This window comes from Vanessa tameamea, chromosome 15 (assembly GCF_037043105.1).
Source record: "Vanessa tameamea isolate UH-Manoa-2023 chromosome 15, ilVanTame1 primary haplotype, whole genome shotgun sequence".
NCBI lineage: Eukaryota > Metazoa > Arthropoda > Insecta > Lepidoptera > Nymphalidae > Vanessa > Vanessa tameamea.
The window spans coordinates 99410-387767 of NC_087323.1; the positions used below are offsets into that span (position 1 = coordinate 99410).

At 34.3% G+C, this 288358-nt stretch overlaps 9 protein-coding genes across 15 annotated transcripts in view; 5 read left to right on the forward strand and 4 right to left on the reverse strand.

The window, feature by feature from the left end:
* Positions 1–79738: 79738 nt before the first annotated feature.
* Positions 79739–180638, forward strand: LOC113396542 (visual system homeobox 2-like). Of its 3 annotated transcripts, XM_064217175.1 has the most exons (10): positions 79740–80556; positions 109505–109558; positions 119816–119836; positions 125750–125839; positions 126308–126435; positions 165112–165286; positions 171547–171582; positions 178001–178131; positions 179244–179423; positions 179813–180638. In XM_064217175.1, the coding sequence occupies exons 1-10, from the start codon at positions 80256–80258 to the stop codon at positions 179924–179926; spliced, it is 1230 nt and encodes a 409-aa protein (XP_064073245.1). In that variant the 5' UTR covers positions 79740–80255; the 3' UTR covers positions 179927–180638. The 3 variants fall into 3 exon arrangements, with proteins under 3 accessions (XP_064073246.1, XP_064073245.1, XP_064073247.1); XM_064217176.1 differs by lacking the exon at positions 119816–119836 and having other exon boundaries at positions 79739–80556; XM_064217177.1 differs by lacking the exon at positions 171547–171582 and having other exon boundaries at positions 79741–80556.
* A 7000-nt stretch (positions 180639–187638) lies between these two features.
* LOC113396525 (uncharacterized) lies at positions 187639–195426 on the reverse strand. 2 transcript variants are annotated; one of them, XM_026634498.2, is made up of 5 exons: positions 190828–190931; positions 190314–190419; positions 188976–189161; positions 188687–188837; positions 187639–188037 (listed from the first exon to the last, which is right to left on the reverse strand). In XM_026634498.2, exons 1-5 carry the CDS (start codon positions 190845–190847, stop codon positions 187928–187930), a joined length of 573 nt encoding a protein of 190 aa, XP_026490283.2. In that variant the 5' UTR covers positions 190848–190931; the 3' UTR covers positions 187639–187927. The 2 variants fall into 2 exon arrangements, with proteins under 2 accessions (XP_026490283.2, XP_026490284.2); XM_026634499.2 differs by lacking the exon at positions 190828–190931 and adding an exon at positions 195116–195426 and having other exon boundaries at positions 187640–188037.
* Positions 195427–197927: 2501 nt separating this feature from the next.
* On the reverse strand, positions 197928–204598 carry LOC113396526 (uncharacterized). Its single transcript, XM_026634500.2, has 4 exons — positions 204316–204598; positions 199592–199759; positions 198941–199100; positions 197928–198064 (listed from the first exon to the last, which is right to left on the reverse strand). The coding sequence occupies exons 1-4, from the start codon at positions 204394–204396 to the stop codon at positions 197937–197939; spliced, it is 537 nt and encodes a 178-aa protein (XP_026490285.1). The 5' UTR covers positions 204397–204598; the 3' UTR covers positions 197928–197936.
* A 4229-nt stretch (positions 204599–208827) lies between these two features.
* On the forward strand, positions 208828–214276 carry LOC113396518 (uncharacterized). Its single transcript, XM_026634487.2, has 4 exons — positions 208828–208956; positions 211518–211670; positions 213282–213450; positions 214086–214276. The coding sequence occupies exons 1-4, from the start codon at positions 208879–208881 to the stop codon at positions 214205–214207; spliced, it is 522 nt and encodes a 173-aa protein (XP_026490272.1). The 5' UTR covers positions 208828–208878; the 3' UTR covers positions 214208–214276.
* A 3412-nt stretch (positions 214277–217688) lies between these two features.
* On the forward strand, positions 217689–233831 carry LOC113396545 (uncharacterized). 2 transcript variants are annotated; one of them, XM_026634525.2, is made up of 6 exons: positions 217689–217836; positions 223267–223859; positions 224066–224350; positions 226969–227085; positions 233125–233241; positions 233655–233831. In XM_026634525.2, the coding sequence occupies exons 1-6, from the start codon at positions 217834–217836 to the stop codon at positions 233806–233808; spliced, it is 1269 nt and encodes a 422-aa protein (XP_026490310.2). In that variant the 5' UTR covers positions 217689–217833; the 3' UTR covers positions 233809–233831. The 2 variants fall into 2 exon arrangements, with proteins under 2 accessions (XP_026490310.2, XP_064073243.1); XM_064217173.1 differs by lacking the exon at positions 226969–227085.
* Positions 233832–240075: 6244 nt separating this feature from the next.
* LOC113396519 (uncharacterized) lies at positions 240076–267131 on the forward strand. The gene is made up of 3 exons (XM_026634488.2): positions 240076–240423; positions 258841–261410; positions 265923–267131. Exons 2-3 carry the CDS (start codon positions 258841–258843, stop codon positions 266035–266037), a joined length of 2685 nt encoding a protein of 894 aa, XP_026490273.2. The 5' UTR covers positions 240076–240423; the 3' UTR covers positions 266038–267131.
* Positions 267132–268032: 901 nt separating this feature from the next.
* On the reverse strand, positions 268033–276239 carry LOC113396507 (girdin-like). Its single transcript, XM_064217093.1, has 18 exons — positions 276141–276239; positions 275532–275969; positions 275288–275336; positions 275179–275211; positions 275048–275074; positions 274413–274597; positions 274110–274274; positions 273346–273554; positions 272745–272851; positions 272333–272445; positions 271836–271932; positions 271640–271752; positions 270578–270655; positions 270044–270166; positions 269530–269673; positions 269102–269328; positions 268692–268824; positions 268033–268134 (listed from the first exon to the last, which is right to left on the reverse strand). Exons 1-18 carry the CDS (start codon positions 276237–276239, stop codon positions 268033–268035), a joined length of 2442 nt encoding a protein of 813 aa, XP_064073163.1.
* A 1490-nt stretch (positions 276240–277729) lies between these two features.
* On the reverse strand, positions 277730–284458 carry LOC113396551 (V-type proton ATPase catalytic subunit A). 2 transcript variants are annotated; one of them, XM_026634533.2, is made up of 10 exons: positions 284328–284458; positions 282419–282519; positions 281270–281382; positions 280836–281063; positions 280204–280341; positions 279942–280093; positions 279153–279870; positions 278797–278933; positions 278529–278718; positions 277730–278443 (listed from the first exon to the last, which is right to left on the reverse strand). In XM_026634533.2, the coding sequence occupies exons 2-10, from the start codon at positions 282498–282500 to the stop codon at positions 278351–278353; spliced, it is 1851 nt and encodes a 616-aa protein (XP_026490318.1). In that variant the 5' UTR covers positions 282501–282519; positions 284328–284458; the 3' UTR covers positions 277730–278350. The 2 variants fall into 2 exon arrangements, with proteins under 2 accessions (XP_026490318.1, XP_026490319.1); XM_026634534.2 differs by having other exon boundaries at positions 284220–284360.
* A 2634-nt stretch (positions 284459–287092) lies between these two features.
* Positions 287093–288358, forward strand: part of LOC113396549 (speckle targeted PIP5K1A-regulated poly(A) polymerase-like) — an 8713-nt gene continuing 7447 nt past the window's right edge. Inside the window, exons 1-2 of one of the 2 annotated variants that reach the window (XM_064217170.1) lie at positions 287093–287431; positions 288035–288209. The gene's annotated coding sequence lies outside the window, so the exon portion shown is untranslated. The remainder of the gene's footprint in view (positions 287432–288034; positions 288210–288358) is intronic. The other variant, XM_064217171.1, reaches the window with a different exon arrangement.

Genomic DNA, 288358 nt, shown 5'->3' on the forward strand with positions numbered 1-288358 from the left:
TTTATCATAAGATATATTCATTACTTAGCATAGGCAGTTAAAAAGACCTGCGAATATAATAACGGACATAGGTCTTGCCTCAGGAAGGAACGTTGTAAACTTAGCTTAAAAAGTTTTACTTTACTTTTCCTATTAAATTTAAAACATGATCACTACTTATTACATCAAATAGACTATCATCATCATCAAATATCCCATCAATAGACAATTACTTCAATAATTAAGATTAATTTAAATCAAATGAATATATGGGAAAACACTAGAAACGATTTCATAGTCTAATAATATATTTTATAGGATAATAAATAATGATTAAAAGATAAGGAGTTCAAACAATAGGACTGCTTGGCTATTGATGAGAGTAATTCGATACCGCAGAGGAAGGGATCTTGGTCCGCGTCCTCCGCGCTCAGCAGATAATACTCGTAACAATAATGTCATCTCCGCAACAGACGCGCGTCGGTCGCGTCGAATTACCGGCGCGGCTCGTTAGCGATCGCCAATTTCCTCCGGAGCCTGTCAGTCTGTCACCAATAATAATCTAAAGTTTTCGTTCTCATTTTTTATTCCGCGGAATCAAAGGCGTATTGATTTCGGATCGGAGCGGAGGTGCTATTGATTGAGCGTTCGTTAGAGCGCTTTCTCGATTTCAGCGCTCGGCGTCAATGATTAAAGGCGGTAACCCAATAAGGAGCGGATCGCGAACGCTTATCGGAAACAAAACAAAAGAGTGCGAGCTCGATTTACGTCATTAGGGGTTGAGGGACGACACCTCAAAGCTTTTAATGCTTTCTGTGGCTCATAATGCTCGCATCCGCCGCATTGTGGCCATTGTGCCGCTGTCCAAACACCGGCCGGCCTCTTCCGGATCCATTTCACGCTATCTTCGAATGGAACCGAAGACGCGTCTGTTTGTTCGCGCTTCGTTCTCGAACAATGGCTCCTTTGAACAATTCGCAGAGAATAGAGCTGTTTTGGGTATCGAGCGCGGGTTTTGTGATTAGATTAGATCGTGTGTCGCGCTCCCTGTCTGCGTCACGGCGTTTCTTTCTCTTATTGCCCGACTTATTTTGAGCTGGTCGTTTTGTTTTCTATATTTAACATATTATATTTGCTGATTTTTGTATTCAATAACAAGTTTTTTATAAAAACAATTATTTATTGCAAAGTAACCATATTCATACTCATTTTCCTATGTGGAAATATTATGAAGCTTTATAAACTATATTACGTTTAGTTTTTCATGAGATTTAATGTGTTTTATGAATTTACATTTTTGTTGATTATATACCGTCTTTGTTTTAAAATGCCATCGTCAAAGTGTTCGAAACAAAACGCCGTCGGGAGCAGGCCGCGCCGCTCTCTGCTCGTCTATTTCATTTGTTTGATCATTAAACATTCGAATAAAAAACTATAATGTAGCAACGGCTTTACGTACAGTCATTGAAGGGTACTGGTCGTTTCTACGCTCGCGAATATACACGATAGGAATTCTAGTTTATGATTTTTCGATATTCTTACCTTATAATTTGTTTAAAGGCAAGTTAATTGTATTTATATCGGCGTGGCGTATTCAATTACTAGACGGCGAGGTATATAAATAATTCAATCGATTTACATGTATAATTTCTATTTTGGTATCGGTACGAAGACAACTTCAATGAAATAATCTTGATTTTTTAATTCACTATTCTAGTATAGCTTAATTTCATTTTTATTAATGTCACGTATTCATCTGGTACGGTAAAACAGTAGGTACAGTACAGATCATTCAGTGTATTCGATCTGGAAATTATTACTTAAAATTAATTGCATGCATGCGATTGTCCCAAACGGTACGTTTATAAATCGTGTTTCGATATTTTGCTATTGATAATAATTCTAAAGTTATACCTTTATACCTACTTACTTATAATAAAACCGCTTCGTCGGTTGTAAAAAATGTGGTTTCAGACGAACACCTTATTGTCTTTTAAAGTAAATTATATATTATTACACAGTGAAATACTTATAATGTATGTGTCTGGGGTCGCCATATTTTCAAAGAAATTATAGTAAAAGCGGTATATCACAGTAACTCCAGTATTATTTTATTGACGTTTTTAAAATGAGCGAAGGGTTCACTTTAATTACTCATAGTTACTTAATCACAGTAATCAAAGAGCAAGAGAGGCGCTGCAGGCTATAGCTGAATGTTTGTGTATTGCTCACTAACGCCGTCTGTTCGCACGTCAAAATGTTTGTCGCCATTTTGAAAGAGGTGGCGAATCAAATAATGGAGAAATAATTTAATCAGCGGCCCTCTCGTCGTCGTCGCTTTTAAGGAGTCGAGTTACGGCGGAGTTTCGTCTGTGCGTGACCCGGAGGGTGGTAAAAAAAGTGTGTGGTTGCGTCGTGTGTGCAGCCGCCTTAATAGGTGGGTCCTGCCCCCTCATCCCGGACCGCCGCTCCCCCCGCGACCACCTCGCCACCCTCCGCGAGTCTTTGCGACCGCAAATTGAAATGAAATTGCATAATTCGTGCACGCAGCCCACAGCCGGCGACGATGTTCGGATTCGGAATGAGGCGTTTTTTGCGCGTAATGAAGTCCATTTAGCGTCGCGCTGCCGCTCGCAGCGTTCCTCATGAATACTTCTTCAACGAAGAAAATAACTCTGGATTTGTGACGTGAATAACAATTATTTATTTAAATGTTGGCAAAATGCTGCGGCGCTGCCGATGCGTGGCGAGCGGGGGCTCGGTACACTCTCGGTACACTCTCGGGCAACGTCTCACTCCCCTGACTACAGTACTCGCATCCATATAACTTCTCTTATAATATTTACAGCACTGGTTTAATTATGAGACAGTGACCCGCGGCATAATAACTTATTAGTGGATGCTAAAGCCGTCGGTCTGTTCTGCTCATCTCGAGGTTCCAACAATAGCCTCTTTGCAATCGTCTGTGTTCTGTTAAGCTTACAAGACGATGTTATTATCTATTATTTATTGTTTCAGTTGTGTAAAGTAACTTTAGCGTATTAGTTACGTACTAACAATTGTTTCATAATTTCTCGGTTTAGTTCTAATAATGGGTCAAAATAAACATATACAATTACTTTTTCTTTATGTGAAGATTGAGACACGTTATTCTAAATTCCTTACTTTAAAAACGTGGCTAAAATTATTTCCGCTTGTTGTTCATTTCAAGGCGTACTATATATACATGCTAATTATACTTAAACATTTGTTTTACTTAATATTACCTTATTATGAGTTTAAAAAAAAAACAAAATGGCTTTTTAATCTTAGCTTTATTGGGCCTCTTAAATGCAGAACGTATCTATATCAAATATTATTGAAAAAAAAAAAGAAATAAAACAGTTTTAAATATAACAAAATATTTTGTATTTAAATCTGTACTTAGACTTTGCTGCGAATACTATCAAATTTCGGTTATTCTTAGGTCGGAATATTTTAATTTCCAAACTACTTCTACTGAGCGAATTAGTAATTATAAGGCTATATATTGAATAAAGGTATTCATTGTCTATTATATTATAGTATTGTTTAAAATAAATATTTGTTTGCGATAAGATGCTTAGAATGGCCATTAATATTTAGTGTGTTTTCTCTGTATTTTAATCCAAATACAGAGAAAACATTGTTCACTACTACAATAAAATTGCTCTGTTTATGCTTTACGATATTCCCAAATAATAAAATATCTAAGTATTTGTTTCCACTGAATCAGATTGACTTATGTGTTAGGCCGGAGCCATATATGTTTCATGTGCTTGATTAGTTGACGATGTCAAAATATCCGGCGGCCGTCAGACAGCGTCTCCAAAGTACCGCATGTAACAAATAGTTTCCCGAAACTAACTCTATAGATTTTATTTAGAACATTTTGCTAATACACGAGTTTTCGTTAACTTTCAGGCAATTTTATACAGTATTTAATAAAACAAATATTCACACACTTACAATTCAAACAGTAGGTACGAGGTAAAATTAATTATCAATTATTTTTGCCGATATGAATATTATAGGTAGCAGAATGTGTAACTACTTAAAAAAAAACTTTTATAAAATTTTTTTGATGATGCCCATATATATTAAATATAATCATATTTTTTATAATAATGGTAGGTGGTCAGGCAAATGGACCACTTAATGTTAAGTGGTCACCACCGCCTATATATATTGGCGTTGTGAGAAATATTAACTATTCCTTACACTGGCAACCCTCACGCCACCAACGTTGGCGCTACGATGTTATGTCTCTTCTGCGTTGTTACACTAGTTCACACGCTTTTCAAATTGAAACACGATACTAAGTATTGCTGTTTAACGGCTTAAAAACAATGCTTATCATCGCCGTACTACTTATTTTGCGATGATTATTATAAATAATGAATATTAGAATATAACAGATTCGTCTCCGCTGTTGGTTTACCGACTTTTTTTTCTTGTATATTTGTTGGCTCACTATAGTTTGTATCATTAATAAAAACTAAAATTTTCAATAATGATTTTGATAGAATATCGATTACTGGAACTACAAAATGAACAATATGGCCTAGCTGTTAGAACACGTGAATATTAACCGAAGGTTGCGACTTTAAGTTCGACAAGTTTCACTGTTTCCTTGTGTAACTCGTAAGCGGATGTGAAAATATTTTGAAAGAAGAAACTGATTTTACTTTGAATATACATTTGCTAAAATTATTCAATTACATTGACTAAAATATTTAATTGAGTTTATTCGAATTTATTTATCCTCATTAATGAATATCTATTAAAGAAATTATCGAAATCAAAACCAACTGGTGGTATTTTATAATAAAGTTATTCAAGTATCTGGCGATGACGCAGAGAATCATGCCTCGCTGACATTAGTAAGAAATAAACATAACCGTCGAATTTATTTTATTCTCCCTTCATTATTCTCTAATTTCCTTTGTTCTTTGCTTGCTCTTTCTATAATTTCTCTTTACGTAATCGATTATCTATTATTTGAACCTGTTATAAAATATAACATGACATATTTGTTAAAATATCTTTTTGTTTAAAGAATACTACGCACTATTTTATCATTCAAATTCCAGCCGAGATCCAATGGACGCGATCAGGTCGCGTAAATGATTTTTTAATTTTAATATTCTTTTCATATTTTTAATTTAACACTATTTTTTTTCAATAAAACCGTCGTTATTTCGCTAAATATTGTTTACACGACGTATTGGAAATCGGCCCCTATGGGAGAAACCCTATGTTTGTTGTTGTTTCCACATTCATGCAAATCTGATTGTAATGGAAATTTCAAGTGTGATAGGTTATTGTTTTGGGGGGACAAGCAGTATCTACGTGTAGGTATTAAAGCGAAAAACCACTCACGGATTAATCACGAAATCTCAGAAACTGTAACACCTACAAACTTGAAATTTGGCGGGCGGGTAGGGCTTAGAATTTCATGAAACTCCATCCCTAAGGGGTTGGAAATTAGTGTATTTTAAATTTCGCGCGGGTAAAGCCGCCGGTTCAGCTAGTATTCTATCAGATAGAGCTTAGGTGTTAGGTATATTAACGTACTCGGAGAAAAAAAAACGATTCGAACAATTTTTAAGCTAACACTACCAACATATAAATAAGAATAAATATTAAAAATAATTATTAAGTTATCTGCGACAGCATATCTGATTGTCTTTACTAGATACCCACACTAACTGTATTTATATTCAAAGGCATGTTATAATAAAACGGCAACTTTAGCTTAAATTATTTTATCACACCATAAATATCCATATTACAAAATTACATATTGATATAAATAATTTTCTATAAATAATAATTGTGTTTATGCTTTGCAATTTGGAGCAGTACTTTGAGATATTACAAGATTTTATTTGAATAAATGCAGAAAAATATACCCCGGGGTGCGCTGGAAGACGTATAATTACAGCGGGCACGGGCGGGGAGAGCGCTGGGCTCAGTACTGATTGTACATATTTTATTATTTAAAAAAGTAATGCAATATCATGGTAAAATATAATTTTTTCCTGTAGAGAACTAGCGGCGCATTTGAGCCTGTTTAATAAATTATGAGACTATTTTATATAGCGAGCACGCACACATACGCACTTTGGTTTATTTAAAATGATATAATACCGATTCCTGATTATTGTCTACTACAACACAAACATCGCCAGTACATGTATGTGTGTGGCATACGAGTCTCCTCCCGCGCATCACCATTGTATTACGTTTATTATTTTCCAGTGTTATTGTCGCCTTCAAAAGACAATGGACGTAAAACGGATTTGCCGCTTACTGATGAGGAGCAGGATTTATTCTTACTTGACGCAGTGAGCGACTTTTAATGATAAAGTTTCTAACCGCAATACGCTCTTTGTTCCCTCGCCTGTGCGTTTTTATGTTGACGGAGAACAGCGCTTGACTCTGACATGCGGGTTTAACAAGCCTCTGGAACTTAACGACAGAGTTAAGAGCTAGGCAAGGTTTCGAGTACTACAGCACTACAAGGAATAAATGCGTGTTTTGTTTCTTTTTAAGTATAGCTCGTTAACTCTTCATAGAAAATAAAACAAATTACAAACTATAAAATACTTTTTAAAACAACTTTTTAAAGAAAATATCAACTATACTTCGTCCTCTTATATTATATATAAATGCAGGAGGCGAATGCAGGAATGGCTAATCGTTCATTCCCAATAATTATTCGTATGTTATTCACTTATGAATAATTTCTTACTGACCGAACTGCGGATGTGGCTGTTCATTACAGAGGATGAGCTTGCTTTCCGAGGCAGGAGTCTATGCTGGCAGTGAGTATTTCCGATCATATGTTACTTATAATTTGGAATAGAAAGAAAGCAATAGCTTTTCTAGGTCCAACCCAGGACCTCTGAATACGCAATCGTACGAACCGACCGTACACTTTTTGTACAACAATACTCCGAAACATTAATATGATGAGTGTCGGTTTGGTGAGGTTCGTGATCTAGCGAGTGACCCTCAACGAGCACAATACTCTACATAGGACATTACACACAATATCAAAACAAAACTATCTATACTAAAATATCAGCTGTTATCTAAGACTAGACAAAACATATAATAAGGCTGGCCTTACATACTCATTGCGTCGTCTTTGGAAAAGACACATTTGATTGGAGCTGTTATTAACTAATAACTATCGTGAAGAGCTGGCAAGATACATCGCCGCCACTCCGAAACTCTGCTCTTGATTAAAACTTGAAGTTAATTACATATTTACTCTTCTATTACTTCTCTTCCTAAGACGGTTTTTGGAGCTCGTTCCACCGCAAAGCGTTTTGTTCAGATGGTTTGTGACGGCGGACACGGTAGAATATGTGCATGTGCAAACTTCTTCACAACGTGTTACTGCACCGTCGCGAAGTGAAACGAATAATTATAATAAATAATTAACATATAAATACGAATGAAGATTATGAAATATATCTATCAAAATCTCATAATTGTGGCCGCGGTTTTAATTAAATTTTGATTTTACTTGTCTTTATCACATTTTATTACACGTACTTACACGATACAGCAGTGCTGTTCAGTTAGAATTCATTTAGTATCTCACTCGTGAAATATTGACAACCCACAAACAGTGATACTCCATTTTGATTCACGTATCCTAAAAATTTTATAATAATTATAGAAAGTGTCGTATATCACAGTTTGACATTTCACGTATTCTACAGTGAGTTTCGTGTTTCTTGTTCCGGAATAGCCCTAAAGCTTGCCAAATTTAATTATAAAATGTATATTATTAGTTTTCGCGTTTATATAGTCTGTTTCTATCAAACAATATTCATGGTTTATTTTGTAAGCTATATTTTATACTAGATGTGGATAAAATTGTTGTAAAAAGTTCAATACCCGTGTAGCTCACACGAGGCATTGTACCATACGGTATGCGCAGGTCGGAAGTTCGATACTGATCTGATCTAGTGGAATATGATTAATGAAGAAAATAAATAATTGCCCACATACAAATATAAGTTTGTTAATATGAACTCATGCTCTAATACTCTTTTTCTATTCATGCCTTGTCGGCCGTACGTGCTATAGTTATGTATTCATTCATATGATTAGTCACGGCCAACAAGTTACCCGCTGCTCTGTGCGATCACCTTTGCACATGGATATCAGTATCTATGTGTAAAGGTTAAATCACACTGCAATGCAATGCTGGCACTGCAAGAATAAGAACTATTTAAAGCATGGACGCGTCGTCTGTGCCGACGCTTGTGACGTTTATAATTAAGCTGCCCCGCTCAACCCAACATTTTAGAGAGTTGTTCTACGGTGGTAGGATAAGCGAAGAGTAGTTTACATCCAGAGCGGAGATGGCCCAGTGGTTAGAACGCGTGCATCTTAACCGATGATTGCGGGTTCAAACCCAGGAAAGCGCAACTGAATTTTCTCGTGCTCGGCGGTAATGGAAAACGTCGTGAGGAAACCTGCATGTGCCTAATTTCAACGAAATTCTGTCACATGGACCCGCATTGGAGCAGCGAGGCGGAATAAGCTCCTAAAAAGGAGAGGAAAATTTACTGACTTTTACTGCTTACATCCGCGCTGCACAAAACCCTACCATGGTCATCTACTACTCTTCTCTATGACTTAAAAATATTTGAACGAATTGTCTTTTTATTTTACACATCAGGCTATTTAGAACATTAAAGCCCTCTGTCACCTGAAGTATTATATTTTTATAATTTTTTATGGATGTGTAATATCTGATCTGGATACGGATATTTGAATAATATGTTACCGGTTTCGGATACGGTTACGGATACGAAATTGTTTCAAATTATCCGATTCTTTCGGATAGTTTCGGATAGTGGCGGATAGTAGATTGAGTAAAGATTATAAAGGAAAAATTATGACATAAAGTGACAGGGTTTATATTATATATATATTACCCACATAAGGTTTGGTCATTCTAACATGTATATTAAATTCCACAACAGATTTGTATGTATGGAGTAATGCTTGAATCCGAATGACTCTGGCTTTGACCTCATAAATATGGACGAATAGTTTGTTGAGATCAAAACTTGCAAGCTGAATTAGAACCAATTTCTCTCATCCTTTGCAAATTTGATAAGAGTTGCAAATTTACATTTTATTTCCTTACCAATGACTACCTTTCTATGATATGCGTGACCTGATTCTGCATCCAGGAACCGGGCGAAGGAGCTGGAACACTCACGCTTACATGTATATAATTATGATTTTATTTTTAGGCCATTATTTAGTATTAGGTCTAATCACAGAAAAAACGAATAGCTTTAAAATACAATTAACTATTCTCTATAAGTATAGCGTTACACAAAAACATTATTTTTTTATCGGTTACGGTCACGGAGCTCCATAACATCTCTGATTGATTATTATTAATGCTAACTAAATATTATTGGCAAATTTACTGAAAGTATTATAGAAGGTTCGCAGATGAAGCTAAGTTGTGCTTGCCTGGATTGGAACCGGTAATCACCGCGTCACGTTTATATAATAGGCTTGCACCTTATATAAAACTTGTAAAATATGTAATTCAAAAATGTGAATAAAAGTATTTTCTGTTAACATTGTCAGAATAAAGATACGTCTTGTTACTGTTGAGGGGAGACCGACAGATATAGAAGCGCTTGATATGATAATGAGACGCGGGCTGAGCGGGGTGAAGGTGCGCAATGTGCTGGGGGGAGGGGGTGGCTTAACCGCAGGAAACCGTTAATTGACGAGTCCTCGAACACCTCTACTTTACTGCGATTGATTAAAAAAAGAATATTTTATTACTCACGACGAACAAATATATTAAGATTTATGTTAAAATATTTTTTTATGTTAACTAGAGCCTCTGATTGAATCCAGTTATCAGTATTTTAAAAAGATTCGTAATGCGCAATAACCGAATTCCTTTGAAGACTCCTGTTTCAGAAACCAAAAATAACGTAAATGAATCAAAAATATTATTTCCAAATGGGTATTGTGATAAGTATTTATGTGTAGCAACACAGTGACAATATATTGAAATAGAAAATTACCCAAAAATCAATGTACTTAGATCTATTAAAATATGTACATAAAACTGTGCAAGCTCGTCTGGGTAGGAGTGCATGTCAATCACCTCAAGAAGGGGGTTCGTTACAAGCATCCGAGGTGTATTTACACCAGTGGTCAGCGGCGGAGGCAGTCATCTTATCGGCAGCATGGCGTCAGCCCTTGACGTCCGGCCTCCAGTGGCGAACCCGAGGATTTCGTCACATTTCGACACGGAGGCAGAGGAGGAAGGCGCGCCCTAGGCGCGCTTCCATGTAGTTACCTTATGGCGGCTGCCGATGGTGGGGCCGCGGTTGTAAGCCTCGAGCGTTCCTGTTTCCCCACCATTAGGCGGCGTGATGGAAACTTGAGGAGGTTAGTTGAGGTTGAGTTGAGTGGTTAGGATTGCTAAAGATCTCCCTATCGTCACCAGAACAATGTCAGGTTCTGTCCGGTACTGCAATCGCTGTGTGCTAGTATAAAAAAAAAAAAAAAGTGGTTAGGATGGGGCACTAGGCCCCGGTGAGTATTTATTTAATAGATTGGCTATTGGTGGCTTTGACCATTTACCATTAGGTGGTTAGACTACCAGTCTATATTACGATAATTTTTAATTAAAAAAATATAAAGGGACTACCGAAACTCCGTTGTTAGTGGAAAACAGCAGTGAGAAAACGAATAAAGAACTTGGAGCCGGCACGCATTGGTGCAGTATGAACTCTCCTGCCCAGGTAGCCAGCCTTTAAGATTGGCTGCGATGGCTGAAATTCGGTAAGGTTAGGATATTGGTATGATTAACTCTCCTACCATATGGACCCTTGCTACAATGTCTGACCCGGTATAAGCTTCATTCGGTCTATATGTCAGTGTAGATAGTTGTGGTACCTAAGTATAGAAATCCAGTATCTTTTTTATAGCATGGGTGGCGAACAAGCAGGAGGCTCACCTGATGGGAAGTGCCTACCTTCCCTCATGGCATTTGGAAAACCTGGAGGCTTGCAGGTACGTTGCCGGCCTCAAAGTAATGAAATCTATAATTGTTGTATCTTAATTTAGCGTAATAGCTAGCTCATTATAAATAATGTTGCAATACTGTATCTTCGATTCTGCAGTTACATTAAATTATAACAAAAAAGTAGTTTATACTTATTGATGACTGATGATGACTGACTAAGATGTTATGTATCTTCTTCCCACAACAATACTACATACTGCTGTTTGGCGTTAGAATATCTGACGAATGGATGGTACGTTCATATTCAACATATGTATTTAATTAGTTTGACAAAAAAAATACCCGCTGAGTTTCTTTCGCCGGTTCTTCTCGGGTCAGGGTGTTTACTTTTCCGAACCGGTGTTAGTGTTTAATTTGATTATCAATAAGTAAGCGTAATGCTTCTATATTGAATAAAGGAATTTGAGTTTGAGTTTGACCTCCCCGGACTACCTTGCACAAAGCCCTACTAATAATTTAATTCGTACTGTGAAAATAATTAATCAATGAAAATATTGGTTTTAATGCAGTAGCAGATAAACATTTGATAATATTTTTTGTCTTACATTAAATTTAACAAAATATGTAACGAATAGAAGTCATCCATCCATCTGCCTTTAGAGTTCCGCTGCTCTTGCTTGCTTCTTGCTCGACTGCTGCTTTCCCTGGTGGGTAAAACTCCGGCAGTTCCAGTGACTTCTGAATCCTGCTGACGTCATTTTTTTATTTTTTATTAATAGCTTAATTGTTATTAGGAAGCCAATAATCAGGAAAAGCTATTTTATTTTAAAAGGTTCAACTATTAGTTTACTACTAATTAGTTACATTTTATATTAATATTAGACACACTTAACCCAATGCAATGCGAGGCCGACCCAACCCAAATCTTGATATTTATCGACATAAATAATATTCGTTACAGTGTGTTATTCTTAATTCAAATTTAATGAAAAACAAACGAGTTACTTGCTTTACATACAAATGATTAGTTTAATTTTATAAGCATCATAAATCTAAGTGTCATTCTATCGAAATGAGTGTTCGAATGTATCCGTGCACTGTGTACGTTTAAAACATGTATATTGCGCTTGTGTTTGGTCATGAAATAATTAGGTTAATCTTAATTAAGAAAAATGTATGAATTCCCAAAAAAAATCCAAATCCGTACGAGAGCTTCCCATTTCTTTTAATGAATGCGAATAAAGTAGACGAGAAAACGTGCCACGTGGAAGTGGTTATCTCTGCATGGCTGGAAATCTATAAACACGTTCACATTTATTTTGGAAACACATTTTAATATTAATAGGAACACATATCAAAAATATAAATCAACTTTGTCGCTGTCAAAAAATACTGACACTGTATTAATTGATGGAAACGCAAACGAGCAAAGAATCTTAGCACACAGTCAAGTTAATCAGTATAATAATATATTTTATTAAAAAAAAAACAAACTTTTTGCTCGTATCACACACAGTACATTACACATATCTTAATATAATAAACAATTAATTATAATTATTTAAATAGATTCATTAGACCCTTTGATCGGCACACATAGTGTTGATTGATTAGCTACGAAATAATCGCCGGTAATATTTCGTATTGAGCATGCGCAGTGTGCACGCACTAGTCTTATTGTTTTTCCTTTTTACTAAGGATCACCTGCACCGTGTAGTTATTTATACGTAAACACACGGATATTATACTAAAATATATTAAAGTTCAATAAGCCGTAGAATGAAATGTACTTGTTGACTCCCAGACAGGATGTATTATATTCATATGTTAACTAACATGACTTGGTTTTTTTTTAATTTTGAAAAACAGTAACTACTGAATTTTTTGCCAGTTCTTCTCGGTAGAATCTGCATTCCGAAGCGGTGGTAGCTTCACTTAATATAGTTTGTTAAATGACAATTCCAAAGTGCTTGTAAATGCCTACTTGAATAAAGTATATCTTGATTTTTATTTTGATTTATGATACAAAATTCAAACAAAAACAAAACAGAGTTATGCCAATTAAAACAAGAATTTATTAATAAAATAATAACTACGAAATAATAATGTTTTTTTAGCAACTTTTCAACTTTGTTAGCAAGAAATAAAGATTTGCATAGTTTTATTTGGACCATATATATTTGAGACAAAACAATTTCAACAATTGTACTATTAGGGGGGTCATAGTCTCGTAAAAGGGGAATTTGCACCAAGTTCGACGTAGAGGATGGTTAAATGGTATTTTATATGATAGGGGTACAATGTCGCGGAAATCAGTCACCTGATGGTAAGTAGTCACAACCGCTCATACATATCGGGCGGATATGGAATGTTTTTTATTATTATATTATGTTTGTTATTGCCTCAATCTAATACAATTTCTTGGACTATAATTCAGTAAAATAGTATTTCACAGTTATGGCGTTTCATTCTAATTAGTAGTAGTAGTAGTATAAGGTGGTTTAAGTATCATACTGTAACGATGATGTCGTTCTGACCTATTTTACGCACCGATTTGTCACAGCGGCCAATCATTAGGGAGACCAGCCAAAAAGCAGGACATATCGTAGAGCACAAGTGTGTGTGCAAATATTGGTGACCTCTCTATTCCGTTTCTCTATAATCCGATGAATTGGCCAATCCGACACGTCTGGAAAGTTCAGGTGCAGGTTGAGGATCAGCTTAACGTGCATTCCGCGGTTTAACGTAGACGCGGGAGCGTACACACTTGCAACATCCAGACACTGGTCTGTTACTGTGAATTTTTCGACAGCGAAACCCAATAACTTTTTGTCGGCCCGACTCCTGGTTGAGCCGAGAATCTGTGGCTTTATATTTAGCCACTAAATCTACGGCGTAGTTGACATACTATAAATATTATATTTAAAATAAACTAAAGATAAGTTATTTAAAAAACTAAAATGACTTGTATAAACGTGTATAACTGCGCTAATACCACTGCTGGGCTAGGGGCTGCTGTCCATTTAAGGAACAAATTTGAGCTTATTCCACTTCACTGCTCCAATGTGACACACATGTGGCAGAATTGCATCGAACTTAGATACGAGTACATGCATTTCCTCACGATATTTATCTTCACCCTTGAGTACGATGTGAATTATAAATACAAATTAATTAGTTCTAATTAGTTCATTTTTTTGTAATTCACTTTACATATTTGATACATTTTCAGGCCGTCATTGGATACGTTTGCATCTGAAGAACAAAAGATGTGCCGCCGACTGTAGTGATGTAATAAGACAGATACTCATTTTAAGCAAATTCTGTAACAATTCCTTTGATAAATACCAATTAAAAAATAAAATAGCTAATTAATTCTAGTTTGTAACAGGCTAACCTCTGTTAAAGAATATTTTAAATAAGTTAATATAAATACAAATTGCGTTCATTTACAAAACTACTGATATGATTAGTATCGAAATAAATACTAAGTAACCTTAACTTATTGATAAACTATCAAATACGTTTAATTCATATTTTGTTATTAAATATGATTTTACTACCATCACTTTAATCAACGATCAGTCTTATTAAGACTTCATGACAAAGATTCTAGACTTGGTGGTGAAACTGTTATTTTATATGTAAATAAGGTTTGTGCCGGCGCTCAACTAATATATTGAATATTGTGAAGCCGAATTGCTCTTCCGGCTTCTAGAGCGACTGATCTCATTACTGGCACAAGGGACATATGCTATGCTACATGGACGGAGTATTACAGTCTGTACGCGAAGATGACCACTTCCCGTTATTATATTTCATTATTTGATAGTTTATTTTGATATTTTATTATAATAATTGCCGATTCATACCGAAAATTTGCAAATAAAAGCATAAGAAAAATGTATGTGTGTTAATATTAACTGCAATTGAATATTACGTGTTTTAATTGTGCGTTGGTAGTCAGAGTAGGGGGTGCTTATATACATTCTTTATGAAGTTAAGGTAATTGTTTCAGTATATTTTATCATAACTAAATTATAAACCTCAAAGATAGCGCCCTTTCCTTCTGTCTTTAAGCAATAGCTGGTGTCAATATTTTGAAAACAAATAAAAACTATTTCATTTTGAGAGACTCCCCTGACTGCGGAACGCACGTAAAGCTGTTGTTTCTGCAGTTGAATACTCGAGCACCTGTGCCGTCTACCTCACTTGTTGCTCTTTGATATGTCCGGCGCAGATCGTCTTCAACGAGAATTGCTGTCGTGATGGACATCACTCTGCAGGACATCATCAAAACACATTTCGACCCATGACAACTTTAGCATGAAATAACTTTTATACATATTGTAAGATTTGCTTATTTATTTTGTTTGCAGTATGTAATAGTAAAAACTATTTCTTTTACTATTTTGTTAATTTCAATTGAATTAATTATTTTTCTATTTATAAAGTAGGAAAGCAGACATTCAATGTCATTAAATGTTTGTTGACAATAATAGAAGTTTTGGCTCATTGACGATATAAATCGCATTGAAAGTTTAATTGAATAAAATACATTCGATTTTCTCTCATCTTTCAATTATTAACAACAAACTACATAATTATTATTTGTTTTGATCTGATTTTCTAACAGAAACAGAAGTCGACGATCGATACGAACATGCGTTTAACAAATCAGCCCTTTGTGATCTAAGCAGAAGATTCGAGACATAAAATATATGAATATCTGATTCAGGTTCTTTATGAAAATGATACATTGAAAGTTAAAAAGGTGCGTTCGAATGTACCTTTCCATCTCATTATATTTAAGATTGCTAACTGATAGCAGTGAAATGTCAGTCTCAGTACAGAAGATAATGAATGTAGTACTTAAAATTATCGAAGATTATACTCAAAGCTGAACATAACACAATATCAGCCAGTATTCAAATCTTTTGTAGTAGAAACTTTATTTTATTGGCAAAGAAAATATTTCTTCTTTGACTGTTTACATTTAGAGAAGATTGTTGGAATATAATAAACGGTGAATAAAAAACATGGATCTCAAGCAGAGGTCATGAGATTATTTAATGTGCTCGTGAATGTAAACATCGTAAAATTCGTCTGCGTCGAACGAAGTTCTGCTATACTTCTATGACCTTCCCGCAATGGAGAGTCGGGGGGAAATAAACTCTTTTTACCCCTATGAGATATTTAATGCCAATTCATTTGACCGCTGATATCCATTTAAACACTGTAATATATTGCGTTGACGATTTTATAATTAGAGCACAACGTGGTCGACTCTCGGCCGAAAAAAGTCAACATAACCATATAATTCTTCAAAATACTTCAATAAAAACAAAAGAACTAAGTTTAAAATATTCAGCAATTACTAACATTAAGTTAAACTTCATTTAAAATATTTCGGCGTCGAATGTAATGCGCTGCAATTGTGAAATTGCTGCGTTTAAAGTGCAAGAGACGAAACGAAATGTAAAGTAAATTATTTCGCACTCACTCTGGGCCGCGACTTTGTTGTTTTCTTATCATCACCGTTAATATCTGCATTAAATTTACATGAAGTTACCCCCTTACTGAATCATGACTATAATGATTTTTACAAGTCAAATGAATATATCTGATTTATTTTGTTTCAAACGTAGTAAAACGCGTGAATTTCGAATTCGTTGCTTGAGAATTTTAATTCTATTTGAACAGAAGGTAATTATTGAGTTTCTTGCTGAATCTGTATTCTGAATCATTGGTAGAATCACATTAAAGTCATTTAATATTAAATTTGATATTAAAAATGAATTCTGTAACATGACGACTAAAAGTGCTATTGATATCAACTTCTATTTCGAGCGATGTATTCCAATATCAGATGGCCTTCGTTGTAGGAAAAGTGTTATTCTACAAAATAGTATTCGGTTTAAATTGTTTCTAAACAAACTTTTGTTTAGTATAAGTTAGTAAATTTCGGTAATTTTGTTTTTGTACTATCGCGAGCACCTTAACATGGTGAAGTCATCTCATCTTTGAAATTACAAAAATTTTAATGACAAACGAGACCGATAATTGTTCTTGCATAATGTATGGAGCTTTGCGGAATACTTAGACCGTTTGTAAGCAAACAATCCGATTAAGCGCCTAACGGCTCTTCATAAAAATAATTACAAGGAGCGTCACCGGCGAGCCGAGGCCTTTGACGAGGATTTAATCATTATGTACCGCTAGCTTCATTTGCACTATGTATTGTACTTGAGCGCCGCGCGTCAGCGGCGCAAAATGCGCCTGAAAAATAATTCGCGCTTTAAGCTGAGCGCGGAATATTTCCCCAATGATTAAAGCCCGAGTCACTCCACTCCGCACTTCATTATGCGAAACTGTAATCACGAAACTATCCACCGAGCCTCGCCGTCTAAGTCCCGTCCCCCGTAAACGCGTTAGTTTACGTTCGCCAGCTATAGCTCCGTCCCGCGGCGAGGGACGTAAACGCGCGTTGCGACTCACGTCGACGCGAACTTCGCCTACATAATTATTTAAGTTAATGATATACTACACCTTTCGTGCGATAAATGATTTCTTTTCGCAGTGCGCGTGAGTGAGATGATTTATTAAGATTTAGCGCGAGCGCGATAAGGAGGGAGGGAGGGTGGCGCCTCCCTCGCGCGAGAGCAAGCTCGGGTTATTATATTGTAGGCGCTCGGCTCTCGCTTTGAAAGCGCTGGACTGTTTTTTAATCATGCTTACTTATGTACTACGCAACAGTACCTAGCTCGTCGCATCTAATGTAGTGTTTTCTAAACAGGCGATCGTTTGACACGGCTGCTTTTAATTTATTGTAATTGATTCCGAGCAGAACGTTCGAGGGCACTGAGAGACAATATTAGGTGCACGGCATATTTTCATAAATCATACATCTGCTTGAAAAGTACGTCATTACGAAGTACATAACTGACTAAAAGAAAAACTATTCTTATAAAATGTTGTTCTTAATATTTGCTACCATCTTACGTACAAAACGTTGCTTAAAAAACTTGTCTAAAAGTGTTTATATTGTGTATTTGCACTTTTATTCAAAATCGGGTGTTTTCTAAAATTATGGAGAGGATACTAGCTTTGAGATATTTTTAAGAAAGAAGAAATACTTACTCACGTTAGCATTACAATATATTTATAACAGTGTAATGTATACGCATCCAGTTATCTGAATATTATAATCGGGTCTTAACAACAATCAATCAAACTTAACGATAGCTACTTATTATTTTTTAAAACCACAACAAAAACGTATGAATAAAATCCCGAGTAAAATATATAATAAAACGATATCTACGTCGTTAATATTGTGTAAATGATTATGTACATACAATATGAACAAATAAATCGTTTATTTTTGAAGAAGTGCGTAGTAACAAAAGCACAAGCACGAAAACTACAAATAAACTTGTAACACTAAAATCCAGTCTCCGCAGTCACAAAATTGGGATTTAGAGACTGCGGAGATTGAACTTGCGAGGCTTCAAGGTACTCGATTAAATACGGCGTTACTGTAAATTATAATTAAATAAGACATATTATTCTGTGTTAGACGATATAAGATCTTAAGATTCGTTCGTTCGTTGATTATCGATCAGGCTACATCAATTAAATGGTTATATGATTACGATTATTACACGAATATGACAAAAAAAGTGTGGAGTTAATTGTTGTTGACTTGCAGGTAGGATAGGTTATGTAAATTTAATTGTATTTAACTGAAATAACTTTTTAAGGCAAATGTTGGGAAAGCTTGTCTCCCTTTTTGAAGAACAGGACGACCACACTCCTACTCCACGCCTCCGGAGTTCTCCCTTCGAAGAGGACAGAGTGATAAAGCTTCTGGAGCTCCCTCAGTACGGGTTTACCTCCTGCTTTCAATAGCTCTGTTGTAACGCCGTCCTCTCCAGGGGCTTTTCCATTTTGTCGTAGAACCGATAACCGTTGGGGAAAACGTGTTCTAGAGTGGAGACCGCGTCTCGGCAAACGTAGGACGTTCTCAGGCACATGGAGTGACGATTTGCGCAAGACGGCTGGCAGAAGCTACTGTGGCGTGCATTTGGGGAGGCCTATGTTCAGCAGTGGACGAATGCGGGCTGATGATGATGATGATGATGATGATGGGAAAGCTTTACTACTGAATTTCATGCCGGTTCCTCTCGGCAGAGCATTCCATACCGGTGGTAGTTTTACGTGTAATACAATTCTGTAATATGACCAACAAAAATGCTTGTAAAATCATATTTTGATTGATTGATTAACTACTGCAATCCTTATGGTTGAGTCTATGTTCCAAACGAGTACTTTAAAAACTTAAAATTTAAATGATCTTATACCACAACAATTAAAAATTGGTCGTACAACCCTTGTGTAAGTGAAACTTTGCTTTTGATATCTTTTAGTAAAATTGGGTTTATTCATATATAATTCAAAAATAATTCAAATACTTAAGTAACTAAATGCGTTTGCTTACGTTTCTCCTTGGCTCGTGTTTTTAAAAATAAATGAAAACCATTCCCGTCCCTCACTATTTTCGACGTAAATTATCAAATCAATCACAGCCGATGCATTTCGTCAGACTATTATAATCCGATCACATAAAATCAGTTCGTCCCTCTTTTACAAAATTATCGAGAACCGTAAAATTTTTCATCCTATTATTTACCGTCGTTTTTATAATTATGATTTAATACTATAGAGGATTTGTGGTATAAATGAATTGAATTACACATTTTTTTAATATAACAGCCTCATGCATAAAAAGTTTATGTACAAAAGATAGTTTGGGACACCAATAGTTACAGTTTCGTATGCTGATCTCTTCATGTTCTTTCCTTACAGTGGGAATTCACAAAGAAGCACAGCAAATATTATAATGCACAATTCTCTGTTTCCTCAGTCCCCTTGAGGCTGAGACTTACTGTATAAGTTGTGATTTGTTCCTTTGATTGGACTTACGTATTGGTTTCATTAATTCATTAATTCTTCTTATTTTTAGTACCAAGTGTACTAAAAAAGCAATTTAGTATAGAATATTATAATAATATATTTATAAATAAAAATATGTATGTAACTAGTCACATCGTTTATTAGACAATTAATGCTAACCAAATGGCTCTTTTTGTATTTTATGAACCGCAGCAAAAATATATATTATTCAATGTGAAAATTAGATCGCACCACAAATATAACACAATCTGAAAGAGTCCCGGCACAGGTCAAATGGCTCTACATTATTTCCTGGGTAAAAAGGTAGGTAACTTCCAGACTCGTAGCTGTTACTGACAATATATCGACAGAAAACTCCAATTACTTATTTTTGGCGCGACTTGAGGTTTGAACCCCGGACTCATCCGTCTCCTTATAATCCACTCACGAATTCTTCTACCGAATAACATTATTTTATTGTTTTGAGATCTGCTTTGTAAAATGGTTAAGCCAAAGGCATAGATAAAATCTTCTGAGATCCCAAATCTGTATGCGTAATAGCAATCACTCACCTTCGATGTGCGTAGCATTAGTCGATCTGATGGGCGTCTATGCGTATGTAAAGTATTATCTATTTAACCATTTACAATACAATAAATATAATACAAGAATAAAGGCCGGCAACTCACCAAGCCTAATTGCCCCCTAGGGCATAAACGAAATATTTTTAATGTCAGTTCTGCTGCCATAGCCGATGTTCTTGGGCTGTGGAAGCTGTAAAACTTCAGGGGGCCTTGCCTATTCGTTTGACTTGTTTTACATGAACTGAAAGTGTGACTCGTGAATTTTAAGAACCATCCAAGAACCCTTAGGTTTCGCTTCACATCACTTCCAACGCATTATCAATATTTATAAAACTCTTCTTATCGGGTTGACTGACTAATGAAATCATAAAAAATCCACTCGTAGAGCATGTTCTTCAGCTAAAAATTTTCAATTATAAGCATAATATTATTAAGATTAAAGCTTTCTCGAGTAACTAAAAACATGTAGGACAATGCAATGCATCGGAGTGCTCCGTACAATCTTAAATAAATTTACTTTAATTTTAGCTTTTATAGCAGTACCTACCGTTATATATTTATTTAAATATAAACAGTAAAATATTACCATCGGCATATCTTATGCGTTCAGTTATGTTGCGTCTTAAAACGACAACGTTTTGGATCCTAATTTTGGTAACAACCTATCACCAAGAATTGCCACTGAAATGCTGCTTGTGACGTCATGTACCTACTCTGTAACAAAGTTCTTATTATCTGATTAAATAGTGGTCCTCCATAAACACAAACGGTGTGGATTCAAGTTATAATAAAATCATTTCAATGTTCAATATATATTTTTGAATATCGGTCTTATATTTATAAGTGTGCAAGAGGAAAAAAGTTGTCGTGAATTATTTGTCGAAATTTATATTGTTGTTATAACACTTCCTCGTCGACCAAACCGCAACGGAACAGCGCGAACCCATTCACAGAAGAATAACCCTCAGCCTAGAAATGGCACATTAACGGGCTGTTATGGCTACTATTATACTCATTAGCAATCGCCTGTAACGAAAAAGGATCCAATGACATGATATTATGATATTATGTAATTTGTACGAAGTTTTTGGTAAGTTGTATCCTTATGGTAGATAATATCCGTTAGTTTCAATCGCTAGACGAACATTTGATTTGTTAGCTTACCTATTGTATCAGTGTCAATTGAGCTAATTTTGTTTTGAAATCATTAAACGTTGAAAATGCATTTTGCAATTTCTTTGTTTATTAAACATTAGTAAGGACCCTGTAGAAGTATCACGTGGATCTAAATTGTCTTTAGTTCACATTCAATGAAATCTGGGCACACATTTTTGAACGTTGAAGAGCTTGTTTGTGTGTAAATTCATGTGAACCCACTGCGGCGGCCCCAGAGTAGGTAGCTGTAGGTGTGTCAGAGATGGGTGCAATTATGATATAAAAACCATTACGTAAGTAGAAGCCAAATTAGAAATTGCAACCTTTCCTTAAGTTCGCGATTAGTTAGGCAGGAGGATTCATTTGCGTAACAATGAAGTATTTGAATTATTACACCAATATAAGCATAGCTAAAAGAAGATTACACTTTCTTATATGCATTTCAAATCTCTGTTGTTATTCGTAATATAACTTTAAACCTTTGAATTTTGTTCTACATGGACACATTAAAACACTCTTATATACGTTCTGAATAAATAAGAGTCGTGATAGCAGAAATACATAGCATTGTATATAGAAGTGGAGGTAAATAGAGGCGGCCGCAATGAGTGGGCGGGCTCTCTTAATGAGATCATTTCGTCTCATAATGGCAGTACATCCGACGCTCGTCTACATAGATCATTATCCATTACTAGCGCCGGCCGCGACTCTGTTTGCTTATTTATTTACCGAACCTCGGTAACATTGATGGAAAGAAAGAACATACTTTATATGAATAAAATATAAAATATATGCAAATATAGTTGAAAATAAATAAATTTATTGAGGACGGAAGTAAATACTATTAGATGTTTGTGTTTGAATTTTTTTTATATTTCTAGTAAATGTTGGTGTCCGAGTAATAGATCGACGTATAGGTTATTGATTGACGGATAATATGAGCTGCATAAGTAACGTAACGTAAGTAAATACACGAGTTACATCAATGTCTGATAGGAACGCCATACGCCACCGCAAGAATTCTGTTAAGTAGAAAATATGAAATATAGATTATTTTTATTGAATTATTTTTGTTGAAGTAAAAATATCAATATCAGTATTTTTGGATTAAATATAAGACGTTCAGACAAACAATAACAAATTAATTAAATTTTAAAATAATAATTCGTACGCCAGTAGATACTTGGTTTAATTTTAATTTAATACTAAATAGATAAATAAATGAAGAATTCTTACTTTAAGTGTATATTATTTTGTATGTCGTAAGGTTTCACAGTATATAGCTGAGAACGAACAATAGCACAACAGTAGTGTTGATGGAAGTTACGATGACAATAATAAGATCATATTTGAAACTCGAGGACTTGGCTATAAAATGCAGAAGCTATCGAGGAGTCCGTTTGAGGTGCGAGTGGATGAGTGAGCGAGCGTAACGAGATCGCGGAAGTGTCGCTCATCTCGCTCGTGTGATAGCTTCCTACCGCGCCGTTGGCTCGAGTTACACTCGTACGTGCAAATACTACAATATGATTTTGCACGCGAGAAATATTGAACGAACGTCGGATGTTGCACTTTTAACGTCAAATAAAACGTATGAACAGCATATAAAATATTCTAATAGGCAAAAGTATTATAGGGAGATTATGAAATAAAGAGTGTGTATTACAATGTCGAAAAGCTACGACACCTCCAAGTGGCAAGTGAGTCTGGTGAGTCTGGTGAGTCTGGTGACTTGTGAGTACGATAATATCGAGTGATTTTAAAATTAATTAAAAAATATATATTTTCATGACATACTAAAAAATTTCGCCGTGAAAGAACACAAAAACGTAAACTTTAAAATCTAATTATATAAAGAAATATTAGTTAAATTATACGTAATAATTTTTCTTCTGTCGGTACGCAGCGCTGGAGGGGCGAAACATTCGCGGGCTCTGTTTATGTACGCGCTGGTTAACAATACATAAGCGTTCAGGCTGTATTATTGCGAGTTGTCTTCGTAAGTGGAGAATATATAGTTCTTATATAGTGGGGGAAATAGTTCGGATACCCACGACCGTTCTACTTTATATAAGACATGTCGCTTGTGTAAAGCCTGTGTTGTTTAAAGAACGTAAGCAATTATTACTTTACTTAAATGTAAAGTTATTTACAAGTAATGCACCAAGATATGTCTATATTTTGTTACGTAACAGGTAGGCGGAGCGGCGAATGGATCATCTGATGGTAAGTGGTCACTACGCATAGACATTGGCGTTGTAAGAAATAATAACCGTTCCTTATATCACATCAATACTCACCCATCAAACCGGAACACAACAATACTAAGTATTGCTATTTGGCGGTAGAATATTTGAGGAGTGGGAGGTACCTACCCTAAAAAAATTAAAGGAAACCTGGGTATTCGGTGCCTGTATTTAAAGTGAAGTACACAAAACAATTTGGATAATATATTTAAAATACAAAGTACAGATAGAACACTTTTGTTTCTTTTATATCTTTATATCCATAGAATTTTATAAAAAAACAATAAATTATGTTGAAAATAATTCAGTATAAATAATATTCTTTATTAAAAGTTACGTAGCTTTCAGTACGGCAAGAGTAATTCGGTAAGAATCTGTATTCCTGAAAATACATTTAGGCTCAACGTAATTAGAGGAATCACATTAGTTTTGGATTTTTTCCTCTCCCATCAAATTATCTACGCAATCTCGCTACGCAATGTTCGAACTTTTCCAGTAACAAAAACAATCTTTAAATTTAACCAAATACATATTTTATTACAAGGCAATAAGACTGAAAATAGCTTTAGAGAAGTTTGACAGGGCTGTCAGTAGTGAAAATTGCTTCCGATCTTCGCAATATCTTTTTCCAGGGTTACCGCTTCTAAACATGTATTTTTTAAATATAGTATAAAGTCGTAAAAACTTTGAGACATATCAGAAAATTATTATAAGGACACTTACAACACACGCTTTGCGATAACACATGTATGTGCGTGTGTAGTGTACATATATATAAAATTGTTATCTCAATTCTTTAGGAGTTATCGTATCAACTGCTCTATCAAACGTTGGATGTTCTGATTGGTTTTTTTTTTATTTTTAAATATAAAATAAAATAACGCTTATGACATTTTAAAATAAACTAAGGACAATTTAACAGAAATTTAGTTTTTTTTAAATAAACCTGGCAAAATAAAGACGGTTTTTTTTCGTGAGATATGCCTACATATATTGTAGGTGCTATATATACGTATTCGTACTTGAGCAAGCGTGAAACTTTTCAATAATGTGTTATACAAATAATATATTTAAATTTTTATTAGTATTTAGTGAACAAGGCTTGCAGTTAATGAACAAAATAAATAAAAAATATCTCGCCAAGCAAGAAGCCAGTCTCGGCCAGCCCTGCCCGTCCTGCCAATTACAGTATTAGGGCTCCTTGTTCGAGTATAATTCGATAACTACGTCGCCATTTTGTCCCGACCCCACCACGAATTATCCAATCAAGAACCCTGATGAAAATGTGCCCCACGGCTTCTGGAGTTACGCACGGGGATGATTCGTTTTAGGAAAATTATTGTTGAATGTTGAAAAATTGTAGATTTAGAAGTTAATGAAACGAAAACCAAAACGAACAGTGTCGATATACATACAAGTGTTTGTGTTTCTCAAATCTTTGTGTGTGTTCTTGTTATCACGTGTCATATAGTAAAGCACACATAAGGAAATTATTTATATCTATGTTACGACACTAGTGCATCCGTACTGCAGTACCCACGACTTAGATCGGGATCAAGTCGAGCGAAACCGCAGACAAAAGATAAATAGTTTTAAAATCAAATTATATCAAATTATTTATAAACGTATTATGCTCCGAGACCACCAATTTTAGAGCATTCGCTTCCGATTAAGTTTCATACAATAATTTCAGATTAAAGATTTTTGAGTTTCTACGTGGTGGTCTTTTCACGTCTGTGCTCGCTTGTGCCGATTTCGTGTCCATGTCTGAGTATATATAATAATATATAGGTTTATAATATATATTTTTTTAAACATTTATATATTTTTTATTATGCAAAGATGAATTTATCTAGTAAAAGAAGTCGCTGGAAAAAATAAGGACAACTATCCAAGGTACAACCGAACTGATGTACTTTGACCGAACCAGTTGTACCTCGCAGAAATGAAGATAAACACATGCAGTTGCTGTAGTAGGTAATTTGTTTATTAGTAATATATACTACAATAAACGGCAAATCAAAGGAACTTTAATGAACAATCAACATTACCAGGTAAATAAAATAAAATAGATATTTCATAACCAACAGTCTTTTGTATCTAGATTTCTATTTATCAACAGTATCACAAAATCTTAAACCTTAAATATATAAAGCCTTTGATTATTTGAAATTATCATTTCAGAAACAAGTTTTTCCTGCAAGATTGGTTAGTGCCCAGCGTGCATAGTTTATTGGGGGACCAACGTACACTTCAACATTTTCTTTTATCATCCTTTATCAACACATTTACAATTGATATTATTCTCAGACAACTATACAATCTATCATCTAAATATACTGAAATTAGTATGAAAAAAAACGATTTTTCGTAAATGTGTGTCATGCTAAATAAATACACAGTAAATAACAGAATGTATTTTTGAGTAACAAATAATAATTTACTTATTATTTCACGTCACTGATGCGGCGCCGGCGAATCTCAACTAACTTCACGTTTCAGTTTACGAAAGATGTTTCGTTAAGCATGGACTGCGCTTATTTAAAAGTGCGGGACTTTGCGATTTTCTCTGGTATAATGTGATGCGTACGTCTCCACTTTTGATCTTTATATTCTAAACATATGACTCATCTACTAACACCCAGCGTGCGCTGCACTACGAACAGTTCAAGTTCATCAAGTGTACAAAGATTCAACTCAATTGAATGGACGATACGTGAATGCGTCGATTACTAACAATATCATTAGCCAGTTACAATCTATTGCTGGACAAAGACTCCCAAAGTGTGTCAAAGTTCCCGGTTCTCCGCCGTCCGCATGCAGTCGGGTTCATCTTTTGAAGATCATCGGTCCACCTGCCTTAAAATATCGTTAATAGAATACTTAAATAATTAAATATTAATTCGCGACAGACGTTTATAAAATGTCAAGAAAATTGCAGATTGTTTACGTTCCTTTACAACCATACGCTGTATTATGTACAAAAACAATAGTAGAGTCCCACGGGGACCAATCGGTACGAGTGAACATGATACAATGCGATCTCCCCCTAACTCGGTCATCCGCGGTTCCGTCCTCCGTTTCTTCTTAAAAAAGCGCTAAATATAAAAATATGTAAATAAGTCGAAATGAAAATTCTATTTGATTCATAAAAGTCACTACCGTGCATTTCGTTTTCTATTTACGCCCCTTTTGCATAAAGAACATACTAAGCAAGTTATTCCCTCGCCTGCAGCGCCCTCTGGTGCTTCTGAATCGTGCATAATTTCTTTCCCTCCGACCAATTTCATTTTAAACTTATTCAAAGGAGCCTCGTTTACCGAACAATGCTTTATTAGAGGTTTAGCAATTTCTCATATTGAATTATCATTTGTGGAAAAAAAATCTGAACAGCAATCTGTCGACAGAGAACAGATGGAATTTACTGTTTTACATCTTTCTTATTTATATTTTTAAGCATATAGGGCGATCCACAAACGACCCCTATATATACATATATACTCTACACATACTACAATATAACGTTAAGTAGCAAATATAAACGGTTTAAGTCGCGTATACGAGTATGTGTATGAGTATATCTGTACGCAGCATGCAGTTACTGGTGGTCGGGGTGGATAGTGTGATATTACATCGATGTGTTCCAGTTTGAAGTGAGCCAGTGTCTTTATATGATTACCAGGCGCATGGTTGGTGTAAGGCATTATTGTGGTAGTTGTAGTTGTTCATCTTCCTACGTGGTATGAATTAAAAATTAAATTGATATTTTATTTTGTCTGAGTATATAGGTATGTGTTTAAACTACAATTACACTAAAATGATCATCATTATGGTCTAATTTGTGATTGACGTAAAGATAATTACAATAATACAATAAATGGTTTCTAGTACTGCCATAAAACTTTATAAAAATAAGGAAAACATCGCGCGAAAACACATGGGCTCGGATGCAGTTTTTACACATTTGTATCCTGCACCTGCAGTGTAACACACAGCGTGGTGGAATAAGCTCCACGTGTCCTTAAAAAAAGAGGCGGCCCTTTCCGAGGCGCAGGATATTTCTGAGCGATTACCGAAGCATATATGAATTAAAAATTTAAGAAAACTATTTAATTCGTTTCACTTCATAGTAAGTTAATAGTTTGAAATGTAAGGTACGGCATACGCACTTAACAACGCTATAAAGTTAATTCAAAACCATCGCTTTTTGTCAACCTTAGACCTGTGTATGGAATACGCAAGGAGTACTTCAATAAATTGGAAGTACTTGTCGAAGTACGATCAACGTAGAGACGAGCGCTGGGTGAAGGCAAATGGAACAAATAGTACAGCACAGATGTAAACTATCGTTCATTTGAAAAATACGAAACTGAGAGTAATTTAATAAGTGCTTAATTGTAATAAATGTACTCAATATCATAATGAGCCAAAACAAAATTGTGCAATCGATCAGATATGAATTCGTGCTTTCAATAGTTGCTTTGTGCACTAAATATGTATTCGCTTATTTTATATTTCTATTTTAGATAATATTAAAGGTGACATTTTTGTCTTGGTCTTGGTATACATAATAAATAAATTAAACATCGAACGGTTCGTAGGTACAGTCCTGCATATTTGATTTAAAAAAAAGTCGCAGTACTCCGAAACACAAAATAGAGGTTTCCAAATGGAAATTTAACTTCTCTATGTCATACATTTTAAGCTATGATAGGTAGTCTGCATATTAGGACTGAAAATACCAATATTTTAATGGAGAATGATGATCGACTAAACACAGACAACAGAGGAACACAATAGATAGAATATTGAATTGACTCGCGACCTCGTGACTTTTTCTGCGACAGTTGGAAAAAGAGCAGGAGGTTTACCTGATGGAAACGACCACTGCTTATGGACATCTGCAAAACCGGAAGGTTGCAGGTGTGTTGCTGGCTTTTGAGGAATGAGTAGTCACTTTATTGACGGTTCCCAAGTTATATCGGTTCGGAAAAACCCCCGGCGGAAGTTGATTACAAAGAGTTTCTGTGCGAGGCATAACTTGCCTTAAAAATCGCGTGGATTTCTTAAATTATCTCAAAATAAAATAGAATTTTATTTTAGGCAAATCAACTGTCTATTACTTATACTGCATCGCAGAATACTCCGATTGGTTTTGGAGAACTGTATGATGGTGGAAGATTATTTTATGTATTGAGGATTTTTTTGTCTCTGAAAAATATTTAAAAAAAACACTTACTCCATGTTCGAAATCTATAGTGTAATAGTTTAATTTTAACTTGGTAGCAGGGCATTGTGCAAGCCTATCTGGGTAGGTACTACCCACTTATCAAATATTCTACCGACAAAAGTCCTGTGTAAAGGTGCCTATATCATAAAAAAATAAAGAATAAAGTTTTACAGGCGAATACATCTCCAGTAAAATATAAAATAACATTTCAAAATTTCTGTCTTCGATGTATATTTGTACAAAACTGAATTAGTTACGAGGCGTTTCTTTGTTGTACAACTAATTGTTTACCAAAAAAGTCTCCTTTGAATAAAAAATATTTACAAAATCCGCATCCTCTTAATTGAACTCCAATCGCAAGTATCATACTTATATACAGCGCGGGGACAATGACGTGGTGCACGTGGTCTGAGAGCACTCGTGTACATAACGACTTACGTACATATAATGCATACATACTTGTATGAACTCATTATGAAGATGTGGGGCCTAACGGGTATTATTCACGTGCGAATATTTTCATTTTCAGTATCTTTAAGAACTTCGTACAGTCTTTTTTATATTAGACCAAGTATTTTTCTATCATAGCACAGAATTCTAAAAATGATGATGAGCTTTAATGTTGCGTTAGAAGATAACGCAGTAAGACAACTACTAGCATCGAAAGCAATACATTACTTTCGAGTAAATAACATGTTATAGTCTTGCTTACAAAGTGAATTGAATACCTTAAATTAAATAGTATCAGTCTGTAATTGCATTTTAAGTGCTTCATTGTTCGAGCACTTGACATTTAATCAGATTGAGATTTGATGTAAAAATATGTCATTTACTAAATAGAAACGTCACCACCGGGCCGTTACAGCGCTCGCAGTTCTGATTATGATTTCTTTCGCTATGAAATCGCTAAAAGCGAAGGAGTCGTTCCCGCTCGACGCACGAAGACATTACTTGATAGTGCATTTTATATATTTTTACATTTGCGCACAAAACGCTCATTACGGAATGCATTTGCTAACGAACGAGATGAATTCGCGAGGCGACGTACATAACGGGGATAGGCTGGGAGCCGGCTGTGTTTTCCCCGTACGTAAGAATATTCGACCATCAGTGTCATTTAAATATATGTATAATGCAAGCATTTACGTATATGTAGCTCGTTCAGAAGTGAACGTGCCACGTGTAGAGATATACAGATATACAGATCAAAATAGAACAAGTGACGACACACTCAGGAAACAATGATGATATTAGAAATTTGTAATGATTTTTTGAGTTCATGTTGTGGAAGATTGTTCGATTGAGTAGAGACTATACAGGATGATACAACGTACGTCACTCCGCCCAACGAAATTAGAAATACTCATATTAAAATCCCTCTCTTATATAAAATATACACCAAGCGCAAGCTTTTGTAAAAGTTTGAAGTTGAAAGAGTGAAAAGAGATGTTTTTAATTAAAAATATATATGTATAGAGGAAAAAATGTATACCGTCTGCATTTTTCCAACGAGCTCCTGAGCTATTCAGCTCAAAAATGGCCTGGCACATGGCTAGAAGCTTTGTCTCTAGGTAACGACGCAGTTCCGCCCAGTAACGATGTCCTCCCGCTAATGACTCCCCTCTGCCCCCCATACCTCCGCTCTCCCCCGCCTTCCCTCATCATCATCGCAAAACAATGACATTATAGTGGGAGTAGTTCTATGTAGCCGGAGGTGCAATATCCTTTATTGCGAGGGACGGTGGGTGGTTTCAGCCATTATGTAAATTACGTAGGTGATAGTTTTTAAAAGTTAACGGTTGGGTTCACAAAACACTTTCGCATTATTGTATTATATGTATTGCGCCTCGCTGTACACCAGGCAGCGCACGGCAGCGAAGCGCGGGACGCGGCGCTCGTGTACGCGGCGCTCCAGTTGCGCTTCTTATGGACCCCTTATGGGTTGAATCTTATGGCATCGGCTTACGTTAGCTTTGAGTTATATATAATTTTTATTAATTATAATATCCGCAAGGATGTTGGTGTAATCAGTTATTATGAAAATTAAATAAAGATTTTAAATTGTACATGTTTTGTGTAAATGTAACTCAGTCAAGTTGAATTTATAAATTTATTACTATAAGCAAAATAAAATAAAAGTTAAACTATTTTTGGATTATTTCCTCAGAATTACGTAGGATAATATACTTCACAGATCAATTTCGTTAATGTCTACGAACGAGATGGATCTGTGCAGCCAACATTACAAAATCTAATAAATTTTAAAAACAAACATATTTTAGTAGAAATTTTAATGTTAACTCTTTTCCAAGAATTAAAAACAACATCTAATTAATACATTATTCGCCAATTATTTCAATGCAAACACATCATAAGGCATTCTCTCTCTCTTAAAATGTACATATTCACTCAAAAAATAACACCAGACAATATTCTTGAAAGTTATAAGCGACGATTCATACGAAAATACCTATCTGTGAATTTGAATAAGGAAATCAGGAGAAGTTATTCCATTTCGCCTTCGAGTGATTGTGACTCGACGCCTACGAGTACATGCATAATAAATCGACTCCTGAGGATGGAAAGTTTCTGCTCCACTGACTATAATGTCACTGTCACGTCCACACACTTCTGACATAACATGCGAGAACGAATAACATCCTCGGAGGATTCAACTTAAATAACGTCAAGGTAGGCAAATGCTGTTTTACAAGCTATTTCTATTCATAAATCATTTTTATTCAAGCTTCTTATTGTGAGAAGCTTCCATCATCGGATGTATTATGGACTTATATGAATCGTTATATAAGAATTTAGTGTAACCTTGTCATTGCGTGAGGTTAACATGTTATTCAAAGTTCCCTTTTAAAAGTATTTTAAATTATTAGATTTAATTATTCAGTAACATTTGATTAGATTTGGGCATGTAACCTATCAATAGTATTTTTTGTGTCTCCTCTTTGGAATCCTGAGAATAAAGAAATCTATGTTATCTATCTATATCTTACAAATGATGTTTCACAAGGTTTGATTTAAAAAATTTCAATTAGTTACTAAATGATTTACACTTCGGTAATGAAAAATAATGAAAAATAATGGTAATGTAAAGAGCGTACTCTTTCCTGAAAGGCCGGCAACGCACCTGCAAGCCCCTCGGTGTTGCAGATGTCCATGGGCGGTGGTAGTCACTTTCCATCAGGTGAGCCACCTGCTCGTTTGCCACCTCTAATATAAAAAAAAAAAAAACCCATCGAAAAAAAAAAATTGCTTTTCGAAATATTCATAACTTTACATTTTACTTGAAATATCCGATTAATATATATTTGATGTTTGATTGTTTCATCCTCGAGGTAAATCACGTAGAATGTTACTATTTTTTTAAGTTTACAATCAGACATTTTTCTCGTTTTCTAGGTAACAAAAGCGTATATATATACATTGTCCCACAAAAGAGTCACCATGCGAGATCAAAAATCGAAGGTTACCAGTAAAACTTATTCCATATGCTAATATTCGCACTCGTGGACCTCTTGTATGATGTTTCGATAAATATAACATTATAATATATAACACCATGTAATTATTCAGATAAATAACAAAAAATTAAGAATGTTTTTAATCTGTTTAAAGTGCTCAACAGACTGAGTGAGCGCAGCGTGTAAGATAACATGTCAACGTGTTCACCAAACTTTGCACATAACCACGTGATACGTGTCATCAGTGCACACGGCCGCGGCTCGCGGAGAGCAGCACTTGTTCGAGCTCGAAGCTCGTCGTACCGCACACAGATATTAGAGCGTGTCTTTTCGTAATCACTTATGTAATGTTGTTATCAAACCGTTTCGAGAGAGTACTTATATATTTTCCACTTACGAGCCTTAGTGCTTAATTTGTGTTTAAAATGCAACTCATGCTCGATGGTGATCTGCAAAATATTTTTCTTATAAAAATAGGAGGCTGTTGCCCAGCCGTGGGATATTTCAGGTATAACATTTATATTTATATGTCGTAAAGTAAATTTAAATTTTTGAACACAAATTAGATTCATTATCAAAGAATTGTAAATTTTCGGATGTGATTTTTATATCACGGCCTCTTATTGTAGCGAGCAACCCCGAGAACATAAAACGTAAAAGCGTAACAAAACATAAAGAATTATACTCCATTTTTTCTAATTTATTAAGAAGAGCTTTGTCTTAAATAAATCTTCGGAATAAAAACAACCTCTGCGTGCTATATGCCTATATAGCATATAGTATAAATATTTATAAAATCTTAGTTTCATGAATTATTATTTTTATTTATCTAGGTTTAAAAGGTTTCTTTACAAAATAATACGAACTAAATGAATTATAAAAAAAATAAGCAAAATGCGAAGTTACTTGCTCGGGTTCGACCCGTTATCTTAAGTTAAGATTGATGTATTCTAACCATTAGGGCATCACGGGTTACTTAATTAATTAAACAAACAGTAGAATAGGTAACGAGTATCATTATTTATTACAATAAATCTTTCATCCAACTACATAGAAAAGACATCAACGCAAACTATGAAAAAGTAATTGTCAGACTTATCACTAACAATAATATAATACAGTATTATTTAAACAGTGTGTCATAAGTATTGATACTGTAAACACTTCGTTGTTATATAAATATATTATATATATGTGTATAAAAATTTTAATAAAAACTACCGCGAGGCAGATCATTATCAAAAATAGGTGAGTAAAATGTTTTGTAATATAACCTGTACATAACAACCTTTTTATATAACTAAATGTGTTTTATGTATTCAAAATCCTACACGTAACCGTGATGTATCTCAACGTCAAAGGCTCATACGAACGGAGTCACGGGACAACGTACATAAAACAAAAGTTAAACAAACGTAATAAGAATTTCTCAAAAAATAACCTTACATAATGAAAACGAAATAAGAAGTAGAAAGTAAATTATACATCAACGTAATGATGGCGGTTTTCAAAGCGAAGGTTTTCATTTTCAAAGGTCTTTGTAGGGCTCTTCGTTAGCCGGAGAGCAGCGCCACAAAGAATACGCCTCAAACAAAATAATATGGAAATGCGAAATGAAAACATCAGAGAGCGATCCACTCCAATCAGACGACAATACTTCTATTTCTAAACATCGGAAAAGTATATCTTACACTTGTGGACGATTGCAAGGCAAGGGCGTGTTGGGGAACTGTGAGAACGCGGCCCGTGGACGTTGCGACTATATAAAGAGGAAAAAATACTCCTTAACGAATCTTTTAGTTTCGTACTTGAATAAGGAATTTTGACTAACAAAAGTACTGCAACTTTCACTTTAAGAAACTTTCTATAATTACTCATTATAAAAATGCTATTTTGTTTGTAATATAAAGGCATTGTTAAAGATATTACCAGTTCTGCTCTTGTTATATCAGCATATAGTGAAATCAAATATATTTTTAACTTATACATATACAATTAAAAACTATTTTATAAAGTTAGTAGTTACAATAATATATAGTTTTATTGAAATATATTATATATTTATTGAATGTAACTGAAAGTTAAACTACGCTGATGTGTTGTTTTAGTTCATTTATTTCACTTAACTTTATCAAATATTCTCAGTATATTAATGTAATTTGTTTTGTGATTTACTGCTTTTACTTGGACGACTTATATAAATAAATAATAAATAAAATAATGTAGGCTCTGTATGTTATCATGAACGGCAGTGTACGACACCCCGGCAGCGGGCTCGTCACAAAGGCGGATATTGTGTGCGTCCATCAGCGAAGTGGGCGCTCCACCACATTGTTTGTCCCCGATCTCAGAGAGATCCTACAGGAGCGTCTTATAAATACAACTTGCGAAAAGTCTATTTGAACTAATCTGCACCTTTCGAAAGTGGTCAGTTGTTGAAACGGTTTCAGCATATTAAGTATATAAATTGGTTTAATAGATCAAGTCACAAAGCCGAGTCATGTATCTTTTTAGATGTTTAATAAAGTTTATTTTTATGTAAATTATGCAACGTCACATTCTGAGTCAGACGCATTAGACATAATTTATTAATAGAGTATTTTCAATCCTAGACTATATTTCCCTCTATTTGCCTTCACTTTGTGCATTTCACTCATGCACATAGCGTATCTCTTTCAAAAGAAGCTGATTCGGAGACGCTAAGTCGAATATAAATATATGTTAAAATATCTTACAATATAAAATTATTAAAAACAATTATTGTTAAACAGCAAACTTGTATTTATTGAGAATTTGCAAGCAACCATAAATCTAGTCGATACTAGCTTGTACAATGATCTAAATTAAATAATTTGAGCATAAAATTTACTCCAAACTGCGCTTTAAAATAAAAAAAATGTGTTTTAACAAAAGATTATGTCAGTTGAAAGATTTGACAATAGTTTGATGTTTTTAAGACATTAAATCCATTCATGCTATCCAACTCCACGTCTACCCAAGATTTAAGATGATAACGCAATAATCGTCAAGCAAAAACCGGATAAGATTGTATCGTTTTCATCTACTAACGGACGACAAGACGAGACAGATGTCATAAAATTTAAGCAAAATATAAACTTGTGGGGCTCCTTTTACCCGGATTGTAATAAGGTATATGCATATTTGATACTGCCAAGCTTGCCCACAGTTTGCCAGATTGCTTGACGCTTATAGATGGCTCCAGGCTCCGCTCACATAGCCCGCATGATATACCCTACGACTAGTCTCAATGAGTGGTTACTTTCAGAGATTACAGCGTTCAAACACAAAGCCTCGTTAGCTTCCTGATATGAGTACAGAAAGGCATAGAATAAATCTCTTACGTGCACGTTTGTATTGACATTTTTCAAGATTAATTTTAATTTTAATGTAAAGGTATCATAGGTTTGGTCTGTAGATTCTACCGGAAGAAAAGGAAAAAAACTTAGTAGTCTCTTTTTTCATCAATTCAAAAAATAACCAACGAAATAATCATATACAATTTCATTTATACATCCTTTATTGAAAAAAATCAATTTTAAGTCAAAATATATTTTGTTCACGTAACCGGCAAGAAACTCGGTTATTATTATTTTTCAGCATGTGGAATTATGTTAGTTAAATACAATTATATAGGTACAATATAACCTTCCTGAAAGTCAATATATACCAGCTCCACGCTTTATTATCAGCTCAACATTAGTATAATAATCTGACGTCAAATTTTCTGCGGAATTTTATCGTAGAGCTGAATACTTCGTCTCAGGATGTACTAACTTTGTGAAGATGATAACTGGGTATTACAAGTTAATCTTTACTTCTCGTTATATATAGGATGTTTAGCGTTTCTATCAAAATCGTTAATTTCGTTATCCATACACATGGTATCGTTGTTAATACATTGGGACGTTAGTAATCTATATAAAAAACATGAAAGTCACTCTGTCTGTTACTTCTTCACGCTTAAACCGTGAACAGATTTAGATGAAATTTGATGAGGAGATATTTTGAGTCCGACACACTGGCGAATTTTTTTAAGACGTATATTTACCTATAGCACACCAATCCCTTGAGGGCGAGTGTTTGGTGTGCTATAGGTAAATATTTTTTAAATTTCACGCGTGTAAAGTCGCACTTTTAGCTAGTAACTAATATATTATAAACGAGCAGTATCAATATCAGTAACTTATCTGACATTAACGACTAATGTTGACAAACATGTAATCAATTTAAATCTTTAATTTAATTTTGGCAAAACGCTAATAATTAATAGAACGAAAGAGTTTCCTTATCTTCATCGAAAATGATTATGTTAACACCTTTTGATTGATGATATTCACAACATCCTCAATATAGTCTTTTTTAAAGAGTGTTGCTGTAAATTAAAACTTTAGTTGCCTGTTTACGCCCACAGCCCGCATGCACGTCAAACAAAGGTGTCCTCTGTCAACAACAACCGCTTCCATCTGATATCTGACTGTATATTCGTGTAACAGGACACACGGTGACAGTTTTGACAGTTGTTTATCGTGCTCGTTGATTTGTTGTTGAATTATACATAAAGGTGACTTGGTATTTTTTTATTAATAAATTTAACTTTGTGACTAAACACATAATTAAAAGCAAAGTAATCTAATTGTATTTCTTACAGAAAGTGTAAAAATATTTGAAAATTTGAATATTCTTGGCAAAGATTCGCTGAAGATATTCCTGTGTGTGTAGCTTTATTTCACTTAACAATGATGGAAGCGAGTGACTGTCTACTTTTTAAAACATCAGATTTCTGTGACTTTAAATTATGTAGAGCGTGTCTTTTAACCGCTGCTGCCTCCGAGGTAATTGCGGAAGTAGGTGAGACGCAATCTATTGTATCAGCTATTGTTGTCAAAGACGGTCAGAAGGGAACGAAACAATGAGCGAACGACTTTTTACATTCAAAACGAGCAATTTTCTTATGATTGTATTTGCTTATAGACTATTAAATTCATTCCCGAGAAATAACTTTCGTATGATTTGTGAGTAAAGCATTCTACACGAAATAAATATAATATTAGTAAATAAGCACTTCGCATACTGCTTAACAGTTTTTCTTAATGCATATTAATTTTATATGAGCAAAAAATAGGATAAACAGGTTTCGATTTTTAAGCCAGCCTAAAAGTTGAACGGTACACCTAAATAGGATAACAGCGGCTTAATGACTAAAATATATTTTATGTTGTTATACTAGAAGACATTCAATTATTGATACTAAAATATTGATGTTCTTTCATTTTGAATCTGGAATACCTCCTTTGCAATGTTCTGAATAAAGTTTTACCTTTTTGCAAAATCAAAATATCACCATTATGAAAACGTAAAAGTTAGAAAATCACACTTCTTACTTCTCGGAATCGGCCTCCTCTTCTCTTAAGGACGAGGCGTGGAGCTTATTGCATTCAAGTGCGATGTGGTCGTTATAGGTACGTTTGTTTCACTCACGATGATTTTTTTTTCCGCCAAAAAGGAGATAAATAAAAATAAAAAAAATGAAGTATATAAAAACTCAGTTTTTCGGACAACATCTTTGTTTTAAAATAATTAACGTATATCTTACTTTTTAGAAGTTTTGTAAATTTATAATCATATATCCTGGAAATATAATTATTGTAATCTATATTAATAATATCATATAGTTTTTGATAATACTTAGTTGTAATGACCGATAACATAGTTTGACTTAAACTCAAAAACTCAAACTCAAATTCCTTAATTCAATACGGAAGCATTACACTTACTTATTGATGGTCAAATTGAACACTACCACCGGTTCGGAAAAAATACCCTGACCTGAGAAGAACCGGCGAAAGAAACTCAGCGGGTTTTTTTTTGTCACATTTATCAAATACATATCATATTCAATGAATATGAATAGAAATAGTCAGGAGGCGATCGTTTCATTCCCAAGGTGTGCTATCAAACATAAACTCACTAACTGTATACTAACTTTTCGCACGCAAGCGTTCCTTAATATTTTCTTTAAATTTGGTAACAGAAGCATTTTGGACGCTTTCTGGGATCCTGTTGTAGAACCGTATACAACACACACAAAAAGTTACTGAGTCTATGCAGTCGAGTAGCAGGAGTAACAAATTTGTGTTTGTTCCTTGAACCAATGCTATGAGTATTACATTTTCTCATAAAAACATTAATATTTTTCCGTACATACAAAACATTACAGAATATATATTGAGAAGCAACAGTTAATATGTTGATATCTTTAAATTTATACCGTATGATAGTCCTCTTCTGCAGCACAAATATAGTATGGATAGCGGCTGCGTTACCCCAAAGCATAATACCGTAAGACATTATACTGTGAAAGTAACTGAAATATACTAATTTTATGTAAATAATTTAATTTTTTTGACCGCAAATGCCGCAGAACTCAGTCTACTCGCCGATCCGTTAGTATGGGGGACCCATTGGAATTTCGCATCAACAGTAAGGCCAAGAAATTCAGCTAATTCAACTGGATCTACGATTCCCTATTGATAAGTACACCAGCTTTTACATTTTGCACATTTGGTGTACCAAATTTTACAATTTTTGTTTTTTTATTATTTAGCCTAAGAGTATTCACGCTAAGCCGTTAGTATTCAATTAGAGATCAGATTAACGATGATAATCTGCAGCAAAGTGAACTGAAAAACCGATATCTCGAAACTCTGTATAAATATTTGTCACTAGCAGGAATCGAATCTACGTGTAACAATTAAACTAGACTGCGCCAAATTGTCACGTAGAATAGATTTTTTTTGTCAAGGTGCCAAAAATCTAAAGACCAATCTGTGCAAAGCCCGCGTTTTAATTGACTTTACACCAGCGTTAAGTGCGATGGTGAGTGGTAAGGAAAAAGCCGGTTGGAAGGCAATGTGATAATTTGCGAGCGTGTCGGCCTCTAGGCCTCTCGGGACAATCGTCTATCCGCAACCTAATGGCTCGTCCCGCTGTCGGCGGCTCCCCGAGCTAAGAAGACAGTTTTAACCCGGACTATATTTTTTTAATATCAGTAGTGCTAAACTTTGAAAATAAAAAGCAGTTGTTTTTCAATAAGATTTACTCTTGACCAGGATACATATCTTATATGTCGAGCGTCGGAACGAAGCTGAGAATATGTTAATTAGTCAAACTAAATAGCGTATAATGAAGTGACTGTTAAAAAAGGTAATTATGGAATTATCTTTAAATACGCTACACGTTTTTTAATCTCGTATACCAACAATGCCCCAACATACAAAATATAATATTTGTAAAATAAATATGGACTGTTCTGAAACTGTTACCAAATAGTTTCTTAGCTCCGTCAAACGCCAGCGCATCGCACTTGTCGCATCGGACGATTTGCGATTTCCTAAAGAGTGCTCGCGCCCTCGAGGGTCCTCCACGTAACCGTGCGCCCCCGCCCTCCCCCACCACTCCTGCCCTCCATCTCCCCTGAAACCTCTCGAAGAGAGTTGGAAAACGACATGGGTAAGTCTTTGTCGTTTACACCGCCGGGAGCTATTGACAAATTATTGTATTTCGTCGACCAATACTTTTGATCGATTCATAATAACTTGTTTGATATATCTGCAATTTTAAATATAAGTACTATTTGTTATATGAAACTTTAATCATAAAACGTTTTTTATGAAATTAAGTCTTCAATTTTAATGCAAAGTGTTTAAGAAATGTCAAAAGCAGAAATGCAGAAAGCAGAAATTACATAATATGTCAAAGTTGTTATCGTCTGGTTATAAAAATTGAATATATACTTATAAGAGCCCGATATAAGACGAGTTGTTTTCGAATCTATCATAAGTCTCTGCGAGTAGTTTAGTTAATTGTACAAAAACGGAAACTGTTAACCTTGTTAAGACGTGAATCAATTACTAAAATTATTTACACAGTAATTTATTGTATGACTATGTTTTTTTTAAATACCAATATACAGTGTTTTATATACTGTAGATGTATGTCCGCGAGCCATTGCCGAGTAAGCAGTCTCCACGAGAGATGTCAATTTATATTCAAGAGGCGTCGCTCTTCGACGCTTGGGTCGGTTAAGTTGAAGCATAATCACAACCTGCTTAGTGCTTACATCGTTTTAAAACAAAAAGGTATTTTACCTTCTACCGTTATTCTACGTTTAAACATATAAGTATACATAGTAAGGTGTTATATCTTAGTTTGGTCATTAATGTTATTTGTAGATTATCTTACTATTTCGTTCCATTATCATGTACAGCATCAGAAACGTGTTATATAAATCGAATACTCTTTACTTATATTTCTTTTTTTTATAGTTCGCTGTTATTGTAAAAGAAGACGAAACTCATATGTATTTATTGTTGTTGTTAAGCTGCAGCCTTAGATTTGAAGAAGCCTTAGGTTGAAAGATTTGAAGAGTTATTTTATAATATTTCCATGACAACAAAAGTGGTAATCTCTACTAAAACGCTTGTATCACTGGTACGCAGATATTATGATCAGGGTGCCAGCCGACTTAAGGTAGACGAAGTCGCGAGTAAGGGCTAGCTGTTTTTCCATTTGCTTAATTTGGCAGGGCGGGATGCCGCGCTGGGGCAGCTTAGGGTGAAGGTGACTCGATCAGTCCCGTGATTGGCAATCAGCAACCGTCACGCGCCCTTCGACACGCATTGGTACGTGTCTACGAGGCGATATTACTGTAATTCCCTTAACGCTTATACACTTACAGGGTCAAACGTCTCACACGATACGATACGATATATAAGAGTGGATTTTTGAAAGTTTCATTGGAATAGTAATGATAATAATAAAACGCGAATGAATAGGTTCGAGCCGGCAATGTTATGTATGTTATTTGTATATAATAACTATATATGTATAATAACTAGACTTATTGCATACCCGTCCGGGTAGGAACCACCACTCGTTACATCAAACAGTAATAAAATCAACATCAAAATATACTTTATTCAAGTGGACTTTTACAAGAACTTTTGAATCGTCATTTAACAATCTAATAAAGCTACCACCTGTTCGGAATGCAGATTCTACCGAGAAGAACCGTCAAGAAGCTCAGTAGTTACTCTTTTTCAACATTTAAAAATAGTACTGTTGTGTTTTGGTTTGAAGAGAGAATGCGCCAGTGTAACTACAGGCTCAGGAAAGCACAGAGGACTATAGTATCTTAGTTTCCAAGGTTCGTGACGCTCAGCGAAAATATCCGTGGGCGACTATTATAATATAGCATTAAAATATGTGAATATGTTTTGTAGTTTTATACCCTGTAAGAAATGTAAGCATGTTGTCGTCTTCATCCCTTGAAAAATTCATTACATTTCAAGTGCAATTTCATTGCATTGCATTGCAACTGCTTCTTTGGTTGGAGGAGCGAATTCCTCTTATTGTTCCTCTACCCGATTGATAACGTTAAGTATAGATGTGATACGATTTCACAAAAATGAGCACAAGTCGTTTTGTGAATTTAAAATTATTTATTATAAGCGTAACAACACTTCACAATAACGGGATTCGATCTCCCGATTTTCATTTAAGATCCAAGACTTCTACTGGATCTACTGGATCACGGTTTAATATATCACTTATCTACAGAATATTTGTAACAAAAACGTGTCACGTTCTATTGTTATAAAGAGTTTCTAAGCGTGTTTTGTACTCTTTTGGCTAAAAAGCATTTGGAAAAATTGCATTGAATAATAAACTCACATTACAATTCACATCTCGCCTATTCAAATTTAATGTAAAAATTGTAATAAATATTTCTTTATTGTATAATCGACCATATATTAGACTCTATTTCCTTTTAATAAGATATATATTTTTGCTGATGCAAATGTTGGGGTGACAGGGTTGTATGCGATGCCATCGGGAAGGGTTAGCGGCTGTCACGTCTGCTGTGTACATAAGTGGGTCCTTTTGCGCATTTATCGCGACGCTTTATGTAAGTTTGTGGTCGGTATAGCTCTTCCTATAGTAAAATAAATATGTTAAATTATAATAATGAATATTTTCATATAACATAATACAAAAAAAGAGGGTCGATAAAACCCTGAGTACTCATATGCCGAAAATGAAATCAAAGGAATTAGTGACATGAAGCGGGCGAAGTAGCGAGCGAAACAAAGTTAAATTATTCAATTGTCGTCGTCGGGCCGTGAGTAAACAAATGCTTTGTTCTCTTTTTACAAGTAAATTGTCAATCATGTGTTTTATCGCCTCGATCTCCTAAACTACGACAAGGTGTTCGCTTGCGGAACATGCCCACTAACAACACCCACAACAGAACATATATTTATTATAGAAATGGTACGTAATTTAATAATATAATTTATTCGTGAGACATTGATGATTATATAATTATACAGGGATCGAAATTCATGTTCCAAATATCGTGCGAAGATTATAAGTAAAATATGATCACCAAGTACAATTTTGGAAAAAACTAATTACAATTTTTCTGTTATTGTTTGCATAATAAATAATTGATTTTGTATAATAGCCGCAGGAAAGAGACCAGCTGAACATCATTTTACGCTAAATTTAATATTATATTGTAGTGTGCCACCTTAAACATATTTTTTTTACTTTACCTAAGTCATCTCTGTCCACAGAAATGAGGTCCCGAGCTCGCCACGATTTGTCGACGTGACGCAACGTGACGCCCGCAGCTCACGCCAATTCCGATTTTGGTCATTATCCTGTTCATTTGTAATGTCACGCTGACGAGGCGCTCTGTGTTATTAACACGTAAACAATACTTAGCTAATAAACGTTAAATGCTTTTTTTTGTCATAATGAACGCTTTCCTTATGTAGTAGTTTATATAATCAAATGATTTGGTGACATTTCTAGTAATCTTGTTCTCAGGTCACACCCTCACGGACCGAATTATTATATTTAGCTATTTACATAATGGGGTAGTTCACAATGCGGACGTCACGAATGTTTTTATTTGACGTGTGTCGTGTTAAAGTATACGATTGTATTGTTGTAAATGATGTGTCGGACTGTTGGGGCGGCATTGTGTCGCTGTTGGCGCGCCGCGGTAATAAGCAGCTGTGTGGGACGTTGCTGTATGGAAATGGGATTTTGTTTATTCTATAATCATTCTTAGTATATAAAATATATTTCTTTTGTTATGTAATTACAGTCCTCTAGGTATTCGGAACAAATTAATTTTATCGCTATTGAGTCAATTGTATTGTTACAATTATTACGGTTTTATTTATTTCTTATATAGAGCTTATATAGAACTTTTATTGTGTGTCAATAATTTATTTACTCGTAAATGTAACTCACACACACATACTCATCTCACACAAGGAATCTACCGTTTGGTCACTTTTGCAAAATGTCTGAATTTTATAAATACAACTTTGCTTTATTTAGAAGTTAAAATATAATATAATATATTTATTAGAATTGATGCTTTCGAAAGATCCTCACTATACTACGTCTTTTTAACTTTCTACGCCGCGCTACGATTGCTACGAGTCTACGCGTTTAGATCTACTTTAGGTGGCTTATAATGCAATAGCGTAAATTACATTTTCGATTACTATTTAAAATAATTGCTTTATATTAATTTAGTAATATTTACTATTCTAAAAAAATAATCTTCCACATTTATACCTTAGTATTAAGCCTCAACCGATTTTTTAGAAGTATAAAATATAGTCCGCTGATTGATTTGACACTTAGTTGATAATATTGCTTTTCTTGATCGAAAAAGCATTATCAATGACATCCTACTGACTGATTCCTGCCACAGAGTTCATCATCAAAGATTAATAATCTATGAAAATATTAAATAAAATGAAATCAAAATTATATGAATATCATACGCTGGTACGGGCTTCGAAACATCATCGTACAGTTATATTAAATGTTAAGTGACAACTTTATATATTATTATCTTTTGAAATCAAAATAAACTTTACTCACGAACGATTTCACGAGAAATTGTGAATCGTCATTTTACAGAAGCGAAGTAAACGTAAAGCTACCACCGGTTCGGAAAGTAGATGTTACCGATGTTACATATATACTACCAAGAAGAACCGACAAGAAACTCAGTAGTTATGCTTTTCCAACATTTGAAATACAAAGTCATCCTGCCTGAAAATCAACTTTTTATCATCTTGTATTGAATAATATACCATATTATTAAGTTTTTTTTAACAAACGATATAAATTTATGAATCGGCAAAGTTCAAAATATCCGTGGAATTTTATCATAGAAACGAATACCTTGCCCAAAAAGAATTTATTGACTTTGCGCAGTTTCAACTGCCTTTCCGTTTCCAACTTGACGCTTCACGATTTTATAGGTAATATGACGAATTTAAAATACGATTTCGTTGAATTTATTTGAAGTTTTGGGCTACAGTAACGAGTATATATGTAAATAAATTAAAAGTATATATTATTATTTGTCGGTACATAAAATGTGTAACGTCAAAGTTCACTTTAGATCTAAAGTTTCTCCTTCAACGCCAACGAAAATCAGCGACAACCAACACCAGCCATTATGTTATATTTATTTAAGACGTAGTTCTCTAGTTGACTCTACATTAAAGCTGACGTTCGTTTGTATATAAAGTTACGTTTAATCGTCTCTACTAAAAAAATCTCTCTTTCATAACCAAAGGCTAGTGAATGTACAAGACTGTACCAATAGAATATTCTATACTTTAAACCCTTGAGCAATTTCACTCTCAAACATTTTTTATTAATTCACTGATCAAAAGTAATATAAAGCAATACAAAATAAACAAACAAAAACAGGCAATGCACGAAGTATTGAACTGAAACCCGATATTCGGGACATCGACTGCGAATCGATCGCTCAACAACGGGAAACAGCACGTCACACGTGTTTATATCGAACTTGTGATGTTTTTGTGCCTTTTTAAATTCAATAATCGAACAAATTAGAATGCACAAATTTACCGACAAATCTCTATTTGTTTAAGATTAAGGTTCGAAAATTTATACGGGTAATAGATTAAGGGGTTGTTTGTTGTGATGGTTGCTTCCGTTGATCTTACGGTTTGTAATACGGATGTGTTTTTTTAACCTTATTGTTTTGTGTTTTTTCTGGATGGTTCTTAAAGGGGTTTGACTTCTGTGTCGATTAATAATAAACTACTTTTATAGATTTTAATGTTTATGATATACGAAATTGCATAACTCATGACTGTACCAGAAATTTTAAATTGAAACTATCTTACGAACTAAGAAGGAAGAATATGAAACATTTATTTAGAAAACAAATTTAAAACTAATCTATTCGCTGCAATGACAACTTCGAATTATTTATCTACAGCGGTAGCACATTAAACATTATTTAGAAACACTTCCTTCTACATTCACAATAAATAACGGTTGACGTTAAATATTTAATTAAATATCAATATCGTATCACTCATAATTTATTAATGTAATAAGAATCTCGAAACTCACTGCAGAAAACTTGCTTAATACATAATATGTGTATTGAAATGAAATACGTAATATGTGACATTAACTACAACAAGTATATTTACAAGTATCAAAATTGCGTACTACCGTAAGTCGGTTGTGAGCATTTCATGAGTGAAATACGAAGTGATTTTTTTCTGGTCTGATGTCTTCAGGTGTCAATTAGCGGACGGTCCCGATTGTCAGCGATGTCGGACAATGGCCGGCGGGGACAAAACACGTCAGTGGAGACACGAACGCTCACTAGTCACTAGCACGTCACATACGCCGCATACGAACTGTTCTTTTCGCAATTTAACTTACAAAAGTATGCCAAGTCAAAAAGATGTCCGATAGGATATTATCTTTTCTTAATTTAAATTACAATTACAATCTGTTGGTGCATGGGTTATTTGTATTCGAAAGAACTCCTCACGTTGACTCCAATATAGAAGAACATTTTGTGTATTTGCGATCCGTATTAAATAGTAATAAGGGTTATTAAAAATAAACTAAATTTATGCTGATTTTCTTCAACAGTTGAGATATTTTTCAATTATACATTATTTTTGTTTTTGATTATTTTGACGTATTTGTAGATAACATTGTAGCGTTTTACTGATCCTTATTTATTCGACTGCCTTGTTGGTCTAGTGCCGCAGATCCCAAGGTCCTGGAGTCATATCCCAGGTCCGACAGATTAAAAGTTATTCGCAGTAACAGGCCTCAATCCTGAAGTGTGTACACGCCCGCGCTTAAAAACACGTAAAGTTGGTACTTGAACTAGGAACTAGAAGGTTTCCACTGCGTGGAAATAAATGTGCCTAGATATAAGGCTCAAAGGGTTCAAACTCCAGATCGGGCCGATAAATAAATCATTGAGTTTAACAGCCCGGAGTCTGGAAGTTGGATGTGTGTACACCCCTGTGCCTCAGAAATCACAACTCTTTTCGGTCGTTTCGGTTTTACCGTTCTATCGGATCGTGAGAGCGATGGAATAGACAAAGTGTGTTTGCGTACAAAGTTGTGCTCTATAATATGTCCTGCGTAGTTTGCTGGTCACTCTTAACGTCGGCCGCCGTGGCCGACATCGGTCAGGACAACATTATCATTGAAGAAATATCATTTTTATGAAAGGCATCGCTACGTAGACATTTAATTTTATTATCAAAAGTCATATTTGTGAGTAAAAAACTCACAGACTGCGCTAAAGAGCTTGCTTTGTTTTTCAATCGAAGACGTGACAGCTCCAAACGATCGTGGTCCACGTTAAGCAGCATCGTGTATGAGTCTTTAATATATTACTTACGTCCTTTTCTGTTTCGACCGCTAAATCGCTTAACTAATCGCTAACCTAACCATATTATCAAAACGGTGTTGATTTTCATTTGAATGATATGAATTTTTGAGATGATAAATAATATTGAAGTGATAGAAAAAAAATAACAAGAGCTGTAGTAGTTCCGTCAAATCGTTTACATTGTCAACAGCATTGACACTAATTTATTGACGTTTCATTTCTATAATTTTATCAAAAGAACATCAAATTGTTATCGGGCAGGTGAGTAAAGCAGCCCGCCTGTCTGTCGAGTCATTGACGTCGTCATCTTTGTAACAGCCGTCTCGGGCATTGCTTGTCATTGACCACAATGGGCTATTGTGGGCCAGTGTCCGCTAGGAGTGTCTGACGAGTGGGCGGCGTGCGAAATTGCAACATTCCTATTGTGCGCGTGGTAAAGTTATGTAAGATCTTGTCAAAACGCATCATTGATGAAACATTTTTTTTTAATTCGATAATCTTTATTATATTTTATTATATTTATATTACTATTGTGCTGTCTGTCCAAAAAAAATATGAAGTAGCTAAAATATTATACATAGTTTTGCTGTTTATGTCATTCAATCGCAATAAATTTAGCGAGCGAAACAAAATTTGTTGTAAAGTTGGAATTAAGGAGGCTTAATTTTATGACTCCCTTGTTGATTTCGGGGTTAGGCTACAGGATCTCAAGGTTCTGGGTTCTAAACTCCGGCAAAATTGAAAAAAAAAATTCTGTTTTTCTGCCAAATTCTTAGGTACTTGGAAAGCAAGTGAAAGCATTTTGTGAGCCGGACCTGTACTTTTATATACACTTGGAGTTGGGTTTATGGGATTGAAGGAACAATGCGGATCTGTATTTGCGCTCACAGTTGTGCGCTACAATATCTAATGCACAGTTGGCTAGTCTTCGCTGAGACTTCGTTGAGACCGATTTGATGATAGAAATCAAAAGAATATAGGTAATTACCATCAGTACTTCTACAATTGTCTACAATGTCTAAATGTATTTATGGATCTGAAATTAAATCAGAATACGTTTTTTTTTCAATTGTTTGTTGATTCAGTCAACCTTTTTAAGAACATCTTCTGAATACATCCCTTACAAGAATAGTCTAAACCATAAATTGTGATTGATCAAATTGTTGTGACAAATCATTTTAAATCTGTCAATTTCATTGAAATATTTTTAAAAAAAAAACAGCGCCCATTGTATAGAACATATAGAAAGTGTTGTCACATTCAAGTGTGGTCAGCGTCACAAGCGGACAAAAGATAATAATAGGATTATAGCTTTGAATGGATCTGTTGAGACGTCGACAATGCGCTCGTCTTTTGTAGCTCGTTATTTGATATAAAAGTTAGAGATTAGCAAAAAAATTAAACTCATAATGAAAACTGTGGAGCTTAGATTTGAATACTTTGATGACAAGTGTGAGTATAATGTTTCTGTAAGAAAAGTTACAAATTAATACGTTTCTGAAGCATTAAGATATATAAATAAGCTTCTATCATATATATTGATTTGGAAGCGCTCTTTTAACAGGCTGTTGTTAAAATTCACCTGTTAGTATACAGTAATAACATGAAAATCGAAACTCACCAACGAATTATGAAAGGTGTTTGAGTTTTTACAGAGTGACCGTGCAAATATCGCAACTGAATCCAAACATCTGAGCAGTCAACTGAACCGAAGTTTTTAACTTCCAGTCGAACTGCCCAGAACTCTTACAATAGAGTTATTAGAGAACTTAGTGTTGTATTGTTACTTTCATGTATGTTTTATATTCTGCTGGTCCGTCTCATTAGTTAGTCTAGTATTTTGATGATTTTTTTATTTTTGACAGCACACAAAATTAACTCTTCTTCTTCACTTCGTTTAACAATTAAGATGGATGAAATAAATATTTAAAAAAAAACTAAACAAGGAAATGGTTTAAATTTTTCCACACGTTATACAATAAAATTCTCTCGAGCAATCCTATTATTTGATTAACCGTGCGTATTTCGACGCCATTTGCAATCGCAATTACAATCATCGCCACCCTTCAGGAAAATGAATAGTGCTAAGAGCGAGTTTGACCCTTATCGCGTCTGTTGAGAGTTCAAATTAGTTTACAATAACTGCAATCAACATACGAAATAAACCGCGACCAGAGCCCGGGGCTGAAGTGAAAACATGCGATGAATTGAACCGAGCATAATTTTGAGAATCTTTTTCTGAAAAGCAGGGCTCTGATTGGTCCAGGCGGTCGTTGACGGAGCTCTCTGATTGGTGGAAGCGGTGCGAGGAAAAAAATGTGGCTTTGTGCGGACTCGGGCGATTTATTCACGACTATTAGTTATGGTTGGATGAACGAGCCGTTTGCTTAGTGATGTGACCTCCTTGTTAGTCGATACACTTTATTAAACTGTGCAATTTAATAATACGTCTCGATATATCGAAACTAGGCTTCATCACTGTTAAGTAATTTCTTTCTTTATTTTATATTTATTGTTAATATTAAACGCAATGTGTTCGTAGTATTACAAATCTATATATTTTTTTCAATAGTAACTTGTTTTCTAGTCTAGAACTATGATTTCCTAAACAGAAGAATGACACTCTAAATATATTTAACATTTTAATCTGAAACCATTCATTAGAAGAAACAATAGGATATCATTAATATAGTTTGGTATTATCAACATATTCTGAAAGTCACTTTGTATAAAGATGTATTTAATATCACTAAATGCTTAAAAACATCGATAGAACGCACATTGAAGGTACATTACTAGACGTGTTTACTATTCTCGAGGTGTATAATGGGACCAGTGGCAGTTGGCAGTTACGTCTCAATCATCCCACCTTTTACTTACTGACAGAGCGAGACAAAACACAAGACCTCAGTTGATAGAGCAAGATGGAAGATACGCATTCAGTCGCTCCGAGCCTTCAACTGCACGCATCGAGTCGATGCAGGTAAGGTGATGTATGTTTTATGTTTCATGCAGTAAAGTCGTGATTGCAATGGATATGAGAACGTAGTTTTGCTTGCGCAATATTTAGCATATATGTTTTCTTTAGATATGAATGCAAATAGTAATGGCGCATTTTTATTTGGAATGTTTATATAGAGGGTCTTTGAGCCGGGGGCGAAATATGAAAACGGGTAAATACATCCGCCATTTTGTGTTGGTTGTACCGTCAGCAAAGGAGATTATAGTTTGCTAAGTGTTTCGGCTCCAGCCCGAGGGCGAGGGGCGCTCAGTGAGAGCTACTGGTGGTAGAGGACCCTCGCGTTTGAGGTACGAAGCGGTAACTCGGAACAGCTTTTTGAAACTGTATTTTAATTTTATAAAGAGTCCTTTGTAAATGTTTTAAGGTAAGTATGTAACATATTCTGCCTCGTGGTATGTTGTTTGTTCATTACTTTGTAAACGTTTGTTGGAACACTAGTATTTACCTGCAGCTCCATGTCCAAGCATTTATCAGGGATAAAAAATGTTTTTGCCGTAAATTACCTTAATCTATTGCACCGCAACTACTAGCTGCGTATAAACCTAACAAACATCAAGGCTTATAATATTAAGTAGATAATCTTTAGGGGCCTTAACATCGTTGTAATAAATATACTTAATAAGATTAAGAAAAAATAAATTATTGTTTAAAAAAATGCAATATCATTCAAGAAGCCCGAACGATATATATGGTGCTCTGAAATCGTCATCGTACAAAATAGATTAAATGTAAACCTGCCATCTATTTGTGGTATATATTTTACCAAGAAAAACCTCTACTCTATTCCATCCTTTTAATTACAAAGAAATTATTATTTAATTATTGTATTTAAAAATAATACTTTCGGAAACAGTACAGCAGACACTAGTAGACTACTAATACCTAAGTAATCGTCATGACGTCTCTATGCGTTTACCGCCCCAGAAAATGTTTAAACTTGTATTTCTTTTGCGTGAAAACCAATGAATGCTATTCACGCTTTTTTTTTTGTATATGAGCATGACTTTTTAGTGAGTTTTTTTCTGTAAAAAAATATTGAATACAATCGATTTTTAAAATGAATATTATTATATATTTGAATTACACTTACTATAAATGTTGTAGCTTTTAGACTCCAGTCTGTTATTTTTTATAAAGACGTATTTGTATCAATGTATTTCCCATATAAGTATGTATGTATGTATTTGAAATTGTGGACAAACCTAATTATATAAAAAAAAAATTAAACAAAAATTCGAAACTATAACTTCACATAAATTCCTAGAAGCATTATAAGAGGTTTTCCAGTAGGGACTTGACAATCTTGAATTTAGATTGTGAACTAACCTTTTCACTTAACATCGAACTGTCACTGTCAGTTTATTCAGTAGACATAACATTTTCATCATGGTGAAGTACACGAAGTAACAACGTCTGCAAAACATAAAAAAATACTACAGTCGGTGGCCGCTACTTTAAGAGCGTTAACTCCGATTTTCGGTCGTAATTCTCGCCCTAGTAGACAGGCAGTAACAAGTTTAGTGAAAAAGTTTCAGTCTACATGTTCGTTGTGTGATGTTGCCGTGACAGTGAGACAACTGGTTGGTCGAAGTGTCGAAAATATCGCTGCCGTTGAAGCGTCCGTAGCAAATGAACCAAATCAGTCAATTCCACGGCGTTCTCAAGAGTTGGGCATCGCCAAGACTACTTTATGGCGAATTTTGCGTAAGGGTATTGCTTTACACCCATACATCAGGCTCTTGGACAGCATGTGGTTTCAACAGGACGGCGCCACAAGCCACACAGCACACGCTACAATCGATTTATTGAAGAACAAGTTGGAGGAGCGTGTTATCTCCAGAAATGGACCAGTCGATTGGCCGCCTCGTTCGTGCGATTTAACGCCTCTAGATTTTTTTCTTTGAGTTTATATCAAGTCGTTGGTCTATGCTAATAAGCTGACGACGTTGGAAGAGCTCAAAGCCAACATTGAACGCGAAATAGCAGCCGTTTCGGCCGAAATGTGTGTCATGGAAAATTGGGTCCAACGAATCGACCGCTGCAAACGTGCCCGCGGTGGCCATATGAGCAAAGTCCAGTTCCATGTATTGAATATACTTCAACCCGATTATAAAGTTTTTGAAATATCTTAAATGGTTTTCATTTTATTTTTAATAAAGTTGTCAAGTCCTTATTGGAAAACCCGTTATTATATAAATACTCATTTTACAAATTTTACTTGATATAAAATTCAACACAAGCATTGGTTCGGAATGTAGAGTCTACTCAAAAAAGTGGCGAGGAACGCGCGCGTTAAGTTTAGTATACAATTAAATTTCATCATAATAATCATCATCCTATACTTGGTAACTTCTGAACATAGAACTGAGTGTGAAGGAATTGAAAATCAACGAATACTTATATTATACTACTTATTTAGTATAATTTGTCTTGTTCAGAGAGATATGCCTTATTTATAAATTATTTCTCAAGATGTAAACGTACAATTGTCACGCATCATTATATTTTACGTTATTATCAGCTTGCGAGTCCATGCAGCAGACACACCAGTGAAACAATAATCATGAGTCATATCTCTGGACAAGAAAATATTTTATAACAAGTAGTTTATATAAAGAAACGATCAGTGAAAAGAGTGGCGATCGATAATGGACGGCTTAAGTAAACTATAGTGAAAGAAAAGCCTTTGAACTCGTGACAAAGGTTATAAAATCGATTAATAAAGATCTGCCGGCATATTTTAATTTTCAGGTAGCATCACAATCCAAAGACAAAGATTACTTTTTTAAATGTATTCCGTGGTATTTTTTTATATTAGAGGTGTTTTTGTTGGCTTATTTTTCTTCTCGCTGTCGCTTCTTACGTTTGTTAAGAGCAATCGTCTCATTTCCCTAGATATTTGCTACTCTCGCGCCGTTCAACTAAACATTTAATTGCTAATGGAATGTTCTATGAATATAACAAAGGAAGTATACTTTCGATATGATATAAATCAATGAAGCGATACGTAGAGCCAATATTAAAGCCGCCGTCACACCGAGCGCGCAAAGTGGCCGCGGCGCGTGACGTCTCGCTACACTCATTAGCGAGTTGTCCAAACTCGTTATAAGTTGACACCGCCCGCTATCCGCGCGATTGACTCGCTCAGACCGTGTACCGACTAATTCCTTCAAATAGGGCTGACAGATCTGAAAATGTCTAATATTACTTTGTTTTGTTCGAGTTGACTTCTTCCATATAAAATATAAGTATAGATTCTGTTTTATTTTATAAAGTTTTGTGTGAAATTATACGAGCTAGCTTTTTATTAACAGACTCCAAAAAAGGAATATCCCAATTCAGTTGTACTTTTTGTAATGTTTGTTACCTCAGACCTCTTTCATTTATGAACCTATTGGACAATATCTGCTTTGGGAGGTACACATCCCGTTTGGCTTGAATTTAAATAAAAAATATCTCATACTTCCTGGGGCACAATATTCGTATCTATAATAAAATTCCACGTTTATTTTTAACTTGGTTTATTAATAAGTTTAAATCTCATATCAAAATCATAAATAAATATATTATAAGATTATGTTAATGATAAAACAACGTGAATGTATTTTTTGATACCTAGACAGGATGTATATAAATCAAATTGTATTTTATTTACATAAACTAAGAGTGGTAGAAAAGTAACTACTGAATTTCTTGCCGGTTGTTTTCGGTATAATTAATCAAGCGAAATTTGCTGGAGTTCAAGTTAATTCCTTAATTACAAAAATCGTGAGGATTTCTGATGAACTGTATATACTTATATGAATATATTCCATTATTATCAACCAAGCTAAAACTATAATAGAAGATATAAGCAGCATATCAGTGAGATGGTAGTGAATTGTAACGTTACTTTTTTTTAATTACAGTATGAGCTGTCATAAAGTGCTTCTATTTGATCTCTCTTGAGTCTGTGAATCGATAGAATTGCACTTATCGATAAGACTAGTCATTTTTTTAATGTAAAGTACATGGGTGAGCGAATTGGTCAGTATTATTTTAATTTCTCACTGCACAGTTCTTATAGGGAGACGTGACTTAAATCATTATAGCACTTATCTGGTTTACTGACCGCTAACAAAAAATACAAAACTTAATACTTTGACGATATATTAGTAGGTGATATTTGTCGGATGGGCTACGAACAAGGCTGAATTACATTTAATAAATAATAGGATTGCAGTAATACTAATGTTACACGAATATTCCGACTAGAACAATCGGGCGAGCGCAACCCTAGGCTGCACGTACGAGCGCCGCGGGCAGCGGTACGTGAGATCGTGACATTCGACCGCGCTCGCTGCGCCCGGTGCGCCCCGACCCGACTCGATTGATCTATATCGTAATGTATTGACGATCACCCACTCGCCGGAGTTGGTATACAGGCTGCTCGCGCAGTGGCAAGATTGTTATTACGGACAACTATATTTAATATCTACAAAATATACCTGTATCTTCTTATGGTGCTTGTAAAAACTTGTGTAATTATAATTTATAGGTATACGAAATAAATGAATGTATATGAAATAAAATTATTTAATTTGTATCAGAGAAAAATGTATCAAATTAACGATACAACATAATTCAGTCTTTACAAATGTGCGTAATGAAATTAGACATTTAATATGCTATTCTGTAAGTTCCTACGTGATAACCGAGAATTGTTGGCATTTTTTACAATTATAAGAAAAGGTGAATTGTGACCACAAGCGATTTCGATCAATCTTATTTGAAGAAATTATATCCAAGCAACTCCCTAAGTTTCAAAAATGGATGCATGGCGTCGTCACGCCTGTAGTCTGGGGGTTTGGTTACCTCGCTTTTCATCGATTAAAATCAAAAACTTTCTCCAAGAATTTATCATTTGACAGAACAATATCAAAAGTAAAACTACCATCGGTCCGTAATGTAGATGATACCGAAAAATACCGCCAAAAAAACGAGTAGATAAACTTTTCCAACATTAAAAAATTGCCAACCATATCTCACCGATGTTCGTGGACAAACCATTATGTTTGGTGTGTGGACCATCGGGTCCTGCAAATGAATGTACGGTATATTATGTTGTACTTTTATCAATTAAGAAGTTACGTGACGCTGTGAACTGAGAACATCCTTTATCTGTTATTGGCGATATTGGATGCGATTGTTACAAAATGATCGCTCATTACCGCCTGACGTCGGGACGCTCGCGCCGTAACGCCGTGACGCCGTGACGCGATAATGAGCATTAGCGCTGAACGCAATGATTAAACTTATTTATAACGAGTTCTATGATAATTATAATGTCACAACGTGTCTGTCCTCGGGCGACGCTCGGGGCGGAGTGTACAGCGGGCCACGTGACGGGGACGCGCTCCTAAATTATGTTCAGATTTTGATATGTATGCTTTTTATTATTTGAATTTTAATACTAAAAGATAAAAAAGCCGAGATTATCCCGTTGTCGGAACGCAGGTATTTTAACCTATGACTGAAGGTTCAAACCCAGGCAAGTAGGTACTACTGAATTTACATCGTGAGAAAACTTGTATGTGACTAATTTCAATGAAATTCTCCTTCATTCTTCTCAAAGCTAGAGGACTTACACCAGCAGTTACTAATAGATATATTATTAAGTTTCAATAGTATCTACTAGTTCAGTCGTGTTCAATCCCAGTCTCTATTTTATCACCAAGCAATAGTAATTCGTATTGGTCAGGAGACACAATACGCGTTATTAATGTTAATCTGTGAGAAATGAGTCAGGAATAGTTACGTAGATATAGTGTGTAGATACAACGGGGAGAGTGGGCAGGACTTCAGGCTAGAGATGCAAACATGAATGCGTCGTTGCAAGTAATTAATTATTATTACTGTTTTACACAAACGAACGCCTCATTGAGCCTGACTCAGACCAACATATGAGATTGGGCTGTTTGAATTGTGACTGAGTGTATAATTTGGGACGATACGAACAAATTATGAGAGATTTGTAATTTTAAGATTTATTTTTTTAGAATGTAAACTTAAATTGAATTAAAAATGGTAATAAACGATAAAAAAAATTCTTATATAAAAAATATACTATTCATTTCGTCTGTATAATTAATTTATACAATGAATTGGATACAATTCGTTAAATTTACTTCGAAGCAAATAAACCATGGCAATTGTAAGAGTAATAGCGAATTGGATTGCATTGTGATCGAAACAATTAGCGCCGCTCAATGCCCAATCAAGCGCCGCTCTGTTCGCTCGCGTGACGCCGGAAATTTCATATCCTCGTTTAACAAAATTTTCTATGTAAGTTAGTATAAAATGTTACTATGATTTCGGTAACATCAACATTAGCGTTCATTTGCAAAAAAAAACATTATTTATATTAATTATAAAAAAAGATTAACGAGTATTCATTGGTATGTAGTTGTACACGACTGTTTTTTGATTGGTTAAGAAATGTCACAAATCCAAATGAATGTTCTTATTGGGTGGAAATCAAGACTCTAGCTATCCTAGTAAGTTTATATATGTCAGATTTACCAAAAAACTATAATTGTACTTGTAATTGACTGTTGTAGTTTAAAGCGTGAGCGAGCTAGACAAGAATACCATACACCATAATGGACTACCCGGAATAACTTATATTTCCAGCAATATCGTTATTTATTATATACCTACGTACCGTTTACATATTTACGTGTAAGTGTGAGTGAGTTTTGCTAAATATTTTTTTGTTTTCACACCATAATTAGAGGTGGAGAATTCTTTGAACTCAAATGATTACAATAAACTATTTAAAGTAGGCCAAGTACTTCTATCTTCCGATTCTAAGTAAATACAAAACCGTTTCATACCTTCATACGTAATTCGTAGCTTACTTACATGCTTACTATGCTTATAATAAAGATTTAAAGTTTCTAAAGGATTACCCGTAAATGTCTCTTGTAACATAGTGGTACATAGTTCTATTTTTAAGCTGTTTTTGTTTATATATCTGGATGTGTCAATGTGTGCGTAAGATGTAAACACAAACTCATATAATCTCACCCTTATAATGAAGACGATAAAATCTCGTCATTAACAAATGTATTTTCTCATGAAAAGTTTCTTCCCTGCATGGAGTAATGAGCTCATGAATACGAACCCTCGATGGGCTAAAACGACTCGCCTCTCACCTGAATAATGTGTACCCATTGTTAACGAGAACCCGCGTCCCGCACCACCAGCTACGTAACCAGCATTTACCGGAATTTACTTTAGCACTCACTTTAGTCTACGGTAGCGTCGAGGGTATTTTTGTATTATATTTCATATTTCTTCTACCTACACGTTATACGTATGTATGTATAACAGTAACGCAGTCATTGTGTATTTTTTTCCAAAGAGTTATAATTCTATAGTTTATTCCAACTACAAGAGGGGTAAAGCGAAGGCAACAATATCATCGGTCGAGATCTTGAATAATCTGTGATATTTAAGTGGAGCTGTCATCGGAAATTTAGTAGTAAAATTAAAGTACGTAAATAATGAAGTGGAATTGTTTTGTATTATATATCTAAAAATATATATTAAACAAGAATTATCTGTCCGTCTATAAGCGAATCGCATGGAATTTGTTAAACTATGGTTTGTTTATCGCTACTCGATTTGAACAGGGCGTCGACAGTACAGAGATGAACACATCAACACACGCTCTTAAGATGTATGTTCTTTTAACACACGCCTCTAATACGAAACCGATGATTATGGCTGATTATTATTTAAACTGAAAACAAAATGTTTTTCTACAAGCTTATGACTGTTTTAAATCTAAGCCACACGATGGCAAACACGTCATAGTCAAGACTTTGATGTACTCATAATGTACTGTTTTACTTTAATCTATATATTAATTATGATATTAATTAATAGTGTCAGTGCCTAATGAACGAGTATTCTATTATCTGTTTATTAGGCGTAACACAAATTGAAGTAATAAGGCAAACGAGTAAAATGTTTCGACATGTTGTTAGGGACTTTTTGACAAACAATCTGTTGCCAACACACTGCTGTCCAGCCGTGTCTAAGTGGCTAGTGGATGCTCTTTGACGGCACGTGTTTGTACATTTCACGATGAACCCGAACGAAAACTTATCAATGGTATAAGTAATAGTTACGTTTTTAATCAATACTAATATTATAAATGAAAAAGTAACTCTGTCTGTAACTTCTTCACGCTTGAATCGCTGAACCGATTTAGATGATATTTGGTATAGAGATAGTTTGAGTCTACGTTTTAAAGGCTGCTTTTTAAATTTACTTCTCGAGAGGATAAAATTGGGGGTGACGGTTTGTGTGCTAATAGGTAAAGTTTTATAATATTTCTTTGGTTATTAAAAATGAATATGAAATTCCGTTTATAATTATAGTAGTACTTTAATCATTGCGTCGCGGTTTAAAATTGTAATGACTAAATGTTTTAATTATTTGTTGAAAGTTTGACGATTGTTGTTATTTATTATGAGAATATTATCACGCATATTGTTGCCTTAAAAATAAATATAACTTTGTATATTGTACATTAGTTATAAGAACATTATCTTTAAGGTTTCTAAGATTAATGTAAAATGATGATTGGTTATAAGTTAGGTTGCTTGAATGGGTCTAATAATAATTATAATCTTTCACTGATGAGTTGTGTTGATGTTCATTTTGTAAAATATTTATATAATAATACGTCTAAATAATATATACCTAAGACCATTTGTTTGTTTTATTTATCAAAGCATAACTTAAGCCACATCCCATAAACATTAATGCTGGACCTCCTATAGGAAAAGATTTGGGTCTAACTTCACATTGCTTGCGAACATCAGTGGCAAATTTGCATCCGACATATGCAGATTCATCACGATAATTTTTCACCGCTCGACTTTAATAATAAACATGTAAATATAGACATCTTATAAGTTCAAAATATCTGGAATTTGGGGAGGTATTTCGTTACGTCATCTTTATTTAAGATAAACATAAATGACGGCTATTACCTTGTGTAATCTAGCCTTAAATAAGTTATTTACTCAACCATAACAGGTATATTACAACGTTTCTTTGATATGACTTCACGAAACCCGTGACTCTTTTATGAAATACAAAATAAAAATATATTCATTAATGTTTGCGTCATAAATGTTAATTCACAATAAGGGACCTTTGTGAACAAAGATATTGTATTTCATACATTTTCGTTAATAAAAATTGTTAGAATTTTCTGCAGTCAGTCCGCATAGGTATCTTGTTTGAGGTTATTTTATTGTGACTTAGCCAGGTTGTTCACGATCAAAGTGTAATACTCAGAGATGCTGTCAACCAATGGCGTTCAAAAATGCTGATATTGAAACATCCACAGATATACAATTTTCATTATTTTAAGTTATTAAACTAAAAATAGTATAATAAATGTATACAAGACAAATGTTTTAATATCTAACAATCTGAAAATGTCTCTGCTGCTGCTCTTAAAGAGTTTGCTTGGAGCTCATTCTACCACACAGCTGTAGTGTGGGTTGGCGTACACGTCACAGATTTTATTCCACACAAGCGGCTGATATCACAACGTTCATTTCCCTGCCTCCTTCCTTTGCCTATTAGTAGATTTAACCATATTTAATTCTACTAATAGGCAAAGACTATCATTATAGGTGTTTAGTAAAAATGATTTATATTGTTAATGTGTAAAAGCTCGTTATAAACTAGTAAATAACAATAGAGTTTTTTTACTTGTTGCTGTCTGATTTGGTAGTATCATGTTAAAATTATATAACTGTTTATGGTTATTATTAAAGTTATGTAATCTATACTTATAAAATAACATGTACTGACCGACTGAATCAACATTTCCGAGCGCAAACTATTTGGTGGCTAGGATCGTTTTGTTGAGTAGACACCCCATAAGGTAGGAATTTTGTAAATGTTGCCCCTAAGAGGGTGAAAAGGGAACTGAAACTGTCAACTTCCACGCGAGCAAAGCCGCGGGCAACAGCTAGTTATTAATATAAAATACCTATACCTATGATCAATTTTAAAATATGTTAAAGTGAATATAAAGCTTCAGTATTATTTCCATATCCGACGTTTAGTTTTCGTACTCTTACCGTTTTTGAAGAATATATTTGGTTAAAGGTTATCCTGATTTTCTCCGACGTTCGAGCCGTCGGTCCGAGGCCTTTTAATACTAACATGCTGCAATAAAATTGAGTAACTAAACATTATATTCTCACTTATCTCACTATTAGAAAATTCCAAGTATTATTATATCTTATAAATAAATTACATGTGCATGTAAAAAGCTTGCTGGAAAATGCCAAAATTAATTAACACGTTTTTTGTCTTAAGTTCATAGCTAGAAACATCAGTAGGTAGATATGTTTACTATACTAAGTTATATATAGGTATATTTTGTATTTATAAAACCCGGTCAAAGTTTATAAACTCTTCTTTTGAGTTTGTTCGAGGGAGTTTGTTTATTTCGTGAATCTTATTTATTTTTAGCCGACTTCAAAAAGGAGGAGGTTATCATTTCATCTGTAATTTTATTTGCACGTATGTGTATAGTTAAAATACATAAATATATATAATAAATACACCCAAACTGTTTCTTCTCGTTCACGTTCTCGTTCACGTTAGGAAAAGGTGTAGCTTATTCTGTCACACCACTCTATGACTAATAAGTTATTCAATAAATATTTGAAAGACGCAAGATACCACACGACATTTTCCTCTGCTGCTCAGGGCGACCTTTTTAAATGTAGACACACATCATAAAGAACTCACTTCTATACTCTATTCCAACTAGAAGAGGCCGAATCATTTGACATCGAAGTGACGCGATATCATTGGTCGACAGCTACAGTAATATGTATTATTAACTATTGATTTGCAAAAAACGACATTTAGAACGCCGAAGAAGCTTTTAACTTTAGTTAAGAGGAATAATAATAAATAAATATACATTAACCAAGGCCTGTTAGTAGCGTGGTATAGCTTAGCTATTAGCGAATCGTATGGAATGCGTTGATCTAAGTTTTATTTATCTTTATTCCTTCTTCGATTGGAATAAGCTAAAGGTAGGTTAGGTTAGGTAGGTACTCGACCAGTATTACTCCGGTTTTACTTTACAGTCAATTTATTTGTATTCATTTTATGAAGTCAGACTATCCGATCTCCAGATTAGTGGTCACATTCACCCCGTAAGATGTATAAAGCATTTCTTTCTCCTTATACCTGTAATAATACAGACTCACCTACCATATAAGCTAACATATAGTTATCGAAATATTGCAATTCCGCAAAATAACAATGGATGGTAGTATCCATCTATACAGATCTGATCTACACCGAACTCTACAAAGAAAATTATAAATGTATATCTTATTTTTTAATTAAACTCCTAAACATTTAGATATACCTACCAAAATAGATAATCAGACCATTAGGATGACATAAAGAACGGTAACAGAATGCTTTTATCATTGCACCCACTTTTTATACAATGCATTTTTTGTGCTGTGCTGTAAAGTGTTAACGGCATCTAAGTTTATATGTATTTGTGTATTTAAGTAATTTAAGTAAGATCATAGTAAAGAGGGTTTACTCTTGTGCAGGTTATGCTTACGGCGTTGAGTAAAAACTAAATAATAATAGTGTAAGAAGATATTATTTCTCTTTCGTTTCTTCTCCATCGAGTTTTAATGTTTAAAAAATGTTATTGAAGAAATCAGAGCAATGAATTCGCCTAATTAGTGTTATCAATAAAAAAAACACATTGGGTATGCAAAAACATACATGCTTCAATTTATAAAATTTCAAATATATAAAATTTCAATAAGCATTAGGTACCTAAGGTCGAATACACATACAAAATCTCAAATATTAAAGTAAAATATTGTACCAATTTCTTTTGTTACTGCTTAATTTAAACGACACACGATATGAACTCAAAACTTCAAAATATTAAACATACTAAATAAGCGTTACTTCTGGAACGGTAAAGAATAAATCAGTATCTGTGGGTAGGTTAGGTACCTACTTATTTTCCTAATATATTAAAAAAAACTTTAGGGTATATTTACAGAATAATTACATTACACGAATAGATATATGCAAATAAAGGTAAAGCTTATTTTTATTCATATAATTTAATGACGAAAGACTGTTTGTTATAATTTTTGTTGCAAATGTTTGACGAAACAAATTTACAATAGATGCGACATGGTTTGAATACCGACATATCATCACACCAGCTGCCTGCTATCTATGATGCTCATTAAAAATGCTTTCAAAATGTCAAGTAAATACATCTGATATACCTACATCTACCTATTATTATGGGCGGGTGACATATCTTTTTTTTTGCCCAGAGGATCGGAACTACGATTCAACGGGAAAATGGTGCTAGCATTCTTGCCACCGTTCCACGCTGTCAAGATTTGTACAGTAACAATTTTTAATTCATATTTGTATAAATTTAAGGTCTTAATGTTAATAATTCTTAAGATAAAATAATCTATTTTATTCTATTACTTATAATTTTATTCATATGTATATATATTATTTTAACTTTTGATCATGATATAAGTTTAATTTGTATTAATTAAATTAATAAATAACTTCAAAATGGCGGTCCTATCGGTCGCAGCTGGCTAGTACACCGCAGTTCTGATTGGCCGGCGGCGGCTGCACGCCTAATTATTGGTTAAAATAAAACAATAACGCCGCATGAATTCAATTCAACTAATATGGCGGATGCATTTTATTGTTTTAAATCTATTGAAGAATCGAATCGAATCGATGATCAGTTGTAATGGCGGCGTCATCGTACGCGCTAGATTTTTTTGATTATTGTAAAAATGTTTATTAAGTATATCTGTGTTCGTTCGATAGATATTAGATAGTGAAAAATATTTGTATTTGTGACAAAATAACTAATAGATATTATCTATATTTGTAGAAGTGTTGCAAAACAAAGTGTTGAATAATGTGAGTAGGTATTGTATAAAAGTGATATGTGAAAACTTCAAAGTGTCTTTTTTTAATTCTACTTACGTTAGCAAACGTGTTTATATTTCAAAAGATGAAAAGAAAACTTCGGTAAGTTAGTTTATTACCTACTTCGACGAGTCTTTGATTATAAATATTATTCGATTTCCAATTTTATGTTAATTACGCTGTGTGCGTCGAAAATACAATAAAAAATATACCGTAATGGCATTAATATTTTTTGATAATAGGTATACATTACTAGCAAAACACAGAAGACTATCTTGTCTTTGTATATACCTAAGTATAAATAGCCGTACTCATTGTTTAAACGGTACAGTTGATGTGCTGAAGCGCCACCTAGTGACTGCTGCTGTGATGTACAGTATTAAAATATTCTCCATTAAAAAAATACATATATGTACATATGTACGGACCAGCTTTCCTGGCAATCGATCAACAAGTGTCAGAGTTTCTTAATCTCATGAGGATATAGGTATTTACCAACTTCAATTTATTATGTTTAAGATAAATATTACCCACAGGTACCTAAAAGTTACATTGCAATGAAAATGACGCGAAATGGAGTTCGAGCAATTGGTTTTTATATATTTTTAATTGTGTATCTACCTATATAATTTTTTCAAATAAAAATAAGTAGGTACATGAGAAGACAACGTTGAACATTAATTTGAAAAAATTAAACAGTAATATCAATAAGCGCCACATTTTGGAAAAAACGGTTTCAGTTTAATATTCAATTCTAAATAATGTGAGATCACTATCTATTTTATTGTTAGCGCGTGAAAAACTATTGAGGAGATGAAATACAGAATAAATCTAATAACTTTTCACCGCTCATGTAGCTTTAATTTAACCGGTTTTATCATTTTTTTGCCTAGCGATAGCGTCCCCGGATGAGACGGAGATGACCTTGCAAATGTTGCTCTAAGCATACAGAGAGCTGCATATATCTAGTCTGAGTTTAAGAATTGTGAAATATTTTATTAACGCCATTTATCGCTTCCGGGTAACATACGCACTTAAACAGATATTTTCAGAAGACAATTGTTATAAACGTCTTAGTATCAATGGCGATCATTTCATTCACCTAAGTACATATGGTTCGCACATCTGCCATTACCTATTTATCAGCAGGAACCAATAAGTAATCGCATAATATCTCGTACGTAGAGAGTGACGCGGCGCGCGTTCCCGGGAGATGTAATTTCACATATTCCTGACTCCTATGTATCGGTATCAACATCCACGTCGTCCCCATTTCCTCGACACTTCAATGTGTTATTTCCATGTACGGAATGAAATCTTTCCATGGTAGATATTTTTATCTCCTTAACCCTATTAATTCCTAGTAAAGAAATGTGTCATGTACATATTTTGTATTATATTAAACAAAGTGTTTTATATTTGAATACACCCTATAGCAAAGTACTGTTATACAAACTATCTTCGTTCATTTATATAGCGTATAGAATTATTTTATATCCTTGATTTAGAATCAGATGATCGCAACGAGTTAATGAAAATCAAAATATTCCATATAAAAATCGGCACATATGAGCACTTTTAAATCGTCATATCACAGAATTAAAATAATTATAAAACTACCACTAGTTCGTTTTGCAGATTCGACCGAGTAGAAACTGCAACTTAACAGTTAGAATACTAAACCAGTTACCCTATAGAAGTAACAATTCGCTGAACAGGTCGTCTAATGTCAACAAAAGTGTCGGCTTCTGTATATCGTCAGATTTTTTAGCCCAACCATAGAAAATAGACCATGGTTCCATTTGATTCTCTTAAACTTATATTTTTATAGTTTTATAAAATAAATTTTAATATTACAGCGGGAAAGTAAGGTGTTATAAGTTTATCAAAGTATTTTGTCCTCTCAATCCACTTTATCTGCGAGAAAACAATGAGCCGCTTCCCCTCTAATCCGCACGAGCACAAAGTTACCCACTCAATGCGCTTAAGTCAAGGATTCCACCGGCTGTACTCCCCCTCCCCCCGCACTACACGCTAATTGATTTGTCTTACAGCACTTCCATACTAACTTACTTACGAACGAAGAGCTTATTTTATCAAGTTTGTACACTTCACTGCAAGCTCGTTCTATTTCACAATGGATATGTTTAAAAGCATATTTTTAAGGTATTCTAAATTTCTCGGATTAAAGATATATAAATAAAAAAATTAATAAATATACTTAGTATAATAGTAATTATTGTGTCTTGTTTTTTTATTTTATGTTTAATTTACACTCCGATACTTTACAAAGCTGTAATAATTTTAAATTACAATTGAAAAGTGTTTGAAAACGCCTAGTATTCAATATTATAGGTAATAATATTTATAGGAAAGTTGGAATTTACAATCCCATACCCTGGAAAGGGTGTAAAGTCTTCGCCATCATCAGACTACTAGAATCCGGCACTATAAATTTGCACTCCGCGCACATACCCTAGCTATGTAGGTACTGTAATACCTAAGTTCGCTTGTTTTAATTAGATTAGAAGGATTTTAGATTAAAATAAATTCATTATAACTTCATAAAATCACATAATTCATATAACATATAACATCAATTTTAAGTCTAAATTTTAAGTAATAAAGAAATCAACACCTTACATATATTTATGTATATTTAGTAAACGTTAAAAAAATAATTCGTTACGATACGAAATGTCAATAATATAATTAATAAAAATATTCTGTTCATTAATCTTCACGTTTTTATTTACATACAGAAATAAACACATGGAACATACCTTAATTTATTACATATGGTTCATTTTGATGTCTAAATAGGTACATTGAAAACTGTTAGGTAATCATCTGTCTTTATATGTTCTGTTATTAATTAACGCATTGCTACATACTAATATTTCACCTAAAGCACAACTAAGACTTGAGGAAGACCCGGTGTATGAAACTCAGCGGGAATTTTCTTTTGTCGACTTTGAGTAAATGTTCATATTTCCATTTGAAATGACGTGTTATTATTTAAGAAGTCACTAGTTCTATTTTATATTATGCTTTATGGATGTGAAATATGTATGTCTGAATGTTTGTCATTCCAATGGTTATAAGTTTGCTAACGAAATTCAGACGAGGAAGTCATAATCGACTTTCTAATCTGAATACAAATTAAACGAAGCAAGTTATAAAAATAGTCTTGGAAGATATGTAGAGTGAATTGAGAACATTATATCGGTATAAGTATTGCTTGTAAACGTTGAGTAGCGAAAAAAGGCGGCCTAAGCGAACGTATTATAATAAATTATACATATTTATAAATGTTTATGTACTCGCTTAATATTAATCAAATTATATATAAACATATATTATACTAAGTTTAAAAAAAAACCAAAACACTATTACTTATATTTTTGTTTTAATAATGCAGTGGGTACTCAAACTCAAACGAGAATAATACATTGTAAGCAATAGACCACAAAATAAATAAACAGTTATTAAATTAACGACTCTAAGTTCTGTATCAAATGTGATAAAAGTAAACCAAAACGTGAGCTGTAATTAAAATCCATACTTATATAAAAAAGGGAATCATTACTGTGAGAGGTCTATTTGTGATGAAGTCATTAATGGCATCGATACGATATCTGTAAATGCACAATAAAAGGTGTGAACCCTGCGCCGGCACGCCCACCACCAACCACCGACTAAGGTTTTTTAATCAACGCCTGTCATTAGTATGCGGTATAATGGTGTACACACACAGACGCAGCGCGGCCACGCCGGCTCTACTCGGTGCTCAGTACTCACTAGGCGTAATGCGCTCACTTGCCGCTACTCTACAATACTCTACAATACACTAGCATTTTTGTCGTATTAGCGTTTGAGCGTCTCTTGTGCGTTACATTTCTTTGTGAACATTATGTGTATAAATATACAATATGCGCTTCTAAAACTTTTATTATATTTAACGGGTTCGCTATCAATAATGATTGAAAACGCAATTACTATTTGTGTAATATTTTATTATAAATAACTACATCCTATATCTGTAGCTAAATATTGAACTCACTTGTAGCATTATAGATATCATATCAGCGTAGTGATGGTCCAATAGATAGTGTAGTCTTCCTTTAATGGAAGATCGTGGGTTTAAGTCCTATCAAAAATAATTAAAATCATATTCAAATTTATTTATTGCATGATTTCATAAGAATGTTTTATTAGATTCATGTCACAATCTGTTGTCAACAGTGGCGCACAAACATTAACTATTTTTGAGTAAATTTAATCAACATATTTTATGAACCCAGTGATGACAGACACTTAAATCGTCTCTCCAATAGACAAAAGGCGGCGGCAGAGCAAATTATAGCGAGGAAATCTGTGTGTGTATATAAATGAATAAATGCCTCGAATAAAATTCTACTAACTCTCAGTGTACGATTATCCACAACATTACAACCTACCTTTGATATCCAAGTGTAAGTAAGTGAAAATATACCGCAGAGTTATTGTCTAAAGGGATAATTGAACAGAATACAATGATCGGAAATAAAATATATTTTTAATTCATATATTTGCATACTTCAAAATCTAATTGTATGTAAAAGCTGTAGAAAGTACGTTATTATGAAGCTGCAAGCATTTCGCTATGAGATATCCTCGGTTCAGTCATTTAAATCTCAACGTCACTGCGTTTCAGTGTTAGAGTGCTTCAATTTCTTACTCATATGCTACTACTAAATTTGCTCGAGTCTGTCTTTCATTGATAATTATCCTCAGCAAGTTAAATCCCAAAACACAAGGTATCGAAAAGGTACCTTTATGGATGTAGTTGTGAAAATGTAAAAAAAGCCGCTCTCCTGTGTCATTTGATCATTATTATGCTTCAGTTCATTTGATTCATATTACCTTCAATCCCTGACAAACATTTAGGTAGCTAATGATTTCAATAAACTTCATGGAGTAACAATATTGCTTGAATATCATTATCATTGTAATTTTGGACATTTTATGGATGTTTGTCAAAAACCTGCAGCCGGAGTAAAATTATATCTTAGATGTCTGCTCATGATTTTTTTCGTATTTATTATCGAATTAGATATGAGCAAATAGCACACCAATATTCGCTTCGCAATTGAAAACGCAGCAGAAATGCCCCGGGTGACAATTATTCCATGATGTTACTATTGTTGTTAGTATTTTTTCGAACGTTTTAAATCTGGCATGTAAGCCTTATATTATACTGACATATCTATATTTTTTTTCTTAATCTTAAAAGAAATATTGAAAATTTAATTACTACTAAAGTCTGAGCTCTGGATGTCTTCCTCTTCGATGTTCTTCGTAATAAAATATTCTGATCACATACCACGAGACAATCCTGATGAGTTTATAAACCTTTTTAACAATTTTGAAGGGCTTTCAAGTGACAAAGTTCCTACCGTTACTGCGGAGACAAGTTTAGTCCTTCTTCTCAAATATTTCTTATAAGAGAGCAAATTATTTTATGTTGCTCGCCAGCTCCATATTGAAAAGTTGTTTTGTAACAATATGAGTCCTTGTGAGTGTTGATTGTATTAAACTAACCTTTAAAGTCATAAGCGATATGTAAGGTATTAATACTATAGAATTTTACATGGTGGCTTTGTACAAACCCTTCTGGGTAGATACCACCCAATCTCATTCGTATATTCTACGACTAAGCAGTAATACTTAGTATTATTGTGTTCCGGTTTGAAGGATGAATGAACCAGTCTTAACTAAACGCACAAATCGTAATATCTCAGTTTCCAATGTGATGTAAGGAGTATTAAATATTCATTTTGTCGCTACTGACTATGAGCAGCGGCACTTATCATCAGCTGGCCCATTTGCTAGTTCACCTACCTAAGCTATATAAGAAAATATTTATTTATTAAGTATTATTGGACCATTGATCAATGTATATATATTGTGTTTGAATATACTAACCTGCCGTTAGTATGCATGCCGGATTTGCCAAAATACCGAAACTTTTGTTACTAGTGATTTTTTTTTAATGTCAGTGAGGTTAATCTCTAAGTGCTTAAGGAATTTTTATTATAGTCAATAGTTCTGCAGATATACTTATTTAAATTTGAGTAGTACATTTTAGATATGGATTTAAACAATCATAAATAAATAAAACCGTGACTACACATGCGTTAAATTAGCGATATAGTGTTTGTTGATTTACAGGCAGAAATATAAATATAAGTATTTTTTATTAACATAATATCTATTTGAATTGATTGGTGGATAAGATTACCTTTTGCGTTTTTGATGATTCTTTTCACTAAACTTTAATGTAGTTTTGTAAAATGAAAATTTGAAAAGTTTTTATTAGAATATATTAACACCAGCTTGTTTGATTGTAATAAAGTTATTATCATTTAGTTATTTCGATTTATTAATTATTATTAGTTATTTTTCCTAAAGTTGGTTTTAGCAGCCTCCCTAACTCAGTAGCTAGTTTGTAGGTACACTATGTCCTCGGCTTCGAATCAAGGTTCAAGACATTCATTGAGATTGAGACGTTCTGTAAATACATTATAATTAGCAGCAGCAGCAGCAGCAGCATTACAAATATAGAGTGAGAGAATATAACGTTTGAGTTAAAAGTGTATTATACTATATACTCAGTCAAGACATAATAAGCTTTATAAGATTATAAATAACGTCTATTTTAGCTCATCATGGAAAACATATTTTCTTTTCATAACAAACCATAAAACACGCGAGTCATAGACAAACTTGTTACCATAAACCTATCGCCACGCAATCCGTGCCGTTACAGAGTATACTAGTCTTTTAAAAAAACTAGCTAACAGTCACGCTGGTCGGAGGCAAAAGGCAAAATGCCTAGAACGGGGATCGCAATTATGCACCCTCGGGGGAGGGGCCTCGTAAAAATGTGTCGTGGCCATGACTCGCTAGGGCTGTGCCATCACATCGAACGGTCTCAATTAACTCACGTCTAGTGAAGTCACTATATTATTTAAGCAGATATTTTTATACAAATATTACGAACTCATATCTTGTTGGTTTTCTAACATTAAAAAGTGATTTAAAGTCCGGCCTAGAAAAGGTAATTGTTTTATAATATTTACTATGATTATATTAGTTTATACAAGCGAAAGAATAATATTTACCGACACCAGGTCCCTCCTAGGGCATAGAAATCGATAAAGTAACTTAGGTATATGTGTACATTGGGATATAGATTCATTTAATTAAATGCTAAGTTAAAAAGGATTGTATATTTTTTTATTTTAAAATTAATCAAAGCGAAAAAAGAAAAGTACACTTTCAGTTCTGCTTGTGTATATTTATGTAATGCGAAACTGAATTCACTAAAAGCTGAACAATGAGTCCATCTCAATTACAGGCATCAATAAAGATACATCAAGTTGATTCATACACTAGTAACTTCTCACAATCGGTGGCTAAGAGGATTACTTCTGTATCGCCGGTCACTAAATCGATTTGTGGATAAAAGCCGAGCCGTAAGTAAGACGACTAACTGAGATTAATGTTACGAATATCGGAAGATACGAACTCGCTATTTGATTAACCGGACGCTGCTCGACTGCGGAGCGACAGGGAGAATCATGCGAGCTCTCGAATATTTACTTTATACTAAACGACCAACTTCTTTTACAAGCATTATTTACAAGATTAAATTGAATGTAAAGCTACAATCAGTTCTGATAAGAAACTCAGCGGTTAATCTTTTCCACCAATAGTTTACACTAAGTAATTAAATTTTACATTGTCCTGCATTAATATCAAGGAATATTAATATATCTATATACCTTTATCGTTTAAATAATCCGGTTTTAAGTAATACGCCTTTTGGATGAACATAATATGGAGCTGAGGTTAGCCTAACATTTAACCGATAGTTGTGAGTACCTATGTACCGTTAGCTTTCAATAAATCTATCGACAGTATTCATTTTGAAATAAAACGCATCATAATATTTTTGAGGTCGGGTTATTATGGCATGACCAACTGAAATTGTCTCCCTTCGAAACATTCATGTAAATATAAAATCACTTGTAAAATTATAAAATACTGCAGCACACAGGGCGTACCGGTGCATTCATATAAAAAAAAATGTTTAAATAGAAGGAAACATCTGTAATTTCCTAAATCTATGGTTGTTTAAGGTTTCTCGGAAATCTGAAACATATAATTTACTAAATGACATCAATAGCCTCAGCGTCAGTAACATCGTTAGTTCTATAAGATATTTAACATGAGGCTTTTGTAATACGATATATACATATACTGAAATGATCTTTACGAATAGTAAATATATTGATGCTATATAGATATTATCTCAATATCGAAGTGGTTAACATAGGAGAACATATATACTACAATTAGTTAGAACCAAAAAAACTCAAATGAAACAAACAATAACTGAACTCGTGGGATATAGCGAGGAAGTGACAACACTTCAGTAAAACACATTTTGCAAATCAAATTTTTTTAATGTAGGTATTTCTAACTACTTCTTTAATTACAAAGACATCACGGCTACCCACGGAACTTGAGGACGCCGACCACTGTAATAGATATCTTTGTCGGTAACAAAGAATGAAAATGAACCCAAAAATGCTTTACTATAGCGATACTAAAAGGTCAAGTGAATAACACTCAGTCGTACTTTTGTTACATTTCAACAAATATAAAACCTATCTATCAAATGTATTTGCGTCGTATTTTATTGTAATTGTAATATTTATTTTAAAAATAAAGGGAACCGAATCAATTTACGGATTAATGACGTCTTTTAACTAATTGCTTGTTTTCAAGACAATAATACTGATGACTAATTTAAAAATAAATTCGGATAATAATCATACATTGCATGTATTTTAATTTATTTATTTTGCCTTAATGTCAACTAGCGCTTATTTTCTTCCAGTAGGTACTGCAGCAGGTATTATTTAATTGTAAGAGCATAGATTGGTTACCGTCCGTGTTTCTTTATTCATTTATTAATTCTATATCTGATTATCTGTTGATCACCTTCGCCCATCAGACATTGGCACTAAAATAAATTTTATCGGTGGGATAAATTATCCGGGACACAAACCTACCACCGAGTATAAAATTTCTGATCAACATTAAAAACGTCCCTAATATATAAAAAAAAAAAATATAATATTTTTAAAATAAATCAGATATATTTATATTTCTCAAGTTTAGAATAGTTGTATAGGAGTTGAATGACGCAGTAGAGTAGGTACTGGTAGACTCGTTATTGTCGATGGTCGATGTTACTATGCGATTCTCTCTGACTATTATCGTATACTGTAGGTTCATATCCACGTAAATACTTAAACTACTTGAGTCAGAATGCAAAATATATTACTTCTTATCCTATACACAAATGTCTTTAATACGTCATAAGGGAACTCCCTTATGACGTATGTTTCCTATTTATATTATTTGTGCTACGTATATCACCCGTGTCTCGATTTAGTTTAAATACAACCTGTAAAGAATACTCGCTAAAGTGTTTTCGAATTCAACAGATAGTTCCTCTTATAGCGAGTTTAAGCCTACTACCCAGCTTTATAATACGTATTAAGAACTCTAACTGTGTACCGTCTAAAATGTTGATAAGATGTTTAAGATAATATTTAATAATAATAACGCCAAGAGTGAATTAAAAAAGTAACAGCCAGATCCTATTCCCCCACCCCGTTGCGAGTCGTTTCGTCACGTGAACACTCAATGATACATTAACGTGTTTGCACCGCAACCTTTAGCCATAATAACTATTTAATCATTATGCCACCTTGTCTCTTATACCGACTTACGACTTATAAAACGTACCGCTTTAACTAGCAATATAATAAAACCGAACAAAAACATCGTCTTAGAGGTTTAAAAATGCACTCCTCCCGAGACAAAAAAAGTGTATGACTCCGACTTATACAAACAACATTTGGGTCCAAACTTGGGACCAATGTTACACAAATCAGAAATAGTGACACTGCGCTATTAGGTCTTCTTCGTTAATTGTCAATTTTGACGTCAACGATTACTAATATAGCAGATGTCTATTGTATTTAATTCAACGTATTGTTAGGAGAGGGAAATGATTAATTTGACACGCAGTCCGTCCGTCCGTCCGTCCGTCGTCCGTCCGTCAGGCGAACAATGGCTGGACGCGTCATTATAATAAGAGCGCTGATCAAATCTAACAAACAAACAACTCGACAGCACGTCGATGTGTTTTAGTTAATTGTAAACGATTATTACTGCCGTAATAAATAATTATTACTCAGTCATTACATACATTATTGTAGGTTCTTGACTTTCTTTGTTTTGTGGCTTCGGTTAAATCTTTATTTAGGTTCGGTTTATGATATGTTATTGTATTAACAAGAAGTATTTTAATGACCGATTGAAATAATAGTATCCGCCTTCAAATGTTCGACTGCTGAGAGATGCTCCGTTACATTAGACTAGATCTAACATGTGATATCAGGCAGGTTTACTTACGAGATACATACCCGAGATGCATTTCTCATATCCCCGGTCACTATGTTAATTATCCTATATAAGTACACTACTTTTCAAGTGAATGGTGTCGTGGAATGAATTTCGTGCATATTTGAATTTACGATCTTTAGCGTAGATACACGGGTTCTGCCCACTGGATTATAAAATATTGAACTGTGAGATCATATAATAGGTTCAATAATTAATATTTTAAAACTTCAAAAAATATCACACTTGAAATATTAATGATTTATTGAGATACTATGCTATATAATGAGAGACGTCATTATAAATTGCAACTTGGCTAACACAAGAAATATATCAAGCATCAAAGGTCGTGATCTCTGTCAAACCAGAACTAACAAAATATGAATATGATATTCATACCGAGTGTGTCAGAAGCTAAGTTTTTTATGGGGAAAAGTTTATTTAAGAAACATAATTTATGTATCTTTATAGCAATACCGCTGAGTTTATTTACCCGGCTCTTCTCAAGTCGGATATATTATTTTCTGAGCCGGTGTTAGTGTTTAATTTGACAATCAATAAGTAAGTAATACTTTCATATTGAATATATCATTTTCATTTGATTTTATTTATAATGATAAATTATAGGTGCTCAAGAGCGTAGTTAAATAAATTATATTTTATTAGGGTACTTAATTTGATTTAGTAATGATATGGAATCGTTTTTATTTATACTGCCTCGTAGTTGTCCCTAATATTAAACAAAGTTGATTTTTGAAATAGTTATATATGTATATATATAATCTTAATTTAATTTGTGATCAATATTTATTTTCGATATAAAAAATTTAATATTTTCTTTACAGATTATCAATATTTTAAAATTCTGTTAGAGTTTGCGCTATTTGCTCCCTCTAATATAATCTTATACAATTCAAAGTTGAATTATATTTCTAAAGTTACAGTTCAATATGTAACGCTATAAGAAAATATTTTTATTTAAGCTTGAAGATAAGAATTACTTTACTTTCTTTTTTAATTACTTTCTCTCGTTAAGGTGTTTTTATGTTCGGTATCGTTTATCCGATAAGTTGAAACTTCACACTTTTTGTTGACACATCTGTGAAGGTTTACATCCGTTCAAAGTTTTGCGTGACGTGGATAAACACACGTTTGCCAGTAGTTAGCTAGTATTCCGATATACTTATAAGTCATAATAAATAAGCTTTCTTAATTTAACTTTGTCGTGTCTTGATTAGTTTAGGTTTATTGCTTATTCAATAGAAATCATCCAGATGATCGCGTACTTTGGACATATATTGGATAACAATTGTTACAGCTGTGATTCTTGCCGGCACCTCTCTGTAGGCTCTACATTCCGGCCCGGTCGTAGCTGTGTATTTCGTTCATCTTGATTACAATTCAAAATTGTTCGTAAGAAGGAAGAAAACCGATTTGATTTGATACGATACGTTGTACGCCACAAATGATAAAATTATGAATGGATAACCAGTTGACTGTTTATAGTTAAAGCCTTAACAAGTAAAAACGGATCAATACTTATAACCTTATTATATTATAAGAAACAACATGCATAACAATGACTAGAGGTTAAAACCCGAAGCGCCGCCGTCTCGCGTCGCGGGCGCCATATAACGGTTAGGTGAAGCTTGAATTCACAACAAAGTAGTTCTCAGAGGTTGTCTCCCACGTGAGACAATAAGCGCTACTAAAAAGCGCTCTCACTGAAAAGCTACCTCTCACATCACCGTGTTTTGTTCCATTTTTCGTCTTGAATCTTGTCTGCTGGAGTCTGGCCGACGCTTAACAAAACATTGTCTCGTGCGGCTGACACGGCGCGCACACAACGTCTAACACTTTCGAGCACCTCTCATTGCGGTGCTATGTACGTTTGTATGTTAATTAAAACCTTCAAAGCAGAAACTACTTCCTTTTATAAAGTTCAGTCATCTGAGAAGAATCGATTAGCTTAATGCAATAGCTTAGACAGACTTACGAATGATATGTTTTGACAAATAAAATCAAACAATTTCTCAACATGAATTCGGAAGTAAGAATTACCTAAAAATGTTAATACTGACATCGTCATCGTCAGTTCAGACGGACACTATTTATTTTGTTTACGATCGAATAGTGAATTATTTGACAACGCAAAATAATGTTTTTTCTTCGGTTACACCACGGTAACGTAAGTGCACTAAGTACTTGCTGGGTGGCGAATGGAACATACGATTTATTTTTTTTATATCAGGAAAGCCTCTAACCATAGAAATTCAGACATTATATTCTCTTGTTCTTGTAATCACAACCAGCTATTCGATCTAATATTATAAAACTATATATATCAAAATATATAGGTAGGTATTTCTATTAAAAAAAAAATCGAATGAGATCTATTTTAGCAGTTTTTGCAATAAAAAAATCACAAGATTGTATGGTTATCATAATATTGACGGTCCACGACGGTAGCTGCACACAAACAGAGCGGCTCGGGTTACCACCACAATGGCCGCTTCACCATTGTGGCATGAATATTGGACCGACTGGAGTTCACACGATGCTTTTTTTGCGGACTCGTGATCGGTCGTGCTGCTCGTACCTGTACCGCTAAATGTATTAAACATCAAAACAGATAATAAATAATAATCGGAATATTATATGAGAGTAATTGTTTAATTATATTTAATTTACTAAAAATATGATTATTTCACATACGCTGTTGGCGAAGGGATTCGATACGTTTTGGAAGGCTACGGCTACCATCGTCACATTACGTATCATATGGCAGTAACATATTTTAATATATAATTAACACACAATATTTATTTAAGCTTTGTCCCTGTCATACATTCACTATTATTCGATTAGAAAGAAAGAGAGAGAAAAAAAAATACTAAAAAAAATATATTATTACGATTATTATTCTTTCTTCACATTACTGTGTCTTAAATTAAATATTTTTGATTGGATCGGTGCTTCATTTAAATGACGTGATGATGTCGTCCTGACGGATTTGGATCGACTTGAGGTTTGGACGCAGGACCTCAGGATCTGCACAGTAAGAACTTTAGGAAATGGTGACCACTTACCATCAGATAGTACTATTACTCGTCTGCCTTCTTTCCGAAATGAGCCTGCATCTTCACAAGCCGTCCATACGTGCCTATATAATATCGCGAATGATTTTCCATATCTGAATAACTTTCTATATTTCCCCTTGCATATAAAACATCATGCCGATTCCAGCTCTTCCGGACTCGTTACATCTATAGATTTACATAATCGCATATTATCTTCATTATCTCGGAGCCCGAAGTGTCCACTCGAAGATTGATTGGCGTGCCGCGGCCGTCGTTACGATCAAAGGTGCGGACTGGCGGCCTGGCGGACGGGCAGACGGGCGACGCTCCGGAGCTTGCCTCTCTACTAATTAATTTTTAACCATTTCCATATTTTATACACGAGGAGTGTTTCTGTCATAACTCCTCGTGTAATATTTTATGTATCTAATATTTATGTAACTTATTAATATACGTTGTCCTCGACTGAATTCAGTAAGCTGCGGGTCTAAAATTAATATTTAATAGAACAGCCTGCAAATGCTTATTTGAGTCATACCTACATATTTAGATTTTTACTTAAATAGTAAAACTTTTTAAAGAAATTTCGTAAGTGTAGAGCCAGAAGTTTAAAAGGTTTTTCATGAAATAAATTTTAAAAAGTCAGCTTCTCGTCATCTAAGTACTTAATAGGTGACGTATAGTGGCACTACATTTGGACAGCGCCATCTAGTTTTAAAACCGTTACGAAAGTAATATTTTATTCTACATACTTTTTTAAAATAATTCTAACGTAATGAAAACAATTAAGTTATATTAATAATAATTATTTAACAGTAAAACAATATCATTCATATTTTCCGTGTTTGATATTAATTTAATTTTAAATAATATTTATTATCTAATTTTTATAATAAAAATGGCAACTTATCTAATTTCATTTATGTATTTAGGCTCTACCAAAAGTATCTAAATAGGTACATAAAAAGCGCAATTATTATGTACATATATTTTTTTCAGTGTAAGTCAGCTGTCAGCTATATTAATAATGGGTACCCAATGTTAATAGTAGATAATAGGTAATAATAGTCACGATCCCTGCAAATAGACAAAGCCTTCATGATATCATACAATAATGTTGAAACGAAACAAAATAATGTTATAATACCCGCCGGGAAAACAAGGTTCGGCTTATTTCCCTTGTAATTGACACTAATTCATAGTGTCGATTACAGGTTATTTATCTCTGGATGTATTTTAGAATTAGTAGTTGCTCCTTATAAATGGAAGTGATATTAGGTATATAGTTTCACAAGTTATACTTTTAATATACATCAAATATACTCATATCGAACTTAGAGCTGTAGGTAGGTATGAAATTGTATTTAAATAATAAAAAATGTGACGACAAAAATATCATAGGTAAATAATTCAAAAAAAAAATTGTCATTGTAATATGTTAACCAAATATAATGTAGATATTTAAAAACAAACTAAATGAGCAACAATCGAAGGTTTACGAGGCCAATGTAGAGTCTACTTCACGTCTAAGCTCCGGCGTCAGATCAGCTGGATGTTATCTACAGAGCAGTTGAACCCTAACTCGAATTATTTAAGTAAGGTACTCGCAAAGTTTCAAATATTATCTTACTTACTTCTTCTTACTGAAGTTAGTTTAAGCTGGTTTCCTAAATTTTTGTCATATACATTTTGTTATACATACATATGGAGCGAGCATAAATCGTACACGAGATATTACCATTATTGAGGTACTTACATGTTAATAACTTAATAATATTTAATGTGTCTTTAATTATTTTTTATTAGATTATCGTTGAATTTTTTCTTTATAATTGTATGAAGCATTTTAATTAAATTTACTATAACTAGGTAACATTTAAAAAATATGTAATGTAGCTCAGAATAATGTAGTTTGTATTATGTGTGATTCCACCTCATCAGTCCCGACTCTTTTTGTGCAACAAGACACACACAACCGACCGACCAGACCTCGTCAAAGGACGATCTGCGTCGGAGCCGGTCCACTGCGGGCGTGTGAGTACACGTACATACGCTTTGTTTCGGCTTCGGCTACATGAGGCCGCCACCGGCCGGTAGGTAATGCTCGATAATGGGACATTATACACTCGTGTGAAACGACGGACGAGCGTAAATTAATACTCCCTCTAGACCATTGAGACTAACGAAATAAGGCGGAGGACACACCGGCTGGGAAATTACGCGCCTATCCACCTGCCGCTGATAATACGCGCCACGACGAGCCGAACTCGCCTCTCCCCCCGCCCGCCCCGCTCTACCCACACTCGCTCTATTCATTTCTACAATTAATCAAAATTAAATCAAACCCAACTCTGATGGTCGATATGGAAGTCTATCGCCGTGATACAGAGTTCAGATTTCCATGGCAAAACGTTGAGTAGGCGTGTCTCCCGCGAAGAAATCTGGCCAATAGAGTGCGGTAACAAAATATCCGTATTGGCTATTAGTAGGCTCCGCCCGCCCGCACTGGGGGGTTACAATGCCGATTCCGAAACGGCGTATAGTTCTCACTCGTCGCAAGTTTTTGCGCCGTTTTTAGCATAGCGTTGTGGTTCACTTCTCAGTTCCAAAAGGCTGTGCGCTGTATCGCGAGGGTTGTGAATTAAGATTTTTCGATAGCGAGCGGTCGGAGCCGGTGTTTCAAGGGGGGTTTTCTCGTTTTTACAAAGCGACGGGCGGCGCCGCGGGCAGAAGCGCTCCGGACGCCGCGGTGAGCGCTCGTGTCGTGCTTCGTGGAAAATACGCGAACTATATTATTTTCGCGATTTTCCGCCATTTCGGAAAAAATATTTGTTTTGAATTCGATTTAATTACAAAAGAATTGCGAACCCTAAACATTACGAGCGTTCAAAAGTAGACTTGGCCGATTAGTGTAGTTTGGAACTTTTAAACAAAGTGTGTTTTGGAGATATAATAAATTAGAAAATTCAAGGCATATAATCGAAATTGTGATATATTGTAAGAAAAATAAATAATGAACATGAAAAGAAGCAAAGAAACATAGATAATGCGAAATCTTTGAATTAAGAGTTGACTAAACTTCAAAGATGCAAGCGATGAGCGCAAACGCAAGTGCGCCGAGAGCGCCGCAACGGTCGCCGTTTGCGATACAAGAGCTCCTCGGCTTATCAGACAACCGCGACAGCCGAGACCGCTACTTTGAGAGTCGCGATGGAGACCGGGTGCTGAACCTGTCAGAGAGCAGAGAGCCCAGGTCCGCGTATACGCCCCAGTTCCCGTTGCCGGCCTCGGTGGCGAGTCGAGTAGCATACGCTGCTGCCTTTAACGCACAAGCGGCCGTTGCAGCCGCCTTCCTCCCGGGTCCGCCGCTCCTACACCCACCTCCTGGTAAGTCAATGTCTTCTCTCATAAATTCAAAGAGCCTTCAAATAGAGGTGTAATCGTTAGTGAAATACTATTAGGTACTATTCTTAATGAACTCTCTGTTCTCGCAAGCTCTTGCTCCGTGTTCAATGCGTATTAAATCACACGTATCTCGTTATTTAAACAAAGCTGAACACTGAAGCGGTCGCGGGCGCGGCGGCTGGCGTGTTTAATTAGCGTTTTTTCTTTATTATAATTAGCTCTTTAGTTCGAGACAATGCGCTTTGTGCGTGTGTCGGCGGCCGCGGGTCGGGTTACGGTTACGGCGCGGGAGTGGCGGGAGTGCACACTTAGTCTTCATTATTGATTACTATAACAAAGACATTCAATTGCGAAAATTTCTGACGTTGATTGATATTTGATGTATGGAAACGGAATCTCAGCGAATTAATCTAATAATTGCTAAAGAGTATCAAGTAGTGCTTCGATCCTGAAAACTATTTTTCTACACTTTAAATTGAATTACAGTTCAGTGCTATTACTGCAGAGTGTTATCTTGTAATTAGCACGACAACGGCCGTAGGGAGATTAGAAAATATATATTGGCATTGTAGAAAGAAAAGTTTATTGGCTTTAGAAAACACTGAAAAATTATACCGCGAATAATATAAATTGCAAGAGAATGTAAAAGTCAAAAGATAAAAAAGATAAAAAGATAAAAAATACCATTCAATAATTGACTCTATCCTGTAACTTAAAAATTGTATTTGAATTTGTTTCTCAATAAAATACGAATAGGTAAAAGCATCGCCCGTATTGATTTGTTAAGATATCTTTAACGAAAGGTAGTTTCTTCAGTATAAAAAACAAAACACATTAGTAGACATGTTATCTATTAATGATACGAATAAAAACCTGTTTGATAACTTATAACAATATATTAATTATGTCCACAATTAAAAAAGAATGATAAGATAACTTCTAATTAATAAGTCTTAAATACCACAATTTTATTGTTACTGATATACATTATAAATTAATAATAATATTTTAGTAGTAGTAGTTATATAAATTACATAAGAATTGTCCGTTAGATTTAAACTTATAAAGATTTTAAGATCGGGCCCGCGCGCCGCCGGTAACTGCACACAGCGCTGTCAGAGATCTCAACTCTACAATTTCGTTTAAAAATAAAACATACTAAATATTGGTAATTTTTATTCAAACTTATTATTAATAATCACAATGTTCATTTCATTTCCTTATCAAAATATTTTACTATTGATGGTAATGAAGGAAGTTTGATATTGTGATACGTTTGGAGATAAAAAGGTTCCTATTTATACGTATACGTGACGACTGTATTTCAACCTAAACTTGACCATCACAATAACTTATTATTATAAGATACTTTTATTTTTCTGAGCGTGCCATCTCGAGGTATGCAATTTAGTTACTTCTATGGTAGACAACAGGACAACAGGATTCATTCGGTTTTGGAACTTAATTTAATCACTGTAAAGATGCCAATATTTTAAAAAAGAAGAGTTCCCGTTCTTTACTTATTAACGGTAACACACACGGTTACATTTTTATAATTAAATAAAAGATATACCCGAATATAAGGTTTTGGTTATAACTAGTTTTCTTTCTGTAAAAGTTTTTTATCTTTGCTTCAATATTTTCAGATTTTGTTATATTATTCGAATTTGATAGATAGAGTTACTTTTGTTTTAAATATCTTAAATGTTCAACTTAACTCACTATAAATATATTAGTATTTACCTACAGGTGATTTCATAGCGGTAAGTAAATTTAAAATCAAGGTATAGTATAATCTAATTTAGGTATAATATTCCTAACAAATAAAGTCGCAAGAAACCAGTCGTAGAAAAAGTATATTACATATATGTACATTCATACACCTCAATATATGTCACGTGAAAATCTATGGGTCGCCGTGTTTTTTCTTTAATTTGTACACCATGCCTGTATCGTTTTATTTAATTTAGTATATACCTATTTGTTTAATTATTTTTCGTTGTAAATTCTTTAAGTTTTAAATTATGTTATTTATTTTTTTGCAAAAACAGTTGCAAATACGCGGATAAGTTTTTTAAGCGTTATGATTGTTTTTTCAAGTTATTTTATAAATTTGTAAACTCGTGTTTGATATCCCTTAGTTATATATTAATAATTAATAAGTAAGTGCTGTAAACGCAGAGGCATTTTTTCTTTAACTTGAAATAATGTATATAATATACGCAAACAATACGTACGTATAATCACAATGACTTAATAAAATAAGTCATTCAATTAATGTTACATTAAATCGTGAAATGTATCTACACATTAGAAATATTTACATAAAACTATAGCAATATTAAATCTTTGTTTGAAGTGATATTGTGATAATGGCGAGACTGGTACGGGACTACCTAAGCTCTTAGATACGTTTGTAGACATCTCGTCTCTCATCTTACCTTACTTTCTGATTCAATACCGGTAGGTACATCAATTATATTCTTAATTGATATTAGTATATGTAACATTAAATTAACGTTAACTACCTGTATTACGGCTACCTAAATTGAAAATAATTGTCTTAATTTGAAAAGTTTTTATTTTCAAGTAACGGCATTGCGGTTAAGCTACAGACCGCATAGCGAGTAAAGCCTCAAAAACAAATGGCATTCTGTGTCGAGCTAATCAATACACGAAATGTATAAGTGCTTTGTTAACCCGCTCGGGTAGCGGGTACCTAATGCAGCGCCGAGCGACACAAAGCGACCCTCGCCGCGCGCGCAGGCTGCGTCTGCCCGCGCCTCGATAACTTTATTATTCTAACGTACGCGCTAAAATAAATTATTTTGCGTTGTGAACTTTGCAAGTTAAACTCTCGAGGGACGTTTGTGTGTTAAAGTTTAATAAGAAACTAACGACTTTACAGTTGACAGCTCACCTCGGGAATGAAACGATCGCCTTCAGATCGTTTCAAAAATTAGTAATTATTGTAAACATCAATCATATCTGGGTGAGTTTCTGTGTGTTCTCACGTCTTCCGAACCGGTGGTACATTTTTGGCTAACAATAAGCGAGTCAACTCTTACTATTTATTCACACATTTATATTTTATATATCATCAATAATTAATAAATATACCATTCGTATGAAAGAGTAACAATTAAGTTACAAAACCTCTTGTAAGAGAATGTTTGAATAATGTATTTATGTTAACGTAATATTTTTTGTCTAGTGTTCAACATGTAATATTTCAAAAAGTTTTAAATTTCACCTCACGCACAGTTTGTTTGTTGATAACGTTTGTGGATTACTCGTGGTGTCGTTATTGCCTTTGTTTTACTTGTTTCCCGAGAAGATTGTTATAAAGTTAGCTGTTTGATATATGTCAATACATTTTGAGGTGAAAATTAAATTATTTACTGATATTAAAATGGTATTAACGGGTTAATTTATCTAATTGGACAGATGTAAGAATAATACCGTAGGTTATACGTAAAGAAGAGCTCGCGTTATAAGTATAAGCTAAGCGATATTTTAAGATGCTTGCAATGGTTCACTGTAGGTACCTACCTGCCTTGCAGTTATTTTCATAATATAATAAATTGATAAAATAAATGACGCAATGAGAATGAAGATTAATTGAGACGTCAAGACGGCCCAGTGATAAGAATACGTGCTCCTAAACTAAAGTCCAAGCCTCAAGCTGGGCAAACAAGAGTGACTTTTAATTTGCTTCACTTCTTTTTATAATCTCGTATTGATAGTACAGAAAAATATCGACAGACCAAAACAACGGAATAGTGTGGTGAGACAAACTACACTAGTGTGACGACACTTGGAGGCTAGGAAGTCTTTGCACAGACGAAGGAGCTGTTGCTTTAATTTTCCAGTCCCTCGTTGTGGTCTGTGTGCTGTGTGTGTTTGTATGTAACAGATATGCGTAGGAATACCTACCACTACAACGTGCTGGTAGTGTTGTTACATCATCATGTTGAGAGGGCTGCTCTTTATAAGTATATTGTAACGCCCGATAATTTATAAAGCTCACTATTAATCATACTCCTTTTAGGATTTATTGATTGTTTATATTCATACTGATATATGGGCGACCTGAAAGTAAGTGGACAGGTCTCCGTTACACGTTGGTGCGCTCCTGTCCTTGGGAATATAAATGTTAACATAACTTTTTCTGCCTGTAATTACTCTTTATACTAGCAATAATGATTGATTTTTGCTAGAATACGTGATCAATGGTAGTGGTACTCAAACAGGCTTGTTTATATACCTGCATAGTTTTAGACACAAATCTTAATCATAACAATGGTAAAATCATCACAAAACCATCATTTCGACAGTTATATCGGCATTTTATTGTGTATATTTATTTGTATGTTGTAATACTCTAATCTTACAGCTTATCTGAGTAAGTCTACTAATAATGTTATACTTAATTACATCGCCAGTAAGCCTTAATCAAACTGAATGCGAGCGTTTGCGGATGCAATAGCGAGTTCACACGAGTCGATTTCGCTTGACCAATATTTGTTGCTTAAACTTCAAAAGGAATGAAATTTGGAATAAGGACCTTTTTTATTTTTGTTACTTCATCGTAATGGATAGTACGTAAAAGAATCAAGTGGGTAGTTGTTTCAATTGAAAGCGCCTTGAGTAACGTGTTTGAAGACACTAAGAATATTTAATTCCAACACATGTTAAAAATTAACTTCAAAAAACTTACAAACTTAAAAACTTATTAAAAGATATCTTACTCCACTTAGGGGTGATGGTTTGATTAACAAAAAGTTTACTTTTATGATTAAACTAATATCGACATTATTAAAAAGTAATTTACAATACTAGTACACTTATGATAGTGTATAATCTTTAATAATTATAAAGGCAATAGCTTCATTCATAAGTGACTTATGCAAAGACGTTAGAAACAAAAAAATTCTTTTTTAAATATATCCCACAGCTGAATCAAGGGCTTCTTCCGTCTTAAGGTTCGGAGTAACATCCACACCCTGCATCACTGTGGATACCACAATACATGCGTGGCAAAATACTATCAGATATGGTGATATACAGTCAGATTATTTTTATTACTGAGCACAACCTGAATAATAAATAGATAAAGCAAGTGAAACTCAATCGTGCTCATCCATATTTGAATAAGATTCCATGCGCGGTGTCATCTCGACTGCTCGAACATCTTCCAACGCATAGCGATCTAAGAATGGTTCCTGCACTCCGCCGTCTAGTCCAACAACAAGACCTATTAAAAATATCCTCCATCAATAAAAAATATTATAAAGGAACACAAATCAACAGCGCACCGAACTCACAAAGCCTCTAAACGGCTGACCACTAATTTATTGAGGCGTGTTGTAGGATATCAACTAACCCTTTATCAAACTGACAAATCTGTTGAATCCTTTATACGGAACCTATTGTGGAGCACAAAGACTGTCCTCGGAGGTGTGAGCCCTCCATGTCTTGTCTTTATTCCAGTTCAAAGCGAGTTTTTGCCCCACTTTAAGAGGTGATGCGGTTTGTGTTGACTAAGTACATCTACGGTATTATTACTTGGAGGCTTCTCGTCCCGCTCGATGGGTTATTAATAGATTATTGTCTGCTCTGCCTTCAGATTGACGAATATTAATTAGATGACGAATATAGATTAATCCAATAGATCTTAACCGAAGACAACAAGCTCAAATCTTAGAATTGCGTTTAACGTGTTTAATTGGGAAACCCTGTATTACTTAATTATACGTTGAATTAAATACTACCAAGTATAGCGCCTACCCACCAACGAACAGTGTCGGCATAGGCTCCAAGCCTTTTCCTTAACTCGAGGCACGGTAACAGATAGATATTTATATTATGATCGTAGAAAGTATGTAAAAGTTGAATGATATAATAAGCTCTAAACACTTGTAATAAAACTAAATCTAACTTTATATTTGAAAGTGGACATTGTCTCGGTAATTTTGTTGTTGTAAAGAGATGACTGGACTCTAAATGTACTGTTGACAAATACAACGGTAACTTGTATAGCGGGATGACTGATGACGATGACAAATCATTAAAACCAAGAATATGTCATATTTAGTCAATTTGTAGAGTCTCTATCTGTAAATAAATATATACTTATTATTTCAATTATTATAATAATTAATAACTTTATATCTATTTGATGATATAATTAGATATATCATGAAGAATGTGCTGGAATAACACGTATCGCTTCACTAACAAGTAAGTATGTGAAAATTACAATTGAAATATAATTCAAAGTATATAGATAAAACCTATTTAAGTTAACTTAATGAGGTAATAAACAAATGATATTAGTAGTAACTTACGAGCCCGCTTAGACGAGGTCATCCGCTGAGCCGGGCACCGCCTGCAGCGATCAATGTGTCTTGCTTATCCATTTACTTACACTTTTATTTGTTTTCTATTCTCCAATTCCTATCATTGTACACATTTGGTGGATTCGCTTCGCAATTCTATCACTAAACCAACATTTTCAAAACATTTTTATTTCGTTTTGAGGGGATCATGAAAGAGGGATAACATAATAGTTCAGGCATCGATCTCTATAAATTAAAAAAAGACTAGTTATTAGAAACACGGACAAATAAAAAGCTCGTGATAAGTATATTCATGTACAAACGTGCTAATTCAAATTCGGCTGGATGGTCGGAACGTCGGCAGGCACCAAATTTCTGGTTCCGTATCGATCGGCGCGGTCCCGACACAGAACGAATTAGACAAACACATTAGCAGTTTATTAACATACGGAACCCTGTTCTGACACACACGCACATATCTTGCCGTAACCCACGCATCTGTTTATGTGTGCTTAGTTTATTTCGGCAATTAGGTATTGTGTGGAGCGGGCTTTAGACGTTGATTGAATTAATAAAGTAGTGTGGAGGTGATTAAAATAATGATGAGCAAGATAAATATCGGTTTAACTGGTGCGCGCACACTCCGGGATGACATATAAAGATATACTATATTATGTAGTGTTTAAATTAGGATAACTTATAGCTTTGGTAGTTGTTATTTAGTAAAATTTTAAATGAACTGTAGCTATTGTAATTTTTCATAGTAATGTAATGAGTAAAATCGTTAAGAAAATATTGAGAAAAAGGTCGGGAGCTTACTCCACTACGCTGCTTCAATGCGGTTGGTACACTTGGCAGATTTTCATCCGACACATGCAGGTTTCCTCAGGAGATTTTCCTTGAACGCCCAGCACTAGATTAAAAATATATTAACATAAATTCGACACATCAAATTCAAGAGTACTGCGCTGGGTTTGAACTAAAAATCAACCGTTAATCCACATCCACGAACCAATGAGCTATCTCGGCTCTTTGGTAAGACTCTTCTCTTGCATATTTGGTTTGTATTTTGTTCACTTGCTCGCATTTTACACAATTTTATTCAACACAACGCAAGCTACCGTCGATGCGGAGCAAAATATAAATAAACATATGAAAAATTGGTAATAAAAAAAGTCATATGTTTATTCATCTTTTCCTTCGTCCTTCATTCCTTTTTATTTAATAAAGTCTCATCGAATAATTCGTAATCAAAACACTTTAACTACTTAGAACACCATCACAATCATTTGTAATTAATAAGTTCACTAGTAAACTGTATGAATAGTTTTCTTAAATTAATGACTGAAATAAGCATCCAGATCGGTGTTTTGATTTTGTTGACATTTATAACTATCATCATACTGTGACACTGCCTTCCTGTTTGTTAGCACTGGCTCACTCATACTTTGCAGAGGTAACAACTCAACACTCTAACACAGGGAACTGTCGTTTGAGAGTGGAAACGTCGTTACTAAGTATTAATTTTACAAGCGTATATTTAATTTCACCTGTTAGTACAGAACAAATCAAAGTAGTAAACCACAGTTCCATACAAGCGTTTAGCTGAAATTTTGCACATTTTTTATGCTGGTGACTGTAGAATCCAGTATACTTAGTTTTAGCAAACAGATCATAACAAAGCTTTTTATGTAACCTTTGTTGTTATTCTAATACATATAATATTTTGAATGAAATTGTAATCAAAGGAATATTTGTATCGATATAAAAACATAAAGAATTCACCTCTAACTATCTAAAGATATACTATGTCGTAATGTCTGCCTATTGACGGTCATCAGCACAATGCCGATGTACTACATCCTAGTAACAAAGTTATGTAGTCTTTGTTATTCGAATGTTACTATTATGCATGGAGTTAGAATTCGACATCGAATTTGAACACAACGTTTCTATACGATATGTTTCATCCACACACGGATGTTGACACTTATCTGAGTCTTCGTTTTTTATAATAAGTACATAGCATAGCTGATCTTTATCTAGAATGTGATTTAATTACAGCCTCACTTGTAAATGTTGTTTATCAGATCTATAGTTGAACACTTGATGGTAATTCTTTGGTGGCAGAGCTTTGTGGCAACCCATTTGGGTATGTCCCATTCCCTCATATTTTCTATCTCCAAGCAGTTATATTTAGTATTGTTGAATTCCGGTTTGAAAAGTGACTCAGTCGGTGGGGTCAGTGTAACTATAGGACATAAAATCCTAGTTCGGTTGGTTGGGGGCATTGGCGATGTAAGGAATAATTATTTTTTTTATATAAAAATACTGTTTTTCTCCGTCTATCATCGTTGATTTGACATTGGACAGACGAAGACGGCATTGTTTCAGTAACCACCCCTATACAACATTTAGATATAGTTGGGACCGGTAGCATCTTAAATTACAACATAAGTTATAGTAGGATAGCGGCTTAGTATTATCGTTGTAGTAGTATCCAATAGTAAAGTGAATTATTCAATCGGATAAAAGTATTTTACCTCACTATAAACAAACGGACTAAATGCGAACGAATCTGCGGGAAACAGGCAGGTCTAAATATAAAAATTGCTTATTCATTATGAAGTAGAAAGATCAGAGGAATCCGGCATTCCAGCGTCATTGATAATTACAAATATTAGAATAACAGTGCAAACATCTTGAGTCGACGCGCGACTTTGCTCACAAGGGTCGGCTTTGCACACAGACGCGCTCGCGTAAATACGAGCGCCCGTGTGCACGTGTGCACGTGTAATGAGCTCGTGTGTGCAGTTAACCCTTCGTTGTACAACCAGTTTGTTTGGTTATGGTCCAATTCATAACGTTCTTCGCTATATGTTTACATATTGTATACAAATATTTTTTTATGTCTTATTATTAATGGCATATACTTATTTTAATAAGTATTTGTAGTAAAACATAGCAACAAACACACACGTGTTAAATATAGTATATAATCATATTATGGTTAGTGAGTATTTATTATACATAAATAAATCAGAGGTAAGGATAATTTGAGATACTTGTAGTTAGGTCAAAATAAAAGGCCAACATTAAAAACTATTTTGTATTGACACGAGTGTTGTTGGATCGCGTCAGCTCTTGCCGCGTACCAGGCGAAGTACTCGCGGGAGAGATTCGCGCGGAGGTGTGAAACGAGAGCTATTCGCGGATATTAGCCGCGCGCCCGCGCTCTGTACCGACAGCAAGGCACTTACTGAATATATCACTCCGGTTTATGAAATATATTTTTAGATTACTACTACAACTACTAATATTTTATTAGGACTGATTAGCCTTAGACACGTTGTGTATGTGTATGTTTCAAATATAAGTATATAGATGTATGTTGTACGTACTGGTTTATAAAAATAAATATAATAAAGTTACTTAAAACCCTAAATACAAATTTCGCAGATACTTTTTTCCAACATACAGACAAATGGACCACTTGATGGTAAGTGGCCAATACTGATTTTGGACATTGGTGCTGCAACACATATTATCTATTCCTCATATCACGAATGAACGAATGCTTCACCAACCCCGAGAACTAAGGTATGATGTTCCTTATACCTGTAGTGACACTGGCTCACTCATCCTTCATATTGGACCACAACAGTTGCTGTTTGGCAGTGGATATATAACGAGTGGGTGCCTACCAATTGTACTCGTACCGAAATGGTCTCCAAGTTTTCGATCTTTCATTGAATCAATCCATTAATTGTGGCTGGAATTTTAAATTACACTCTACTGTTCACTTATTAAGTCGCGTTTTACCTGAACATTTATGTAGCATGAATTGTTCTTTTTATGTTACAAATTAACCAAAATATATAAAAAAGTCATTTTATTTATTTACTGACCTTTTTGTCAGTACTTCAATTGTATATTTTGTAGTAGTCGTATATTAAGGTGAGAGATGTTGTAAATATTTCTATTGAAGGAGCACAAAAGGCAATACTATAGTTGTATAATTGTCGTTGAATACAAGTGTATTAATTTATGGATGTTCCTAATATAAAATAATAAAGGGAAAATATTTGCACCACTCTCTGCGTTTTTATAACATTGATTCTCATACTTACATGAGATGGAAAAGTTATTTTTCTCTCTAGTTCGTCTAAATTGGTAACTATTAAAAACTATAGGCAATTTTTTAATTAAAATATTGCTTTACTCGAAATGTTCTATTTGACGTAACAAAATAATATCACCACTCGACTTTGATTTTTATGAAAGTTAACATGTTTTAACTTTTGTCAAATCAGATTTTGTCCAAATGCAATAAGGATTTTATTTACTTCACTCAAGGAAAAGTACAGTAGATTTTATTTTTAAGATATCGTTAGGCAAACGCATAAAAGGATCACCTGAAAGTAATAGATAGATTGGTCACCAACGCCCATAGACATTGGCGCTGTAAGAAATATTGCCCATTCCTTCGCAAATCGCCCATCGCAAAACACCACCAACCTTGGCTTATTACTAGGATAGTATATTATATTACTGTATTTATATTTTAAAATAACGTACACTTTAAAATTATTTATTATTATTTATTTTTACCTGATCGTGATGTTCCAGTTCGATGGGTGAGTGAGCCAGTTTAATTACATATCCTGCTAATTACTAAAAAAATAAGGTGTTCATCACTTATAAGTATTTCTTTAGTGATTTCAAACATTTACTGGCGTTATATAATAAGGAGATAAAAGATAATGAGGCCTATTTAAATTTGTTTAGCAAAAATATTTGAAAGGAAATTATCATTCACAGCGCGTAGCTGCTGACGGTACGACGGAGGGAAGGAGGCATCTCTTCCTACCAACAGAAGTTTTTCTAGGCGTATGAATATACAGTTTAGGCATTGTCGGACCAGTTATGGGGCCCATCGCTAAAAGCGTGGAACTTATTAAGCCATATGTGCCCTCGTACCTCATAATTATGCAAATCGTTCTACGTAACGTCACATTCTACTAATCATTGTTCCCTCGTGCTATGTACCGAGCGTCACAGCACCGCGACCGCACACTTGTGTCGCGTCGAGGATGACGTCCTAGTGTTCATAATTATATGCGTTTCTTTATATAGAAGTATTTTGACATGATTAATGACCAGCGTCAAGTGAAAATAGTTCAATCATATATTAATCAAATAATAATAACTTTAATACAAAACCTTATTCATGTATAAATATTATTTATAATATTTTACAAATATCATATAGTTATCCTTTTTTTTGGTTTTGGGTTTGATGATATTTCCATACAATACATACAGAGCAAAATAGTCAACGTTTACAGTAAAGTTCCTGAATGAATTTCGAGTATATTACTCGTCTATTAGACAATGTTGGAGACTGTAATGACTCTCTCACGACTCAATCTTGAATATCGAGTAACTGCCATCTGAATATCGGACGCTGCGGCACTCGACCGTAAATTAATTCCTATTTAGCTGTTTTCAGAATCTTAATATTCTAATATATTTTGAAATGGCTCTTGTATTTCAAACTTACTGGGAAATGTACGATATACGAAACACAAAAGCATTCGTGGACCTCCATATTCACTCCATCGTAAAATATATATTTCTGTAAAATCCTTTTTCAAATGAATTATCATTAATTTATTTAATAATACCGAACATACTCAGTATTATTATTATTATCTATATCGAAAAACACAAAACTCACACTGGAGGATACTTATTTCTGTATTCTACCAATATATTACTGTAAGTACATATATAATGAACTTATAGTAACTATTTTATAGTTACGTCGTATTTCTCACCCGATAACTAATCAACGATATGGATCAACACCAGTCGAGAAACACGTCTCGAACCATCTTATTCCTTCTATACAGATGTCAATCAACCTTTATATTCCAAAACCACAAATTTTAATTAAAAACTCGGCAGAAAAATCATCACTTGATCCCGTAGTACGCGCGCACTTATGTTTATATCACAGTTATTTCGGGTGCAAACGTTAATATTTGTTGTGCAATTTCTCAGTTGCTCATGCGATGTGGTGCGTGAGGACTGAGGTGTTAGGTGGCAGGTGGTAGGTGGTAGGAGTAATAATACGAGGGCCCGAGCGCGCCTCGACACCTCCGCACAAAGCCGCCGCCCGCTAATAGCTAGTTTCACACTACAAGCTCGGCACGCGGATGCGACTGCTTACTTTTCTTTTCACTAATGTGAAGGAATGGCTTTCATTTCACTTGCGGTTCTTTTGAGACGACTAATAGTTATAAGATAATTTGTATAAGGTTACAAATGATTATATATTGCATATGGTTTTAAAACTTCGTACTAATAAAAAGCGCGGGCTATGAAGAAGGATTTTGTTGGAAGTTTGAATACAAGCCGTCTGCTCTAATTGAATTTGGACACGAATACGAATAAAAGTTATAATACTGGTTACAAATATTTTTTAAATTAAAAATAAGTACAAACAAACCAATTCGAAGTCTTTAGATGTCAACAAACTGACACTTGACAGCGTATTCATTCAAATTAAGTTCTATCACCACAGATATAGAGCTGAAATTCATTTACAAAAACCGAACGCCTCCCTCGTCTCTAATTAGCCTGAAAACGAAACTATCTCACCTACACTTGAAATTACACTTTATTTTGTTAGTGTTTAGATTTAGTTTCGAACGTCGTTTAACTAACAATAATAGAGGACACTCGACCTCTCGGCGTCGCGAGATTTCCCGCGGATTTTACTTTTTTCCTCGAAGTGCTACTATGGGATCTGTTTGTATACTCACCAAGACTTAAAAGGCGCCCAAACTATACTTCCTCCAGTGAAGTGTCTAACACTTTAACTTCAAGTATCGGTGGGTAGAATGCAGGCCAAAATGTAACTCAATTTTAAGGCTGTTCCGTGTTTAGTTGAATTACATGTTTGTACGTCACTATGGAATATATATACACCGAACTCAAAATGCTTGTTTATATAAACAAACAAGCATTGTAATGATTATTACCATTCTTTGTTATTAAATACGACCTGTACCTCTAATCTGATGCATTTTTATTTATCTTTGTATAAGTAAGTGCGAGCTAAACTAGGTTACTATATTGCGTAAATGCTTCCATCTCAACGCGGCTAGTATGATCGTTTTAGAAGTCGTCAGGTAGACCGCGATAGCAAAGTAGATAGAGATATAGAACCATTGACGGTTCAAAACTTCAATATTTTAAGTTCCCCTCTTATATTAAAACATTTCAATCTATACAAGACATTTGTCTTGAAATAACATTAATTATTTGTATTTATTTTAATATCTGCAAACGCCAACCAGAATTGAAGCAGCGTGGCGGAATAAGCACCGGATCCTACTAAACCAGAGCTCACCAACAGCGGCGCATTCCATGAGACACGGATCCTCGCGTGACTCGTGTCGTTACTTTCTATAAAAAAATATTTCACAAAAAAATCTATCGATTCTATATTTCCCGAATCATAGCAGCCTTATTATATAACGAGGGTTCCAATAAAACTCAACTTTTGGCAAGCATTTTGGAGAGTCAGCATACAAAGGTGCTCTATCCCTGTCCGACCCGCGTAACTCTCGTATCCTGCCTCTCGTTCGGTCTCGGAAAAGTCGGAAGCGACGATTATGATAATGCTCCCCCGGGCTGAATATAAATTGGGCGCTTATTTACAATGAGTTATTTAATTCGAGCGCTGTATGATCTTATTATGGAAATTTTATTAACGTTTATGGATTATTATGTAGTTATTTCAACGTTTCGCGATCATCTGAGCACTTAATGACTCACTCGTAATGCAATCACTATTTTATGACTATCTTAACGGGACCCGGAATTAAATATTTCCTTTTAGATTAATTTCTACCATTTCATTTTATTCCATGGAGGTACGTACCCTTTTTGTTCAGTTACCCGCGATGACTGGCGTGTACTAAATATATTAAACGTTATATAAAATATTAATATTAAACGTACATCGATTTTATACAGAATGTACGCGCTACAGTCTGTACCCGTCTTGAAAGAATATTGACACACATATTGTTAACCCGTTTGCGGACGGTGCCGGGTACCAGTTGTATGACCACCTCGCCCCTGCCATGTTTGTTTGTTACCAGAACAGTATCACTCTAAGCACTTATTTCCACAGCGGAACGCACCCCGAAAAATCCATACGCCGCCCGCCACCCTCGCCCACCCTCGCCCGTTTTGGACTTTTTAAGCCAAGATGGCTTAATTTTCTTCAGCCGGCGTTATTTCTTAAAAACTCCATTAGTATCGCGTCCGGGTCGCTACCGGGGCCGGTTTACGCTGGATTAGCATTTGAGATGGCCGATTTCTATACGCGTATTTTTTATTTTTACGCGGAGGGGAATTCTTTAGAGGTTTGTTTAGAGTGCTCACTGTTGCAAGTACTTAATTACGTGCCGAATTTCAAGTTCTTAATTGCTTCCATGTTTTATTGCGATTTTAATTTCTAACGACTCGTTTAATGTTTGCGAACTCAGTGTCTGGATTCGTTACTGGATTGTGTTCAAGTAAAGTTAATTATGTACGTGCTTAAGTACCTATACATACCTATGTATACCGCGAGCTAGCGAAACCGGAGGCTTGAAATTTTTATTTCGTTTTTATACGTTTTCAAAATAAATTCTAGTAACTCGTATTTTATTTTCGTTTTATATTTCAAGTTATTTTTTATTTATTTCGACATTTCGACAGAGCAGCCGCGGTCATGAGCTAACTGACAATAAAAACGTATGATTGCGGTTACATTTTATCAATGTACAATTATTTTTAAAACATACGTTGCGTGAAAAACATAATATTTTTACATAAATTGTAAAAAGTAAACAACGCTTGAGACATACATATCTACTGCTTATCTTTTGTTTGCGTCATTTATTTCGTGAATTGCAAGTATTTTCAAAAGGACGGAGATTTTTAAAGCTTAGTGTAAAACTTCAATTGGGTTAGTTCGTGGGCGCGGAACGGCCGCTGGCGTCGTCATTGTCAATTAACCTGCCTCGAAACTGCGCTGACAATTACAAGTTAAATATAATATAACCACGGACCGCTCGGCGGTGTAAAGTTCATATATATTTAGTTCTCATATATGATTCGTCTTTTAAATACCATTAATGCAAATGCAAAGAACTGTTAGAAATTAATTTTATCGTGCTGTCAAAGACACGTTAAGCCGTCGGTTAAATAGTTGATCTTTAACTTTCATGCAATGAAAATAAAGATGTTAAGTAACGTTGATGGAGCACAGTATAGTCTTCAGATGATAGAGACGGAGGGACCGTGTTTCGTGCTAAGATTGCATTAAAATATTACTTTAAAAAATAATAATGGAAAAACTTGAATTAGTGTCTATGGAGACACAGTGATTAATATAAGAAATAGCAACGGTATCTAAAAGTTGGCTATGGCATGCATTGACTATGGTACGGATTCTGCTAATGGATTATCTCGGAAAACAGATGACCATTTTCAATAGAACAACACGAGATCAAAACAAACTTCATTCTAGTATGCTTTGACAAGCAATTTTAAATGGGCATTTCGCAATAGAAATAGATATACCCCTGGAATGTAGATTGTATCGAGAGGAAAATTCGAACAACTTTCTTAGTGACTCTTTTAAAAAAAAATCTTTGAAATGAATTAAAACTCGAACTAATTTCAAAAGTCAACAAATACTAATGACATGCTTATTTGTCTTTTGATTAAAAGCTATATTCGGTGACCCTTTCTCTATCTTGTTATGAGCACTGGAATACCGCGCCGGAATCGGTTCTAAACCTCTAAACCTTGAAAGGAGGCGTTTATTCAGCAAAACGACATTTACAAACACTCACCCCAAAATGTTTATATGAACCATTATTTAAAGAAATAATTTATTAATACAAGAGTACAAATCCATTTGTACCTTTCGAGGTGTAGCTTGTGATACTTACTATTATTTTGTCTTATTGAAAGTATAGTCTTTAAAAGTCCGGGCAAACACCGAATTTGATGTACCTAGTTTGTGTTTGTAAGCAAACTCCAGCTTAAAGGTATGAAAAAAAAACAGCGAGGACGTCGAGTAAATATCGGCGAAATATGTATTTCATACCGGAACAGCGAGATAGAATAAACTACTTACCTACTCTCCTCCTGAAGAAAGGTTTTCTTTGTCGATGTAACTTATTTTTATACTACTTCTTCTTTTTTTTTTTTGAATAAGGTTAATATATTACAAGAGTCGCACTTTATTTGCAAATGATGACGAACACGATTACATAATCCGTCAATATGAATATTTATCTCTACGTGTGCCCCGAGCCTTTATAAAATCATTCGTGGCGTTCCGTCTCCGTATGGAGTCGCTATTTTCTTATTAAGCGCGAAACCGAGGCAATCCCGGACTTAATGAGCGCTTCCCGAGATACAAAGCTACGCCCGTGCCTTGCTCATCCACTGATAGAATAATTTCGCAGCAATACAGGCGATAATCGCGTGGCATTGTGCTGTAAACGTGTTTGTCGTGTGAGCTGCCATCTTGTGGCGTACGAGCTAGGAGTAAATTAGTCAGGTTATATTAGTCAGAATATCTTAACCAAGAATATATTTAAACCTAATAGACTGTTTCTTATTTTTGTCAGTCGTTTTAAAATTTTCACTGTCAGTATTTGACACGGAGTAATATACTTCTTATTGTCTATGGCTTGTACTGATTTCCTGTTGTAGGCTGTTCTGTTTATAATTGGTATTATTGCACTTATAGTAGACATTACTCAAATTATTATTTATCAATTTTGAGAGTCAGAATTCACCTTACCGAGATATCTAAAAATATAATATAATTAATGTTAATATAAATGCAACAATAATAAAAAAATAAATAGGTACATTGTTAATTCCTAGGTATTTATAGCAAAGCTCGGTCATGTCACTGGCTCGTCATCCTAAGCATCATTTTCGGATGCGGCGGAGGGAGGTGGATTGTTCAGTGTTTAGCGTTCAGTCACAGCTCTCAGTAATTAAGCACTAATGCATTAGCTCAGCGACCCGGTCAAGGTCTTAGGAGTTTGTTTGAGGCCTCGCGTCTATAACACTTTTTTGTTGTTCAATATTATTACTATTTAGGAACTCTTTTTTTATATGACAATTTCATACTTAGTCTTGGGTAAGTGTGTTTTACGTTAGATTTATATTAAAGATTTATTTAAAAAAAAAGTTGTTTATATATTGAATATTGTCGTAATAACTATCTAATCTGCATGTACTTAATAAATAACATTGGTTTTTATTTACGATATATTTGACACTTAAAATACTGTTATGTACCTATGTATATCTGTAAGTGCTCAGAGTATGGGATATTGCAGACCCCATAGTCCATTTAAGTATAAATAGCTTCCTTTAGTCTCGTTTAATACAATATGAAATGTTACATATGTTAATAGTTTACTTAGAAATTATAACTACTTTTTCAGATCAGAAGCCTTAGCGAAAATTCAAATATTGATTCCATACGAACGAGGCTGTCCCCCGCCCTGAGCGTGCTCGCTGTGTCAAGCAATACAAAGCAAAGACATGTTAATTGTTTATCTTTTATCTTCGAAAACCGTCTAATGCCGACCTTAATGAGGACAGAATAAAGCTCAAGTTCAAACGTCGCCCCCGTGCAGTAGATATCGTCGAGACACATCAAAGGCGGAATGCCAATCGGTTGTTTTTATCGTTTTCTCTAGACGAGCTCTCGTCCGCGCCCTCCGTCGTGTGTAATGAACAAACTATATTTGATTACGTTTTACCGATTTTTTAATAGAATTTTCGGTTTTTAATCAACGAATAATGTAACGTTCACACAGAAAAACGAACAAGTTCTGAATTTAATTTTCGCGCTGACCGCGTCATTACGTTTGAAACATCGTCCCGCGTAAAAAACTCAAAAGTTAAGTAATTACATTTTTATTTATGTTCTTATAACTTTTTTTAATTTACACGTACGATAAATTCTCTTTATGTTTAATCTTCACTAATTTTAAACAAAATACATGAGTGTTTTGGTAACCATTAGAGTGTTAGTCTTCCACTCGAAGTAGACCGAGCCTTCTGTGGAATAACATAAAACCCAAGAAATCGGTTCAACAATACGTACCGGCAACAACGCTGCCGGCACTGGTACAGGGCACGGCCTCGCCGCAAATATGCAATAACTGCACGGAGGTGACCATAAGTCGAATATTTGACAACAATTTTTTCACGCAATTAACGCCATTATACGATTGCATATAGAGATTGAATTCGCGTGCAGAATTAACGACAGGTAGCGCGTTATCCGTTCACCGGGGCAGGAAGCGTGGTAGGTCGCAATAAACAGGTTTCATACTTCATCAACCCAAAATATCTTGATCCCTCGCTGTCACATCACTTTCTGTTTTCGGGCCGGGATTTTCACGAGTCGGGGGGAGGGGAGTACGTCAAGTTTGGTTGGTCTGGAGTACAGGGCTCGTATCCCCAGTGCTCACTTCACACGTTCGACAAAGGGCCCTAACTGCCTGCTATTAACACTGCTCACCCCCCCGTGTTGGGTTAGTGATGTAAACACCTAATGAATATACGCTAGTCCGTCTGTATTTTGGAAATAAACGTGATATGAAGTTTTAATTAGTTATAATAATTATCCATTTCTTAACAGGTACAGGAACATACCTGGAAGGTATTTGATAATAATTGTTATAGAGTATTGTTTGATGCATTAGCTAGTTATTAGGCAGTCAGAGGTTACGCAATGTACAAAATTGAATTAAATGGCAACATTGTAACTTTAAGTAGTGAACATAGTCTTCTGTCCGTCAGTGTAACGAATGCAAAAAAATACGAAAAATATAAAAATATTTTAATAATTGCGTCTCTCCATCACTAGACGCCCGCTGCCTGCGGCCCTTTAACAGTGCTAATTATTTGAATTAAAGCCCAAAAACATTCATGATAAGATTTAAAATTGCTTAAGCCTTCAATTTACCATTCTGTTAAACCGTTTACAGAAATTTCATCCTAGTCCGAAAAGCTTAAGACGTAAATTAGTTTGATAATATATTTGACAATGATTTCGATAGAACAAGCCGAGAAGAACTCAAAGCAGTCGCAATATGACGATATAAAACGACAGTTTATTTATTCAGAAGCATCAGATAGTAATCAGATATTAACAACAATATGGCAGCGCCGAGGAAGGGTCTGCCTGTATAGTTTCCACTTCCTCCGCCTGAGCGCCGAATTATACCTAGATTTAGCTTCTCATTACCCCATGTGCTCTATTTATTTCTTGACACTAATCGTATACCGGACATGGACGTATGACATTTGTAAAGTAATTTGTTGGTTTTTGTAATGAACAAACATTTTTCTATATAGTTTACCTGTTCTCTGTTTCGATAATATTTTCGTCGTTGAGTCAGCTATATAAAGGGTATTTCATCTCAAGCCACGGCCTGCTCAGAGTTCGTACGTGTTAGTACGTGCAGTTTAATTTCAAAGTAATTATAGTATGGCGCTTATTTCTCCCGCTTCTTAGAGTTTAGTAGCTTGGCTCGCCTCTATTCAGATTAAGTAAGTATATAACAGCGTGCGAGGTATAGTTATTAGCTTTTACTTAAGCTTAATTCAAAAGCAGTTCAATGGCGTGTGTTTTTCTTTTTTTTTCAGAAAATATTCCTTCCAATACCCGATATCTCTATATAATAAACTACGTAGGTTGGATTTTACGCCAGCGAAGTGTTTTTTTTTGTTTTAATGATAAAGTAAGTCGGTCTATCTAGTCATCTATTCATTACATAAAGTTTTTCTGAAGTCTAGACAAAACGAACTAGGCGCTATAGAAAACTATTCAGAATAGTTATATATATATTTATACGAATTTATGCAATTTGAGTTTAATGTGGATTGAATCAGATTTATTTGTCAAGTAAATCTATGATGTAGCATGATATAGAACCGCTCAACTGAGTCGTATACTTATTTGCAAAAGTTTTCACATTCCACTTTACAAAAAGTTAAGTTATGTACATAAAAATCTATTAGAATTCTCATGCTGATAGCACGTATATAATTAATTGTACCTACTTCTGACCTATACTTATGTCTCCTTTTAATTCTCCTTAATCCTCTTAATTGGGGAATTCGAATATAATTCGATTGTAATCTTCCAAGCTGTTCCAATATTGGGGGGGGGGGGAGGCTTAAAAACACAAACACGTAAAAACTTATTGGTACCTGATTAGTTTCTTAAACAAGGAGGAGGATACACCCTCTGGGCCCTTCCCGTTCTCATCACTATATATGTTAAATAAAAACACAATATGAGTGTGTACGATTATTTACATAATGTGCATCTTTTATAATATACCGATGGAATTGGTTAAATTTAATTTTACTTCATAAAAAAATAATTACAAAGACTTTAAACTCTATGCAATACAAAACGAATATATTGTATCAAAATATGGACCATTTAATGTATCTGACATCTGCTGGTCACGTATAGATGATCAAAAGTTTTATGTTTATATAAATAAATCAATCATACAATATATTAAAGATGATAATAATCTGAAATAAAATCTTCTATATAAATACCTGACCTAATAATTAAAAAAACAACTTAACTCAATCGGATAATAGTAGCCACACAGCTTCTTAAGTGTGGTTTTAGTTTAGCTTAAAGCTGCGGCTGTATTTACTCTTAGATAAAATTTGCTATCACCGACATTCAGTTCCCAAGCTGCTGTACTGCCCACTATCGAGTGACTGTGAAACCTGGTGAAACAGTCGATACGTGTATACGATCTTAAGTATCGGTCGATAAATCATGACGGTTCTCAACTTAATAATAATGTAACTTTTTACGTTAATCAAATCTTATTACAGGCTAAATTACTTGGTGTTAGGGCTTTGTGCAAGCCCGTCTGTGTAGGTATACCACCTCATATATTCTAAAGTGAGTCAGTGTAACTACAGGCACAACATTTTAGTTCCAAGTTTGGGGGCGCATTGGCGATTTAATGAATGGTTGAAATTGTCATGTTTCTCAGCAGTGACGAACATTTATCATCAAGAGTTGCTTACTAATGACACGTTAAAAATATATATTATACTGTGTTCTATTTTTAAACCTTTATTATCGACTTTTTTTGTAGTTTTCAATTGTTGCAACATACAGTTTATGTGCCATTAATATTAGCTACCTCAATATGTATATCTATGTTTTTTAAACATATTTATGTAACGATTCTACATATCAATAATATGTAGAATGGAATAGCTTAGGCTTCTCCCGCTGCGAGAGAAGTCGAATAGAAAAGCTCTGTAATATAATATATATTCTCTCATAATCATGATTGTAGTAACATATTAATTTATGAGAATAGCACAAGGGAAGGAGGCGGGCCGCAACATGATTACTGTTAACCCTTACTCCGCCATTGTCGTGATTCAATTTGTTAATTTTATTCGTAAATATTTTGACAGCGCCGCAGTGGCCCGGTATTGTATTGTGCAGTAATCCGGTGTTAGGGAAAGTGTTACTTCCTCGGGCACAAAAGGCCGGCTCCTAGCTCGAGTGTTAACAATTGTGGTTTTTGTTACACATTTTATTCGCTGAATAGATTCGACTGCTCGATCATCCGGACGCGGTGTTTGAGATGAGACGTTTGACTTATTCATTCGATCACCTTTGTACTTCCTTACCGAATATAAAATTACAGTTGAACGTTTAATCTTATCTAATGAACAATGTTCTTAGCATTTATGACTTCCTTATACGAGATATCGAAATAAATGTCGAAAACTTCTGACGATTAACGAGTTAGCTGCTGGAGTTCAGTTACCAAAAAAATATCTATACTCGCCACCTTACTTAAATATTTACGGTTACACACAAGTTACGTGTATCGGCAGAGGCTGTGGACGCACGGAGTCTGGTAATGGTAATGACGTTACTGTGCGAACTAAAAAACAAATATATAATTGTAAGTATAAATACATTGAATTTTTATTGTAAATTACATATGATTATTATTAAAGCACTTGGTTGGACCAGGAGTATGAAGAGGTTTCTCATGATTTTTTTAAAGTGTTTTAATCACTCCAAACGTTCTATTTGACAACTCGATTGCCGGTGAAAAACGTAAACCGTTGCTATGTACCCGCAGTACCTGTCAATGGTCATGATAATACTTTAAGCTGTAGAATAATATCATATGTGTACAGCGCGATAAATAACAACTAATGTGCAGTATTTTATTCTGGTTGTCACTTAAAATATACGGCACACTATAAAAGTAATATACTTAGTTATATTATACAATTACATTTGGTACGTGGTTCGCTACACATTCATTTAGCTCTACTTAACTATATTTCTATATAAGGAAATCAAAGATAATATATATATTTTAACCTGTTTTTTTATATTTTTAGATATGATGCGTGTTTACCCACAAACGTTTAGACGGGATCATTATTACGGAGTAGCGCGGTCAGCTGAGGCGCCATCCGTTATTTTGACAAGTTTTTGTGTAATAACTTCGCAGAAATATTAATTCTGTTTGTTCAGGCCACTGGCGTTACGCGCCTCCTCGAGTGTGACGAGTGTATTCGCAGAATTTCACAAGGTTCGCACTAAATTGGTGTTGTTTTTATTGAAAGTGGAGTTCATTTCTCACCGCTCGTCAGTTATTATTTTCTTTAATTTTATTTTATTTCTTTATCTAAGTCTTACAAAATTTCTATCTCTCACTATAGGACTATAGGCAATTGTCAGAATATTCACCAGCTTAATTGAATGAACATCATCTTACCACAGGTGTAGCATTCGAAAGCAACTACCGAGGTAGTTGCTTTAAACCGCCCGACACCAGCGATGCGACTGACGAGATGAGGTTGCTGGTCAAGGTGACTGCGTTCAGTTTATTCGACAAGACGTTTGCGGAATTTATTAGAGCATCCGAAACGTTGGCAATAAAATTTCAATTACCGCCAACCGCCGACTTAGCGTGCATCTCGAATTATAAAAGGTCTTTTGTTCGCGGATTAGCCGGCGAGCGGGCCGTGGTAATTGAAATAGCTGCGAGCATTAGACGGCTCACCACCGCCAGCCGGCCCTGACCCCCGGCCCTCCCCAGACCGCCCCTGGCCCGGCACTACAAGGGTTAATTGGCAAGTTTGCCAGAGGTCACCCGCTCTGGACGAGCGACACCATTGTAACGCATTCTTGTAGGATTACAAGTTTAGTGTGACAGAGCCATTTTCAATTAACCGACCCTAAAGTCGATTAGATATTAATTTATTGCTTTCGGATCGGATCGGAGGCGCATTGCGGCGAGGATTACTCTTTGAAATATCACTTTTGCAATTTCACTAATTATACATATTAATGGTGTAACTGTCGGCCGTGACTCGGAAAACTTACTAGTCTTTTAAAAGTTTCACAACTTGAGACCGTTTCGAAACATCGAACGTAATAATGTAATGAGAAATAAGTGGCTGTAAGTCGTGAGATTCTAATTAGAAAACACGAAATCACTGAGTGTGCAATAGATTCTAATGTATCTCTAACTGGATATTAAATCCTTTTTATATATTTTAAAACAAATGACAACGAACAGAATTCAACATATAACTCAATCCACGCAATCGAAACTCTATTGTTTCCCAGTCTTTTAAAATAACTATCTCAAGTTTAAAATGCACGTAAAATGAGTGTTTATCGTATGCATTTTACAAGCAGTGCGTACAAGCCTCGCGACGTGAGCTGAATGTCAATGTGGTCCGCAAGATGGCGGCCGTGCCCTCGCCGTGCCCGCTTCGTGCCCGCTCCGTGCCCGCGCCGTACGCGGTTCACGCGAGTATGCTATTACGCTTTGATAGCCTACCACGAGCGCCCTCTACCGCGCTTATTAAGCGACCAATTTAAATAATTACAATGTTGTGCAAATTTGATAAGTAGACAGATGATTATGGGAGCGATAAATATACCTACGTATAATTACTATATTATATACAATTTAATATTTATGTTAAACACATATTGTTTTCTATGCAGTCATATGTTCTTAGCAGAGGTGTATTAAAATATTCACAGAAATTTTTTTATTTTATGGTATGTAATCTTATTGGGAAAGAATATATACTTAATTCCTTTAAACTGAAAGAAAAATACTCGGAATAATAAACAACAATAATTTAAAAAAGACTATATTTGTGATTATTTGCAATGAAGCGATATCTACAAAGTTGTAGAGGCAGCCAGTAACGATTTAATGATAATTAATACAGGGATATGGGAATGATTGACAAGCAGCAACGCATCGCATTCATTAGCACTGACCCTCTCTCAAGTCGGTTAAAGAGGGTGCCAGTAATTCGGTGGGGGATCGTAAAGTTGCTCCTACACTTGCCGTTCGACACCCAAATTACTCGAGAGTGGGAGGGAAGGCACATTTGAAATAGAACAACATTTTTCATAACACCAGTTTCGTTGTAAAATATGTTTATAATAACAATTTAAATAAGAATAATTCTTGATGAATTTAAGATGCGCAAACATTTATGTAACTACGTTAAGTTCTACAGATTTAGTATTGAAGGGTTGAACTCTACATTTATGTACTTTGATGTTTGACGAATTAATGATGACGATTAATTAATTGAAGTCTTGTGAATCTTTATCGGCCTTTTCCATACAATATATTTTCGTAACTCATTAATAAAGAACATATACAGCCTACTTTATTTAAAAAACCTATATGTAATAAAAATCACAATGGCGCCGTTGCCCTTATATTTCTGTTAATTAAAGAATTCTATTGATGAGGGCCGATACGGCGACGTTCGGTTGTTGGGACATCGCATTGTCTTGACGGGTTGATTGAACGACGAATGTTTTTAATTAACTGTTTATTAAACGATCGATTTATTGATCAATCTGTCAAGCGAGTAACTAGACTAAATAAATAGGCAAGATATGTACCGTCTGTTATTCATTCATTAAGCTGGATAGGAGTCGCTGGGGACTCAATCATACCATTGCGACAATTGTTTATTGGTCTCTAATAATCCAAGTAAAATATCATTTTAGCCGGTCCGTCTCTATAGTCTACTTTCCGAAACGATCGTAGTTGTAATTACATTTAATTTAAACATGTAAATTTGTTACTTAAAAGACTTTCTAAGAGTGTACTTGAGCGTACTATTTTTTTAATTTTATAAGCTCTGAGTTACCGACTAAGAATGTTTAAGAAAAAGACGATCTTATTGTGAATTATGTATGAATAATTGTTTTGTGTTTCGAGGTTAAACTATCACAGTCAGACAGATTAGTACCAATAAAATAATCTATGGAACAATTAATATTTTGTAAAATGTTTTATGTCTCTTTTTAAGCTATCAGTAAAGTAGGGAATGATTATTTCTTACAGCGTCTTCTTACAATGTCTATGGGCGGTGATGACCACTTGCCATCAGGTGGCTCATTTGCCCGTCCGACTACCTATTACATAAAAAAAAGCTTGCCACTAGTGCAAGGCTATTAAGATGGCGTACCTTACACTTATTTATTTCATACGTATGTTTACAACGTGTATTCATTTATATACATTACATAACTGATTATTAAACAGATGGATTATATCGGATTTATAAAAAAATATTCTCCTACAAGAACTTTTTGCAACATCCAGTATTTTTTCGTTCAGATCGTTAACAGCTCGTTAACAGTCCACTGCTGAGCAAAGCCCTTTTCTCATCATGATGAGAAATCATGGAGCTCATTCCATCACGCTGCTCCTGTGTAGGTTATTTGATACAGATGTTGCAGAGTTTCATATAATACATGTATGTTTTCTTTCGCCAGAGAAAACGAGATAAATTCTAGTTTTTAGAAAAGAGTCGTAAGTGAGTCATCGACATTTTCTATTACAATATCAACACAAAATTCTCAAAGAAATGGTGCTCGCCTTTGACTTTAACAGCATGTTAAGCTAATACTAATATATCCTAGATATATGGCATTTAGCACTATTGGCATCCTCTCCTTATAAGGATCTCTACTTTACCACGCTGCTCCAATGCAGTATATTGTCGAATTACAGCTTACCATTTCATTTTCATTCATTATGATCTACAAGAAGATTCCAACTTCCAAGTAAAAGTATTTTAAATACAATACAATAATCAGGTGTCATTTCAATAAAGTTCATTAGAATGTAATCAATAATTTCATCGCGACCTTTCTTCAGAAACACAGTAAATGTTTTATAATATTTGATGACATTATAGTTTCATAGCCCCGAGCAACGTTTTAATTTGACTCTAACGGACGGCTCCATTACAGTTTAATACGTGTACAATGTAAGAACATATATACGCTGTTAGGTAATGTCGACGCCAATCTAAATATATAAAAATTTAGGAAAATATCAGCCGCGAAACGAAACGGTAAATAGTGTCGTGTACACATAACTAATAACCACGTGACACGGGCACCACACCACGCGACCGTTACCGTCCGGTCAACACCTCCGCATCCGGCCGCCAGCACAAAACCACCATTACGCCCACTCACCGCCACGTAATTGAGGAAGTCTTTATGCCCCTTCGTACTTATAACTTTAAATGTAGGGAAAAATAATAGTCGTGGCGAAACGTCTTCGATTTTCTGAATACGCGATTACATTACAGTTCGCATTGTCAGGTTTTTTGTCCGGTGTTTGGAACACGATAGTGGCTCGGGAGAATAGGATTTTGCAATCGCCTTTGTTGGTTCGGGAGTGAACTAGATATGAGCTTAGTTGGAAGTAAAACTCATCTACCTATTACCTGCGTTTCATTTCATTGAATCCTGTCGGTAGCTTTTAAATTAATTTAGTAGGTGTGCTATTTCTGACGGCAATATTTTGTTGTTGTTTATTTTAAGATCTGTTGTATCAGCCCCACTTAAACCTATTCCAGAGATGAGGCATCAATTATATCATATTAAGTTTTTTTTTTTATTTTATTTATTTCTTTTTTTTGATGAGTTTTAAAGAATACTTTATCTTTGTCTCTATATGAATGATCAGTGTTGCGGGCTTAGACATCTCTACTATAGCAAGAAGACATATAATCAAATGAACACCGATTGTAAGTGCGTTTTAAGAATTTTAAGGACTTTTTCTATCTCTTGTTCATATGTTAACACCGGCACCCCGAATCAATACTAATATTACTAATATTCAATATAATTAACTACTTATCAAATATTGGGTTACTGAACTATTGTCATGTAATTATTATTTACTAAACTATATTCCCACATCCATTTTTTATAATTATTAATTTTTCATTATCCCACTCGAATCAGAACTATTCTAACCGTAATAATTGCCTCCGTATATTTCGGATTTATCTTTGATATAAATTTATTTAGAACATTTTAATCAATTCTATTGTAAATATAGTATTAATTAAGCAATTTAAAGGGCTGATGTTGGAATCCCGACAAATGAACCAATTTCGAAATAGAATAGACTTAATAAATTTTGCCGTAAGACAAAAATATTTACGTGCACTAAAAAGACGAGGTCCCAGACATCAGACAAACGGAAACATTTAGACCTCAGAAATAATAAGTTACATTTTTAACTCTGTGTTATAAAATAATAAAGCTCGTATTATTCTTTACCATTTTTGTTCGTTATAAAAGTTACAATTATACATTTGCATTTACTAACAATTACCTCTGGTTTCGAACATAAAACATTAATTAACAAAATGGTTTCTGTGATTAATCTATGTGTTTTGCAATTCAGTTCTCTCATCAAAATCCACAAATCTTTTTAGACGCAATACTACAAATATTTTTAATAAATCGAGACAAAGTACAATTAAAGCTTTATTGGCATTGTTGTAACAGATTTAATTATTATCGGATATTTTTATTTCAAACAATGTTTTTGTCGGTTGTAAATTCCGCTTTTTGATTAAAACAACTATTTAGAACTTTGTTTTAATAAGACGTGTTCATCAAGACCGGACAGTTGCTTGCTTTGTTGGCAATGTTTTGAGTCACTTGTTTTTTTAACTGTTGATGAAAATATACCTGAGTAAAATATCGTATAGTATAAATATTATGTCAAATTATTACTCTTAACCTAATTTCTCTGGTAGACAAATAACGATCGCGTTAACACACGTCAATCGCTTATTTTCGAGGCAGATTGTAGCCGTATGAACGCATTGCTTAGGAAATATTTACGAATATTTCCCCACGAACGGCATGGTTCTCGGCGACGTCGCATCTAATGTCTGTGTCGCCCTCAGCGAAAAACAATTCGTTTTATCTGCAGTAAAGTCTCCGAAACGACCTAACGACGCTCCCCCGCTGCCCGTGGGCCCGCTGGCTCAGGTAAATCACGGCAAGGAGTTTTAAATTGAAATTCCTGTAGGAAGTGCAGTTAATTGTTTTGTAGCTTAATTAATGTATCGCTTGTTCGCAGGTTTCCCGCAAATAAAGTCGCCCTACAGTCCCTCTGCGCAGCCTCATCTCACAGGTCAGTGTCACGATATATTTATATTTCTAAAATATTTTAATTAGACGAGGACGTGGAAACACTAAATAAAAAATATATACTGTTTTATAGTAATGTGTTTATATACTTAATACGAACGCAGATCATAATAATTCATTTGTGTTTTAATTATTTCGACTACTCGTAGACACCGAGCAACTTTAATAAAATTAATTAATCGATAACTTTTCAATTAGAAACTCCACCTAAGTAGTAAACATTTCCGATAAATTTCTCGTCCCCACGATGACATAAAGATTGACAACTTTCTACATTTATTCTGTTGTAGTTCTGGTAACTTTTAAACATTGGATGATTAAAAGTTCGTTTCATTGTGTAACCTGATGTGCTTTGAAAGTTTACGAATGATTACTTCGCTAATTAGAAACATCAATTATTTTATACGAAGACACAAATTTCCCTGAAGCTATCGGTATTTGTGATGCCGTCAGGCCTCCGGCTGCAATTTCTATATTTTGAAACTAATGCTAAACAATACACGCTGCTGATTTAGGAAAGTGGCTGGAGGTGGTTACGGGGGGACTACGTGAGGGGTGGGGGGTCCCTCGTGTGCACCCCCCTCGCCCCGCACCGCACCACCCCTCCCCGCTGTACCCTCGGCCCCCGCCTTTGTCTCAGTAATGAATCCGCCAAACGTCAAACGTCACCGCGCAGGCTCCGACTACCCAATATCATAAATCATATGCCAATCTATGCCCCAAAGGAAAATCAACTTTGAACTTTTCGCATTAAAGCACTTTTCTCGATAACATTTTAGATATATGTAACGTTTTGTGTGACTCAAAAAAGAATTTGCTTAGGTAGGACGTGAGGTTTTAGAAAATATCCTGTTAAATGCAAATTAGAGAGGTTGAGATAGAGGCACGATTGTTGATCTCGAATTACTCAATTACGCGGCCTTCGGCTTGTTGCCGCGCTTCGATTACGCCCGACCCGCACTCATCCTATACGCTCGGAGCGCCAGCGCCATCGCCAGCGTTCGGGCGATGTGTAGCACGTCGTGTGTATTTTGGTTCTGGCTCTGCAACCCTAGTTGAGTCTGAAAAGCGCCTAACAGAAAACAAACCACCTGCCCGGCGGGGGCCTGGCAGCCATTTGTAAAAATTGCCTTCGCCGCCATTTCTGCGCGGGTATTTCATATTTGGAACGCCGCAGGGAGGAATTCACGAGTAGATTTGACATTTTTACCATCATGGCCGCGCTTGTTTTATTGTTTTTAAAACAAAGAACCCGATGGTCGTTTTGCGTGCCATTGTTTAGAAAGCCGCCATTTTTAATATGAAAATTAGGGGCAAGGGTCGTTGTTCTATGTACACGAGACAATGGGTACCTATATAGAATCGTTGCAGTCAAAACGGAAAAATCACTTTGCATGCAAGGCTCATTGGTGAAACAGCGCGCGCGTATATTATGAGTTAGCAAAACGGGAACAGGGCGAGATGATCCCGCGTTAGCAGAAAGAAAGTTGCAAGTTACATTTCCAGTAGAGCTGAATAAATAGGAAGCCAATCAAATCGGCCAATTTCCATTGTATATAAATCCGCAAGTAAATAGTATGAAGCACGAAAACTCGGCGTCGTTTGCGGAACTCGCCATTTCCGTATCACAAGTGAAAATATCTTCAGATGAATCAAGTAACCGGCAACGATCACAATCAAAGCCGATCTCGGCAGCACAGCGTGTGAGACTGCGCTGCAGACCGTTACATATTCATGCAGCACATCCGACTTTGCACTTCGCTCGAAAGTTCGCGACGTGTTACGTCAATATAGTCAGTTACATCGCGCATGAATATGGATCAGGTAACTCTGCTTCTGAAATTCCTAATTCATCTTGACGTCTTTGATGATTTCACTCGATCTATTAAAAAACCTCATTGCCTCCTGCGGAACAATAAACTTCACTAGCACCGAGTTGTAATTTCTAATAATTGCTTCATATTCAATGGTATTTAAATAAAGTTGAATTGTTTTTCCTTTCTGTTCTTATTATTTAAAATATAAAGAAAAATGCTAAACAATCGTGTTTATTGAATTAGGAATTTATTCTTAAATAAATAAAGTTGATTTCTTAATCGAGTAACGCTATACAAGTAAGCAAGAATTCCTTCGAAAGTAGCTTTTTTTAAAAACAGCACGAAATGTGTCGAAAGACACGTGACAGATGACGAACTATTGAACACTAACAGAATTATTATCTGCCGTGGCGCAACACAAGGTTATCTTTTACACAACATTCGTAAGGAAATGATTTTTTTCCTGTCACAGCGCGATATGTAACGACTGTCACTGTAAACATTTCAAATAATGGATTATGCATCTTAGAGATGAGACAATAAGGTGGCTATTAGCTTGATTGATGAGCTGTTACAAGACGGTGTCAGGTGTCAGAGAAGCCGTTGTTTTCCTTTACTAAGTGGCGACAAGTTACAAAAACAAGCAATGTATTAGTGTTTGCGGCTCGACACTTCGAAGTATCGGATTCTTCTCCATTTGTTTTTGTACGACTGTTTGATTAACTCCACTTTCTTTATGTAAGTATGCTTCGATACTAAAATAAACTTCATAAAAATAATTAGGAGCAATCTCTGAAACAACTTAGAAAAAAAAAACACCTAATTACGAGCGATATTTTTTTAAGCAACAATTCGTTAAACAAACCTGACAATAAAAACTATAAAAATGTTAAAATAATAGTTTCTTAAATTATGTAATGTAATGCTGCATCATGGACGAGTTATCAGAAAATGTAGAATGTGCGACAAGTCTAGAAACCTCGATCTCGTACAGACTACAGATTGGGTACTCGAAAGCACTTGAAAGTTTTAATATATTCTCGAATGCTAATCAGAATACCATAATAACTAATTCAACATCAGCACATTTCTCTCGCAGAGCAGAACTGAACCCTCGTCGTGGCGGAATCTGAGTGACTTCTGAGAGCTCAGAGCCAATACTCAAAAAGCTAGTAATAAGCAAAACCCTGTGTAAACACTCCCCACAGCTCCCCTGCTGGAAAACGAGCAAACATCAAGAGACAATCGCTCGTGTATTCCATTACAATCGCAGATGTTCTCAAACAGTTTATTTCGCATAACAATTCGTAAGTGGCACTCGTGGCTCTCACCGCGCCGGCCTTTGACTCCGGTGAAATCGACTCGAAACAAACAAACGAATATCTAAGTGCCGATTAAACTACCCCGAAAATCTTACTCATCAACAAGTTTTCTCCTAACACTTTCCGAATCTGCGGACGACTACACAAAACAAAGTAGACGTCGTACTAATCATCTGGTCACTACGCTCAATTCTCCTACAGTTCAGTACAGTTTTAAAGATGAAAAATTGTAATTTGTGTTTGTGATATGATGATACTCTTCAAATCTAAAATTGATTTTATTTTTAAATATTGGCCTAAAAAAACGTCATCCGATATAATTTTAAGCCGTTGCAATTTTGTTATATGTATTCTTAACAAACTTTCTATAAAATATATGATAATTTCATTTTATTTCTTGACTAAAATTAGTTTAAGCAATTTCGTCGTCATCACGATACTGTCTAATTGTCTGACTCGTCTATTACAAATAACAATAGCATCAAAAATCCCGATCACTATCACTAAAGCTGGATAATGATATCAGTGTAAACGTTGTTCAACTGAGATGTATTTGACTGAGATCTAAGAACGTCTCACAAAAACTGAACATCCAAGATAGAATCACAACGCTGACGTTGATAAGAAATCAAAATACATCAACTACGTGCTTTAAAGATGTGCATTCATTTGAATATTAGACCAACAATTCAGGTTTACTATTTGTGAATATATTTATTTTCTCTAACTAAGATTCCATCTGCATGAAATGGGGGTTTCTCGACCTGTACAAAAACTAAACTACATGTAAGACATATACGTGCACATGGACCGCAATATGCAAGACATGGAATGATTTCAGGGCTTATTCGAAAACCCCAACTCACCTCTTTTACTGTCACGCGGTCTCTTCATAACCAAAAAAAGTCAAAGTAACTCGTTAAAACCCCAATAGTATTTCGCCAAATTTAGCTTGATACAATTTATGGCAATTATTTCGACAATTCAAAGAGATGTAACCGTAGGCGATAATCAAATGACTAATTACTGAGGAGTGGAGAGCAAATATCGCTCGACCACTCGGCGGGCGCGGCTTGTGTTACAAAATTCAATTAGCGACTACTCTCGCATCTAGTCTAGGATGTGTTTGAACGTTTTAAACCCTTATTACCATAGCGCTAGTGGCTGGATCGGCTTGTCGGCTACTGTATCGAATGGGCTTCCATTGCTAAAATATCGAAACCAGGTTTGCGCTACATTTTTGTTATAAGATACTACATATATAGTTTGACACATGTATACATGCAAATTTAATTTAGATATTATATTGTAACTAGTTCTTACGTTTCCAAATCACATTAACAAATTAATTTATACTTAAGATTATTTATCGATTTCAAAAACATAACGCATATATTTTCGTCTACAAAATTCATAATATGCTTAGGGATAGGTTTCTAAATTGTTATGTATTAATATTTCGTAGTCTACGTCACTGAAAATAATTAAATTTGATTGAGAACAATGCTTAAACGCGCAAATAAATTCGGCACCTCGATAACGAGCCAACAATAATATTTTACGATTAACACCCCCTGTTTATACCCCCTCCACCCCCACTCCAAGCCACTGATCGAATAATGAATTAAGTGCCGATAAACCAACGTATTTTACGATCGAAGCATAAGATAATACTCCTTATTGCCTGGTAATAGGACTTAAGTTGCGCGCTTGCGGACTGTCGGAGGCTTCCTCCAAGACGACGATGCCATTAGCATTGATAATAGGTTGTGTCCCATCCCTAAGTGCCAGCTCATTACTAGCGCCTTCGTCAGATTATCTCTGTATAGTAACTACATAGACTTAAAAGAACTTTCCTTCAAAGATTTCTTAGAGGTGTGATCGTTTTGATGGCGTCGTCTTTGTCTTCGTTAACTTAGATTTTATTGGATGACTTATCTATTATTTTATTACTTAAGTAGCAGTTTTATGTGAAAGATCTTGAAGCTAATCTAGCTTCACAATTCTAGCTTGAAAAAGGGTTTGTCAAGCAAGTTTGGAGCGATTACTTTGTAGAGGTTACTCTCTATAACGGGTTAGCAAAATATCACAAAAATACATTTTAATGTTTTTCACAGATTAATTCCGAAAGTGTTAGACACAGGAGAAAAATAAAACAATAAAAGATTAACAGTTCAAAGAAAATGATTGTAACTCGCGCAAATGAAGTAGAAACATTCACCTCTAGACTCCACTGTATTGACCTAGAAGCGTGAGACCTAAGTCCACGGAGCCCCGCCCATAATTCTCCTTTCTCCCCGCTCCCCCTGAACACCCCCCTGGAAGAAAGCTATAATGTTATTATCCAGCCATTATATTTTTCCAGTTCGATGCCTGCCAACAATGCCCAGTTATGTACCCTCGCTTTTTGTGCACCCAGCGCTAACTTCATTGTCAGATTGTCTTAAAACGATTTGCTTTAAAGAAAATGTAATAAAAAAAATAACAGGAAATAAGTATAAATAGAATTGCTATGATAATAACATAAAAAACTCACAACTTTACATTTGTCACTTCGTAAATGTAAAAAGAAATAAAAGGAAGCATACTACAGAACATCTAAGACTTTAGGCTTTGTAACACGAAAATAATAACTGCACTGTTTCTAGCTGGCCTACATTATAAATCGGTGACTTGACAAAAAAGGATAATGTCAAATGTCTATTTATAATTTCTTGTAAAACCCAATTGTCGATTTTATTAATAAAGACTAAACACTTATCAATCAAAGAACACAAAGATTTATACGAACCACATTATCCTTTATAGTTTTTTTCAAATATGCGAGATAAAAGAATGAAATTATAGTTAGATTCATCTGCTAATCTTCAGTTTACTAATTCACTAAATCCTTATTGAATTTATGATATCAACACCGACGTAACTGATAGCTATTTTTCATTTAAGTGTACATACAGACGAGATCAATCACTATAGTATAGCACTGTAGTCTCATCAATTATGAAAAGTTTGTGAGTTTGGTTCAACCAAAAAATTGTTATTTGGTTTGGGTAACAAAGTAGGTACAAAATCTGACGCGAAAGTATTTGCCAGACTCTCTAAAGTATTATTTTTATTCATCGTTTAATTTCAGTTTTGAATTACTCTCATTAATATTCTTCTCTACATACAGAAGGATACTTTTGTATAATTTAGATATTTTGTCGATTTTAAAAAGCTAAATTATAAATTTCAAATTAAACCTGTAGATTCACATTAGCCTACAAACTTAAAAATTATCTAGCGAAGTCCTTTAAAGTTGAGTTCGAGAAAATTCCAACATTTCTTTCTCATCCAACGAAATATGTTGTTCTTTTTAAATTATTCCCGACGAGCGGTCGCAGTAATTGTATCGACTCCGACAGGGGGAGCTAGTGCTTCCTTGTAGGTCACGTGGGGGGACAAGTCGAGGGCCTTCAATTAGTAATAGGTGCCAAAATTCATGTGAATTCAAGAGCGCAATCCGCATTTAATTGGCGTCTTAGCATTTTGATTGGCAAACCATTCTCTGTTTGTAGATTACAAAATATAATATGATTATTAGTCGATTTTAAATAGGAGATTATCCATTCGATAGTTTTCCTTTTATCTCGACACCTTCACATGTAAGTTAACAATCATTTTTACTTAATCAATCTTATAACGGATAGTAAGTACTTTTACTAATTTTCTTATCGACATTTTAATATATAGCTACTTATTTATACCTAGTATCAAGATTTCTTGAAAAAATACTAATAAATTATACAGGGACCTTATAATATTAAAATTGTATCCCAAGATTAAAAATAGTACAAAATGTCATCGAAATTTCTGGGAGTACAAAGTGTAAATTAAAGTAAGAATATTCAGAAATAGTTTGTAGCGCCAAAGCTGCGGAGATATCGATAAAATGGACTGAATGTTTAAAACCTTTTTAACTTGCAACGTTTTTTTTAGTTGATTTGTTTCGGTAAAAATTCAAACTAAATTAAGCCACTTCCACTTTGCCTACGGACTTGAAATTTAGCATGTTGTTTCAGTGGTGACGATGCATTTTTATTGCAACCATGAGCTACTACACTCAGGATTATTTTCAAATAAAAGATACCCTAAAGATTGACTCTTTAGGGTATCCTATGTCGATGCTAGACATGAAATATTGTACATTGTTTAAAAAAATATTGATTCTCTTTCTCCCGCTGAAAGAGACTTCACGTCCATACAAAAAAAAATTACACAAGGGATAGTCAAAGAGCAGCATAGTATTTTCATAAGCTTACAATATTCTGATTATTTTTAAAATTTTTGTTTGAATGCTTACAATAAATATTCAATTCAATTCAATTAAATAACTTTTTATTCCAAGTATTGGACGTAAAACCAAAATAAAGAAACAAAGTTAAAATATTATATAGGTAAAGACACGTCGGACACACTAAAGATTAATATAAGATGTTGTCCACAATTTCTCCGTTCTGATTCTTAGTAATCAATTGTGAATTTAAGCTTTTTACAAGATAATATAAAACTATGATATTTAAGAACTGACTGCTTTTATCGAAACTTATATCACAGTCACAAAACTAGTTTGTATATTCCGTGAGGCAATTAGTTTGAATTAAAACTCACAATGTTTGCAAATAGGTATATTTATCTGTGTCGGGTTCATTACTCGTATGACCTGCGGCTCGCACACCGCTAATCTAATAAGGCGCGCTCCAGACAATGGTCCCGTAAAAGGTCCAAAAATAACACCAGCGACGCTTGTAATAAATCAACTAACCAAAATCTTCAAGTCTCGTCTCCATATATTTCCTAAATATTTCTCGACGAGTATATCATTCACAAAATATCATTAAACCTAAATAGAGATACAAGTTTTTACATCATTACGTCTCACAACAATATCATTTTCAAAAAACCCGTCGCCCTCCGCCCGTAACGAGGCCCCAGCGACCTCACCCCCAAACTAACCCTCACGCTCTTTAGGTAAGTACACCGTATTATTGTAATCTTCTAATATACCGAAAAATAATGTAATTGTGTTTAGAAACTTTGAAAAATAAAAATATATATTCATATGACGACATTAGACGTCGTATTTTATTATTTGTAAATCATCTTTTTTTATTGTACTTTGTGTTGTGTACGTACAATACATTTATTTCGAAATTATATTTTTTATAATAAATGGTACATAGATATTATTATATACAAACAAAAAAAAAATAATAATTAAATAATATTCAGTTTACAGGGATATTCTTATGAGTATAAGATATTCAATGGAACTAGTACAAATAATTTGCTTTGCAAACGTATTATTGAAAATTAATTTCACGTATGAATAAATAAACCACATAAACTACTTAATACTACTTATGAGACAATAGCCTCAATCAAAGGGATATATTGCGCAAGCGCCTCTCGTAAACGTACGGGTAGGCTTAATTGAGATATATTGTCTTATTAACAAACTCTTATAAGTTTAAATGAGTACGTATTTATCTTGTTAAGTATAACAGTTGATTACACAAATATACATTATACATAATATGTTAACAACAGTAATCATCCTATTAACAATTTATTGTTTGTGGCCAACCTACGTAGATCGGTTGTGTATTATTTCGAAATCCTTTAATGACGTAGGTTACGATAACAAAAAACGACAGTAATATAGATTCGCACAACTTCGCTTTTCATTCGTTAACTTAATATTTACTCCAACGAGGCATACACTAACAAAAATCTTAAATAAAAAAACAATAAAAATCTCATACTGTAATTTATTTTATTATAATTAACAGAACATAATATAAGCTTTATGAAGTTTGAATTAATACATTTTTTGATTCTATGTAAATGTGTTAAAATAAATTAAAAATGTATGATTAATAATATTAATATAGAAACTATTAAAAAGTGTTCAAGTCTTTATTTTTAATGAAAATTTATTATATTTTTTTATTATAATAGTTCAAAATGTATTTCAGCTGACTTGTAATTTATCAGAATGAAAAAGCGTCTTCCGATCTGAGAGGGACGTTTCAAACGGGCCAAGGCTAAACACGTCACAACCGCAGCCCGGGAGATCATAATATGAGAGGAGACCATATTGTTTTGTGCGAAGTGGTTTTGGTCTGTTTTCCTCACACTCTGCGCCCGCGCCTGCGCCGTGTGAACGAAATGTGATCCGACGCAAGCATCAATGTTCCCTGCGATGTTTTTTTTAACTTTGACGCCTCGATTTAGACTATTAATATGAAGAGTTTTATTACGATTGCTTAGAATTCATATATATATATATACATACCTACAAAACGCCATATCAATATTCGTATGATGCTTCATCAAAACTTTAAAGAAATTTAAATTTATTACGTCGCGAAACATTTTGCTTTATGCAAAGCCGTGTAAGACAATAGTAGTCATATAGAAAATAACATAGTTTTTCTATTAAAAGCTACATTGGGCCAGTCGGACCAAGCAGCCGCAAGGACATCTCCAACGTAGCATATTATTAGTGCCATTTGACGAAACAAACGCTAGCTTAGTGTACGATTGCACAATACTTATCACTTGAGTTGATTTGTCCTATTTCACTTGATGAAACACTTTCATATATATTTTTTTCATGATACCGTATATCATATGAGTGGGTCTATTAACTGTTTTAGAAGAAAGCGGTACTTTTTTTTTTTTTAAGGACAGCAAGATGAGCTGATGGGCGAACTGAAGGTGAGTGGTCAACTTGTCACATAGACACTGGCACTGTGAGAAGCATTAATCACTTATTATATCGTCGATACTTTGCTGGCGTGATCTGACATGTTTCCGACTCGCCCTTCAATCCTGAACTCATCAATGAAAAGTATTAAAATGTGTGGCGGCAGAATCATTGGTTGATCATCGAGTAGTTGATACTCACTAAATATTATAATATATATTTAATTGTAAATGTATCTTGTATATATTGTATATGTAGTGTATTGACATTATTTCGTGTAAATATAATGTCGTTTTATAATTTATGTTGATTTTAATTCGCTTTATTTTGTTTGTTTCATGTAACGGTAGCTGTTCGACAATTTTATTCAGGTAATGCAATACGTTTTTATCCTCCTTAGGTACATGGCGAGCAACATTCGCTGGTATTCGTTGTCGCGGGCAACTTGGAGGTTCTAATATTAGCATTTCCCGAGCGCTTGGGTGTTGTACAATGTTGGACAAATATATTTAAAGATTAAAAATAATTAGATCGCTTAACGCAGCGACATTGAATTAATAGAAATCCTCAGGAGTAAAACTAATACATCCCCTGCGTACTAATTGTTTTTTTTTTATAATATGTAATGGGCGAAGTTACTTTCTTAAGAGGTAAAACACAATTTCAATTAGCATCCTCTTTACGTAACAAAGTAAAACTACTGGATGAGTTGTAATAAAACTCGGCATCGTCGATCACTTATGTTGATGACGAAAACGTTTTACCAGAAAAGTAAATAAAGTAATGGATAGCAAAAAGTGTATCTAAGTACATCCGGATGTTTCGTTGGGCTGAAAACGTTTACGCTGAACAAGAAGCGATATATTAGCCAGTATACTCATTAGCATGTCAATTTGAAGCCATGACCTCGGAATCTGCATTCTTATGAGCTAACGAACAAGGCAGTTGGGTCTAAGCTCAAGAACAGTAAACGTCCCTGACCCTGGCGTGCCCTGCAAACGACATAAACACATGTATAGGACTCAAATACGAGTCTCAAATGACAACGAAAATCAAATATCCTCGGTCGCGATGTTGAAATTGGCTTCTTGCGAAGAAATTGTCGCGAGTGAAATGTCTCTGCTAATTGCGCGCCCCGCGGCTCTCCACGCCTTAAGATTGATTTTAAATCACACTGTTTACCTGTCGCCGCACACGCTCGCCATAGAGTAGTCACACTCCAACATCTTGTAGATATGCCGTTGTGAAATTGTTTATGTAACAGTAAAATTATGTTTTTAAAAGATTTTTTTTCTAATAGGTATAATGGCTGAATGGTAATTGGACCTCGTGGTAAGTGGTACCGCCCATAGATATTGGCCCTGCAAGAATTTTTAACCATAATTTCTACACCGTCCATACGCCACACACCTCGGCAACTAAGATGTTAATCTCTTATGCCTGTAGTTACACTGGCTCACTTACCCTTTAAACCGGAAACAAAGGTATAAGTTTTTCTTGTTTGAAAATTAATATCCAAATACATCATCGAGCTGAAATTGAACTTAAATCGTTTTCTTGTGTAGATCGATCATCGATGTCTTAAGTAGGGACATATCTACTTGTTTTATTTTTTAAAGAAAGAATTATACGAACACACTCGTGGAAGTTCTTAGAGCGTAATTTGTTAGTCGTGCGAATTAAATGACAACTTTACTGACACATGCACGAATACAGAGATTAACGGCATGGACTCTTTAATAACTAGTCGCGTGTTTGGTATATATTGACTACATATGTAGGTACCTCAGATGTAGGCAGCGCGGCACAGCGTCGACGAAATGTAAGGAAGGAGACGAAGATTCCAATAAATTTGCAGACATGTCTGCATGTAGCCAATTTTTCATGCCATTCCCGTACACCCAGTAGCGAGTGAATCTCGTGAAGTGGTCGCGATTTTCGTCGGGGCGTATAAATGCAATCTCGTGCTGATCTCACGAAAATTGGCAATTGCCGGCGCTGGCGGCTGCGAATTGGCTCAATATATGAGATAAGCGAAGCCTCGGTGCGCCTATCCGATATATTTATTATATTTGTCGCTCACTACACGTTGCTTGTGTGGCAATTTTGGGCTTTTTATATTATATTGTGGGTGGCTTGCAACACGATAGGCGATCATTTGAACCCAACAAATGCGATAATCCGCAATGGTAGGTAAGATGTTGAAATTTCTAAAGTATTATTGACGATACAAGACGATCAGATTTCTTAAATCTGTCTTTGTCTTTTTTATAGTGTTTCAGACAATTTGTCTTATTTTTCGCTATTCAAAACTACCGATTCTTATAAGGACTTCATAGATAAGCTGAAAACTATTTAATTCTACTCTGATATAATATCTATTGACCTGATAAACATGGGCGAGTAGTTTTTAAATTAAAACGTCGACTACCATTACGTCGCTACCTTTTGCCTCTCCATTAGCGACTCTCCATGTGATTTCAAACTCGACTCGCATCGAAAAACTCAAAACAAGCAAAGTGACACTCGAGTTTACCCTTTCATTGTGGAATCATAGAAGTTGATCTCAGAATTAGGCGTACAATGGCTGAAGCCTCTCGTTAGTCGTAAGCCATGTTTGTTATTATGTGTTGTAACAATGTCGGTAAAGTGGCAGTGTACTCTCCAGCACGAGTAGCTTTCCTTCGCCGAGAGTCATATTTTCTCTCAGCCCGAGGGAGGGTCCTTGTATTTAAATAACCACCACGGGAATTTGAACTCTAACTCGCGTGTCTACGGTACATTTCAGGGTGCGCGTGAGGGACGTGCCAGCGCATACATTACCCATCAGTTTCGTGCTACGTTTTACGTAATGGTCTGCCCGTTGTTCCACAATCATCTCTGTTAAATGCTATATGGTCACAGCCTAGCCATCAAAATACTTCAAGCAATGCATTAGTCTGCAACTTTACTGGTTCGACTAAAAAATCCAAGCGGTTTAGTCTCAACTAAAACTACTGAAAAGTTTTTCAAGCACTCGGCCTGAGTACCGCGATCCTTTTGTTGAATTGTAAATATTTTCAGTATAAGATAACTCTATCGTTGAAATATTTTTACGGATACTTGAACTATGAGTTGTTAGTCTTCTTCTTATTGTTTGTAGGTATCTTTACTCAGCCTTGTATTAGTCCTGTGCCCGAACATTTTGGAATTGCCGTCTTATTGACATAGGATCCACCTGTGCTTGCATGTAATCAAAAATATTTTTCGCCCATGTTTTAATAATAAAATATTATAATCATACTACGTCTTAGTCGCTAACATTCATCTTGTTGTACTTTAAAGTTCTACACAACAAGCGAGCGCGCCCCTACCCGCTCGCTCCCCGAGGACGCGCAGTATATTACAGTCTTACTAAGAAATTACTTCTCACTTCAACATCTTTGAAATTAATACATTTTGAAAAGTTTTAAGTAATGTACAGAATACTTTGTGCACTGAGTACTGCATTATTTTGTTGGAATCACGTCCGAACGACTGGACGGACATATTTTAATGTAATTTGGTTTAGAAACTGATGATGATGATGTCGTCGACGATATTGAATCCTTTTTCCTACATGCTGTTATTGAACGTTTTCTGTTAGTCTGTGCCCGGTACACTCCGTACAACCGATTGTGCTAAGCTTGTACACACACATTTGGTCTACTTTTTAAATGTAACTTTTAAAGTTAAGTAACATATTCTATATTTTTTTTAAATATTTTTTTTGTTATTGAATTGATGCCTTTGGATGTGAGTTAGCTGCTGTTGAAACATATCTATAAAGATTTATAAATTCCTATTGAAATACATCATCCGAAATAAATTAAAAATCTTTGATATACCTACATGTTCTGGCGACGCTACTGGACGTAAAGCTAGTCTAAACAATAACAATCGGTCAAGGCAGTGCAGCGCGGCGCGGCCTAGCGTAACGAATCGATTGCCCGGACAGCGTTAATTGTTTGCAGTGACCAGTTCCTATTGAACACCGGCTTAAATACATCGGACGATGTTTAGGGGCACCCGCTGATATGAATACTTGTGCCTATGTTAGGATCTAGTCGTTGTGACTGTATTTGTTTTGTTTGTATTGTGTCGATATTCTGCAATAAATTAGACTTGAAATTAAATTTAAAACTACAGAAGGCCAAAGATGTGTCAATTTGTTATAAAATAAATTTTTTGAAGTAAGCATCGAAATCTAAGATGACTTGTTACTTCCTGTTCTCTAAATGAAAATTTCAGTCCTTGACGTATATGACGTCGTCAAGGTTCATGCAAATATATATTTTTACCTAGCATTTTTATATTAGCAGCCTGTAAATTTCCAACTGTTGGGCTAAGGCGTCCTATCCCTTTGAGGAGAAGGTTTGGAGCATATTACACCACGCTGCTCCAATGCGGGTTGGTGGAATAAACATGTGGCAGGATTTCGTCGAAATTAGACACATGCAGGTTTCCTCACGATGTTTTCCTTCACCGCCGAGCACGAGATGAATTATAAACACAAATCAAGCACATGAAAATTCAGTGGTGCCTGCCTGGGTTTGAACCCGAAATCATCGGTTAAGATTTACGCGTTCTAACCACTGGGCCAAATATATAAATGGGCAAATATATAAATTAACCTAATACCAGACTGTTTTGTGTTCTTGTTGTGTTCATTTTCTACCTAATAGAGTTAGAATATAAGTAGCTATAGTACGGGTAAGAAAGCTTGGTCAAGTGACGGGCGCGGCGGCCAATCGATTGGCTGGGCGGTCTTGATTGGCGCAAGACGCGTGTTCGCCGCCAATACTGTACTAGCTAATCAGGAGCTGCAGATTATCGATCACTTGAAGGGCTGAAGCTGACGTCGACAGACTGACTCCAATAGCTAAATAACTATTAATTATCTTGTAAACGAGAATAAATATTCTTGTTCTCTTCATAGTTCCCCAAAAATAGGTTTGATTACGAACTTCATTACGATACAGCCAGCTGTTTATATCACCACAAGATGCGTGACTGTAATTGAATTATGTTAAAAAAAACTATTTTTTGCTGTATATTCAAGACGATACGATCAACAGTTACTATTATCCGATAATCTCCCTCAATGAAACAAATAAAGTTACACCACCACGTGACTTGACCCGCAACTAACCAGTTAACACTTGCACCCTCGCAAACAATACTATTCGCGATTCGTCACACAACCGGACCGACAAACATACCACACGCCGATACCAACTACCCCGACATACATTACTCCGTAAGATTCATCGAGTATTAGGAACTCATAGATATTGACCAATGTACTGTGCGCAAGTGTTTCACAGCGCTTATTTTGTCCGTAAGGCAACCGCTCTAAATTTAATAATTCATTGTCGTATTCATTGGCGCCAAATTCAATTACCCGGCGTCCCGGAGGGAGCTTCGCCCCTCTCTGATCTATTCTGCTACCTACTCGCCTGTTTACTAATTCATTTGGCAATCACATTCGGTGATTATGTGACAATCCCCGCACGTTTGCGGATAAACTATCTGAATTACGGGTTCGTATTAAAGTATTTGCTTGTTTAGGTATCATCGCCTAGATTATTATTACTTAGCACATATTTCTTAGTGTAACATTAATATATTATGCGAAATTTAAAGAACATTAATAGTTTGTTTAAGAGTATCTAGACCATGAGAAAATAATTTGATTTCCAATTATTTCAAAAAACATTTAAATCGGCACGCGGCGAAGAGGCGATTTCTATATTTATTTTATATTATGAATAAGAAAAAAAGCGAGGTAGGTAAGTAGGTTTCTGAAGAACTATGTCATCTTTAATGTCCACTTGGTGGCAGTTCTTCGTGCAAGTCCATCTGCCCACTCATCAGATATTCCACAGCCAATCAGTAATATGTAATTAGTATTGTTGTGTTCATGTTTTAAGGGATAGTGAGCCAATACAGGCCTAAAGGATATAAAATCTTAGCACCCAAAGTAGGTAGGGCCTTGGTGACATAAGGAATGGTTAATATTTCTTTCAGCGCGAATGTCTAAAGGCAGTGGTGACTACCTACCATCAGATGGCTCATTTGCTCGTCCACCTACCTCTATCATAAATAATAAAAGCTCTAGAGGTTTTGGTACACTAATAGTTCATTTAGTATAAACTGTGATGAGTTAATGGGTTGGGTAAGTTATGCTTGATAACTGCATAGGGGATGGTAAAGAGAAAATTTGATGTCGAAGAAGCTAATCAATTAATTTTGTTTGTCGACAGGCGTATCTTCACTAGAAGCAGCGAAAGACTTCACCGTCGACGGCCTCACCGGGTACAACGGAAAGAAAAAGAAGAAAAAACGCAGACATAGGTAAATATTTTCCATGAAATACCACCTTAATTTACCAAAGCCACACGCAAAAATAATATGTGGAGCGGTGTTAGAGCATCCAAACCAAAACATGTGAACATAGTCTGATGCGTTTCATCTTATAACATAATAAGTTACATTTATCTATATCACCTTAAAATTGTACAAGCCATTTGTCGAAAGATTGTGAACTGTTATTCAACTTTACGGTGACATATACTTGAACAAAGAGTAGATGAGACCATCTCACCAAAATATAGAATCTTATAATGTTTACTAGTTGTTCGTGTTATGTATTATGACTTTTGATTTTTCATTTTTTTTTTAAGTAGTTTGTTGCGTCCATTACATTATTTTTATATTATGAAATCTCTATGACTAGATTTTAGAACAGAGTAATAAAAAGTTATAACCTACCCATATCCTTAATGTTATCCAAGTCTACCCATCTGCGTTCGGTTTCTGTGGCAGGACCATCTTCACCTCGTACCAGCTGGATGAGCTGGAAAAGGCATTTAAGGATGCGCACTACCCTGACGTGTACGCAAGAGAGATGCTCTCGTTGAAGACCGACCTTCCGGAGGACAGGATACAGGTTAGTTCAGCATGAGTAACATTTTCAGTTTTACTATACGAGTCAAACATAGGATACTGTATTTATTTAATTTTTATTCTGTATTCAAATATTTTAAAAAAAGGGAATTTTAGAAAACGGGAACACTGTACCTACTCTGAAGTCATCGACCGATTCTACTTTAAAATCGGACTGACTGAAATACTAAGTTATGATTATACTACTTGTGTGTATCTGCTGAGTAAGTATATTGTGTTCTGACATTTTATATATGGTTCAATATTTTAGCAGCAAATATAAAGAATTCCTTCTGCTATAATTTAAAAAAATTCTTATGTAATAATTATTAAACATTATCTGAAAAAATCTATAGGCGATTGTGATCATATCTTGCCTTGTAACATCGTAGCTGTTGTTTTTTGTGACAACCGATTTTTTATGTCCTTGCGATCGCGATGCTAATTAGAGTAATGACAAGCCTTTCACAATATCTGGAATATTTAACAGGCCGCTAATATTAACAATGTTCTTTATAAATGTCTCTGTTGTCGGCTTTGGGTCCACTGTAATTAAGTATTATAGCTTTAGCAAAACCATTTACAATATAATGATGACCGATGTACGCATAGATATTAAATTAGAAATAGTTTGTTTGAGCATGATAGTATTAAGGCCGTATACTTATAGTTGTATGAAACAAATTACTTTTAGTTATAGTAATGTTACCTCGACAATGATTTTGCATTTTAACTCATTTGTTTCCGTCAGTCATTATTGACTCGTATTAGATTCATCAACACTTTGAATTGCGTCCAATTGCCTTGCGTTAATAATTAATTATTTAAATTTTCATCTCTTATTCAAATAAATTACAAGTTATTTAAACAAAATACAAGATTTTACGAAAAAGGACATTAAATGACGTTTCCTCTTACAAAACTCTAACGATGTCCGACAAATTACTTGGTGGTGACTTTGTGCAGCTCGTCTGGTAGGCATCACCCACTCATCATATATTTTACCGCCAAGCAGGAATACCTAGTATTATTTTGTTCCGGTTTGAATGACGAGTGAGCCAGTGTACTACAGGCACAAGGGACATAGCATCTCAGTTCTCAAAGTTGGTACATTGGCGAAATAAAAATGGTTAAAATTTCTTACGGCACTTATATCTCAGGGTGGTGGTGACCATATCATCACGTGAGAAGTCGACCCGCCCGTTTTATTATTTAAAAAACAATTAGACATTTGAATAAATTATTTTCACTTAATGGCCGTACCGAAGGATATTTTTAACAAACAAATGCTATCTTACAAGCTTCCAACAAAGGCGTAATCCCAACGTTCTTTAGCGAGCTATAGTCAATAAATTAAACGTTAATATCGAACGATAAAGCGGAGCAGTATACGTGGCATTCATTGTGAGCGCACAATTAACATCGACAACAAATCGTATAATTCGATTAAGATGAAAAAACGTCTCGTCTCGAATTCGGGGCCCAACAAAAACGCCCATTATCCCATTACGACGTCAATTGCCATCGATTGCCGAGTAACATGAGACTCGATATTTCGTGAGCGTAGAACATCGATAGGTTGTCTATGATTAGTGATGACTTTTCGAGACTAATATATTTATATTTTTCGGTCTTAATTACTTTAATTATTTATTTATTTATTACCCTTTGTCACGTTTGCGGCATATTTATTGTCCTGTTATTATTATTATTATTATTTTCTATTAAAGAAACTTAAGATAAGTTTGTATAAATATTTTATATTCCAAATCCAGCCCACTCCATTTTTTTTGGTTAAAGAAGTGAATACTTGGTACAAGGAAATTGAAACATAAAGCCTGATTTAATCTTATCATAATATGGTAATTATATCTTACTTTTGATAATGGAAGCTAATGGACAGCAAACACTTAATTCTCCATATTTAAAATACCGAGCTTACTAACGTTTATACACACTAACAACAAGTCCTAAGCATAATGATTAATCCCAAATTATATTTGTTAAAAAAAAACAAACCGTAGTCGCACTAGTTTTATATCGTCGTTGAAGTGAACTCGACACCCGATCGCGGCAATGTGATATTTTACGCAAAGAATTGCCAGATTTCGCGGAAGGAAGCTTTTCTTAGGACCGATTGTTCACATCACAACAGTCCCGGGATTAAAAAGAATGCGATTTTTTTATAATTAGTGAAAGGGAATGTCTTACGGTGCTGGCTCGACGCTATATCAAATGTTGACGCATTAATTGGATCGGATATCTATTTCAATTATAAAAAGGCATAGCTGACATTAGTTCTAGGTACCTCCTTATGTACGATTTATTAACTTCAGTATTTTCATCGAGAGAACGACATTTGTGATTGCCATTTTCATGTTTATTCTGGAACCAAAAGTTGTTTAACAATTTCAAAAATCATCATATCGTGTTGATTCTGCGTATTTCAACATAACTTTTTCTTTTCTAAAATAATCAAATCTAATCTCGGTACCGTTGATGTCGGTATATTTTATACTGTTTTGATTTACTTTATTTTCAAACCATGGTCTTACTTCCACAGCATCACAATCTTTATTTTAGGATTACTAATATCTGTAACATTTTGGCGGCAGCAGGTCTTTATCTTCAGCAATAAGATTTTTACTTACTTGGGAACATGTGAAGACCCGTTTGGGGTACTCCTATTCTTATATTTCTACCTTTTTGACTTAACTTACCATTTTGATACAAGATATCAACCTTATTTCTCATGATTGGCCGTACATTGACAATATAATATTTTTTTTCTATGTCTTATAATGTCAGTATCTATCACGAAGACGTACAGTTGCCACCAAGATGCCCATTTGTTTATCTAAATTCTTTTAATGAATTTTCTTTAAATTAAAAAAAAAACCATACAAGAAATGTTGATCTATACCTACCTATACCTATTATACTACCTACTCTAATCTGCCAGCGTTAAAATGCTTAGGTATATGAGCAAAGCCGTAAGTTTAAAACAAACTTGAAGACATAAAGATACTGAATAATTTATAGATATTGAAATTAAATGTCGGTAACTAACCTAACCTAACATTCTGTAACATGACGCTTCATTTTTTTATGATATGTATAGGGGGACGATCAAATGGTGACTTACCTGATAGTAAGTGGTCACTACCGCCTATAAACAATGGCGCTGTAAGAAATACTAGCCATTCCTTGCATCGACAATGAGCCACCAGATGTTGTGTCCCTTGTGCATGTAGATACACTGGCTTACACAACAATACTAGTGCTGCTGTTTGGCGGTAGGATATCTGATGAATGGTTGGTATCTATCCAGGGCTTGCTCAAAACTCTGCCACCAAGTAAAGTTTTATAAGACACTACCAGAATAAAATAGGTATAACTATTGGAATTTCGGTATAGGGACCTACTTTCAAATGGATAGTTTTGTGCCGGCATATTTAAGATGATGGTGAAAATACTGTAATGTGATATAATCAACAAATTAATCTCATTGTAAATAACAATAAAACTTTGATGCAAAATCAATTCAACTTCGATCGAACATTACGTTTGTATATTCTGTTCATGATTGTTTGATATAACTTAGGTATCTAATCTTGATTAAATATTTATTGGACTGTGTTTAAATAATTATGGCAAACATTCAGACAAGAGAATTAGATGGCGTAATCGTTAACAATTAAACTTTCCAACGAGTATTAGTTTTGACTCAAGAGAAATTATTTTGAGATGGAGTATTTAAGTCTACATTAACAAATAAAGGAGCTTTGTATATTTGTATTTATGTTTTTACCATTCAGGAAGGTACATACGTTATAATTACTCAGCACTAGAGGCGTAATTATTATTAATAATTTTTCCGTTTGCCGGTTACACACAACGGGAGCTCAAGTAGCGGCCGCCTACCCTCGGAAACTGCGGGGAAAACACAAATACTACCCTCCCCCCGTGCCCCTCGCGCGCCCCGCGCCCTCCCCGCGGCACCGCTGACTCACCCCGCAGCCACATTTATGAAAATTTCATTTCCAAACTGTCGAGTCGCTCGACAATGCAAAATAAACTCTAATATAACCGCACAGAACTCACAGCCACTCAATTACACGAACAAGGAAAATGGTTTGATAGCATTGCAAAATGAAATCTATAGCTGACGGTTTAAAGTGCGTTGGATGTTATGGCAAGGCGGTTATGAGTGATGCTCGTGAAATTTCGGTATAATGGCTTTCTGGATATTACGTTTCCCCAATACCGGGGCGCAGTTTGAGACGTTGCAATAAATGGATTATCGTGCAATCAAAGTTTAGGTACGGGCTCGGATTAGATACTTAGTTTATTATCTCGCGGTTGACGTAATTGTGGCACTAAAGTAAGATTGAGACCATTACATATTTAACCATACGTAATGTGCAATACTTCTTATGATATAAATATTTAATTATTTTATAAGATACAAAATACTGGGGATAGTATATTCAACAAATTTCTTTGTCTACCTACATTTAGACGAAATCCTCGACGTTCATGCATTGTTCTTTAATTACGAAATAAGCACTCAAATTAAGTATGGCTAAATATACAAATCCCACCAAAAATGAAACTGCATTAGTTAAAAAAAAAACAATATGAAACATACAAAACTGACAAGTCAATAAAACAATAAGCGAATTCGAAACAAGAAAAATACGCGGCCAGTCAATAATGTTTTTACGTAACCAAACAGCCACTAGTATCGCCATCTATCGGCCGCTCGTGGACACTACACGTAGCTATGGCAACCGAGCGCTGATTGGCCACTTCGACACTCGTAGCTCCCTCCAAAACGATATAACCGCCTTAAAAGGCCACTCAAATTTAAATCTTGCTAGCTGCTTTTAAAGTCCTTTTTGATTAATAGTTTTTAATCAGTTTTGAAGTTTTTGTTTAACTGGTTTGTATGATTAGCTCCGCCCTTCTTAGTGGCATGGCGGACTGGTTTTGTCTTAGCTTGGCTTGTCTTTTTGCGTCGCTTTTATTTGCGAACTGTACAATTTATGATATGTACGTATTGCAAACTCCGTTTGTATTATGCTGTTAAGGCGGACTTAAGCATTTAATGAATAGAGCCTGCGTTTTGATGACTTGATCTGTTTATATTTTTTATCTTTCTTTCATAGCATATCTACTATTAAGTAGGTAACTACTTACATCAATTATTGTACATATACATTATTATAATAAAATTATTAAATCAGCTACATTAATATATTAGGTACGGTATTGAGTTAATTATCCATTAACCTTTAAAATATATGTGATGAGAACTCGCCTACACAAGTAGGTACCTATATTGTTTTCCTTGATATCCTCAAGGTCGATTAGGCATTAAAATAATTACGGGTCTCGTTTTATTGAATATGATGTGCTACATGTTACTTTACCGACGGTGATTTTATATTTATGAAATCAATTGACTGCCGGCCTGTGCCGGGCTCTGCAGCGACGACATCGAGGCCGAGCTCGAGAGCCGAGACCGACGTGATCATATTACTCGCCAATTACACGCCGGATACGCTTCTATCCACACTCGATACCAATATACTTATTATGATGTTACACAGACCGACAACATATTTTTTATGTATCTTTATTTAGAATTATTTGTTGAATGGTTTCAGGTATTTGTGTTGAATATTTTTACTTTTATTCTACTTAATTGTGACATAATTTCAAAACGAAAGAAACAGCACGTCTGAAATTTTAGTGCCGTACAGGCGTTTAAAAACACAATTATTAAAAAAATGACACCGTGGTTATACGACACTTGATGATTACTATGGGTAGGTGTATGTAAACATAGGTAGATTGACAGTATATATATACTTATGATATACTGTCAATAGACTATTCAGTGGTATTTTTTCTTTCATGTGAAATTCGGTACTTAACTGAAAATGGTCTTTTTAAACGTTCAGATTAGAAAACACGATATTGTTATATTAATTCTGCCATTCTAGTAGCTGTACCTGCTAGGTAACTGTTATATTTGTTGTTAGGCTGTTGCGACTTTGTATGCAAGTATATTTAATTAATACAACAATTTATTTTATTAAATAAATAAAAACATGTATGTAAGTTAAAATAGCATCTCATAATTGGATGAGAACTCATAGTTACTGTACTCTCACTCCAGTAACGAACGCTGAGAGGTGATCGAATTTCTCGCCAATTACTCCCGGATACCGTTCCGTATTGCATCCTACATGATACCGGATATAACACAGCGTTACACAGCCTTCATTTAATGTTATATACTGTAAAAACACGTACCTACACATTATTTATAATTAAGGTTAATATCAGGTTTTCAATAATAATGGGAACGTCCATTAAATAATGAAATTGATTGTCACACGAATATCTACTTAATTAATTAAAGTGTTAAAGTTATATTTTGATATACTTACCTATATGCTAAATTCTGCAGCATCACAAGTCCAATTTCTGATACAGTGCAATTAATTTATTTGTCAATTACTATATAAGTAATATTAGATTACAATCCGCACCGTATACCAAAAAAACGTGCATTTCGCAGTCGTCGTACCTACCCAGTGCTACACTGTAGTATGTTTATGTTTAAATGCTCGCGCCATTTTGTTACGACTTTTTTCAAACATCTTTTAATATTTCTTAAGTCATTTTTATTTTGAAAATAATTTACTTTTAAATTTTAATGTATCACAGTATTAAGTTAATTATCCACTAACCTTTAAAATAATCAACTTTATGCGATGAGAACTGGCCTTTAAAATGTGCTTTTAAATGTGATTTAGTAATTACTAAACAATATGTGTAACAAATATATTGAAACCCTTACCGTTTACTTTGATTCCTTTTTGTAGGTGTTTCTGAGATCTCTTTATACAAAATGTAAGTATCTGTTTTGCCAGCTTTCGTGAAGTGCGATTTTCTCTCGGACACATAATATGATTTCTGGCATGTCAAATACCTACTGAAATTTCATATAATTCATCAGAAAATTTTAATACTTATAAGGAACAAAATCTGTTAGCATTAGTAAAATGTTACGTCGAAATTAGTGCTTCTAAGACTGAGTGTATACTATTTTCAGATAAACAGAGAATGCCAATCAAGTCTCTTGGGATTGATTGAACAATCTTCTAAGACTGTTTCCCGTAGCTTCGAGTATCTACCGTTAAAGTAGCCTCGATGTCCCATCTCATACTTTAAAATATTAAACTTTCATTACTAAGGGACAACGAATAGAAAATAATATTAAAATATGCGTTCTTTCATTTAACTTAAACAAAATACTTATAAGAACATCGTATAGGAATAAGAAAGTCAAAGTTATAAAAAAAACGAATCAAAACTTCTAAATAACCTATTCGTATTGATTTAGAATAGGTATCAAAATTAATTCGGTGCGACGATTTTTTAAATTAAGAAGATAACGAATGTTTATGTTCAGTTTTTATGAAATTGAAAACATGGCTATCTTTAAGAAATCAAAAAATACAAATCAAAGTCTATTTTTCCTTATTCAATTAATTTATAAAATTTTAAATTTCATATACCTTCCTATTAGATAAGCAGTTAGTCAAACAAATAATTAGATCCCTATTTATCTATTAGTCTTACGATTTCATTAGCGAACGGTGACAATACAGCAGACGGCGTGGGGGGAGAAGCGGGAAGGGGGGAGCTTAGGGGGAGAGTAAGGCGAATATAGCAATTAGCGTGCGTGGATTCCATCTGCATAATATCGCCTCCCGGTCTCGTGGCGTAAAGTATTTACAACTTTATCAGTTGAATTAAACAAGGATTTGATTATAAATGATTTATATCATCTCTGATTGGTTTCAAAAGAGAGCTGTAGTTAAAGACTTAGTCAATCTCTTGGAAATTAGTGTCTCTATAGTTTTAGCAAACCTTTAATTATTTCATAACGTAAGGTTAACAGAGTTGGCATCTCAAATCAGATGGAAGGTCTTTAAAATTATTCAGTAAACACAGGGTATGCCAGGGCACCGGTGGTTGAATATTAAACTAAATATCAATTAATATAAGTATGTATATATTTAACAAATAGTAAAAGAGAGTTGAAAATAAGATATAACTACCTACTTATGTACTTTTTTAGTGATTTTTCCGGTAGAATTCCGTACTTGTGGTGTCTCGGTATATTCGATGAATGATGAAAGATGATTTGATTTTAAATGTTTATATTTTCGTCCAGAAAACACTTTCATAGCAAACTAAAATACCGCAAATATTATGGACAATTTTATAATTGTAAGTTATTAAGCTATTATAAAAACTGGAACATGGAAAATATGGAACCGTAGTCTACGGTAATAAATTTATAGTATGAGTAGATATATGTAGTTATAGATTAGTATTTCAAATGCTATAATATCGTATTCATAATAATAATATTTAAATTAAACACTGACAAATAGTTTAGTAGTAAAATGTATTGAATTCTCTATAATTTAAAGGCTAAGAACTCAGATGTATTGCTGTCAAATCAGCGAAATTAATTAAAAACACGGTGCTAATATAATCCTGTGTTCATTTGAACCGAATACTTTCAAAACTGTTAGCGTAATACAAATAGTTTATAAGCCATAATCCCCTCTTAGCCGCACACAACAGTCGGCCGTCCTCAAGTGGGTGACTCGATTAAAATGCCGTATGGCGCTTCTTCTCTGAAAATATGTGCTTTTGTTAAGTCACATGTTTATTTTTATTATTTATACGTTGTGAAGTCAAAATACCTCTGCCCGCTGACCTCAGTTCGCTAAAATACTGTAATGGGTAGACCCACGTAGTTTAGACCCATTTAGTTTGCAATGTTTGTCATCTTACGTAGCTTCGACAAACAGTCGAACTATATTCACCGTAAGATTACGAAACTTTGTAAGATTTATTAGTAAGGTTTTTTACAATTGATTGAAACTGTATTCTAACAGTAATACTTTGATATAAAAAAAAATACTACTCACTGGACATGATACTCCGTCGTTTTTCTTCTGAATGATATTTGCACGTTTTCACATCACAATATGGCATTTTCCACATGTATCAGCCGAGTATCGGCAAAATAAAGACGATTCGACGATTTTGATTTCGATTGTTCCTCTTCTCTCGTTTTAGTTGTCTAGGATTCGGAATCCATTTATTGGGAGATCATTGACCTATCCGTTATACTTGAACAGGCACCATTGTGATTGTCTAGGCATCAACGACTACTATTCGTGACTCGTATTTAGATTAGGTTGAGGCTAGCTTTTTAAATTGGCAAAGTCAGTATAAAACTATGCAAATACCTTCTAAATAAAGAAAGAGTCGAATTTTCATTTATAATTTGATTTGAAAAGTAATCGTACTTGATTTTTACTTTAAGCTTAATTATTGTCTGTTGAAATTATTTGTAATCTCCGAGCAACGAGTGTGATTAGACATTTATTATTGTCTCTAGTCAGTCACTTATTGAGTGTCTGTCGCGTATTACTGCAGTAAAGTAAAGAACGTATAATACATCCGAAGTATAGATAAGTAGTGGGGCTACTTATCTAGTAGACACTAATGTATGCTGATGATATGACTTATTTCTTACAGACTCAATGTCTATGACCGGTGGTGACCACTTACCAACAGACAATCCATTTGCCGGTCTGCCAAACTACTTAAAATATATCCGGTTTCAGTCTCAAAAGGCAGAAGAACCAATTAACAATTTAAAAATTAATCAGTCATAATCTTTGACCTTTGGTCGAGATTTTGAATAAATGACGATTTGAATTTCCAACGTATTGTCATTAGAACTTTGCAGGTCAAACTAAAGTTCATATAATATACTTAGGTAAGTTGTGAACTGAAAAATATACAAGAACTGTTGAACTGCATAATATAACGAAGCGATTAACAAATCGCATGGAATAAGTTAATATGTTTGATTATCTGCATTCCTTCTTTGATTAGAGTCCCTATGCTATCGACAAGTATATCACAAGGAACATACCTTCAAGCAGATTCAAATAAGAACGGGACCGTGTGTGCGTTAAGAGCCGGTTGACAGTCTCCGCGCCAGACGGCCGTCATCCATCACGCGAACAATAAAAGAGAACAGTTTACATAGAGACGGTAATATTATGAAGATATATTATCCTACTGTCATAATCGCCACATTAAACCGAATTTACAAAAACAATTTAATAAGCACCGCAACGCGTGTCGGCAATGTCGGCATGTCGACGTTGTGTCGGTCTTGTGTCGGCCCTCTAATCCGATTTCGAGTGATTTATCCCTCACTCCATGTGTAATAATCAATTTATGAGATAAACTATAAAATATTACGAGCCTCCACCCTTATTACAAGGGACTTAGGTTAATAATGAGGGTCGTAGGGTGACTCGAAAGGGATGCGTTTTAGAGAGCAAATACTCGGACCCTCGTGTCTCATAATGAACAGGTCTTGTGACTTAAAAACTGTTTGCTGCAAATTGTGGATGGTCAGGGACTCCACTCGCGACATATCGATGTTTCTTGTTTTTTTAATAACATCCTTCATGTGCTCATTACATCTTAGTATCAGTCAATCTTATATACAAAAAATACTTTTTACTACTTAAAACGATTATTACAAACTTATTATGATAAAATATTTGAGGTATTACCTTGATAATATAGTTTTTAATAAAGAAATAATCTTTTTGGATTATATTTTAAACCCATTTTAAAACTTATACGAAGTATGTTTTAGCCTTCAATGTTATTACTAATAATAAAACCAATCTAATACATTTCCTATCCAAGGATAAATATAGCTTTTTGACATTTTTTTTCGGAATTGAAAACAGTTAAACAGAGGCCATAAGCATCCCGTCTCGTTCTGGCCCCCCGATCTCTCCGGCCCTTCGCGTAAGTTATTCGACATCATTTATAAGCACTCAACAATAAATATAATTATATTAAACGCTATAATGGGAGATGATACACGTCTCGATTAATTATTCACGTGTGAGTCGGGCGAGGGCGCGGGCGCGGGAGCGGGCGCGGGCGCGGGCGGTTTTGTGCTGTTGTTCTTTTAATATAGTTTTGTTGAATTAATAGATCGTATGTTTGTTTATTACATCGCTCTATTTTCGGATAAATACGTTTAAGATATTAGTACCTATCGATTCAATTAAAACAAAATACTTATTATAAATTCAAGTAACATTTAAAAATGTTACACGGCATTTACAAAATGAGGATAATTACTCCTTTCGCAATGAAGAAGCTCATTGAAGGATTTTTGGAAATTTTTACTTCAAAAGGGAGAATTGTGAGGGGTAACGTTTTGTGAATTGTAACCGCACGAACTCGGGACATGCAAATAGTTTATTTATCTATTTTAGGAATAAATTACTACAAAGTTTTAATATTATATTATTAGGAAATATACCTATAAATCTATGTCATATTTTTCAAATTATTACGAATCTTTTATGTGAATATTATTAGACGCCAGGTACTCACTTTGCAGGCAAACATTGCATTTCCAGTGTCATTTTCTTTAATAAATAATTGATCTACGCGACTTGCGCGCCATCTATCGTAAGTGATGGTATCAACAAAGTTTACACAGAATACGAACTTATCAAATAAATCATTAACTAACTTTATCAAAAAACAAATCGTTTGGCAACAAAACAAATATAAAACTATCTATTATCTAATAAACGCAACCAAAAACATTCCCCTACAACTGTCCCCTGGCCGCACACTCACAAATCGTGTCATTTTTAAAACGCACATTACTCAAAATAGAATGTGTGCATGGAAAATATGAATTTATAATAAAACATACCTTATTCTAATAACATAAGAAGTATATTTGCTTGCAACAGCTGTGGACTACTAACTAGAGCTCGGGCAAATTAAATTATAAACTCTTTGATACTCAAATTAGATTTAAAAGTTGACGTCGCATTAAAAAATATTTAGATTTATGTTGTGAAGTTATATTATAATAAGATTATGGAATAACATTACTCTTCTGTTTATTTTTGTCTTGTGATCGATTGGTTCCGTGGCTGACTTACAAAGCTGCTGACAAATATAAAAACATTGAATTTTCTGTTAAGCCATTCTCACTAGCACTTAACGAGTATTTTAAAAGTCGGTAGTGTTAACACTCTCGGAAAGCATGGAAATCCCATTGGCTTGTGAGGGTGAGATAGCGATTGCACATAAGTACACCAGTACACTATAATAATTCTACAGCGCGCTCTGCTATTCTTCGTTATAAATGGCCGCCAAGGCTATTTCGGTTAAAGGTACATCATCATTTTTTTGGTCGCGTACAATACAACTGTACATACGATCAGAGGACCTAATAAGAGGGAGACTGAAATATTTTTACAAGGAATGTAATTTATTTACATAATGCATATCTTCTCCGATGATTTGTATTTTTAAGACTCAATAATTTAACATCTACGAGTCGCATATTTTTAAATTCAATTCTGAACCAGTGGCCTATTGTTAGCATTTTTGCTTCAAATAGGTGGACGGACTGAAAAATGGGCCACCTGCTGTTAAGTAGTCACCACTGCTCATAGACATTGAGACTGTCAGAAATATTAACCATCCCTTACATAGCCAATGCGTTACTTTCCTTATCCATTTGAACTGAGATGGCACCCTTATCGTTCAAACCGGAACCCAATACTAATTATTGCTGTTTGGTGGTAGAATAAATGAGGAGATAATAATGAATATGTAAACAACTACAACAACAAACTGTACCGTTCCAACCGTACTGTTATAACTTAGAAGTCCCCACGAATAAAATCCTGTTAAATTTATACTAAAAATCAAGATATTTTAGTATGTACTAAATTAAAATAAAATTACAAAAACATTGTTAAAACAATTTATTCAACTACTTGTGTCAATAGTTACTGCATATTATTTTAAAATACAACCATAATAATGATGGGTGTAACATAATTACAGTGTGACCATTAGTGGGGGATTACCGTGCGCGTGCGCACCCCGCAGTGACTTACACGACCGCGCCAGTGTAATTACGGGAAAATATTGTAACAATAAGATTTGTTTGTAGAATAATGACCGTTGTTGTGTAGCAGGCATCTCCTTTTTTTTAGTTTCGAATGTTATTGTAATGAACCATTATATCTTATACTTACAAGGTCAAAATTCAAGATTGGTAATCTTGAACCTACAATAATTGACACTTTAACTAGATGTTAAAAGTTGCCGAGTCTTAGACTTTTTGGATGAAAAAATCAGGGTGAGGCATGAGGCGTTAGGCGTGAGGAATGAGGCATGAGGCATCTCTAGATATAGAGGCAGAGCTCGTAAATAGCAGATAAGTATAACGTAAATACCTGTATAAGCGCCCGGGAGCATCTTTGAGATTACCCGGCATAGGTGAACTCTGAACTGAACTCTGACTCTGAACTCTATTGTGAATTTGGCTTAAACATACTAAACGAATCTTAGTATGTTATATATCAATTCCTAATAGTCAAACCAAATCAACAAGTTTTATAGCTTTAAGTAGTTTAGATAAAAAAAACTCTCATTTGCAATAATTGTTGCGCGCGCGTGCCGAACGGCGAGCGGCGAGCGGTGAGTCGGTAACGAGTGATGTTCACGGCCCCCGCTGCGAGGCGACTGTTGTATGGAATCAAGCCTGTTATTGCTCTTTGTTACAATCTATATAAAAACAGAGAATTGATAAGTGTGTCATTTCTAATAATATTGCGTTTTGTGAGTGTGTTAATGTGTGTTCTTTGGTTGCGTAAATGATAACTTTAATAGAAAATGAATTATCTGCGTTAGAATATAAGCATAATATAATGTATGAACACCCAATTAGAGCCTTATATAGAATTTTACACTACTTTTACAACACTTTTAATCGAAATAAAAAATCTTAATAATACGATAATTACGAAAGTGTATAGTTTATTATTGAATAGTTTGTCGTGTTATCCAATACGTCCACCATAATTAGACCATCTATCGCTAATAATAATTATTCAAATAATAATTTGTTCTTACTGAGATTATCGCGATCATCTAAACAGATTCTCCAACTTTATAATAAGAAATAGTTATACGAGAGAAAGATGCAAATTTATCAATATTGAAACGTTTTGCTTTCAAGAGCTCAAAGATAGTTAAATATTTTTTTTAGAATAGCTAAGTAGCCTGTTGTAAACGCCTAATTTAATCAATTATTGTGTAGCGTAGAAACCAACAAACATATTAACCCTGGCGAAAGTCAAGTTTGTCAAATAATTCTCTTTGAACTGTAATATTATAAAATGTTAATATGTGCGGCATTTTAATCGGAATCGGAATGTAGATTCCGCCGTGGATAGCCAAAAACCTACCTATTTAGTTATTCTCTTTTATTAAATTCTTTACAAATATTGACTATATATCATGAAATATATTGTATTAGGTAATCTTACGTACATATTTATTTTTTGAAGGATAAAAGGGAGAGTCGATTTCATAGCTACATTAATAAATTTAATTTGTGCTTCTTATGTAGTTATACATAATTTTCTTAGCAACGACCTGCACACGAGAACTCGGATTTTAAACGACTCGAAGCGCACGTAATGGAACCGTATTGGTGGCGATACAGATACTTCACTTCGATGGACTGTGTTTTTGGCGCAACTGTTGAGTTGATAGCGTTTAAAGGACTCAATTCGCTGCTAATATTTAGAACCTACTACCGTCTCATGTGGGTAGATGACAGTTATAAAATATTAATTAGGTATCATTCTTTATAATAAATTAATGTATTTAATAAAAAAAATAAGATTGAAAAAAGGCATAAAAACAAATAGTTCAGCGGTAAGCGTTATTTTTTAATAATAGTAATGTCGGCAGTATTGACGACTTGCTACTTACTTTGACAATGTGTGGCCAACATTGGTATTGCGATTGTGTTCTGCGTTTATCTGAGAATATGAGCAAAGATGTCGTACCTTAATTCGAAGCTCGTTGTAATAATAAATATGTATTATATTGGTACATTGGTTTGCTAACTTGCAACTTAAAAGGACTCGTAGTAACAGCTAGAAGTTGGCTGTACGTATCTGATTTCCAACTTTTAAGTTAGGAGAAATATAATGCACGTTTGACTGCCTAAACATATTTGCAGTATGATTTCTGCTACGCGTTTTGATAATTTCTATTGGCCGAAGTGGCTAAAATCGGTTATACCATAATTGTTATTAAAATGTTTTATTAAGTAGGTATAAAACACAATTTACTTGTATGTTAGTGTAAGCTATACCATCGAGTTAAATATAATTAAATTTATCTTCTAACAACGTAAACCTCGTAACTTGCGCCACGCCCTGCGGCTTAGTTAAATATCTACAATTGTTCGCTAATGTGATAGGAAAGAGCATTCGTTCGAATTCGCTGGAAACGATTGAGAACTCGCTAGGGAATTTATTGCTCCACTAACGCCGCTGACCGCCCACAGCATTACCGTTGATTGAGGCTCAGTAATGGCAGCTATCACTTAAATTAATAAGATTGTCGCAATGAATGGAGTAAATACGATTTAGACGTCCGAGGATGAATTTGATTTTGTACAATTGATATAAAAGTATATTGATGGGATAGAAACTCATACAATCCCGTTTCCAGACATAAGTATAACAATTTTTGACTTTGTTTTTGTTTGTTTTGTGTGTGTTACGTTGAGTGTGATCTTATGTACTTATACTTTATCCAAAAAAATAATTTATACTTACATCAAAATTTATAAGACCTGTTTTTGGAATGATTTATATTTGTGTCACAAAAAAATTATCAAATATCTTTGTGTCACATACAGACCGATTTATGTATGTACTATGGTATCTTAAGTGCTGGTTAAATGTTGACTAGGTTAAATGGCGCCTCCGTTCCTGTCCAGTACTCCAAATATATCACTGAGTATAAAATAATTGTCCACCGATGGAGTCCAAAATTACAGGGAACAATGACAGTAACATGAACTTGGCTTTTTTAAATCCACGGTTGCTTTAAGTGCCTACCTACTACTGCTACTTATCAATAATAACATTCTACATTTATATTAACTTGCTAATAAATAAATTAAATAAATCTTGATGATCAATGACAAATTATTCTAAAATGCATAATTTAATAAATGCAACTTATACGTTTTACATTATTACTATGAATGCATGTTTTTTGGTTCATGATATGCAATTGTAGAACCTCGTCATACGACGAGCCCATTGCTCGTTGCAAAGCCAGTACAAAGTGTTGTTGTGTCGTGATGGTCTTATGTAATAATTGCCTTGTTGTGTCTCGAGAGTCTTCTAATTATATTCAAGCTCCAAGAATACAATTAAAAACACAACTGGTGAGACTCTCTCGTGTCTGTTACTAAAACAATTGAGTTAATTGTATAAAGCTGTATATTCATATGAATTACTTATTTTGACCTCAAAAATATCAAATTTGAAATTTGTTGATTATATTTAGAATCATATTTTTTATTAAAGTTTATGGTTATATAATTGACATTATATTATATAAACGAAAAATCGCTTACAACACGTGACAGAAGTGAAACTTCGCGATGGTAACGTCACATACGTAAGCACTATGGAAAAGAGCCTACAGGTTTCTTAAAGGCCGGCAACGCATCTGCAAGCCCCCCGGTGTCCCCCGGTGGCCTCTTGCTCGTTTGTCATCTATACCATAAAAAAATACATGTAGTAACATTGAATACAAATTTGACCTTGAAATTATACTTTTATAGCGACCATAAAACTTAAATTCAATAAATAAAACAAGGCCAAAGTAAGATTCCGCAAACCTTACGTAAACTAAATAATAACCACTGAGGCTCTAGATGGTTCTTGTGAAGTAGAATGTGCTCGCGAACACATTAATGTATTCTTGTAAGTGACTTCTACATTGATTCAATGGCGCTTGTAAGTTCTACTTGAATGAAGTGAATTTCGAATTTGAAGATTAAACAGACTATAGATATAATATTTATACAGTTCTATAATATTGCAATATTGGAAAATAAAAATAACGTCACCGAGAACATAAATCCCGCGCCCGCGTCGACAAAACATTTCAACTCAGCGATAAATCGAGGAGACGTTAAAAGTCTTTGGAAGTCGTCAATTTAAAGAATTCAAGAATTCCCAGTTTGGATAGCGTTCAGCGCCGAGTGGGCAGCCGAGTCGAACTTTTAACAGGCTCGCTTTCTTTACGTCTATTTTCCGTTCACTTAGTTAAATCGGAACGACTTTTCTGAAGTTCGCTAGTTTTCGGGACCTATTTGTGGAATTAGTTAACATTTTTATTTAAGAAATGATTTAAAAACGAGATATATTTCTGCACTTTCCGTTCATTTGAGAATAGATTGAGTGCTCTCGAATTCTATCTTGCGATGAAGTACTCGGCGCTGCAGATACCCGACTCGCCTGGGATAACTTTTTAAAATGAAATTGAACTAGATATCAAGCCAATAAACAAACAAATGAATAGACCAACGAAAAAAATATTGTACTAAATAAGTTTTATATACCTATTCTGTGAATTCAATTAATAATATAATTAAAGAAAATTACTATGAATTTTGTATTTAATATGGAAGACAGCTGTGTAATTGAATTTCAACTATAAGACATCATAAAATAATATCAATCATCAATAAAATAAAATATAAATTTCAACGACAACACTTGGAGCCTAGCTTTACGTGTAATACCTACTATAAAATGACGATTTATAGAAATAGAAATAGATTTATAGAAAGTGCTTGTAAAAGCCTACTTCGAATGAATATTTAGAAGATTGAGATGTTTTTTAAATCCTTAATCAGAGTACAATACTTGAAAAACTTAAGATTTTTGACCGTATTTGAACTCGCGACCTTTGGTCCTTGTCTCTCAATATATTATAGCGTAGATATAAAAGAGAATAATGCAATGCCTCTGCCCGAGAGGGAGTGGCATTTGGCACCGCGACAGTTGGCTACACGTCTTAGACAAATGTTGTGAGTGTCGATGAGATATACAATAGTTAGGCTATAACGGTAAGCATTTCACAACATTGTTGTAACGGGAATATTAACTTTATATTAACTTTACTTCCTAGGAAGACATGAGCAGCTTTCAGATAAATAAAATCTTGCGTCAAGCGTTTCACTTTAAAACGTCGCACCGAAAATTGATCTTTGAGTAGGTACTTATTTTGCGGCCGTAAATCTTTTGATTTGTAGGTCATCCGTATGTTAAGTCACCATCGCTCATATACAATAACTCATAGACAATAGTCACTTACAGTACCACTTGCCAGCAACGTCATTATGCTACCAATCACGGAGTTAAGTTTTGTCTGCTGTGTCTGTGATTACACTGGCTTTAAAAGGTGAGTACATTTTAAACTGCAACACAAAAATACAATATACAAGAATTGCCCTGTCCCAGACTTTACACTAAAACAATCTTATAAACTGTTTCTCTATAAGAGTACAAAACAAATGTACAGAATAAAATAAAATAAAATAACATCGTATTTAACAAATGAATGTTATCAACTAAAATATTCTAATTCGTAAATCATTCAAAAAACCTCCCCACGGGCATTAGGATAATAAATCACGGCAAACATCAACTCAATAACGGGTCTATTAAATTAGTAGCATCGAGTACAATGGACGCATTAACAAATTAATTACAAATCGATACATCGAAGCTAAACAAACACGGCAGCGGTGACGGATAATCGATTTGTCACGCGAGTTCGCGCTAAATTATTATATCAATTATGGTGATTATAGAAATAATGTTATTGTGTGCTGTGCTCGGACGTTTGTTACTCAATCTAGTTCGAGCGACTGTTTCCAATTAAATCTTGTATAGAAGTCATGCATGCCAGGAGATACATATTAATTCATATTAATTTTGATAAAATAGTAATAATCGTCTTTAACAAATTATATTTACACCTAACTAACTCTCGGAAATAACATTTAAGCATTTACAATAATCATTTGTTTTAGGGTAACATTCTTATTAAAGATATTCTATTTATCTTTTAGTTGTAAATAAGTGTTAGGTAAATAAGCTTTTATATTTTGCGCGAAATTATATGTAACTTAACTATAGTTAATTCAATACAAAGATAATAATTAATTATCAGAACTGTCCATAGCTTGGAGGAACATAATATATCGGTTTCGGTTTAAAGACATTTATTTCTCATAAAGAACACAAAAGTTCACTTATAATAAGAAATTACAATAATTTTGCTTGAGGGTACATTTAAAAGTCTGCCTTATGAATTATATACAGTAAAATAAAATGTTGCGGGTAGTTATGTTACACAAACATGTTTAGGTAGGGGTTACATTAACTTATAAATTATTTTGCACATATTCCATTACACGTTTTTTGAATATAAGAAAACTCTTGCTATTGATGATTAAGTCTGATAATTTATTATAAATTTGAACTCCTTCAAATAAAATGTTTTTCTTTCCATAGTTGGTTCTGGTTTTTGGAAGTTCTAGTTTATTACGTTTTCTAGTGTGGTATGTATGTGTTTTTTTATGAAAGTGTAATTGTGAATGTGTTTTATTTGTTATTATTTTTCTAATCAACATGCAGGTTTTTAAAGTGTATAATTGATTTATGTTAAGAAATTTTGTTTTTTTGTATAATTCAACGGATGGCGTCATATAATCATATTTATAAAGAACCTTAATAATTTTATTTTGTAAAGTTTGTAATGACTTTATGTTAGACTTCGCAGCAGTTCCCCATATTTCAATAAGATATTCGATATGCGTACATAAAACGCTTCTTTTTATATTTTAAAGCTATGTTTGCCCACTTTGGTAATAAAGTATATTATTTAAGGGCATAGCCTGTTAATGCCCCATATGGCCATAGAGGAGACCTCCTTCTCTTCTCTTCTCTTAAAGATAAGGCTTGGAGCTTATTCCACTACACTAAAATAATACGGGTTGGTGCATATTTCCATCCGTTTCAGAGTTTTAGTTAATTGTGTTATGTAGTCTGAATTCAAAACAAAGACTTCCATTTGTCTGTTTCAATAGTATTCTTATCATATTAAATATATATATTTAGGTATATGATTTTTTTTAAACACAGCCTACATTATATTAAACAATACAAGAATTTCTTTCTGTCGTTTTATCTTCCAATAACTTGTAATTTTCCATGGTAAATAGGACATAAAACAATAGAAGTCAGTCAGTAAAAACCCAATAGTTGCTCTTTTTCATCAATCAATTCACGTATCAATGATCCAATGGACACTTTACACCGAGACCAACAAATACGGTGACATACGGCCCCACGTTTTTTAAGTTAAGTAATATTGATCGCAATGAATACGCAAATAGATAATATTTTGTAAAGGCGGTGTTAGTTTTGCGCGAATTAGACATACAGTATAATCTCGTAATGTTTACAACAGTATCGATCGTGGGACCGTCGGAGAACGGAACAAATTGATTCGTCACAACAGCGTGCCCTCGACTGTCGCCTCTCCATTGTCGTCCAATCGTTCGGAATTAATGATCCGCTACAATGTATAGTCACACCACTTCGTTGTTTGAGACTTAAATGACCCGCGATTGTTTTTATTAAAAAACATCGCGTAACTCTCATAATGTCGCGATTCAATTGTTTGTTTGTACAATTCGTTCACTGGAAGCTATCATATTATACTCATACGTGTAAAGCACTTTAGTTTTGGATACAATGACCGAGCCTCGTTATTTGTTTTGTGTCACACGAATAAGATAGATACGACTTGAGAAGGTTATATCGAACAAGTTAAACGTCTAAAGATACAGATGTGGAGCCGCGTGGCGAAGCAACTCAGATGGGAGGTAGACAAACTAACGATTACTATCTGTGCTATTTCATTTCTTTCATGTCATGCGTCATGCCAAATAATTATGTTAAGTCAAAATTACTTTAAGTCAGAATCACAAAACTGGCGGCTGTATGAAGCGCTCCGATAAACTCTAATCACAAATTGTAAGCGACCTTTATTTAAAAAAATCAATTAAATATAATGCTGAAATTTATTTTCGATACGAGGACTGAAAATATTTTCGTCTAACAGTGTTTAATGTTTATATTTAAGGTCATCGCCCTGACGGAAGCAACTTAATCTTTCAAACTTCTGGTCTGCGCTAATTATAATATCCATATCAAATTATTCACATTTGAATCGTCATATTCGTGTTGACTTCAATTTAAAGCTGCCCCCGGTTCGGAAAGTAGCTCAAACCGAGAAGGTACTCAGTTGTTACTCTTTTCCAAAATAAACCGAGGTAAGAAACTCAGTTGTTACTCATTGTCATAGTATGACAATAAATTACAATAATATCCTACATAGAAATCAAAAGGTACTAATTCCACGCTTTTTTATACTTAATATAATCTTGTATTGCGTAATATGCCTCATTTATCATGATTTTTTTGGCTTGAGCTTTAAATTATTTAATAGGCCAAGTTAAATATAACTGTGGAATATTATGATAAAAGCGGATAACATGCCTCAGAAAAGATGAATTAACTTTGCGAAGTCGGAAACTAGGTGTAAAACATCAACATTTCTTTCAAAAACTTTACTCATATAACAGTCTAAATATCGCCCGTATAACAATACTGGCACCTACCTGATACATGCCTACTCCATACGGAGTAGCGGAGACAACGTGTTGAAATGAACCGTTGGCAAACAGGAACCTAGACTCCAGACAAATACGACCAGCCGCTGTTCCGTGTCAGCTCCAAAACAATGTAATTGATGTCACTGCCCACACCTGCGCCAACAAACGTAACCACAATATTAATTAATTATTATTACGCGTTTGCTGTTTGTATAGGAACGACTGATTGTGGTCGTGTTAGCTTAAGATGGGACGGAGGCTTTATTTCTTGCAATACATTTACTTAATGCTAGAAAGTAACATCATACACTTAATGGGTCGTAGTAGCTCTCTAGTACACGTGGAACCGTGGACATGTTTTACTTAAGCTATAATTCGTGCTAGTTGAGGTTTATATTTAAAAATAATCATTGTTTTGGAAAATTCATGCTTTCTTGAACTGATTATTAAAGATCATTCGAAAGCGGACATATATTTCTAATTCATTTCCAATGCAAGTAACTTTACTGGCCTCTACAAGATACATTCAATCGGTCCGATTTATTCCGTTTCTACTAACACATTCGTAAACGTCCCAAGAAATACAGCCACGGTCAGCCATTTAATCGCATTGGCGGAAATCGGCACTCAATAAATATCCAGGATAATATCGCGCAAATAGACCGTGCAAATATCGACTCGGCCGCAAACAAGCGCTCAGGCGCTCAGCCGCTCAGCCGCAGAGCGCCGGGCGCTGCGCTCGGCTCCGGTAAATAACGAGGCCGCCGGTAACCAAGTTAGTTCTACACGATAATCTCCCGCTGGGAGATTTGTATCTTGCCTCGTTTTGTTTATTCCGTACAACCGCTGGCGTCTAATGTCTGCATTTTCTTGAAAACAACTTACTTTCAAACTAAGGACATTCGTTTCGAGTGAATTCTAGGATAAAATGGCTGGCGTCTTCGGTCGCATCTAATTTCATATTTATGGCAGCGTTGGAGGATTTGTGGCGATATTCAGTCGACTCATGTAATAAAAAGTTTACCGCAGTATCAACATCTTATAAAATGTGTTCCGTAAATTCTGAAAATCCATTATAGGTTTATACGACCTTACATAGAAATTAAAACGAAATAGGTATTTAAACTAAAGCGAGTGATCCGCGTGAAACTACGAGTGCGGGCAAAGAGGCGCGGACGCACTGCCCCGAAATACGTCCCTACGCAGATTTTCCTAAAATCACAGCGAATGCGCTAAAAATGTCCTCTCCGTTTGACACAACGTATCTATGCGAGCAGTTATTTTCTCGAATGAAAAATGTAAAGTCGAAGGCGAGAACAAGAATCACCGATGTTCACTTTGAAAACAGTTTGAAACTCGCAACGACCACTATAGGGGCAGATATTGATAAATTAGTTAAGAGCAAACAATGACGTCTCATTGAATTTTAATAAAATAATTTCTTTTTAAATTTTTTTTAATAAATACTTTCAACGGTTATTGTTTTTTAATTACTTAAGTTTATAATGAAATGTTTTGGTTGAGTTGCAGCCCACCGAAAAAAAAATCATAGTATACTTGGCCCTTGACTTCTAAAAGGTTGAAGACCCTTGTCTTAGGACATACATATAAAGACAAAATAGGTATACATACATTTTAGAATACTTAACGAACAACAAGAATAGGTGCTGCCGTTGCGACATTACATAGAATAATTATGATAATGAATACACTGGAATTTTCCAATATCTTACAAGTTTTATTTTTGCTCTTCTAGTTTTCGTGAACAACATTTCAAAGTAAAACGGGTCTAATTGTTTCGCCTGTTCTCGGTAGAATCTACATTCCGAACTGTTGGCAGCTTTATCTTTAATTTGATTTGTGTAAAGACGAAACAAATGTTTTTGATATCTTGAAAAACAACTGCTTCTTCAGCGTCTGCAGTTTTCTTGGTCCTGGTTAAGTATTAAATCCTCTAAGAACGTCAGATTCTCATCTTACAGAATATTCTAGAACTTTAAAACTATCACCTAAAAACTTATTGTGTTAAATTATTCAAATTATTAATAAAACATTAAAAGAGTAACACATTCAAGTGTAGTCGGTGAGCAAGGAGATACCAAATGTTTGTTTAGGTTCATCTCCCGACTCGAGCTCTCGGCCAATTACAAGCGCGTCTAAACTATTTGTGTAGCCACTCGTTGAGAAAGCACTCGAAACGAAGAATTAATGAAACATTGCACTTATGTTATTTTTTTTAATGTGTGTAATCTGTCGCCTTTACCTGAGATGCAACACCATACCGCATTCAACGCTTGCTTCATCAATTAAGGAAGATCTGTAAAAATTTTATATTTTAAAATTAAAATTGCAAGTCAGTAAAGACCAGATTTAAAGAGTTCAAAATTGCTTACCCTTGTTTACATACATAATATATGTTGTTTTTATCACACAAACACTACTGTAATCGAGATACTAGCCCAATTTGAATATAGTTTATACTTTCAAGTTTAACACGACAAGTACATTTGTAATAAATGAAATGTTAATTACGAAAAGAGTTTCGGTCATGGTGGTCGGTGAGAAAATTGTTAGTTCAAGCATTCAGATATAATATTCTGTTTTTATTTGATACATACATATCATAGTATACATAAAAATAAATATATAATTTTCTATAAATGATAATAGTTATATTGTTATATAAATGTTAATTGCATTGTAAAAGGTGTATTAATTAGTGTGTTCTTAATTAATTGAAGGATGTAACGTGTTTATAGCTCTAATTAAAAACGTGTCATATTTTCGAATGCGTGTCAAGTCTGTTGAGATATTATAGTATTCCTACTATATATGTTTCAATCGTAAAAGCACTATCTCATTATCATAATGTTTGAACTAGCCCGTTAACGAAAAATATATTTTGCTACAAAATAATGACTAAGCAAATGTAACCCTACATATTCAAGCAACAAAATTTTTTAATAACTTTTCGGTTCTAACAATATATTTGTAAAGAGAATGCCCTCATAGAAACGAAATGAAAACTTATTCCAATGACACGAATCACAGATTAAACGATATCAAAGGAGCAGTCGCGGATTCTTGAAACCTCGCCGTCACCACTTTAGTGTTAAACTCATCTTTACATTCGTAAACGACAGCTTTCCATATTATTATATTCTCAACACAAACGACACAAAGAACCTTATTATCGCCTTATTATTTTAATATTGTTGCAACACTCCAACAATAAGCGACCCCATATTATTTATAAGACACTAATGAGCGTGTAGGCACCTTATACAACAACATACATACAATTACATTTCCGAAATCATATTCAATTCAAAATTGAACCTTACTCCTTTATGAATAAGACTTGATGGTGTGATTATTGGTTGTCTCAGAAGTTTGTAGAGTATACAAAGGATTGACACGGGATGCATCTCGGGCTGTCAAGAGGGGTTTGGAGAGAAAATAAATGCGTAATTATTAGTGGTGCGGCGGAGAGAGGTTCGGGGAAGAGTGCGGGAGGGCTTGTTGTTTTATTAGGCGCTTATTGATGTTCGATTATGTACTTATGTGAGTGCTACGGACAGGTACAGGTATTACGAATGTTTGAATAGACTGCGATGAATACACTCGCACGGATGTGTTTGTTTTATAACGAGAGTTTTGTCAATTGAATTCCTGCTAATATATATTTGTTTGAAGCGATGTAAGAGTGACTTTATTTATAAATACTTAACTATTCGAACTTAGTACAAGTTTACGTTTTTAGAGCATGTAATAAAAAAAATATATTTCATACTTACATATTATTTTTGAATCAATCTAATTAATTATCCTCATAAGATGCGAAACTGACTAAAAATTATTGAACATAAATGTATACATAGACATACTAAATATACCAATAAAAAGTAAGTATGTTAGCTTAATCGACTTTTGAGGGCCCTGATTCTGTATGACACAAATCGTAACGAGCCAAAACGAGATGACTCATGAATTTTCCTAAAAAACAATTTTAACTTCTGGGTTCTTAGTTCAATTTTCATAATAAATCTTCAGTCTGGGCCTTTGTTTGTATAGGCATGATTACCTGAGATAATTAAAAAAGTAGTAAATTCATCGCGCCATGTGGTTGAAGGATGTGGCCAGCATGTCTGCGATATTATTTTAATAACAAATGCTGGTAGAAATAACAACTATTACGCACTAATGCACCGTTTCCGCTGCATTTTACCATTTGACATGTATGACAATAAAATGGCGGACACAATAAGATGGCGGCACCGACTCGCTGCGTGCCCACTAATCGACATGACTCGACGATCTCAACTCTTTATCCATTTATGAATTTAATATCAGCACACTAACTGCTTGACAGAACATCCATACGCATATGTATGTAGTAAATTATCACGACACTGCTGCCTCGATCTCTAAATGATAAAACTACTTCTATCTCGCTCTCACTGTTGAGACAAATACTTAATATCAAAATTAAACAAAAAAAAACGACTTATAAAGTATTCTTCAAATTTAAATGGGACTAAACCAAAAGTATAGCCTCCCATACAAAAATCAATTTTCCAAATCTGTTCATATAACGAATTTATAAGATGAGTACAAAAAAAATTAAGGAAATACAAACGTATCGATAACCTCCTTCTTTTTTAAATCGATTGAAAATGAAGAGTGTATGTGTTGTAGTTAATTAAGAGAATGCGAGCTGTGTATGACGTAAGCGTCTTTGCAAAATAAATCTTCGACCTGGTCGTTAGTTGTAGGTAAATGTGGCTACTTAGAGACTTAGACTATAAGTCTCCATTAGTTTCGTATTTTGAAATCACCAGTTCGATTGTGGTGTTACTGCATGAGTAACACAAACTAACATTTTACCATGAATTAAATCGATTTTCCTGTAACGTATTTGCGCTAATTAGTAAGAATATCTAACCTGCGAAGTTTGACGGCTCAACAGGGTATCGCATAACTCTACAATTAATATCTAAACTAAGTTTAATTTAATGTAACATGTAAAACTTGGTTGTATCGCTCTGTGCAATCTCACCTGACCATCCACTGATCAATCATTCTCGTGTCCGATTATGCTGTGCCCCGGTTTACAGCAGTTACAATGGAAATGGTCCATTAGCCCTTCGACCGGCGTGTATTAAATAAATGAAATTATAGCAATAAAATTGACAACGCCACAAAATTTCGTAAACGAAATTCCTCTAAAGAGATTACCATTAAGAAACAGTTAAGCAAACAACGGAATTGATCTAATATGAACAATAACTAAGCTGATTATGTTTGCGCAAGTGTTCCCGCGGTCGCCGCATTCCCTCCGCCCCCGCCTCCGCCTTATTGTCAAATTACATGTTTACTTATCGTTAGTTTTTGTCGGTTTTATTGTGATTCACTATTATTTGGTTGCGGTTGGAGGTTATACAAGTTGACGAGTTGTACACTACAACATGGTCTACGCACTTGGCTAATCTCGCAAGACGCCGGCATCTTCATTATGACAATTAGAGTCCCTACTACTATGATAAATTCAAAGACTCAATCTCATTAGTTTATACTTTGCTCAGGCAGCGACAGAGCAACGCGTCGAACGAGACATTGACATAGAGAATATAGTTTATAGGCCGTAGAATAACACAGCCTTTTTTATCAAGGAAAAAATTCCATTAGAGAAATTCCGCAGAAAATTGCTAATATTTATGTTCTCAATTTACTCACAGGCAGCAACGCAGCATTCCATTGCGTTGATTTTTTGCACAGAGCAGGTTTACGGGTCAGACAGTAATAAGCTTCTTTTCACCAGAAAAATGTCAGGAAGTAAAGTATAACTGGCAGCCATTCACAATTAAATTATTTAAAAATAAATCGTAAATATAATACTACAAGTAATTTTAGTTAATGTTTAATTAAACATACAATTACGCGAGCTGAAAACCCTTACCTTAATACAAAAGAACGCATTAAATCGTTAAAACTCAATTAACACTTTATTAATTACACCGAATTACCGTCCATATTATTATAATGACACAAAACTGAAATTCCCCGTCGACGAGCCTTCACGTATTAATTTTCCTCGGAACTCAATATTTAAAATGGGCAAATAAATTTTCAATTTTGCATCACAAAGCGATCGAAATAATCTGTAATACCGGTATTAAATCGAAACGTAGATACCCGTTATACGTCCTCCGAATATGATTGAACGTATGAATGCTGCATGTGGAAGATCTAATCTTGTTTCAATTAAAAATATTGGGACTGTCAAGGAGCCGAGTCCCTCTTCAGTGTGTAAGCGGATTGTGTTTAATCGTAAATCGATTGGAGTTACAAGACTCGTGCAGAAGTAGATTATAATAAGGTTGAATGATTTAACGGTTATTATCCATTAGATTTTTGTAATTAAATTATTTTAAATGAAAATGTAATCTATGTATTTATCTCGGCAGAAACTAATCGAGGAACATGGACGTATGTATTATGTGTATTTAGAATTTGAAGGAAACAGATTTCGGTTTTCAATAGACTACTCACATGGTATTATTACAATGATGAATTTATTTTTACTAAATTTACCAGAACTAGATTTGAACGTTGATATTAATAAGTTTTGTTAACGGAATCTAAGCGATGACCGTATTATGTGTTTTCGTAAATTATGTAATTTGTGAGTAAGTAGTATCTATATTAACACATCGACCACTAAGGATACTGTTAGGATATTTGTGAATATCTTAATACAATTTAACCGTCTTAGAGGTTTCCGATCCCATTGCTTACGCTGTTACAATACAAAATTTTCGTGTGAGTACTTACTCGCAAATAATTTATCCTTAATTACTTTATAGTTTGTCATTCAGATAATTGGATATTCTAAATAAATGTCACGAATAATTTATAAGAAATTTTCATTTTTACAAAATTTAACAGGATGAACTTAGGAGTCGGCTCTTTGTTTTTATTCGTACACATATTATAACTTTCTAAAAAACTCAGTAAACGTAATTACATTAATCTTTTTTTTTGTAAGCGTCTAAACGCCTTTTTACTGAAAGAAATAACACTACACTAATTTCAATAGCCAGTCCAATGGCACGCTCTCGTTTTGATTCGTCAAATATACATTGATTAGACGTCAGGCGGACGACGGTGGCAAATTATCGATATTATTATCGATATTGTAGCAATTACGGGTTGATCGAGCAAACTGGACAGAGCGATTGCCCGAAATCGCTTATTCACGGCCGCTAGTTGCCTAGTTAGCGCAGCTGCCCTACAGGCGTACGCAACAAGGCCACAAGCGGTAGCGATTTAATTTTATTAATTGTTTATCATGAGCTGATACGCTTTGCACTAAATTATATATATGTAATTTATTTGAAAAGATTTTATGCAATTATATAAAATACTTGCAATACCTATTACAAAAGTGAAACTTTGCCTATTTGGCCCAAATTTTACAATTTAGTACAAATAATAAACATTTAGGATTTCAGTCAAAACGTTCTTTTTCGTTCGTATTTCAAAGACTTGAATGCAGACGAAAAGATGCAATAGTTCTAAATGTATTCATGTTTCGCATCTGTTCTAACATCTACATTTATGGTTTTACGTGTCGACGCTCACGCTCGTCGCTCCGGCCTCGCTCCGGACAGCACACCAGCATATAATTTGCCCGCGACATGCCTCGTCTTGTTTATTTTACGGCCGCTGTCGGAAGTCAGCTCACGGTCTCGTTAGCTCCATATTTTCATTACATAGTACGCGTCATTGTTACCGTGTGACTTGCGCAATCAATGATATAAATTGGAGCCTTTTTAACATATCCGCTTCCGCCAATCACGCGTAATTATCGGGTGTCTGTTATTGCGTATAAGTTGTTTATTTTATCTTGCTTTTATAACATAGCTCACGGTTTAGTTGTCTATAAAGTAATACTTTATTTATACACTATAATCTATTTCTTTTTCGCAGTAAACAATCTTTTTCATCATGTAAAGTTTTAGCGCGTCAGACGTTGATCAGCGTTTTATTGAAAATTGAGAGTTAATCTCTGATTACATATGCCCGCTCACTACAATGACTCCTGCGCGTATATAATATATTTTCTATTTATTCGTCGTGCCAACTCTCTAGTAACTAATCAATCTTCAAAGTTTAATAATGTTATTAAAATAAAATATATTTTTACGCGAACAATTGCAGTGCATGGATAATGTTTAGATGTACCTAAGTATCTTCTTAGCTTAGCTTGCGAACTTGATGTGTCCCCACCGTATTGGCTCCACGATCCTCAAACTTTACAATCATCCCTGCGTTACACTCGACTATCGAAATATAGAAATTTCAGTTGTTATTTTGAATGAATGCACACTGAAGTGTTTACCCATCGCTTTATGTATTTCCCATGTCTTGACTGCATCTACACAAACTTACTACCTACATCATTCCACACCGAGCTGCAAACTGATGTTGTGCACCTTCTCTTCTTATTACCTCATTCCATAAAACTTGATAAGTTTCATTCCCATCAAAGTCCACCACCAGACCTGCGCCTTTAAATAAGTGGTTAGATTATCAATACACCTCCCAATTACAGTTCAAAGTGAAAGCTGTTAAACTGTCACCGTTAACCGCATATTAACTTATTGACTAATCAAAATGTGTCGGACGCACCCCAAATTGAATAATAACCTGTTAAGGCGAGGCGACGAGCGCAGGCGGCGCGGGAACCGTCCGCAGCGTCATTGTGCCGCAAATTGCCGCCAAATTGAGAACAGACGCAATCGCAACTCCATTTAGCCCGCGCCTGCACCTGATTGGTCGACACGCCCCGCTCCCCGTTCGAAAACTCCATTCAAAGCCGACCGAAGAAATGAAATTATGCACTCCGTAAATAAGAACGCCTTTGTGAACTCACTCGCCTTATTTAAACTGTCACCGGTTTCAGAACGGCTCCTTGGCTTAATGAAATTGCTGAGTGTCCGCTCGGAGTGACGGCTGACGGCGTCATTGCGAGCTCCAGCGCTGATAAATTAAGGCTGTGCCCCCGAGCTCGTTTCATTTGTAACGGGTTAATCTATTAATTGTTTTAACTTGCACTTTGTCCCCCCGAAACATTGCTTGTATTTTATTTTTTGTTATTATCAGAAGCTTTATGAGTAATCAACAGAACACTAGCAATGCTAATTACGTGGCTAATATCCAATACTCGTGATACTTCTATCTACCAGTTCTAGAGGACTTTGCGCAAACCCGTCTCGGTGGTCTCAAATCTACCACTCACAAACCACTTAGTCAAAAAGCAATATCAAGAAGTGCAAATTCCATTTTGCATGATGAGTGAGCCAGGGTAGTCACAGGCACAGGGAACGTACTATTTTTGACCCTATGACCAAAGGCACCAGGTGCTCGGTATTCCTAAACCACTTTTAAAAATTATCTTTTTCTTCAATTCCATCAAGATTCTTCTCCAACATCGAAATTCAAACGACGACGTTGACGATGTCTGCATATAAACGAAAAAGTTTTTAAATTTGACAAAAAACTTGACCATTTTTTTTAAATTCTTCATTTCATCATAGATCATGATATAAGCCCAAATTAAACCAATTTGTATGAAATCAAATGAAATCCATGTCGACTTATCGATGAGTAAAATACTAACACGGTACAAAGCGGTAACGTTTAACAGATACTAATAATAGAGTAGCGGGCCCAGAACGCGGCCCCGAGGGAGCCGGCCCTGAGGGACACTTACCGCCTTGATTGTACGCTTATCCCTTTTGTGCCACAGATTAGATATTGTAGCCGAGTGCTACACTTTCGTTCCTGTTTGCTGAATGCTGCGATTCACGCTCAATAACATTAGTACAGGGGGGTTCATACGGTCTAATGTGTTGTTGTTGATTAAAATATTATAATAAACGTGTCGGTTCATACTCCTACACTAGTAAAAACTAAGCCACCGCTGATTTATTATCGTTCCATATATTAATAAAGATTATCGGTTCTGTCTATCAGCACTTGTCACGTGGTAATAGATGAACGAAGCTTTGTGTGTGACACATCGTCGCGGATCTAAGTCGTAAATATTCCTACGTCTGCGATATATTGCATCAATCAAATCAACCCTTAATATCGGAATACATGAAGCATTGTGTAGTGCCAGTAGTGGGAAATAGGGATACACGAGGCACGAGAACCGGACAGAAACTACTTTTCAGTTACTAGCTGTAGAAGCCATGTATCAAGCCAATGTTTTCATGTACGTGCACGAACGATATGTGAAAGTATTTTTTAACAATATTCCTAACACCCGAAAACCTTTTTTGTGCTTGTTGCCCGGTTTCCGCCCAGATAATTGGCAAAACTGCCTGTGTGTCTGGGCACATATGTATATCGCAAAATTTTATAAAAAAAATGCTCTATATCAAAAGTGGCCCCTATGATTTTATTAAATGTTTAGCCATTAAGCCCTTAGCGTACAGATAGTCCATTTGAGCAACTATCACCATTTCAAAGTTAGAGACATTACGCAGCTTGTTTGGCTCGCTTTAAAATTACCCTCTGTTATTGGAGTTAGCTTTCTAACTTTAAATCCAACAGCTATAGAATCGCACGGGTACGCAACAAATTGTTTTGCAAGCATTACAAATACGACCCTTAAACTAATGTGTCCAGTTGCGATGGTCTCCATTCGACCATTGTTTCGCTCGTGTCGGGGGCCTTCCGGAGCTGGGCTCTGTCACATACAAGTAATAAATTGTCGGGTTGGAGTAATTCCCTCGCACGGCGCTACGCATCATTAACGGGCCCGAATGTGCTGCCAAATTAACAATTACACGAACCTTTGTGCCTCTATGTTAATTAGGAAATTCAGAGCGCCGCCGAGTCGAGCTGCGCCGCGCAGAATACACAAGCCCCAATTACACGCTTGTGTGAATGTAACGCCACAGTGAAGGATTGTCTGTTGTGAGATGTATCGGAAATACTAAATACTTGTAATTGATATTACTTACATATTTATTGGATTACTTTAATATCAAATTACACACTTCACCAGTGACGATACCTAATTGCACTAATCAAAAATAACGCGAAATAATTCAGGAAAAAATTATACTTTATAAATTTCTTAAGTTTGGTAAGTATTATTCTAGATCGCATATTTATTTTTAATAAGTTTATAAGTATAGTTAGGTGGTTCATAATTTTTTACTGTTTTTACTATTGTGAATCCATATTGCTAATGAAGACATAATGTTCAAGTCTCTCTCACACACACATGCACACATATGCAAATGTATCTCTCATTTTTGCATTCTCTTGTCCGCGTCCACTCTTAGTTTCGGTATGTGTTTTCCAAATGGGTGGTTATTTATAAGTACGTACTTATAAAGGTGCTCGAACCTCGAACGAAAAAAAAATTGAGATCGATATCCTTCTATTGTTATTGTATAATTTAGTCTATTGTTTATTTAAGAAATATTCAAAATTAAAAAATGTTGTAATTGAAATTCCTTTTATTATCAATACGATTAAAAATTATAACAAATATTGCTACCGAAAGAAATCTTTACAATCGACGTTAGCGTGCGATCGCTTCCGACGTAATCAGTCGTATAATCGCATTTCCGTGTACGAGTGCCGGGGCTGGTCTGATCCGCAAACAATCACGTGCGTGTACAAGTCAGCTCCGCACCACAATCGGATTGACACTGGCACACGGGGTAAATCATACTAAGGTTAATTGCTTTCAAAGCGATACTCGCACTGAAGATAAACAATACTATACTGTATCCGTTGTACGGTGTACCGGTATACGTAACGGAATTGAAGATTTATAATATTATTATCGACAATCGTTTATTTATCAACAATAAAATAACAAAGAATATTGAAAAGAGCTCAAAGAAGTGTATACACGTGTCGTATGCAGTTTTAGTTTATTTCGGAACCAACCATTGTTTGGAAAGCCACCAATCGAATTCGACGAATCTATGAGTGCACTGCATTACTCATCACAACATTGTTGTATTATTCCAACTCTTTTAGAGCATTTAAAGACATCAATTGAATGACACGTAGAAGTAAATTGCGTTTTTACGAAGGTACCTTTCCAAGATAATATGATGTACATTGTAACATGTATCTACGAACGTGATAAGTATTATGATGTCTATACAAGATAGAAATAATATAATCAGGTGATATATTTGCGTACTTAACCAATCGAATATGAATCGTTATGAGTCTTAAATGAGAACTCATAATCGGGTGTTACACATTACAACCACAAAATTAAACAACGCAATGTTCGACCGAAGCTATCGGCGAATTTTAAGAACAGAAAACCCATGAAAATATGGATGTATCGAACGCAACGGACACCTAATCGCATTTCCAACTCCCATATCAAGTAACGTTAACGTTCAGCGTTCCGGGAAATTCGATTTCCCGAGTGGAGCGCCCGGAGCAAGTGTAACGCCGACGAACAATTAGGCGCGGGCCTAATCTCGAGCCACGATTAGACTGTCACCGGCTACCGCGGTCCAATCAATATCGCGGCCCGCCCGCCGGCGTCCCGGCTTACACGAACGAGTGCGTGTACGCTGCACGCTGTACGCTGTACGCTGTACACTCACGCGTACAACTCATCGTGTGTGTGTGTCACATTCATATATTGTCATTCCTCATTTCTGCTGGATTAATATTTTACGTGTTTTGTTGAAAATTAATAAATAAGGTAACACTGTCCAAGAAGCTATTCAAGTTTAGTTGCAATAGATCTGTCTCTAAAATATTATCTGGTATCCTACGACTGAATAGAATTTGTTAATGTGAAACAAAAACAACATGAAAAATTGTATTTAAATGTAGCAAAAAACGTAAACAGTGTGATTGCGGTTCGATTACGGAAGAACTGTACACAAAAACTATACAAGAATAATACCTACATTTGTTTCAACGCCTAATGCTATTATTTTTGGTCAAACAAAGGTAATTTTTTTATTCGATTATCGGATTATATTGGTCGATTGAGCAACTCTTACATTCTTCATAGACATTATATGAACTACTAAATAAGAATACGGACTCTTTTTCGCCATTTTATGACTATGTTGATAAAACCAGACCAAACCAGGTAGGGTTAGAAAAATGAATATAGACATATTTATGAACAAAAATTTTGTTAGAATTTACAATTGATGGTCTAATTTGAGGGTAACATTTTTAAAGCACAGATGTGCACAAATGCATTGCATTTAAAAAAAAAAAAAACATTTCAATGTTACTCAATTGGTAAATGTCAATTTTCAGACATTTTTTTGTGTTTTAGGAAGACAAAATGACAATCATGTTGCACCAAACACAGGTCCCCCTTTGACTATAATTACACATGCTTTTTTTTCTCTCAACCTTTAAACCACAATATAGAATTATAAATGATTGCTTTTTGGCGCAAGTATTGCTGAAGAGTGGATGATAAAGATGCGAATATAGTAAAGCAAACATTAAGAATTTATATTGGTAAAAATGATAAACTTTCTTATTTTTGTACACTTGACGTCCTGTATTTTATTTAGAGTGATCCATTTTATTTTTATATAACAAGTCAAAGATAATAAACTAGCGATCTGCCCCGGCAGTTTTCACGGGGTCTATTTACTAATAAATAAAAAATAAGATATAAATATAAGTTATACCCCACAGCACTCGGAATAATATAAGCTTATACGAATTGGATCATTAGTTCCGGAGTTCAAGCAAATGTTATCTCTTTATAATCTATATATACTTATGTATATAAGCGAAATACCACTCACTGATTAATCGTGAAATCTCAGAACCTCCTACAAACTTGAAATTTGGCATTATAAGGAACCTACCTGGTTGCTTATACGGAGTAGACATCTGCTAAGAACGTGCAACGGGGGTTGGGAGATTGTATATTATAATAAATTTCGCGGGGGTAAAGCTGATTCAGCTAGTATGAATATAGATAAACCTTCCACCACGAACCGAATGAGTTCATGCACATGACGGCTTTAAGTGCTTTCCAAGACAATAGTGTGCAATCACTGCCAATCTTCCAGCTGCAACAATTGTTAACAAAAAACCCCAATAACGTTTCACTATCCCGACCTGGGGCTACCTGGGCCTACCGGGGCCTACTAACTCAGCCACATAAATAAAGCAGTCCATTTAGGTTGGGTCGTAGCTAGCCAGTAGTTTCTAAGATTAGCGACTTTAACCATACTAACTCTTTAGATTTATTACACAGAAGTTATAGAGAAGTTCGATCACAGGAAGCTAACTTATGTACGTCTGTATGTCGTGCAAAACAATTTTAAATCTCCTAGACTAGATAGCAGTTGAGACAGCACCAATGTCCTCCAAAACACGGCATTGCGAGAATGAACGCCTTCATTATGTACGCAGTAGGCCGGGCATAGGTAGTGAGGTAGAACAGAGCCAGTAGGTAGCGGGTAGTCTGAATATAATAGAGTGGAGTATTAATTTGCGCCGAGAACGTGGATCGAGTTTAATTAACAAATTTAATTAGAAATTAACTGTTTCGCAGAGACGAGCGCCCGGCGTTAGGGTTGTCACACTCGTGGGAATTTAAAATCGTATCATAATTATGTAATATACGAAATGAATTACTTGATATATTAGAACCTTATAGACCACGTTATTTAAAACGTTCGAATTTTATTCATTAAGATTAATGGCGTAAGGCGTTTGCCCGTCTTGATATACCAGTGGAAACATTGTTCAAAATTTCATAAGTATTAAAGTGTTTCCATATAGTGTAACGATGAACGTCCATACAACCTTTCATTCCTTGTTATACCTTAATATGACCTATAATGACCTAAGGTCACCATTGTTTGTTTACTTTTTTCATGTTGAATTATCAAAAACATGTTTCGATTTCCACCTTCAAAATGAAGAACTTTCATACTAATTTTCATCCCCAGTTTCACCTTCCCCTTTAGGGTTGAATTTACAAAAACACAAAATTTCATCTTGTTAGACACACCGGTCATTGTTTTAAAATTTCATTACCCACTGAGAGTAAAACAAAAGTATTAGCGACTGATTCCTTTTTCATTGTATGTTTACAACAAGCCACAAATTAATATTAATTACTATTATTGTTGGTAATGAATTCGTTACCTGAATTGCTGATCTTAAGAAATAATTATGACGATAAATTTATCTTTAATTTAAATTAAATAAAAATATATCATTCACACATTAATATAATAACAGAATTAAACTATTGAAAAATCTAGATTTGTATATTTATATTTTAAAAATGATTTATTAGTGCCAGCCCTAAGTAAGCACACAGTACGGTTCTATATTTGAAAATTTAATCTAGCCTCACTGTGTGCCGCTAATTGGTTTGTTTTATATGCTTAGTTACTGCGGACTGAGCACTGCTGCCGTACCAGCGCTGGCTCGTTTTCAATTAGGTACGACCAATCACTGCATTTTGTGAAGTCTATTTTGTCAATGAAAACATTAACATGGCGTCAACTGAAAGGTATAATGTACCCGCGGCTTCGTCTGCTTGGAATTGAGTTTGTAATAAAATGATTCTAGAGCTTGCTTACAACCCTTCATTCCCAACGATACCCCTCTCAGGATGAAAAAATCTAGCCGAAGTCCGTCCATGGAGTTCAAGCTGGCTTTGTACTTAATCTCATTAAAATCGATTTAATAGTTTAGCCGTGAAAGCGTAACAGACAACACACAGATGACAGAGTTACTTACGAATTTAAAACAATATTACAGACATACACATAATATACACGTCTATCTTACTGATACCATAATGATGAATAATTGTGTGTTTGAATTCGATACGCAGACGCCTAAACAGATTATTTATTTATTTATATACATTGGACGGCTAACAAAAGATATGTAAAGTTTATTCGCCGAAAATTTTAATATTTTATACGTTATTGGCAATACTAACAACTCACACAACACAACCAAACAAACACAACAACAAAGAATACTTTAAAGAACGAATTTGGATTTTAACCCGCAGGGCTGTGGCTGCTTGGTGGATATACAACAAAATTTCCTCCGAGACGTACGATTGTACGCAATCGCAAGGTTTTCTACGTTACACGTAACACCGTTAAAACAAATGAACATAAAAACGGCGTATTTCATTTCAACAACGGCGTCAACTGTAATCTACGTTCTGTATCCATTAAACACCAACTTGAAATGATTTGGCCTAAACAAAAAGACATACCATGTAGTGTTTTTTTTAATTGTGTCACCGCAGACACAAGGGACATAAACTCTTAGTTCCTATAGTTGGTTAATATTTCCTCCAGTGGCAATGATCTATAGAGATGATCGTCGCCCTGTTACTGACTCACTCACTATTTAAATCAGAAATCTGGAAAAACAAAGTATTTGGTGGTATAATAACACTGATGAGTGGCTAGTACCCAGACGGAAGGACACACAACACTACCACCGTCGATATTCACTGGTGGAAGATGACCAATTTCAATAAAATGCATTAATGTAACCGTACAGGACATAAAAGTCGGCAACGCGCCTGCAAGTCGCCCGCCCCTTTTCGAAGGCAGTCACTTTCCATCAGATGAGACTTCTGCCCGTTTACTCTCCATCACAATTAAAATATATATACAATGTTTAATATGCACGCAAATAGAGAGGTGACCAGTGTCCAGAACACTTGAATCTTAACCGGAAATTGCAGGTTCAAACCCGAGATGTATGTCCATCCCGCATTTGAGCAGCATGAAATAAACTCGAAACTATCTCCTCAAAAGGAGATTTTAACTCGGAAATGGGACATTCACAGACTGTTATAATAATAGTTTTATTTTGTTCCAGGTGTGGTTCCAAAACCGACGAGCCAAGTGGCGCAAGACTGAGAAGTGCTGGGGTCGGTCCACTATCATGGCCGAGTACGGCCTCTACGGAGCGATGGTGCGCCACTCGCTTCCACTACCAGAAACCATCTTGAAGAGCGCCAAGGAAAACGACAACGTGGCGCCCTGGCTACTCGGTAAGATTACTTTGAATTATGTAGTTCGACCACGTCTAGTAACTGATCCCTTATATATTACAAAGCATTACCTCGCGCATCTAAGTCATACTGTACTTGCGATGTGCTATTTAAGTGGTTTTTTACTGTTTTTACCTTCGCCTTAAATAAGCTTCAATCAACTCTTTGCCTTGATTTATTTATTATTCATATTTTGCCTTAAACTGTTTAAAATTGTTGTTATATTCGGACTTTTTTTAAACACTACTAGTAGATCTTTAACAAAATAAATAACAAAGGATATTTCACAATATCCTTTGTTAATATTGAACTCATGACGTAGGTTTACTATACAATCAACAAAAGAGTAGTCGTAAAAAATAAATTATCAACAAGCACACACACGCACACACATGCACACACACACACATACATACATGCAGGCACAGACACACCTTCACTGCACGCTTTTCAATATTTAATGTTTATTTATTTGCTTCGTATTTTAATGTGAAATAAAATCGGATTACCTATGTGGCAAATTTAGAACTCACGCTTAGCATTGATTGGTTTGAGCGGAACTTTGTAATAGTACATTTCCAATTAATAGCTAGATTAAAATAAGTCATTATCAAATTAATTTGTCACAGTTAATAAATTAATGTTCATCTTCAATCGTATTCAGAAGACCTTTGCCCAAAGATTGTCAGTGGGAGAATAGATCGCTTACTTAGCAATTAGACATCATTGTACATCTTGTTCCTGTGTTTATAATTGTTCTAAAATCTGCTGTACGATAAAGATAATGAGAATGATTTAACTCGAAGTCTTCATCCGCGAAAGATTCACGGATTTCATTGAGAAGAAAACCATCTATGAGCTAAATCGTGTGATTAGTCGATGTTATAATGTCACGTCTACTTTCTTCGTATTTATTATTATTGACGTTTTTCAAATAAGTAGATTGATTATTAGGTACTCGTCATGTTGGGCTTCATACAAGTAACAAAGGTAGAATTATTTTTCGGTGTTTCAGATCATTTGCATGTTATTAAATACTTAAATGATTTACTCTGCTTTCAAATTAACAGGAAGTTGGCTGGTAGAAATGCCGTAGCGTTAAAGCCACCTTTTGTATAGCTTTCTTCTGCAATAAAGTATAAATAAAAAAAAAAATTTGGAAATGTGATTACATTTTCCATTAGCAGTCTACAAATTTGATCGGAAACCTAAATTAAATAGTGATTTAGATTCTCCGTTTGACAAAAGTAACCCAAACACTTTGGAGACGTAATACAAAGATGTCTTGAATCATTGTAATTTAATTATCGCTTGTTAATTATTTTATTCAGTATCGAAGCATTGAATTGCACTTCATTTTCGGTTAATTCGTTTTAATTTACTAACTTTATTACTAAAAAAAAAGTAATATTATTTACTATATATAAATATAAAAAATAGATTTAAGTGTTAAAGCTATTATTTTTATTAAATCATAAAATATGATATTTGGATAATGATAACAGTTGGACAAAGTAAGCTACGAACATGCCCTAAACAAAAAGTTATATTGAACAATAGTATTTTTTCTTGTAATAATAATAAATTAATAATATAAATTATATCTGCAAACAGAGTCACATAGTAGTGTTTAAATGCAGATTAGAAACACTGCGTCAAAAACCTGTCGCTCAAAAATATAACTGTGTAGATAAATTTTACCCTATGAGTGCTTCTTACATCAGTAATTTGTAGTTACAATGTTTCAACTCAGACGGATCAATACGAACAAATATATCTGTGTGCATGTCTGTGTGTATTTAGTAAAATATTTATGTGTAGTGAATTTAATTCTTCAGTTATAAATCAACCAATATCGAATTAGAGAACGCGAAAAAATTCTAGCGCCTATAAAAACAATATATAATTTTCGAAACCTTTCAATTTTGGTCATCGCGATTTGATAATAATCATTTCCAATACTTTGTGTACGCCAAAGTCAACTAGATCATGGTTATCTTATAACTTGCTTCTGTGACCGCGTTCTAATACTTCTAAAGATTATTCTTATTAATGACGGCTCATACAGTGCCTTAATAACGTCTGCAGACAGCGCTCGTTAAGCAGTCTGCCTGTAGACAATCGTATTCTCCTACTAAAAGTGTCGATTTTGTTCAAGAGTCGAGTGGGAGATCGGCTGCGCGCCCGTAGCGCCGGCCCGGACCGCCGCCGACCGGTGAGTCCTAACATACTTACTACGACACTCGACTAAGCATTAATTAGCTTGAACAAAATCAACACTTCAACAACAGAAAATATTAATTAATCCATTGAACTGTCAATTAGGTACTGATTAAGTTTTATCGTTTTGCTAATTACACATATCCTTTGAATGAATACCGCACCTTTTAATACTTATACTTATTGCTAGTTCATTACAATTTCCGTCACCTGCTTAGTGCTTTTATACTAAAACCTTTTATTAGGACGCAATTGATAATAAAATTAATAGGCGAGGGCAAAGATCTCATCAGCAATATAACTATTTAAATTCCTTTAACACTGAGTTAAATAACTATGTACAACAATGGAACAGACCTACGTACTGTTATCAAACCAAACGATTTGATTAAATATTAATAAGCTTTCCCTCTTTTAAATGTTTAATTATTTTTTATTTTCGCAATCAAAGGTTCTGTTAACTCTCAATGTCATTTGTTTATTTGTAATTTTATTTTGTTAATTTGATTTTTTGTTAATCCGATGTTTAGTAACTTTTCAACTAATTATACGTACACTAAATAAATCAAGGACATATTCTTCAAACGACATTATGTAAGTTATTTTGGAGCGCAGATGTATAATATAACATTTAGATTAAGATAATTTAATTTGTTTTAATTATACGATTATCTCATTAATCCTTTTAGAGTTAAACAGACACGAAACAGAGTATCCTCTTATAAAGAGATCTTGCTTAAAACTACACTCGCGTCAGACATCGCCGAGACAAAGCAATGTGTAATTTTTAATCTCGGCTACAAGAGATGTTCATTTTTCACAGCTTTCCGCTCAACGACGTGCCAAGTTTTATAAAAGCAATGTAAGCCTTATTCAATTGAGATAGGGGTGATGTCGACGGTATTTAGAATTTGTTTTCTGCGGCGGGTAAGAATTTGCGAAGGGCTGTTGAGTGGCGTTGTGTTCGTACCAGCGGCTACGTGCGGCCTCGCTACGTGTTGATGTAAACAAGTTCGCTTCGAGGAGACTTGGCTTTTTGTACAATCAAACGGTACTAGTCATGAAAATGTTGTAACACTAAGATGTAAAATTCGAAGTTTAAATATTTGGCATAACATTTGATGATGAATTTTAGAAGTAGGCAAGTAATCACATCATAAACGCAAGTTTATTTTATTGATGCTCGTATGTACGAAGATATTATTATTTTTTCGCTTAAAACATAATTCGAAACTTGTAAAATAACAATAGTAAACGTTCACAGAACAAACGTCGAGCACAGTTTAAAAACAACTACAAGGAACATTTCCTTTACATACAAAGATTATATTCACGAGCGCAAACAAAGGCCAATCCACAAGCACATAACGTAATTAAATGAAAAATAAAACCACCTGCGTTCCAAAAACTCCGCCGGTCCCGAGACTATACATAAACGAATCTAGCAAATCAGAACGCAATCATATCATGGCTGCATACAGCCTTCACCGCCCGGGGGGTTGCGGGGCGCGCGGGGGAGGAGGGGGGCGAGGCGGGGCAAGATGGCCGTCGTTTTGTCTAAGCCCTGATTACGGGGGTCGGCGGCTGCCTCGCTTACATATTAATTATGTACTTAACGATACTCGTTTTCAACCTGAGTGTGAGCTAGACGTTTGTTTATTTTGATTTCGAGTGTGTTTTTTTATGTAACGTTATTACATTATGTACTCGGTCGTCAAATTAGATAATCGATGGATCGTAAGACAGGAGCGCAGCGCATTGGTGCTTGGAAGTGCTGGTGTAATATACACATCTTCACTTATGAACTAATGTTGTCGAATATTACACTGAGCCCGTGCATTAGAAATAAAAACGACAAACGTTTTGTTGTTGTGTAAGCTATAGGGTACATACATAAGTATACGTATACATTGATGGTAGATACTATATCAGAAGCCTATACAGCAACAATTGTTAAGAGTATCAATTCAATCAAATAAAAGATACGCGAACATAAAGAATACGTCAGAAACAAGCACATAAGGTGTTTGTACGAACCGGAGCTCGAAACAAATCCAATCCAATACTCTTTATTGTACAGCACATTTAAAAACAAGCTTAAACTCAAAAACAAAATTTAAGATCTACAGTTTTACCGCTAATAATGCGAACAACGATCTCTTCCAGATAACCTTTGAGCTTAGGACTAGACGTAGAATCAGCGGATTGAGTATTCTAATGAGTAATTAAGGTTTTAGTTTTGACAATAATAGCGAGAGATTGGTGTTATTTAATTAGTACAAATGATTGCAAATAATACTATTGATTTCTATGAAAATACAATATTTAAATCGTCATTTTTCAGTCCGCGTTTCAGTGTGTTTAATCCGCCATGAGGTGCAATTTAACAATTTCCTAAAATACTCAAATCTGCTCAAATTAAAATTACCCAGTGATAAATAACAGTGGTATCAGACTTAGAGTTTTTTTTTATAATTATTAAATGTTTTTAGATTTTACTCGATACTGAACTGCTACTTTTTCAGAGGACATCTCCTTTCTCCACTTCATTTTCAAGTACTTTCTCACACATCAAAGCCATTTAACCAGACCTGTGCTGTTAATAAATAGTTACAGAGCTATTAATAATCTATACGTCATTTTATAAATGTTATTTATCTTGTTTCGGATCGGCCTTATTATGGCGTGATTTCACTAATATAGATAAACATAGTCTTCCTTAAAGATGTCTAGAATTCCTCGACAAATGCGTGAATAAAACTGGAACATTTCTTTACCAATAGTAAAGCGTTCAACGTAAAACAAAAACGCAAATTATACATAATGCATACTTGTCGACGTACTTTAAGATTGTACAAGTTGACTCCAGTCACAGTCTTGGCTTATCTTGGCAAGTTCATATTTAAATATGAATAAATTTTGTGTCTCTTCAATCGTTATTTTTTTAAATATAATGTTTTCATAATCTCCGGGCTGATAATATTGTTGTACACAACATTTATGGTTCAAATAGATAAAGTTTTAACTTTAATTCAAAAAATACTATTATGTGAGTAACGTGTACTGTATACATAGACACGTTATTAAGTATCTAATTCAATTCATGAGACTAAAGACTAATTAACTTATATTTTGTTTGTAAGCAATTAATTATTTTTATAAATAGTTAGATATAAGGTCCTTGCCCGAATTAGTGTTATAAAAATATATTTGATTGATCAAATTACGTAGTAAGTATATTTTATCTATTGAGTTTTATCACGTTATAGTTTTTCTATAAGTAAACGTGAAACTTTTTCAAGTAGAACAGGTTATCTTTATCAATTGGACTTTGAGTCTAGCGGTCAGTTTATAATGGAAATGTTGAAGTATGTTCCGAGTTAATATTGTTTGCATATAATATTTTCAAGTCTTACTTGAACCTTAGTGATCGCACTATTACGATGAATTCGATTATTATGATCGATCGAAGCAAAAAAAGAAAAATTAAAAATAAGTTTATCTTATAAAAATATAATTTATGTTTATTTTCTATTTACTTTCACACTTAGTTACACACATATATACATACATACATACATATATATATTGTATCAGCTTCACGTGTTTATTAAATAACAATGTCAGTATTCAACAAACCCAACTGTAAATTTAACATACTTCGAATTATACCTATTCGTATTATATTAAAAAAAAATATTTCAAATATATACGACATATAAACTTTGGTATCATCGAGCTGATCTGATGATGGTTTCGAGAGGGATAGTGGACTCTTCAGTGGCTACGAGCCAGTAAACCGCTCTGTTAAGGCTTATTTGGTTTGTTTTCAAAAGTCCCATACATTAACCTAACGAAAGTATATTGTTTAGTTTTTATAAGCTGTAGTTTATTTCTTTAATATTCATTATAGGGTTTAAATTAATGATAGAAAAAGGAAGCTAAAACAGTTTTAATTTAATCACTTGTAATTGTAATGTCAGCGACAAAATATTTACTTAAGATAGTTAGTTAATTACTTATTTATTTTTTGTATTTAGAACTGAATGGCAGACGCGCAAATCGGCTACCTGATGGTAAGTGGTCTCTTTTGCTCAAAGACTCCGGGTCTGTAAGAAATATTAATTCCTCACCGAACTATGCGCCACCGACCATAATTACACTTGCTTAACCTTCAAGTAGGAACACTGTAATAAGTATTAATGTTGGGCGGTGGAATAATAGATAAGTGGAGGTACCACTCAGGCTTGGACAAAATCCTACCACTAGAGAATATAGAATTTAATTAAGCAATATAAAATCATAAATACTCGTTTGATTTTAGATTTTTTAATAATTAACTCATATGACCACTCCATATATAAGTGTCTGTTATAGGAAACTGAAATTAATGCTAAAATTATACGTAAATGAATTACAAAGCTGCCTCAATAGAGACCATCCATAAAAATTGGAATAAATTTACTTTTTTAATAAAAGTCAGCTACACACGTCACCCTAAAGCTAAATGCACACTGCGTCTCAACAATAACATACACCGACGAGTCGTCCGCGCGACAACTATTGAACAATTAAAAAAAGTGAAATTAAAAATATATCAGAAAACAATACTGATGAAATTCTATCATCGTATTCACTTTGTGACTTAGTATAGCAAGAGTGGCTGTTCGCGCAGACATCAAAGTGCTAGAGCCGGCAAATGGATTGTAATGCACGCGAAGTGCGCCTTACTGAATTATCTGCCTATTATACACTTGCTTTGTACATCACTCTTTTATCTTACTAAATGACACCACCACTCTTAGGCTAGAGGCACACGAGGCGAGCTAGCGCGAATAAAACACTCCACGTCGATTGTTCTTCACGAATTTGATTGTATCTTACAAATATAATTTAATTTTGTAAAATTACAGCTAATCATTTGTGTTAGAACGACGCGGTATGCTCGGAGGTTATTGACCGCGAGACATTTTATCTTAAAACTTATTTTCGCGCATTCTTTATTAGTTAAGTTAAAAGTTATTACTTATTTATATTCATTTCATTGTTTCTAAAGCTTATAAAAAAATCGATATTAATATATAAGACCATTTGTTGATACAAAAATATTTCGAATTAATTTTGAACGGATTTTTTTAGACATTCTTAAATCAGTCCTCTCAAAAATAATATCTTACTTACAATACACTCGCCGTCAAAAATATAATTTTTTAAATAAAAATTGGTTAAGTCAGCGGGTATGGAAGCAGCATAACCATTACTGGAATGAAAAGTTCTATGGAGTGCTCTCAGTAGTGGAAACTCAATCGAATCGTGTCCTCAAGATTTCTCCAAACACCACTCTCTCTAAAAGGATAGGCGTTTGAAGGCACCGCATAAAATTACTGTCTTGCTTTGACTTCGAGTAGGTAAATTGTCTTAGTGCTTTAGTTTCGCGAAGTGACGACAGGAACAGCCGGGATGACAAAGATACAAAACTACAGAAAAAAAAATATATTTACTTTCTTCAGATAAAAAATTAAAAATATCAATTTTAACAAAAATTCAAACAATATCGACTAAAAATACCTTTTTCAGCTTAACAATTGAAATATTATATAGCGTTAATAAACCTTCCATTACCTAATATTTAAGTAGCGAAACGACCGTATGAAACAGTGGAACCTGTTTGATTCTAATCATAAAGTGTTTTTTGAGATCACTAAAATCTCAACTTGAAAAACCATTCTTTAAAGCGATATAAATATCAAAAACATAAGAAGATATTATAATTACGTTCAACCATTTTATTAAAGTAACATTAATGTTACGAAATTTGCTACGCTCGTAGCTCGTGCAAATAATGCTGTTTATATAACAATATTTATGTTATGCGTCGTTTAAACAAATATCACTTACAAAACCAGCAACATTAGAATTTCTTCTAAAAGCACGTACTATATAGAATTTAAAGTAATTTTGGACGGAGTTACATATAGTAATGTATTTACAGCTCAATTCGTCTTGTCTCGGTAAAGCTACTGCAGTCGGCTTCATCTCTTAAAATGCGATTAAAAATAGCCAACATATGTGAAGTTTATTTAATTTTTGTTAAACGATTTAATGGTATTCAATCATTTTTTTTGATAAATAATTTAGTCCCGATTAAACAATGAAATATTTAACAAAATATTTATATTATTGCTATTAAACGATGTAGAGAAAATAAACCGATGTGATAAAGTTTTGAGGATATTACGATTAAACTTAGCCACGACCAATCGCTATGAAGACTGCGCACATATTATACTAAACAAATATATACTCGTACCTATACATACATAGCTGTACTCTGATAGTCCGGCTATCCGATACGACCGGAGAGCGTCCATCGGGTTTACCAGTAGCTCCGAGGCGTTGCTGTTAATTTATTGACACAAAATCAAAACTATTTTATATCATAACTCAGGATTTGAACATTACTCAAGAACATGGGATTGCAGCTTTAAGCAACCACCAGACCAACGAGACAGTTTATGTAACAACAACAACAAACAATAAAACATAGTTGTAGACAGGGAAATAAGGGCGCTGTGATCCGAAGCCGTTTTGATTGACACACCACAGGAAATAAATTAAACACGGTACAGTTACATGGTAATCCGTGCGAAAGAGTTTTATTACAGCGCATAAATATCTAAGTTATATTAAAGCGAAATGATAATCGGAATAATACATACTATTAATCGACCATTCACTAAAACGTTTAAAATAAATATCGACGGACACTGATTATCTAAGTTTCAAGTTTCAGTTATACATCAACAATATACCTATTATAGAATTCATCAAGAACGCAGCTGACAATTACAAACTCGTTACCACCATGACAACCCAAGATGGATGCCCCTTTCTTTGATTACGTCTCAAAGGTGACGTCACTTCCTTGTCCACGTCATTCGGTTTTCGTTCTACAATAATACATATAATTATACGGAAGACGGACCGATTTAATGATATCTAATTTGTTAGATTCGTCTTTACCCTGAATATTCGAAAAACTATTAAAAAATCTGAAAAAACTATACATATATACGGAAAATTAATTTTTAAACAAATAACCGCTCACGTCACGCACTCCTACAACTTATTTGTAATAATTGATTCCCACTGCAAGCCAGTGACACACAAGAGTGAAGCAAAGAAATTCAACGAAACGTTGTGGGAAAATAACGTACTTAATTCTAGCAAGATATCATTTTTTTTATCGAAATGTAAACAAAAATCTGTTAAATTGAATGGTCTGAGTGTGATTTGTTTGTTGTGTCTGAATATTATTAATAAATCTTATTGTGCGAGTATTATATTAACAATGCCGTGATCCAGAAAATCTAATATTTCCCAACAAAGCCGTAACTCAATTAGGCTTCGAAACATTGCGAATCAATACACTGAAGAATAACAAGAAATCAGACGAAAAGAGTGCCGCGTTAGCACCCGACTACTGCCTCTCCATGAATGAATGAATTGGATCATTTCAACCTCTGAAGATACAACGAATCAATTCTTACTAATTAATATACTTTATGGACAATACGAAGAAAGAAATGGATCAGCGTCAAGGCATAAGCATCAAAATTTGCAGCAACTATTTCATGAACATCATGCATTGGGCAGATTGGTTTGGTGCGTTCGCCAAACGATGTCGAAAAAGTTGTGATTAGAGTGGATAAATGACCAGCTAGAACACACGAACGCAGATTTAACGCTCAGACACTAGATGAAGTTGCAATGTAATTCATTGCCTGTTAGGCGGTATGAAGTCCCGCGGGTCAGCTAGATTATAAGCAAAGGAGGGTAATGCAATTTATACGACTCGACCTGTATACAGGACAGTCAACTTATTTAAACAAAAATGGCACACAAAGGCAATTTATTTATATTGTACAATAATGAAATTAAATTACGTAATAATTTTCATGTTACTTTATATTTTCATAGAATCCGAGTTACCGATGTCTGAAATAGGTTTTTCTAAACAAATTGTTGTGAAACATCTCGCCTGATGAGTGCGCGCTAACCGCAAGTAAATCATGGAGATTTATTATCAGCGGCGCGTAATGGTGAAAGTTGGAGTGTAATGCCCACCTCCCCGCGATTAGGACCTTGATGACCGCCTGCCTCGCTCCACTCGTATGAGAGTCGGAAGGTTAATAGCCAACTGCGTGGCTACTTAGAGGAAACACTGGTGTTGTCGTGATTGATTTACTTTCAATAATAGTTTTAATATTATTCACTATAAACATTACTCAAAATAAATATGCTAATACCATTGAATACTTATTTCATAACATTAAATAAATTTAAAGTCTTGTAAAGTCTGCCAAACACAACTGAATCTCGCTACGATTATATATTCTCTGGCATGTAAACTGACTTATGGCAGTTTATATGTCAAAAGAGCCGAGGATTAATAAATATTAAGCATAAGATCGTACCTAAATAAATAAAAATCTTTATAGCTGCTATGTTTCGGTAAAAATTCTATATTCGATACTTTTTTTGTCAATAATATGTTGTCATCGTAGCTGTCACCTCCGTGGCTTCGACCCTCTCTAGATCTCTGCCGTTCCGGTATCCATGTCGACTAAGCTGCTGGGTCCATCTTTCATTAAGCAAGATAGTATTCGGAATATCGTTATATGTTCTAGAGCATAATTTAATAAACAAAAACACGTAATAGGTCGCTGTATGCAAAGCAGCCAAGGCGCCGTCTAATCCCTGAGCTATAAACACGTATCCTGATTAGGCATTCAGCTAGGAGCGCGACAACGCTATAAAAATCTCGTAAAATCCCGTCAAACGATATTAAGGCAAGGCAAGTGACGAGCTCACTGATAAAACTTTATTTCTCTGCGTTCTTCGGGGCAAAGGGTTCATTGCATATTTGAACTTTAACAAGACTGATCACAAATATATAGCCAACGGTATATGCTTAATTTCATTGAAGGAACAGTACAGTACACCATACTTGCTCATTGCTGACTTTTTTAACTTTGCAAAGAAAACACCTCAAGCCTGAGAATGTCCTGATTTATTCCATAAATTTGTTGCTTAGAGTTTTTAGTACCTATATTTATTTTTCGAACGGTCTGTCTATGATCGTTTAATTTCCAAGAATATACACAAGCATATTACTACTGTATCGGATGCATTAACCCAAAGTACACGAAGCAAGGTGTATATAAGTATATATATATATCAGTCACTGTTCATTTTTAACCAAGAATGCTGAACCTATCTGCTAATTTATGCATATCAGAGCCCTTAGTAGCTCAGCACCTATGGTGATAGAATGTAATTCAGCAGTATCATTAAGTGGGGATGCTTTCTAATATTGGTGTCCATTTTACACACATTTGATAATTTTCTAAACACCAGAATATTAACATTAGAACTCATTAATGTTCTATTTCAGAAGAGCATTGTTAACGTTACCGTATTAAGTATAATAACCTTACATAGTATTCAAATAAGCTAACAGTTCTCTCGTTATTACCTAAGAATAATATGCTTGCAAGACGTTTAAGATACAAGTTGTCCAAATTTTAAACAATATTATACAAAATAAATCAATAATTCTACTCGATCGTATTATCAGAGTACGTTGATAGAAATATTTGTTTTATAAAAATGAAATTTCTATCGTTCAAAGCAAAGGGATCGAAAAAATATGTGTTTATAAAATATAGACGTTATTGTTTTCACCTATTCTCATTACCGATACAATGCAGACGACCTGTGCAGTTCATTACGGTGCGGCGACTGTCACTTGTTTCCGTGGACTTCATTCACAATCGAATTTTTAGGAACGAAATGTACCTTTTTTATATTATCATACCTAAAATGAACTACCCAGTGCCTAATTATTATATTCTCTATTGTTTGCTCCTTGGTGCTTTCACAGCAATTTCGATTTTATTACCTTTTGATCATTAGCTAGATTTTATTCCTAGGTAACTTTAGATCGTTAGGTTTGAAATTGAAACGTTATTGCCACAAAAGGACTTGGACCTTTTTTGATGATAGGTGCTCCTACAAGAAACTGGGTCACGAGATACTTTGATACATTCTGAAAGCTATTATATCAATCCTACCATTAATTCATATGCTGCTCAAAATTCTAAGAGGCTAATTCTCCGGTGTGACCCAAACTTTAATCACTCGGTGATCACTAAACAGTGATAGCAGAATTTAAAAAAAATCTTGTAAAATGATTTAAATGCGCTTTTATACAGAGTAATTTAAATTTTATTTTTATTTTTGACCAATCCAAGTTTCGTTGCATTCGATCAAGTGATATTTACCTATTCTTTTTTTGCCTTGTCTAGACACATTTGATATTCATTGAAAATATTATTTTTCACGAATACCTCTCCAAATTTTTGTCGATCAATTCATTCATAGTTTTCATGTAGAAACGTGTAATAAAGGTCATTCATATGATTGTTTAAGGCATGCACCGCAAGTCGTTGGAGGCGGCGCAGCACCTCAAGGAGTCGGGGTCGGAGCGCGAAGGCTCCGAGGCGGAGGCGGAGCGCGCGCCCTCCGCCTCGCCACACCGACACGACGTGCACGACACCCAGGTAACGAGCCACCACTATCATGAAACTTTAAAAGCGTATAACATATCGAATGATATCTAAAAATTATACATAAAGAACTCTAACAATTTGTATAAAATCACAATATTTTTACACAGATTCCTGAATGATCAAGTAATACCACCGGTTGGGACGATTAACAATAATAATGATCAGTTCTGTTGACTTATGTTAATATACTCGTAACTCTGTAACCTGCTAATGTAAGCACGTCTTCAAGCAATTTAGTGCACTTTCTATTAAGTTCACTCGTATGTATCTAACAAAGTCAGTAAGTGAGGAAGCCGATTGTAAGCTACTTCTAATTGTCGTATCGATCGGGAACTCTGCGAGAAGTGATTCGGAATACAATGCAATGATTTACTGCCGTCGAGCTATGACAAATATCTCAAGGTGTATCTTTAATTTCAAATAGTTATTCGAGTTTGACTAAACCCAAGCATAAAACTAACGCGTGTTTTAAGTTTTTAACTAAGTATGTAGAATTTGTGTACAGTGTACATATGTATAGTAATACGTTTTTAAAAGGATAGTTCTATTATAAGCAGTCAAAACCAAAGATTTTAAGATGAATAAATATGTACCTCAGGTAACATTTACAATACTAAAAGTATTCAGCAGATTCTTAGTAATTCTCACACAAGAATTTCCAAATATTAGCGATTGTTAATTATAATAAAGATTCATTTGAATGCTTACCGCTCCGATCGTCATATTATGGTAATAGATTTGTAATAAAACCTGAAGGAGAAATGTGACGCGTGTGCACGCACACATTCCCGCGCGGCGCATGCGTGCAATTAATATGCAATGACAAATGTGTCCCGTTAGAATGCAACACATTATAATACTGCGTCACTCATTAGTGGTAACAGTTTAAGTAAATATTACTTAGATAGTTTTTCATTCTTAATGATGGCAGATTAACAAATAGACCACTTCACCCATAGACTGTGGGCAAGGAATATAAACCACTCCGTACACCTGGCTGACCGTGGGTTCGAAATTACACTATAGCTCACTCACCCTTCGAAACCTAGTTGAGATGTATTTGTATTCTATAGGTATTATAAATATATATCAACCTTTTCCAGGCACAAAGTTCACCCGGCAGCAGCACGACAGCTTCCTCATCAGCGAAGGGGCGCGCCTCACCCGACGGTCGCGAACTCTACGAGGACCCTGAAGCTTTCCGCAACAACAGCATCGCCTGTCTCCGAGCTAAGGCGCAGGAGCACCAAGCGCGACTACTCTCCAACAATCTTCTCCTTCAGGTATAAATACTTAACAGAAGAGGTATATGTGAAATTACGTTGAAAATGAAAAATGGGAAATCGTCGTTCGTAGCAAACATTGAACTAAGATTGTCCCATTTCTTAGCAAAGGGTTCATTAATCAGAGAAGCTCGAAAGTTATTCCGACTCGATGGTCACTGCGAGCTCGATGATAAAATATACGAATGGCGTGATCAATTCCGGCATACTCAAATTTTCTCAATTCAAAAATGACCTCCCAGTACGGCTCGTCTAAATTTTAGGCTACGATTTTCGGCTATGAGGTCACTTCGACTTTACACTAAATTAATATGCCTATCGCTTTTCGGTGCTGTGCCTGTTCTGGGCCTTTTCTGTCCCAACATGTAACCAGAGGTGACTGCGTGCAGGTGCGCGGCTTGCAGCGGGCGAGCGGCGCGCCGAGCGTGACGGAGGACGACGGCCCCGCCGACATCGACGTGGGCACCGAGCCGCCGCCGCTCGACGCCGCGCGGCTCTACTGACCGCCCGACCGGCTACTGTGAGCTCGCTGTCCCGCCCCGCCCCGAGGGGATCGCACGATGGACGACAGTCGCGGGTGAGCCCGGGAGGTCTCTCGTTGGATGCGCGTCTCGCGACACGGCGTCGTGATCGGTGGCCGAGTGATCGCCTCGCGCGGAACTGTTCGTACTTAAGTGTAATTATGTACATTGTAGATCTAGAAGTATTTAACTAAATCCCCCGTTTTTCGTGCAATACCCCTAGTTAAGTATTTATCCGATTAGCCGTTGTGTTAGCGTTGTATAAAGTTCGCCCGGCACTAGCTGTGAATCGTCTGAAATACTAATGAGAGCCTGTTAGTTAGTAATCTTAAGGAGTTAAGCGAAGACTTTTAAATCGAAGTAGATAAATATCGAATTGGTACTAAATAATTTATTGTAAATGTTGAATATCTGTAAAATTAATTGTGTCTTAACGGTTCAAGGAGCGAATCAAAATTCACTTATTATAATAACTGTTTACTTAACAATCGACAAAATACGAATTATTGTAATGTATAATATAACAAAACTTTAAGTCTTTGCCTATTACTTTTAAGGGAAAAATTGTACTTATTTTCAAACAAGTTAAAAAAATATCTATTGTATATTTTAGCTATTATTTACTGTATAATTTACAATTTGTTTATCATATTTTTATATTAAATTGAATTATCAGATTAAATCATTCCGAATAGTTTTTTTTTTATTATTAAACTTATTAAATTGTTTTTTTTATCTGTCGCTGTTTCTAAATAGCCGGCGTCCCGCTCGCATGTTGAATGTCTGTGAGTGTAAGTGATATGCATATTACTATATAAATCGACAAACCGAGGCGCATCAAGGCTTTGTAGAAAATACAATGGACGAATGTACTAGACTTTTGATTATTTGTGTCTGCCTGTTTGCCTCGTTGGGCCTTTCAACGGACGATTATAAATTGACCTAAATATGTAAATGCTACGTGTACTAATTATGTTTGTGACATATAGATTTTAAGTAGATTCTCAATTGTATTTCATTGAATTATATAAAGTAACGAATTTATTCAACGAAATTATAACAGCCTTCGACGAGTTTCTTGCCTTAGTGTGGTTTAAATTATATATTATATTTATATATAATGTCTCGGTAATTTAATTCTAAATATTTCGGTTCAAAATTAAACTTATTAACTTATATGCGCAAAAAATCTTATATTACAGATAATCTGCGGGATTCAGAGTACTTAAATGACGTTGTTTTGTTGTAGATTTAACTGAGTAGATACTTACTTATTTTAAATAGTAAAGTTCAAATAAATATTCATACTTAAATTACGAAAAATATATTATTTCTTGTATTATTTCAAGCAAAGGGTTGCTCCTGACAAAATGTTATAGCAATGACACGGGAAAGCAGTATTGACGTCAATAGAATTACTTACTGCTAAATTTTAAACTGCGTTATTTTATTTTTTTAAATTAAGTCTAATAAATCGTTGTTAAGCAAAATTGATGATAAAATATGACCCTGGAGGTCACGTCGGAATTTAATTTCACATTAATGTTATTGGCTCGTGACGTCAGCATCGTTGATACTCTTATATTAATTTCGATTAAAACGTACTTAACGTTATAAATTCCTCCATATTATTGTTTATGACGTAGCTTCCGATATAAGACCAACGTATTCACCTGTACTTACAGTATCTATAGTATTGTAATATATTTATTAAATTGAAACGAATGATTAAGTAATGTGAAACATCGTAATACATAAGATTATTTCGATGAATAAACAAACTGTGTAAAATTATTCCCGAGTTTTACTACCCTGCGGCTTCGCATACATTGACCGTCAATGACACCCTGGGTCAAACTTTGAAACTTGCAGTTTTCCTCGCGATGGTTTAATTATTTGCCAAATACGAGATAAAATAAGCACAGCATAAAATTTCCATGTGGAAATTCCGTAATCTTTAAGATCCGATTAAGATTCACGTGTATGCATTCGGTTATCAGTCTTTTAAACGAGTCGCTTACGGGGGTTTTTTATATAAATGACCTGCCACATCTCCTAGGTGATAAACTCGAGATAGTATTGTTTGCTGATGATACTTCTTTAATTTTTTAAATAAAAAGACGTCTTTCAATATATGACGATGTGAACAATGCTCTCTGCGAAATAGTAAATTGGTTTAGTGTTAATAATTTAATGTTAAATAGTAAAAAGACAAAATGTATTAAATTCACTACTCCCAATGTAAGATGTGTCAAAACGAGTGTACTTTTAAACGGTAAACTCCAAGTACCCGATTACATAGGGTTAGTAACTCTTTTTTGGGGCAATGTATACGTTTTTAAAAAAGGATCTCAGAAAACGTTCAAAATTATTCAATTATAAAATTCAACAGAATCTTTAAAGAGCGTTTGTGTGCTAAAGGATATTACAACACTAATGCCTCTTTAGTACGACTGCACACCTTGGGAATAAAATGATCGCCTCCAGGCTGCTTCAAATAACTAAAATATAACTATTACTGTACGTGTAACATGAAAAAAAAAAATATCCCGCTGAGTTTCTATCGCCGGTTCTTCTCAGGTCCGAGGTGTTAAATTCCGAACCTGTGATAGATTTTTGGCTATCAATAAGCAAGTGTAAACACTTCAAGTATATTGAATAAAGATTTTTGACTTTGGGCTCGCGTTGGGTCGGCGTTGGTTTACCTCCATTATTTGATTTGATCAATATTGTCACTGATCTTGTCGATTACTTTTTATATTAAAAGGTAATTTTAACTTTTTATTATTTAAAAAATTTAATAGAAGAACGCAGGCGTGATGAAAAGTTTCACTGCCACATATTGAGTGATGGAAATATTAATAATTTCATTCATCGTCAAGCACGTTCGTTCTGCCTCGCACAACCACTCGGTGGAACCAGCTTTCGCCGGCGGTTTTTCCGAACCGATACGACTTGGGAACCTTCAAGAAACGAGCGAACTCCTTCCTGAAAGGCCGGCAACGCACCTGCAAGCCCCCCGATGTTGCAGATGTCCATGGGCGGTGGTAGTCACTTTCCATCAGGTGAGCCTCCTGCTCGTTTGCCACCTCTAACATAAAAAAAAGCATAGAAACAAGGGCAACCAAGTCTTAAGAATACATAAGTTTGTGGAAACGACAGGACCTGTAATGATACAACTTATTCTACATTGTAAAACTATTTACTCGACTGAAGGCAGGGCCGGATCTACCATATGACTGTTTGGGCTGCAGCCCAGGACCCCCTAAACTTACTGACTGAAGGTAATGCTCAAAAGCGAATCTTAGATTGTTATTACAGGAGAATGCTTGCACTCAATTTAATGTCTCTTATTCCTGCGTGTGCAATGACCCAATCGCCTTTTAAGCCAGTTCAGAAAATAAAGTTATTGCTGTACAATTTATAGTCTATTTACTTCGAATCTTTGTCGACTGATTATATCATATAGGAATAAGGTATTTTACAAATCATGGCAGCGTGAGATTGTGAATAGATATTTTGTACCTAAATGATTTCGTGAATATCGTTAAAATATAACTAATATCTGTAAAATAATGAGAGGATATAAATAAAACAAGACTTTTAACGAGAACATATAAATAGCACATTTTGCTCACATCTGCCAAAATACAATCACAATGCAATATATAATTATGTATATATTAAGAATATGTGTTAATTATACAATGCAATGTATAATTAACACATATTCTTAATACTATTCTACTGTGACACTATTCATCATGTTTGCCAACATGTCAGTTTTAGCGCCATATTGACACAACTTTAACATTCGTTTATCTTGGTATGAGGCAAAGGCATAATAAATAGATTTATATTTTAAATATTTTATACATATCTATGGACGACACTATTGTGTAAATATTACTGTATCTCCACGTAACCGAGTCGGTTACAATTAATAACGAATTAAAACGTACTCATCATTAAGTAGGTACTCTTTGATACGAGGTGCGTATCGCTTATCTAATAAAACATTTTTTTATTATTTTAATATTCGGCGGGTACTCAAATAACAATCAACGATTAAACTAGACTATATAATGTATAAGAAAAAAATATTTATTTTTACAATACAATTGTTACTTACAGCATATTCAATTTAGAAACATATGACTATTGGTTCGAGGCGAATAATTGGGTGCATACAGTACACCGAGCATAAGAAATCCTTAAAATTAATCATAAAGATGTATCAAAATACTTTTGGCAATTTTTTTAAAAGTTAAAAACATAATATCAATTATTAATAAAGCACATATATGTATGTATATACTTCGAGGCGAAATTTTCAATATAGTACACGTCGTAGGAAGTTTTAATTGTATAAATATTATTGTCACATAGTGAAGCTATTTTGAAAATATATTTTATTGTAAAAGCATCAAAATGTATCACAAATAACCTTACAACATTGAACACACGACGACACTGAGCGACTGCACACGGACATACGTCACAACAATTCTTATTTAAATACTATTAGGAATACATAAGTAGAATACGGTATATCTGTTGAGATTAACTTCGACACCGCTTGGCGGATCACCGGGGAAATTGGCACAAATATTTATGTTTTCATGGAGGTGTTTATACTCTCCATGTTGGTGTAACTCTCCACCAGACGGCGCTGCGGCGCAGGGGCTTCTACACCCAACGATGGCATGACAATTAGTTGAACAATATACAAACACATACTGCGTCAAGTGTTTTGTTTGTGCTAGTGTTTTATTCACCGATAGAGTCAAAGTTTTAAAAAGTCGTGGTTAAGTTTGCATGAGACAATTTCTGATTTTGATGATATTTTAAGACATTTTCTGCCTCGCACAACCACTCTGTGGGACCAATTTCCTCGGATCTCTCTTGATGCAGCTCGTTTGCCAACTCAAAAAAAAAAAAAAAGAGATGAAGTCGATCCTTTATACTCACGGAGAAACGGTAATTTTTTTTTATAAAAAAATAAACCTTAACCATGATATTCTAATTTGTAATAATTATTATTTTTTCTTACAAGCACGAGTGTCGCTCACGCGACGGACTGATCAGATTTTTAAAAAGTCTGTCCCACTTTTTTTGCTTTTCGTTTACCTTTACAAGCTTAATATATTAATGTTTATTGTGTGCGTACAAAAGTTTTTGTAGAGTGGTATTACTAGAATACGTTTTTAACAATTCTGCCAACATTATGAAACACGATACGAAATGCTGTATTCCGATTTCTCTGCCATGGTGTACGTATTCAATTTATCTGCTTCCATATTCTCCATAGCTCCGATTAATATTATTATGCATACATGTTTTAATAGAAATATGTTTATATAAAAATAAAATAGATATTTAATAAATTATTTAGTCTAAATAAAAACATTTGAAGTACTCATACTTCATACAAGATATAATGTAAAAAATCGTTAATATTTTAGTATAATAAAGACGTTAAAAGTGTTAAAACAAAATGATTGATATTAAAACCAATGGGCACTACGAGTACATATATATTCATGTAGGTATTTTTATCTCATTGATCTACGTATAAGTGTGTTTCTGTTTTTATAATGTTGCGTGCAGTAAAGCGTATTTGTACTTCAAACCTTTGCCGAGTTGTACCCTCGACAGTTTTATTTTATACGAACAGAAACTTATACGCGCGTCACCCAAATATAAATATACACATTTTTATTTATTAATAATAATAAGTTAGTTCTGTTCGTAAACACCAATTCGTGTTATCTCTAAACAACGACGCCGGTATTATTTCCATTATTGTTATTTAAAATATATATAAAGAAGACAAATGATTAACTTCACCGGTGGTAGGCGAGTGCCGCCAGTTACCAACAATTCTACCACCGCACAGTGATACTTCGGATTGCTGCGTTTCACTACAAGCGTCGTGCGACATAAACAAAAATATTCAAACCTTCGTGGTGTCTTCGTAGTGTTCCCGGCCGGGGGGCCGACCTACTTCCGTCGCCATTGAGACCAACGATGGGACAACATAGTTCTTGTTCCAACGCTCTCGCGGTGTACGCTTATAATGAATTACAACAAACCAAAGTATTCGTGTTTGTCAAATATATGACGACCCCCCCCCCCCCCCCCACATGGGTCGGCACAAAGCGTCACAAGCGATAGAGTAAACAATTAAATACAAGAAACGACTAATACCTCACATAATAAAACGGGCACCCTGTGGGCGTATTTTGCAACTTAGTCAATGTTGGCAGTGGAATATCTAGACACCGATGTGTGTATACATGTCGATGAGATGCGTGTTATACTTATGGTTTAAGTGACACTAGTACAGTCATATTATATAGCGAAGCCGCCAGCCGAGCACCCGGGCGAGCGCATACTGGGTAAGCACGGCCGCCCGCAGCGAGGTGAGTCCGCGGGCCGACTTCGTATCTACTCATACTCTCGATAAAATATTTAATATTATTTGCGATCGGTTACAATAGTTATTTTTACTTAAGGATAATTATTGAAACTTATATAAATAAAAATATTTGAGAACATAACATTGTAGAGTAGCAGCACAGAGGAGAACCGTCGCGAGAACATCGGAAAGGACTGCCGGGGAGCTATTCCGCAGAGCGGCGACGTAGTCACCGGATAGGGTCAATCATTTTTCCGACACTAATGACTGACTTCGATTAGGTTAAGTATTATTTAGTAATAACTCAGTTTAATTTCGTTTTTCTTTTCAAACCCCCCCCCCCCCTGTCCTGACATCATTGTATAAAAAAGAAAATAAAACCAACAACATTTTTCTTTTTTCAGTGGGACTAAATGGGAAGTTTTCCCTCCTGCAGGAGGATTCTAAACCTCCCGAACAAAAATATATTACTTTTAGATCGGTTCATAATTGACAGAATTATGACGTACAAAAAATAAAAATGAATCGATAACCTCCGGTAGTCAATTAAAAAAAGCGTAGTCGGTTTCAAACATTTGACGAGTGAGATGCGAAGTGACCTCTTACAGAATAACACTGATATTCGAAATACAATTACATATTTATAAGAATAAAAATGCAATAATAGAGCGACACCACCCGCTTCGTGTCCGAGGCGTGCCCTGACATACGTTTATGTCATCACTCCGGGGCCTCGATATACAACCCAACGAAGGGAAACCTGTACGGACGAATACACGTTAAATAAATCTTCTACTGCAATAAGTAGAACCAACGGACAGACATAATTTGAAATGCCTTCATACATATCGTACATTTATAACCATTAAATATAAACACACAGTCTATTCGTACGAGTAGCTGCTGAAATACTAGCACTATTTTAAAATGGCATATGGGGCCTGTCTAGACCGTACTAATAAGACCTTACGACATTCATAACTTTAAGGCAACATCGACTACGAGTAAGTACATTAATAATAACATTATTATAAAATATAACTTGCTTTGTGCGTGAGTCAAGTGAGGTACAGACCATCCCCCCCCCTCCTTCCCTACAGGCCAGCAGCGACCTCTCTCGCCCTACGGACGCCGGAGCTGCCTGTTTATTATTTGCACAGAGGACTCGTCAGGCCAGTAAACGCGTCATAAGTCATACCGATTACTTAACTCTAGTGTTAAGTGAGCCAAAGCTTTATGTTTTTTTTCATATGGCAACTCCAGTTTAGTCTGTCTATTACTGCATCTTATTTGGCCTTGAACGTCTCAAATTGGTACTTTCGGCTCTATTTAGTTTTAATACTATTTTTATGGTATGTAAACTATTTCATAATATTTTTACATCATCTCCCGCAAGATTTGTCTCTTTACGATTCTTATCAGCAGAACTAAGTCGTTACAGTAAATGACTTTACGACCTGTTATAAAAATAATCCTTTAAACACGAGCGGTATGCACACTGCAGCGAGTATTTTAAGTCGGAGGATACTTATGAAATCAGATAACGTGTCGGTTCAATCCGATTAATCGCGATTGTGGTAAGAATCCGATTTCTGCGGCCCTTCCATATCCTCGGCGCTCCTCAGCATCAGGTAGTAGCTGTTCACGCACAGGATGCAGTAGGCTAGGATACCTGCAAAAAATAAGGACGTGAATACAAATAAAACACCTCGCAAAAACACACAGGAGTGTAGGCAACGGGGCCGCGCGGCCTCGGCCGAAGAGTCCCTCTAGATGGGCGGCCGCCGGAGGGTTCGTGCGAGGGAAACGCGTATTAACGCGTTAGCGTTTATCCAGCGAATATAACACAGAGCTGACAAATGTCGGAACTATTTACTGTTTTTTGAGATGGGACGAGTGTGACGGTCTCACTCGTAGTGACATCTTAGATAAACCGTCCCAACGCCGCGACACCGGCCGCCGGCGGAGGAGCTCTCTTCGAACACAAGGCGTATCTGAATACTGAGCTGGTGTGGGTGCCGCTCGTGCTTACAGGACGTCTCAGTGTGCGCGAGGCGCCTTCGAGTACAGATAGCAAAGAACGGCGAACAATCAATGTGGATGTGCGGATGCATGTTCTCGCGAGTGAATTATTTTATATAAAAACTGAACACGATAATTACTTATAAGTTACTTGAAGTATTTTTTCTTGCGTAAAATATACGAACACATACCCAAACGGCAATCACAGAGGCATACTCGTCATAAAACCCAAATATTAAGGAGAGCCTCAAATGAAGTTCTCAATAATTATTTGTAAACTATGACATAGTGATACTCACCAAAGAATACGACTCCTTCTAGGAAAGATAGGAATATGTGCGAGCCGCTGGCTGAAAACCCGAAGGTCATGGAAACGACGACGTAGACCAGGGAGAAAACGTACAGCACCATCATCACCCACACCCATCCCCGCAGAGCGGCTGTGTGCCTCTGGAAAAATATACCTTATTATGAAACACCGAGACACCCATTTTAAAAAAAATAAAAATTTGCTCACAAATATTTTAATAAGTAAGTTTTGTTTGTACTTTTACAAAAACATTAATGGACAGAACTTTCCAAACTTACCATAAAGACAGCAAACAGCAGGGTAGCCGCTAGCAGCACATGGACGACCGTGAACACCGCCACACCCACGGATATCTTGTACCATATGGTGTAGATGTGGTCACCGGCGTCATCGATCGTGCCGATGAGGCCTCGCAGGCTCTCCGCGTACAGCGAGCAGAGAATCATCAGAGAGAACGACGCGACCTGGAATTCGGAATCATTACAATTTTGAGGAGCTAAGATTTATAGAACGATCGATCTTAACCAAAGTCAGGTGTTTAAATCCGGCCAAGTACTGATCTTTAATATGCTCGTGGTGTTTTATATCGTGCTCGGTAGTGAAGGAATACATAGTGAAGAAAAATGCACGTCGCGGAAGATCATCTTGCATTTACGTTTCTAAACTTTTTATAATTTAAGTAGCTATATTCGGTAGCCAGTTGTAATCCAGTTCAAACTGGTTCCAAACTATATTCTAACTCTGTCAATGCCCGTGAGTCTAATAGGTTCACAGCGTCTCAAAAATAAGGACTATTAGCATACAAAAAAAAACCTACAGAAACATTTGAAAAAAAAAGGAAAATGCTATCATTGATACTGAGATCAGCTCGTTTACGAAGCAATTGTACATTTAGAGGTTACTGTTATAATTGAACTCAATCAACAGCTCTTGAATAATAATTAATTATTTCGATTCAATTTAAAATAACTAGTAGTTCATGTCGATTCTTCTCGGTATCCACATTTCAAACCGTTGGTAACGACTGAAAATTACTTGTAAAATTGTTATTTAAAAAAATATTGAGTGATTTTTAAATCGTCAAATAAACTTGACATAATAACCGACTTCTAGTTGAAGGAACCTGCTCAGATGGTACGAACAAATGACGCGTAAAAAATAAAACAATTAACTTCTAACTCGAGAGTCCATAACCAGTTGAATAAATGTTTATGTTGTCAGTTATCCGATCTAGTTCGACTGTACATTGTAATCTAGTTTTTTGTATGTTTGTACAAGTTACTTTTTTATTTTTCAAAATTCTAGTGATGGAAGAAATCCCTTAAAGGGGGAGGCGTTTATTTTATTCTTAGCTCGCTTTTGCCCTCTCTATTATTTTCTGTAACGTATGATGTACGATGAACACCTACATTCTACGGTAATACTACGGTGAGATAGATGTCACTTGAGAATTATTCATTAGTCCGCCGAACGTAAAACTTAAATATATTATGTCCTAATTGAATTAAGACCATGACGGGCAATTTTAAGTAATACTCACTAAAACAGCGGTGCTACTGAGTTATTGTCAGATAAACAAAAGAACATTTTACAGACCTTTGGAAAGTAAAACTTACCAAGTGTACGTAGCCGATGACCTTTGTGCCGGACTCGAGTCCAAGGCACCAACAGAACGAAGTGATGTGTGGAAGACCCATCTTCACACCCTCGCTTCCTAGCTCTCTGTAAATATAAAATAAGGATAATCTTACTAATGATAATGACAATATCACGACAGCCATTCTCAACAGAGGCTAGCCATTTGCACATGGAAATACATAGTGCACAAGTATGCATATGTGCGCAACAATTGTGCGAAGTACGCAAACACAGGTGCACTCTCTGTACCTTGTCTAACCTCACCCCACTCTCATAATACGATGTAACGACAAATACTACCAATTTAAAAATTCAACTGAAACAATTCGACGGATTCTGACAAGATTTGATCTAGAATTCGATATGTTGTTGTGTCGGTTACATAGTCCTTCTTCATTTGTTTTTTATTAAACAATAATTCGCTATATTAACTTATGGTTGAAATAATACTTTAGACAAAATTCAGAAAAATCCATCTAGAATAGAACTCACTGATCCACGACTGCCTTCATCCTGGACACGATCGATAATAAACGGTAACATATAGAGTTAGCCCAGTCAGGAGCAACGATAAAAGCCCAGTTTTTTCGCGCAAACGACCTACGAGATATAAATAGTAAATACTTATGTTTAAGTCGTGAACTTATAGCGAAGTGCTAGCTTCTATCTACTAGGAATGTTATGGAGCTCCGTAACCGATCCTATCGCTTATAAAATCTATTCGTAACCGTAAACGAAAACGATATAACAAAATATATTATAATTTAGTTTTTGCAGTGCTATACTTAAAGAGATCAGCTAATTATATGTTTTCCTTCTGTAATTAAATCTAAATAATAGACTACAAATAATGTCGAATCGATATTTTGTAATTATTTTAGTTTCCATTTCTAAACAACTCCAACTAATCATATGAGATGTAGTGAACAGATTATCTTAACTAAATTTACTTATTAACGATTATACATTATGTAACCTACGTTTGTACCTATTTAACGTACGATCTATAGCAAATAAAGGCAGTATCTACTCAGCAGCCTCGGCTTTCATTCCTCTCTTAGGGCAACACATTACACATATAATCCGAAATAATTTCGTATCCGTGACCGTATCTGAATCCGATAAAATATGAATAATAATTCATATAGCGGCCATATCCAGTTCCGATATAACATACCCGATATCTATCTATATACTCGGCCATCACAGTCCATTGCTGGACATAGGCCTCTCCCAAGACCATAAAAAAATCTCTTCATTTTACGAAGGTTTGTTCCTGTGTCCAAACTATTGAACTTATTACTTTTTTTTGACTGTCAATAGCTAAATGTTTTGTTTAAATCTATACATAGTATATGATAAAGCTAAAGAAGTTTGTGTATTTAAACGCTCTAATATTGATCTATCAGTTCGATTGATTTTGAAAAAGCACATTTATTGAAAAAGTTGCTGTACTATACCATTACGCGAAGACCAACAGAGCAATAAGTATTGATTATATCAATACAAGATTAATTGGGCGATTGTTTCGTTGCTTGTAACTTGTACCGCGAGGCAGTGTGTATTGTATATTCGAAGACAGTGGACTCGTCAAGGACACTCAACACTTATCCTTATTAATTATAATTACGCATCCTTGCAAGCGTAATTGTTTATTGTATGCACTAGAAATATATTTTTATATGTCCTTATATAAGAACACACATATCTGATTATGTAAGTGCTGTACAATTGCTACATTATATAATGTAATCGTTCTATCTATTATTAGTAATATTAGTTGATACAAATCATTATTGTTGATAATGGAACTTCAAGGGTTATCTGATAAAGCCTAAGATTTGAATAACATAATTAATACACTTCTAAATTTAGCTCTGCTTTAAAAATTATAACTAGATAAGAAACAGTATTAAGAATTTGACGAGTATCCAGACTTAGTTTGGATTAGTGGACAGAAAATAGAATAGAATACTAGATAGGTCTACTTGGTGGTAGGGCTTTGTGCTAGCCCGTCTGGGTAGGTACCACCCACTCATCGGATATTCTACCGCCAAACAACAGCACCACGCGTTGTTGTGTTCTGGTTTGAAGGGTGAGTGAGCCAGTATAACTACAAGCACAAGGGACATAACATCTTTGTTCCCAAAGTTGGTGACACATTGGCGGTGTAAGGAAGTTAAAAATTTTTACAGCGCCATTGTCTATGGGCGGTGGTAACCATTTACCATCAGTTGGCCCATTCGCTTGTCTGCCTACATGTATAACAAAAAAAAGAATATATAACATAAACTTATTTTATCTTAAGTTACTCTCTCTTATTGTATAATTTCAAACAGCCAGGCAAAGTATATCCAAATGTCTACACATTTGAACCACTTACACTGGATTCCTTACAAAGGTACCAATATATGGAACAATGACCAGTATGCAGAATTATAATTATTATATTTAAATAAATAAATGACTATAAATATGTATGATTACAATGCTAAGTTTGCCTTATTCATTTTGCATTCAGTTGCTGTATTATTCAGCATTCAGATGTAGCTTAGGTTACATTAATAATCCCCACCCTCATGGATATCACCATAAATTAATTAATTTGGGTCAACATTACTGACAAGAATTGTTGAATCTTTGTGGAGTTTGCTTGTTTATGTTTGTTTAGAAAAAAATATGAAACCCTAAAATGTGTCGTGGTTATTAAAACCTTTAAATAATTCACAAATTATTTTATATTTATTAGTTTTATTTCATTAATTTCACAGATATAATCATATTACAAATATAAAATAACTAAAATAATCTTTTGTAATGCAATTTAGTAGATAACTACTTAAAAATAAAAGTCTTAATTGGGTTTTAATATGCTCTGCTCAACAAAATGAGTCTCAGCTCTGGTTTAAGATATCAACAGCCTTGTAATATCAATATTTATAGAGAAATTTATTCAGTTATATCAAGTAAGGCAATCCACTGAAAATATTGTGTACACATATGCAACTGCCAGATAAAGACAACGGTCCCTTGTCATATAAGAGTACCGTCTTCTCATACTCTTTCCTTGTGTGACATCAAAGGAGTGTCAGTATTAACATATTTGTGTGAGTATTCCTTCACATACAACATGTTTTGATTACTCACCACAGGTGCTGGAAACTAATTGGTTAAATCTAAAAGAAAAGTACTAAGCAAATAAATAATAAATGTTGACATTGGCACCAAACCATTAGAATACCTTGATGTAGCCTTACTTTGAACAAGAGTCAATTGACATCAGTTATATAGAGCACTTGTTGTATTTGGATATAAATGATTTTCACATGACCAAAGCACTCGGTACATACCTACATCTACATACCTTTACTTTTTATACAATTCTGTAAAATATTTTTCATAAAAGCCTACTTGATAAAAGTATACTTTGATTTGATTATCGGTCAGACTTTTTTAAATGTTGTTTAGAATCTATTTTGTGTAAAACATTGAATTCTCTCTTTGTTGTCATGGATTTGACAATAAAAAGAAAAAATACAGTATTTTTCTACTTATCACCCTAAAATTTATAAGTAAAAAAAACAAAAAATTGCTGTTTCTGGTTTTAAATGTTAATGAGCTAGTAAAGTTAAAAGCACAAGGGATGTTAGTGTTAATGGACATGGGTGACCACTTACTATCCAATCGCACATTTGAATTATTCCTTCTTAAAAAATATTTAACATTGTCTATAATTACAAACATATATTTTACATTAATAGCTTGTAAATTGCTGGACTAAGGCCTCCTCTCCCTTTGAGTAGAAGGTTTGAAGCATATTCCACCATGCTGCTCCAGTGCATGGTTGGTGGAAACACATGTGGCAGAATTTCGTTACAAAGCCATAGGGTTATTTATTTTAAATTATATACATGTTATATCATTTAAAATAATTGGTAAACAAAGATTTTTTCTTCTAAAAAACCATAAAAAGACATACTTTACATATATTAAATTTTTAGTTTTAGTGACTCAAACATATGAAATAATTGTTTAGGAACCATAAAATAAACTCTTGCAATATTTATAGTTGTGTTTAAATTGTTTTAGTTACTAGTAGGGCACTATAATTTTCACTTACTCACATTGGATACATTTTTGATAAAATATGCTTGTTACTTAATATATCATATTTTATAACAGTTTTAGTGTGTTTTTATGTAGCCAAAAACATACCATAGCGAAAGGACTATTAAGCCAAGGGTGTTTATACAAACTTCAGTTTTTTAATATGAATATAAATTAGTTTAATATATAAACATAACTTCACAAAAATGTATTTAATTATATTGAAGTAATTTTCAATGCTCCAAATCCTAATGATTATTTAATGAATTAGAATATGAATAGTATATTTTAATTCTCTAATTTAGTAATTGGTATATCAATACTTACTTACTAAATAATAATTTTCAATTTTGTAACATCTATTTAATAATTAAATTGTATTTCTTTTTTTTATAATGAATTTATAATCGGCCATTTAAGAATTTGCAAATAAATACTCCATAAAAGATGCTCCATCTCCAACAAATGTCGATTTACGTATGATTAAAAATTTAATTGTAAAAAACTAAATATTTTAAACTATAAGGTTTTACTAAAACTGTACATTTAATTGAGTATTCTAAGCATGCAGTTCAAGTTTGTAGAAACAAATTTCGCCGTAGCGTGTACTAAATCGCCACATTGCACGAATGGAGAATATAATAAAATTGTTATATATTTGTATTATATTTACCTTTTTAAATGGATTTGATGGGCACCAAACACAACACTATTTTTATATTTGCTCTAATTTTACGATACAATAAATCAACGTATTTTTATTAAGTCCAGACAGGTTCTTAATATATAGTTAGTGTAATACCAATATATCTGATAGCATAACACCGAGATTATTTAATAATTATTACGACTTTGATAGTGTCCGCCCGACTTGACTTTACTAAACTAAAACCTAAATTCTAAAATCTAAATGTAGTTTTCATAATTGTTGTTATTGAGATTAAATTGTTTAGAGAGAAACAACATATGAACTAGTGTTGAAAGAATAGGAACGCAATATTAGTATGACATCATACTTCAAATTGTCTTGACGTCATTCGGCCAATGCGTTCAGGTTCTCGCAGAATGGTTTTTACATATGACGGTAAACTGTAAAGGTAAAACTAGTAAATTTTGACTTTGGGTAAAACTAGACTGCTCTCTAGTACATTTCCTTGTAAATAATTAACTTGACCGATTCTCCTTTTCTTAGAATTATATAAGACTAACAAAATGTTTATGTGTGTAACAAAATGATCTAATTCTAATCAAAATTATTTAATTTAATAAAAATAAAAAGGACGTGTTTTAGGACGCAATTACACATTTAGCGTAATTGCGTCCTAAAACAAAATGTTTTTTTCAAACTTTGGAGTTAATTCGGAATAAGATGTGCTCATTTTGGAGTATTTTGAAAACTTAGAAACGTATCTAATTTTTACCCGTAACAACCACACAACATATATTTTACCGCCAAACAGTGATAACTTAGCATTTGTGTTCGAGTTTGAACGGTGAGAGTAAATACAGCCAGAAGGGACATAACATCTTAACGCTCTAGGTTGGTGGCGCATTAGCGATGTAAGGAATGTTTAATTTTCCTTGCAGCACCAATGTCTATAAATAATCGCTAGTGACCAATTCCCATTACGTGCCTAATTTCTCGTCTTCCAGCCCGTCCTTTTTCTTTTCAGTTTATAACGGTAGGCCTATATAGCATAAAAAAAACTCTTTGAAATTTAAACCATTACTTTCAGAAATATAAATGATATTAAATGCACGTAGATGCAAATAAAAATTGTATTAACACGAATAAAAGAGATTTTCTTATATAAAAATATATTTAGAAAAAAGTAGGTACATAAATACTTACTTCTAAATGACAAGATTAAGTTAGGAACAGAACACTAGAACGAAACAATAATAAAGTATTATTAAAAAATAAGTTGTAAAAAATTAAATTACTTATTTTATGTAATTTCATATTTCAAGTATGTTGTCATGCTTGGATGAGATTTTCCGTAACATCGGAAAACCATCCGAAACATTCCTAAAATTTTCGATTTAGTAGTAATCTACTCTTGTTACCAATTTATACTCTTTATTTCGAAGTAATAAATTACATCCGAGTAAACAAATAGAGAACCAAACATCTTCTAAGTTAAGAAGTAATTTCACGAAATATTTTCCATAATAAGCTTAAACTTTCCAACGTTTAAGCTTAAAGATTAAAGAAAAAATATCGTCTTTCATTTATAAAATGAAGCTAATAAAAATTTTCATGTGTCAAAAATTACTAACTCATTGGAATGTACTTTTCTATATCTTTGGGGAGGCCTTAGCTATCTGCTCTGCTCAAATTGTATATGTACCCTACTTTGACAAAACCCTCATTTGACAAATGCATATTTCTTCCTCCAAATTTCCCATCTCGATTGCGCACGAGATTATAACAAAAAATTAAGAGCATGATTACTCAGTAATGTTTATCCTGTAGATTTTTATCGGATAATTTAATCCTATTAATTTACTTACGTGTCCTTTGAAATAAAGCAAAAACATATACTTTATAAACCAGTTAACTTAATGAAATTAGTTTAAAAAATCCATATTTAAATCCGTCTTAAATTGTTCGGACACAGAAAAACTTATAAAATATATTTGATCTTGGATGAAACAATGTAATTATGGAATGATTCAAAATAAAACTATACATAATTTATTTGTGATATACATATTTGTATCGGGATGTTTATTTATTTTAAAATGTTCATGTTATATGTATGAGGCATGTATGTATCAGTCTATAATCAAATGGGTATATCATAGGTCCGCCTAAATAATAATGAGTCTATCATATTCCAAAACATTGTGCTTTGGACCAATGAATCTGTTTTCGAAACTTTGGTAGTAAAATGAAAGTGAATGTTAGTAATTACGTGGAATAGCGTTGTATTGTAAATAAAGATATATCAATCAAGAACTGTTTGTTGTACACGACATAGCTGAGCTATTAGTAAATCGCATGCTATATGTAAATCTAAAGTTGGTTTATCTTTTCTCCTTGTTCATATGGAATCTACTAATTAAGTTGACGTATAAAGGGATCGCTTGTCGCTTTAATACTGATTTTCTGTTCTCATATTCGCATTTTGGGAACAACTTGTTTTGTTTGCCTTCTTCTTCTTCTATTTATATTTATAAATAGAATAAAACCCTTCATAACATTCTCATAGTAAATATACTCGTATTTCTGGCACATGTGCTAAGGAATGCATCTAAGTGTAACTACATTAGTTTCACCACCGTTGTAATAAACCGTCGTTTACCATATATTTACTATTGAAATGATTATTTAAGTTAAAACTCTCAATTGTGCAATACAAGTTGACCACATATTTTTTGTATTTATATATTTAACGTCTTTATGTCATTTTTGTATTACTTGCTTTTAGCAATTAAATCTTTCCAATTCCATCCAGAATCATCACGTAGAGTCTCTTCTATGAGTAGGTTCATAGCGCCTGGTCTCTCATCCAGATGGGTTGGTAGATCGCCGAGCGGTGGAACCTTTCGTTGTCGTCGTCGTACATTATCTGTTTGTGGCGGCTGTGGACGACTACTATGCAATATACTGATATACCTGAAAAAGGAAAATTATACGAACCTGAGTTTTATAAAACTTTTAGAATTGAACTGCTATGTTCCTTGTCTGTAGTTTGAGTTAACATGGATAATCTGATCGTGCGCGGTTATTTCTTTGTCTCCTTTGTTTTATTGTTATCGGCTAAAGATCCCCGCTTTCGTTTTTGATTGTCTTATCAGTCAATGATAAAGTCGCTTTTAACTATGGGTAGAAGAATATCGATCTATACCAATACCGAAACTATAATTGACTCGTATCAAGTATAATATTGAATACTAGATTCTGGATAAGTACTCATTCAGATTTGGATTATCAAATACATACTGCATCGATCGAATCGTTTATTAGAAAAATAAAGAAGGTGCAAGACTCATATTACTTACAATTATACTGACTTATGGGTAATAAGTCCGTATACATTTGTCGTCTAAACAATGTAGACGAATTTCTTAAAGCATTGCAATTATTAAAGGGGCGAATGCTTAGTTTAGCCTTCGTCTAGGAATCGTGGCATGATCTACGTATAATGCAGGCTTTATATTTATTCACCTATATATAGTTCATTGAACATGACTCGTTTATTATTAAATTTGAGTATTAATAAATGTATCTGAAGTTTTGGAAAGCAAGAAAAACAAATCAGCTGCCGGTAGATGGTAGCCAGCTGATGGTAAGTCAACATCGCCCGTAGGCCTTATAATAAGTTCCCAAGGTTTGGGAAATTATTTAATTACCTTGGGAACAAAGATGCTACGTACCTTGTGCCTGTAATTACACTCATTCATACTTCAAATCGGAAAAAAAATACTGAGTATTATTGTTTCACGGTAGAATATGTACTAAGTGGGTCGTACAAGTATTTTTAATACTAACATGCTCTAGTAAGATGTACGATGATGAACACAATTTCCACTTCAAGCATATCTCCCGTGTCCTGAAGGATGAGACTGATCCCCGTGAGGCACATCACGAAGAACACCGCAGTCAAGATACCGGTCACGATCGTCCAGGGCAACGTCAGAGAGGCGAGTTTCTGAAAATATGAATATATGTATTTTGTTATTTTTTTTTTATATGATAAATTGTTACAAAAGATACAGGGCTGAAAAATAAGAGCATTTTTAATTTATTTTACAAAATAAATTAAATTTAATGCTGGTTCGAGTTTTATAAAGAATAATCGGCAAGAATCTCAATAGTTATTATTTTTCTTACATCTTATGTTTTTATCATTATTATATGTATGAAAATCAACGACTATGAACTCCAAAGTCAAAGCTAACTGAATCTCGTATGTTCAATGAGGTTGGGATATACATTTTTTGGTTTTTTTAATATTTCATCAGTTCCGCCCCAAAAAACGACATCAACTAATACAGAAATATTATTTCGATAGAATGACCAAACACACATAAAATAATATCACTAACATCAGGTGGAGTGGAGTCATATGCCTTCTCGGAAAATATAGTAAAAAATAATAAAAACACCTTATAGTAATAGTTTGTTTACTTAAATCATTACCTTATAAGCAGCCACGATTAGAAGTATTGAGCATAGAAGCGTAACCCCACTAACAACCGCCGCCGTGATGTACAATATATACTTGTGACCGGACACGGTACCATTTTTACCGATTGGCGCGAGGGTGACTAGAAGACAGTAGCCTGCCAACTCTAGTAGTGACCATACCTGGCAAAACAAAAATTACAATTACAAATTATACCTACTGGAACATAACCAAGATTAGAAACAGGAAAAAGTGATAATGCATTGTTTACATCGTCATAATTAGGTTGTTTCCTATCAACTTTAATAAGTAGTGAAGTATCATTAGAAAACAATACAATATCACAAATACGTTTAATATAAAAAGATTATATTTTATATATTACAAAATGTCTTACAACGTTCACAGTTTTTCAGTCATTAGACAATACAAACCGCTATGTCCCTGCGTTTTAAATCTGTAATATCTTAGAAAATATTCATTTAAATCACATGATGTAAAAGCCATATTGATCTATATTAAATGCATAATATATTTAGTGTACTTAATTGGATAAGGATTATTGCTGAATTGCTTAAAATTGCTTCGAAAAAAAGCCATTATTTCTCGTAAAAAGTAAATAGTATATAATTATATTAGTAATAAATAAAAGGATAAAGAAAGGACAAAACTGCATTCTTCTTCTTCAATAGGTTCAATTTAGGTAAATAGATGGAGATAGATATATGTATACCATCGTGGACTTTTTTGGAGACCTTTTTAAGGTAACCTAAAATTGTGAACGTTTCTCTACTATATTGTGCATGTATTATACATATAAACCTTCCTCTTGAATCAATCTATCTATTAAATAAAATTGCATCAAAATCCGTTGTGTAATTTTAAAGATCTAAGAATACATAGGGACAGACATGGCGACTTTGTTTTATACTATGTAATGATGATGTACAACAAAAATAGAAGAGGACCCAAAAATTGATCCATATGGAATGCCCATTCTATGTACAGACTCAGAAGTATTTTTTCCATTAATAGACACTTGTTGAATTATTTGATTCAAGTATGAAGCAATGAGATCAAGAGCTTTACCATTAACACCGTAATGTTTAAGCTTGTACAAAAGCGTTGCGTTCTCTACACCATAAAATGTTTTGGATTAATCACAGAACACGCACTGGATACATTATTTGTTAGTAATTTATTGGTTTCTAAAGTAGATGATTTTAAGTGGGAAGTTATTTCGGTTGGTATTTTATGGAAAAAAAATTCAAAAGCATTTGCCACTTCTAAATCCAAATGTACATATCTATTTCTAAAGGTTAATTCCATAGGCAGCATTTTCTTTTTAGATTTACGGCAAACACTGTTATCAATTACATTCCTAGTAGTATTGATTTTATCATCTGAATTTGGGATGTTATTTATTATACAAATTTAACATGGATATAAACTAATTTAAAAGTTTTCGAAAAGCACTCGACATCTTTCACAAAGGTAGTCTCATAATTCCACTTTGTTAATTATATAGTTCATATAATTGATTCTTATTCTTGTAAATGCCAACAGAAGCCCAATCGCTAAACTTAAATTTTACATTTTTATAATATGTTTATGTATATTTTAAATATATTTTCAAATGCATTTAATATTAATTTAAAGAAAGTGGTATACATTTTATCTGGACACTATGTTGTTAATTCTAAGTTGGGTATTTTAGACATCACAATTAAAACCGTTAAAACAATTAACTTTTTTAACTGTTATGTACCTACTACATACAATCTTACGCGAATAAGTTATTATTTTGTCTTCCACGGAAAATTATCGGTAAGACTGTATATGCTTGATACATTATATATTTAACAGTGACAAAATATATTGTCAATACATGTTGAAGTGGCTCGATATCCGATTTTCATTACAATATTTATGTGTTAAATGAAATTATTTAAATAAGGTTACCAATCTTAAACTTAACATCGTCCCTTTTATCAAATCAGTGTTGCAATCACCACACACATTCTCAATTTTATGTATTTTACAAATAGTTTTAAGAACATACTCCATAGTAATATCAAATAAGCTAAAGTCTCCTAGGTCTAAAATTTAAATAAAATCTCCTAACGCCCTTACTACCGTCGTTCGATAAAGAGAGCCACTATATATTTTGAAATTTGCGAAGTATATAATTTCGTGCTGTACAATGGGCATCCACGAGTAGCATTTACTCTATCAAACACACTTGACAATGTAAAATTCGGAATATTAAATATGTCAAAACTTTTCCAATGTTCTGTCATATACAATTCATTAATTTTGTAGTACTTCGACGATAATTCTATTTCATAATCTTTACGACCTATGCTCTGTATATTTTAAGGTATAATATTTAAATAAGAAGGCATATGTTTTGTTTTTGTACCATACAATTGTTTTTTTTTTCTATTGATATTATTTACTAGTATTACTACTTTTAAGTACATAAGAATACTGGGGGCCAATATTATTAGCATATTGTCACTTTAATCGTAATCGAATCGAATTGCAATCGTTCCAGTTGCGTCATACAAATACTATGTTGCACGACACGCGATAAGGCATCTAAGCAGATTCATTTGAAATACAGGAGAGATGTGATAAACACTTGAAAAGTTTTTAAGATTTCTGATTTATGAGTGTGCATCTTTTGCGAAGATTGACGTAATTTATTCATTGACTAATGTTGTTACAACATTGCAAAGTTATTGTATTGATTCGTTGACATATTAAGCGTAAAAGTCTTGCCTACTTGCCTGCCTCTCATATTTCCCATCGCGGAGAGCTGGGACTTTACCTACGGTATTACTACCATAAATATTATACAGTTATGTTTGTAATGTAATTCAATCTCATAATAAAGACAATTTTAGTTTCTTCGTCAACGCTGCGTAAGCGACGCTATCGTCAGATAAACAAACGTGAATTCAAGGTTGTGTCGTCACAGAGCACATACTGAAACATTTCAAGTGCATTTAATATTAAAATGAATTCGTATATTAGAGATACTACGAATTGTCATAATAGATAAAGCTTACTTTTCGTACGTCACAAACGTCATGTTGATCGGTTTACACAAAGCTTAATCAATATATTTTAATTATCGAGAAAAAATAAAATAACAATTTGCAATTTATATTTACATCTAGTAATTCGCAGAAGGCCTCTGCATGACATTAATTTAGTGACGTGGCTTTCTTGCTACCTGTGGTAGTACTTACTCTAAACTCTCCGATGCGCAAATGATGTCAGCTTTACCATAATATTAGTAAAGTATTTTATTATATAAAAACAAATACAATGAAGGTTAAGTCATTTATTGAGTGTACGAACACGGTGCGTTTATGCTGAGATATAAAATAATTTAATTATATATGTATTTGTCACTTTTAACGACAATAAATCCCATTAAAACACATCCAAATATTTTCAAGACTCCTTTTTTTGGCATCCACATCGATTAAAACGTTTCGTTTTAAGTTGAAATAAAGTGTTTGGTTAAATACATATATTATTAAAAGAATATTTGAATTATTTCATTTTCAATTGTTCTACATTTACAATGTACTAGGACGAGTTGTATTTTGTATGTTTATCGTTATATTCCAACAAGGCTATAATAAATGTCATCTTTAGTAAAGTTAGAGCCATTAAAATTACTACTTGGATTGTCTCGACAATTATATCGGTATTTTTCGAAAACCATCCTTATTTATATTGTTATTATATATAAATATTAATGCTCACTTGTAATTATGTTATTTAATCAAACTTTTAATTTAGGATTATACCACACTAAATTAAGACAATAAAATGAACTGAAATAATATATATATCGAGAAATCATAGTATGTTGAGCTAATTTTTGATAATTCTTCTTAAAATTGTTCCTATATTTTACTTTTAATTATAAGCTATTCTTATAAATACAAACAAACAATGATAACAATTTATTTACTAGTATAATATAGACTAGTTACATTGTAACGATATCGTATAAAGTAAATACGAGTTACAAATAATAAATAATAATTATCCATTTCGTCCATTTGGGACTAATTATTTAGGAACTTCCTTATCTAAGATACGTACGTTGACATAATTTACTAACAAAGAAAATATAAACAAGAAGCTGCACACGTGGCTTTACTTGGGCAAATTAATCACTAGCGCACAAACCGTCGCCCCACATTTTACCCCCTTAAGAGGTGGATTAAACATGATAGCCTATATCCTTCCCATATCTCCATAATAAATTTCATCCAAATCAGTTCAGCAGTTTAAGCGTGAACAGACAGAGTTACTTACGCATTTATAATATTAGTATACTTATTTTTTATTCGAATGAAATTTGCAAAGGGTAGAAGATGAACATGTGTTTGAAATAGCTAATGTGTTGTTTGTCATTTCGCTCCTTTCATAATCTAAATTATACAAGCAACGATTTTCTGATATAATTTACATTGTATCTTTTGTGAAATTTAAAAACCGATTTCGGTGATCTTCTGTTTCGATCCTTGTCACTGTTGTAGTCCATCTCGTACGGAACTTTCTGACATTTCACGAGCATCCGCAGCGAATAATAAGTAATTATTTCAAAACGCTTGACGAAAATATATACAAAGAAAAAGAAAAGGAAAGCATTTCCTTGTTTGATGTAGTTTAAAACTAAGAATCGATAAAGATTTCACCGAAGACTCACCGTGTACACATAACCTATGATCAAAGTACCCGTTTGTAAACTAACACAGTAGCAGCAGTTTTTCATCATCGGCACACCCATGGCTCTTATGTAATTGTAATAAAGACTATATTGATTTAAACGCTTCCTCACGAATAAATAAATTAATCACAAAACGTCCTAACACATTCGAGACCGCGCTATCACTGATGTTATTATTATTTATTGGCAATGATTTCGCTCGATAGCGCTAGGAGACCGTACAAACTCAACAACAGAACTCATTGTGTTATCAAAACGGGCAGGTTTGATCTGAGTAATCTTTTGATAAGGAATGCGTAAAATACTATTCAACGACCTTGTCGTAAATTGGTGCAATAAATGAAGAAAAAAGTATGATATGAATGAAAATTAAAAAAAATTGTGTTTTTTTTTTCTTGGCTCACCATGCAGTATGTGAAGGATGATCATCTATGTTCACTAATCAGTCGTCTCGTATCTTTATTTATCTTACTGGCATCGTTTCTGTAATATGTGCATTGTTTTCTATTTAATTCACTGTAGTTCAATCAACAAATACCATATCTTGTTAGGTTATATACAACAGCTTTCTATGCGTAATATATGACTGAATCAAGTAAATTAAAACAAAGTGGCCTTAAACACCACTGCTAAGCTGTTGTTTTTAATTTACGCCACAAGTTTTTTTTCAACAATTCAAAGAATATTACTTCTTAGAATAGTAATATTTTAAATAAAAACTGCTTTTTTTCGAGTTCGATCGATAAAGGTAATTATAATATTCAGGGATGTGAGGGGGCTCCGTAGCCGTAACCGAAACTATCGGATATCCGTAATAAAAATATACGGACGAGATTGTAACCGAAACCGATAAAAAAAAAATCATTTTTGCAAATAGTGTGTTATATAAAGAGAATAACTAATTGTATTTTAAACTATTCGTTTCTTCTGTTATTATACCTACTATTTACTATATATACTAAATAATAACCTACAAATAAAGTCAAATTAATATTCTGTATATTTTTTTTTTTCTTTTAACATTTCTAAATAATCTAATATCCGTAACCGAAACTATTCGAAACAATCGGATTATCCGAAATAATTTCGTATACGTAACCGTATCTGAAACCGGTAAAATATTATTTATATATCAGTATCCATATTCAGATCCGAAACGAATATCCATAACATCACTGATAATATTCATCTCTTCGGTTTATTTTCTAACAACGCCTGAATTAATATGCTTAGCAATTTTATTCAAGAGTATCATTTCACTAATTTTTATATAGGAGTCCTTTAATATATGAAATTTTAAAGGACTTTTCTATAAAGTCGAAGCTTCACAATTTTTAAGTAATATTCCAAAAAAAAAAACATTATAAATCTAAATATTGCTTTTATAGATTTCAATTACAAAAACATCATTCGGACTGTCAGATTCAGAGAAAATATACTATAAAAATAATATCATGAAAGAAACTTCGTCTGTTCAAATACTTACTATCAATAATAGAATTATTATATTTGTTTGTAACAAAAAATAAAAGTAGTAAGTACTCCGCGGCAGAAAAAATAATTGTTTAACGAACTCTACATTTAATTCAGTAACCCGCAACACAACAGCATGTGGGAGTAAAGATAGGGGAGACCTAATTGTCTTTGCAACAATATCAACATTCATCACGTCAATCGTTCTTGTTCTCCGTCGATGCTATCCCAATCAGTCTACACTAATAAGAGTTATAACGTATTTATTACTCCTCTTTGTCTCCTATACTTATAACGTATGATAAATCTAAAAATTCCATCTTCCGATTTTGCTATTTACTGACTAAAGAAACAAGGGACCAATTCCAATAACTTAGAACGGTCATGATACGGTTTTAGATTTCGATCCAACTTCGACTATTCATCACAAAAATAAATCTCAGGGTAATCGTAATCGCCAATGATTTAGATTTGATGACTGATTTGAAGGATTATAGTTCTTGTCGATATACTAATCACTCTTTGCCGTACGCTGTTCAGAGTCTAATTGTCATTTAAATTTCTTTTACGAATAATTATAATACGATTTCGGCCACGGCGGCTAAACTACGCAGGATATGTCCACTATACACGAGTGTGTACGGAAACACAAGTCTACTATCTATTCCGTCACTCTCACAATCCTATAGGAAGCCAAATCCGACATCACCGGAAGTAGTTCAGACCAAGACCAACGCAAAGCTTTACCTGCTTTCTGAGGCACAGGAGTACATAAATTCATTTTCCAGACTCCGAGTGGCTTCTGAGAATATTTCGACCATAACTTTTTATTGGCCCGACCTGGGGTTTTATCGAGGACCTCAAGATCTGTGACTTTATAACTAAACCAACGAGTCAGTTAAAAAGTGTGTAAATATGAATACGCATGAATAACGTCTCGATATTTCACGTTAATATAAATTATCTTTCTCCCTAGAATACAAAAACAGACGTCAACAAAAATTACAAAAAAACATCATTAAGTATTTTTTTTTATCTAAAACTGATATAAAATTGGAAAGACATTATATTATCAGCTTAACAAACTGTGTATGTGTGTATATGTTAGGTAGAAAAGTAGCTGGTCCACATATTTCTTCAATGAAATAATATTATGCTATCTCAAGGATCATAAATATATAAATCGGTGTATTCCGTGTAACGACGTGACTGAAAATTATCACACTAATAAGGTATTTACTTACAATTATCTTCGTAAATAGAAATAAGAAAGTATAGAATTTCGTCTTGCTTTTTTTTTCATTACAACGCTTTTAAAGTCGTAATAAAACTCTTAAAATGCCTAGGAGCCAGTTTGTATAGATACAAACTTCTACCGACATTATATATGTCAAGTAACCCTGTCTGTCTGTCTGTTTCGCTTGATGAAATTTGGTATGAAACCTAAAACAGGACATGGGCTACTTTTTATATCTAAGACTTGACGACCAACCCCCTAAAACACAAGCAAAACCGCGTGGGAAAACTAGTATTATAGCGGTAATGGTATATATAACAATCAAGGTATTCTTAGCCAGTTTTGAACATATTTTCTGTTTGCATTTATTAGTTAACTATTTGACCTCTGTTACTCTTAAAAAACTTTTGACCTCTGCAACTCTTAACCACCAGATTGTAAATGATCATTCCCGCCCGTAGACACTGGCGCTGTAAGAAATAGTCCCCATTCCATGTGATGAGGATTATTGAAGCGAGCCATTGAAGCGATTAGTTTCAATGGCTCGCTCCAATGTCTTCATCCAGTATATATAGCATATTATAGTATGGATATATATCTATGCATATACCTTCGAGACAGACACAACATTAAAACACACATAAAATTCGCGCTTGTCATGTCAATAAACTAAATGATAACCGAGTGAAACGGCAAAGCGCAGCTACTAAATTGACCCTTCGAGGGGTTCATTTGCATGCGCGTGGCGTGGGATCGTTTTTTTTTTTTGCTTTTCAGTCTACACTAGCCACGCTCTCCTTCCTCATAATGTATATATTTAAGTATGCATTGTTGTTATAAAATGACTAACGTTGAAATAGCACGATGGCAATGAATTTTCGCGAAAAGCTGAAGTCACGCGAGTTCAGCTAGTAATATTGTATACTAAAACGTTCTTCGAAACGCTCTTCTTGTTCTGGTTCAAGTTTTATGTACTTATATTGTCTGAGTAGTCTTTTACCAGTAAAGCACCATAAAACCTTGTAATAGAAGTCTTTAACTCAATACTCCATGAAACTCTTGTTAATCCTAAAGTATACTTTAGTTTAGCTTGCGGAGTGCATTGAAAATTACCTTTGAAAAGTATAGACTTATATTCTGACTTCGTGACAAAAAATAACATACAACAATAACTCTAATTACTTTGTATTTAATAATAGTTAATAAATCCAACTAAAAACTACATATTTTCTATGACTCGTCAGACAGACATTTTATGTCAAATTGTCAGAAACACCCCAAACTTCGCGCCAAAAAATCATTAGTAAATCCAGACTTTTCTTTTTAATGCATTACGCAACAAGGTATCAATGCATTAGGCCGTAAAGAGATAATATAACGCCTAAACTAAAATACACTTTGTTTGACAACATGCGATGGCTTTATTTTTTTTATTTATAATAATTATTATAATTAGAAATTGCTACCTGAATTGATAAAACCTGATTAGTATATAACTCATGACTATTGACTACTGGCCCGCACAAGACCTCTCGAGAATACCTAATTCAAATGTTATAAGTCATTAAACCATTAGCCAAGTATTCCTCGTGGAAGGTATTTTATCATCTAGTAGATATAGATTATCATGTCTTAAATGTGATAACAAATGGAATTAATAAAATGATATTAGTAACAATCAAACAGTTACTGACAACGCACATTCATTGTTTAATTAAATATTACATTATTAAAAAAGCCGATACGTAATCACGTATTTTATTTTTTTTATTAGGAATTTAATAATAGTCACAATTACTTAATTATTTATATTATTATTATAAATTATAAACATGTGTTTGCCATTAACGAGTTGTTGTTTTTGTGTGAAGTTAGATGTTGGTGCGAAGATTATCTCAATAATTAATTTAGTAAGTAGACTTCTAGGTGTATTGTAAACTATAATATTTGATAAACTATAAATGTTTATTTTTTTGTATAAGAGTTAGAACCAGTGAATTTTTCATGTGCTTAATTGTGTTTATAAATCATCTCATGAACAGCAGTGGAGGAAAACATCATAAAATCTGCACGTGTCGATTAAATTCGGATAAGACTGCAAGGCCTACCCCAACGGTGGGACAATTACATGACATGTTACTTTTTTCCCTCTGATTTTCTTTCCCGTTCTTCTCTGGTCTGAGATGTTCTTTCCGAATCGGTCGTAGAATTTTGACAATATATAAAAAAAGTATTATACTTCTATGTTGATTATATTTTTTTAATTTTAGTATAAATAATTAATTTCTTAGCAAAGTTTTTAAGACATCTCGCGCTTCAAATTTGATTACAGAACATAAAACATTATTGTTGCTTGCAAGATCTTATTTTGGATTTTATTTGTAATGTATAACATTGTGCAATAATGTTTTTGTGTGTTGTTAGTCCTGTCGCCTTCTAAATGCGTCAGTGGCTATATCTATGTGCTACCGATTTCATCACGATTAAGCCATAACCTATCATTTTCAAACTGCCATAATTGTAGCCTTAACCTACCTAACTTGGATAAAGATATAGGGATAAGGCTTATATGTGGATAAGCTGTAAAGATATGGGAAAACATAGGAATTTCTGGAAAATATTTTTTGTACTGGATTATAATGTTCATGGTAACAATAACGATTACGCGGAAACCAAAATATTCACTAGAAGGACACATTTGAATTCGTTTACATAATGTACATCGAATTATTTTAATCAAATACTACATCGATACACAATTAATGACATCGATTAATATTATCGTGCAATATCAGTGTAATTTTAATTACTTTATTAATCATTTAAATCATTTTTGAATTTATAATGCATAGTTTTTTTGCGCCTTCGTACATACCTATCTATACGTATTGTTTTATAATTGTTTGTCCTGGCAGACTAAACTGAACTCCCAGTCAAACCTACGGAGTCTAGAAAGCTGGAATTTAGGTTTAGTTTATTACGTAAGAACCCGCCGATAGAGGATTATTAGATATCAACTTTAAAAATTAATAGTATCTTTGAATTAATTTTACTTGTACGAAGTCTACACGGGCAACTAGTTTATCGTATTGGTAAGTGGTGGGCATCGCTAACTGGCGGATCTAGTGCTTAGCGCATCAAGTCGTAAATATCGTAGTCCTTTCCAAAGGCCTTCATGTTTTCTTGTTCAAGAAAATCTCTCGATCTCTCTTGGATGTCCGTGCCATCTGATAAGAGAATAAGGCAGATAAGAATGTTTATCCAATAAAGTAATTATATCATTCGTAGTTGGCTACTCTTTTACAAACATTTTCATAAGATTTGGAGAATCAAGGGCTGTTAGCACATCGCACTCAGTCATTAGAAGTAATTAATTGTTATGATGCGCAAAACGCATAAATGACGACCGTGGTCGAGTAGGGTGGACATCGGTTTTCATGGGTACGCCACTCCGAAGTCCCGGGTTCGATTCGTCGTTACTTCTGATTTTCCATAACACAAGTGCTTTAGCTACTTACATTGGAATCAGAGTAATGTATGTGATGTTGTCCAATATTATAAAATAATTACAAACCAAGAAACATAACTCAGACACCATAATGAGTCGTAAGGAGGATAAATTAAATTACTTTGTTTAATAAGACTTTTAATTTTTATGGAGTTACAGAAATCTTGTCGTGTACTTTTGTGGTGTCGATTTAAAACATATTTTAACATACATACCTTAAATATCGATATCACATTTAATATTATTTGTTTGATATTTGTATAATTTGTGTGAATCATTCGATATTAAATAAACCTATCCATAGAAGTCATATCATTTTGTACGCTCATTAATAATAATCAGTCATTATACTTAACATACTTAGGTAACGCTTGTGTGACTAGTAGGTAATATTGATTAAAGTATATTATTAACTTGTTGTAAAACATTTTATAAAAGGAAACTAAATGAAGCGATGAGTGGTTGAAACACGAGAAACTTGGTTGAAAATTTCGGGTTCAAACCCAGGCAAGCACCGATTAATTTTCATTGGCCTACATTGTGTTTATGAATTATTTGTGAAGGCAAACATCGTGAGGTAGCCTGCATGTGTCAGATGAATTGTTTCCACTAAAAGGAGAGGAGGCCTTCATCCATCAGCTTATATTTTTCACTTTGATTAAATTTTATTTCTTCAGTGCGGTACGTGGTCAAAGAGACTCCATATTGACGACGAAGTTACACCATAGCATTCCGTTTTCAATAGACATCACATATTTTTATCTCTTTCCTAGAATATATCAAAATAGTAAGTAGATGTTACGGCCTCCGCACGCCAGATAAATCTATGTTTTTTATACCCGCACCGCAAGGGAGAACATACGAGGCGTGTTGGACCTCGGACCGCATTCAAGTGTTAAACTGAACGTGTTAAAGATAAATCATTTATAATATAATTTAATAATATGATGTGTTTTCTTCTAGGTATTTTCAGTTGTCATTGCGATGTTGTACGGCACAGCAGCCATGATGCCCTCGTACGTAGCAGAAACTAGAAAGATTGTGTACGCAATCGTAGCAAATGTCGCCATGTTTGAAATCATCATTGGAAGTCTTTTAATTTATGGAGTTTTTGGGGTAAATATGTATATCTAATTCTGTGTTCATTCTTTTTTAATACTCAATGTTAAGCCATAATTAGGAAAAGATATGGATGGTCTACGGTACTTTGCTATTGAGATAACGGATTTTTCTGAGCATTAATGCCGACGCATCCACTTCAAAAGTGTTTTACTACAAATGAGAAGTGTCACTTTGCCATCCACGTCACTCCCAATTGAAATAGGGTAGATAAGTAATAGAAACTTCGGTAAAATCAAAATATAATTTATTCGAGTAGGCCTTTAAAGGCTCTTTTGAATTGTCGTAAAGCTACCACGGGTTCGGAATATAAATTCAATGGAGAAGAACCGGTAAGAAAATCAGTAGTTACTCTTTTCCAACGTTTAAAATACAAAGTTACGTCAATTACATACAATTATATAATGTATCCTGCCTGAAAGTCAACAAGTATTAACTGAAAGTTTTTTTTATTTATTTTGATTCTTTCGACAAGCGATTTAAATTTAAAATCGTTAAAGCTAAACGAAATAAAATTTAAAAATAAACTAAACATGATATAACTACTGATATTATGGATCGATCATCGATAAAGGATCCAAGTTCCTGTTAAAGTTTTCGATGGATAAACTACTTAATCAGAAACAAATCTAAGTACCTGACCGGTTTAATAGTAGTTGTACTGTTACAAGCTGTTGAGTGATAACATCAGAAAGTAGCGACGCGTGCAAGCTGTTCGCATTATTAGGTGATAAGCCGTCGAGTCTGTTACAGGTGGTCCATGACATGGAAACTAAAAGTCTCATGGACAGTTGCGGCCGAGACGGCACAGGCAAGCACCACTGAATTTTCATGTGCTTAATTTGTGTTTATAATTCATCTCGTGCTCGGTGAAGGAAAACTTCGTGAGGAAACTTGCATATGTCTAATTTCAACGAAATTCTGCCACATGTGTATTCCAGCAAACCGCATTGGAGCAGCGTTGTGAAATATGCTCCAAACCTTCTCCTCAAAGGGATAGTTGGCCTTAGCCCAGCAGTGGGAAATTACAGGCAGCTAATGTTGTAATGTTGTATGGAAAGTAGAGTCGATAATGTGACCGGCAATGCTAATGAACTCCGACAGTCTCCATAAATTAATTATGTATATGCAAGCGATTTAGAAATTGCTATTTATTACATTGAAACTTCGCCTTTTTTAGTACGAAAACCTTAACCACAAAAAAAGGACGAATTTATAAGTATTTTTTTCTTATTCTTATACTTACATCAGTCGGGCAGATCCGGAGAGATCCTGATATATGAAATAAGCGCACACAATTCTATAAATTTTAAAAATGACATATATATATATATTGTTATCGATATCTTTAGATATCTTTACTAATATTGTAAATGCGAAAGTAGCTCCGTCTGTTACCTCTTCGCGCTTGAACAGCTGAACCGATTTTGATGAAACTTGGTGTGGAGATAGTTTGAGTCCTCGAAAAGGACAAGGCTAAGGCTTTTTTATTTACCTCTCGACGAGGTAAAAGGGACGTGAAGTTTGGGTGCTATAAGTAAAGTATTATAAATTTCGCGCGGGTAAAGCTGCAGGCTCAGCGAGTTTTTAATCTATCTTATATTTCAGAAAAAACCCCGGTTAATCCTGCCGTGGTTGATAACCAGCTGGGTCTTCTGCGTATCACTTCTTGCTCTATCAATCTTCGGAACGATACTGATAGTTCTGAAATACACGCGAGATCAGGAGACAAAGAGCGAAGTCAGCACCATGTCGTCTGTGTACTGTCTATATGCGCGTGAGTTGATTCGGAACGCTTTATCAAAATCTTATGAGAATTCCGTGTAAAAACAGCTTATAAACTGTTTTATGAAATAATGAAGTAAGCGATTCTTGTAATGCATGTAAATAGATTCCTTAAAAGCTATATTACATAAATTACTCTTATATAATATTATTACTTCATGCCTTTTTTATAAACATATTACAATTTATATTCTAACTATTTATTTATGCGATGATATTTTTCTTAAACATTATGTATAGACTTTCACTTAAATAATCTTAATATATGTAGCGATTAGGTAAATTATTGTAATATTAGCTTTTATAGTACTGTCGTCGTGGTTTATAAGATTGGTGATATTGAGGGTTCTTTTTTATATCGAGAAGGCAGATCGCATTGACATTCATAATGAGATCTTATTCTTATTATTCTTTATCGAGGGACATTCGACATGTTAGGGAAGACTACGGTCTTTGCATCTCATAGAACATCCTAAAATTATGATACATATTTTTAAAGAAAAAATACCCGTTTAAAGAAATCTTTACACGAAGTAGTCGTTTGTTTGGCCGATGTCCTAAACTGATAACTTATCGTTAATTAGATAATTTATTCATTTGTTTTTTTTTTTTTTTTATATTTTGCAGTGACTCTCTATTACTTCGCGGCTGTAGTCAACAGTCGGCGCGAGGAAATGCTTTTCGATGACCACACAGAATCCTCCCAGGGCTTGATGAGAAGAGAATTTGGAATAAAGTTTCCAATATAAATATTACTTTGTGACATATATTTCTTGGAATTATCCTCAAGACCAAACGATAGTCAAAAAGATTATTATACCGTGGCTGTACAGAAATATGCTAATCTCGATCTTCACTAAGTATACTGAACGCAATTATACTGATAGTAGGACGTAATGGAGCTTGCGAAGAAAGAGATAATTCTACTTAAAATTGTGCATACATCAATTGTATATTACGTACAATTAAACGAATCTCTTTATTAAAATTAAAAATACTGAAAGCAAAAAAAAGACGAATAGAAAAATTGAACATCAACGCTCTCTGTATGTAAAATCTTAGAAAGAATATGTTTATTAAAATATGATTATTGTATTAACAAAACGATTTATTATATTTAATCATATTATAATACCTAAGCACCAATTGTTGGGGCAAGTATATAAGTCCTTTTGCCTTGTCTAATTAGCTTCCTCTATCCCTTCGTCTTTTTTACATTTATCTAACATTGGTCGTCGGACACACAGTCTGACGAGTTGTTAACATACCAGTTCTGTGTCCGAACATTTACTAAAAATAAGAATTAAATTAATAAACAATATCAATCCACTACTAACTAGTCTTAACTCGGAATTACTAATCGGTGGTTGAATATTTGGTGAGTGGGATAATTATAGGGCGGTAACTGGGGATTTCTCTTCTGTCATCGTGGTATTTAAGTTCAAAATCAAAAGGCTTATATCCATTTCTTTTCTTATAGGAAATATATCTGTTCACTTTTGCCAGATGTTTTTTTTTATTTGTGTATTGTGTGTGCATTACTTATTGCTGTTTTAATTATGATTTTTTTTTTATTTCTAGCACCATATGTTGTATGTTCAACTTAGGTTTGTCTGAAGAATACATTTAGGTATTATGTTTCGCTGGCGTATTTTGTGGAAAGAGATAAAAAAATACAATATATGTTATGTAAAGCAACTAAAGCAATCTCATTTGTATTTCTTATTTCAGTCCACGCGCACGTTAAGTTGTAGGTTTTTGTCATACGGCATAATATTGTTTTTCAATCATCTATTTATAATAAAATTGGAGTGTCTGTTTGTAATATTAAAATAACCCATTTTTACTAAATGCATATGTATGTATACACGGTACATATACCATAATAACATTTTTTACAATTTTTGTCTGTCTGTTTGTTCCGGCTAATCTCTGGAACGGCTGAACCGATTTCGACGGGACTTTCACTGGCAGATAGCGGATGTAATAAGGAGTAACTTAGGCTCCTTTTATTTTAGAATTATATATAGAATAAAAATAAAATCACGCTACAATATCCAAATAACATAAATTCAAACAACGCGCACGAAGTCGCGTGCACAGCTAGTTTATCATATAATGAGACATTTATGACCATGACAATGAATACTTATTGCTTATGACGAAAATAACATCTAATAATCTTAAATCGGAGCTGAATGAGCAGCAGCTGACTTATTATCATCAGAGTTGTCTTATTTTAAACTAGCCACTAGACCCGACTTCGCACGAGTAGAATAAGGTTAGAATAGAACGATTATGTCATATCTCTATTGGTCGGCATATATTTATTTCTACATTCATTATCACATTTCAGCCAATTTACACAAAATCGTAATGAATAATGCACCCAGACCCCAGAAATCACTCCTTCCATTAGTGAACAATCCGTTTTGTAGTTTTGAGTTTATCGCATGCAAATCCGGCGGCAATACAAAAAAATTGTCTCCAATGGCTTATCACACTGAACTAGTCGTATTTCACTAATTTATTTTATGACTAAATCAATAAATAAATAAATTTAATGTTAGTAATATTCTTATTTTATTTTAATCAACATTTTATTATATTATATTTCTATTGTAAACACGTTTATTCTATAAAAACGAATTATCTTCGTGCATATCATATTTGATATCAAAATTATTTAAATTTCCAAACACAATTGCTAATCTTAAAAACAATACACGTGAAGTCATAAAACAATTATTTTTATTTCATGATAGACTCTCTGATTGTATATATTTAAAAGTAATTTGAGAACTATTCTTTCGGCAAAAATCGAAACTCTCAGAAGTATACGATCGTGAAATGTCAAAAGTGTTATGTGCGTTAGCTATGAGAAGTATAACATTTAAAGGATACATAAAAATAGGGCCACAGGTTGGTTCTCAACATTTAGAGAGAGATATATTATTTTATAAGTTTATTATGTGCCTTTAATCAAACCCATTTATTTATTATAATATTTACATCGTAATACCCCAAACTGTTACTTTTTTGGCGAAGACAAAAAATCCTCTTGGAAACAAATTGGCAGCGATACGAAGCGTTACATAAAATCGTACGAAGTAGCTAGAAAGTTGAAAACTCGAATAAAGTCAAATTAACATTCTATATAAAATACCATTTCTATAAATAATAATTAGTCCACATTTCCTCGTTGGTGTTGCTTAAGAAAAAAGTTATAATGACCTGGAGTTACGCGTACATGGAAATAATTACAATGAAGTCAACAATACTGCGCACGCGCTCGTGATCGCTGGTAAATTGCTCTAGTGTTGTAATACATATCGATAGAATACATATATTCATCACAATTATTATTTTTATTAAGAATACATAAGACAGTAAAGTAAATTTCCCACGACTGGGCTAAGGCCGCCTCTCTATTTGAGGAAGTATATACCTACATGTAAATATGGATCTATTTTATTAGTTTGCATATTTTTGATATGGTGATGATATAAATATATCTTTATATGTATGTATGTGTGTAAATATATATTATATGTTAATTAGAGGCAGAAAACATTTGAAAAGTTAAACAGGGCTGGCATTGGTCTTGAGACAAACTAATATGATCTCGGATCAGAATATAATTGAAATCCAGAGTCACATTATCGAGTTCCTGTTAAAGAATTCTCAGTAGAAGACCAGAATAAGGAAATTGACAGTGACACACTCCCATGCCTCTTGGCTGTGTGAGATTTAAATTTGTCAATAGGCCAACTTATATATATATATATATATACATAGATATTTGAAAAATATCAATTTAACACATTAAAATTATAAGCTTCGATATTTGCATATTTGACAATTTATACATTAGCTGAGGTGGATGTCCTGTTTTAAGAATATTATATAAACCTTAGCACATTTAAATTTTAATTAATTCATGTAAAATTCCATTACCTAAGAGTTTCGTGAGCTTAATTTGCGTTTATAATTCATTTCATTCCCGGATGTCAAAACTATCATAATTTAATATTACAAAAAGGATGAAACCATAGTCGCAATTTTCAGCAACAATCATATTAATTTTACCTTCGTATGATTATTAAAATTCTAATGGATTTATAAACTATCGATATTTTTAAAGTTAATCAAAATACACATAATAAAAATAGAACACCAAATATACTCATATTTTAATTTGAACGAATATTTTTGTCAAAATAAATATCGATAAGCGAACTACGAGTCCATCCCTAATTCTTCAAGCAAATGAAAACAATGGAAATGCCCTAAAGACAGCAGACGCTTAAGATGTTATAAATGGTTCGCCGTCACCGTCGTTTGTAGTTATTATGGTGACATCTCCCCGCACACCATGGTGAGTGTTGATATCTATACTTTTGAATAAATAATTAATAATGCAATCTGTATGTTACAAATTATGTCAGAAACTACATAAACTATATTGACATGATCTTTAGACCGGCTCGAGTACGTCATGTAATGAGATACGAATTATAAGCCAATCGAAGATCACTCATAAATAACATACTTTTATTACTGGGCAGGTTGTTTTTATAAATAAATCACTGGTTAAACTGTCAATCGTACAGTTTGTTCTTATATATTATGTAAAAGCGTCAATAGTGCAATGATTTACGGGCCGCCTAGCGATGTAACAAGTTGCAGGAGCCTGATCCGTTAGGCTATTGTCGTGCCCACTCCTAGCACAAGCTTTAGAGCTCAATTAGAGCTATAAATAGGAATATTAGTAATTCCGTAAAATTACTAGTATTATTTAAAAAATATGTGTATATTTATCTACTATATAACATAATACTCAAGATATAGATTGACGTTCAATGCGTAACTCCAGGTCAACTCATGTGCTTTTTAATAAAATAGGTATGGTGGGCGGGCAATAGGCCACTAGATGGTAAATAATCGCCATCGCGCCATCACATTTTCATTGTATTAACCATTCCTTACATCGCAGATACGCCACCAACCTTGGGAACTAGGATGTTGTGTCCCTAGTGCCTGTAGTAACGGTGGCTGAGCCATTCAATCCGGAACCCAACAATACTAAGTATTTCTGTTTGGCAGAATATTTTATGAATCTGTGGTCTTACCCAAATGAGTTTGCACAAAACCCTACTATGTAGAGTATCTCTACATAGTACTCTATAATTCTCTCTATAATTAATGAATACGGGATTCATGTGCACAAGTCACATAAAATTCAGTAACAAGTCAGTTAGTCAGTTAGACGAGGCCTTTTGAGTAATTTCCGTATATCATAATATTCCGAGATATCTCGGAACCGTTTAGAAGGCAATAGATTAGTAGCATGATGTTTACAATTTATCGCTTTTAAATTGTAAGCTCTGAATTTAACACAGACGTAAAACACTGGTAATGTTTTACTTACTTATTCTGGACTCGAATGGAAACGTGGTAGAGTTGCCTTACGACACATAAATAATTTTTTACAATCCACTTTTATTTAGAGCCTTCGATTTAAATGTTGAATATTATATTGAAAATGCTTTGTTATTGTTCTGATATAAAAACAAATGTTATGCTGTATTAAGTGAATGCCACACAAGTTGAGATATAACGTGCTCAACCATGATTATGAAGAGTGAGGAAATAAGGTTTTCGCCCTGATACTTTCACCGTCATTTAAATGACTCATTAGCAATGGTGTGAGCCTTCCATATAAGCGCTACTTACATACTTAATAATTTCCTTTTACTTTCATGTTTTTCTTATCGTTTTACAACAGATCACCAGACATTAATAGTTCTAATCACCTTGAACTTGTCTTCACGCATAAGATCAGCGTTTAACTTTCGCAATGTTTATAAATTGCTGTTTAATACATATAATGATAATTATTAATCTATTATGCAATTTAATTTATTGAATAATAATGGGCTTTGTGCGAGCCCCCTAGGTAACACACGCATATTGTACTACCAAAGAGCAGTACAATTATTGTGTTCCGGTTGGCAAGGTGAGTGACCCACGCAAAAGGGACATAACATCCTATTTCCAACACGCATTTGTTATGTTAAGAATTGTAAATGTTTCTTACGACGCCATTGTTTCTGGGCGATGATGACCACTTACTGTCCGGTGGCCCGTTTAACCGTCAGTTTAATTACTTCATAAAGAAAGTCCAGTCTTTTGTGACCTTTCTTATTTTACTTAGTCAAAGTAAAAGTGTGTGCGGAAAATGCAAGTGCAACCATTCTCTCAGTCTCATAATCAAACGGAACGGGAATCTGACACGAGCGGAGAGAGTTCAGTAGCTGGGATTTACGTGCCGTCCGATGTACGAGAGCTGGGCCGGATTTAAACATCTAGAAATTTCCGTGATTATCGAGTAGTGGAATAATTATAACGAATCAAATTATTTCAACGCCTAATAAATCTTTATCAATTCTTTATAAAAAAAACTTCTGACAATTATTTGTAGATATAGTAGAATATACAAAAAAGCTGCGGATCCAACCCTGCTTGCGGGTGCCATACTGCCATCTTAAATCAGAAAATCCCAATAATATTTAACAGGCACGACCAGGGGTTTGACTCTATGACCTCGGCGTCCCGAGTTTTATACTTGTAAGCTACTAGACAAACGAATCAGTTATTATCGCATCTACATCGCTTCAAAGTTGCATCGATCACATGAATAGTTCCACGGTTACGTAACAACGGAGTGAGTGAGCCAAAATCCTCCCGCGGCGCTTTCTCCACCTGTCCAGAGCGTTATGAAACGTTATCATCATCAATTGATATATTATCGACTCGCTAATGACTTCGGTAGTTTCAAAGCCCGCGTCAGAATGATGGCGCTTTTATTTTGTGGATCCCGAATAGCTTATATTTAGAAACTCGTTTTTTCGCTGCTGCATGACCGCCATGACAGTGTATTTAGCAAGTTAAGTTCGCTATTCATGTCAGCATCAGCGGAACAATTTAACTTAGGATTTCTTATTCATTTCAATGTTGTTAAATTAGAGAATTGGAATGATAGTGATACTTTTAAGGCTATGAAACAAATAGACGTTAATTTTGTAAGAAACGATATTTATAAATTTCGATGACGTCAGGTTTATTAAAGGGACTTAATAAAGAATAAAGATATAACTTTCATGGAAGCACGGGTTTCTATTTAGGCTAGAAACGCATATTATTACCATGTCGGGGCACATCCAGAAGCCAATTACCCGTATTAACATTCTAACATTATTTTTTTTCTACCACAAAGCAATTTTATTCATAATCATAATGGTTTACGTATTACGATGATATCCCATTCAAATAAGAGAAATGATCGTTACGTATGCTTAAATACATCAGCCACGAAGAGCCTAATCCCAGGACATTCGGTTTATATTGCATCGTATATACGAAAGCTCGACACACTCGCTCGACAACTCGTCGACATACAGTCAAAATAATATCTGTTACAAATCCAGGTCATTGTTTTACAATGTTAAAAAACGCAATAAAAAAAACACATTTATTTTATTGCGTGTTTTAAAGAAACGATATAGTTTATAGATAACGTTGTTTGAAGTTTTATTTTTAGATGATGAGAGGTAAGGCCATACATTAGTGTACCGACAGCAAAACAAGAGAATTATTTATTATTTTTTATTCTATATATTATATTTATTTATTTTTATTATTCAATTCTTGCAATAACAATGCGCCACTAACCTGGGTAACTAAGATATTATATCCCTTGTGCCTATAGTAACACTGGTTCAGTTGCACTCCTACAAGAACACAGCATTACTAAGAATAGCTGTTTGGCTGTAGAATATATGATTTGTTCTCACATATCATCAGGTACCAATCAGATACCCAAACGGGGTTGCACGAAGCTCTACGAGCAAGTAAAATTCATACCAAAACATAACCTATTTAACAACCGTGTTAGTTTTTATCAAAATAAATATATATTATTTGCACAAATATTACATTTTTTAATACCTAAGTGAAATAAGTCATCGTATAAATATATTTATATTAATAGAGCCTTCAAAAATATCATAAAAGTTTACAATCAAATATACTTTACAAACATCGTGATGCAAAGTATATTACGAACAAAAAATACAAAAGTTTTTTATTAAGTTATCATTGTTATGTAAATAATATGTTAGAAGATCTATTGTTTGCGAACAATGAAAAAATATGTTAACATTATGCAACGAGCATTTACACTTTCTCTTTGAAATTTACTAAACACTAAAACCGCAGTTTTAGTAGTCATTGTACTCAGAATTTTTATAATAATGATAATAGTTTAAGTTTACCAAATCGCCCTCTTGTATATTATAATCTTCGATTTACAAACCAAAACGTAATATAAAACAGATATTTCATAATAAAAAAGGAAAAAGCCTTCTTTGTATGAGTAATTATAAATTAAAATAGGATTTTAAGCACTTTCAATTATATTTTAAATCCTATTGACCCAAATAGTGAGAAGAAATGATAAACACAAGTTACGGCACCGAGCTGCGTTGCATAACTCGGCTCACTTTCACCCAAATCAGTAAGTCACTGACCGCGTACACAGACTAAGCTGTTACGGTATGACTAGGAGATAGATTTTTTGTATGTGCGAAATAAAATGGCTCTAATTATATTTAAAAATATTTTATGATAATAATGTGACATACATACATACGCTTATTTTATTTAAAACACCGTTTACTTTATGGCTACGATAATACTATTAATGAAATAAATGTATTTTAATATTCAATATTTTCTTTTTCCAAACCGCAAACTGGATTTTTAAATCAGTTTCTTTAGTCTGTGACATTTGCGACAAAAGCCACATTCATCGCGGCCTCAAGAGCACTCATTCGTTTAACATTTTAGATTAGATAACAATTCTCTACACCTCTTACACCTGGTATGCGGAATACCTTCACGTGCAGACATCTTAAAATTCTTTGGCTCGTCACCTCATTATTATCTCTCGCGACTACATCACGATTAAAAAGTTTATTTTTATTTTTATTGAAAGCGAAATCCAGACAACGAAATGGCTCGAAAGTGATTATCGTTATTAGTATTCAATGATATTGTAAGATTGATTATTTATCCACGATAAGTTTTATGACATATGCTATCCCAGTCTTGAAACTAAATTGTTAGGTTTCCTGGCCGCAATTCATAACGAAACGGGAGCATGATTTGAAAGTTTTTGTTTGTAAAATCCCAGTTGATTGAGTTTTTACAGCTAACTGGTCATTCTCACGAGTCACATTTTATTTATATTAAAGAAAAATGTTAAAAAACAGATGAAGTATCACTGAAGTCGTGTCGTCCAAATCTTATGACTTATAAAGTTTTATCTGCGAGAGTTGACATAAGCTAAGTGCAACTCCTAATGATATACTGTTCTAAGGCAAGTTCACGATTCTTGTAAATCGGAGGCGATAACAAAGGTCAGTGTCCTGACCTCTGAACCGCAACCTATTCACCACTTTCTCGAACAGTTTCAGTGACGGCAAATAAGGGTCATTCTATCCTTTTGAATCGAATCATTATAATATTCAATAACCAAGTCTTGAAAGTTATAAAATACTATTTCTTTAGTGAATAAAAATACAAAAGATAATACAATTAACCAGTTGTCTTCCTTATGACTCATTATTTAACTATTATTTGGTCAAGGTATTTGTTAAGAACTACGAAGTATTATTTTCATTACATTATTTAAATCAAATGATGTCTTCTTCAGTTGCCGACAGAATTCGTTTTACTTTTACAGATACTCGTATATATAACATGTCTCGTGAGCAGTGTATCCTGTCTCAGGCTCATTCAGAATGCAAATAATGCATCAAATCATAATGTCACCACATTATATCCAGTCGAGAACATTGCTTATCATAGAGAAGCGAATAATGTGTTCAGAGATAACATGAATAAAAATAATGAGAAAGAAATTAACCAAACCCAATCAAGAGATAAAACAAGTAACACTGAGTTAAAAAAATATGACAGTAAGATTTTAAGTACACTAAAAGAAGCAGAACTTGAACAACTTCAAAATAACAATGAAGTCGAAATATCATTAAAAGAAAAACAAGATCACAAGAATGGAATAAAACTGTTTACTGATACGACGTCTTGGAAAGTTAATGCTACTTATGCAAAATCTAACTTAAATATGAATGATAATAAGTCTAATATAACTGATAACAGCTATAATATTGAAAATGAAAGTTTCAAAGGAAAAGAATTCAAGCCGAGTCCGCCTTTAGGATATTTCTATGATGAAGATAAGTTCGTTGTACCTACGCAAGCAACTGTAGGATCATTTAATCCGCATGTTTCTAAGCCGTCAATAGAGATTGTAAGGTAAGATCAATTTATAATTCTTTACACAATTTATGCTAAGATATTTCATTGCAGTTTTCTTTATTAAAACATCTGAAAAACTTTTTCAATTTTATAATGGATCCTAAACATTATCTACAACAATTTGGAATTAATCAAGACTTATTGAATAACAGATAATAAATCAACCACAAATAATGGAAAATTAACTACTCATTTTCTTACAGCTCCCCGAGATACTTCTTCCCTTTAGACTACAAACAACCTGTTAGTTCGTATAATGTTGCAATTGATTCGCCTTACAAATTCGAACATATCTTACCAAGAACCAAAGACTGGAAATTCGAAACAGGTCTAGAAATCAAACCAACCATGGAGGCGCCGGTGATGATACCAGCAGGTGGGCTTTACAAGTTACCGGACGCGTTCAAAGAGAAACCCGGTTCTGACGGTGACGATGATAATTTTGGACTAGACTTTGAGGATTCAAAAGATGCAGCTTTAAAGAAACGGTAAGACATTTAAATGATTTTGTTAAGTTTTGATAGTTTGTATGTAAATGTATTTAAGCTCTAAATTTACTTGGTGGTAGGGCTTTGTGCTAGCCCGTCGGGTAAGTACCACCCACTTATCAGATATTCTACCGCCAAACAGCAGTATCCAGTATAGTAGTGTTCCGGTTTGAAGGGTGAGTAAGTCAGTGTAATTACAGGCACAAGGGACATAACATCTTAGTTCCCAAGGTTGGTGGCGCAATGGCAATGTAATATATATATATATATATATATCTAGCGAGTATCTTGTTACTAACAATATTAATGCGAATGTTTGGTTGGATGTTTGTTACTCAATTTTATCCGAACGGCTGAATGTAATAATGTAAATTTGGCACAGAGATAGATTATAGTCCGGAATGAATGATAGGGTACATTTAAAGAGAGAATGCACCTCAAACCAACACCAGCACCACTCTCGCCTCACTCGGGCAAAGCTGCGGTCGGAAAGTGGGTTACATACTTGAAAGTATCAGCCAATGCGTAGATAATTACGTACTCATATAAATACATGAATTGATAAACGCAGCCACGCGTTGTGCGCCCATTGTGACCTCTCACTAATTTATTAGTATTAATAATATATTTCTTGATACCAACAATCTTTGCCTTCTGAGCACTTTCCCGTATTTATTTGAATACACACATCCCCTTAAGTCATACTTGGCTAACAATTGCAAACAGAAGTTTATTCTTTTCTCTTAACTGTAAGGGGGTTTAAGTCCATTTAAAGATTGTAAAATACGCTTATAAATGTCATGATATACAAAAACACTAAAGTAAAAAAAAACACTCTCCTTCAGCGCCGGTTGGCGGATACGAATGTGGCAGAATGTCATTCAAATAAGACACATGCAGGTTGCCTCACGATGTTTTCCTCCATCGCCAAGCACGAAAAGAATTATAAAAATAAATTCAGCACATGAACAGTCAGTGGTGCTTGCCTGGGTTTGAATCCGCAATCATATGAGTAAGATGCACGCATTCTAACCACAGAGCCATCTCAGTTCCAAATTCACGATGAAACCACATATTCTTCTTCATCTTATTGGTAATTTTTTTAGTACGATATTTATAATCGGCGGCAGTAGATCAAAAATTAAACACTCGTCACGTAGAATAAATTATAAAATACTAATAGAAAAAAATATTCATAGACTTAGTGCACATTCATTTCAAATTACACATGGATTTACATGGTGGTACAGCTTTGTGCAAGCCCGTCTGGGTAGGTACCACCCACTCATCAGATATTCTACCGCCAAACAGCAGTACTCAGTATTGTTGTGTTCCGGTTTGAAGGGTTAGTGAGCCAGTGAAACTACAGGTACAAGGGACATAACATCTTAGTTCCCGAGGTTGCTGGGGCATAGGTGATGTAAGGAAGGGTTAATATTTCGTACAGCGCCATTGTCTATGGGCAGTAGTGACCACTTACCATTAGGTGACCTATTTGCTCGTCCGCCTACAGATATAATAATAAAAAAAAAAACACAGGCCCCAGGGTTTATCTTGCAAATTTTGAGTCGATGTTTTCTTCACAGCCGTTTCACAAATTCATTTGTTTAGTCCTCTTAGGACTTATTGTTATTATATTCTGTATTTTATGTTTGGGGAATACCATAAAGCATATTAACATAACATTAACATTACGAAACACAATTAACACGTAAAATCTCTCTGAACATAAAACCGCATTTAAAATCCGTATCACAGCCATTGCTATGTAGGCTGAAATTCAATTAAAGACAAAAAAATATTATCATTTTTAATAATCAACATTCCACAGCCACTTACACGACGGGGACGGTGTTACGCCTATCGCCATACAAGTAAACGCTAAACGCCGGCTGTCGGTACGAATGATTGATTTGCGAGTGATTTGCTTTAAGCTCCAGGCAATGCAATGAGCTCACTTACCAAGCAGAAATAGAAAGCTTGTTTACAGAACTATTAACACAAAAATAATAATAATGTATGATATTATCGTATCGTTTTGATGTTATTATGTCAATATTAATAGACAAGCAAGCTCGTCTCGATTCTTGTTCTGATCTGAGACTGCCGGTTGACCTTAAATTATCCTCTACATAGTTAAACACTGCGCGCTTTCAGCCATTTATCTCGAGAACGATCGAAGGTATAAAAACGTATTTAAAGCAAAAGTCGTGGATATTTTTTTCCTCTAAAATATTGATAATAAATACAAAGCTCACAGTAAGTGAGATATTTACAAAGATAAGGTGTAAAGAAACGATTCTTGTGACCCTTGACCTTAGTTAAGGCCACTCGCGTACTGATAAATAATATGTGTGCAATTTTGTAGCTGAGTATCTCAAATTCCGGGGTAGAACTACTGAGATGACTGGACTAATATATGTACTAGTAGGACCCCGGACAGCCTAACGGTAATTAATGCTAATATAGAGTATTAATACATATATAAGATTTAACTTATTGTTATAATAAAACATTCTTGTTGAGTTTTGTCAGAATAGTTTAACAAATCGAAATTATTGCTGTAAATAATTATTAGCATTCATTCGATCATAGACTTAATCCATTTTTTTTTTCAGTTCTAACCCATGGAAAAAGATATTAAACTTGATAACAGCTCTGGTACCTGTTGGGATCATCATATCCGCACTCACACCCAGCATCATCACTCTAGAGAGCGCTGATAATAACCCTCGGTTAGTACATACTTTCCATTTACATACCTAATCGCCACATATTTTTAAAAGAAAAGTAACATCCTGCTAGGCTGTGGCCTCTTTGGCCTCCTCTCCTCTTAAGAAGTAGATTTAAGCTTATTCCATCACGCATTTACGACGCGGTCTGGTACACGTGTGACAAAACTTCATTCGACCCAAACAGGTTTCCTCACGATGTTTTCTTCACCGCCGAATACGAGACGAATTATAAACCCAAATGATGCTTATCAGTTGGAACTCAAGTTCAATCTTATGTTAGCATTCAAGTTTTAATATCACTGGGTCATCTAAATAAATTAAAGAGTGATCATGTTAAGTAGCCTTTAAAGAATTGTAACCATGCTAATTTATTTATTGCAATAAGAGCTCAAGTATTCAGAAATATTCGATAAAATACTGAACATTATATTTTGAAGACAAAAAAGAAAAATTATTATTATTTTCAATAAATCACCAATAAAATATTGAGCAAGAAGATTACTACATATTGAAATTATTGGAAATTTACCCATTCCATGTTATAACTTATATTCTCCATCATTATTTATATATACGAGTACGTTTGAAGTTCTCTCCATAAAAGGAATGTCGGCCACTTAAGTTTCGTCAACAAATATTTATAAACAAACGGATCCGTAATTGCCTTAAAGTGTCAACAAGTAAGGTGTCAGTGAATTCAATGTTGTGTAATAGTTGGTGGCTTTCCAAAAATTTTAAACAGTAAAATATATCCCAACCATATTAAAATATATACCTATTTAAAGACGAAGTCAGTGTATTTTATTATAGAGGAGGGGTTGTGTTAGGTAACCTATCTCCCGTCACGGTGCTTGAGAAAGCGATCCCCTGACGCCCCTCGAAGAGACGGAGAGGGTAGCGCTGGTTTTTTTGTGGATGTTTCGGTGTACTAGGACTCACAAAGCGTCCTGGGCAACGGCGAATACCACATACCCTCACATCATGTGGGGGAAACGCGTAACACATTTTTCCAGCGAGAAAAAAAAGATAACCTATGTCTTTTTCTGTACCAGTCACGAAAGAAAATGAATTTATGCAAAAATTCTTAAAAGCGTAACAAACAAACAAACTCACTTTCGTATTGAAGCGTTTAGTTAGTATTACATTATAAATTAAAAAAAAATGGAATAGCAATATCGAATTAATGACGTTTCAAACGTAATTTTTTCACAATCCGTAGCGTTAAACGAGAGCTAAGAAAAAGTGCTAGATGTATAATTTGGTACAATCTGTTTATGAAACCAAAACCACGATTATTCAATTCCGTAATTAATCAGAGTAGAGAGTGCGGCAATTTTGCAAAAGATAAAAGTAAATCAAAAAACTTCAAAAAAGACCGTTTTGTTATTACGACGAGCGCTGGACGCAATATTCATTTGCTTTTTCCTCTAGTTTCATGAACTAAATTCGCTTGTACAATCGTATTGTTAATTTATATTATGAATTACTTATTCGCTTGAGTAGCGCTCAATGTATACGTTTTTACGGTCTCATACTATAATTATGTGCTATATTTTATATATATATATATATTATATATATTTAATTAAATTTTTGTTTTGTTTATTTCTGTATCAGGAACATGTTAAGAGGTTTTGCTTTTAATATAAAAGAAACATTACAAGTTATACAAATGTTTATAATAAAAAATATAAAACTTCAAAAGTTAAGTATTTTGACCCTTAACAACCAGACGTTATCGTCATCAGCTGGCCCTTATGGACATTATCCGTCATCAGCTGTCCTTATCTCTTTTATTTAAGGTGCCCGATATCAACCACTCTGTGGAACAGAGCTGAATTAACCGTGTCCGTGCTCCTAGGCAAACCACCTCACGCAACCTTCACTAATTTCCTAAATATTTTACACCACAATATATTTATAGTTACGATGTTCTTCTGCTATTTAAATAGGAGAAATATAGGTATATCCCAACAACTTAACTAACGGATACTTTAAACCTTATTTGCTTGGCTTGTATATTGTATTGTAATCTCTAGGCTGTTGCCTTCACTGCCTTAAAAGCTCAATTAAACAGGCGTTTAACAAACGTTTCCACTCTTCGGCAATCGACTCTAGCGACATTCACGAGTTAAAATGGGCTCAATTCTCTTAAACCGGAACCAGATGGACATCGCTAATAAATAATATACTGATATGTTTATATATTAATAATTGACATAACGTCCACACTGAAAGGATATTATGCCACTCGATAAAACGGCATTTATCAAGTTGTAGGCCATCGATATTAATTATTCATAAAATACTTTCGTGGCCGCCTGTCCACCGCGCTTACATAACCTAACGTGCGATCGTTGCGTGCGCTCGCGCATATCCGCGTTGTTACATCTGTAATATTAATCCGTTCTGTATCATGACGATTTATCCTCAACCAGTAGAGCATGGGTGATGTCTTCAGGAAATAAAAACGTGATTTCCGTTCTTAAAAAGTTTAATTCAATTTCCGGTTTATATAAATAGTAGCTTCTATATATAATTGATTATATACCTATATTTAAGTGAACGTAGTATTCGTTACGGACGTTATTCTATCAGGTTTTATTGTTTTAACAATAATTTGATACTTTTACTAAACGGAATATAGACTAATTTAAAAAGAAGTAACTGTATAAAATTCCAATATTAAATATATTTTCCTTTTTTTGTCCGTCGTCTGTACCCGTTTCATACGAAACCCAAAAAAATTAGCGAAGGTAGTTGCAGTAACTGACCTGAACTGCTCGGGAAAATCGTTTAATTACCTGTATTTTTTACCCCAGTAAGCAAAAGGCAATTATTTATATTTGCTATTAATATTTTGCATCGTATGATTATCAGGAGGCCGCCGCAAAATTTCGTAGTTCCAAATGCAGTTTAAGTTTCCATTATATTTTAAAATAGCACCCAAAACGGATAAAGGAATAATGCTTAGCTTCATTATCAGGTGGCCCATTTGCCTTCTGGCTTCCTGCAACGAATATACAAATTCACATCTTAGATCCCATGGTTTTCAGTACATTGACGTTTATATGTGGTTTATATTGTCTGCCTTTCTAAAGCAAAGACAAATATCGCAATATTATTTAAAGTAGTTCGCATAGCGTTGAATATTAAATAGTAACGAAGCACTTACACACACGCTGCTGGACGAAAATGTCTTGTAGGCCTTTTTATATATTTATAGCCTCTACTGATGACAGCACGTGATTCAATATGCACAGAGAGAATAGGCATTGCAAATGAACAACGAAATGCGGTTGACATTCACGCCAAAATTCAACGCGGTCATGATTTGTACATATAGCTATTTAAGCCCTCTTTATTGATAGTAAATCAACAAATAACAATAATAATTGTTTAATGTGGAACCAACGGGAAGGAAAATTAATAATCCCTGCACTGACTTACTTTGCACACAACCATATTAAACCGCTGAATGATTTACTATACTCCTTTCCAAACATAACAGGAAAAAAGCTAAATAATTGAGCATTTGAGATTTGACAACAACATTTGAGAGCAAATTGACGCTATATCATTGGTTGAGAGCTTGTTGATCTATGTTGTTCACTATGGATTTGCGAAAAATGGCGTTTTGAACGTCGACGAAACTGTTATGGGAATTTTGAAAGTAAAATTAAAGTGGAAATAGTAGTTAAGTGCAATAGTGTTGTATTATAAATAACTATATATTAATCATAAAATCTTAGTAGTGCACAACATAGCTGAGTTATTAGCAATATACGTAAATCTAAGGTTTGTTTATCTTTTCATACTTCCATTGGAATAGGCTATATACCATGTTGATGATCTCCGGACTGATTTCGGCCACCGCGGCTGTTCTTAAGGGAAACCAGCCAACTACGCTGGACATGTTATAGTGCACAAGTGTGAGCAAACACAAGCGCACTCCTTATACCTCTCCTTCATAATCCGATGGGACGGCAAATATTGTCATATTCGACCTGAAAAATCTTAGCCGGTACGGAAGGTCACACAATTCTAACCTCCAGAAACACGTAAACGAGTAATTTTTTATCGGTATGACCTGGAGTTTAAAGTGAGGATCTCGGAATCTGTGGCCTTATAGATATGTAGCCGCTGTACCAACGAAGTAGACATACTGTATAAATCAAATATACGCAGCGGTGAGAGGTACCGACACTGACCGCTGCGCCTATTTTAGTCTTCCCTCTCCAAAATCATTCTTAAAATAGACTCGGTACATAAAATTAAATTCGTAATAATTACCACATCCACGCATTACGTAGAAATGTACACTGAGGAAGGACTTACATCCGCGTGTTACACAAGTGTGAAAGCAGCATTAAATATTTTACAAGAAACGAATAAAGTTTCCACTACAATGTGCTGATGGACCGGTCCCCTGTTTGAGGACGGCCGCATTCTTCAATTCGTGTTTATTGTTCAATATAGTAGAATCCCTATTGGACTTATTGTTCTGTTATATATGTCTGTACGTGTACTTAGTTATACTTATGTGTGAATGGGAGATTCGTTTTGTAATAAATATAAGCAAAGTAAAGTCTGTAAATGTCTTTACAAAAGTTTTTTTTCCTCGTAAAGAAGTCGCCGCTCTAAAGTATTTTGACGACGCATTTGAAGGAATATGATCGGAAACATGTACTTAGTACAATTTAAAGTAGTAGTAAAATTTTCTCGTGATAATTTATTTCGCCGCGAAGCACACGTTGAACTATAAACACAAAGAACGTGAAAATGAAATGGTGATTGCTCTAGTTTCAATTCACAATCTTTAGTTAAGATTCACTGATTCCAGCACTGTACCACTTACAATAAACATACTAATATTGTGTCGTGGATAGTTAACATACAAATACTGCTAAAAAATATTTATTTGGAACATATAAATACGTGAAAATACATTTCATTGTCATCTAGTATTGGAATATTACGCACTTAAAACTAGCAAACATAATTAATAATAATAAGCTACGGTTAGTAAGAAATAACATAGAGCTAAGTTTAAATTCAAAAGAAAAATTCATTTTAAATAATTGTATAATACAGTGCAACCTGGATATAACAAATCGGAAGCGAACAAGTAAATATTCGTTTTATCAAGTATTTCGTTAAACTGAGGTTTGTTTTGTTGAGGTTCGGTTGGTCTAAAATTCGTTATAAAGAAGTAAAAAAACAGTTTTATTCAGCTCGACATTACGTACTTATCTTATTACAACTTCTACTAATAAATGATAACACATTTTTGTCAAATTACTGTATATATTTTCTATTTGAAAACAATTAGGTAGGTAACAACAATTTTTGGTGGTGACTTTAAGGTTTTGGGTTGACAATTTTGAGGTATTTATACTTTGTCTTAATAGTTGAAAATTCGTTATAAAGAGGTTGTTACAAAAAATAGTCGTAATGTAAAGGGATATTTTACATTGTCTCTTATAGACGATTCAAGGGGATTTGGCGAAGGCGAAGAATTTGTTAAATCGAGGAACTCGGTATATTGAGGTACGTTATATTAAACTTGCACTGTATTTAATAGAAAGTTAATTCGGATTAATAATAATATAACCGACAAAACTAGAATGAATGTTGACATAGATATATTATAGGTGCATATTAGGTATTTATGTTTTATAATAATAAAAGTTCTTTGGTAATCAAGATATACTTTATTCAATTCGGGTCTTTCAAGCACTTTTAATGAGTCATTTACGTGACTTAATTAAATGCTACCCGTAAATGGTTCGAATGTACAATCCTTTGTAATTTATTATAAAGACTTTTTAAGTTAATCAATAAACACAGTCATAAATAAATCACTCATGTTGTTTATATTTGTGGTATAACTGTATAATATCAGATGAAATGATATTTTTCCCAAAATTGTATATTTCTACCCATAATTATTGTAATTCATTAATTTCAGTAAAAAATCTTAAGTGTATTTTATAATATATACGATAAAATATTTTTTACACCAGCTTCTATTTACAGTTTTCCATCTCGTATTTCCCGGAGGTCGGAAGAAAGCGTCGCCGAACTTCCGTCGATCAGTGAACGATGTAAGCGAAGATTGCTCTGTGAATTACATTCGAATGGAAACTATATGCGGTAGGCGCCACCATTTCTTGAACCCATACATATCGGTAGAAAGTAATGATGGGCTCCGCCGTGGCCTTAATTCAGAGGGTTCACGGAAGAATCTCGTTTCAAAGAATTTCTAAACAAAGTATCTTGGTAGGTACTGCCCACCATTTATTCTACCGCCAGCAATACATGTATAGCTGTGCTTCGGATTGAAAGTTGAGTGCAGTGCAACTACAGGCACTTGTGACATGATATTTCTTAGTTCCCAGGGCATTGGTGATGGTTAATATTTCTTAATCTCTATAGGCCATGGTGTCCATTCGCCGCCACATCTGCGCACTTTACGCTGCTTATATCAAAACATATTTTGGTACATTCTTTTTCTACGTTCATTGCATTTTATTCTAAGCATTATATCTGTTTTTCTATCTTTACAGCATTTCGTCATCACTACACAGACCGAACTTATGCTACAAGATCCCTTGTAACGACCCTCAGGCTCTAAGTAAAGTTCTAAGTTGGTTATTTCAGCACCATGGCAGCCGTGGTCACCATTATGCCCTTCATGATAGACGAGGTTTTATTACGTAATGTAAATAAATTATAAACTCCTACTATTGTTTTAATATACCTTTCCGTTTATTTTTGATAGTAACTAGCAGCTACCTGCCCCCGTGTATCGCAGCATGTTATAATTACCTTCCTCAAGAATTGATCTATCAAGCGAAAAAACAAATTTTCGAATCCGACTGATATTTTCGGAGATTAGTGCGTTCAAACAAAGAACAAACACGTTTATTATATTAGTATAGATATAGAGCAGACATGATCGAGTGACGTCTTAAGCAAAGATCACTAATTTCAATCTGTGAGGCGAACCTACATTACAATTCACGAAATGTTCGGCGATCAGGGATAAAGTTACGAGGGAGCTCGCATGATTGCCATCAATGTTAAAAAAACTCATCGATATTGTATTATTTAAGAGACCAATAGATTAAATTATATTTAAATGTATTTAATGATTAATCGTTATAAAAACTATGAAATAATAACTGTCTGTCTATTTGTACACAAAATATATAATTTACCGAATATTTACGTTTAACATACTACATAAATATTTTATTATCTTAAAGGCTTTAGCCGGAGACCAAATTAATTCGTATATATCGTACTCTCAAGATATATCTACATATATCAGTTCTCAAGATTCTCAAGATATATTTCTGTTTTCTGGTTTAATGATTCAAATATATATGCTACTTTTTTCAAAAAAAATTGAGGTATATAACTAAACTGTACGATCAGACAAAGTAAATGAAATTATATTAAATACACTAGAATATTATAAAACAAGAGCGCCTGGTAAAAATACTTATAATGCAATAAAAATTACTCTGTTTACCCCAGGGGCGATCAAAACTGAATTTCCTCGCCTAGTATAGAGTAGGTGCGGCAAAGTAATGATTTTAAAATCCTTTAATGTATGCAGTTCATTAAATTATAATACATTGTGTCTGTGTTTATAGACCGGAGAAGATACAAAGACCTTTATTAAATATGTTCAAATCCAGCGGTAAATAAAAACTAGAAAAAATCAATTAAAAACTGTCTTATAGGTAACATGATGAATGCGTGTTGCGGAGAAAGTAAAATTAATGCTCTGGAAGGCTGCGATTAAAGCACAAATCTACTTTCCAGATTTGGCGTGCTCTCTTTATGTTAAATGATAGACCGACAAGTTTCTCTTTTTTTTAGTTAGAAAGGCAGACGAGCAAATGTGTCACTTGGTAAGTGATCACCTTCGACCAGAAAGACTGACTCTGTTAGTAATATGAGCCCATTCAGACGCTACTTACCCGCTATTCAGAAGTCTCCGCCAGCGGTAAAGACACTCATAGTACCATTATAAAAAATATAATACTGCATAAAAGGCACTAGGGATAACACCTTAGCTTACAACGTTAGTGGTGAATTTAAGGAATGATTAATATTTCTTACAGCGCCAACGTCTATGGGCTGTAACTCACTTACCATCAGATGTACCTGATGGTTAGGGGGCATTATCCCAACCAAAAAAAAGTATGTAGGATATATATAACATATAGGATTATGATTAGGATGTAAGATGTAAAGTTGTATTTTTGGGTAATATTTTGGAAAACTAATTAAGCGCAGTACTCGTAACGAGCTATTTGTAAAAATTATAACATACATTGTAAAGAATTAGATATATTTAACTCAAAAATTAGTTTACGTCACATTATTAAACTGTAACTGTTTTACTTGCTTTTAATACTTTCTGTTTTTGTTTTTATTTTTAATGTAAGTTGTCATTTGTTTGCATTAATTTTAAGTGGAAACTTGATTGATTTATGTTTTTCGTATATTTGTTTTTTACTATTAAATGTAATTATAACTGTTTGTTTCCCAAATAAATAAATATTGCGTCTATGCTTTGAAGACGCGGACGCAGCCACATACCGATAATTTAAAAGCGGCCTTTTTTTTTTTTTATAGTAGAGGTGGCAAACGAGCAGGAAGCTCACCTGATGGAAAGTGACTACCACCGCCCATGGACATCTGCAACACCGGGGGGCTTGCAGGTGCGTTGCCGGCCTTTCAGAAAAGAGTACGCTCTTTTCTTGAAGGTTCCTAAGTCGTACCGGTTCGGAAAAACCGCCGGCAAAAGCTGTGGCATTATATGTAAAATGCGGCCTACAGGCCGCATTTTACATATAATACATATACCACAAATGCAAGAAGCACTGTGGATCATGACAGTGGTGTAAGAAGTCGTTTATACTCCTCACAGTGCAGTGTAAAGGTGACGATTAAGCATCATAAACATTTGCAATGCGCTGAATTAAATTCCTATTCCAATACCCTGACTCACACCGGAACTCAGAAATACAAAGCTTCGTATAATAAGTGTTCAAGAAGTGGCTGTGACCTGCAGGCTACAAATACTCAGGGTACGACTATAAATATATGTCCGCATATGCGGACAGTGAATGTGAAAATCTAAAATGTATTCAATCTTAAGACAAAGTAGGAATTGTTCTATTAAAAACGTACTAATGAGAAGTTTCAATAAATCAGTCACACACTAACGAGGTCGCTTGACGGCCATTACGTAGAAACGCGTCCGCTATCTCTCCGTAATTATGATATTTATCTTAATAATTGAGCATGATTCATCCCTTCGCCATATTCATGTCGAGAGGCTCAGATAATTGTTCCGTATAAAGAAAGTTTCGTTGTTAGATAACAGTTTTCGCCACTGGCTTTGTCCGCGGTAAATAAATCATAAAATTCTCTGACTCGGTTAAGTCTGATTCATCGTCAGCCGATAATTTATGTTATCATTGAACTTGAACACAGGTTAAGTAAACTTAATAAACTTTAAAATATTTTTCATTTTTTTTTTAATAAGTTTAAACTTTTTACTCTATACGTGCGCAAAACTTTAACCATTGGTGTTAGGGTGATATGCGAACCTGTCTTGGTAAGTACCATCCAATCATTAGATATTCTACCGCCAAACAGTAATAACATAATATTGTTGTTTCTTTGAAGGGGGAATGAGCCAGTGTAACAACAGGCACAAAAGCCATAATACCTTAGTTCCCAAGATACCAACCTTGGCGTATTGGTGATATGAGATTATATTAATAAGTATTTTCGGTTTTAAACAGAGTTTTTGCAATTGGACCTCTTCTATCTATTTATTTATTTTCTATTTTATGATATAGCTAGGCGGACGGACAAATGGGCCACCTGTTGGTAAGTGGTCACCACCGACCATAGACGATGGCGTTGTAAGATATATTAACCATTCCTTAAATCACCAATGCGCCACCAACCTTGGGAACTAAGATGTTACGTCCCTTGTGACTGTAGTTACACTGGCTCACTCACCCTTCAAACCGGAACACAACAATACTGAGTACTGCTGTTTGGCGGTAGAATATCTGACGAGTGGCTGGTACTTACCCAGATGCGCTTGCACAAAGCCCTACCACCAAGCAAAATTAAATATTATGCATGCACCTTTTCTCAGCTTCTGAACCCACTGGTTAACGCATTGCTTTAGTTCACCTGGCCATCGGATATCCTGTGCATATTTTCCCGAGTCATGATCTCCAATCATTGATGTTTCTTCACATCAGCTACCAGTACTACGAACGACGCCGCCTTCAGCTCGTTAGCTCTATTAATATTCAATATTCAAAATACGCGATTTCAATAAATTATTTAAGAAATGTTAAATATAACTAAGTTAATAAATTCAACTAATTAACATGTAGAAATTTGCACAACGGTTACGAAATACTATAATTTCTAAAAGAATTGAAATCTTTTCGATAGAAATTAGTATAACCCGATATATTGTTTTTGTATGTATAATTTATTTACAAATTTTCTTTATTAAATTAATAAATGTTAGATGTCTTAAAAATTAATCTACATAATAAGTTCTAACTTTCTTTAGAAGACTTTAAACAAATCACATTACATCAAATGATATTTCATTCGAGTAGACTCTTACGAGTACTTTTGAGTCATTATTTTACATGATTAAATACAATTAAAGCTACAACCGGTTCAGAATGTAGATTCTACCGAGAAGAGCCGGCAAGCAGTTCATTCAGTCATAGCTTATTGAATACAATCATTAAATTATTACTTATCACATGGAAACACATGGAAACTCCACACTTTTGTATCATCTACATAATCCCTTATAATAATAATTATTATTATTATCCTTCAGTAAAAAAAATTGGCATAAATTTCCAAAGTATTTGAGGAATTTTATTATAGAAGCGAACACCTCGCCCAATGAAGGATGAATTGACGTTGGGGAGACTGAAACCAGGTGGTACAAGTTTATGCTTAATGACTAAAACTTGTTGTAACTTTTCTTATTCCTAAACATTCGGAGGTGTTATGAGCTATGTTCAAACAGCTAATAATATTTAATTTCATGTTTTTATACATATTGTTTTTTATTTTATTTTTTCGTACAGTTTTACTCTTAACATTTTGAATTATAATTATGAAATTAATGTCTGCATATATTTTAATCATTTTAATATTTTTGTCGGTGTCAATAGAATCTTTTTATTACTTATAATTAAAAAGTATACTTAACTAATATGTATATTTAACGTTAAAGTCTATTTTGATCGTTTTATTATAACATTCTGTTGATAGTTCTATTAAACAAATAAATCAATAGCTATAATATGGTATGATCATACCATTTGATTAACGGAACTTGATTATCTCGTTGGTCTAGTAACTTACAAGGCTCTAGATCCTGTGTCCTAATAAAAAGTTATTGAATTTATCTGTTAAGCAATAAACACTAGCAACACAAAATTAGGATGTTACCAGTGGTAACAATGTCGTGCCTCTGGAACCATATAAATCCTTATTATGTAGGTCTGGGCCTGAACTCCCGTCGTCTCAGATTCTGTATGTATTTGTTACTATACAATTACCAATTCCCAGCAACGCACAGGAAGCTGTTTCTTAAATTCACTAATCTCTCTTTATACTTAAATGGCTGAACGGATTTTAAATATATTTTATAATAATGAGTCTTATATTAGGTAGCAGCAAAATAAAAGTTGTAATAAAAATATTGATATTGAACATAATTCCTATTCGAATTATGATTAACAAATTGTGATGAAATGTGTACGAGTGTATGAGTGGGTGGGCGCGTGTACAACGCACCATTGTTCCGTTACAATCGGATGAATGGTTTAGGAACGCATAGAGGACAGAGGATATAAAGAAACATTCATTTTTATTTATTAAGTTTACGCCCAGCGGAGCATGCAGGGTTAGGAAATTATGTAATATTTTTACGTAAGCAATTCAAAAAAATTATAAATTACTTCTAATTAAGTCAGGAAAGGGCATGGACGTCTGTTATTCAGGCTATAATTGTTTGAGCTGATGCTTGAATGGGTTGACAACCCAGGCAAGCATCAGTTAATAATCTTGCGCTTAGTTTGATTAACGCGGAGAAGGTAATCATTGTTTACGTCGTTTAATTTCTGGATGAATATCTGTCACATGTGTGTTCCAGCAATCTGAAATGGAGCAGCATGGTGTAACAAGCTTCAAACCTTCGCTTAAAGAGGCCTGTGGAACATTTTCGTAAAATAATAAAGTATGTCGTAGTTCCTCAACGCTTTGTTGCATGATGCGGGTTGGTGAATCTTCTCTTTTCTACAATGTTTGTTTTTTTTTTTTTTTATTATTTAAGATTAACTGATCAAGAAATGTTTGTATTGGTGTTTCTATGTTTATAACGTAAAACTCAAAAGTAAATAAACAAGTTGGCAACATTGACCACGTAGATAGGCGAGGTGGTCAGGCGACTCTCGCGGACCTACGAGTGTTACTACTTGTTGCGTCACGAGTAATTAGTAAAAATCTGTTAATTTAATGAAGGTTTCTTAGATACAGTTTACTGGGACAATTGCCTTAGCAGATATTTATATCTGTCATATCAAATTTGATTATGAAATTTAGCTTATTTTTTACTATTTCAGATGAAGTGAAGATGCACCTTTAGCGAAAGATTATCTTTTGACTTTTTTTTTATTGTTACATAAGAGCTGAGAAATGAGCCTAGAAAGTAACATATTTAGACCCCGTTTGGGTCTCATCTATAAGCCTTGATCCATATATTGAAAATAAATAATTACAGAAATTTAATAATCATTGCTCATGACCACATCAAAGCAAACCTCAGAGATACAACCGAAACTCAACCAATTTCCGATCTCCACCTCCAGAGAAGAACCAGCGCTTACACAACCGAGTGGCCGGCGCGCTCTCACCGACATCGCCAGTTGCACCTGACGCCGCGCGCAGCACACACCGCCGTACTGTACACACTATCACAAACAAGTGAATCACTCGAATACACGACCAATCAGATAGACGCACACAGTGAAGAATCGCGTTCGAATATATTTTTCGAAATTTGAATTTTCGATTCGTTATTTTTTGAAAATTCAGAACTGAAATATTTTATACACGTATAGAATATCATAGGACGATCATATTTCATAGAATTTTCGAAGGCCAGTGAGAGTGTGTGAAGGAAAGTGAGACCGCGGCATGCGCCTGCGCCGCTGACATTTTCACTTTCTACGTGACGGGACACATTGAGCGGTGAGTGTTGTGTAATATCTTCGATGTGTGAATATTAAACATTTTACAATTATGTGTTAACGCTTTTTCTCAATTCAATATTGTTTCGAAATTAACTTTTAGGGATTTTAGAATGTATACAATTGTACGTTGAGCGATGAAGCTTTTTAATTAATTCTTATTAATTTCTTTATTTTTTAAATATTTTGCCAAATGTTTAAAAATAAAACCAAATTTTTAAAAAATTACAAAATGCAATTGCGTTTGATTTATAACAAAGGTTCATTAAATCCTCGAAATTTTATAGAAATATAAACATGATTAACTATATTCATTAATAGAATTTAATTGAATTCTATTCTATTGAGGAAACTGACATTTACGGTGCACGATTGTTACTGAGTGCACGCATTATCTAAAGTTCGTTGACCGGAAAATACAACATGTTCTACTTACATATATAATAAATGTTTAGTGTTAGAAATCATTCCATTTCTTTTAATCGCGGGCCGAGATGGCATTGTGACTAGAACATATTAATCTGAAGCGAACATTGAACTTAAATGTGCTCCATAGCTCATTTCATAACTCATCTCACTGCAGTGAAAGAAAATCTCCATGTGTTAGATGAAAATTTATCATATGCTTATCCACGAACCTGCATTGGAGCAGCGTGGTGGAATAAGCCCCTTTACCCAGCTGTGGACATTTATGAACTTTCACTTTCATTTACTATTATTATTATTTTAAATAAATATATAAATTTATATATATGACATTGTGACATGGTATATGACTGTTAGTCAGGAAATTGTTACACTTAGATTTTAACCATAAGAAAACTGTGAGAGAATACTTTGAAAATATCTTATCATAGTTTAGGGTCCTTTCCGCAAATTTGTATTTTTTTGCAACAACAGTACTACAAATTTATAGTAAATGAATTTATGAAAGGAAGTTCAAGACATTTGTATCTTTTGGTCTCTTTAACCAATCCCTATGAAGGTCCTTAGGTATCCTTAAAGCTCTTTACAAAACTATGAACCCCTTAACTAACTAAAACGCAATACCTAATAATTCCCAAAAGAAACAATTTAAAAATAAATTCCCTTTCTTGACGTATGCGATCTGCGCTTACGCATGCTGGAAATACTTGTCGCACCACAATTTTATCCACCAATTAGAGGAACAGTGTGGTAGAATAATCTCCAGGCTTATCCTTAAGGGGTGAGTTATCTGCCCAACAGGGGTGAATTTAGTACCTTCGCTGCTCTAGGCCTATGGAAGATTTACGCCACGCCCTTGACCCTTTTCCAAATTTTAGCGATATTTAAAAGAATCAATTAGTTATATTTTTAAAAAGGTGCTTTGAACATATTTTTGGCCAACCAAATTCCTGAAATGGCCTATAGGACTAAACGTCCTTATAAATCCCCAGCAATGGTAAATCTACAGGCTGTTACGTTAATTATCGATCACTTTACGAAATTAAACATCAAATACAAAAGCGTAGCAATCTTTAACTTATTACCTTGTAGTAGTTTGTATTGAGGATTATAAGTCTTGGGGAATTTAATAGCAATTGAAAATACCCATACAATGGCTTTATTTCTTGATGTGCCTGTTTTATTCCCGGCAACCAGACAATTGAAATGTAAGGATTATTCTTAGCTTATATAGTATTTTAACTTTACTGCATATACTATACAAAAGATTCAACATTTACATCTAATGGTGGAGGTCAAATTTGTTTCTTTGTACGAGTAAGTAGGTATTAATCTCCGGATCTACTGAACCAATTCTAAAAATATTTTGCCTACTTAAACAGCCCACTATCATTTAGCAATGTGGGCTAAATTTTAATATTATAAAAAGACATTTTCGTTTGAAATGTGAATATTTATAAGTCCAGTCGAATGAAAATGGAATTTATTTTCCACAGGGCTGAAACCGCTGGGCGCTATTAGTGAGATATATTAACTAGCGTTCGACAATACTTTACATACAAGTGGCAGCACTTTACGCTGTATTCCAGTTACCACATTAACCTCATTAAGACTAATGTCAGTTGACCTCGGAATTCTTGATATTGCTGCAAAAACCAAACAAAAACGAAACGATTTGCAACTTCTTCACAACTGCGATAAGTTCGACTTTGTTTTTATTATAATGTAAACACATTTGACTGGAAATATGCCAACGTTAAAGTGTATGCGTACGATGCCTTCGCAAATAACCTTATCGATATTTATTTGCAGATAAAAGGAATGTAAACTTTGAGTGGCGGTAGAAAATATTAAAAAATTCAATAAAACTAAAAAAAATGTAGTTGTAGACATTTTTTTTTCTTGAAATTTTGAATTGTCTCACTAAAGTAATTATTTATCTTCTATACATACATATAAAAAAATTGGAGTGTCTATTTGTAATATTTAACCGCTTAAGTATAACATTATAGCTTAATTATAACCGCTTTTTACTATATGCATATGTACACGGTACATATACCTAAATAACATTTTTTCAATTTTTATCTGCCTGTCTGTCTGTTTGTTCCGGCTAATCACTGTAACGGCTGGACCGATTTTGACGGGACTTTCACTGGCAGATAACTGATGTAATAAGGAGTAACTTAGGCTATACGATACGACATAAGACAACAATAACTTTTTTGTTAAATTTATTAATTTTTGTTCAATTCAAACGCGCACGAACTCGCGGGCACAGCTAGTTGTAAATATCAGTTGTAAATATAATCTACCATCGGATTATAAGAGAAAAAAAACATTTATAATTCTACTAAACTTCTAAAATTTCATATGTGATTATGTACTCGTTTTTTTTTTTTTTAATTTATCTTATCCTCATTAAATACTTCATCTCAGACGTACGTAAAAAATGTTATCTACGTCATTTTAACATAATTCAATATTATGTAGCAACTCTTACATAATTTCTTAACAAAAACGGTCACTTAAAAGCAAACGTATTCAATTAACAAAAAATCGAACCACGTTTTTCCTGTAAAATCAATTTCACAACGCAAAATAAACCTTATAGTATGTAATTATAGAGTACATATCGTATTATATATTGACAATCTCTATTTCTATTGATACGTATTATGTTGTGTAAGAGATTAGGAGCTGTGAACTAGACCAGTTACTAAACATGTGAATTAACTTTCTCAATGAAGTGAGTATGGGAGCGAAAACTTTAATTATTGTTTCATAAATTTTCACATTAACTATTAATGTAAGTAATTTTTTCTGGTGATCGATGGATGAGGGGTTACGCCTGCAAGAGAAAAAGAACGTGAGTTGAAATACAAAGTTAGGCGAACAAGTGCAGTTTGGATTTTGTTAATGTTTAAACGTGCCTCGGAAAATGATCGGTTCGTCCAGCGCTGAGACTGTCTCCGGTCGTTTCGGAATTGGTTTTTCGACTTGGAATTAAATCGGAAACGTATCGAAACCATTATAAATTAGTAGCAATGTCCCCTGCGCAGTTATTTCATCTTCATTGAGAATGACCGCCGTGTCCGATGGGACAAGAAACCATCATACGTAATTTATAAATTAAATTAATCTTCACATATAACTTGTCCCTGGTGTAAGAGTTGACTACAGTTTATTTCAATTTATGTCTTCGAGATCCCTACTAATATTGTAAATGCGAAAGTAGCTCTGTCTGTAACCTCTTCGCGCTTAAACCGGTGATCCGATATAGCTTTAGCCCTGGTGAAGGACATATGTATTACATTTTTATTACGAAAATCATCCCTGAAAAGGGGGGTGGAAATATGTACGCGGAATCAATATCAAAAATTAAAGTGAACTTTTTTGTGTTATAAAAAGTTATTGTTGTTGCGGGTAAATTCGCGCGTCCGGCTAATATTTTTATAAATATCCAATAAGTGACTACGTTAAATATCTACGGCGTGTAAATAACACTCGGATGTTCAACGCGTATGAGCATTGCCCACAGTGGATCGTGAGAGAACGAACATCACTGTAACACTAATAACGTATTACGATTATTGCTTTTACTTAGTAAATAAATTGTATATAATCGTAACATAAAAACATTGTAAGAACTAAATTTTATAAATACTCTATGTTGTCATTCTTTCGAATTGCACATAAATGTACCTATCCCATTGCAACAATGAAGTGGCTTAAAACTTCTATAACGGACAGAGTGAAGAGAAGACTGGTCTCGTTTAAACAACCTCGTATGAGATAAAAATGATCGACCGCGAGAACATCGGCGACTCCATAATAGCCAAGACGAAGGTGGAACAATTATAACTTGTTTTCAAGATTTTATTATCTGAGACGACGGAAAGTAGGTTTTGTTTTCACAATTACGAATACTTGTTTGAAGTAATTTAAGACTTGATATAAAACTAGTGGTCCCGTTGTCAGGTGAGTATAGTACAGGTGGCAGTACTACTAAATTATAATGGTTACGACATGCTCCCGATTTTATTCCGATCAGACTTTGAATATTCCTCACAGTAACAAATCAGTTTTTTTATGATATAGGCTGGAGGACGAGCAAATGGGCCTCCTGATGCTAATTGGTCAAATATTAACCGTTCCTTACATCGCCAATGCGCCACCAACCATGGAAACTAAGATGTTATGTCCCTTGTGCCTGTAGTTACTCACACTTCAAACCGGAACACAACAATACTGAGTACTGCTGTTTGGCGGTAGAATATCTGATAAGTAGGTGTTACCTACCCAGACAGATTTGCACAAAGTTATTAAAGCGTAATTACAACTGAGGTCCAACTCTACTTATTTATATTTGATAGGAAACAATCCCGATTATATTTCGATCCAATTTCGACCGAACTGCAACTGGATCGATGTTTTATTGGAATAGGAGAACGACGGAACTGCAACGATTAAATAAAATTCGATTGTGAAAAATGAACAATTTGTTAGCAGAATTGACGCCCTCGCTTAAATAGTAACAGTCAATAATTCTTCGTATTCATTGGTGTGGCATTTCTTGTAACGAGTTTTAGTATCTACATACATACACTGAGAAGATGAACATTAGCTTCGAGCAGTATCTCTCTGCTGGACACAGGCATATCCCAATGTGTGCCAAAGATCTGGTCCTTTGCCATCGCAATCGCTTTATGTTATAGATATGTCCATATTAAGCATAAAGTCTTCTATTATAATCAATTATATTGTCAAATACCAGTTCCCTTATGATATTATTAGTAACTCATTCATTAGGTATTCATTAATCCGCCATTATACGCTTCGAATTAGATTAGTTTCTGTTCTGCGACCAGTTCAAAATAACTTTCATCTAACACACCAGTTACATGTCACCAATTATGCATTATAAATAATAGCTTGATATTATAATAGCTGCCCGCGGCTCTGTTCGCGTTTGAATAACTACACACTCCAGTTTAAAACGTAGTATTAATATAATTCCTCTATTTTATTTCCTAGGGCAGAATTTTCGTTTCTATAATAAAATGCCGCAATATAATAACTTAAGACGAGAACGTGTTGTGGTGTACTAATAAAGTAACTACTGATTTTATGGCGGTGCTCGATATTACATACATACATTACATTTCGAACATATTTAGGTACTTATATATTTTATAAAAGATTTTAAATTAACACGGTTATTTTTATTACTAAAAGTATTTAAAACGGGATATTTACTGAGACTGTCTCGTGAACAAGACATTCGTAGATAATGTCGAAATATCGAGTTCCACCAAATAAAAATAAAAAAAAAACATGGTAAATATCCCGTTTTAAATACTTACTAGTTTTGTTTATCAAGTTACGTTTAAAATCTGCAAATATTAAGTGCCATAATAATCTCTCTTAATTTCCTAAGTCGGATCTTTTTAATCGTGTCTCTGTAGCGACGTAAGTGTTGTATCATACTGAATAAATAATTAATTGTAAATGTTCCATGTTAATAGGCGCCATGATAGCATAAGTCCAAAACACAACGTATTAGGATTGTCCACAGTTATCGTGTCGCATAACTATGTCGCTGACACCCATGAGACACAATAACGATGTCTTTAAGCATAATCGCATTGCATCCCAATGAGTGACACACATTCTTTATAATCTTCTTCAATATTGAATCCATAAAAAATTAAACTTAACGTTTGTTAAATGTAAGTAGCGAATAAGTCCCTGGAACACAACGAAATGAACGATACGAAGCCATGTTGTTTCGTGCTGGAATATTCGAAGAGTGCTTTGTATCGCGTCTTATGCAGTCTTATCACTAGTACTTTTTCATTTAAAAAAAAAAAATATATCATCTATTGAATTTGTATTCCGTGCGTGTGCACCACGACGCAGTCATTTTCTCTTCAACATCGCTGATGTAATACAAATAGACTTAAAAAACAACAACAAATAAAATTAAAACAACAATCTGGAAACTGAAAGCTTATGTGAAAGTTCTATGCTAATTCAATTAATAGTTTTTTGTTCCTAACAACAAAACGTGACTTTCTTTTTTATATCATTTTACATACCTTGATAACACTGAGAATACTTATGACCATTGTGTATAAGACTCATCCCATATAAGAAAATGTACGATATTGAATTTGCATGTTTTCTTAGTGGTAGAGCTTTGTGCAAGCCTGGGGGCCAATTCCTGAGAGGTTAAGATACATTCCCAGTTCCCTATCACACCTCACAGAAATAGACCTCAGCTCAATCGTAATTCTCCTTAATTACATATATCAGTTATGATACGATCCCGATTATATTCCGATTCAACTTCGACCGACAACAGGATCGTTGCGTTAGTAAAGTAAGTTAGCAATTTTGTATCGATTCGATCGCTATAAAGTGACAATTTGCTACATAATAGATGCCTGTCTCGGTGGGCACCATTCACTTATCATGTGTTCTACCACCAAACAGTAATACTTAGTATTATTGTGTTCCGGATTGAAGGGTGAGTGAGCCCGTACAGGCAGTAACTTCAGACACAAGGGACATAACGTCATAGTTCCGAAGCTTGAAGTCGGATTTTGTCATTTAATTAAATCAAATGTATTTAAGTAAACTTTACCATAAAATATTTTTGAATCATCAATATTTAAACTACACCTCCGTTTCGGAAAACAGCCTCTAGCGAGAAGAAACGGCAAGAAACTTATCAAATATCCATATTACAATGATGTTAGAATTCACGATTATTGTTCAATAAGTTCTGTGATGGAACCCGAGCCTAAATCCAGGTCTTTTTTTCCAAATAAGTATAGTATTACACTGTCCTAGGATCTACACTATATTAGTTACATAAAAACAAACTTTGAGTTTTGTTAAATTTCACCGAAATAATTGCATATTTTCACAAATATTAAACTACTGTCATTACGTGAATTCATTCGAATTGCTTAATTATCTAATGCGAAGTACTTCAATAATAATTGAGAGTCATAATGACGTGAGAAATTTTAAATAAGTTCGGAAGACTTCTCAGAACAACAACGGTGATGAAATACTTGATGATGTGAAAATTTGTTATTCTAGAGAGAAGACTTTAACTTATTTTCAGTTTATAATATTTCTTCACTGATACATAAAGTATGGTTTAAAATTTTCATGTTTTTGTTTAATGAGAACATTATTTTTGAACTACCCTCTAAGAAAATAATCTTACGTCTTGCTGAAATAAAAGTGGGCGAGGTGGCAGGTGCTACATCGTCACAGATGAACAGACAATGATAAATATAACCATTTCTTACATATAAAATGCGTAGGCAAACTGGCAAAGGGGCCATCTGATGGTAAGAGTTCACTACACCATTGAAAATAGGACTGTAAGGCACTGGCGCACTCTAAGCTCGCTCACTCACTTACTACTAATTGTTACTGTTTGGCGGTAGAAAATGTGGTACCTAACCTGACGAGTTTGCCAAAACCCTACCAGACTCTAACAGTAACGTATCAAAACAAATTTCGTTACATATGATATAAAATTTAAACAAAACAAAAAAAATCAATCAACACGATCGAAACTTGGTTTAACACCGTGAGTGTAACAGCGAATCGGAGAGATCGACACATTGGAGATAATTACGAATACCCGTCGATGTGTTATCGAAATAATCAGAATGCCTAATTGGTACCTCGTTGGAGCCCGACACGTGGGAACAATGTCATTCACCTTTCAACTATTGCTTTCATTACAATTACCCATATTGGCCCAGTGGTTAGAACGCGTGCATCTTAACCGATGATTTCGGGTTCAAACCCAGGCAGGCACCACTGAATTTTCATGTGCTTAATTTGTGTTTATAATTCATCTCGTGCTCGGCGGTGAAGGAAAACATCGTGAGGAAACCTGCATGTGTCTAATTTCAACGAAATTCTGCCACATGTGTATTCCACCAACCCGCATTGGAGCAGCGTGGTGGAATATGCTCCATACCTTCTCCTCAAAGGGAGAGGAGGCCTTAGCCCAGCAGTGGGAAATTCACAGGCTGTTTATGTTATGTTATGTACAATTACCAGATATTTTATTTCAGCACAAGAAAGTAATTAGAATAAGATTAATAAAAATAGATTAAAAATATTTTTAATTAAAAATATATATCACTCTGTGGATTGTCTAGCTTGCTAGTCCAATAAATTTCTAATATACAGAGACATATTTCAAAGTCTTCATCTTTAATAAAAGTGTAGATTTTCTAATTGTTCCACCATTACTACGTAGCAGAATTTCATGCTCTCTGACATCCTTTCAGCATTTCTGTACTTTCATGAATGTGATGAATTATAAACACAAAAACTATGAAACATGTGAAACTCAACAATCTCGGGATAAGATACACATTTACTTAATCAAAGGTAATCCCAAGGGATTCAAAGTAACATTTTGAACCGATTACGATCAGTCCAGTTTAAGCGTAATTAGTTTCAAATACTTAAACTTTCTTGTTTATGTTATTAGTAAGATTCACGCGATTCCGAAAACAAAATAAATAGCATCTATAAATTACATAAAAATATCGGAAACGTTTTAAATATGTAACAACTTTATGAGCCGTATGTATAATTGTATATGATAGACGTCAAGATACTTAATTTGTAACACGCCACGCAAGTTTTATTAAAATGTAACACGCGATGATATTAGAAACAGCTATTATAACAGGCAATAAATAATTATTGTCTATTTGATCAATACTGATTGAGTATTTTAAACTCCTAACAATCAAACAGTTTTTTAAGTGAAATAATCACTAATATTTCACTTCAGAAACTTCGATGTAACTTTTTAGGGCAATTAAAATTGCATGCTATACATGTTTATGTGATGAAGTCCTGTTAAACGGTCTCATTCGCACAGCAGTGTATGCGCAAACTCAGTGACACTCTATTCACTCTAATAATCAGGAGGGAATCTGACACGACAGGAGCAGGATCAACTGCTTAACTTACTCTCCACAGCGTATAAATACTGCGAACATCCCAAATCTAGGATACTACTGAGACAGTTCTATCCAGACAGTTAAACACTTATTGGGTTTTACGGTCAGCATAACAGTTACTGCATATTATACAGGCGGTACTTAAAGTCAAACTTATAACTTTTACTTATAATTCTACAAACACTGTCTTTATATAATCCGAGCCAACATACGCTTATATTGTTGTCAGAAATGACGAAAGTTTTCACATGAAACTGAGTACCTTCGAAGTACAGCCAAGAAATTAATGAATGTTTATCAAGGCAGGTGCGTTAATTAAAATCCATATCTATTCACCGGTCTGTGTGCTCTTGTGTACGTACACCATGCATTACGACTACACGACCCAGTGAATAGAATGTGTATCTTAATGTACCGACATATACTTAACCACAAATTGGGCACAGAACTTAATGGTGCATGATATTGAATAATACATGGATCGAATGAAACTCTGATACATGCGTATCCCCAATCCGTTCTGAAGCATCGTTGTAATATGCGCTACAAGCCTATTAAAAATTTAAGTATCATTAATAATTAATGAAAATATTCTTTAAAAAAAATTTAAATTTCAGATAAAAAGTCCTATAGCTTGTCAGATAGAATAAGTCGTGCCAATTATCATTAAAATTATGTAAGTTTACGACACGGAGCGACACGAACAGACAATTTAAAAATTATATATAGTGATAATTTAAATTTTCTTTGTTAAAGTTGTACAGAATCAACTCTGTGAGTGTGCTCATTGTCCACATTCAGAAGTTTTAGATTCTATAATTGTATTGACACCCTCGGTTCCTTTTTTAAATAAATTGTGTATCTTATGCTAACAATTCATGCAGGTACCACGCTCTCGCCTGTCATTCTATCATATAGCAATAGTTAGGTGGATCATTGTAATTATTGGCACTGAGCATTTAACGTCGTAGTTTTGGTATTGACGGTGTTACAATAGTATTATTTTTATTTTAGGATGTGACTACTTAAGGCTTGGAGTACTTTTGCCTGTATGCCTTTCTAAAATAAAAATATAATGGATTTAAGTGGGTACGACGAATGATGCATGGATTGAATATGAAATTAAAAGTCAAAGAGCAAAATAAAAAATGCGAATATCATCAGAACATCAGACCATTCGTCATCAGAACGTAACATTGCGTAAGACTTTCACCTCATTTGGTTTGTAATTACAACTTGCGACTAGACGAGGCCCACTCCAACTGTGCTTGCGATAAATAGTCATTAATTATCATGATAAGTACTAACTGGAACTGCCAACTTTTTAAAAAATATATTTATATATTTTTAAAGTAAAGCTTTAAGTGTTATTTAAAACAAACCCAGTCCAGAGCCAAATGGCTACGTGACTAGAATGCATGAATTTTATTTACTAGCCGAATCTGCTGCGTAATTACCCGCGCGTAATTTATAAAACTTTACCTATAGCACAGAAACTGTCACATCCCCTTTTACCACCTCGAGGGGTGAATTAAAAAATGTATCCTATGTCCTTCCTCGGGACTCAAACTGTCTCCACACTAAGTTCCATCTAAATCGGTTCAGCGGATTAAGCGCGAGGAGATAACAGACAGAGTTCCTGTCACATTTATAATATTAGTATAGATTTCATGGAGCAATTTATCCACTTCAAACTCTTCGAAACTCGCCACTAAATGACGCTGCAGCACGTCAACTTCTCTACCATTTAAACGATCGCTATGTCATTTGCAACGTATGTAAACAACACGAGTCCTCGGGAATATTCTAGTATAATATAATGACGAATAATAAAATAATTCATATAGAAATATAAATATAATACTAAACGATCCGAAGCCGAGTTCAAATATTATGAGACATACAGACGGCTAATTTCTAGTATATTGTAGTGGTTGTGTGCGTGTAATTCTCCAATCGGCCGCGACTCTTTATGTAACGGACTGTAATTACAAGCTAACGTCACACCTTTCCTAAATTCGATTCGGTTTCCTCGGTTGTGTAATATCCGTTTTTGGACGACGCCATATAAGAGCTTGCTTGTATGGGCATTTCCACGCTAGAACCTTGGCCTCATAACACAATGGCTTGTATAAAAGATTGTGTGTGACTTTGCGGTATTCGTATAATCGATATACACAATACACAGAGACAGAGAAAATAACATCTGAAATTATAGTTTTTCTTTTGTTTATTTAGTAAAAAATATGTCATTTTCAATAAACAGTACAGTATTGAAACTGGTTCGGGTATGTTTTTTTCCCATCCGAAATAAATTAGGTTGATTGTACAACCTTAATTTTTTGAAGTGCAAGTATCCCTTGGAAAATTTTCTTCGCTATCAAATTACAAAAATAATCTGGTATTATTTAAAAAGTATTTAATAACGTGTTAAGTCGTAAGGTACAAGATTTTTCTATTACCCTTATAAATGTAATATCTTGTAAATAATTCGATCAAGCAATACATAACGTGATCGCGATATCGAACCTGTCCTTACAGAACTACAGTGCAAAAGATAATGCTAGTGCTGCTAACGTGTTTGTAATTATTTCCACTCGGAACGAGTCACCATTACACAAATAAAAAATATACGATAATCACCATAAATACTTCATTATGCAGAAAACCAACAGTTTCTTGCCGGTCGTCTTCTACATTTCGAACCGGTACAGACACTGAATATCAAAAATGCTTATTAATAAGGAATATTTCGATTTTGATATTTATAATATTTGAATTAAACTACATATATACACACAATAACACACTAATAAAACAACCTTGCTTGCGTGGAACTGATCGCGCGATCTCTGATTAAATTCGACATGTCCTACCAGACACACAGGCCACACCTTTTTAACTAATTTAGTACTATTTATTTTATCTTGCAAGTACTTTAAATATGTTTCAGATATCGTGTACAAGATAGGTAAATGTTATCTCATGGCATTTATCCATTACAAAGGTCCTATATATAATGCCTTCATACGCCCTATCTTGCGATTCTTGCGATTAGTCAGTGTTTATTTTTATTCTATAATTACAGCCCGTGACTTTATATAATATTATATTAGTAAAGATTTCCAGTATAATAATTTATAAATGTTTGTTAATGCATATAATAAAAGTTTGGTATCCGTCTGAAAACTTAATAAAACTTAATAATTTGTTCAATAATTTATTTTTTATTTACAATGAAAAAATAATTCGATGACACATTTTATTCAATCTTTTTTTTTTTGCTATAACTCAAAGAAACCCAGCAAACAGCCTATTATTAAATGTTTAAATTATGGATAAACTGTAAATTAAACTTTACGTTTCATTATAATACGTCGATCATTCTTACTTTAAAATTAATTTTCTACAAAAACAACACATCGTGAACACAATTACGATCCTGCCCAACCCTGAGCCCGTATTCCGTAAATGTCACAAGTAGCTCAAAGCATTTGTAAGTAGATGTTGCAACTGCATTATTGCAACAGATAACGTTTTAAATGCAGAATACGTACGTAGAGCGTCACGATGTGACTTAAATATGGAATGGTTCAAATTACTATAGTAATAAGGTGTAACGCATTGAAAAGCGTTCAGTTCAAGGCGTTTTTATTTATGATGCCTTGGTATTTTGAGAAATGGACTGCTAAATATATAAATAATTTACGATTTTTTTGTTATTATATAATATACTTGCGCTAGCCCGTCCTGACTTCGTACGGGTGAAATTCATACAAAGTTATCTACTTAAAGTTGAAATTTCCAAAAATCCTTTCTTAGAGAGTCTTGCGAAAGGATTGACTGTGTTCTAATTCAAGGCAATTGGACCTAGTTTCGGAGTTCTCGTGATGAGTCCGTTAGTGGTATTCCCCTATTGTATATTTGTATATGTAATCATTCCAAAAAAGTAGTAATTTTATAAATTGTCGTCATTGACAAATATTTTAAGGCAAATTATTTACATTTGTATTATTTCAACGATAAAATAATTTATTTACAATTTCAGCACACAACACTTCGGTGTGTTTATATACCTCAATATACACAAAATACACTGGTTTATTTTAAGAAAACCTTTTCTAAAATAAGACTAACAAATAAATTACAAAACTCTACTATTATGTATTAGAAAATGTACACAACACAGTATTTTCCACACGCACGCCGTAGCTGGCACCATCCAGTTCCGTTGTAGGAATTAATCTCGTGGACATTGCCTGCGCAAGCGCATCGATTTCACTTTCATGGTGGCCGGACAGGCGGGCCGTTGACCTTGCACATAGTGGAAATTACCTTTTCAATTATGACAAATAACCTCACACGATTTAAATAACATATTTGCATTGAATTTATTAGTTAATACCAACTTATATTAAATAATATTATTTTTATACGGTATACTTTTTTAATACGTTAATTACCGTACATTTTACTCTATTACATATGTGTTTAACTCATTAAACTGTAAAAAAAACTAATATTATAATATCATACATAATATTAATATTTAAATTGATAAATTTAAACGAAACGCGAATAATAAAAAATATTTTCTTTGAAATATTTGAATATCATGGCAAAAACTTAATTAAGCACGTTAAGGTTTTCTAATTGCTTCTTATTTCATCCATGAGAATTATTATTCCTGACACAGAGGTAGATATAACACCGAATATTCTACTAACTTGTAACAGCTATGACACGTTTACGATTTCATTTGATCCAACTTTGACTACGTAACTTTTCTCTAGGGCCAATTCTACTTATTCGATTTCTAAAGAACTTCAACCAAATTGCAACTGAATAGTAGCGTCAACACTGTTAACATATTTCGTTTCGACTTGATTGCGATGAAGTGACAATTTATTAGTAGAATTAGCGCCCAGATTATTATCAAAATCTCGTTCTTTATAAACATTCGACTAAGAATTATGTACGAAATCATATGTTCTGTAGTATAGTCGTATTCAGGACAGAATTACGTTAACATTTGTAATATTAATTTGACCTTTCTGAACTAATAATAAATAAATGTAAGTAACAATAAGTACTATTCTACGTTATAACTATTGATTTGCAAAATATTGTTTAGATGAACACAATATTTGAACAAAAATCAACCGCGTTAAGCGAAACTATGAACTTTATTTATAGCGAATCAAACCATAAAACGCGAACCAAACATTACAAGTGACAATAACGTAATTAGGTCATAGTTTCTAAACGCGTTGCATGTGAAAACGATTTCCATTGCACGCGCATGCGCACACAACACGAGGAAACGATGAAAAGAGAAAAGAAAACAAAGGCGTGAAATGGCCCACATTGTACATAAAGCCTGTTATTACATATTACATTGTTTAACCGAAACCCGTAACGTAGTTGCAGAGTAAACAGGCTTGATGCAAACATATGAGCAACTAATCGAAATTAAAAGAATATTGTGTTACTAAACCTACTTGCGTAAAAATTATTTACCTTGATATAAATATACCGATGTATATTATTTATTTGTAACGATATTTTTTAATAAAGTTTTTTAAAAAAGGGTTGGCAGTTAAACTGTCCAAATTTGTATGAATCAAGGATACGTTTTGATCTATTACGATACACATGTTTCACAAAAACATTATTGCTCGTTATTATTTATGGCAAACTAATACAACCGAATAAACAAACGTTATAAAATAAAAAAATGCATATAATAACGTACATATATGTCTATTCTTACGAGGGGGCCGACTGGAATATGAAGACCGAAAATCAAGTGTTCGTGCTTCATTTGTTTTTAAATATAAATTAACAGCAAGAAGGAGGTTGGTGGTGGAAGGTTGATGAAAGAAAACATCAGTAAACCCGAATGTGTCTGGTGAAATTCAGCCTTTAAGTGCAAATTTTTTTTTGAGTATTTGAATATGTTTTGAAATTTGAGAGGAAAGTTTGATACTAATTGCACTACGCACATATAGTATATTTTCATTTGACACATGCAAAACATAGTTTTCCTAGGGACGTTCTTCACTGCCTTCAAAATGCCTGAATCACATTAATCCAATCCTTCGGCTATTGCCTATTAAAAGTTTAAAAAACAGAATATACATATATTTATAAAAATTTTCTCCTTCACCAAAATACTTTAATAAAATAAATAATTTATCCAAATATGATCAAATGTTGAAATAATTGTTTAAACATAATTATTATATTTAAAACAAAACATTATAATATACTGGCATTGGTGTTAAATTACGCTCGAAAACCGTAAAGTTAATCTATATAAAATCGCAAAGTGATTCTATAATTATCTTCGCTCTAGTAATCGCGTCCTGAACACTTTAGTAAAGTGCCTGTATCATTCGATTCAACTAAAGGTATATGAGCTTAAATAATTATAAATCAGTCAGCGTGACGATCGGATGCTATTTGGTCCATGATTAGAATATTTTAACGGCCTCGTTGATCTAGAATTGGATTTTAAGACTGCAGACCTCGAGGTTCTAAGTTTAAACCCGGGGTTGGACTAGTTGAGCAGCTCAAAGTTTGGAAGTTAGCAGTGTTAAGTCCTGAACCCTTCTGGGGCATTTCAGATTATAATAGTGCCCTCACTGGTGTTGTTTTGGCTCGGGTGTTTACGCATACAATTGGGCACAATAATATTTGAGCTTGGTTAATCTGATTCGATACCGTTCGCCGTGATCCAAATCGGTCTGGGCATCATTACCGTACATCGGGTATATAGGTAACCATAGGCGTATTCAGTGTTCAAATGTATTACATTCCTTGTTCTCTTTATATATTCATAATATTATAAAAATAAATATTAATAACTAATAAATATTCACAATTACTTACCTCGCCAATGTGGAACTCAGATATTATGTACCTTGTGCCTGTAGTTCCCCTGGCTCACTCACACTTCGAACCAAAACATAATAAACGATACAGTAGTGCTATTTGGTGGTAGAATATCTGATGAGACGGGCTTTCACAGAACTCTACCACCAAGTACCTAAACAAATTTCAACATGTTTAGAAGATAAATACCTACCTCCTTACTTTTATAATATTGCTTATAAATATGCTTTTCTGTATATTACCTATTCGCAAATTTTTTGCACCGCATCGATCATTATTAGAATTTATTATTGAACTACAAAAACGGTTCACGCCAACAAGACTGTTTACAATTTCCTTTATTTCAAACGTTTACTTTCGACGGTAAAACCGTAATAATTTCTTTAGTTATTTCCAATTAAAGTAATCCTTTTATTAATAAATAAATAAATTGCAAAAAAAAATGTTAGTAAAACTTGTGGTTAACTTACTAAATATATTTTATGTGCCTGAATATGTAAGCCTCGTCTAATTTCGACAAATATATCCATTTTTTTTTTAAATTATAACGCAAAAATAAAATATTTAACTGATTATAAAAACATTTTATAATTATAAAACCATAACTATTACTAAATGATATATAATGATTAACAAAATTAACAAAATGAGACTCAACAAATGTTGTCGCTAAAGCAGCGATTTCTTTAAACGGAATTATTGTAAAATATATACGTATTTTATTAGAACGTGTAAAAATTGTGAATTAAAGTCGATTGATATAAAATAAGCATTGAAAACACCGTGTAAATTGTGTATTACAAGCGAATTGATTTTTAGTGAAAGTGTTGGGAAATTATTTAAGACGTGTGACCGTTTCCCAGCTGTAACGATACCGATTAAATGTAACGAATTAATTTAATTCAGTTTTTATTAAAGTTAATGTTCGATACCATTAAGATGAATGAGAAGAGAAAATTTTAACTTTTTTAAATTATGACGGCTTAAATGGCTTTCTAATATAATCATTTTGAGGAAGGAAGGGTTTTTTCATACAACACAACTCTACAACATCATTAATAATTATATTTTCGTGCCAATGTGTGTGTGTGCACTGTGCACAAGTCCATTCCCTATTTATGCAGTTTTGGCAATCGTTTTTCGTTATTTCGAGATGTATCACGTCATCATATCATAGTATTTATCTTACCAAAATATCTTATACAGTTTACGTATACGTACTATTTACTATTAAGATGGAAATTATTGGTATAATTTGATTCACTGTCTTCTATTATCATTGCAACTGACAAGCAGTTTATTAATAATTTTATAGCTTGTCAAGACAATGCGTGAAATCCGAAACATCCGACCAGTAATTTTAAAACAAGAACTATCACAGTCACTAGTTACGGCGGATATCATTATCGCGACAGAACGCGCTGCGAATGTTGATTTTAGGCATTCCATTGGAAAAAGTGAAGTTTATTTTCGTAAAGACTATAAAACATTCGTATTACATACTAATAATATCAGTTTAGCTTCATTGTTCCATTCTTTTACTTTTTTTAAGTGTATATACTTTTTTATTATGTATGTTATACTTTTTTATAAATAATGAAATATTTTATATAGGTTACACTGAAAGAGCTTTGATTTTTAAGAAATTTGGATAAATACAAGTAGTCACTAAGATTAGCTAATCGTGTTTCAAACGAGCTCGTTTTAAACACGAACTCGGTGTCTATATGATTTGTATAGAAAATAATTTCCCATCAATATAATATTCAAATAAGAAAGTTTATGAATAAATATAATAAGCATTATGGTTATGTCAGAGCTGGTTCGATAACAGGTACAAAGCATAAATCATGGCCGTCAAGTATTCCACCTTGCATAATATCATAGGCAGTGAGATCACGATTCACACGTGACCCACTAAGGTATACACTTGTTATTAAATGTGTAAACAGAGCAATTATAAAAATTGTTTCAAAATAGCCATCATATTTTATGGTTTATATTTGTGAAATTATAAAGATTTTTGAGCTTTATAGCTTTGTAAACATTTTATTTATTAGCGCTTTTACTTGTTTCAGATGGCTCCCGTAAGCCAAATACGGGTATGTGCCATGCTGTGGCTGTTCTGCGCAATCAGTGCAAGAGCAGATCCCAGTGAAAATACTACAACCACCAAAACGATCCGAACCACCATTCTACCATCACGGACAACGCGGACCGAGCTGAAGGTTTCCAGAAGTCTGAATCCTCACGAAACTCAGACCCTCAATGTGAGAACCAAATCAGGTCATTTAACACAATTAATAGTCAAGAAGAAAGATGCAAAATCAACTACTTATGGCAGTAGTACATCACCAGCGCCAACTACGATTTCTGTTCGGACAACTCTAACGACTGCTAGGGTTAATAACAATAATAATACGGACGACAATAAAAATAAAACGGATTCGAGGGACCAAAGAAAACTTCATTTCGGTTCGGTTAACAGCGACCTAGCCGGTTACGACTATTATTTAAACAGAAACAAACATGATGATTTTGCAGATGTAAAAGCAGAATACGGTAACTGGTCCCCAGTTTCTGTTTATCCCGAGTCTCATATCCAGGAAGATGGTAAAAAGCCGGAGGCAGATCCTGAGACATCAAATTACTATCCAACATACGATAACGACAAAAAAACTGAAAATAAAAGAGTTTATATAACTTCAGCCAGTTTTATGGATTACAACAGTCCTATCAAAAGCTACAGATTCGACCCGCACAACCCCGTTATAAAGAATGATAGAAACCCAGTGTACATAGAAGTAGTAAGTACAAAAGTCTCTGATGATAATGAAAAATCTTTAAAAGTACCTGATCCAGTTGTGGTGAGTTCTGAGTCTATGTATATAAAGAAAGCTTTGGAAAAGTATAACAATAAGCGTGGTAGATCTATACTCACTCTTGGTGAAGATGGCATACCAGAAATACAAGGAATCAGAGTGCCTGACGATGAGTCTGATAAGAAAACTTGGAGAAATGCGAGAGTTGTTAACGGAGAATTAGTGCCGTACCCTGAAGGTTATACACCACCAAGAGCTATACCTGAAGCAGACGTTTACCCAGATATAGCAGCCGTAGAGCCATCACAAAATTTAGGTCCTTTTACCAAAGATGATAATTTTGAGCAGAAAGACGGACCGTTCACAAAATTCGATAATATCAAATTTGAAAATGATGACTTCATTCCATCTACATTCACATACAAACCGAAGAAAGAAAATCATTATTATAAAAATGGCTATGGACCTTTTACTAAAGCAGATAACTCTAAAGTTGCAAATTCGAAGCTCATTGAATATATTAAACAGATCAATGAACAAGAATTGAAAAGGGACTATTTTAGTGGACGCAGCTCTCGAGCCAATAACGGTGACTTAGAATACGCTGAAAGTCACATTCAAAGACGTATGCTACAACATCCAGGTGAAGTAAACTTTCCCAATTCTATTATGTATACACCGAAAAATGCCAAACCAGGTTTTGACGAAAGTGTAAGAAATCCTGTTCTCCAGTACGCTCATCCTGACCTTGGAATTCAACCTGCAAAAGCTACACGAGATAATATCGAAAACTACGATAACAAGGAACGTAAAGTAAAATATTACACAAGTGTACCAAAAAGCGCTCACCCATATCCTATGGAACCAATACATGGTTACAATCAACAACGCAGTCAAAACAATGGACCAAACGCTAACAGATACTATGAAGATGAATATAATAAATTTTCATACTATGACAATTCTCATAGTAGATATCCTTACGGCTACGGTTACGTAAAACGAGTTCCTGAACCATCTTTATGGCAAAGATTTACAGATTCAATGAAAGATACGATTAACACCGCCAGTGAGACAGTTCACCAATTTACCAGGCCTCTTATAGAGCCAATCGCTAAAGTGACGCAGCCCGTCCTTGATCCTCTTGTCGAAGCAACTCATAAAATATCACACAACTTGGGTCTTTATCCGTCTAATTCTTTACAAAGTCAGAGATATGCTCAAGATAAAATCGGTGTAGCAGCTGCTGCATCAGGGGCTCCAGCAATGTTACCAGCGCTGGGTTTAATGGCTGGTGGTGCTGCTCTAGGATTAGGAGCAGTAGCGGTTGGAAGACTGCTGGATGTTAATATCATGCGTAGTACTAATGACGAGGATACTTTAGATGAAATTGAAAAAGAACACAAACGAGCCTTCGCTAACGCTCCATATGACATCGACCGGAAAATACTAAGCAGACAGCAATACTATGATGATAATTATAAAATGCCAAGTGAAAATGTATATGTTGTTATGTCACCAGACAATGTAGAAGGCAGTCGTGCGAAAAGAGACGCAATTAGCATTTATAAGCCTTATAAGAATATTTTTGTTAGACAAAGACGTAGTGTTAAAAGAGCGTTAGACGGTGATATGCCAGATGACTTGCAAAATTTGGATGGTAGCCCGAGCACCTCCAGCCTCACTTCGGCAGCTTTGGACCTCGTGAAACAGACGGATTGGAGGGACTCACAATGCGCCAAGTTTACCTTTTGTAAAGTCTTAACTTCCCAGTCTTCGGATTCTCTGTTTGCAATGGAGAAGAAAATGGAATCTCTTCTAAAAATGTAAGTAATCATTTATATTTTCATATTGAATAAGTCTTCACGTGTTATTTACGAAGGCTCTCTAAGACTATGTACATACGTTTTGATAGTATATATTTAATTTTACTTAAACAGTATTTCTTACTTTGCTAAACGGCGGTGACAATATACTAATACGTGTTACTACTGCTCGTCTGCTTTCGTATAGAAAAAAAAAACACTTTCATCGCGACATGGTAAAATCCAAGGCTACGTTCGAGTATTTCCGGGTGCATTCACCTAGCTTTCTAAAGGTCAGATGACGCTAAGTAAACAATACACTTGAAAATACCCGTTACGCAATATGTCGGATAACACTTTCCTCTGATAATATAACACTCATTCTTTATATTATAACAACTTTCGAAATAGATAAACATTAAAATGATATGTAAATATTAATTCAAAATCATCCGATGTTTATTTATTAGCTATATTAATATGTATATTATTTAATAATATAGTCGTATCTACGATATTCAAAGACGTAATTTTTTTTTTTGTTTTCGTACACATATTTTTCAAGTTATAGGTATTACAAAATAATAAGAAAATTTTACTATAACCGCTATTTTTCTTGTGCCTGTAGTTACCCTGGCTCACTCACCCTTCAAACGGAGCATAATAATACAAACATCAAAATTTTACTTACATCTTATTTTATTTTTATTTTTTGAATTTATTTTGTTAAGTCTAGTTATCTATTATAGATTATTGGTACACGATGATAGCGAAATCATCAATTTACTTAATACCAAATAGGTATATATGTATATGAATATTATACTATAGTATTTATTTTAATGTTGTTAATCATGTATGAAACAGTTGTTGCGTGTTAGTCAAAGCAAAGCGAGAGAAATCTATAATTTATATATGAACATGACTGAAAGTAAGTTATTACAAATAAAAATTATATCGTAAATAACAAAAAACATACATTATTATCCTTCTAAACTTGCCTTCATCGTAGTTTAAATATAACTTTTTATTTTTTTAATTTATTTAGATATGCATGCTCATTGTTGAAGTCTGTTTTAATTTTCTGCTAAAGAGTATCACATATGAGCCAGATTATATAGGATGCGGTTATGACTAGATACACTATAAAAATACTGATTACAATAACTTAATTTTATTAGTCCCGACTATTTTGGAAATCTTATAATAAATTAATTTTAACTTAGTCATAACTATAAACCAAAAGTCAATAAAAACTTAACAGAAGCGATTATCTTCTAATCTTTTTTACAAATACGCCATTAATAATTACAATAATAGCGATTTTGAGGTATTAATAAAAAGATGCGTCGTTTCGCACTACCTTGAATCACTACCGGGAAGCACTACCGCGTTTTTGTATTCGATTTTGTTGCTGCACTACAATATTTATAATCTGAATAAGTTAAAACTAATTTGTTACAAAATTTTCAATAGAATCGGCGAACGGAGAAGAAACGAATATTAATTAAAATTATATCTTTAACCTCTAAAGCGATTACAACTGTCTTCCGCGATTAATCTGTTTTTTATTTTTTTTAATTATAGAATGAACACGGCCCTGTTACAGTTCTGTTATATAATGTACAATTTTTTATCTTGTACTTATGTTTCTAGTGCGAAGGTGAAAGTAATCACGATGAACATCGATAAATAATTAAATATTAATATTGATTGGTATCAGGTTTAAAACATTGTATAAGATGTCATTAGACATTTTTGTAATTGATATATAATTACGTTTAATTCATTTAAATTAATGAGTAATGTAATTAGATATTAAGTAAGTTGTAATAATCTAACATAAGTACGTACATATGTACTTATTAGGTTCATGAGATTAGCTTCTTTGTAAGCATGAGTTATTTGGAACTTAAACATTTCGTTTCTGCTTGAAATGTATGGATAAAGGCTATGACGTTAGTAAACTCGTAGATTTTTGTCAATAGACGGTTATGTTATTTATAATTATATTTAAATTATTGTCTAGATCGTCCCTCTAACACCGAAAAAAGAAAAATGCTTTTATTAAATTAAATCAAACGAAATGATTTTAAAAAATTAACGTCTGATGATTTCATATAATACAATAAATTCGAATAAAAATTAATTTGCACCTACATTATGGTTAAAATATAAGTATAATATGCTAGGTTTACTAATATAAATATTTCATGATCAGGTTAATTGTTATCGACATTTGCTTTTACTTAAAATGACAAACATAGAAACGGCGTCAGGAGGGCTACATTGTAATTACGTAAACAATTATGAAGGTTTATCTCATTAGCAAGTTGATGCAGTCTCGTGTATTATCGCATAATAGCTGGATTATTTTACTCATAAACAGACGCCTGAATACCGATTCCTATTTTTTATGCGTTGTAAATGTCGTCTCCGTTACAAATCTTCATCCCCAACTTCACCCTCATTGTTATTTTGTCAGATTGCCATGGAGGTTTCTTATATAGTAGACCGTAATGTAAAACCGTGTACCAAGAATATATCCGTGTGAACAAAAACAATTGTCTATTCTGTGGTCACCTCAGACAGTTTGCCGCCAAATCGCCGACGCGTTGAAATTCTCGTCACCAAATTACATAACACTCGGATACGCGAATGCGGTGAAAGTGAACCAACCGCATTCTGCCCATGCCCAACGGAAATAAAAAAAAAGTTTATTACCTATTTATTATTTTATAATTCCATATACAAAAAGCGTGAACCTATTTCGTAAGCCAACTCGTTTTACGGTTTTGAAATATGTTTATTTTTTTTAAATGATATATTTTTATAGCTCTATAACAAAATTATTATGGAAATGTATTTTTGTATACACAATTTAAATAAAACAAACTATTCAGACAATATTTGTCACATATAAATACAACATTTGAATTTGTAAGACGGTAATTTAATTGTAACAAATTATATGTGTCTGTATTTTGATTTTAGAAGCTTACTTTTTCTTTGTAATATGTACAATAGGTAATTGATTTAAAACCAAGCCATGTTTTTATACATTCGGTATACTAACACAATATTTCATTTTTAATCTGTTTTTAAATTCTATATATTTATTCGTAAAAATGTTGGTCTTCGTCTAAAAAATAATATGTAGATACTTATAATTTTACAAAAATACAGATTCATAAATGCAACATTACAAATGTGTATACAAAATCGATCGAATTGCAAACGAAATTAAAATTCTTATTTCGACCACCAACGTTACTATTATATTTAGAAGTAAATCTATCGGAGTATAATTTATATATTTTAACTGAATTATAACATCGATTCATAGAAATACGAACCCATGTCTTAAACGCGGGAAACGATCATCCTTACTTTCTTTTTCCTTGGAAATGTTATCTCGTTTCTATACGCAGTTACAAATGATCGAGCGTAGATATTGACAACGCTGTATTACTCATTTTATTTAGATTTAATTATAATTATCATAATATATAATCTCAATACTTATAACATCGGAATAGGTAATATATATCTTCGAAATCATAATAAAAATGTTTTCGATTCCGCAAAGTAAATAAATTCTCGCAGGGGCAAGGTTTTACAAAATTCCGCTGATATTTTTAGCGTTGGCAATTAAATAAATTTAATTTTTATGAATACAATTCACTCATTACAAAATTATCCTGTTGATACAAAGCGTGGAGTTAGAATTTAGTACCGTTATTTAAGGCGGGATAATAACAACTGTGAATTCATTTAATTGTAAAGGTACTATACACGTAATACCTTTGTATCACCTGGTCCATTCGCCCGTCCACCTATCTACATTTTATAAACAATAAATTATGTACCTACAAGAGTCACATACATTTTGCTGGTTCCTCTAAGGACACGCCACACTCTAAAGCAGTGATTCCCAAAGTGGTCTAGGTGGACCCCCAGGAGTCCACGAGAGACTTGTTGGGGGTCTACGTAGGCGTGAATAAAAAATGGGGGTCTATAAGATGTTAATGGGGGTCCACGAATATTTATCTGCTTTTGATAGTAAAGAGCAAAAATGTAAGCATAGTTTTTATAAGGGCCTACCTACACTGTTTTAAGTACCTAACTAAGCAGATAATATTTTAATAAGGCAACCGACTGTTACTTGTCCAAACTTGCGTATTCGATATAACGTACAATTTCGTGTACAGACTTGCAAAGCGCTATCCGCCCGACAATGCTTAATGCTTGTTCAGACATGAACTAGATCACCACTATTAATACTTGATACCTACCTTTTTTTTTTCGTCATCAGTTTGAAAGAAGCACTAACAAATACATAGATTTCAATTGCTGAAATACTCGTAGGGTTACAGACACATGCCAATAGGTGGTCCACGAGAAAAATAAGTTTGGGAACTACTGCTCTAGAGGGAGATTTACAAGAATAAGTAGCGACTATACTCAGAATTCCTTATGAATAATACTGTTTATAGAGCAGACGACGCTATATATTCAATGGTATATTTTCAGGATATCTCGCGGCAACAGCGCCAACGCGGCGGCCGTGGCGACGCACCTCGGCGACGTCATGTCGGCCAGCCGCGACCACGCCTGCAGCCGGTTCCACTGCAACACGCAGCGATAGACGCCGGAGACAAACGGCTCACGTCCAAGTCTTCATCAAATCATAAATTTGTTTTGTTTACAGAACATTTTGAATTGTTAAGATAACTGTAGATAGAGACAACTATTAAGTATTTGTAGAATATTCGATTGTATAGCGTTTTCCAATGCCAAGAGGAGTACAGATTAATAAAGAACTTTGACATTGAAGTGACATGACGAGATTAATGGTCGACTTCTAAAATAGTTTATCGTGTTTAGGACATTATCAACTCATGACAAAATGGCGTTTTGAATTTCGGCGAAGTTGTTATTGAAACTTAAAATTAAAGTTGATATAAGTATTTAAGTAGAATAGTGTTGAAATATAAATAAATATATATTAACCAACAACGACTTGTACTACATAATATAGCTGAACTATTAGTGAATTGCGTGTAATATGTAAATAAACTCCTTTACTTATCTTTACTCCTTCTGGCATTGGAATACAGTTTAGAATTGTCAATTCATTTCAATAGATATGATACCCTAAAAAAGGGTTTAAATTCAGCCAGAATGATTTATGAAAAAAGGCGACTTTTATATTTGTATTTATGGTCTATTGAAATGAGTTTTAATATGTATTTTATAGACACTAACATTTGTGATTGATGGAAGATTGTAAGAGAGAATAATATCGAATGCAACAGACTTCTGTTTAGTAATAATGATACCTTGATATTGTAACACAATTAGTCGATAAGTTACATGAGAAAAATCATAATATTACAAAAATATGTCAGCCATATTGAACGTCGTTCCTAGAATTTAAAAATATAGCCGCCGTTTTGTTACCATTTGTAAAACTCCTTACATTCTGTCGAAAGCTAACACTCTGAAATTATTTAAGAAACCTAGTTTTATAATTACTTATATTATCCAAAGTTTGCGTTTCATATTTAATTCAATCTATTTATAAAATAATTATTTTAATGTTAAACTATTTAAATAGCTGTAAGTCGTTCTTAATATATTTATTTAAATTATTCTAAACCGCTTCCGTAAGATGTAAATACGCTTTCGTAATGATGTAAATTATTTATTTATTTTTACAAAATAAATTTTAAACAATAAGTTTTTTTTAACTCAACTAATCATTTCGACAATCGAAATCAAAAAAATAATAATAAAAATCAATTAAAATTTCCAACAACCAGACCTTAGATTATTTATATACATATCTAGATAGAGTCGCCCTACAAAAGAACTAAAAGGGGCGACTGTACTATGTTAGAGTACGCCGAACGCTCGCCAATCCTTATAGGTACAACTTTACTACTGTGCGTGTACTTACACTCTGTGCAAGTTAGCTTGATCTTTTTGACAGACGGACTAGGGATTAGAAACAGAATATATAACATATATAACAGTCGATGGAACGATGGAATGCGTAATTCAAATTAGAATTCAATTTTTTTAAAAAAAATTTCTAAAAAGAGTCATACCAGCTAAAGAGACCCCAACCACTAGCCAAAGAGACCCCAACCAAAAAGATCACCGTTCGTAACAATAACTTAACAATGATCTTTAATAAGGATTTTTGTAATCGATATTTGTAGCAGTTACTGCCTGTTATTTGCGTCCCTACTGTCCGACCGATGTTACATTGTACAAGCGTCTATTATTTTCGGTGTTTCTGTTTAAATTTTACTTTGAAGCAATAATTTATAATAGAAAAAGTCTTGAAATTTTCGGATAACACTTGAATCTTTAGGAACTTTTGTATTATATGTATTTTTTTAAATATTTTTACATATTATAAATATTTATACATATAAATATTTTTAAAATCATTAAATTAAGAAAATAATATGTTCGTCATTGCAAAGTTATGTCGATCAGAAAAAATTACATCTATCAAAAAGATCAAGCTATCTTGTACAGGGTATAGTGATCAACAGTCGGCTACTTTTTTTTCAACGAGTTATCGGCGTTGACAGTTTACCTAGACGTATAAATAACCAAAGAGTCCAATCTACATGGCGTCGGGAGGCGCCGACGAGTCCCCCGCGCCGCGGTCATCGCCGAAAACGTTGCATTCAATACAAGGCCGCAGTTCTTCTTCCAGCATGTACAGCTGAAATAACGAAGCTTGAATTTATAATTGATCTAAAGAAATTTATTTTCTATTACATATTAGATGCGTATAAGATATTTCTATTAATGCTTAATTAAGCATACACTTGTATAATAATAATATTCAATATGAGGTCCTCCTATCTGATTGCACGGGAAAAGAAGACGCACGATCTTCCACTTAACTCTATGGGAAGGCAACCTGACGCGAACACAGAGAGATCAAGTGCAGGACAGGTCTTTAAAGGTTTTCGGACATGAAACAAACAATTCCGACTTTCAATTCCATGCTTAGTAATTACTTAGTAGTTAGTAATTACGTAGTCTAATACATTTAAGTAGCCCCACGTGGGATTCGAACCTAAGTCCTCACAAACTTTGATGAATCTCTTTATGCGGCATAAACCAGAAAAGACGAAGCAGTTAGATAAGGATACTACCTAAATATTTAAGTTTGAAAAATAGAGCTTGTAGTTTTTATAATTAGTATATAAAAAGACTGATACGTAAATTGAATTATTTCTAAGATGAATATTAAATAGGTAAATGTCGCTTTACCCTTCCGTCGCTGCCGTATCCCGTGTACTTTTTCGTAGGAACAGTCTCCAGCGACGCGGGAGAGGCGCGCTCCTTCGTAGTAGTTTCAGTAATAAGCGTATGAGAGCCTCCACACCAGCGGTGACACATGTGCCTAAAGAACCAGACCTACTGTGAATATCACTTTTATATAAATTCAATATGTCGGTGTCACATATTATGTTATAAGAACAAGATACGATGAAAAGATACTATAACAGCGAATATTTTATTAAAAAAAAATTAACAAATGTGACCACAATAGACCGCGTCAAATGAAATGAAAATTAGCCGTTCGGCTATAAAGATCTACCCAGTAGTACTTAACATTTTACACACACAACCAAGAGTCGTCATACAGAGCTGGTAAGACAAAGATATGGTCTACGTACCTATCTCGCTGCGGCTCGTGCTCCTCCAAGTCGCCGAGGCAGGGCGAGGCGAGAGGTGAGGATGGCGGCGATTCCGCGGGCGAGGCGATCGGCGGGGAGACGTGCGCGGTGAGGGGCGGCAGGCGCGGCGGCAGGCCGGACACCGCGTCGCGCGCCTGCATGCTCGCCGCCGCGCCGCACGCGCCGCACAGCGCGTCCGTCGCCAGCTGCCGCGTCAGCAGCGCCGCCTGGGATTGAGGGACCAGTTATCGTGTTGGTAGCGATGGATAGTTTCCGACGCACATAAAATTACTGTTAGACTGCACGCGACTGCACCATTGATGATATGATTCTATATACGACGCACCTTCTCTTCTTCAATAAAACATAGATTAACCTTTCTAGTAAGACGATACTGAAAGTATATAGAGAATATAGTCTTGCAAAACCTTAGGTTCTCCTAGCACGGTAGCCAGCAGTCGTATCTTCTTTTCTAGAAGTTGTAGTTCTTTTTGGGCCTCATCACGTGCAGAAAGCAGATCCACAATCTGCCCTTTGCCGTCAGTTATGCGTGCTAGATCTTTGATGGCTGCCTGTCGTAGTTAATTGGATTAAAATAAATAATTAGATAATACAGATACTCATGCTGGAAAATATGAATATATTTCTCAATAGTTAGCGAAAGCGTTAATATTCACACCAAAAATTGAAGACTCATAATTACATCGAATTAGTTTTTATCATTAATTCATTGTACAGACACAAGACCAAATGTCAAGAAGACGTTAACGACACTTTACACCATCGATGCAGTGCTGACCCTGATATTTACGCTATATATCCCTTGTTCTAGTTATGACACATGCTTAATCAGCCTTCAAACCGGAGCTTGAATGATCTTACGACCAAAACACATAATTGAAAAACGTATGTAATTTAATTGATGAGCAAGAGGTTTATTACCATCCAGGTCATTTCTTGTTTATGGAATTTGTCGTGACACAATTCAATACGTCGCTCGAAATCTGTGCGCGCCTTTGCGAATTCTTCTTCCGACAACAAACCTGCGAGCCGCGAAATGTCCGCCTGTGAATATTAATTTCTAGTATTTTGACGTCTTCAGATCGAAATCAACCTTCTGATATTTGACAACAAATTTAAACTGTAAAAAATAATAAATGACTAAAATTCAAACTGTTTACACTAAAACATCCATCAGAAGATCTTTTCGTTATAAGACTCTTTTTTTAATAGATTTTTCAAATGTTTAGTTTTAGGACCTTTCAAACAAAATATTTCCTTTTTAAGTTTCTTCCACAGAGGTGAAACCCGTAAGAAATTTTATTATATATATGTACATACAATACGCCCACGCATACTTCAGTACAATATCTCTGTAACTATACAAGACCCAAAAATCTGAAAATATCAAATCAACCACCACTGACTCAATACGTCAGTTTAAATTGTATAAATATATTTTTCTGTATTTCATACCTTATCCCTAAGCCCGTCTAAGACCTCGTCTCGATCTGATTTTTGCTCCCGCAGCATCTCGACGCATTCTACCAAGCTCTACATATAGACAATAATTGTTGCATATTATTTAACGTCAACTCTTACTTCTCTGTGTTTTCGAATAAGCACCATAAAATAATTGTATTCTTTACTAGAATTACAAGAAGATAGAATTTACAAGAATTTCAACATTACTTAACTACAAAATGTGATCCTTATTAGCAACAATATTGGCGGGTACAATAATGGAACCTAGTAATACGAGATATCTTATGGTTGAATTCCTTACAATTCTATTTTTGCTGGCAATCAAAGTTTGAAGTTAATTTTAATATTAAAAATATACCAATATTTTTAAATAGAATGAGTTGGAGGCGTCCGCTATCCCTCGAATTATTGATATTAAAAATAAATAAATAAGAATTGCCATCTTTGTATGATAAATAAATGAATAAAATCTTATACTTCGATTATATATTGTCTTAAAATTCCCGGTTACGAAGATTTTTTATAACCTAAGAATGATACGAATTAACGATAATATTCGTCAAGGTTAAATTGATACTCTTACTTCAATTATTTCAATAAATTAAAATCAGAAGCGTAGCGTGCCTTGGCGGGGCCCCGTATAAAAAATTGTTTGGCCCCCTTAGGAAGAGTAAAGAATTCTCATTATTCATGGTCAAGTACAATTTGCGTAAAATTGCTTCTAATGGAAACACCGTTAACCCATGCAGAGGAGTTCGATTTGCTTCGACGGTCTGCTAACAACCAACCGAAGTGGCAATACGGTTTGTTTAAAACATTAGAATAACATAACAAAATGGTCTTGGAATTTGTATGCCTGTCTTATTAATATATGAATAATAGCAGACCGAAAAAAGTCGGTTACTTTCTGAATCTTTTGGTCCTTGTGGTGTAAATGGACCAAATTTAAAAAATATTTTTCGTTTGTATTTAAACATTATACGGGGGCCCCGTATACAGCAGATGCGGCGGTAGCTACGCCCTTGATTAAAATCAACAATAATAGTTCCCCACGTGCATCTCCCCTCCTAGTTGTGAGTGTAGAGTTGTGAGATTCTTGTGAGCGTGCTGTGTGGTCTCCAGTTCCGTCACTAATTCTTGGTAACGTTCCGTCAACTCCACAAGAGCTGTATTGAACAATAACATTAAGCCTTTGCGCTCAGTCATAACATTTATATTTTTAAATCATCTTATACAATTCATAATTTACCCGCATTTTCAGCGTTATTGTTAACATTTTCCAGCTGCGTGAGGCCGGTCTTAAGATCCGTATGTATCTGGACAATTTGCTCTTGAAAACTTCGCATCTGAGCAAAAAAAAATCAAACAAGTTATTTTTTTTAATTTATTACACCAATACCACGTGCCACGTTATCGAAGATCGCAAATTTAAATACGAGAAAATGTTCGTGTAAAAACTATGAAATTCTAACACGTGTGTGTTCAACCCGCATTGAAGTGCCAAACCGTCTCTTATGAGTTTACCCCATCTGGTAAAGTAAATGTAAACAGGCTGTTACTTTACCAGATGGGCTACCTGATGGAAAGAGGTACGATCTGTGAAACTAACTTACTTGCCCGTAATATAATTCAATCGGATTTAGAACACATTTTGAAAACCCTATAAATAACCAAAATAAATAATCTGATAAGAATAAATAAACCAGAAAATATTGAAAACTACACCAAAATAAAACTAATATTTACCTGCGTGGTCAATCCTGAATCAAAACCGCTCAGCTGGTCTGAGTAATCTCCCACCAACGAGTACAGCACCGTGATGCGGTTGTTCAGCTTCAGGGCTACATCCACTTTATCCGCTGATTGAAAAAAAAAAACATCGATTAATAGTACTGCTACAATTCTTTCTAATAAACAAACTTTCACAACTCAGCGTCACATTTATTAAAGTTTTCTGGTATACTGGGTAGAACAACATTCCGTTCAAAGTTCAAGGAGTTTATTTTATTGTACTGCTAAATGTGTGTGAGTGGATTAAATATTTATTACAGTTTCGAAGTTAAGGTAACAGTAGGTGGTCCAATCGGAAGTCTGTCTTCCTCCTATAACCCTAAACAAATCATATAATGAAACAAAATGTCATATTTTGAACTCTCACCCACGGACATTGCAGTGTGGAGGGCATTTTCGGCGGCAGTCGTTGCGCGCATCGTCAAACTGTCTAAGTTTTTCGACAATTCTTCTCTTAGTCCTCGCAAAGCAGAACTTAAAGCAAAAGATTTATTCTCACGTATGGACTTCATAAAACGCAAGTGTAATATGTACAAATAATATTATAAGATTTTAAATTAACGTGGTTATTTTTATTACTAACAGTATTTAAAACGGGATATTTACCATGTTTTTTATTTTTATTTGGTGGAGCGAATGTCTTGTTCTCGTGAACTAGTAGATAATGTCGAAATATCGAGCTCCACCAAATAAAAATAAAAAACATGGTAAATATCCCGTTTTAAATACTGTTAGAAATAATATTATATTATAACCCTGATAACATACTAATTTTAGGTTGAAATCGTTCAGGAGGACATCGATTGTAGAAAAAAATATTGGAAAAAAAAAACCTTTTGTCAACAAAAAGTAAATAAATTATAACATTAAATTCAAAAGTAAATATTTTCTGTTTTATCAAACACCAAACGCAAGTTCTAAGTACTTAAATAGGGAAAGCATTAAAACGAATAGTTCATAGTTCATACTTCAACTCCTCATGAGTGATTGGGGGGCCCATGGATAGTATAGAAGGTCTTGTGGCTACAGACTGTCTGCTAGTCGCTGTAGATGGGCGAGGGGTCGTCGGAGCGGAATGAGCTTTAGGAGGTTTTCCATCGGCCCGTGACATCTGAGACGACTTTGGATCGATCGCTACGGATTTTCTTGAAGGTACCGATTGATGAGATTTCGCTTTCTATAAAATTATAAAAAACAAATATGTAGGTACTAAGAAAACGGAGAGACCAATTACCGTAGACACGGCATAGCATAATATGTTTGAAATTAATATTACCATAAAGGACGTTACTAAATAATTAAAATGAAGTTTACACTGACACAGAGGCAACTAAGACTTTAATTAAACTACATATACATACATATTAAACTACGACGTAACGCAACTTTTATGAAATATGATGGATATCATGATTATAAAGACATAAGTTTCCGAGTCTAACAAGAAAATGAATGAACTAGTTGAGATATTGTAACTCTTTTAATCAACAAATGTTTAACAGTACCGAGGAGCCTCAAACACCTAAAACCACGAATTCGCCCAATGTCATAACTACAATGCACTTATACATATTGAGGGTACTTAAACATTTTAAGCAATTCAGTTTATATCTTCAAATAAAAATTATTATTAAGCTATGTCTGTATGTACATATGATTTTTCTATCATATATATACTTAAACTAGATAACTCATACTTAGTTACAAAGGCTCTACAAATTACATCTCTGACCTCTGGTTTTACGCTTTCTGTCTCATCGGGTATAGTCGGTTCAATTTTAACTCCATCAACCTTTTCAGCTATATCTTCAGGTAACGCACCGGCTGCAGCGAGCTGGGTCAATAGTCCGGTCATACGATTAATGGCATTTTCAGCTGCTTTCACCCGGGCTGTGACCTATGTAAATAAAAATATCGACGTTGGAAGGACTAAATGACGACAGGTATCGGATCAATATTAAGGATTTAAATGACACAATATATTCCTAGATGAATATTTTTAATTAGTCTTAGGAAAAACGATAATATAGCATACCTGCATAGCTTGCATGGCTTCGGGCAGCGTCGCATTTCCTGAAGCAAGATCGCTTTTTAGCTTCTCGTTGTCAGGAAGCACGAGTGGTTTCGGAACTGCTATCTCCATTAAATCATTCACCGCAGCCTCCAGCAGAGCAAATTGTGATTGAGTGACTACGTCTATATTCGCACGACCCCGAGTCTCTGTCATGGTATTGGTAAGAAAATCAAGTTAGTCGTATAAATTAATATATTATATTTGTTAATTATTATTTCTATCAGAATTGTCGATAAAAGATTAACACTAACAAAAATAAAATAATCATTAATGTAAGCGTTGACACTTGACAGCACCACGGATTAGAGATCGCTGACCTAAGCTATTCTGTCACCAGTCCCAACTTATAGTCCTAATTAGCGGGACTCTAGTGTAATTTGATGAATAAATTTGTGCTGTGACAAAAAAGCAGTACTTTTTCATTTATATACATATGTTCTTATCGTTTGCTATCTGCTGTTTAACTGTAGGTGACCATTGTGAAAATACAACATATGTCGTAGAACTGAATGAAAATCCACCATACATTGCTAAGGCAGATTTAAACAGACTTAAAGTTTCAAGTTTTTAACATATGCAATAAATATAAAACTTACCTGTTTGGGTACTCGGACCTTTCTCAACTGAAATCCAAAACCGCTATTATTAATGTTGTACTTGATTAGATTATCTTAACATTTTATTCATATTAAGATCAATAAACGTAAATAGCCCCTGATAATATTACCTACAAGTACTTTCTCTTTGCCCCTTTCAGCTTCTGAAACAGTAAATTAACCAATAAATAAAACCAAAAAATATCGAAATTTTAAATGAAACATTTATAAAAAAACAACCTGTAATTGCAATGGTGGCTGACATTACTCTTGCTTTCTTGGCTTCTTTCTAGATAAAAAAGTAATAAAATACATAATAATGAAACAAAAAATTAAGAATCTAACGAAACGAAGTCACGTCCAACATAACATCAAGATTATTGACGTCAATTTGAGAGCCTGTGGTATTTTGTTAATTTACGCTTATGTAACATTTTTGTTAGATAAGCGCAAACTAACAACGTGAAAAGGTATCAGCACCAACCGTTCGTTCAGCATGATCCATTTCCTTCTCAGCTTTTGCTTTCTCTTTTTCCAACTCTTTTTCTTTATGCCTCTTTTGTTTCTCGGCTCTATCTTTCTCCTTTTTAGTCTGTTTCTCTGTTGCATCTTTATCCTTTCCCATGTATTGCAGGTCCCCTTTTTGCTCTTTCTTTTCAATACTTTCCAAGTCCTTCTGGCCTTCTTTTTCTTTTTTATCTTGTTTTGTACTACGCTCTTCTTTGATTCCCGCCATCCGACGTTTTACCGGTGAACGAGGACTCTTAGAAGATGAACTTTCCGTGGTAGTTTCAGGAGTGCCTTTTAACCGTTGTGGTTTGAAATCCGCGCTTCTGATCTCTACCCTTTGTTCCAGCATACGTAGCTGTCGCGCTAAGATGTGAAGAATCATTTGAACCAATTTGAAATTTACTGTATTTTCCTGGCAATTACAGATAAATTTACAAGTTTTGATTTTGAAAAAAATATAATATGATATTTAGCAATTGTAAAAAATAGTCTCTGATACACTAATCCACCTAACTTTACAAACAAAAGTATATTGAAAATTATTCTTTAACTAATTTGGTTTCAATAATAGCTTTTAACTTACATCCGGCGAACCGAGGGCTCTGTTTATCAGGTCCTCGACACTTATTAAAAGCGCTGAATCGCTCATATTGGGTGATCCATACAATGATTCGGAAGGCATTTTGTAGAAGTGAGTTTATATAGTTTACAGAACCTAAACTCTTTTTCAAAAACAACGTAATTCAATCACTCCAAAGTAAGTCACGGTGATATCTTTTCTCAGAGTAATAATGACAAAACTGTAATGGCCAGTCTATGTTGTATTTTTTTTAGTTTAAAAATATACCTATTTGATACTTATACAGATTAATTGAAGATATCATTAATGTTGATCCATTTAAGGATCTTTTAAAATCCCATGCTGCAAGATGCTAATATTATTGTCGTTTTATAATTTTATTTAAAAAAAAAGTAAATTCACAAAAAATGTTTAACTTATAAATTTTTAGATTATGTTGAAACAAATGGTAGAGCTGCTAAGCTTTTGTGTAGAGCCGGCAAGTAGGGCGAGTGAAGCATGTGATGACACTGCTAACAATCGCATTTTAAAATAATTTTACAAAAAAACAAAATAACATATTTTTATTTGTAACTTTATTCAGTATTTTCGAAAACAAAGTACACATTAGTCGTAGTTGTCTTCTGCCGTTGTCGTCAGCCCATATTTACGAAGGCGCGCCCCTTCACGTTAAATAAACTGTCAGCGTGTTAGTAAATTTTAAGATTACCGCTACACCCAGAACTTCAAGTAATTGAAATTGTATGAGGGATCCTGAGGAAATATGTTGTAATAATTCAATCGATATTACCGCTGTTATATTTATTGATAACAGTATTGCTTACGAGAAGCTATCGATACTATCGATAGTATCAACCTGTGACGATACTATCAATAAAATATAAAATTCCCTTGCTTACTTATCTAACGATAGACAATCGAATGTTTCTCGATAGTGGACTATCAGTATGTAACACACTAAATGCTCATTAAATTTTAACTTATTTACCTATTTCTATTTCTACACCTACCTAAAATTATTGTAAAAAAGATATATAGAAAATTTTAATAAAATTAAAGTTAATATACTGTCATTGTAAACACGAGCATCACTCACACTAATCATCGACATTTAAACGTGCTTTCATGCGCGAATTCTCTATGTATGTATTGTCTATAATATTTAGATGTTAGGTATATTATACTATCAGCGTTTCCAGTGTTCTGCTCTCTTCATCTTTTCTCTTCTTCCAGTACAGTGCACTGTGAGACACATCATGGGTATAGATATGAAATACACAGAACAACGCTGAACGCACCCGTGTGGCCGTGTGGCCGTGTGGCCTCACTCTAAGACCGTAAAAACGGGTGACAACGATGGTGCGTAATGAGGATCAAATCGTATCTCTGGTATTAGAGAAAATATTCATTTTAAATCTGTTTTCAAAAAGCTAGGATTAGTCTCGGCCGAGACCGGTTAATTACCTGCCTTATTATTATTGCTGTTCCTATGAGAGCCTGTGAATTCTCACGTGTACATTTCCAATAAACAAAACAAAACATTTCCTGTGTAAACATTATATTAGATCGGTGGGATAAATAATACAACAAGGTTTAAATTAATATTTATTTATAATAACTTTCGTCTATCAACACGTATCAAGTTCAAACAGCAAGATATACTTTATTGTAGATATTTGTACGCGACAGCTAGCCGCTAGCCGCTACCCGCTAGAAGCAGTTCGTTATAATACTGAACATCGAAAAATATACGGAAAATGCCAAGATTATAAATAAAAACAAAAAAATCCTTTCGAAATATCTAAAAATAATGTGGAATGCACCAGGGACGATAGTATGAGTCACACGATGTTGCCAATAGTAATGTTAGTTCATATAAATATATTTATAATAATCACTAGTAACAACTAGCGCGACCGCGGGAGGACGTCGAGAGAGCCCCGTTGGAGTCTATGTACAGAGGGCGGAGCCCCGACCGCGGGTCTCGTAGAATTCAACGACGGTATTACACTACACATCGAACTGTAACACTTAAACATTTTAAATACGATCAATAATAATTATCTATTAGAATTTTTAATTTCATCAATCCGAAGTTAGGCTTCGGTTTAAATAATATATACCATGGCCACCGCGATATCGACTCTCGACGCGTCGATACGACTCGGCGGCGCTGGTGGTGAGGTGGTGAGGTGGTGAGGAGGCGGGGCGACCTAGTCCTCGAGGTTGCGGAAGGCGGCGGACATGTCTTCGAGGAGCTGGTCGAAATCTGCCTTGATCTTGGCCTCGCCGTCCTTGACGGGGTCCTAGAGTCGCAAACGAGCATGACACATTAAATATTCTCCGACGGTCGGTCGTCGCGCGGGCGGGCGGATCGCGCCGGAGCCTCACCTTGAACTTCATGGAGGAGAGCTGGTAGAGCACGTTGGCCATGGCGTCGCGGATGACGTTCCACGTGACCTTGTTGTCGGACTGCGCCGTGGACTCGACGGCGTGGCGCGACATGTCGTAGAAGGCGATGATGTTCTTCAGCATGCCCACCGTCTTGTAGAACGGGCAGAACCGGTCGTACGACGAGTAGCTGCGGACACACGACACGCGCCTCAGTCGCGACTCGGCGGAGCGAGACTACTAGCGCAGCTAGCGGTCGCGGAGGTACCTGTTCTGTTGCAGGAAGTCGTCCTTGAGCAGTTTGGCGACCTCGAGGGTGATCTTGTCCGTCTCGGCGAGCGACGCTTTACCGACGAGCTGCACGATTTCTGAGAGGTCCTCTTCCTCTTGGAGGATTTCCTTGACCTGCGGACGGCACCGATGTAAGCATGATGACGAATGTTTCGAGATCGATCGTTATTTGTGATGTTCGATGTAAATAAAACTTCGAAATTAACGATTATTACAAATATTGTAAAGACTTTTTTAAAGTATAAATAGTTAATAGAAAATGTAATTTTCAGATAATAGAGGTATGGTGCTACAACTGAGTGCCGACATGGCGAGTTGCCGTGCGGGCCGTACCTTGGTCCGGAGGGGTACGAACTCGGAGTAGTTCTTCTCGTAGAAGTCGTCGAGCGCGCGCATGTACTTGCTGTAGGAGATGAGCCAGTTGATGGAGGGGAAGTGCTTGCGCTGGGCCAGCTTCTTGTCCAAGCCCCAGAACACCTGCACGATACCCAGCGTGGCGGCCGTCACGGGGTCGGAGAAGTCTCCTCCGGGGGGGGACACGGCGCCCACGATGGACACGGAGCCCTCGCGGTCGGGGTTGCCCAGGCACTTGACGCGACCAGCGCGCTCGTAGAACGAGGCCAGACGGGCACCCAGGTACGCGGGATAGCCCGAATCGGCCGGCATCTCCGCCAGACGTCCCGAGATTTCTCTCAGCGCCTCGGCCCATCGCGACGTGGAGTCGGCCATCATGGACACGTTGTAGCCCATGTCACGGAAGTACTCCGACAGAGTGATGCCCGTGTAGATGGAGGCCTCGCGAGCCGCCACCGGCATGTTGGACGTGTTGGCCACGAGCGCCGTACGCTTCATGATGGACTCCGTCACGCCGTCGATCTCCACCGACAGCTCGGGGAAGTCCCGCAACACCTCGGACATCTCGTTACCGCGCTCCCCGCAACCCACGTAGATGATGACGTCGGAGTTGGAGTACTTGGACAGAGCCTGGGAGATCACAGTCTTGCCGCACCCGAAGGCTCCGGGGATGGCGGTGGTTCCGCCCTGGACGCAGCTGCCGGACGAAAGTGAGATTAGCGGGCGGGATTAGAAGAGGGGGCGCGGGGCGCGGGGCGCGCTACTCACGGGAACAGCGAGTCGAGCACGCGCTGGCCGGTGAGCAGCGGGTGGTTGGCGGGCAGCTTCTCGGTGACGGGGCGCGGCTGGCGCACGGGCCACACCTGCAGCATGCTGTACTGCGCCTTCTCGCCGTCGAACTCCGTCTCCAGCACGATGTCCTGTCGCGTGGTGTGTACATGTAGGACGTTTATTTTATACGTAGTCGGGCCGCACGAAGTCATCTTCGTCAGCGCCCAGGAGTACCGGGACGGGCAGGAGGACTACTCACGGTGACTTTGTAGTTCCCGGCGGGCGCGATGTAGGTGACGGTTCCCTTGGCGCGAGGGGGGAGCAGCATCTTGTGTTTCACCAGCGTGTTCTCGTGCACGATACCGTACAGGTCGCCGCCCGTGATGTGCGAGCCGGGCTGCAACACGGACACGTAACTTTCGTAGAAATTGGGTTTCTATGGATCTGCATTATGCTCGGATTTTAAAAAATGTTTTTTTTTTAATAATTAACTTAGGATAATAATGATATGGAAATGATTTTCTTTTTTTTTATGGCATCGGTTGGCGGACGAGCATACGGGCCACCTGACGGTAAGTGGTCACCACCGCCCATAGACAAAGGCACTGTAAGAAATATTAACCATTCCTTACATCACCTATGCCCCACCAACCTTGGGAACTAAGATGTTATGTCCCTTGTGCCTGTGATTACACTGGCTCACTCACCCTTCCAACCGGAACACAACAATACAGAGTACTGTTATTTGGCGGTAGAATATCTGATGAGTGGGTGGTACCCACCCAGACAGGCTTGCACAAAGCCCTACCACCAAGTGAGTTTTCTGATGTTTTTGTCATGTTATGATGGTTAGAGTCCTCCAAAGACAGCATCTTTAGCAATTTCGCATACCTTAACGTTAAGTGGGTTGAATTCCCAGTCGATCTCTCTGGCCAGGCAGGGTACGTTGACACCCTTGGGGATGTAAATGGACTGTGTGAGCTCGTTGATGTCCTTCAGAGGTCTCTGGATACCGTCGAAGATTGAGCCCAGGATACCGGGTCCGAGCTCGACGGACAGGGGTTTACCGGTACGGAGTACTGGGTCACCGACTGTCACGCCCGATGTCTCTTCGTATACCTAGAGAAATAATTGATTATAACAGCAAAATGTATATGGTGTCTATTAAACTGAAAGATAGCAATAGAATATTATGCAATTTTACTTAAATATATACTTTATTAATTTCAAAGCAATTAAATACTTAAAGGTCGACTCGCTTGCGTCAGTCTCATGATATGATTCTGATCGCTTTGGATTTTATTTATCGACTTATCGTCACTCACCTGGATGGTGGCCATGTCACCCTCAAGACGGATAATCTCTCCTACCAGCTCGTTGTAACCGACACGCACCAACTCGTACATAGCGGATCCGGACATCTTCTCCGCTGTGACGACTGATCAAAGACAATAGACATATTATAAATACAAAAGTTATTTAACTATTGTACTCAAGACAAAGACAATATTTTTGTTCCTATTACTATGACTATTTCAATTATTAAAAGACATGGCTTCTGGTTCAATTGTGCTTAATTTGTGGTTATAATTGATTAATCTTATGCCCGGCGATCAAAGGAAATATCGCAAGATTCATTACATAACCTGCACGTATCAGATTAAATTTAGACTAACGATACGGTCGAGCAACGAGACCGTGGACGCCGCCAACACGTGTTGGGGCAGACCTGAGGGGGGTCACCATTGGCCATAGACAATGGCATCGTAAGAAATATTAACCATTCCTCCCAACATCAATGCACCACCAAACTTGGGAACTAATTATAAGATGTTATGTTCCTTGTACCTGTTACACTGGCTCACGCACATTTCAAAACGTTACACAACAATACTAAACTATTGCTGTTTTGCAGTAGAAAATCTGATGGGTTGCACAAAGCCCTACCACCTAGTGGTAACATGTAACGGATACACGAGTCAAAATGGCATATCACTGTAAATTTACAACATTACATGAGTGAGATGCGAAGTGAGTTCTTACAGAACAGCAAAGATAAATTTGAAATACATCAAGACCTTGCTGCATTAACAGTAATCATGTCATTGTCACTGGTAGTTCGTTGCGAAACTTATTTCTAACGAATTAAGAATTTAAATTCTATTACATTGTTTCACTTTGGGGAGATGGATTAGGATTTAGGCAAAGATTAATTAATTATAAACACATTTAGCATATAAATATGTTATCTAAATGGTGCTTTGCTTAGATTTGACCCTGGGACTTTCAGTTAACAATTACATCTTTAATGAACTGGGTCACCATGTACATTATAGACAAATACATGTAACTATATATCTATAATCTGACTCAGTCTATATTAGAACTGAAACTATTTACTTAACATTAAAACACTTATATTCAATAACAGAATGTAAGATTAAAATGAATTAAAGAATTTCAGTTACACTTACCGGGACCGGATACGGCGAAGACATATCCGAATCTCTCCTCATTTTCTTCATTGGCGATCGTCTTCAAACCGCCCTTCGACATTTTGACGATTTATCTAAGCCTGCAAGCATAAGACGGTATTCAATACTAACATTTCCTAACTTGCACCGATTAACACCTGACAATGAGTGCATTACACTTATGCACATTCTTATGGAAATAACATTTAAACTCATATTATTGGCATAAAATAGATACAAAAATACACTAAGTTATCATTTACATAACTATTTCTTGCAGTAAAATATCTGTATTTAATTAATTGGAAAAGATCTATAATTAAAAGCATGAGATTAATCTTTTCTTAAACATTTCGAAATAAAAAGAAAAAATTACCTTTTTTATTAAATCTTAAAACTACACTACACAAGACTAGCTCTGATCCGACTGAATGACAGATCAGCTGATCCTGATCTTTATCTATTTCCAAAAGATAAGAATCATCAATCACTGTCAATAAAAAATTAGAAAATCCTATTTTAAAAAAAATAGTAGATTACGTTCGATGCATGTATCTTAGTTTGGAACTTAAACCTAGTTTTCAAATAAAATAAGGTTTAAAAGAATAATTTTTAACAATAGTTGGCTGGACAAAATTTCCAAGGTTGGGTAGTAAAAATTTATATCTTTATGAAGCAGGAATCATTTTTAATAGGCTGAAAACTACGTGCAGTTCTACCTCAGTCTATAATGACTTTTAACATAAATGTTAATTATAGAATATAGAAGTAGACCTCTGCAAGTTCGGTATTACAATAACTTACCATTCTGTATCCTTAAATTAATTAATACTTTTTGGTTTGCAAGTATGGCTCCTATGAGTTCCCTTAAAGCATACTATTGTGTAATAAATTATGTTTTTTTTTTCCCAAATTTTACCATGATATAATTTTAACAGGAGTTCAAGAGAATCAAACATTTGGTATTATGAGTGAATTGAATGAGTTTATAGAATATTACATAATAATCTATACACTCATTCAATTTATATAAAAACATAAAAATGAACATTTACTTTAAAAATTGTTATAAAATAAAAAATTTATAATTCTAAAATAAAAATTGTAAACCTTACTAAAATAAATAGGCTAATAAGGAATAATAGATGATAGGAAGGAACACATTAGAAAAAAATATTAAATACAAAAGGAAATTCCTTCAATTTAGAAATATTATGGAGAAAATATTCAAACATACATTTAAAATATCAGAAATTAATCATGTATTAATTTTATTGTATTCTTACTTTATGTATTAAATATTTAAATAAAATATTATTTTTTTAAACAGATACAACAACAAATAGGTAAACTCATTTCGACATAATATGGTATGTAATATTAATAAAAATCTAATAAGATTTATTATAGATTACTTATGTAGAAATTTTGCTTTAACTTGAAGAGAAATACAGTGCAAATATGCTTTTCATATAGAATTTGTAAAAAAATATATCAATTAAGTTTTTATTATAAAGAAGCAGGTGTCTCAATGTTAATTTAATGTAGTTTTTGTTGAAATTTTAGACTTAAATTAAGTATCCACCTCAGTCACATGATGAAAATTGGGTGGAACAAAAAGTACTTCCATACAAAATATATGGAATATTTTACACGTAATTATTTATATTAATATAATAGCTGAGATCTAGACAAAAATTACTTAATTGTCCCACTTCTACATCAATAAATAGGATAATTACGTGACAATACAAGATCTAAATGAAAATTTTGAAAACGGCAGAAATACGCAAAAGCTTACCAGGAAAAATCTTAAAATATAAATGTCCACTAAGTATTAACACAAGCACATTAAAAAAACTATGATATATGCAGTATTAAAGCAAATTTATGAAAAAAATCAACTCACGGGACAAGAAAGATGGAAAAGACGATCGGGGAATGGCGGAGTAAAACAACTTATCACAAGACCGATGATAAAAGTTGTGTCAGCTGACCTGAGTCTATGACTCTTGTCTACTATCTTTGGTCAAATTCATTGATTTTTAATTTAAATGATCAAATCACAATAAAAAGCCATAAAATTTATTGTGTTTCTAATGCATAATATGAATACTAAAATAATGATTTCAAAAATATAATATTTTTTTGTTTATCTTGTGATCAAATATTCTAAAAAAGAATAAATATAAATTAATCGGGTATAAGCTAATATCGAAATATCGAACAACTTAATACAAAACAAAAGGACTGCTGTCATAAACAAAATATAAAATTAAAACAATCATTTTAGCCAAGAAAAATCAACGGTCATAGTAATAAAGCACGAAACACATACGTAGAAACACCTAAGAATTTAAAGAAGATAGATGATGTTTTGTAAATGAGGAGTGCTAGAAAGAAGTATTCAGGGCCAAATTTAGGGGCTACAACCCCTGGACCTTACCATGGGATATTTCTCAAACAAAAAACATGCCACTTCCGACGAGCAAACACTGTAATTAAATATAAGAATATAATAATTAAACTATTTTGCCCAGAGGATCGAAATTACTATGACTCAACAGAAAAATGCCTCTAGTATTTTTGCCACCATTATTTTTAATTATTTTTGTATCTATTGAAGGATGTTAATAATTTGTATATAAGTAAAGGTCTATTAACGAAATATACATCAATATATATTTGAAGAAAGTATCTTTTTTTACTAATTATTAAAAGAAGAACATAAAATATTTATAAAAAGTTATTTTTCATTTATTTATTTATTGGAAAAATAATTAGCGGCCCTTTGATGGCCCTCTAGACCTCTAAATCCGGACCCTCAAAGTATGCTGAGATCATTAGCATAGATGTATATTCAAGATTAGCACACTAGCTGTAAACAAATATAATATTAAGTATTATAGTTTATGTATTTCAATCACAATAATTGCAATAGTTACTTAATAAAGTTTGTGTATAAGCTTTAATTATATTAATTTACTATCTAAAAATCAAATTGTATAAACTTTGCTTAACTATGTGTTATTTATGAAATTATTTTTTTTAGAATATTATGTTAAATTTATCTTTTATTAGGGTTATTATGGATTTTTTATTTCGGATCGCGATATGGATACGAATATATTTATAATATTTTACTGGTTTCAGATTGTACATGATTAATTATCAAGTTATAGTTTATAAATAATGATTCATATAAGGTTTTTGACAAACTTAGATCGTTATCGAAAGGTACTTTTAAATAGGTAAACTTTAAGCTGACAAAACTCATAGGCTATTTGACTGGTTTTTAAAATCCATTTTATATTATTTAGTATAGGTTAAGGAACCCAGTAAAAGTTGTTTTTTTTTTAATTCCAGTACATATTTGCTACAAAATATCATATTAAAAATTTCATATTTAAATAGCGCACGAAAACGTCACTTGCCTGTGGCACATATAATCCACATTCGGTAAGCAAACGAGGTTAACAAGCAAGTGACGTAATCATAAACCCGACCAAGCAAGAGCATTTTGGGTCACGTGACAAACATTTAAAAAATGCATTTTAATTTATGGTTTTTTGAATAAATTAATTATTATTTTCAACTTTCGTTAATAAATAACCATTTTTAAACTCATAATATATACTGATTACAATAATTGACACTTTATTTTTCGCATTGTCAAATAGCCTATTGTCAACGTCAATATAGATTATTTAAAATAAATGTGTCCAATACATAAGTCTACCATGGCATGGCATCTTTATTTGATCTGTGTATTCTGATTACTCTATAATCTATAGTATTTGAAAGTGTAGGCAAATTTGTAAGTTGCTCTCGAAATGATAGGTTTTTTTTAATCTAATTTTTTGCACTCTTTTAGGCTAAGTTCTAAAAATGAAATAAATTACATACCTGTTGGAATACTTTTATCTGAAGACTGTAATAACATTTGGCAATAAATCAGATTACGCATATGCCCAAAAAAAATATTTCCTGCTAGATTTTGAAAAAAAAATGTTTAAATAAAATTATTTGAAATTAAAGAACCCAACAAAATACATAGATAATATAAACCAAATTTGAGAAAAGAAAAATGAAGAAATAAAAAATAAAAATTGTTTCATTTTATTGTTATTATCATTAATATTAGCTAGGCATAAATATGTATATACTCCATTCCAACCATAACAGTAAAAAAGCCAAATAAACAACATTTGATAGAAAATGTGCGCTATATCATTGATTGAGCGCTTGATTAATCTATGATATTCACTGTGGATTTGCGAAAAAAATGGTGTTTTGAACGTCGACGAAACTGCTGTCGGAATTGTGGAAGTAAAATTTAAGTGGAAATAAATATTTTAATTAATAGCAAATCACATGAAATCGTTAATCTAAGGTTCGTTTATCTTTTTCCTACTTTCATTGAAATAGGCCATATTTATGATATACTCATGCATGATATACAAATGCGTAAAATGTGCCCTCATAAATATAATATTTATTTTATGTCATTATTTTAAATTTATATTTTAAATTACTTCTCAAAATGGATATGTAACAAAAAGTTCAGTAATTTTTAATCGAAATTTAGGGGAAAGTGTAGTTGGTCTTGGGGGAACATTATGAAGGAGTTGGCATTACTGCTGTCAATTTTAAACGCATAGTGCATACTCAATGACATTTCTGACAATACGTATAATTATGCTTTACTTTTATAATTTATATTTATAGTGAATATTCAAATTGCAACACATGATCACAATTTTCTGGAAAGTCCGTTACTCCTTACTTACTTTGATAATAAACGTATGTTAATTCATTATATTATATTAGTACGTAGTCAAACTGTCGAAGCTTTAAAACTTGGATAAGACCATGATTTGACGTACCATTATTATTATTGTTATTTTACATATGTTACTTTTTTAATGTTGACGACATAATATAAACAGATTAACAAAAAACCCTATCTTGGTTTGTCCGACACCGTGCTAACAAGGAACAGCTTAAAATAAGGTTAGCTATTAGAAATACTGGTTCTAAATGAAATATTATTTACTTTTAATTTTGTTTACATATAATTTTGATAAAATTGCCGGTTATAAATATAATAAATAGTAAAATAGTTAACGATAAGTAAACTTAACAAAGGAGCAAATTTTTTTTTTGTCGTTTTGACTTTAAATGTGTATTTTACTAACATAATTATAATTTAAAAGTTTATTGCTTACATATAAGTTGTATTATTTGCAAACTCATTGTAATGTTTAGTTGAAATAATTGTATTCTTATTTCTTAATAATAAAATTTGCAATGAAAATAAAGTATAAATAAGGCATTGCAAAGTAAGCGTATAAAGAAATCTAACTTTAAGTTTTTTAATGATATTTAAAACAAAAAAATGCTATATGAATAATGTTCCAGTGGAATTCAAAAATATGATTTTGTAATTAAAAACTCGGCATGCCATCCAAATTTTTTGAAAATTCCTTTATTTGTCTTTGTCAACAAATCCTGAATGAAGTATACAAAGGATTAAAATTCTCAATGGAAGCATGAATAATGCAAGCAGTTTGAAAACTTTACAATTATTATGTTATTTAAAATTTTATTTTACAGTTCCAAAGGCTCCACCACACCTTGGTTGACATCGAATTAATCTACAAATACTAAGCATAGATATAACTGAACCTGAAACAAGTACAAATGTCTTCAAGATAAAAGCAAATCAAGGCCACACTACAACACTATACAAGTGAATGATAATGAACTAAAAACAGATAGGTATTAAAAGGTAATTAATGTAAAATATTATTCTATATTACAATATATATAAACTAGTATTTGTCTGTTGTTTCACCTGCATGTGAGGAAGAGATAAGGGATAAAATGTAACCAGTGTGTTATTCCAGAATATAATCTAACGCAAGTGTCAAATATCAT

Coding starts and splice junctions, on each gene's coding strand:
- LOC113396542 (XM_064217175.1), top strand. CDS start 80,256: ATGCAAGCGATGAGCGCAAACGCAAGTGCGCCGAGAGCGCCGCAACGG. Junction 80,557..109,504: donor GCTCCTACACCCACCTCCTG/GTAAGTCAATGT, acceptor GCTTGTTCGCAG/GTTTCCCGCAAATAAAGTCG. Junction 109,559..119,815: donor TGCGCAGCCTCATCTCACAG/GTCAGTGTCACG, acceptor ATGTAACGGTAG/CTGTTCGACAATTTTATTCA.
- LOC113396525 (XM_026634498.2), bottom strand. CDS start 190,847: ATGAAGGCAGTCGTGGATCA. Junction 190,420..190,827: donor ATGAAGGCAGTCGTGGATCA/GTGAGTTCTATT, acceptor TTATATTTACAG/AGAGCTAGGAAGCGAGGGTG. Junction 189,162..190,313: donor TCATCGGCTACGTACACTTG/GTAAGTTTTACT, acceptor TCCGAATTCCAG/GTCGCGTCGTTCTCTCTGAT.
- LOC113396526 (XM_026634500.2), bottom strand. CDS start 204,396: ATGGGTGTGCCGATGATGAAAAACTGCTGCTACTGTGTTAGTTTACAA. Junction 199,760..204,315: donor TCATAGGTTATGTGTACACG/GTGAGTCTTCGG, acceptor TTGTTTTGCCAG/GTATGGTCACTACTAGAGTT. Junction 199,101..199,591: donor TAATCGTGGCTGCTTATAAG/GTAATGATTTAA, acceptor TCATATTTTCAG/AAACTCGCCTCTCTGACGTT.
- LOC113396518 (XM_026634487.2), top strand. CDS start 208,879: ATGTGTTTGCCATTAACGAGTTGTTGTTTTTGTGTGAAGTTAGATGTT. Junction 208,957..211,517: donor TTATCTCAATAATTAATTTA/GTAAGTAGACTT, acceptor GTTTTCTTCTAG/GTATTTTCAGTTGTCATTGC. Junction 211,671..213,281: donor TAATTTATGGAGTTTTTGGG/GTAAATATGTAT, acceptor CTTATATTTCAG/AAAAAACCCCGGTTAATCCT.
- LOC113396545 (XM_026634525.2), top strand. Junction 224,351..226,968: donor GATGCAGCTTTAAAGAAACG/GTAAGACATTTA, acceptor TTTTTTTTTCAG/TTCTAACCCATGGAAAAAGA. Junction 233,242..233,654: donor TCGAATGGAAACTATATGCG/GTAGGCGCCACC, acceptor CTATCTTTACAG/CATTTCGTCATCACTACACA.
- LOC113396519 (XM_026634488.2), top strand. CDS start 258,841: ATGGCTCCCGTAAGCCAAATACGGGTATGTGCCATGCTGTGGCTGTTC. Junction 261,411..265,922: donor ATGGAATCTCTTCTAAAAAT/GTAAGTAATCAT, acceptor GTATATTTTCAG/GATATCTCGCGGCAACAGCG.
- LOC113396507 (XM_064217093.1), bottom strand. CDS start 276,239: ATGCCTTCCGAATCATTGTATGGATCACCCAATATGAGCGATTCAGCG. Junction 271,753..271,835: donor CAATAACGCTGAAAATGCGG/GTAAATTATGAA, acceptor TGTTCAATACAG/CTCTTGTGGAGTTGACGGAA. Junction 270,167..270,577: donor TAGACGGGCTTAGGGATAAG/GTATGAAATACA, acceptor TAATATTCACAG/GCGGACATTTCGCGGCTCGC.
- LOC113396551 (XM_026634533.2), bottom strand. CDS start 282,500: ATGTCGAAGGGCGGTTTGAAGACGATCGCCAATGAAGAAAATGAGGAG. Junction 280,094..280,203: donor CCGGGAACTACAAAGTCACC/GTGAGTAGTCCT, acceptor ACCACGCGACAG/GACATCGTGCTGGAGACGGA. Junction 279,871..279,941: donor GTGCTCGACTCGCTGTTCCC/GTGAGTAGCGCG, acceptor TTCGTCCGGCAG/CTGCGTCCAGGGCGGAACCA.